This window comes from Muntiacus reevesi, chromosome 3 (assembly GCF_963930625.1).
Source record: "Muntiacus reevesi chromosome 3, mMunRee1.1, whole genome shotgun sequence".
NCBI lineage: Eukaryota > Metazoa > Chordata > Mammalia > Artiodactyla > Cervidae > Muntiacus > Muntiacus reevesi.
The window spans coordinates 168,445,643-168,674,870 of NC_089251.1; the positions used below are offsets into that span (position 1 = coordinate 168,445,643).

The 229,228-nt window shown below is 40.4% G+C and overlaps 1 protein-coding gene across 1 annotated transcript; it reads left to right on the forward strand.

Annotated features, from left to right (window-relative positions):
- Nucleotides 1-58,504: 58,504 nt before the first annotated feature.
- IPCEF1 (interaction protein for cytohesin exchange factors 1) lies at nucleotides 58,505-204,306 on the forward strand. Its single transcript, XM_065931085.1, has 13 exons — nucleotides 58,505-58,588; nucleotides 88,932-88,975; nucleotides 116,116-116,168; nucleotides 130,988-131,027; nucleotides 131,649-131,818; nucleotides 163,015-163,088; nucleotides 164,522-164,593; nucleotides 171,312-171,370; nucleotides 172,664-172,752; nucleotides 182,033-182,405; nucleotides 195,661-195,854; nucleotides 202,547-204,164; nucleotides 204,249-204,306. The coding sequence occupies exons 3-12, from the start codon at nucleotides 116,145-116,147 to the stop codon at nucleotides 202,751-202,753; spliced, it is 1,302 nt and encodes a 433-aa protein (XP_065787157.1). The 5' UTR covers nucleotides 58,505-58,588; nucleotides 88,932-88,975; nucleotides 116,116-116,144; the 3' UTR covers nucleotides 202,754-204,164; nucleotides 204,249-204,306.
- Nucleotides 204,307-229,228: the final 24,922 nt, after the last annotated feature.

A 229,228-nucleotide genomic window follows, 5' to 3' on the forward strand; every position in this document is an offset into this window, starting at 1 on the left:
CTACTTTGCCGAACTGCCTGAAATCGGAGATTCCTTGGGCTTAGCAAACATCTTCCTTTTAAAATGCCTCCGTGCAATTGAGGGAGTTGGTGAACTCAGGGCGCTGGCAGCCACCTGTGTGTTTGTGTGAATGAATTCAGTCAGGCTGTTTTGGTGTCAGCCAACCCCCAAAGGAATGGCAGTGAAGATACAGTTGTTTCATGGACGTGACAAGGGGTTTGGCAAATGGAGGGAAGAAGAGGCTTGGAATGTGTGATTCACTGGGTGCTTGACAATACAGTATAAGGGCAAAGCCAGAGCGGGGTGGTCTGCTAACAGGGCACTGATGACTAGGAGGACTATGAAAAAGAGGGAGCACCAGGCCTGGCCTCTGTATGTTGGCTTGGCTGGCTTTAAACCCAGACAACAGGGGCAGGGGACAACTCTTCCTCTCACTCCTCAGCTTTAGGGGAGCTTTAGATCCCCTGAGCTGTGAGTTCAATGGCTGTGGAGGTCTTAGCTGGAGGTCAGCCCCTTTGCTGTGGACTAAATGCCCTTTGTGATCAAATGACCATCCTCAAGCGAATTTTCAGTGCCCAACTCAAGTAGCTGTACTAGACTGGTGTTTCTCAGACTGTTCCCTGAAGTCCTAAGATGGGACTTTCTATCTCTACGTCTCTCTCTACCAAACTGAATGTACCTGTTTTGTGGGGCTTATAATCATTTTGTTTTTCCTCCCTGAAAATAAAGCAGTAGGCTCCGGGCCTGAAGACCATCAATATTCCCAAGTTTCGGCTTATTAGCCCTCAGAGGACTCTTAGAGGTATTTATACTTACTTTTCACTCCCTCTAAAGAGCTGGTATAAGTGGCAGATTCTTTACTGTCTGAGCCACCAGACGTTGGTCACATTTTGCTTCCACCCTTATGAATAGAATCACTGCATGATTTGCTTTGGGATGAAACTTCTGCCCAATTCTTCCTTTAAGGTTATTTGGAAGGTGGGCACCTTGAAAAGGAAAAACCTCCTCTTGGTATGGGGTTGGCCAATGACACTTGAGGGCTTCCCTGATGGTAAAGAATCTGCCTGCAATGCAGGAGACTCGGGTTCGATCCCTGGGTTGGGAAGGTCCCCTGGAGAAGGAAATGGCAACCTACTCCAGTCTTCTTGCCTGAAGAATCCCATGGACTGTATAGTCCATGGGGTTCCAAAGAGTTGGACAGGACTGAGCAACTTCCACTTTCGCTGACACTTGATTTCATTCACCTTTGTAATTCCCCTGCTTGTGTGTGTGTGTGTGTGTGTGTGTGTGGTTTTTTTTTCCCCCACTTAAAAGGCAGTTAGGCCATTTACTAGCATTGGGAGAGCATTCCTTTAAACAAAAGAAAAAACTCTGAACACTAGAATCTCACCCAGTCTATGAAAACTTGAGACCAAACTCTCCAGCGTCTGTACACAGCTTAATCATGAACAAGAGCAAGAAGTCGAGTTAAATAAATTAAACCAAACTGTCCTGCTAACAAGGAAATGAAAACTGGGGGACCGCTTATGCCCTCCCTTCCCTCCCGCTCCACCTCCAAAGTCCTCGCTTTCACACTTCAGTGTTTCTGCTCTATGAATGTGAAAATTCCCCAGTGCAGTACAAAACTGCTTCCCATTGTCTCTTAAGGCAGTTATTTAATTACCAATCGCCAAAGGCTAAGAAAATTTCGTGGGAAAGGGGCGTACCCTTTGGCTCTGTGTGGGATCTGTAGCTGAGGAGCCAAGTTCTTCAGACGGGACCACTGGCGGACACCTCCTTTTTCGAAGAGAGCCCCCTCACAAAACCTCAGGCTTCGGGGCTCAGCGTCTCCATCTGAAACATGTAGGCCTGGAGAGGGAAGACCCGCTTAGCTTCCGGGTCGAGGTCGTCATCATACTCCAGCACGTGTCGCACGAGTCAGCCCAGGGGACGCGAAGGCCCCCAGCTGCGCGCGACGAGGGCCGGGGCCGCCGCGGGGGCCCGCGCACACGTGGCCCTGCTCCCGGAACGCACGGCGGCCTGGCGGTGCTTGTGCCGCGAGCAGCTTGAGGAGCACGCTGGGCAGGGCAGAGGGTCGAGGCCGTGAGGACGTCGCAGGGTTCCGGCGACGCGCGGGCACGAAGCCGGAAGCGGCCACTCGCGAGACGGGGCAGGCGCCCGAGGGTTGCGCAGGCGCCGTGTACAGCTCGCGCCCCGCCCCGCCCCGCGGCTCGGAAGCCGGTGGTCATCTGGCCGCTGCAGCGACATCGTCCTCGCGACACACGCAGCAGCTCGCGGAGGCTGTGATCCCTGACCTCCCAGTTCAGGCAAGTCCACCTCCGTCAGCAGCTGCTGCTTTGCGGCACTTAAGTTTCTGCACTGTGATGCTGGCTGGGACCCTGCAGGACCCAAGGCCCTCCTGCTTGTGTTATTTTTTAAAAAATATGTTCATGCTGATCACCCGGAAGGTGAGTATTTAAAAATCGGCTGCTTTTTAAATACTGACTTAAAGAGTACGCAAGGCCGGGCTTCCCTGATAGTTAGGACGGTAAAGATTATACAAAACTGACGTTTCTGATGTTTCTTCAAATATGTGGAAGACCTTGCGTGACGAATCAAGCCCAGGAGGACCTTAATGCAAGTTTACTGATACCTAAAGGGCCTCATGGAGAAGGTAATGGCACCCCACTCCGATACTCTTGCCTGGAAAATCCCATGGATGGAGGAGCCTGGTAGGCTGCAGTCCATGGGGTCTCGAAGAGTCGGACACAACTGAGCGACTTCACTTTCATGCATTGGAGAAGGAAACGGCAACCCACTCCAGTGTTCTTGCCTGGAGAATCCCAGGGACGGGGGAGCCTGGTGGGCTGCCGTCTATGGGGTCGCACAGAGTCGGACACGACTGAAGTGACTTAGCAGCAGCAGCAGCAAAGGAACTCATAGGCTTCCCTCACAGCTCAGTTGGTAAAGAATCTGCCTGCAGTGCTGGAGACTTGGGTTCGATTCCTGGGTCAGGAAGATTCTCTGGAGAAGGAAATGGCAAACTACTCCAGTCTTCTTGCCTGGAGAATCCCATGAACAGAGGAGTCTGGTGGGCTACAGACCATGGGGTCGCAAGAACTGGACATGACTTAGAAACTTTCATTTCACAAAGGGACTCATAAAGTAGATTTTATAAACTGTAGAATTTGGGATTAGAAAATAAATTATTACTCTTCTTACTGTAAAAATTACATTATAATTCTCCGGAAATTTCTCAAATGCTAAGTTTTGACTTAGGGATTTTATTTATTTTTGGCCAGAATTGTTGCTAGAAGTGTTCTGGTGTGTGACTGAGGTTTGGCAAACAAAAGTAAAGGAAAAAGTGATTACATCAAATTTGAATTTACTGGAGGGCCATGTATTTCTCTAGTTTTAGGAACCTGAGGCCTGTCCCAAGCCATGTGTGTGTGTGTGTGTGTGTGTGTGTGTGTGTGTGTGTGTGAGAGAGAGAGAGAGAATGAGAATTTTTTCTTGTTTCTTCTAAGAGAATTTTTTCCTACTACAAAAGTCCTGAAACAATGTCCTATGACCTATTGATTTTGGGAAGAGAAGAGGTAAGAGTTGTCTATAAGCAAGAAAATAATGTTACTCTGTCAACAGGGTGTCATAGACAGTATTTCAGAACCTTTGGGGCTCCTCTTACATAGAAATGCACCTAGTGCTGGGCTTTTAAGGTCTAGATTCTGGATGTAACCTGGTCATTCCTCAGTGTGTGGTAAAACTCTGTGGCAGTGTTTATGAAGCACATCTTCTAAGTCAAGCATTTACTGTTCATGGGATGCCAGTTTACAACAGCCCACAGGGGTTGAAACACGTGAGGAAACAATGGAAGAAGAGGATGTTAATCTTCATTCTTTCCGGCATCTGGCTGCCCTGGAGTCACTATGCAGAGAAAGGCAATTCCCAGCCTGAGGTCTTCATGTCATGCTTGCAGCTGAATATTACACATGCTTTCCTTTCCCAACCTTCTTGTTTCTCTGAAAAGTTGTGAAACTGGAACTATAGGAGAAAATGAAGAAATCAACCTCAAAGGTGTTTTAAAAAGAAGAAGGACTCCATCACCCCCTCAAATCCAGGGATGTTGATAGTCTTTATCATTTTCTCCCCCCTTGCCAGGAGCGTTGTAAATCCTCAAATGTTTGCAAAGGAATGATTAAAAGGAGAGAAAACATCAGAGGAAAAAAAATCCTATTTTTTCCCTTGTTCTTTCATTGTCTAGACCCACTGAAAGGGATTTCCCATTTAACTTTATTTTTTGGATGTTGAAGACTGAATTTGAGGATGTTCCTTCAACATTTTGACATATCTCTGTGTGAACGTTTTGATTTGTCTTGAGAAAACAGGAAGGACTTTAAAAATGAACTTTTAATATAAAGTAATATTGTGTCTGAAGTAAGAAATTGTCCATTTTAATTTTGTTAGTGTGGGATTCTGTTTTCTTACTCATCTATACCTCTCTGTCCTTCCAGCTGAGGTCATGCCAGGGTAAGAATGGAAGGATTTCAGGAATTAGTGTTAATTTAGAAGTCGCTGACCTTTGGAAGTTGGCATCCAGTAGTCAGAAGCAGTTGAAGGCTCAGCTTTTGAAGTTAGATAATTCAGCTGTCTCACTGTAGCATTTACAAGCTCTGTGACATGAAACAAGTTACTTTTCTCTCTGCTCCTCACTTATCTATGAAGTGGGGATAAAAATAGAATCTCATTCGTAGGCTTACAGGAATTAAATGAGATAATGTTCGTAAGGCCTGTAGGATCCTCCAGCACCCAGGACTTAGGAGATGTCGACTCTTGTTGGAACACTTGAGTAGCAATGTTTGCTCCATCTTGCATGCATGCTCAGTCATGTCTGACTCTTTTCGACCCTATGGACTGTAGCCCACCAGGCTCCTCTGTCCATAGAATTTTCCATGCAGTAGTACTGGAATGGGATGCCATTTCCTTCTCCAGAGGATCTTCAAGACCCAGGGATTGAACCTGTCTCCTGCATTGGTAGGTGGAATCTTTACTACTGAACCACCTGGGAAGCTCCTTGCTCCATCCTAACCTCTAGGAAATAAGGCATTCAGAGCTGGTCAATAGGCTTTTGTACATAACCAGCAAAATTACACTATGGCCACACAGTTAGAAGGCTGCTGTGTAGTCTGCAGATTGGAAATATGGCTTTTACTGGCAAGATCTCAATTATTCCTTCCAAGGAGTAAGTATCTTTTAATTTCATGGCTGCAATCACCATCTGCAGTGATTTTGGAGCCCCCCAAAATAAACTCTGACACTGTTTCCACTGTTTCCCCATCTATTTGCCATGAAGTGATGGGACCAGATGCCATGATCTTAGTTTTCTGAATGTTGAGCTTTAAACCAACTTTTTCACTCTCCTCTTTCGCTTTCATCAAGAGGCTTTTTAGTTCCTCTTCACTTTCTGCCATAAGGGTGGTGTCATCTGCATATCTGAGGTTATTGATATTTCTCCTGGCAATCTTGATTCCAGCTTGTGCTTCTTCCAGCCCAGCGTTTCTCATGATGTACTCTGCATGTAAGTTAAATAAGCAGGGTGACAATATACGGCCTTGATGTACTCCTTTTCCTATTTGGAACCAGTCCAGTTCTAACTGTTGCTTTCTGACCTGCTTATAGGTTTCTCAAGAGGCAGGTCAGGTGGTCTGGTATTCCCATCTCTTTCAGAATTTACCACAGTTTATTTTGATCCACATAGTCGAAGGCTTTGGCATAGTCAATAAAGCAGAAATAGATGTTTTTCTGCTTTTTTGATGAGCCAGCGGATGTTGGCAATTTGATCTCTGGTTCCTCTGCCTTTTCTAAAACCAGCTTGAACATCTGGAAGTTCATGGTTCACGTATTGCTGAAGCCTGGCTTGGAGAATTTTGAGCATTACTTTATTTGTGTGTGAGATGAGTGCAATTGTGTGGTAGTTTGAGCATTCTTTGGGATTGCCCTTCTTTGGGATTGGAATGAAAACTGACCTTTTCCAGTCCTGTGGCCACTGCTGAGTTTTTCAAATTTGCTGGCATATTGAGTGCAGCACTTTCACAGCATCATCTTTTAGGATTTGAAATAGCTCAACTGGAATTCCATCACCTGCACTAGCTTTGTTCGTAGTGATGCTTTCTAAGGCCCACTTGACTTCACATTCCAGGATATCTGGCTCTAGGTGAGTAATCACACCATTGTGATTATCTGGGTCGTGAAGATCTTTTCTGTACAGTTCTTCTGTGTATTCTTGCCACCTCTTCTTAATATCTTCTGCTTCTGTTAGGTCCATACCATTTCTGTCCTTAATTGAACCCATCTTTGCATGAAATGTTCCCTTGGTATCTCTAATTTTCTTGAAGAGATCTCTAGTCTTCCCCATTCTGTTGTTTTTCTCTATTTCTTTGCATTGAAAGCTGAGGAAGGCTTTTTTTTATCTCTCCTTGCTATTCTTTGGAACTCTGCATTCAAATGGGAATATCTTTCCTTTTCTCCTTTGCTTTTTGCTTCTCTTCTTTTCACAGTTATTTGTAAGGCCTCCTCAGATGAACATTTTGCCTTTTTCTTTTCCATGGGGATGGTCTTGACCCGTGTCTCCTGTACAATGTCACGAACCTCTGTCCATAGTTCATCAGGCACTCTGTCTATCAGATCTAGTCCCTTAAATCTATTTCTCACTTCCACTGTATAGTCATAAGGGATTTGATTTAGGTCATACCTGGATGGTCTAGTGGTTTTCCCTACTTTCTTCAATTTAAGTCTGAATTTGGCAATAAGGAGTTCATGATCTGAGCCACATTTAGCTCCCGGTCTTGTTTTTGCTGACTGTATAGAGCTTCTCCATCTTTGACTGCAAAGAATATAATCAATCTGATTTCTGTGTTGACCATCTGGTGATGTCCATGTGTAGAGTCTTCTCTTGTGTTGTTGGAAGAGGTTGTTTGCTATGACCAGTGTGTTCTCTTGCAAAACTCTGTTAGCCTTTGCCCTGCTTCATTCCATACTCCAAGGCTAAATTTGCTTGTTACTCCAGGCGTTTCTTGACTTCCTACTTTTGCATTCCAGTCCCCTATAATGAAAGGGACAGATGGTTGAAAGGCAAAATGCAAAAAAAAAAAGAAAAGAAAGTCAAGCATAATAACCATTTTCTAGTTCCCTTTGACCCTCTCAAGGAAGTTCTTTCCGTATATCTCCCTGGACCTACCGGAGCATTAGTTGGGAGTAGCACGTGAGGACAGTCCTTTTCACTTCCTACAAAGGCAACCCAATCTCTTAGTTTTACATGTATGAAAGAGTCCTTTTTCCTGAGAATTTCCAACACAGAAACCATTCCACATGATCCCCTTTTTTTCTTCTAATTATATGAGACACAGAAATAAATTTAGGGGTACCACTTTAAACCAGGGATGGGAGGCAAAGTCATTCAGTCAACTAGGAGATGGGGAAATGCTCAGATTTCCTTTATTTCATACATTATTCTGTTGAAGAAAGTTGGGGGAGGATGCGGTTAAAGAGAAAATATGCTGATAAATCAAGCTAATATTAAAATAATACTCTATTATTCAGAGTGCATCCAATCATAAACTTTTATCATTTTTGAATTTTGACTCATCCAAAACTTCTGAATAATTGAGATCAGTTCAGTTCAGTTGCTCAGTCGTGTCCGACTCTTTGTGACCCCATGAATCGCAGCACGCCAGGCCTCCCTGTCCATCAGCAACTCCCAGAGTTTACTCAAACTCATGTCCATTGAGTTGGTGATGCCATCCAACCATCTCATCCTCTGTCGTCCCCTTCTCCCCCTGCCCCCAATCCCTCCCAGCATCAGGGTCTTTTCCAATGAGTCAACTCTTCACATGAGGTGGCCAAAGTATTAGAGTTTCAGCTTCAGCATCAGTCCTTCCAATGAACACCCAGGACTGATCTCCTTTAGGATGAACTGGTTGGATCTCCTTGCAGTCCAAGGGACTCTCAAGAGTCTTCTCTAACACTACAGTTCAAAAGCATCAATTCTTCGGCGCTCAGCTTTCTTCACAGTCCAATTCTCACATACATACATGACCACTGGAAAAACCGTAGCCTTGACTAGATAGACCTTTGTTGGCAAAGTAATGTCTCTGCTTTTTAATATGCTATCTAGGTTGGTCATAACTTTCCTTCCAAGGAGTAAGTGTCTTTTAACTTCATTGCTGCAATCACCATCTGCAGTGATTTTGGAGCCCGCCCCCCAAAAATCCGACACTGTTCATGGATGTTAATTGAATGAAACTCTTTAGGTAACATAAAATACAAATGATCAGGGTGTAAGCTTTTGTTAGTGTGTTAGTTAACAACTAGTTAATTTTAGTTAATGCTATTCCAGAAATCCCTGCTGCTGCTGCTAAGTTGCTTCAGTCATGTCCAACTCTGTGTGACCCCATAGACTATAGCCCACCAAGCTCTGCCATCTCTGGGATTCTCCAGGCAAGAACACTGGAGTGGGTTGCCATGTCCTTCTCCAATGCATGAAGGTGAAAGTGAAGTCATTCAGTTGTGTCCGACTCTTCGAGACCCCGTGGACTGCAGCCTACCAGGCTCCTCCGCCCATGGGATTTTCCAGGCAAGAGGACTGGAGTGGGGTGCCATTGCCTTCTCCATGAAACCCCTGACCTAGCAGTTACTCCTGGGTTTTCAACCTGAGGATGGACTCGTCCTTCTAGGTCCAGCCCCCAAGGTGACTCCCAAGGTCATTGCTATGAAGCCTTCCTTGAACTTGCTCTGGAGGGAATTCACTGGTCTCTGCTGTTTTTCTGTAGCATTGACTCCTTCTGTTAAATGTTTGGCTGTCCAGCTTGGACTGTGAACCCTTCTAAAGCAGGATCTCTTTAACTCATATCGTGGGTAGAGTCAATATTATTGAGGTAACTAGATAGTAAAATTAATGACTGTACAGTTGGGAAAAAATTAAAAAAAATTAAATTTTTAAGTGAGAAAAAAGATTTTATATTAAGATTTTTTTTGCATACTACTACATTTAGAATTTCATGACATAAACTCTCATGCCAAAAGGAAAACATTATACCAGGTGTCAGAACTTCATCATATTTATAGGACGAATAAACTTAGGCTGTCAACAATAGCTCCTTTGCTTACAGGATTACAGTAACAGCTGAAAATGTAAGCACTTGCAGAAGTCTACAGAGGACTCATTTAAGAATCTTACAGGCAGTTTCAAATTAACCATAGGAAAATTAGTAGTGGGGAGTTGGGGCAAAAGGGCCTTTCTAGAAATTTAGGCAAGATGGAGGACAATTTCAGTTGTGTGACGTTTGGTCGAAGGAGACTAGTTTGGACCTGAGAAAATCAAGTGTATAAATACTAAAGCTGTTGATGAGACAGTGAAATTCTGTCTAGAATTTCTTCCTAAGAGATTCAGTGATAGAATTACTGAGAATATTGTTGCCATGTTTTAGAGACAACCAGCAGTGCTGCCCATACCGTCTTCAGACCTGAAAGTCTAGCTTTAAAATGATGTCCTCTGCTTGAGGCTACACGGGACTCACCTGAGCCTGTGGAAATCTACTCTGTTGATGTATGAAGACAAGCAGAAAATATGCTCCCCTCCGGAATCTGACTCTCCAAACGGATGACAGGTAGCAGGAGACATTCCACTAGGATGTAGCTCAAAGACCAACAATGAAGTTAAAAAGGAAGAAGTATCAGATGATTAAATAAACTCCTTTCCAGATCAAAATTAGTGATGGTGCTGATTCCTGGACCTCTGGAGGGCTGCTTGCGCCAATGAAGACAGCTGTGTACTTTGAGTTGGGAAGATCCCCTGGAGAAGGGAAAGGCGACCCACTCCAGTATTCTGGCCTGGAGAATTCCATGAACCGTCCACCCGGTTGCAAAGAGTCAGACATGACTGAGAGACTTTCACTTTTACTTTTCTTTTCTTTTCTTCCCTTTGATCAAAAGTGCTCTTGTTGAATTAGCTGAAAATGTAGACTATGCTTATTATATGGGAAGTGGGATCCTCTCTTGGCAGTGGGAAATACTTTGTGCGCTCAAATGACAGTGGCTACTCTGCTTCTGTCTCTTCTTGCATGGGGAGCCCCTCCCCCGAGTGCCCCAGGAAACCCTGCTTCCTGCTCACTTTTCTTCCTCTTGCCCTTTTGTTCACCTTCACTCTCTACTTTTGGCCTCTTTTTCTGCTGTTTGTCCTTTGTGTTTTCTTGGTGCAGTTCAAACCCTGGCCACCCTTGTTCCTTGGATTTGCTGGGTCTGCTCATTCCACCTCAACTCCCTCTTCCCACGTTGAGAAAGCATAGCACATTTATTTGCCAATTGGAAGAACAAGAAACAAGTACTCCAGCCCATTCAGTTTCATATATGAAACTCACAGTATGTTCTTTCGAATAGAGTGGAGAGGTGGAAACACGTTTGACAAGGGGTCCAAGGCCAGGGTTGGGCAATCAATTACCTGATGGGTTTTCTAAGGCTCAGGAAGGAACAGTTGTCCCTCTGCTGAGTCTGCTGATTCTTTGTTTTCCATTTCATTGCTCTTTGCTTTTTTCTTTTCTCCTTCCATTTCCTTTGGGTTTTGCTGGGTTTTTAAAATTTCTTGTTTTAGATTCATACTGTAACACCCCCGATATCTCACTGACTTACCACACCAAGACTTTACATTTTCTCATGTGCAAAGTCCACGGTGGGTGTTCCAGGATGGAAAACACTCTACCATGGCCCTGCTCCAACCAGTGACTCAGGGACTCAGGCCACACTTCTGTCTCTGGTTTTTCCAACTTGGGGCTTCAAGCTTTCCCTGGCATCCTCCATCTGGTAGACTGGGGTATGAGACACGAGAAAGTGAAACTGAGTAGTTAACCGTTTTGGCCTAGAAATGACATTCGTGGCCACCTTACTACAAGGGAGGTTTGGGAAGGGATATTGGTGAGAACTAATGGTCTCTGCCATGTTCCCTAAGTTGGATACTTAGTTCATTAATATATGATTTTTCTTGTCTCATGTTAACACTCAAGGCTAAAGATTTCCTTCAAAGCATTACGTTTGCTATATTTTACAAGGTTTGGTGTGTAATGTTTTCATTATCATTGAATTCCAACTAATTTAAAATTTCTGTTATTATTTATTCTTTGGTCCACACACTATTTTTAGGCTTATATATTTTTATGACATTGAGATAAGGAAGGATTTCTTATACAAGACAATAAAAAGGCCAACTATAAAAGACAACATTGAGACTTCCCTGGAGGTCCAGTGGTTAAGACATCCAAAGCAGGGGCCACAGATTTGATCCCTGGTCGGGGGACTAAGATTCCACATGCCACACAACTTGGCCAAAAATAAATTAAAAATTGAGGGAAGATAACAAATCTTAAAGATTCATCTAGAGTATATAAATAATCCTTACAAATTGGTTAGAGAAAGACAAATCAGGACAAAAATGAGCAAAAAACATTTCACAAAAAACCCCACAAATCATCCATATGCACATGAAAAACTACTCATTAGTCATCAGGGGAGTCTAAATCAAAGCCACAGGGAGATAGTCTTCCATATCTAACTGATTATCAGAAATGAAGTAACTGAGAAATATTATGGGGATCCGTGGATGTGCTCAGAGGATCATTGCTGGTACGAGGTTGAATTAGCAGTGAATGTTCATACCGTCTGCTCTGGCAGGTTCACTCCTGGGAATATGTACTGGAGAATAAAACGGTAATGACCTGAGATGTCAATGGGCTTCCCAGGTGGCTCATGGTTAAGAATCCACTTGCCAACGCAGGAGACTCCAGAGATCTGGGTTCGATCCCTGGCTTGGGAAGATCCCCTGGAAAAGGGACTGGCAACCTACTCCAGTGTTCTTATCTAGAGCTTCTCATGGACAGAGAGCCTGGCGGCCTACAGTCCATGGAGTTGGGTTGCAAAAGAGACATGACTGAGCGACTAAATGTGCACACAGGAGACATAAATACTAACAGGTCAAAGATTGATTCCTTATAAGCTCTTATCCCCGTAAAGGAGGTGGGCTCCTGCAGAGCTCCATAGAAGATAACTATGACCTGTCATTTAGGGCAGTAAAATCTGATCATGTGCAAGGCTTCGAACCTACTTACCTGGGTCTACCAGGGGAACGAATGGCGGGTTGTTTCCTGACCCCCAATGGTAAGGGAGCAACTCTGCGGCTCAGCTGCAATCCTGCACCCTGATCATGCCAGGGGAGGGCCTGCTGCTTCCTTAAAGATGCAGCTTGAAAGCCCCACAGGTCAAAGGACTCTCTTCCAGAGACCGAGGTTGGGCTCTGTAGGACCTCTGTCTGCTGTTCTCTGTGAAAATGACAGAAAGACCCATGTTCCTTCTGCTGCTTTTTCTGAGGGTCCTTAGCACGTGGTCTCTAAGAGGCCTGTTTGTGCTTGCTTGCCTTTGTTTGCTTGCCTTCTGCTGATGTCTGTCAGCAGAAAATGTTTATACTGTGGCTTATTCTTAAAATGGAACAGTCTGCAGCTAGTGAAAATGAATGAATGATAGCTGTTCACATCAAAGAGATGGAATTTTATCAATGTAATGTTGAGTGGAAAAAGTACCAGAATGCAGCATATAGTGTAACACTCTTTATCACATTCTAAGACAGGCAACACCAAAGAAAATATTATTTAGATATAACATATAAGTGAAGAGAGAAAAGAGAGGGGATGAAAACACTCATCGGGTTGTTGGTATCTCTTGTGGGATGGCAAGAGCATAGGAAATGAAGGAACCCACAGGCAGATATACATAATGAATTCTTGTATTAACTCAGCTCTCTCTGGAGTCAAGGATGAAAGTATTGATGCTTTATTTGCAAGTTAAAGCTCAGGGCAATTGGAGTGAGAAGAAAAGGAAGGGAGGCAGAAGATGTGAAGCAACAGAGTGTTATGGGCTGAATTGTGTCTCCCCCACAAATTCATGTATTGAAGTCCTAACCCCAGTATCTTAGAACAGAACTAGATTTGGGGGTCAGATCTTCAAAGAAGCAGTAAGGTCTTACTCAGTTAAGGTCCAAGTAGGATGGCCCCTACTTGGATCCATCAATGTTGTGTCCTTGAAAGAGGGAATTTGCACACAGACATGTATGTGCACAGAGAAAGGACCATGTGAAGACACAGGGAGAAGACGGCCGTCTACAAGCCAAGGGGTGAGACCTCAGTTAAAAAATAACCCCGCTGACGCCCTGATCTCAGACTCCTGGGCTCCAGAACTGTGAGACAATAAATTCCTGCAGCGTAAGTTGTCCAGTCTGCGGGACTTTGTTAAGGCATTTGAGCAGGCTAAAACACAAAGAGATACCCACAGTCACTTCTCAGATTAGCCCAGAAGACACACAGCGGGTCTCCAGGCACTGTGTTCCACTCAGTGAGGCTCATATCTCCAAGAGGGGAGGCTGAAGGGAGGATTTATCTTCTGGGTCAGGGCAACCTGTGGGAAGTCCGTGTACTGTTTTATTGTGTCACTTACTTCTCTTTAGTGACTGCTCAAAATGCCAGCACCCATGCTATGCTGCATAGCCTTTCACCCGAGTCCACAAAGGGCAAGAATAGCTGGATGTGCAGGAGGTTGGCCCGGTTGATCATGGTCGATGGTTAAGGAGACACCCTGCCCTGACTGGCCCTGGACAGGGGACTCCAGAAGCCCAGCTGGGTTGGATTTGTGACTCATCAGTCATATTCTAGCCCTTGGTTAGCATAGTGGGTCTGTAGGTATTCGTTTCATTATTTTTAAAATAAAATTTAATGTACAAAGAATCAAAGGCTAAATGATGCTTAATTCAATCCTGTGTTTCTGAGTATGTGTGTTTTTCTGTTCGAAAGAGAATAGCAGCTGCTTTTCAATTCTGAGAATCCCTTGCTCTTCCTTACATCCAGGAAATTAGTTGGTTATTTTAAAAAAGCAAATTTAAACCTATTTGGGGGACAAAAGGTGTCAAATATCCAGTAAAAATTAAACTCTTACGTCTCTGACCAGTTTTATTCATGAGCTATTATTTCTTTTTTCATTTAATTTTATTATTTTATTTTTTCCCAAAGTTTAAATTTTTTATTATTGAGATGTAGCCAGTTGACAATGTTGTGGTAGTTTCTGGTGAACAGCAAAGCGACTCAGCCATACCTTTACGTTTATCCATTCTCTCCTAAACCCCCCACCCAGTCAGTGTTAAAAAAAGAATGTACAATACATTTGATTATAGAAAATATTTCTCATTAAACAAGGCATAATAAAGTAATTGAATACATATGTTTCTAATTTCCACTGCTTGCCAGGTTCTTAAGTTTCATTAAAAATGGAAGAATTGTGGCATGTGCATGTTCAAGTCTGTTGTGAATTACTCATGTGCCTTCAACAGGCAACAATCCATGGTTATCACGGATCCTGAACATAGCAAACATTCCTACTTTTCATAACATTCCTTTCCTACTGCCTCGATTAGTAATGTACACAGTGAAACAGCTTTCTTTAATTTTCTTTGCAGCAATGCCTTCGTTATTTCACGAGTTATGTAAAGATGTGCACCCTGCGGTTGGCCTATTCTTTTCTAATTTACTCTCCTTCGTAAGAGAGTGAACTGCTTGATGTATTGATACGAAGGCTAAAAAAGTCATTGATGCCCAGTGCTGGTCATGGTCATTGCAGGAAACAGATGGCACCCTTGAAAGAGTCATGGGTGAGAGTCTCATGAGTGAATTATTTGCAGAAGTGTCAGTAGATGCGGAGATTCCAGAGGGGTGGTGAAGCATCCCAGAATCAGCAACAGGATGGAGAGTTAGGGGAGGGGGAGGTCCTTAGAACCCAGGGAGAATGTGCCAGCTGGAGTGGGGCTTACTCATCAGGAGCCATGACCTTTGGTAGAAGGTCACTGCCAGTGCAGAGAAGGTGGGCGGGAGAGAGAGGGAGGGGAGAATATGAATCCTGACCATTCTTTCCTTCTTTCAGTTCCCCCCTGATTGGCAGGACCCAAACAGAAGCCAGAGGGCTGAAGAGCCCCAGTGATGGAGCGGTCCATGGAGAGCAGCTTCCTTGGCATTTGGCATTGGTGGAAGGTTCGAAGGAGTGCAGGGTAGATCTGAAGGGACAAGCAGAAAGCATCCGACATGCTCACAGGGCAATTCTACAGGGCTAAACACATTTTTAATCATTCAAAAAGTACCTTACTCTCCATGTTTTGATAATTGCCATAATTGTTAGGAGACTTTTTTTTTTCCCTTTTAAATTTTAGGTTTTAGTGACTTAGTCCAATTTCAAAAGTGAAACACTCCCCAGGGGAAACTTTCCTTTGGACTTTAGGGGACCGCTGTTACCCTGTTTGATCCTGGGGACAAACAGGTGGAAGGATGATGTCTGAAATGATGTGCTCTTTGTTAGGGAGGAGGGATACAGGAGGGCGGAATGCTAATAATTTCACATGAATCTTTGTGACCCTGGTACTGGGAGAGAGTGAAGGCAAAAGATGGAAGTGGCTGAGAATGAGGTGGTTGGATGGCATCATCGACTGAATGGACATGAGTTTGAGCAGACTTTAGGAGATGGTGATGGACAGGGAAGCCTGGCTTGCTGCAGTCCATGGGGCCACAAAGAGTTGGACACGACTGAGTGACTTAACAACAATGACAATATGTACTTTAAAATTACTTTTAAATGGAAGGTTTTGGGATTGCTAGTCTGTGATGCAGCAATCCTGAAAGATGATGCTGTGAAAGTGCTGCACTCAATTTGCCAGCAACTTTGGAAAACTCAGCAGTGGCCACAGGGCTGGAAAAGGTCAGTTTTCATTCCAATTCCAAAGAAAGGCAATCCTAAAGAATGCTCAAACTACTGCACAATTGCACTCATCTCACACGCTAATAAAGTAATGCTTAAAATTCTTCAAGCCAGGCTCAGCAATACATGAACCATGAACTTCCAGATGTTCAAGCTGGTTTTAGAAAAGGCAGAGGAACCAGAGATCAAATTGCCAATGTCTGCTGGATCATTGAAAAAGCGAGAGAGTTCCAGAAAAAATCTATTTCTGCTTTATTGACTATGCCAAAGCCTTGGACTGTGTGGATCACAATAAACTGTGGAAAATTCTGAAAGAGATGGGAATACCAGACCACCTGACCTGCCTCTTGAGAAACCTGTATGCAGGTCAGGAAGCAACAGGTAGAACTAGAGATGGAACAACAGACTGGTTCCAAAAAGGAAAAGGAGTGCGTCAAGGCTGTATATTGTCACTCTGCTTATTTAACTTACATGCAGAGTACATCATGAGAAATGCTGGGCTGGAAGAAGCACAAGCTGGAATCAAGATTGCCGGGAGAAATATCAATAACCTCAGATATGCAGATGACACCACCCTTATAGTGAAGAGGAACTAAAAAGCCTCTTGATGAAAGTGAAAGAGGAGAGTGAAAAAGTTGGCTTAAAGCTCAACATTCAGAAAACTAAGATCATGGCATCTGGTCCCATCACTTCATGGCAAATAGATGGGGAAACAGTGGAAACAGTGGCTGATTTTATTTTTGGTGGCTCCAAAATCACTGCAGATGGTGATTGCAGCCATGAAATTAAAAGATGCTTACTTCTTGGAAGGAAAGTTATGACCAACCTAGACAGCATCTTGAAAAGCAGAGACATTACTTTGCCAACAAAGGTCCATCTAGTCAAGGCTATGGTTTCTCCAGTGGTCATGTATGGATGTGAGAGTTGGACTATAAAGAAAAATGAGTACCGAAGAGTTGATGCTTTTGAACTGTGGTTTTGGAGAAGACTCTTGAGAGTCCCTTGGACTGCAAGGAGACCCAACCAGTCCATCCTAAAGGAGATCAGTCCTGGGTGTTCATTGGAAGGACTGACTGATGTTGAAGCTGAAACTCCAATACTTTGACCACCTGATGTGAAAAGCTGACTCACTGGAAAAGACCCTGATGCTGGGAACGATTGAGGGCAGAAGGAGAAGGGGACTACAGAGAATGAGATGGTTGGATGGCATCACCGACTAATGGACATGGGTTTGGGTGAACTCTGGGAGTTGATGATGGACAGGGAGGCCTGGCATGCTGCGATTCATGGGGTCGCAAAGAGTCGGACATGACTGAGTGACTGAACTGAACTGAACTGAATGCAGCAAGATGTATTTGGCAAATACCATATTATCTCACTTATATGTAGAATCTTAAAAACAAAAACAAAAACTCAAGCTCATAAATGCAAGGAACAGATTCAGTGATTCCCAGAGGCAGAGGGTTGGGGGTGAGCAAAATGGGTGAAGGGAATCAAAAGGCACAGATTTCCAGTTATAAAATAAATAAGTCTTTAGATTTAATGACAGCTATAGTTAGCTATCTTATATTGTATATTTAAAAGTTTTGCTAAGAATGTAGATCTTAAAAATTCTTGAGGGAGAGTGAAGTCACTCAGTCATGTCTGACTCTTTGTGACCCCATGGACTGTAGTCTACCAGGGTCCTCATTTTCCAAGCAAGAGTACTGGAGTGGGTTGCCATTTCCTTCTCTAGGGGATCTTCCCGACCTAGCGATCGAACCCAGGTCTCCTGCATTGCAGGCACTCACTTTACCATCTGAGTCACCAGGGAAGTTCTTAAGCCCCTCAAAAAAGTTCTCGAGAAAAAAATGTTGAAACTATGTTGGTGATGGGTGTTAACTAGACTTATTATGGTGGTGACTTCAAAATATGTACAAATACTGACTCATGTTGTACACCTGAAACTAGTACAAGGGTATATGTCAATTATATCTTAAAGAAGGAAGATGTTGTCTTTAAGAAATTTAGATATTGTGAGATGGAAAAGACACAGAGCTCTGTTCCATGAACCTAGCTGCTTTTGCATTGTGCATTTTTCTTTTCAAAGAATTCTGAGAGTTAGATAAATGGAAGGAAGTTGATGCATATAAATTTAAGGATCAAGCATTTGAGTGAGTCTTCAGTTTGGATGGGGTACGATTATTTTTCTTCCTCAAGAAAAGAAGAAAGTTCCTAGATGTATGTACCCTGAGGAGTCTGTTTGATGTTTCATCTTCCAAGGGGTCTTCCCAACCCAGGGATTGAACCTGTGTCTCCTGCATTGGCAGGCAGATTGTTTACCGCTGGGCCACCTGGGAAGCCCCTAAAGAGTCTATTTGGAAAGACTCTGGAAAGTGTTTGGAAAGTGTTCCTGCCACTCATACTCTGCTTTCCCTGGCAGGTTGTCATTCTCTGTCACTTGGACAGTGTTCCTTGCAGACAAGACTGGGAGAGCCCTGGACTCACCGTCCTGTGTAAATCACCAGGGGCTGAGATTGCTTCTGGGTGCTGTTATATCATAAAACCACAACACTGGCAGGATGAAAAGTATAAAATCTGAAAGTGATGCCCGAATAGGCTCACAATAGATGTTGAGCAGATTTGGAGTAGATTTAAACAAAATCAGATTCCAAACATCTAAAATTTGAAGGGAAAAATGTTCCTAGAGCCAGCTCTCTCCAGGTGTGCTGTTCCCAGGAAAACTGAGGGGCATGGTTGGGGGGGTGCATAGACTACAAGAGCAAGGCAGAGGTGTCCTTGAATTCCCTTATCACCAGATTTTATATCTTCTTGCAAGTTGATAAGGGGAAGTGGACATCATGAAAACACATCACGAGGTCAAAGGAGTTTCCCACACTGAGCTGTGATGTGTTGGCTCCTGAAGGGCAGGCAAGTCTTAGCTTTCTTATTATTTCCTGGAATTCTAGAAAATTGTCTGGCACATTCTGGTGGTAGCTTCATACACATCTCTTGAATATGATTATTCAGGAGGAGGGGGGCTCAGAAGATATTAGTGATGTTGATGTGCCTTGTGGAAAGATCCGCAGCTTCTTTATGGGTTTGGCAACTGAAGTTTTATGTAAATATTTTATAACCGCTGCTTTGTTGAACTTTGGCAGATTTCTGGCTTGGTAACTGAGCAGTGACAAGGCTAACATTGTTTTATAATTAGGTTTAGGACTTCCCACCTCCTTAGAAGATGGCAAAGAAATTCCAAAAGCCCTGCAGGTGCTAGCCTATCAGTGATTCCTGAAAGCAAAACAAGACAAAGAAATGGAGTCGGCCATGATTGCACAATTACGGTTACTGTCAGAAGTAGAAGGTGAAGGCTATTTTTTTTGTTTTCGTTGAATGGAGCTTATTATTCTGTGGAAAAATAACTAACCTACCAAAACTCTCAAGAGACATACTAAGGAACTTTCCAATAACAACTTTCTGCCATGATCCTATTGTTTCTATCAACTTGGCTGCTCCTCAGTCTTTAGTCATGAAATGTAATTTCATTTCTGGAATCTCAGAAAGATGTAGGTGATGAGATAAGCCCCAAAGCTGTGAGGTTTCTTACAAAAATGAGAAGTCATCATCTTTTGCACAGAAAATGTAACAGCTTACTTTCTGCTCTTTACTCAGCAGACTGGAGTAATTTACAAATTAACAAGCTTCAGGTTTTGGGGGTCTTTGGCTTTAAATCCCTTTCTTAGGAAAAGTATTTGCCAGGCTTGGTAGGCCGCCTAAGGGAGACCTCCAGTGAGGTCCATCACCAAGGGTTGAACCCCATGTGTAATTTCCTCCCACCCTGAAAAGAGAGGACCTGTGATAGCAATAGTGATACAGTCGAAAGGACAGCATGTGGTTTTTGAGGTTGGTCATTGGAGATGTGGAGGCCTCTACCTTCTTCTCTCTTGGACCACTCAACCTGGGGGAGGCCAGCTGCCATGTCGTGAGGGTACTCAAGCAGTCCTGTTACAGAGAGGACCATGTGCTGAGAAACCGAGGCTCCCAGCAGCACTCAGCACTGACTCACCAGCCATGCGAGTGGACCAACTAGGAGGTGGATCCTCCGACCGGTCAAGTCTTCAGATGACTGCGGCCCCAGCTGACACTGTGACAATAACCCCACATGAGATCCGGAGTCCCTCAACTGTTCATCCCCAGATTTCTGACTGATGTAAACGGGATGAGAAAATAAATGTTTATGGCTTTTCCAAACTGTTAGATTTTAGAGGATTTGTTTTACAGCAATGGATAACGGATACCAAGTGATGATTAGCTAGGAAATAGAATTAGTCATTAAGAATAAGGAGAATAGGACCTGAGATGAGGCACAAGTTCAGATAAAAAGCATTTCTTCACTGCATAATTTTTACTAGGATTTTAAAAATCAAGGGAATGCAAGGCTCTTGAGTTTGAGAAGCCTGCTTTATAAGTAGTACATGAATTACAGCAGGGCTTGAGTGAGTGAAGGATGAGATAAGAAATGGGGAAGGGAGAGAAGGGGCTTCCCTGATAGCCCAGCTAGTAAAGACTCTACCTGCAATGCAGGAGACCGCATTTCAGTTCCTGGGTTGGGAAGATCCTCCAGAGAAGAAATAGCCTACCCACTCCAGTACACTCCAGTATTCCTGGGCTTCCCTGGTGGCTCAGATGGTAAAGAATCCACCTGCAATGCGGAAAACCTAGGTTCGATCCCTGGGTTGGGATCCTCTGGAGGAGGGCACAGCAGCCCACTCCAGTATTCTTGCCTGGAGAATCCCCATGGACAGAGGAGCCTGGCGGGCTACAGTCCATGGGGTCACAAAGAGTCGGACAGGACAGAGCAGCTAAGCCCAGCACAGGAAGAGAAGACGTTTGGTTTTTAAATTCTTACAATCTCATTAGCAACTTGGGCTCTGAAGGTAGATTTAGGTAGTAAAAAACTAATCCTTGAAGAGTGAAATACCAACCAACACACATTCATCTGAAAAATGCAGAGGTCGGAACTGAGGCTGTCAAGGCTAAATTCCTGGTGGGCTGTCACTCATTGCATGCCTACTCACAGTAGAAATTGAACATGCATTCCTGAGGGGCTTAGAAAAAACAATCCAAACTGCTTCAAGACAGAATTTCCAGTAACTACTACCAACTATTCGAAACTGTCATAGATAATAATGCTCTTCAGGGGTAGTAGCATTTGAAATGGGATTTGTTATAATCCTTCCTTAGAATATAGCCAGGAAGGGAGATTCCATTGCAAGGCCAGAGGCTAGAATTATGAAACCACAGACTTCCACTCATAACAGTTTGGGCTCCTAGCTACTACGAAGAACCCTCTTGCTACACGACAAATAAATCTTGCATTCATCACCATGAAGATATTTTATAAGGTGCTGGAATATTTGTAAGAATGCATGAGCTCAGAATGAGGAGAATGGACAGGGAAGTGTTCCTGAGGGCAAACTCTTAAACATCAGTCCTGACATGTGGAACCTAAGCATTGTCCCTATAACACAGAATCTCACCCAGTAGGGCTCTGAGGAGGCAAAGGTGGCCCCAAGTCATCACTCAGCTCTTAGCAAATGCAAGCACACACCCTCTTTGGCAGAGGCCTGAAGGAAAGAAAGCAAAGAGGATCAAGCAAGAACACACAGGAAGCTTCAAGGATATTGTGATAGTCTAGCTTTTAAACTGCAGCATGGATTGTGTTTGCATTTACATCATTAGTTACAGCATGGATTGTGTTTGCATTTGCATCATTAGTTACCTAGAGCTTGCACATGTATATGTGTAGCATTTTTATTTAAAGCAAATAAAATGCCTCCCTTACCTGTTCCCACAAACAAGAACCATAGGACTGGAAAAGGTCAGTTTTCATTCCAATCCCAAAGAAAGGCAACGCCAAGGAATGCTCAAATTACTGCACAATGCACTCATCTCACATGCGAGTAAAGTAATGCTCAAAATTCTCCAAGCCAGGCTTCAACAGTACATGAACTGAGAACTTCCAGATGTTAAACCTAGATTTAGAAAAGGCAGAAGAACCTGAGATCAAATTGCCAACATCCGTTGGATCATTGAAAAAACAAGAGAGTTCCAGAAAAACATCTACTTCTGCTTTGTTGACTATGCCAAAGCCTTTGACTGTGTGGATCACAACAGACTGTGGAAAATTCTGAAAGAGATGGGAATACCAGACCACCTGACCTGCCTCCTGAGAAACCTGTGTGCTGGCCAAGAAGCAACAGTTAAGAACTGGACATGGAACAACAGATTGGTTCCAAATTGGGAAAGGAGTATGTCAAGGCTGTATATTGTCATCCTGCTTATTTAACTTATATGCCGAGTACATTATGTGAAATGCCAGATTGGATGAAGCACAAGCTGGAATCAAGATTGCTGGGAGAAATATCAGTAACCTCAGATATGCAGATGACACCACCCTTATGGCAGAAAGTGAAGAAGAACTAAAGAACCTCTTGATGAGAGTGAAAGAGGAGAGTGAAAAAATTGGCTTAAAACTCAACATTCAGAAAACTAAGATCATGGCATCTGGTCCCATCACTTCATGGCAAATAGATGGGGAAACAGTGGAAACAGTGGTGGATTTTATTTTTTGGGCTCCAAAATCACTGCAGATGGTGACTGCAGCCTTGAAATTAAAAGAAGCTTTCTCCTTGGAAGAAAGGCTATGACCAACATAGACAGCATATTAAAAAGCAGAGACATTACTCTGCTGACAAAGGTCTGTCTAGTCAAAGCTGTGGTTCTTCTAGTAGTCATGTGTGGATGTGAGAGTTGGACTATAAAGAAGTTGAGCACTGAAGAGTTGATGCTTTTGAACTGTGGTGTTGGAGAAGACTCTTGAGAGTCCCTTGGACTGCAAGGAGATCCAACCAGTCCATCCTGAAGGAGATCAGTCCTGGGTGTTCATTGGAAGGTGACTATTCATCTTAAGTGAATATTCAGTGAATACTTTGGTCACTGATACGAAGAACTGACTCATTGGAAAAGACCTTGATGCTGGGCAAGATTGAGGGCAGGAGGAGAAGAGGACGACAGAGGATGAGATGGCTGCATGGCATCAGTCTGAGCAAGCTCTGGAAGTTGGTGATGGACAGGGAAGCCTGGCGTGCTGCAGTCCATGGGGTCGCAAGAGTCAGACACAATTGAGCCACTGAACTGAACTGAACTGAACAAGCATTTGCTTCTCAGGGAAATACATGTCCTTCCCATTCATTCTCAAGATGGATTAGATGTCCCTCCCTCTGTTTTCAAAATACACTGGGCAGATCTCTGACACTGCACTCCCTGAATTGGGCTATAATTATTTGCTTGTGTTTCTGTCAGCTAGTTCAAACAGGTGACTCTGAGAAGATCATCTTTAACCTATTCTTGACGCATCCAATGACTGATAACATCCTTGTTGAGTGAAAGAATGAAATAAACGAAGAATGTCAGCTAAGGGGTTTGAACTTTATCTGAGATATTGAGGACACAGGAGAGGTTTTTTTTTTTTTTAAAGGGCAATGATTTTAACTCACTTTTGACGACAAAGCGTTGATGAGAACAAAGATATGGAACTACTAGCTGCAGAGGCGAGGAGAGGGCTGGTCCATGGTCCACTTGGTGGAGGAGGTGGGAAGGCTTCTCGGAGGAGGTGTCGTCTGAGGTGAGACTTGAGGACTCAGTCATCCATTCATTTATTCAAAATGGATTTTACTGGGCACGTACTATTGGCTAGGCTGTGGCAGAGGCTAAGGCTGTAAAGATAAACAGACAGGTCTCTGAGTTAGGCATTTGGACAGTGGGGGCAGGGCAGACATTCTAGAGGGGAAATGACTCTGTGACTATCTGGGCCATCAAAGAGTGAGGCATTTGAGTGAGTAGCTGGCATTCAGTACAGAAACAGAATATGTGAAAATGTAATATGTGAGACTTGACTGAGGGGAGAAATTCACGCACATCCGTTATTTTGAGGCTGAGAATGGGTGTGAAGATGACAACTACGTTCCAGGTATATTCAGCTTGTTATGGGGAAAGATGCTTGAGGTGGGGGGGCACCCCAAGTTTTAGCAATCTGTCTTTGAATAGCAGATGATCACCCAGGGGTGGTTACTGAAATAGTTTTCTTTATATGTGAAATAAGGATGATGATCCCCGAAAAAGGGCATTGAGTTTTCACTCTAACAGTGTGTTTGTTGATCTGGAGGAAGGATGCTGCTGCTGACCATTTATTTTTTTCTTTTTGGGGAGAACATGTGGCAAAGCAAGGTAGGCAGGAGGTGATGTTGCCTTCGGAATTATCAAGAGCATACGTATCAATGCCTTGGGCAAAAAGAGCAATTTACTTCCCCATTTTAAAAGGGTAGACAGTTCTTGCTTTGTACACTAGTGCAGGGCCATAGGTACGATCTTGCAGACAGATACCCTGCAAGGTGATTTTAATAATCAGGGGGCATTCTTTTTGTGGCAATGGTGAATGGTATTGTTTCCTTAATTTCTCTTTCTGTTTTTTCATTGTTAGTATATAGGAATGCAAGGGATTTCTGTGTGTTAATTTTATATCCTGCAACTTTACTATATTCATTGATTAGCTCTAGTAATTTTCTGGAAGAGTCTTTAGGGTTAGCATGTATATTATCTGTGGTGAAACAGATCACCAGCTCAGGTGGGAGGCATGAGGCAAGTGCTCGGGCCTGGTGGGCTGGGAAGACCCAGAGGAATTGGGGGGAGAGGGAGGTGGGATGGGGAACCGGGATGGGGAGTACGTGTAACTCTATGGCTGATTCATATCAATGTATGACAAAACCCACTGAAAAATAAAAAAAAAAAATAAAATAAAAATAACATTTCAAAAAAAAAAAATAATAATCAGGGGGCAAAGTTATAATTCTTCTGTGAACTCTCAAATTTCCTTGTCAGAACATCAAATGCTCCCTTTCTGTCAGTTATGAGTGTATTGTTGTTGTTTGGTTACTCAATCATGTCCGACTCTTCGCGACCCCATGGACTGTAGCTCGCCAGGTTCCTCTGTCCATGGGATTCCCTAGGCAAGAATAGTGGTGTGGGTTGCCATTCCCTTCTCCAGGGGATCTTCCCAACCCAGATATCGAACCTGGGTCTCCTGCATTGTAGGCAGATTCTTTACTGTCTGAGCCACCAGGGAAGTCCTGTGGCTTCCCTGGGACTATAGGGAAATGAAAAAAATAGTAAAATTGATGTGCATATATATATATATTTAGCACCCAGTAATTTATAATGTTAGAAAGGTTGAGAATGAAAATATTTTATTTCTTTGTAAAAGCTATGTCAAAAATAGTTTTTATGGCTTGCCTAAGAAGGCAAGCAAAAACTTGCCTTGTGGATCTTTTTTCTGTCTTAAAGAATTGTCATACTCCTTTTAAAATTTGAATCAGCTCTCAACATTTTATCCTTTGTGTTTTAACGAGGAATAGCTCTCAGAGTTCTTTCAAGTGACATTGTTATTTGCCTACATCACTTTGCTTCCCTGTGTTGCGTCTCAACCGCGTCCTCACTCAGGAGACTAACTTCATCTTCCTTAATCTTCTGGCAGCACGTCTGGAGTCTCAGGAACCACGGCCACATCCATGTTCGTATGATTGACTCTTTCTTCTCTAACCCTGCATTTGCTTGGAAATTGACTTCCAGCCGTATTCCTTCTTCTTTGCTGCACTTTAACGTGTGCACATTTCACTGTCCGTTTTGGTACACACTTTGCTGGCTCCGTGTGACCTGAATAACAGATGCACAGTTAGACCCTCACTGATAGACGGTGGTAGAAGTGAGGTCACTGGTCTTGGTGTGCGCCTGCTAGTTACATAGTGATTAGGGGACTGAAAGCCTAGCCGTGAAGTTTTTGCAATTGCCCACAGTTAATACACTTCGGTACCTGCCATTTGCGCCATGTTATCGTACATCTGGCGTCATCTGATTAAAACATCGTAACAGAAGTTTAGGCATATTGGAACTGTTGCATTATATAGTTTCGTGTATATAGAAGATTGCTCTATCTGGATGTGTTTCATTTCTTAATTTTTGATAAGGAAAATCATATTAATACAATAAAACCACCTATATTATCACCCTGGGGCTTCCCCAGTGGCTCTGCAGTAAAGAATCCACCCGCAGTGCGGGAGCCACAGGAGACACAGGTTCGATCCCCTGGGTTGGGAAGATCCCCTGGAGGAGGGCATGGCAACCCACTCCGGTATTCTTGCCTGGAGAATCCCCATATGGACAGAGGTGCCTGGCGGGCTACAGTCCACAGGATCGCGGAGTGGACATGACAGAAGCGACTTAGCACGCAAGCGCATGTTATCATCTTAATATAAAATTTTAAGTTTACTTACAAAATGCTATCACTGCTGATAAGTTAATCTCTGACACCATTTCTCCTTCCATCCAAACACTAACCAGGACCTACCCTGCTTAGCTTCTGAGATCAGATGAGATCCGGCGCGTTCAGGGTGGTATGGCCATAGACCCATTTCTCCTCGAGCTTCTTTCTCTGGGTCTAAATGATCCCAGTAGCACTTTTTTCCCCATGCTCATAATTTTAAAAACAGAGGTGTCTCTTACAAATGTGACCCTGAGTTCCACATCCAACTTCATGTTAATTTTCTCTTAGATGCACTGTGCTGTCAGTCACAGCCTTATAGTTATAATCTGAGTTTGGACTCAGTTTTTCAAACAGAGCCAGGATTTTCTGGCTTTGTTTTCCTTCTCCTAGTGCCTGCAAGGGTTTTTCTGTAAATTCCCGCCAGGAGCAAAACGTGCAGATTCCAGAGAGAGATGCTTGGACCACCCTGCAGGAGGGCTGTCTAGTGTTGGCCGCTCAGATCTGGGGGGGCTTGCGCAGTCTTTGATGGGAACTGGAGTTATGTCTTTGGCTCAGTGGTGGTGCTTGGGGCATGTTTTGTGAGCTTAGTCACGCGTTTGGTTCCTTCTCTGTCCCTGCTTGCTGTCTGGAAGGATATCAGAGCAGCACAGGCCGGGGGGTCATGCAAGGCTGAGAACAGTAAGCCTGCAGGAAGATGCCCTGGAATTCATTTCTCCTTGAAATGCAGAGCTTAGCGTGCGTGCGTGCTAAGTGACTTCAGCCATGTCCAACTCTTTGCAACCTATGGACTGCAGCCCGCTGGGGTCCTCTGTCCACGGGATTCTCCAGGCAAGAATACTGGAGTGAGCTGCCACCTCTGTCTCCAGCAGAGCTTAGAGCCACAGTCAGGATGCTGATGACAAATGGTGGAACTTTTCTATGAAAGTTTTCATTGTAGGAATCGCTGACTTGAGAGTTGAATGCTGTTAAGCTCTGGGTGTTTTTTTGACCAACTTGTAAGGCAGAATAGTCTTTTCAGCATCCAGTCTCTGGGGCTTCTCATGCTTCTCTGCTCTCTGGCTGTTGTGAGCCCTAAATCTTACTGGTTTGGCTCTGATGTTCAATTTTTTCCCCCAGTTATAATCAACATGTGAAAATCTTCTCCACTTTACTTGGGTCTGCAGAAATTTAAATCAGAAATGCAACGTTAAAAAAAAAAAAGACTCAGCTATATTTTAGCTGGTTTCAGTGTTTGTGGCCACCTAGATTTCCTGGCTGTGAACAACCTGTTTAGAACATATTGTGGTAAAGAGTCTGCCTGCAGTGCAGGAGATGCAGAAGATACTGGTTCAGTCTCTGGGTCTGGAAGATCCCATGGAGGAGGGCATGGCAACCCACTCCAGTATTCTTGCCTGGAGAATCCCATGGACAGAGGGACTTGGTGGACTGCAATCCAAAGGGTCACAGAGAGTCGGACACGACTGAGCAGGGAGACAAAGAGAGAGGGAAAGGCAGTAACAGCATAATGATTGAGAAGTTGTAAGTGAATATATTGGCCTTCAGAAATTTCCTGAAATTCCCTGAGTTAATAGCTGTGTTTTAAACATAATTGAGGGATGGCATTTTACCAAGAATTATAATCTAAATGTTATTATAAATATTAAATCCACAATGTTATTATAAATATTAAAAAAAATCTCTTAATAGATCCAAACAAAAGAAAGGCAAAGGCAAAAAATAATGGACAGTGCCTGTATAAAAAGGAAATTGAACCATGTTGTGATTCTGATACCAGGCCCATCTGTATGTACGTATTAGCAGTTCTTTGCATCAGATACTTCTAAGTAGCTTAGAGGGGCTATTCCAGAACTCTTCTTTTCAAGAATCATATTTTCCATCCTGTAATTTTAACTGTCGGAAGAAGTATTTGATCTCAAGTAGGAATGAGAATCATTTAAAGTTTTCTAAACAGGATTCCTAACCATATCTTAAAAAACAGTTGGCACATCAGCTTTATAGGTGAAAACATAAGACCAATTTGTTTATATTTGTCATAATTAGAGATAATTTCCCTCTAAAGCTTGATGCCAGTGGCCACAACCGAGGAAAAAACAGAAGAGAAAGGTCAGAAGTTCACAGATCAAATACAGAATCTTAATTTTTAGTTCCTCAGTGCCGCCTTGTTAATTAATGACTGCATATCTCAGCTCTCAAAGTTCTTGGTGACTTAGATGGGTAAAGAATCTGCAGTGTGGGAGACCAGAGTTCAATCCCTGGAGAATATCCCCTGGAGAAGGGAGTGGCTACCCACTCCAGATTTCTTTCCTGGAGAATCCATGGACAGAGGAGCCTGGTGGGCTACATATAGTCCATGGGGTCGAAAAGAGTCAGACACCACTGAGTGACTAACACTTTTGCTTTCTCTCTCAGCTCATATATTCAGACCACAGTAATAGATTCTAGGACACCTGGGCCCTAGTTTGGCATTGCCGCTAATTCTGTGAATGTAGTCAAGATGCTTCTTCTTTGTTTCTTTTGGTCTTGCGGCCTGTAGGATCTCAGTTCCTGGTGTGGAATAGTCATGGTGAGGTTAGTGGCTGCATCCGGACACTATAAATCATGAAACATTTCTGTCTTTGCAGGAAAATTCTGTTGAAGGAAGAACCTAGAGGTAGAGGTTTCCTCAAGTATAACTGAGTTTGGGTGTTTGAGCAAAACCTCTGGCACTCACTTCTTTCTGCCTTTCAACTATTTTCCTATTGTGTTGGCTCTGTTCTCATTCCAGCAAGGTGGATTACTGACTGTAATCTCACATCTTGGCAAACTTAAGTTCAGCATGAAAGAGATTCTCTTTCCAAGAACTCTGGTACAAATGCTGGAAGCTGGCTGATTGGACCTGCTCAGATCACAAGGAGGTGTCTGATTGGCTTAGGCCTAGTCACTTGCTCTAGCCCTGGGCCCTAGACCATTAATGAAACACAAAGGAGCAGAAAGCATGAAACAAGCCGACAGAAGAGTAGATACTGCAGTTTTGAGAAACACAAGCAGACATAAAGTCTTCAAGTATGTTTCTACAAAGTATCAGACGATATCCTATGAGCAACAAAAAACACCAAAAATGAAATTACTTAGAGGTGCAAGGAAAAAAAAAAAAAGGTGGGCAAAGATTAGAAAACAGAAAGACCCAAGAAAATGGGAAAAGACAATATTCATTTCAGATAAGATAAATTTCAATGCAAAAGCATTGGGTAAGACAGAATGTCATTTTAGATGAAAGATACAGTCTACAAGGAAGATGTAATACTCAAAAACCTATGTCAGCCCAAGTACATGAACCTGAAACATTAAACATCGTCTACTGGATATATAAGAAGAAATTGACAAATACCCAATGTCATCAAAGTTAACAAATGTCCCTTTGACAGATCAAGCAGACAAAGTAAATAAAGGCTTAAAAAGCATGACATAATTTGAAAGTTGAATTAATAGATGTAAATTATTTACAGTACAAAGAACTGACCCTTTAAAAAGCATTCATGGGACATATATGGTAATTAATCATAAACTTAGATAATACAAATCTGTTTTACATAGCATAAATTGTACATCTTACAATCTAGTTATTATTTTGTGGTAGATGTAGAGATAAATAGCAAAACAATGATAGAAAATGATCAGTGCTCCAAACTTAAACATAAAAAAGCAAACCAAGATATCATTGCTAATGACTTTTGGGTTTAATATTGATACTGTTTTTAGCTCATCCTTTTGTTTTCAAGGATCAGAGATTCTTGTAATTTATCTCAGGAAAAGGGGAAGAGATTGCTAAGCTACGGGAACTAGAATAGGAGGGAAAATGCCTTTGGAACCCTGCTTCTCTCTGTTAGGGGGCGTCTATGTGTCCCCCTCTTCTTTCCTCCTGCCCTGAACCCCAACCCCTGTTACAGGTACAGAAAAGAATAATTAGGTTAAAGTCAATGTATAATGTGTTGCACTTCTTTTACCAAACAAATACATAAATCTGCTCTCAGGATTTTGTGTGTGACTTGGTTAAGGTGAGTCAGCATCCTTGCATCCAGGAAAACCCCAAGGCAAGCACAAAGTGGAGTTTCTTTGTCATAAGGATGGGCCTGATCCTGGACGCTGATGAATTTACAATGTTACAGGCATGAAATTAAAAGATGCTTGCCTCTTGGAAGGAAAGCTACAACAAACCTAGACAGTATATTAAAAAGCAGAGACATCACTCGGCCAACAAAAGTCCGTATAGTCAAAGCTATGGTTTTTCCAGTAGTCATGTATGGATGTGAGAGTTGAATCATAAAGAAGGCTGAATCCCAAAGCGCTGATACTTTTGAACTGTGGTGCTGGAGAAGACTCTTGAGAGTCCTTTGGACTGCAAAGAGATCCAACCAGTCAATCCTAAAGGAAATCAACCCTGAATATTCATCAGAAGGACTATTGCTGAAGCTGAACCTGCAATATTTTGGCAAATTGATTCAAAGAGCTGACTCACTGGAAAAGATCCCAATGCTGGGAAAGATTGAGGTCAGGAGAAAGGCGGCAACAGAGGATGAGACGGTTGGATGGCATCACTGACTCGCTGGACAGGAATTTGAGCAAAGTCTCGTAGATGGTGAAGCGAACTCTGGGAGAGCAGCCTGACATGCTGAAGTCCATGAGATCACAAAGAGCTGGACACGACTGGGCAACTGAATAGTAACAATGGCAGGAGCCAGCCCTCCGGGCAGTGACTGGCTTTTCATGGCTGCACCAAGGGAAACAGACACATCGTGTTATTCTAACTTCTGTGACAGCGAAGTTAGAACATGATAGACGGTTAAATTGTCAAAATAATTCTTGAAGACACAAACTTGAGTTACCTTGAAAATAACCTTCTAGATTGTCATATTCCCTTTAATATCAAGAAAACAAGGTATTACTGTGTTTTGCAAGGCTGGATGTGGAAAATAGAAGGCAAGAACTGATTTCCATGGTGACATAAGAATTTTTACTTCTTTTTTCCTGCTGTGTTATAAAAATCCCATAAATTGCTGTTCTAAGTCTCAGCTCATCACTGAACCAATGAAGGTCTGAAACATATTTCACAACCTTCCTTATGCTTCAAAGGCTTAATGGGAAGAATGAGAGGCTGCGGTGTCTGGCTTGCTGATTCAATGACAGCCTTTGCCACATGGTAGCAGTGATCAGACCTGCCTGAGGAGTCGCTCACAGACTCCTGTGATTCATCTGGATCGTGAAAATCTAATGTTATAAATATGCAGTATCCACTCTTGTGAATAACGTATGAACTAATGGACCACTAATGGGTTTCCTTATAGAAAGAAACATGTGAAATCCAATTAAAATAATCAAAATAATAAAGAAGCGGCAGAGTCTTGATGATAGGATCTGGTTTTCAAAGAATTTTTTTTTTTTTTTTTTTTCAAATCAGTATCTATTATCGCCAGTTATGTTCAACAACTATTTCAGCAAATATTTCTTTGGTGTTATATGCAACTCCTGGGGAGGGAGAGATGTGTGCCTTTAAGGGGTTACTCGAATCAGGGAGGATGACTTGGTGAGACCCAGTAGAGGTGAGGGGGTTGGTCGGAAAGGTATCACAGGCCTGCCGAGGACGAGACCTGCACGTAGAATGGGGTGGTTGGCAGAGTTGGAAGGAGATTAAAATGATAAAATTTGGTGATTTACTCCTAAGGATAGTTAGGGATCTGGAAAACAAAATCTAATGTCTCTCTTGCTTTGGCTTGTTATTTAGTCGCTAAGTGGTATCCGGCTCTTTGTGGCTCCATGGACTGTAGCCCGCCAGGCTCCTCTGTCCATGGGATTTCCCAGGCTGGAAAATACTGGAGTCAGTTGCCATTTCCTTCCTATCTCAGGAATTGAAACCGCGGATTCTTTACTGTCTGAGTTGCCCAGTGATGTCCATGTTCTAATCCTTGTGTGTGCTAAGTTGCTTCAGTCATGTCCAACTCTTTGAGACACTATGAACTGTAGCCCGCCAGGCTTCTCTAGAGGTTCGTGGGATTCTCCAGGCAAGAATACTAGAGTGGGTTGCCATGGCTGCCTCCAGGGAGGAGATCTCCCCGACCCAGGGATCAATGCACATATCCTTTTATGCCTTCTGCATTAGCAGGTGGGTTCTTTACCACTAGCATACCTGGGAAGCAGTCTATGTATATGTTATTTCATCTGGCAAAGGGACATTGCAGACATGATTAAGTTAAGGATCTTGAGATGGTGAGATTATTTGGGATTATCCTAGTGGGCCCGGTGCAGTCACAGGGTCCTTACAAGAGGGAGGTCAGAAGGTCAGAGCAAGGGGTGATTTGACAACAGAAGTGGAGGTTGGAGTGATATGGGGACAGTGGGCCAAAAGTGAAGGCAGTCTTTGGAGGTGGAAAAAACAAAGAAGCGGCTTTCCTTAGAGCCTCCAGAAGGAGTCTGTCCAGCCCTGACAGACCATCCGGAACCTCTGGCCTTCACAGCTGTAGCACAGTAATAGGGCTGTGATGCTTTAAGCCCCCGAGTTTCTGGCGATTTGTTACAAGAGCAATGGGAGAGACTTCCCTGGTGGTCCAGTGGCTAAGACTTTGCTTTCTAATGCAGGGGGTGTGGGGTCGATCCCTAGTTAGAGAAGTAAGATCCCACATGCTTCAGGGCCAAAAAAATCAGAACATAAAACAGAAGCAGTATTGTAATAAATTCAATAAAGACTTAAAGGTGCTTCCCAGGTGGCATTAGTGGTCAAGAATCCTCCTGCCAATACAGGAGATGCAAGAGACACGGGTTCAGTCCCTGAGTCTGGAAGATCACCTGGAGTAGGAAATGGCAATTCACTCCAGTATTCTTGCCTGGAAAATTCCATGGGCAGAGGAGCCTGGTGGGCTACAGTCCATGGGGTTGCAACATGCCTCAGGGTCAAAAAACCAAAACATAAAAGAGAAGCAATAGTGTAATAAATTCAATGAAGACTAAAAATAGAACACATGAAAAAATTTAAAAAGAGCAATGGGAAACTGATGCATCCACTTACATTTCTTCTTTACTTCGTCCATCTTTCCTTCATTTTTTTCAACAAATATTTATGGAGTGTCTGCTACATGCTGAGCATTGTGAGATATATCAGTGAAGAAGAGACTGGCCTTGGCTTCTAGGAACTTATAGTATATAGTGAATTATTTTCATAGAAGTACTTCAATTTACTGTATCATGAATTTGGGGACTTGTAGGTTTTGAAGAAACTCTCAGTAAATCCTATGTCTAGATGAAACTTTGTTCTTCAACACTTTCTGTCTTCATTCTATACTGTCTCTAGTTGCTAGTAACATCTTGAAAATTCAACAATGTGTACTAGAAATCTTGCTGCAGACATATATTTAAAAATATTTCCAGCACCTACCCCATTGCTTGTATGTCCAATTCTTTGATCATCTATTTTGTGAGAGTCTCTTACCCTGCCTCCGCCACTACCCATCCTTTCAGGCTCCAGACTGTCTGCTGGTGGATGGCACTGAGACATGGCATGGAAGATCCAGTGGAATTGAGCCTCTGAGCCACAACCATGGCCGGAAATGTAGGAGATGGGTAAAGAGTGATCAGGAGTGTTAGAAGGAGTCCTTTGGGAGAAGCATTTGTGGCTGAGAGGTGCGACCCTCACTTGTCAAAGGCCTGTTTCACTAACCAGCTACTGTGTGCCTTGGGTGGGCCCTGGCCGCACCTACAGAATATTGGCTTTGTCCTGTCCTCCAGACTGAGTGAGTAAGTGTGGCTGAAATGTTGTATCTTACCTGGTCATGGTCTTCTTCTTATTGATTACTGCTTGATTCAAAGGTGGTAATACAAGGTTCTCAACCAACAGCATTGCAGACTCCATGGGATTTGTCAGCAGCTTGCTAAAAGGCTAAAATTGCCCCATTTACCAACTCATTCACTGAAACAGGGAATGGTTATTTTAAACTTTTAATTCATAAGCATAGGGGTTTCTGAAAGCTGATAAACAACCCATTAGGTGAGACTGATATGGGGATCTTTGCTGGTTAAGAGGAAAACTCCAAAAGAATCAGGTTTGAGCTGTTGGTTTTCCTATTAAGCAAGTGACTGAGGATTGGAAGGGAGAGAAAGAGAGAGCAAGGCCAAGCACCAAGCTTTTACATTCAGTTGTTAATACTGGAAAGTATAAATAATTCAACCAACATTACTTGATCATCAGATACCAGGCATTGTACATTGGGGTTTATAGTTTAAAAAAATCCATGCCTTTCAAAATCTTCCTTATTTTAACAAAGAGAAGATTTCTGCAGAGAAAAATAATAGAATATTAAGAAATTACATTATATTCAGGATGCTTTTTATTCAAGGAGGCTGGGATCCTTCTATACAACTCATCCCATACCCCTTGGCTTGGCAGGTGAGCTGTGCCCAGTCCCAGCCGTCCTTTCACTTTTATTTCTTGTTACTTTTCTTTCTCATCAGCTTTAATTATCAACTGTGCCACTGATTCTCCTCCTTATCCAACTCAATGCTTTCCTTTTCTTGATAAAATATGTGGAAATGTCCTCTTTACTAGCTTGGAATGAGATTCATAAGTGATACAGCTTACTTATAAGCTTAAAAAAGCATCCTGTGTGTGTGTCAGTCGTTCATTTGTGTTCGGCTCTTTGTGACTCCATGGACTGTAGCCCGCCAGGCTCCTCTGTCCATGGGATTCTCTAGGCAAGAATACTGGAATGGGTTGCCATTCCCTTCTCCAGGGGATCTTCCCGACCCAGGATCAAACCCAGGTCACCTGCATTGTAGGCAGATTCTTTACCATCTGAGCCACCAGGAAATCCTTGTTTACCTTTAAATTTAAACAAACAGTGCAATCCAGTACAATAATTTGATTAAGGGCAGGAGGCCTAGAGCCAGCTTGCCCAGGTTCAAATCCAGCCTCTGCCATGGGAGCTTGGGCAAGTTAGCTTACCTCTCTTGGCCTTAGTTTCTCCTTTCTGAGATGGGGGTAAGAATACCCATCTTAAGGGGCTATTGTGAGGATCACAAGTGACTCATATGTGCAGCTCTTAAAATACATATGGCACACAATAAGCTCTCTGTTAACTCATTATGTCCTCAGTGGGATATAAGGAGGAAATAAAAGTAGTTTATAATAAAATAATTTATATTTTAATATAAGAATGCTCAGACATGATCACATTAGGAAAACAAACGAAATAGTCAGACCCTTACTCCGATTTATAAGGAGTAAGTTTTTATTTGAGTAAGATATTCAACTGAGTATTGTTGATATTTGAAAGGATATTTGGCTTTTGAAGAACACCTAACTCACTGTATCCTCATACTTACATCAAATCAGTGTAACTTGACGGCTACTAATACAAGTGTACACAAGACTGATTCCATAAGCAGACCTTCCAGTGCTATGGTGATTTTCTAAAATGGTAACTTGTTCTTTATAAACTTCTAAACAAAAGAGATTTATAGGATACATTCAGAACTAATGATACTTTAATGTATGTTAAAGACATGCCAAAAATACATTGTTTCTAGACTCAGGTAAAAATATACTATTCATCTCTATGAATATCTGTTCATAAACTGGGCTTCCCAGGTGGCCGGCCCAGTGGTAAAGAATCCGCGTAGCAATGCAGGAGACACAGCAGACTTGGGTTCGATCCCTGGGTTGGGAAGATCACCTGGAGAAGGAAATGGCAACACACTCCAATATTCCTGCCTGGAGAATTCCGTGGACACAGGAGCCTCGTGGGCTGCGGTCACAAAGAGTCAGATCCTGTTTGCTGCTGTTGTTCCGTCTCCAAGTTGTGTTTGACTCTTTGCGACCCCATGGACTGCAACACGCCAGGCTCCCCTGTCCTTCACTATCTACTGGAGTTTTCTCAGATTCATCTCCAATGAGTCAGAGATGCTGTCTAACCATGTCATCCTCTGCTGACCCCTTCTCCTTCTGCCTTCAGTCTTGAGTACTATATAATAGTAATAAATAATAAATAAAGTAAGGGTTATTATGTTGATTAGTGGAAAAGGTTGAAAAACTATTTCAGGTCAGGCAGAATTTAGAGAGGATGTCATATGTTTTGGATGGATTTTTTAAAAAAAATCTTGAATATTGATATATTTTCATGTATCACACTGACATTTTCACTTCACCGATATGCAGTGGCTGAGGTTCAGGAAGTTGAGTTATTTGTATATATGTTTTACCAACACGGCCCTAAATCAGTAATACAGCTGAGGGTTGTGTTCAAACTGTGATCTTGAAATGATTTGCCTGCTTTTGGAATAGGGTTGTTTCTATTTGACCTGAAAGGATCTAACAAATTCCTATTGGTTCAGGTTCACTAGTGGAGCTTAAAGGCTGCCCTCCCAGAGGGATTGACAGTGAAGAGAAGGAAATGTCTTAAAAAGAAAGGAATAAAACTGTAATTATGGCATTTCAGCCACCCGAGAAAGAGTCAGAGATGCTTTATGGATGGTGTTAGGGTGACCCCTGGCATACTACAAATCACAGCTTTCCTGAAAGATAGATTATGTTCTTGGGTCTTAGAGTATAAAATTATAGCCCTCACAAGTAAAATATGCATAAATATCAGTTATGAGAATGGTGATTTACTGAGGGCCTTATGCTGATTTATGGGGATACAAGTTTAAAAAACAATCCATCCCTGCTTTCAAAGAGCTGACAGTCCAGTTAGCAGGCAAACTTCCAAACAGGGCAGCAGCATAGTTTGCAAGTCCCAGTTCAAAGTGAGAGCAGGGGAACCCTTGTCCATGGATTATTGAGAATTTTGAAAGGGTGAGCGTTAAACCAGAATGGGGGCCTTTCTAAGGACCAGGACTTGAGAAGATACATGTCACATGTGCTTATAAACATAATTATAATAAAACGAAATTTGAGATTTTGTACAGAATGCAATGAGAGCAACGAGGAGGGAATAGCTGTCTGAAGGGTGGGGAATGCTTCCCCGAGGAAATGGCGCGTGGGCTGAACCTTGAAGGGCGGTAGCTAGGTCTGTTGGGTGATCCGTCAAGGGGAGCTAAGGGGCAAGCACTTGCCCTGTTTCAGCCCTCCCCACTCCAACCTGCTGACAGGCTTCCCACTTAGCGCTTCTGTTTTTAATCCTCCTTGTGATTTGTTTACACCGCGTTCATGGTCTTTCTGTTCTTGTTGATGTCAATTTCAGATGTTACCTTTTGACCTCAGAGGACACGAGGTGAGGGTTTGGCTCACTTGAGAACACCATCCTCAGCGCCTTCCTCATCCCATGATAATACAATCTCCATTTTTTAGTGTTTTAGTGTTGGTTACTTGGGTGACTTCCCCCTGCTCCTTTTTTTGGTGTGTGCATTTTAGATGCATTAAAAGAAATTATTTATTTTTAATTGAAGGGTAATTGTTTTACCATATTGATTTGCTTTCTTCCACACACCAACATGGATTAGCCATAGGTGTATATGTGTCCCCTCCCTCTTGAGCCTCCCTCCCACCTCCTACGCTACCCCACTCCTGTGGATTGTTGCAGAGACCCAGTTTGAGTTCCCTGAGTCATATAGCAAATTTCCACTGGCTATCGGTTTTAATATGGTGGTATATAAGCTTCCACAATACCCTCTCCATTCATCTCACCCTCTTTTTCCTCCCCCACCTTCGTCCATGAGTCTGTTCTATATGTCTGCATCTCCATTGCTGCTCCGCACATAGATTCATCAGTACCATGTTTCTAGATTCCATATATATGTATTAATACACAATATTTGTTTTTCTCTTTCTGACTTCCTTCACTCTGTGTAATAGACTCTAGGTTCACCCACTTTCCCCCCCCTTTTTTTATTGGAATAAAATTGTTTCATATTGTGATAGTTTCTGCTGTAACTTGGGTGACCTTTTTAAACAATATGCTTACACTTTGTAAAGATGCCTATGTAGCATCTCCTGACTCCTCACATAGTTAGCACCTCAAAACTCTCCTTCCACTTGCCAGATTGTCCAGTGGAACTTTCTGCATTAGTGGAGACAGTTCATACCTGTGCTGTCCAGTGTGGTAGCCACTGGCTACAAGTCATCTTGAACACTTGAAATGCAGCCAGTGTGACCGAGGAACTGGCGTTCTAAATTTCATTTCCTCTTAGTTAACCAAAATTATATTTCAATAGTTAGTGGCTGTTGTTTTGTATAGCCTAGCATGTTTTAACTTTTACATCATCAGGGCTTATTTACTGTCTTTCCTAATTTTATATTTTCTCCATACCTTTATTCTCAACATTGGAAATCTGCTGTGAGTATTGCATTGTCATGACTATATAAGTATTGCTTACTTTACAGCCAAATGATATAGAATAATCAACGTTTGGTTCTTTCACTGTTTTTATTTTTGAGGTATTCTAATTACTTTTTCAATTTGTATTTTCAATTCTCTGCTGACCCTTAGCTTACTCCATATTTTCAAGGATAGTACCACAATCTGTGATTCCATTTTTTTCTCCCAGAAAGTTTGCTTTTGAAGACATTTTGCCCCATGCTTCAGTCTGCTGCGCTGCTGTCTACATCAGCCACTTCATCACTTCTTTTCACTCCATTCCTAAGGTTGGTCTTCTCTTCTCTGGACTCTGCCTCTTCGTTGTCTGGTTTACTCCCCCCATTTGCCAGGCTACATCACCAAAGAATTTCCTAGGAAAGGGTTGTGGGAGGTCATCTTTCTGAGTCACCTTTTCTGGGTCTGAAAATAGGCACGTTCTGCCTTCATGTTTAATTGATAGCTTAGTTCAGGATCAACAAGCTTCTGCCCATGGGCCAAACATACCTGCTGTCCTGCTTTTGTACAACTCAGAAGTTAGGATAGTGTCTGACGTCCTTAAATGAATGAAAAAAAAATCAAAAGTAAGAAGACTATTTTGCGACACACAAAAATGATATGCAATTCAAATTCTGGTGACCATAAATAAAGTTTTATTGTAACACAGTCTTGTTCATTCATTGATATATGGTCTATGGCTGCCTTCAGGCTGCAACAGAGGTGAATAGTGATCTGTGACCATTTATTACTTAAATATTTACTATTTAACCCTTTACAGACAAAGCTTGCTTATTGCTAGTTTAGGTGGTCAGAGTCAGAACCCAGGTTCTCACTGTGACTCCATGCAACCAAGCCATAACTGTGTATGGCCTTCCTTCACTTTCCTGAATGCTTTTGCTCGACTCTGGTCAAACTCACCTTGCTGCTGTTCCCCTCACCCATCATCACTCGGGTTTCAGGGTCTCTGGACTTCTGCATCTGCCCTTCCCTCTTCCAGTCATTCTCTTGGCTCAGATGTCTCCTGGTTCTCTCCACTTCTTTCAGATCTTTAGCCAGAGGTCATCTGCCTTGTGAGTCCTTCCCTGGACACCTCATCTAATTTTTAGCCTGATTCTCTCCCTGTATTCTATGTATTTCTTCAGTTCAGTTCAGTCACTCAGTCATGTCTGACTCTTTGTGACCCCATGGACTGCAGCACGCCAGGCCTCCCTGTCCATCACCAACTCCCGCAGCTTGCTCAAACTCATATCCCTCAAGTCAGTGATGCCATCCAACCATCTCATCCTCTGTCGTCCCCTTCTCCTCCTCCCTTCAATCTTTCCCATCATCAGGGTCTTCTCCAATGAGTTGGATCTTCACATCAGGTGGCCAAAGTATTGGAACTTCAGCCTCAGCATCAGTCCTTCCAATGAATATTCAGGACTGATTTCCTTTAGGATGGACTGGTTGGATCTCCTTGCAGTCCAAGGGACTCTCAGGAGTCTTCTTCAATGCCACAGTTCAAAGCATCAATTCTTCGGTCCTCAGCTTTCTTTATGGTCCAACTCACACATCCATACATGACTACCAGAAGAACTATAGCTTTGACTAGACGGACCTTTGTCAGTAAAGTAATGTCTCTGCTTTTTTATTTTTCCTTACCCTGCTTTTTCTTCCTTTTTTCCCCCCCTTCTTAGCACTTATTACTACCTAACACATTAGATGTGGCTTATTTTTTTAACTTTAACTTTTTATTTTGTGTTGGCGTATAGCCAGTTAACAATGTTGTGATCACTTTAGGTGGACAGAAAATGGACTCAGCCATACATACACATGTCTCCATCCTCCCCCATACTCCCCTTCCATCCAGGCTGGATGTGACTTATTTTGTGTGGAGAGCACACCATCCTGATTGGAAGGCTCCTGAGGGCAGAGTTCTCCTATCGTTCAATCCCTGCTGTAACTCTTGGGATAGTGCGCCAAGATGTTTGCTGATTGTATGAATGAATGAAAATAGTGTAAAATTAAGCAGAACTTCAGAGGTTTTACTCACTTGCCTTCTAACCCTTAGTTCTACTTCCAGAGAAGTCTGGAACCCTTCTGTTTCTAGTTTCTGTGGACGTGACTTGTTTTTTCTATTTGGGAGACGTTAGGATTTTCTCTTTTTTCTTTGGTGTTTGGGAATTTGACTGTAAGTTGAAACTCTTTCTCCTGGGCCCTCAATGAGGCTTTTTAATCCAAATACTCTTGAACCTCACTTAAGGGAAATCTTTCTTGCTATTTCTTTGATGAAGTCATTGGGTAGCATTTCCTAAAAGATTTACTTGAATTTATCATCCAAGCCTTTGATTAAAATCTTTATTTTGCAGTCATATTTATACTATCTAAGGGTTCTTTCTTGTTCTCAGATTATTTATCTTTCTTAATAGCCTGTTATTTTTTTTTTACGGATACACCATCTTCATAAATATCTGTAAGGATACCGATTAGAAGGTCATTTTCCCTTCTTTTTTACATTTCTTGTTTACCCAAAAAGGAGATATGTTATGCTTCAGCACGTCCTGAGTGACACTGTCATTCCAGAATGTGGTGTTTTCCCTTTGAAGCGCCCACATGCACATAATTGTCTGTATTCTCTGTATAATGTTAAACTTTTTAAAGAAGAATCCCCCATGATATTGCTCAGGGTAGGGTGAAATGCTGCCTGCAGGATTGTGTGTGCCTGCTGTGTAAAGGCTGGGCCGATAGAGGTATTTGGCAGAGGGGTGTGGGAGAAGGCTAAGTTCTTAGAGACTTTCAACGAGTCTTCCAATTTTCATTCTCCTTGCTTACTTAGATGTTCCCCCTTCTCTTGTCTTTTTGAGTTGTGATTCTCTCAGGCATTCTGCGTCACAGATGGCCCGTTTCTCCACCGTGGTGTCCTGCTCACTGATGGAATTCTGTGACTCTCCTGCCCTCCTTCATCTCCTTCTCCTCCTCCGTCATCCCATCTTCCGGAAATTTGTTGAGATCTCTCCAGCTCTAATGCTCTTCCTCCATTTTTGCTTCTGCAGAAGTAGCATTGTGGGCTCATATGTTTTTCCTACTTTTCCTAAGAGTCTTGGGAAGGAGGGGAAAGGGCAAAAAGGAAAGAAAAAAAAAAGGAAATCTGTGATAAGCCCATCTTGAATTGGAAGGACTAGAGGAGGATTCCACTTCTATAAATCAGGTGATTATGCTTGGAGGATTTAAGTGGCTTCAATCCTGGCCCCACAGTTGTAAATTACATGCTCTTTGAGGATGTCTTTGAAGATGGCATTTAAAGCCTGATGAGAAACAAGGCCCTGCTACTGATGTCACTAAATACTTTTCGTATCATCTATTACTTTTCACTGCTATTGCCTAATGCAGAGCACTAGAGGACAACTCAGAATGGGGAAAAGATGAGCAGAACTGTCTAGAAACAGATGTTTCTAAAGCAAGAAGGCACTGGGAGAACTTTCATTGTATCCCTGGTCAAAATGTACAGCATCTTCTTATAACCCTGTCACTCCTCCACAGATTTGATTTAATTTTTATCATCTCATGAAATTAATAAAGAAGTGAAAGGATGTCTGAGGCCAGAAACTGAACTAGTTTTCAAACTACTATTTATTCCTCAAAGGCAAAGCTTTGAACAAGGTAATAACTTGGTTATATATTCTCTTTATTCATTCCCTCAACACTTATTTTTAATGCAGTTTTTATTGACATTGGATGGTGAGGTATGGGGGGTGTTGGAATGCAGACTATGTTTAATCTATAAATTAAATAACTTCTGAAAAAACAGAGACACAAACCATGCCTTACAGAGGATTTCCACTTTGCTTTTGAGAATGTTGCCTTTAATCTATTGACAAACTGCAAATCCAGTGACACTGGTCTCTGTCAGCTGTTATCAGCACCTCTTCATGTTAGGAAGATCCAAAGTCAGTTTAGGTCTTAGAATTATTTACTTCTCCACCCAGAATGACCTTTCTCTCCTCATCCCCAGTGGTTGTGCACCAGGAAACAGACCCTCTGTTTGTCCTGGTCTAAGTAGTTCATGTTTGCAAAGAAAGATGGAAGGAGTGGCCTGCTTTTGTGTCTGGGGGCTCCATGCAATAAAACGCTGCCTTGTCATCCTTGGAAGGAGCAGATTCATTGACCCTTAAGAGGAGAAGGGCCAGGTGTCGGGGAGTTTTGATCCTAATGGGACAAATGATTAAGGTGACTATATAAACCTATATAAACTTACAGAAGTGTCCAACTCTGGGCTTATATTGAGGTTTTCTCATGCCTGTGGTTAGGTAAAAAGTTATACTTTTTTTTTCTAACTGAAATTGCTTCAGCCACCTTCCAGATTTTAGGCTAGTTTTATAGTGTCATTTAGGATTTTCTTATGTGGTACTTTGTTTCTTGGAGATGGAATGATGGAGATCATTAGGTCCAGGGCTGAGCAGTGTAATCTTGGTAATGACTGGAGTGGGCTGTAGGCTGATTTACTGCCTGGATGAAAGTCTCAGATTTCCCGCTGTTGGTATGTCTATACTGAGGATTTTATCTTTAGGTGAGTCTTTCCTTTTGTTAATATTTGGATGGACAAGAACAGCTTCAGTTTGGATACAATTTTGTATACTTTGTCTAAATAAACCTGTGTGCGCCCCACCTCCTGGAACACGTGCTTTATAGCGTTCTCTCCCCTAGAGTGTGGACTGGATCAAGAAACTAGCTTCTAACAAGCAGAATGTGACAGAAGTATTAGGATATCACTTCTGAGAAAAGGTTACAAGAGATTGTGACTTCTGTCTTGCTCATACTGTCTTTCTGTCAGGAGGTCAGCTGAGCTGGGCAAGGGAGAACTGAGTTGTCAGGGGTTGGAGTAACAAGCCAAAAAGGAAAGGCCACTCACGTGAAGGCACAGGTGAGTCTACAACTGGAAGAAGGTCTGAGAAGGGGCATGGTGGAGGGTCAGGACTGGTGTGGGAATCGTCTCATTGTTGCTGTTGTTCAGTTGCTCAGTTGTGTCCGACTCTTTGCAACCCCATGGACTGCAGCACACCAGGCTTCCCTGTCCACCATTTCCAGGAGTTTGCTCAAACTCATGTCCACTGAATCGGTGATGCCATCCGACCATCTCATCTTCCGTCATCCCCTTCTCCTCCTGCCCTCAATCTTTCCCAGCATCAGGGTCTTTTCCAATGGGTCAACTCCTCGCATCAGGTGGCCAAAGTGTTGGAACTTCAGCTTTAGCATCAGTCCTTCCAATGAATATTCAGGACTGATTTCCTTTAGGATGGACTGGTTGGATCTCCTTGCAATCCAAAGGACTCTCAAGAGTCTTCTCCAACACCACAGTTCAAAAGCATCAATTCTTTGGTGCTTAGCCCTCTTTGTGTTCCAGCTCTCACATCCACACATGACTTCTGGAAAGACCATGGCTTTGACTAGATGGACTTTTGTTGGCAAAGTAATGTCTCTGCTTTTTAATATGCTGTCTTGGTTTGTCATAACTTTTCTTCCAAGGAGCAAGTATCTTTTAATTTCAGGGCTGCAGTCACTGTCCACAGTGATCTTGGAGCCCAAGAAAATAAAGTCTGTCACTGTTTCCATTGTTTCCCCGTCCGTTTGCCATCCCCAAAGAAAAGACAGAGCAGTTTTATGGCCCCGGAGGTGCATGTAGGTATGTGGGAGGAGGGCCAGGAATAGACTGGTCCTAACTGAGTAATGGGGATTTCCTACCTCCCTTCAGAAGGAGGCCTCTAGCAGAGGCCTCAAAAGAGAACCCTGCACCAAGGCCTCAGGTAAAATGACTCTGGAATGTCAATAGGCCAGAGAGCAGGACTGACAGGCGGCCTGGGCCTCTGACTGCAACTCCCCTCAGATGCTGTGGTATCCTGCTGTCACCAAGTCTGGTGTGGGGAGGGCAGGATCCCTATGAAGCCTTCCAGGGAGAGCCTTCATAATTGCCTGTGATCAGGTCTAAAAGATGGCACATGGGGATTTAAGAGGAGCTGGACTCCTCATCCTCATCCTCCTTCACTCTCACTTATTTGCTCTGATGAGGCGCCGCCCTGTCCTGAACTGCCTGAAGGGAGACCCACGGGAACAGCTGGCACTGAATCGAGGCCATCAGTCCTATTGCCCTTGAGAAACTGAATCCTACCAACAGTCATGTGGGTGAGTTTGGAGGCGTTTCTTTTCCTTGAGATCGTTACAGTCTCTCCTGTTTCCTTGGCTATAACCTTGTAGAAACTCCAGTTGAGCTGGGTCCAGATTCCTGGCACTCAGAAGCTAAGAAGTAATAGATGTCTGTTGTTTTCAGTCTCTAAGTGCTGGGGTCATCCATTACACAGCGATAGATAACTAATACACGTGCTAAGGATCTAGTGACCACATTTTGGGAAACTGCATGGTCATGAGCCTGTTTCAAATGATTTGATTCCTTTTCATTGAAAGTGGACCATAAGTACAATGAGATTATGTTCTTTCCTCAAGAAGGTTTAAGGAGACAAGATGCTGGTATTGAAAAAGAGAAGTCGGAAGGCCGGCATTTATTGGTGGTCAGTTCAGGTCTCTCTAATTTTCCCCTGTCATTTTCCTTTTCAAGCATGTGAAAGAAAAGTTTTAAAGTTAGAGAATCTATTATATATGCTACAGGAGAAAGACAGGCTGACTTATTTTTAACATAAGATAGTTTTTGCACATTCATCTGTGTCATCTATTTAGGAGTAATACAAACACTAGGAGATGAGAAAGAAGGGAAATGCAAAAGAACATTGAGCCTAAAAGAGTTTGATGATAAAGAAAAAGTGGCATTTCAACTAAACACACCGGGACCAGCTCTGCAAATGACCTTACCCCACCCCACCCCACCCTCGCCTGCAAATAAACATCTTTACCTCCAAAATGAGAATGCAAAACCATATAATATTTCCCACGTGTGTCCTGGAAATGAACATACTGGGTAGTGTTTAGTGATCAATGGAATCTGACAAAGGGGACTAACTAATTTACATGAATTGTGTCCTGGGTTTTGGAATCAAGGAAGGCTTATTAACAATAAGAAGGAAGAACAATGAGATTGGGGAAGTAGAGATGACACTTCCTCTTCTTTCGAAAGAGCTTTATTCTCTGGCCAGCTTCTAATGGGCGTCCTGCGGAGCTGTCCGAGCTGTGGCTGAATACAGTGGAATCCTCAACCTTGACCTCAGAGTATTATGAATTTTCTGAAATCAGGGACAAAGATCTGGTGCTTGGATTTACTCTCTTTTTATTGCATGTAAGTAAAACCATTCCTTGGCTGATGTATAAAGTCATTGCTTGGCATCTCAAGATGGTGAAGCAATGGATACTCTGGCACTCTCTTTAAAATAGTGAGCTGTAGGTAAGATGTGATTCTTGGGATGTCATGTTTGCTCAGCTCTTCATAAACTTGCTGTTGGGAAATCCAGTGCTACAGACACTCTAACTCTGCTAAGACTTTTGAAGGAGAGAACTGTGAACTCCCCTTTCCTCTATTTCTGTAAGTGGATGTTGTATTGATAACTGCTGGGACTGCAGACCACGCGTTTGATTTAGAAAAACACAGTTCAGCATGTGTGTGGTTCCTGAGGAATTCATCTGGGAAAACACTCTGTGGACACCCTCTTTTGAGAAAGTGTATTCTTTGTAGAGAATCCTCCTTTGTATGCAGACCACTGGAGGGGATTTTAGTTTTAGATTAAAAAGTCACAGACTTGATAAGATATCTCTGTATGAAAATGGGAACTTAGGTAATGTTGGTTCAGAGGTTTTTACCCAGGACGTCTGGAACGTTTGGTTTTCTTTGCTTGTGAGTGTGTGAAAGAAGCTTAATTGTAAGAGACAGGATTATAAGCCCCCAAGGCATTGCTGACTGTGGTAGTGGAATTTATTAGTATGTAGGGGCCTGTGTGTTCTTAGACATCGTGTAGTCATACACAGACTCAGATTCTTCTACAGCTAATTAAAATTTGACTTGTAAATAGAAACAGAAATAACATAGGTTTCCTTCTGCTCACATCAGTGAGAAGAAAAAGGACTTCAGTTTGTGTACTTGTTGATATACTCATTCTTTATTTTTAAATGCCCCTCTCCTCTCTTTATACATCAAGTATCTTTTCTGAAGACAGTCCATGTGTGAACTATAACAGGCAAGCTGTGTTAAGCAGTATGGAAATAGGAAGTTCTTTCCTGTGGTGGCTTGCTGTGGCAATAAGTGATAAGAAGTTACTTCATGACTATTGCCTGAGACTTTCCTTTTTACTCGTGCATCCTTTTTGAGCAGTTCACTTCTGCTTTCCATCTGGTGTGGAGGCCAGGCAGAATGAGTTGGGAACTCAAGCAAGTTTAATGGGGTAAATGGTGTGTGAGAGTGAAGAAAATCCTATAAGCTCTTTGGTATTGATGAAAATCCCACAAATGGAAGAATTACTGGACGCTTCAGTGCTCATAACCATGCCTGTCCCATACTATGCTCTCAGTCATGTTTGTGGAATGAATGAATGAATGATTGGGGTTGTTCATAAAATGAGTGTGGTCCAGCAGTATTTGCCTTGTCTCTATGACTCAGGCACATAAGGAGTCTGGGTTGGAAAAGGTCAGAGTGTAGCAGGAGAGGAGAATATGAAGGTGGGAAGAGAAGAAAGGGTATATAGAAAAGAGATGATCAGAAACCTTAAGGGTGGCATTATGGTGGTATGTGTGGAGGTGTAGGAGTGGCGGAAGTGGTGGTGGTGGTGAAGATGGTGGTGAGGTACAGTTTGAGCTGCTGGTAGAGATGATGGTGGAGGTGGTGGTAGAAGTGGTGATGATGAAGGTGATGCAGAGGTGGTGGTAGAGTTGGTGGTGGAGCTGATGATGGAAATGTGTGCTGAAAACAGTGATAGTGGAAGTGGTGGAGATGGTGGAGGTGATGGTGGAGATGGTGGAGGTGGTGGTGGAGATGGTGGAGGTGGTGGTGGAGATGGTGGGGATGATGGTGGAGATGGTGGAGGTGGTGGTGGAGATGGTGGAGGTGGTGGTGGAGATGGTGGGGATGATGGTGGAGATGGTGGAGGTGGTGGTGGAGATGGTGGAGGTGGTGGTGGAGATGGTGGGGATGATGGTGGAGATGGTGGAGGTGGTGGTGGAGATGGTGGGGATGATGGTGGAGATGGTGGAGGTGGTGGTGGAGATGGTGGAGGTGATGGTGGAGATCCTGGAGGTGATGGTGGATACTGGAAATGGTGGTGGAGATGGTGGAGGTGATGGTGGAGATCCTGGAGGTGATGGTGGATACTGGAGGTGGTGGTGGAGGGAATGGTGAAGGACGTGGTAGAGCTGGTAATGGAAATGGTGTTGAAAGTGGTGATAATGGAGAGAGGTGTTAGTGAAGGTGATGGTAAAGGTCCATAGTTGTGAAGGTTGAGATGATAGTGGTGGTGATGGAGGTGGTGGTGGAAGAAGTGGTGAAGTGGAGGTGATGATGGGGGGTAGTGTGATGTAGTCGGGAAACAGTCTGGAGATTAGACACATCTGTTCAAAATCTATATGCACCACTTACTAGCTCTATGATCTCTGAACCTTCAAAGTGATGATTATAATAAAATGACCTTGTGTTGTCTTGTAAGGATTAGAAATGCAGTTGCATGGTGCCTGCCATCTCACAGATCTTTACCACATGGAGTTGCCAACATATTTTCTTCAGTTTTTAAAACGCTATGGTCACACTTACAAATTTAATCACCAATTTATCTTTTCATTTTTTGCTGTTTTCTAAATTTCATAAAATAAGCATGATTCAAAAATTATGGATTAAAAATAAATGTTGTATGCCTAGTTTTCAAGGTTGTTAAGTACATGATAGTGTATTAAAAAGACCATCAATAAAATGATGTTTATGAAATATTGTGATATACTAAGGTTAAGTTAATAAAAAGAAGAAACACAACTTTCAGCTAAGTAAAACACTGCAGAGAAGCAAGACAGCTAAATATGTTACTACATTAACATATAATTAATTTGGTTTATGGGCTTCCCTCATAGTTCAGCCGGTAAAGAACCTGCCTGCATTGCAGGAGACCCAGGTTTGATTCCTGGGTCAGGAGGATCCCCTGGAGAAGGAAATGGTAACTCACTCCAGTATTCTTGCCTGGAGAATCCCATGGTCAGAGAAGCCTGGCAGGCTACAGTCCATGGGGCCGCAAGAGTCAGACATGCTTAGTGACTACACTACCACCACCAATTTGGTTTATAGCTGATAGTTTTATTTGTCTTCAAGCTTTTCTGTTTTTTTAAAAAATTTTTCATTAGTGAAGCATATTGAGACTACCCTAATAATCTGAAAACAAAATAAATGTGGAATTTAAAAAATCAACAAAGTTTAACTCTCTTAATCTTCCACTAAGTAGTTTTTAGTTATAGTGTGCTAAAGTTTGTGGTTCCTTGCAGTTGAAATGACATGATTTATATTATTTAATCTTCATGGGTAATCCCTTTGAGATGAAGTCTGGTGCAGAATTGTGTGACAGCTCTAAAGTGAAAACAGTGAACCAGATCCCCTCTGGGTCTGACTGGTCTCCTTGGTTCCTAGAATCACATGAAAAAAGGCTATTTTCTCTAGATGATTTATAACTGCCTCTGAAGCTGTATTGGGTGACATTCTAGCAAGTTCAACAGTCAGTTGGATAGTTCTAAATTAAGTATACATCTGTTGTTGTTAGAGTAACTAGTTTTTAAGGGAATATTGTCTTGTCTTTTTCATGTTGGTATACCTGGGGAGAGATCAGAAAAATATTTTTGTAGAGTAACAAATACTTCTTCTTAGGATCTTGGCCATCCCACTCAGTACTGATGGGTCACTGTGGAGGAGGCCCTTATCAGAGACTTAACCAAAATCATTTATTTTGGCTTATAGGTACTGGAACAAATCTCCTGTCCTTGTGTTAGAAATGATCAAGTGAGAGATTATTGGCACACAAAGAGGCAAAAAAATGAACAAATGTGAGCAAAAAACAGGTTTCTGAAACTGACACAGGAGTTGAAATAGAAAGCATTGAAAAGTGAAAAGTTAACAAGTTTAAACTCATCCCCAAATTACTACAGTATGGAAGAACTCTTAAAAAAATTCTGAATAAAAAATGACCAGTTCTTTAGTGAAAACTGAAATTTAGATTAGGGATGAAAGAATTAATCCAAACAGACAATGAACCTTCTGCCCAGTTCTAAAAACCAGGTAACCCAGTCAGTATGCAATGCAAATTGAACTAGAAGTAGCACCGTGGTAGACTTTGGAACAGATGGTCCATAGCATTTACTGAATGTTCATGTGTGGAGCATTGAATACAAAGCAAAGATATTATTGAAAAAGGCACTGTAATCAAACATTTATTTTCACATGAACAATTGTCAAAGCAATCTCTTTTCAAAACAGCCCTGGGAAATGCTAATAGCACTGATGGTATGTCCACGAAGTTGAAGCTTCAAGAGGTAAAATACCCTAAAAGCACTCGGCTAGGCGGGTACAGAGACAGGACTCAGGCCCAGATCTTTGTGCATTTCTGAGCCTGTGACCTAACTACTGGTGTACATGACATTGCATTGATTTCATTTGCATCCAATATTTTCTTATATAAGATAGTGAAGTGAAGCCAAGAATTGGGAGACCAAAGGGGAATATAAGCAGATTCACTTCCTACTTTGAAATTTCCTTAACTGATATTCCTTTCTATTTCTTGGTTGAAGAGTTAATGGAAAGGAATTTTTCTTTTTGGTGGGGGGACTCCCTGTGTCCTGACCTGACTGCATGTATGTGGTTGTCAATATAGCTACTTCCTGGTGGTGGTGTTTAGTTGCTGTTGCATTGATTCTTGTCTGACTCTTGCAACCCCATGGACGGTAGCCCACCAGGCTCCTCTGTCCACGGGATTCTCCAGGCAAGAATACTGCAGTGGGTTGCCATTAGGCTGACCTAAAGGATTATGTAGGGAGTACCTCTCAACCAAATGGAACGAATGGAGTCTGGAGAGCCAGTGGGCTTCATGAGTTTCAGAACCATGCTTGGATAGTCTGTGACCTTCGGCAAGAGACGTGACACTTGACTACCGCAAGGGTCCCTCCTGTTGCTCTTTTGTAACAATGTCCTATTTAATTTGAAAAATAGTGATGATACTACATGTTAGGCCCTGTTTATTAGTGGGAACAGCACAGATGAAGAGGTTAGGAGGCCTGAATATTCTGCCTGTGGCGGTATAAAGGTTGTGTGCTACCAAGCAAGGCCTGTAACTTCTCTGCACTTCAGGTTTTCTCATCCATAAAACCTGAGATAAAAATACCTATCCAGTTTGTTTTGTTGTGTGGACCAAATGCAATTAAGTGGAAATGCTTTGAAGAAAGTGAAAACATTGTAAACCAATGGGGCCTTCTGTCTTGGCTCAGATTTTATTATTTTACCATGTAGAGACTCAATTGGTATATACGAGCTTTATGGGCAAAAGAGGATTGGATGAAAGGTAGTAGGGAGTGTTATGAGTTAAACTGTGCCTCCTCCCCCAAGGAAAAAACCTGCTAAGGTTCTAACCTCCAATACTTAAGAGTGTGGTCATATTTGGAAATGGAGGAGTTGTGGATGTGACTAAGTTAAAGTCATAATGAAAGGAGCCCTGATCCAAGCAGACTGATGTCGTTATAAGAAGAAAGCCTTGTGAAGCCAGAGGTAGCCAGGGAGAAAGCCATGTGATGAGGGAAACAGAGATCCGAGTGATGTAGCTGCAGGCCAGTGGTCACCAAGGAATGGCCAGCCCTCCAGATGCATAGGGGAAGGTGAGGAGGAATTCTCCCCTGTGGGTTTTATGGTGAGCATGGCTCTGATAACACCTTGATTTCAGACATCTGGTCTCCAGGGTTACGAGAGAGTAAGTTTCTGTTGTTTTAAGCCACTCAGCTTGTGGTCTTTTATGACTATAGCCCTAGGAAACTAAAGGGAGTAAAGAGTAAGAGTCATAAACTCATCTAATTGCTGGCAAGTGCTTCTAGGGACCAAATCCAGCATGACTCATTTCTCTGACTTTAACTGGTGGCTCTGGGCCTCAGACAGTAGATCCACTTCATCACTGAATGGGAATGAATACAGACACTGAACAATGGGACACATTAACAACATGGAAATTAGGCTATTGTGAAATCTGTAAAAGAGCCTCCTTTCATGAGTTGAGTCTAGTTGGGGATTCCAGATTGTTATACTGTTGTGGTCATCTACTAGATATGGAACATGAGTGTCCGTTTGAGAGGATGTTTACTTCCTCAAGCTGTACAGCGAAAGAAAAGTTCAAATATTCTGAACTGGAAAATGATGCGATGTGATAGTGCTTTGGTCCCAACATAAAAACTCAAGACTTCAATCTACACATATAGCTAACAGAGACTTCCAAGGTCATTGATGTTGGGTCATTTTAGTTGTTTCACCTATGGTTGTTGATCCCTTTGATACATAAAGTTAGTTTGGTATCTGCATAGCTGTTTTAATGGCAGCATAAATAGCCAGGATTTTAAGTATATTCTTGGGTTTTTCTGCAATTTAAGAATCTCTTACATCCTCTTTTCAGTCGGTCCAGTTTAAATTACCCTAATCCCTATTCCATAATTGTCCCTAGCAGAACAACATTCTTATAGCAGGAAAACATTACTGTAGGTTGGCTAGTTCATTTAATCTATTCAAAACTAAAAATATCTCTTTGTTCCTCCTCTTAATTTATTAATAATCAACTTTCTTTAGACTTGTTATTAATTTTAGGTAATTTTTTTCAAAATGCTCAATGGAAATTTGTGACTGATTAGATTCTTTCACACTGAACAAATTAGAATTTCTTTTTTTCCCCCTGACTTTCATGAAGGGAAATACATCTTTAGGAGTCTGGTGTACTAATCTCTAATATTACATAGGAATAGAACATTTAGCCATTTATTGACAAATTTTTATATTGATACCAAACATATCTAAAATAGGAAAATACAAGACCTCTCAGAAAAAGGGAAGAAATGGAGCTGACTCAAAATTCTTCCCAGGAGTCTCAATTTAACATTATCCACTCCCACAGAATATAATTCGGTGTGAGGTGTCACTTCTAACCCAGAAAACACTTGGCTATACTTATATTAAGTCACGTTTTAAGCAGGAAACCTTTAATTCTTTTAAAAAACTGAGAAAATGACTGGGAACATGAAAACCATACTTTTTATGGGTATAAACCTACTTGTTTATGATCATTCTGTTTGGATAACTCAGAGTATAAAACCATATGGGGGATGTTTGTACTCCTTTTTCTGGTCTGATGACTATATGTTACCTCATCAACTTCTTGAAACTTCTGCGAGTTTAGCAAACTAATGGTTGTGGCAGGAACATTTTATCAAGTCACTTGAAGTACAGGTCAGTTATAACAACTTTGTTCTTTCTACCTATTAAAAGCCTAAGGCAAATTATGCCAAAGGCCTTATTTGCTGATTCCTTGTTGAACCATGAATCCAAGCCTCTCTTATGATCCTGATAAAATAGGCAAAGAATTGCTCTCACTCATGAAAGTAAATATTAATCACATAATATGATGAAAAGGCCATGTTTGAATATTTAACATTCACCAAGAGCCTTTTGGAGATCTCATGTCTTCCAGGGGTTTTATTGCAAGAGAACAGACATGATCACCTTTTAAGTTCCCTTATCATCATGTGAATTAACATTACCTTTCCCTGGTTAGATTCAGCTACAGCCATTCTGTCAAAGAGAAGGCTCTGAACTTGAACTCTCTTGGTGAAACTTGGCCAGGATTTTCCAGCTCGAGCTGCATTTCACCCTGGAACACGAGCCACCAAGCTCCTGGACTTGAATTTTCAGCTTGATTAACCAACTGGAAGCCGTTTTGCGTAGGCAACAGGGACTTGGAGGGAATTGTGGAGCAGGGTTGGAGGTAGGCACTAGAGTACAGTTTATTTTGTGGACGCTCAGCAGCATTCCAGAGCGAGGTACAGATCAGTTGCCTTGAAAAGAGCGTCAGACCCCCCAGCTATCCTGTCCCGAGAAGCCAGCAAGAGGAGAGAGACCCCAGACCGCTTAGCGGAGTAAGTGAGCAGAGCAAGCCGGGCTCGGCTGTTCCTTCGGAAGGGACTTGCTTTTCAGTTCGGTGTTCCTGGGAGCAGCAGAGTCCTAGACGTGGGGTCGTTTCCACTTTGCATTAAACACCTGCTCCTCTGTGCTCTACGCCGGGCGCAGGTTGGCAAGATTCTCCTGTCAATCCCGGGTGGAGTTCAGATACCGAGCATCGCCGTCTGCTCCCCGCAGCCTCGTGCTTCTCACCATGGACCTGGGCCTTTTGCCAATGGATGGGAGCCCCTGGCCAGTGAGGTCTGCTCTAGAACGTCCTGGGCAGTGAGTGCCGCTGAGGTGAGCTTTCGAGTGAAGCCAGAAAATAGGGTTCGTGAGGGCTTCTGGTTTCCAACTGCAGCTGCCGACGCAGGCTGCGTTGGTCTCCACACCCCCAGCTGTGCGTCACGTGTAGTTGGCACCACTGTTATCACTGACTCAACGTGAACTGTCTACTTGCTGCCTCCCAGGGACGGTGTTAAAGGCAGTCTAATCAGTGTCTGATTTTCTCAATCAAATCACCCTGGAAAGTGCTACCTCCCCTTCACCTGATGAAGAGACAGGCTCAGAGAGTTTAAGAACTTGGCTCAAGGTCACGCAGAAAGTGGTGTAGTCGGGAGCCTAACCCCAACAGAGCCCAACCTTTGATTCTGGCACCAGAATTTAACATATGGCTGCCTCGGGGGAAGAGGGAAAAGGATGCCAGAGAGTTCTTATTTTTAGATGAGGCTGATTTGTGCTTCTTGCCCTCTCCTCTCATCCCCCGGCTGGGAGTATACGTCCTAACTCCATTTAGGCCAGAGGATGCTTGTTAGGGTGAAGAATATAATGTCAGGAGTGCTTGTCACCGATTTGCCCAAGTGCTGAGGAATATCTCATTTCTAAAGACATTTCCAGATCACAGCTGAGGAGGCTTGGGACAAAGAGATAGGCTCTTTGCTTCTAAGCGTTCAGATTGAAAAGGAGAATAAAATAGACATTAAAAGTTAGGCAGGCAGGATTTTGAGGTGTGTTTGAATAGTCTCCTTTCATGGTTTCAATTTATTATAAGACCAGAAGAAGTTCTTGAGAAAAAAGATTTGTAAATACCAAATTAGATAAAAGAGTATAAAAAGATTTCTTTAGGCAAATACTTTGCATTCAACCTCATACTAAATTAATATTATCAACTGTCATGCTATTTACTGCTTGTTTTTAAAAATACTTTTTTTTTTAGCACACATATAATGCATGTTGATTGCCAAAATGCACATAAGCGAGGAACCCATGTTCCTACCATGTTGAACTAAACATAGTTAATATTTTGGTGCAAAAATTTCAATACTTTGTCCTTTTTCTTTATATATGTGTGTATTTGAAAAAAAAAGAGATACAACTGTACTCTGACATTTTAAAATCATATCCCTATTACATTACATGTGTTTAGAATTGAATACTCAATATTCTCTGGCTATTCTCCTTATAGCCTTTTGAGAACTCATGGAGAGTTGATCAAAACAAACAAACTTGATTGGGTATAATTTTAAAAAAATCATCAAGCTCTCTTTCCCCCTCATTCAGGGGTTAATTTTGCTTTGTCAAATCACATTTGTATTGATATTTTCTAGGTCAAGGTAGTTTTGTTGTCTAATACTTCTCTTCCTAGTTATTCAGGCAAGAAAAGCTGTCTTCTTTTCTCCTACCTGTTGACCCCATCAGTAGCCCCCAGGAAATCTTGGCTGTGCCCTAGTCTTTTTTCTTTACCCTTACTTCCATGTTTCTGTGCCTCTTTTTCATGATTACCTGGGCACATTGGACTAATCCCTCTGCGGAACCCTATCGATTGCCTCGCCTCTCAGCATGTGTCCTGCTTCCTGGTGTAAACCAGAGATTCTCTGACTCTTTTGCTTCCTTGAATGCCTTGTGTGGTCCGGGGCTTTGAGTAAGTATGACAAAGACTTGGGTTTAGCAATCTTTTTATCATGCCATCATTTCCAATGAAAAGTCTGCTCCCTGTTCTCTTGGAGAGCCTAGAGACAGTGAAGTGAAGTGAAAGTGAAATAGTCCCTCAGTCATGTCTGACTTCTTTGTGACCCCATGGACTATAGCCCACCAGGCTCCTCTGTCCATGGAATTCTCCAGGCAAGAATACTGCAGTGGGTAGCGACAGTCCCGCCTCCAGGGGATCTTCCCCACCCAGGGATCGAACTTGAGTCGCCTGCATTGCAGGCAGATTCTTTACCGTCTGAGTCACCGAAGTTTCCCCTATTGACATTTCAGTGTCCATATTTTACAAGTGGAAAAGTTGGAAGCGATTTACTCAAAAGATGTTCTTCTATCCTTTTGTTTGTTTTTGTTTAATTTTTGGGGAGGAGACCTCCTTCTAAATCCTAAATGCCTATTCATGTGGAACCTCTGAGCTATGATGGCTTTACAATCACCCAGGGGTTCTTGTGCACATTTTCTTAGATCAACTTTGGCTGTCTGTGTGCAGGGCAGATAGTAATGGACCCATGGAGGAAACTGAGGCTCAGAACGGTGAAGTGACTTGTCCAAGGCCATTTTACTAGTGAGTAACTGAACTGAGGCTCTAGTCTAGACTATTGCTTCTTACAGGAGGTTTCTGCCTCTGGAGCATCCTATTGCCTTTTATCAGTCAGTTGTCTCTACTGATTTATCATCTAGGTAAAGTTTGAATTCAAACCTAATTATCTTCTGCTCCTCACTGTGTCCTAGCCTGGGTCATCCCACTGAGCAAGTATTCTTAGCTTATATTGGATGTTTCAGAAGGCCTCTCCCCACCTGTGTTGGAGGCCTGATGTCAGTGCCTACTGCGTAGAATCAGACACCAAACCTATTTTAGCTCAGAGGGACTGTGGACTCCATTTGGTCCCCATTTATCACTTTATGGATAGGGGATGGAAGTCCAAAGAGCTTTTGTGATTTTTCAAGTGTGAGCAGCTCGTTAGAGGTAACACTCAGTTCACTGCCTAGATTTCCTGACTCCCAGACTCTCCACTGGGTTAAATCTGGGTTAAAACGAGCACATTCTTGGAAAGGAAAAGTCTTTCAGTTGTCATGAGTTACAATACCATTGTGTGAATTAGCTGGTTCTGACTGGGAGCTAGTTTTGGTTGCCAAACCACTTGGCTCATCTGTCCCACAGCTTCAAGCTGATAAACACTTAGCCTAAACCCTCTAAATGTCAACTGCCTGGCAACAAAGACTGCAGCATTTATTCTTGAAGATTCGTTCAGCTTTTTTTCTGATTTAAAATGTCTTTCAGTATAATGCGGTATTGTCCTGTGTGTGTGAAGATAGTAGATTTCCTTCATTTCATCCTTCCTCTCTCTTAATACTCATCTCTGTCAAGGCTGTGCCTGTACAAAGCACTAAGGTTGACTGTGACTGATAAGACATCTAAACAAACTGGCTTATCTGAGGAGCCAACCCATGACTGGATTTTCAGTAACACTCCAAAGGCCGTCAGAAAAGTAAGTCGATCTGGGCTTGGGCACTTTGAATAAGAGACAAGCCTGTATTTCCACAAGGCAGCAGCTAATGCTGGCTTTTTCATTAGAAGAAATTTCTTTCAAGTCTTTCCAACCACGATCCCCTCCAGGGCACCCCCAACCAGACCTGCTTCAAGATCAGCTGAACATGGAGATGTTGTAAGGTTTTGGGGGAAACCTCCTGATTACACACATCTTTACTGATAATTTTTCTTTACCTTGTAATGTGCTTTTCTTTTTTTTTTTTTTTGTTTTCAACAGAGCCCCTACCCAATCTCCCTTTCTCTCCTCAGGCTCCCTCATTAAGTGATAACTTCTTTTGGGCTCGGAGGGTATTTGTGCTGACTTTTTGCCTGGTGGTTTCCCCAGTGATTTAGAAAGCTGCACAGATGGGGCTGGGGGAGGGCACCCAGCTGGCAGAGAAGACGTGGGAATTCAAGCAGAACTGGAGACAAAATACTTGAGTCTCCAGTTCTATTTGCTAAAGGAGAGAAATCTCTTCAAAGTTTTCAAGGTATTTTTTTTTTTAATCAAAAAGTTCTTAAGTACACCTTTAAGCAAAATGACCAGTTTTAGCTTCTTGATAAGCTTAGATTCCCAGATAAATATTTGTCACTCACAGGCTTTCACCAGAGGTGAATTTGCCTCATAAAAAGTTATCAAATGCGAGGTCAAATATTTCTCATAAAGTATGAAAATGTCATGGTCCCTGATTTTTCAGTCACGTATGTCCTGCATGCTTGCTAAGTTGCTTCAGTCATGTCTGACTCTTTGCCACGCTATGGACTGTAGCCCTCCATGCGAATCTCCAAGTGGAATGGGTTGCCATTTTCTCCTCCAGGGGATCTTCCTGACCCAAGGATCAAACCAGCTTCTCTTACCTCTCCTGCACTCTCAGGCAGGTTCTTGACCACTAGCACCACCTGGGAAGCCCATGTTTGTCCTGCATGTGCATTAAGGAAATTGTAACAGGATTTTCTTGGTGAGAACATAACCTTTAAAAACAAACAATGGAAACAAAGAATTCTTTTATTAAGGTTCACCTTTAGCTAGGAGACTGTTTTGGTCCAGGAAGCTTTGAAAGCAAGGCGTAGCAATAAAAGTCAAGAGCTAACAGAACTTTGGAAGACTTGGATCCATGTCTGAACATACTTGTAAGAGAAAATTTTTGGATTCGTTTTAACATTTCATCCAATAAAACTTTCTTGGGCAGAGTGTTCGCTGAGAGGCTGTAATTTTAAAAGTCCCATTGGTATTCTGTTAACAGGAGGGTTGTTTCCCATGCTATTTTGTTTTGAGGAAGTGGTTTGAACTGGATCTCTTTTGTTCCATGCTTAAAAAAAATGGGTATTGCATTTGTTGTTATTGGTTATTGCTGTGTTCTCTGAGAGGATTATTCTTATGAGGAAGCAATCTGGTAGGTAGTATTGAATTTCAGTTGTTTTAAGCACACACAGGTTCAGTCTTCACTTTCTTCTTCCAGGGGACCAAGAGTCAGCTCCTTGTGACAGAGGTATGTTATGCTGTAAGTCTTACCAATAGAAGCTGGAAGTTAGCTGTGAGCTAATAAGAACTATGACCACATGACTTTCAGAGTAGGGTCAGGAAGTACGCTAGAGTTTGCTGAGAGGAAAGCAAAGGTTAAAAATGGAAACTTGTCCTGCTTTGAGCACAGATGATAATTTCCTCTGATGTCAGGAAATCTATTAATTAGCATAGAGAAGGAAGAAAGAAACAGAGGCTCAGAGTGAAGCACACTTCTTCCTTGAAGAATTTTTTTAGGGGACTAATAGGCTAACAGGTGCTGTTAATCTCCAACATGGGGAAAATTTTTAATTGTGGGGAAACTTAATAAGCAGCTTTTTCCAGTTTATTGGCCAAGAAATCCCTTTATGACCAAACACTGAGCAAGCCTTGTGCTCATCCACTGTATTTTAGAATATCGGTCTTTAGCTCACTCCATCCTTTAACTAAAATATACATTTTTAATAAGTGAAGCAAATTCTTAACAGCTATAATTTTACATTTTGTGAGCATAGTTGTTCTATATCTAGAGAAAAAGACACAGAGATGCAATGGAAATGGAAACTTAGGCCACTGGTGAAAATTTTATGTGTATGAATGACAGTAAAAGTCTTTGGGGTGCTTTTTGTCCTGAATCTTGGTGACATAATTTAGGTTTGAATTCTAAAATAATGAATAATAAGCAATAAGGGAGTGAGAGGCTTCTAAACCCTCAATAGATAAATTGTAGAACAAAGGCATAGAGGTTAGAAATGTTTTGCTGCAAGGACAATGAAGTTTTCCTGCTGCTGTTGAGTCGCGTCAGTCGTGTCCAACTCTGTGTGACCCCATACATCTATGGGGACCACCAGGCTCCCCTGTCCCTGGGATTCTCCAGGCAAGAATACTGGAGTGGGTTGCCATTTCCTTCTCCACAAGGAAGTTCTAAAATGGTATAAATACATATGGCGGTGTGAATCATGTATCTCTTCTTGCTTCTTCTAACTTGACAAAGCCTATCCAAATTATGATGGTGACAATTGCATCAGTTCCACAGAATGCGTTTCTATAGTTACTATTGTATGTAAGACTCAATGTATTCCCTTACATTGAGAAGGGCACATAGCCAAAGAAAACATTTGTCAAGTTGCTGTCAAAAACTAACTAGACTGAACAGAATTCATTAGAGACTTTTACGGTTCTTCCCTCGGGAACATGTTACAGCTGGGGACAGAGGTTTATGTTGGTTTTCCATCACCTATATTCTTAGCATTTCAGCAGTGATCGGCACAAAGAAATATCTGTTGAACGTATTAATTTAGCTTTTTAAAGATCAACTAGTTATTTTTTTCATTGAAAAGGTAATACAGACATCCATTTAAAAATTTAGACTTTATATAAAGCACACAGGATGGAAAGTTATATTTACTACTCACACAAGATTTCCAGGCTTCCAGTATAAAAACAACCACTGTCACTGGTTTATACAATGTTCTTCTAGAAAATTCTATGCATATAGAACATACAGATGTATTTCAATACAAATACATATGGAATGTATTTAAGCATAAGGCATATATATAGATATGCATGTAGATACATATTTAGTTATTTAACGTGGGTAGAGGTATACTATATAGATTGTGCTACATCTTAAATTTTTTCACTTAAATACTCTTAATGATATATTTTAAGAATTGCTTTCCAATAAATGAGCATTCATATAACATTTCAATTTTGCTTTTCATTTCTTTATGATTGAAGTTGACTGTCTTTTCATTTGTTGCAAACATATTGTGTTTGTTTTCTATGAACCGCCTCTAAGTTCTTTTTAAATTTTTCTATTGATTTAATGGTCTTTTATAACTGATTTGTAAGAGGTCTTTTTACATTAAGAAAATGAACTCATTGTCATATGTGTTGAAATATTTTTCCCAGTTGATCATTTGTCCTTTGACTTTGCATGGTATTTTTTTCTGTGCAGAAAAAACTTTTATGTCATCACATTCACTCATCTTTTTGGAATCTGGGTTTTGTGTATTGTTTAGAAAAACTTTTTCATCTCCAGAAGGAAATATATTCTCCTATACCTACTTTTAATAGTTTTTTCTTTCATTTTATGCATTCAAAATTTTTATTCACCTGAAAGTTACATTGGTGAAACAGCTTGTTAAGATGTTTTCCACACAGCTAGTCAGTTGACTAAGCCATATTGCTAAATTTTAGCATATGGACTTTGTGACCCCATGGACTTTAGCCCTCCAGGCTCCCCTGTCGATGGAATTCTCCAGGCAAGAATACTGGACTGGGTAGCCATTCCTTTCTCCAGGGATCTTCATGACTCAGGGATCAAACTCAGGTCTCCTGCATTGTAGGTAGATTCTTTACCATCTGAGCCACCAGGGAAGTCCCAAACACTTATTTTAAAACAAATTAACTTTATTATTATGGAAAATGCCCAACATATAAAAGTATATGGTAAACAGTGAGGAAGATGACCTGATAAGCAAGATTTTGACATTATTGACCATATCTAAGACTGGAAATGTTTATTTCTTTTCTCTAACAATTTCAGCTACATAAATAAGAATTAGCAAAGATGTTTATTTGAACTGATTTCCTGTATTTTCCCCCCAAAAGTAAAACAAAACAATCATCTTCATTAGAAAGAAATTAGGAAAATTTTTCATAATTTTTACATGTCAAATAGGATGATTGCAGGGAACAAAATATCAAACAGTATTGTATAATTCTGTTTCCATGCTTTCTATCTTTCTGTTACTTTGTGCTCCATGATTCTGGGGATCCCTACAGTTACCTGAAAAGTCTGACTTACTAACAAATTGCACTGATTTTCTAAGAGTCTAGCTGGATTTCTCATCTTTCTTCAGTATATATGTGAATAGAAGCTATTTCTTAGAAAACAGTACATCTTAGCGTATTTTGTTATTTTGTATTTCTGGTAATATATTGATTTTTATCTTATTCATTTTTGTATATACACCCAGCTAGATTTAGCAGACCAAAGGCATAATCAGTATCAAATGAGTGACATTAAAATATAATCATTGTCAGAGAATAAGACAAGCCACAGACTTGGGGAAAATATTTGCAAAAGGCATATCTGATAAAATACTGCAGCCCAAAATACACAAGGAACTCTTAAAATTCAACAAGTAGAAAACAAACAATATGATTAAAAAATGAGCAAAATATCTGAACACATACCTTACCAAAGATACAGATGACAAATGTGTATGAAGATACTCAGCATCTTATCTAGTTAGGGAAATGCAAATTTAAACAAGGAGATACATCTACACATTCGTCTGAATGGTCAAAAACCATAAACACTGCCAATACCAAATGCCTGTGAGGATGTGGAGCAATAGGAATTCTCACACATTGTTGATGAGAATGCAAAATGAGCCACTTTTTGAAGTCAGTTTGTCAGTGTCTTACCAAACTAAAATATTCTTACCATATTATCCTTCAGTTGCACTCCTTGGATTTTACCCAAAGGAGTTGAAAACTTAACATCCATATAAAAACCTGAATGCATGTTTATAGCAACTTTATTCACAATTGCCAAAACTTGGAATAAACTAAGATGTCTTTAACAGGGGAATGGATGTATAAACTGTGGTTCATCCAGATAATGGAATATTATTTGATGTTGAAAAGAAATGAGCTATCAAGCCATGAAAAGACATTGAGGATTCTTAAGTGAATTTTACTGAGTGAAGGAAGCCAATTTGAGATTACATGCTATATGATTCCAACTATATTATATCCTGGAAAAAACTCAAGGACCATTTCACATAAATGAGATCATATTACCGCTCTGTTTACAATCCTCCATTTGAATGTATTTCACACAACTGACTGAGCCTATAAAGACACATGTGGTCTGGCCCCGCTTACCTCCGATTTTGCCTTTTAATTCCCTCTCACTCATTCTGTTCCTAGCTACACTGGCGTCCTTTCCATTTCTTAAATTTATGGACACTAATTTCATACAGCTGCTGCTGCTGCTGCTAAGTCGCTTCAGTCGTGTCCGACTCTGTGCGACCCCATAGACGGCAGCCCACCAGGCTCCCCCGTCCCTGGGATTCTCCAGGCAAGAACACTGGAGTGGGTTGCCATTTCCTTCTCCAATCCGTGAAAAGAAAAGTGAAAGTGAAGTTGCTCAGTCGTGTCCGACTCTTAGCAACCCCATGGACTGCAGCCCACCAGGCTCCTCTGTCCATAGAGTACTGGAGTGGGTTGCCATTGCCTTCTCCAAATTTCATACTAGGATGTTAGAAAAAAGAAAAACAGCTTTATTGGGGCACATGTGCTGTGTTGCGCTCAGTCGCTGAGCTGTGTCCGACTCTTGGAGGCCCTCTGGACTGTAGCCCGCCAGGCTCCTCTGTCCATGGGATTCTCCAGGCAAGAGTACTGGAGTGGGTTACCATTTCCTTCTCCAGGGGACCTTCCTGACGCAGGGATTGAACCTGTATCTCTTGTGTCTCCTGCATTGGCAGGCAGATTCTTACCACCGTTCTACCTGGGAAGCCCTTTTCTGAGGTGTGATTGATGTTTAATAAATGGCACAATTTAAAGTGTACAGTTTGATAAGTTTAACATATATCGACACCAATGAAACTATCATCACAATCAAGGAAATGTAATTGCTCTCACCAGCCCTTCCTTATTTTCCACGTCCTCAGGTGACCACTGATCTGCTTTGTATTATAGATTATTTTGCATTTTCTAGAATTTTATGTATCTTTTGTGTCTGACTTATTTTTCACTCATCATAATTATTTTGAGATATCCCTGTTATTACCATGTATTGATACTCAATTTTATTTATTTTTACAATGGTGCAGTATTCCATTGTGGCCTTCCCTGGTGGCTCAGACGGTAAAGAATTTGACTGCAGGTCAGGAGATCTGGATTCAATCCCTGGGTCAGGAAGATCCCCTGGAGAAGGGAATGGCTACCCACTCCACTATTCCTGCCTGGAGAATCCCATGGACAGAGGAGGCTGGTGGGCTATAGTCCATGGAGCTACAAAGAGTCAGACATGACTGGGCAACCAACACTTTCACTTTTCACTTTCAATATTTCACTGAATGGGTATGCCACAATTTTGTTTATCCATTTACTTATTGATGTATATTTAGGTTGTTTCCTGTGTTTGGCTATTTCAAATAAAGCTGCTATATACATCTGTGTATGTATCTTTGAACATACATATACTTTCATTTCTCTTGGCTAAGTATCCAGGAGTAGGATGGCTGGGTTGTAGTTGGTGTATGTTTAACTTTTTAAGAAACTACTGGTTTTCCGAAGTGATTGGACCACTTTATATTCCCACCAGTAATGTATGAGCATTCTATTTGCTCCATTTCTCCATTGAGGCCTGAGATCAATATTTTTAACTTTAGTCATTCTATTGGATATGTAGGGGTAACATTGTATTTTTAATTTTCATTTCCCTAATGAGTACCAGCACTGAACATCTTTTCAAATGCTTAGTTGACATTTGTCTTCTTTTGTGAAGTTTCTGTTCACATCTTTTGCCCATTTTTTAAATTGAATTGTTTTCTTGAGTTTTGAGAGATTTTTAAATATTCTGGATATGAACATTTCATCACATATAGTTTGTAATTTTATTCTCTTAAAAATGTCTTTCAAGAAATAGAAGTTATTTTAATAAAAGCTCCTATTTTTTCCTCTACAAATTTTATACTTTCAGGTTTTGCATTTAGGTCTATGATTCACTTTGAGTTAATTTTGTGTACAGAGAAAGATGTAAGTCAAATATGGATTTTTTTTTTCTTTTTTGCACCTAGATATTCAGTTGTTCCATCATCATTTGTTGAAAAGATTATGCTTTCTCTGCTGAGCTGCTTATGCAGTTTTACCAAAAATCAATTGGCCATATATTTGTAGATTTATTTTTGGACTTTCTGCTTTTTTCCATTGATCTATTTGCCTCGCTTCATGTCAGACTATACTGTCTTGATTACTTTAGCTTTATGATGACTCCAGAATTAGGTGTGTAACTCATTGTTGTTGTTACTGTTATGAAGTTGTTTTTTTCTATTTTAGCTCCTTTGTATTTAATAAAAAGAATAGTTTATCAGTTAAAAAATTTCTGTTGGAATTTTGATTGGGTGTGATTTGAATTGATAGATCAGTTCGAAGAGGATTAACATCTTAACAATATTGAGTCTTCTGACTCTTGGATAAGGTATATCTTTCCATTTCTTTAGATCTTTAATTCTCCTTGCAATAGTTTTTGCATTTTCTTGTTAAGTCTTTCACATCTTTTGTTAGATTTATCCCTATTTTGAGTGCACGTCCTTCTACTCTGCTGTACTGAACCAATCTCACCCCCCCATTTTATACTTTCTGATGCTATTATAAATGGCATTAGTTTATAATTTATTTCCATTTCCAGTTTTTATTGTTAGAACATAGATACAAAATTTATACTTTATAGTTACCTTCTACCCCACCCTTTGATGATTCAGGTAGTTCTAAGAGCTTTTTTGTTTAATTTCCATAGGATTTCCTTTCAAAATGTTCATGCCATCTGCAAAGGAAGAGTTTTTCTTCTTCCCTTCCATTCTGTAGACTTTGTTTAAAATTTTTTCTTGCCGCATTGACCTGGGTAGCTTCTTGAGTACAATGGTGAATAGAAGTGGTGAGAGTGTTTCTACCCTCACCTGGTTCCTGATCTTTTCACAACGTGAGCCTGAGTTTTTGATGCGTACACTTTCTGCATCTATTGAGATGATCATGAGATTTTCTCCTATTTTTCTGTTTATATGGTGATATATATTGATTGCTTTTCAGTTGTTGAGCCTGGAATAAACTTCCCACAGTCATAATATAATATACTTTCTATATGTAACTGAATTCAACTTGCCAGTATTTTATTAAGAATTTTTACATCTGTGTTCATGAGGGGTACTGGTCTACAATTTTCTTTTCTTATAAATGTCTCTGTTAGTTTTTTATATCTGAGTTCTGCTGCCTTCTTTAAAAGAGTTTGGAAATATTCCCTTCTCTACTTTCTGGAAGATTTTAAAAGGCTTCTTGGGTCATTTTGATCCTCATTATGTTTTAATTCTCCAAAAGTTAAAAAAAATGAAATGTATGTAGTATCTTTTTTACTGAAATATTTATCTAGTATGTAATGAAAGTTCATGGATAAAAAAGTTGGATCATCTGTAGGTTTTATTTATTCACATATTGTAATTCTTTACCTTCTTCTAAAGCTAGCATAGATATTTAAAGTGTCGGAATGCCAAACCAAAGCCAACACTTACATATATGTGTTTTACGTGTATTATTTTATTAACATATATTATGTAAATATGTATATTTGTTTGTTTGAGGAAGTATATCCTAAGAGGTGCTTCTCTGAGTATATAGTGTGGTTTCTGGATTTGAGCAACTTTTCATATTATTTCTTAACAGAATGTCTAAAAATAGTATGTCTACTGTTACACTTTTTAATCAGTGTGACAGGAATTAAGAATATTAAGGATTATTTAAATTTTCAGATGCACCAAAAGCTTTATTAAGCTGGATGTTCCAGGCTTCTTGAAAATATAGCTTTTCCTCGGGGCTGTTGAGGTCAATTATACTCATTTTAGTCTCATCTGTCTCTTTTTTTTAAATCTCCTTTTTTTTATTCAATCACTTTCTTTCCCGAGTGAAATGAGTTATGAAATGGCCAAAAGATAATCATGGAAAAGAAAAGAAAAAAAAAAAAACAAGCCTGAAGATCTTTAGTTAGACACAGTTTGGAAATGCAAGTCCCAAATCGTCGAAAACAGTTATTCTTTTTATTTTTGCTTCTTGACTACACATGAACTGATGTTTGCTTCCAGGATTTTTAATGCACTTAAGAGTCTTTGCTTTCATTCTTTTCTGTCTTGCTTTGTTATTGCTTATGATAATACATGAATAAAAGTGAGAAATATTTCTGGGTTAAAACCCAAAACAATAGAATAATAATCAGAGAGGATCAATTTATTCTAACTCAGTGATCTAAAGAGTATGCTCTCATGATTTAACTGTACCTTGTATTTCTGGAAAAGTGTATGAACTTAAAATATGTTTGACTTTTAAAAATAAAGCAGGGAAGAATTAGGAGACATGTTTGTGTTGTGATTTGAAATTTTGGGGACCTAGGAATGATTGCCTCTTGAAAGCCAAGAATTTTCTCTCGCCTTTTTTTTCTTTAATTTGGAAAAATCATGCTCGAAGTTGTGCACTGGGAACATGAAACAGGCTTCAGACATGTTTGAATCATCAGCAGCTTTATTCAGATGAAGTCTTGCTAATCTTGGGGTTAGCCCTGAAGCCAGTTGTTGTTTGGGGGGCTTTTTAACTTAAATAAGATATTTTTGCCTTCATATCTCAACTTAATTTTGTGCTTCTCACTCGCTGATAAAAAAAAAGACATGATGCATACTTTGATTAAGCTTGGGACATAATGATTGGTAGCAAGAGAGGACCCTGAAGCCAGAGGAAGGGAATTAAGGAATCAGAGACAGGACATCTTATTTCTGTTTTCTTTATGCAGAAATGTCTCAAGATGAGATTAGAAACAATGTCTTGCACAAATATATTTTAAAAATGTTTAGCAGGCACATTTTCCAGTCATGTTATGATGAGAAACAGATGTAGATGCTGTTAAATCATGTCGAATATGAACTGCCTGTGTACCCCGTGCATATGTGTAAATATTTAACTAGAAAAACAGTCACATGAGAATGACTCTGGAGAAATCTTGGAAGCAGGAAGCCACAAATTATAGGTCTGAAATTTACCATGCATGGCTTAGGAGTCCAGATAAGTAAAACCAAATGAAGAGACAGAAAGTTTTATAAATAGTTCATGTTTTTTTGGGAGGGGGAGGGAAGAGAAAGGATTAGGGAGAATTTTTAAATACTTAAGTACAGGCAGTACATTTAATTATAACCAGAGTGCTAAGAATCATATGATTGGAATTTTCAGTTATGTATTTGAATCTAGAGTATATTACTTACCAACTCACATAGGAAGAATTACTATGGACTTACAGTTTATCCTCTGTTAGTTTCTAAAGTCACTGTATGAGGCAGAAATCATACATTCAGCCTTATCCCTGACAATCTTCCTGGAAGGCACTCTGCTGGAGACAGAGAGTTCTACTAACACAGCTAGTAGATCTGTTGGAACAGATCTCCATATTTCTGTAGGTTCTGGATGATGAAGTTGGCTTTAGTTCATGGGCCAGAAAGGGGCAGGGGTAGGTAATTACTGATTTCAGAAGCATGTTGCATGGAAAAGTAGAAATGAAGCCAGAATTGCAGCTTCCATTGCACCCATAATCTTGAGTTTACGCTCCTTGAGTGGAAGAGTGAAATGGATTTGCCCAATTTTGTTTATTTTTTTAAGATGAAAAAATATAATTTTATGTATTTTTGTTTTTGGCTGTGCTGGGTCTTCGCTGATGCTCGGACCTTCTCTTGTTGCAGTGAGCAGGGGCTCCTTCTCTCGTTGTGATGTTCAGGCTTCTCACTGCAGTGACCTCTCATTGTGGTGGAACACAGGTTATCGGGCACATGGGCTTCAGTAGTTGTGGCAAATGAGCTCAGTTGCTCTGTGGCATGTGGGATCCTTATGGATCAGGGATTGAACCCGTGTCTTGCTTTGGCAGGTGAATTCTTTACCACGGATCCACCAGGGAAACCCTAAGGATTTTATTTTATTTTTTTGGATGTGGACCATTTTAAAGTCTTTATTGAATTTGTCACTATCTTGTTTCTGTTTTATGTTTTGGTTACTTGGCTGTGAGGCTTGTGGGATATTACTAGCTCCCTGACCAGGGATTGAACCCGAACCTGCTGCTTTGAAAAGGAAAGTCTTAACCAGTGGACCGCCAAAGAAGTCCCTGAATTTGCCCCATTTTACTACTTTATTTGTTTTCAGGTTTAATTTTCATTTCATCAAAATGATATTGTCTAATTATCTCCTGAGCTTTAGGTTATTTGATGGAAGTATCATCCCCACGTAGTGAAATGTGCAGCTCAGAAGGGTCAGAGTTCTGTGAGTTTTAACAGATGCATATTTTCATGTAACCCACACTGTTACCAAGATATGGAGTATTTCCCCTGTGCCCCATGACAATCGATCCCGCATCCTCTCCTCTCCCCAGAGACAACCATGGCTCTGATTTCTTTCCCTGTAGATTACTTTTGTCTGTTCCAGAACTTCTTGTCAATGGCATCGAATGACATGTTCCCTTAGGGATCCGGTTCTTTTGTTCATCACAGTATTATTGTGTGTGGGATTAATTTTTGCTGTTTTATGTACTGGTGATAGTTCATTTCTGTTTGCTGCTCCTTATTCTATCATATGAGTACACCCTAATTTGTTACAGATGGAGGTTTGTACCTTGGGGTCACCTTCACCCATTCCCCCCTCTTCCCACTGGCACTGCCTTCACTGCCCCCTTTCCCTTCCTCCCCTCACTTCTGGCAACCACCAGTATGCTCTCTGTATCTGTGAGGGTTTTTTTCTTTTTTAAGAGTTTCTCTTACTATTCCACATGTAAGTGAGAACATGTAATATTTTTCTGTCTCTAACTTACTTCACTTGGCAAAATGCCCTTTAAGTCCATCCATGCTGTCATGAATGGCAGAATTTTCTCTTTTATGGCTAAGTAATATTCCACTATGTGAGTGTACACACACACACACACACACACACACACGGTTGACCCTTAAACAACATCGGTTTAACTGCACAAGTCCACTTACATGCAGATTTCTTTCCATAAGTACATGGAGTACTACATGATCCAAGGTTGGTTGAACCTGAGAGGTGTTCATTTCAGTTTCTCAGTCGTGTCCAACTCTTTGAGACCCCATGAACTGCAGCATGCCAGGCCTCCCTGTCCATCGCCAACTCCTGGAGTTTACCCAAACTCATGTTCATTGAGTCGGTAATGCCATCCAACCATCTCATCCTCTGTCATCCCATTCTCCTCCTGCCCTCAGTTTTTCCCAGCATCAGGGTCTTTTCAAATGAGCTAGTTCTTTGCATCAGGTGGCCAAAGTATTGCAGTTTCAGTTTCAGCTTCAGCATCAGTTCTTCCAATGAATATTTAGGACTGGTTTCCTTTTAGGATTAACTAGTTTGATCTTTCAGTCCAAGGGACTCGCAAGAGTCTTCTCCAACACCATAGTTCAAAAGCATCAATTCTTGGGCGCTTAGCTTTCGTTATAGTCCAACTCTCGCATCCATACATGATCACTGGAAAAATCATAGCCTTGACTAGATGGACCTTTGTTGACAAAGTAATGTCTCTGCTTTTTAATATGCTGTCTAGATTGGTAATAACTTTCCTTCCAAGGAGTAAGTGTCTTTTAATTTCAGGGCTGCAATCACCATCTGCAGTGATTTTGGACCCCAAGAGAATATACAGAGAGTTAACTAGGAGACTTGAGCATCTGGGGATTTTGGTGTCCTCCCTCGGCTGGTCCTGGAACCAGTTCTGCCTGGATCCTGATGGACAGCTGTATACCACGTTTTCTTGACCCATTCATCCATCAGTAGACACGAAGTTGTTTCCATGTCTTGGCTATTGTAAGTAACACAGCAGTGAGCATGGGGGTGCAGGTATTTTTTCAAGTTAGTGTTTTCATTTCTTTTGGATAAATACCCAGAAGTGGAATTGCTGGTTCATATGCTAGTTCTATTTCTGGTTTTCTGAGGGACCTCCATACTGGTTTCTGTAGAGCAGACATTAATGTTAATCACACAAGATAAATACAAATTTGTGAGGTATTTGGAGCCCTGGGTAGTTTAACACAGAGAGCTCAGGAAAGAGCTCTATCTGAAAGACATTTTGGGGGAATGGAAAGGAGCTAGCACAGGATGCATAATGTTTAATAAAGGTTAAGTTTTCTTTTTTTGGGGAAATCATATTATTTGGAAGAGACAGTAATGTTTTAGCATACATTAACCTTCTTCCCCATATGTCCCATTGCAGAACTTTCCTCATCTAAGATGACTTGTCATACTTGTAAAGGAGTTCCTTGTTTTTTTAAAAAAAATAATTGTACTTGTTTACACTTTAGAAATGGGAACTATGAAGACTGTGTAACTCACTTTTAATGGACTGCCCCATGTTCCTAAATTACAAATATCATAACTGATCTTAAGTTGAAAAATATTCTTATACTGTAAAACTAACAACAAATTAGAACCTTCAGAAGTATTACTGCTTTATGGAAATTTTAAGTGCATATCACTGTTCCACTGTATTGCAGTAGGGGGCTGGTATATTTATAGTTCTTTTGTTAATGTCTTTTCTGAGGAAGTCTGAAGTTAATATGAAGCATACTTTATTCTTTGTTGTATATAAAAAGTGCTTTGGGAAGGAAGACTAATGTCTGATTGAGTTTGGTAAAAAAAGATGAATTAAGTGGTAAAATTAAAAATGTGAAGCCCTCATTAAAATATTTCAGAAAGGAATATAAGCATGTGCGTCATAGATTTTGGCCCCTTCTCATCCTGCTCTTATTTCTTTCCTCAATTCTCTGTCTTTTACTTTTCCCCCTCTCCCCTTAAGAATTGCTGGAGCTTCTAGAGAACTATTTACACTTAAGTGGCAGTTTTCAAAGAAACTCTGTGCCTTTCTTCTTTTCAACAGTAGGATTCTTATGAGAAATTCTTTGTTTGCTGGTTGTAATATTTGTCAGTTGGGTGCGTGTGAGAGGGGCAAGTTGGGAAGAGTAACTTAGTATGTGGTGAGTGTATGTACTATGAGTGTAGTACCTAGCACATAGATGGGCTTAATGCTGTTAGCAGACATTAATTATTATTCACTGTTTTTAATGAATGTTTGAAGCAAAAGGCAGGATGTAGACAGCAATAAAGACATGGTGAACACCTTTCTAGGTTCTTCTCACTTTAAATTTAGATCTGCAAAAGAATCTAAACCTTGTTAAATACTAATTTGTGTTATTCTTATCATAATTTGATGAAAGAGATTACTTGGTGGGAGAGTGAGATTAAGGATAACAGAAGTAGAAGGTACAATTCTGGAATTCTGTTATGGACAGAATGGTGTTCTCTCCAAATTCATATATTATAGACCTAATGCCTAGAGCCTCAGAATGTGACCGCATTTAGAGATAGGGCCATTGAAGAGGTAACTAAGTTGAAGTGGGAATGTAAATGGGAATCCTAAACTAACTGTGACATCTTGATCTTACACTTCAGCCTCAACAACCCTGAGAAAATAAATTTCTGTAGTTGAAGCCTCCCAGTCTGTGATATTCTGTTGTGTCATCCCTAGTAAACTAATAGAACCACCCATATGATGGATCATACACAGAGGGGAAGAAACACAAATGTGGGTTGTATATACTGTGTATGGGTGCAGGGAGCAGGAAGAGAGAGAAATTAAGTGAGATTTGGGGGTAAACACATTGAGGTCTGAGAACTGAGTCTGACATTGACTATCTACATGACTTTGAGCAAATAAGTTATTGGGTTGGCCAAAAAGTTAGTTTGGGGTTTCCCATAACAACTTTTGGAAAACTCAGATGAACTTTTTGGCCAACCCAGTGTTTGCCCTTCCTGAGTTTCAGATTTTTCCTTCATAAAATGGTTTCATTGTGAGGGTTAGGGCTGAGAATTGGAACTGGGAGGTGTTCCTGAGTGTTCATCGCTCTGCCTCTTCATTGCCATGTATCTGCTTTCCTGAGAGCAGCTGTAGGCTGAGGGTATGGATGCTGAGACCGTTCTGCAGAAGGCTGTCACAGATCATCTCTGGGTCTTGGTTTCTTGACTGCAAAGAAATTGCATTGTACTGTTGAGCTTTAACCCAAGGTCATTTCTTTAAACTCTAAAATGTTACATTTTTTTAGGAATTTAAGGAAATGAATTTGGATGAGAAGACATGTAAGGGGATTCTAGATAAAAGTCACCATGTATACTGAAGCATTACTAAATAATGAGAAAACAAGCACTGATGAGGTTAATTTGACTGTCATGGAGAGCTTCCTAGAATCAGATACCCGAGTGGGTAGAACCGGAGAAGAAGGAAGTTGAAGGTAGTTTCACTGGTTGAAAGGAAAAGCTAGTGATAGAGAACTGTTATTCGTTTCTTTTAAAATTAGTGAGATGTAGTTTTTGTGAAAGCTTGTGCTAATATGTCTGTGTAAGATGGATAGATGCAGAAAGAGGAAGAAGGTAGAAATATAGGGAGACGAATAAAGATAGATGGGCCTGGTGATGGTTGTGGAGATGGAAAAATGCTTGATGAAGAGTGTATGGTAGAAATTACTAAGGAGTGGGTGTAGTAAGTGAAGGACAAGGGAGCCCAAGAAAATGAGAAGCAAGGGTGGTGAACCAGGCTCTTGAGGGGCAACTGGTTTTTTCTCCTAAGAAAGACACCTGTCTGGGTCAGTGTCGAGATGGAAAGGGCTGAGTAGACAGCCCGGAAGTACCAGCCTTCTTGTTAATTTTCTCATGACTTAAAACAAAAGACTATTTTAGGCATAGACAGACTGACTCTGTCTAGAAATGCAAAGGAGGATTTTTTTTTTCCTTTTCCAATTTGAAGATAGATGGGAGAGTTCCCAGGTTAATGTCATAACTATTTGTGGTACTAGGAGGTCAGCAGAGAGCCATCAGTAGGTGGCTGTCTATGGATCTGATCACCCTGGTCTCGTGTTTTTCAGGATCTCTGGCTTCTGTTCCAATGACTTACTCTGCCAGGAAGCCCTGATATAAGAGCTACCTCATTCAAGATATCAAAATGGCTCTTCTTTTTTTTTATTTGTTCAGTGTTTGCTCCCAGTGGTGTTAGTGGTGAACCTGCCTGCCAGTCGAAGTAGACCTAAGAGATGTAGGTTTGATTCCTGGGTTGGGAAGGTCCCCTGGAGGAGGGCATGACAACCCACTCCAGTATTCTTGCCTGGAGAATTCCACGGACAGAGAAGCTTGGTGGGCTGTGGTTCACAGGGTCGCAAAGAGTCGGACACGTCTGAAGCGACTTAGCACGCACAAAGTCCTAGGTGATGGGCTGAGAGTTGGGAAGGAAAAGATAAATACAATGCAAACCCTTTCATCAAGAAAGACCTGGGCTAAGGGCTGATAAACTTGGATATGGGCTTGTATATGCTCCTAAGGCAATGTGACTGTGTTGCTACACAGCTGCCTTCTCAACCTGATGGGGACTTATGCAGAATGACTGAAGCTATTGGGCTGTTGATCAACGCTGACTCCACATGGTAACTGTGTGTTTTTAAGGTGATCAATATAGTTGCATATTGCAGAGTCAACAAATAGAAACATAAAGGAATGTGGGGAAAGAGCATCAACGGAGCATTATTAAGCATCAACAAAGTGCCTGAGACCAACTGGGCAAAGTCACTGGGAATTGTGTTACTTTGTCTTCACAAATGCCCCAGGTCCTAAATTATAATCACTTAATAGATGCAGAAATTGAGACTTGGTAAGAACAGTGGTTTCCCCAAAGTCCCACACAGCTAGTTGGAAGCAGAAGCAGGATTTCAGTGTGTGTCCACAGTCCTTCTACCACGTGGTGTGGTTACAACTAAATGAGACAAATTAAGCATGGGTGAAAGAGGAAGTGGGAAAACTGAGTTTTGCTGCCTCTGTGAAAATACGCGTGTGACTCAGAGATTTCTGACAGCAGGACCCACAGTTTGTGCAGTCAAGGTCTGGAAATATTTCAGTTACTAGATGCAGGAGATTTTTAACTCAATGACAGAGGCTTGCTCTCAGCCAAAAGCTGTGATAAGCATTTCTTTGAGCTGGTATATAGATATACCTATGAGAGCAAGGTGGCCTCTCTTGAATGTTTGACACTGAAAACCAAGTGTGGGTGAATCTCATTTATTTGTAAATTATCTATACCAAAAACTCGTACATCCAGCATATAGCAGAAACCAGCAAATCAGTAACACTGTGAATACTCAAATAGATATTGTAAATAACAAATAATAAATCCCATGCACTATAGTTTTTATTCCCTTCAAAATGACCTGAAGCCCTACATTTCTTTCTTATTGCCTATCTGCTTTCCAAATCTATTGGAACATAGAGGATATTTTTCACTAGTACTATTGAAAACAGGGAGAAATAATGTCTGACATGAAAGAATTAGACAAAAAATATTAAAAAAAATATAAAAAGCAGCTGTAAGGGTTCAGAGATCTCAGCATCAATTCACATTATGGTCAAAGACCCTCAATGGATCCCAGGAATCACCCTTTGTTGACTGAGAAACAAAATGAACCCACTAAAAGTTGAGAATTATGTTTCATTCAGTGGACATTCTCTTGACTTCAAGCCCAGGGGACAAGACTCTCAGATCACTCTGAGGGACTGCTCCTAAGAGGCAAAGGAGTAGCCAGGATATATAGGAGTTTTTTACAGCAAAGACTAGGTGATTGGAGCATCAAAAGATTGCTGTTAATTAAAGAAAACCAGGTATCTCAAGTTAATGAATTTAGTGCTTTTCTATGAATGGGGAGATGCAGGAGTCTGGGCTCACTGAAATATTCCTTTGATGTGCACCTCAGCTATCTAGGGCCAGATTCCTGTGCTTTTTCATCCCGCATTTCATCCCCTGCACCACTGGGGGCAGCTGTAGCCGCTGACTGCTGGATGTCAGGCACCCTGTTTCCATGCTGCGTTCCCTCAGAGCTCCCTGTAGGGGAGGCTGCAGTGTGATGGCTTGATGGCTGCAGCGTCCTTTGTTTGCGGACAGGGCAGGTGGCATTGTCAATTCACATCTTGTAATATGCCCATGAAAGAAAGCAGATTTTTAAAAAATTATTTATTTTTTAATTGAAGGATATTGTTTTACAGGATTTTGTTATTTTCTGTCAAACATCAACAAGAATCAGTCATAGGTATACACATGTCTCCTCCCTCTTGAACTTCCCTCCTATCTCCCTCCCCATCCCACCCCTCTAGATTGTTATAGAACCCCTTTTTGAGTTCCTGAGTCATACGGCAAATTCCCGCTGGCTATCTGTTTTACATATGGTAATATAAATTTCCATATCACTCTCTCCATACACCTCACCCTCTCCTCCCCTTTCCCCGTGTTCATAAATCTGTTCTCTATGTCTGTTTCTCCATTGCTGCCCTGCAAATAAATTCATCAGTGCCATCTTTCTAGATTCCATATATATGCATTAGTATATGATATTTATCTTTCTCTTTCTGACTTATTTCACTCCGTGTAATAGGCTCTAGGTTCATCCACCTCATTAGAACTGACTCAAATTCGTTCTTTATGGCTGAGTAGCATTCCATTGCATATATGTACCACAACTTCTTTATCCATTCCTCTGTTGATGGACATCTAGGTTGTTTCCATGTTCTAACTATTGTAAATAGTGCTGCAATGAACATTGGGGTACATGTGTCTTTTTCAATTTTGGCTTCCTCAGAGTATATGCCTAGTAGTGGGATTGTTGGGTTATATGGTGGTTTTATTCCTAGTTTTTTAAGGAATCTCCATACCGTCTTCTATAGTAGATGTATCAGTTTACGTTCCCACCAGCAGTGCAAGAGGGTTCTCTTTTCTCCATACCTTCTCCAGCATTTATTGTTTGTAGACTTTTTGATGATGGCCATTGTGACTGGTGTGAGGTGGTATCTCATTGTAGTTTTCATTTGCATTTCTCTAATAACGAGCAACATTGAACATCTTTTCATGTTTGTTAGCCATCTGTATGTCTTCTTTGGAGAAATGCTTGTTTAGGTCTTTTCCCCACTTTTTGACTGGGTTGTTTGTTTTTCTGATATTGAGTTGTATGAGTGGCTAGTATATTTTGAAGTTTAATTCTGTGTCAGTTGTTTCCTTTGCTATTATTTTCTCCCATTCTGAGGGTTGTCTTTTCACCTTGTTTGTAGTTTCCTTTGCTGTGCAAAAGCTTTTAAGTTTAATTAGGTCCCACTTGTTTATTTTTGTTTTTATTTCCATTACTCTAGGAACTGGGTCATAGAGGATCTTGCTTTGATTTACATAATTGAGTGTTCTGCCTGTGTTTTCCTCTAAGAGTTTTATAGTTTCTGGTCTTACATTTAGGTCTTTAATTGATAATGAGTATATGGCATTAAGGAAGTGTTATGATTTCATTCGTTTACATGTAGCTGTCCAGTTTCCCCAGCACCACTTATTGAAGAGCTGTTTCTGCCCCATCATATACTGTTGCCTCCTTTGTCAAAAATAAGGTACCCATAGGTGCATGGGTTTATCTCTGGGCTCTCTATCTTGTTCCATTTGTCTATATTTCTGTTTTTGTGCCAATACCATACTGTCTTGATGACTATAACTTTGTAGTATAGTCTGAAATCAGGAAGGTTGATTCCTACAGCTCCATTCTTCTTTCTCAAGACTGAAGAAAGCAGGTATTTTTAATGTTGACCCAGAGTCATTAACAGAAGATTAAACTACAGGCTACTTTTCTAAGTACCTAAGAGGTATATAGTGCATTCATAATACATTCAGTTGTGTAAAATAACTAACATGAAAAAAAGTGTCATTGCTTAAAAGGTAAGAAATCAGCCATCTGAAAAATTACTAGTTATGCAAAGTGAGGTATACTGAGAGGAGCTGGTACCTTATCATTTAACTATGAACTTTGATTTCCAGCTATAACTTTCACTGGCGTAGGGACAGGTGGCCCGGTGCTAATAACCTTCTGTTGGCCTGAAAGAGAGAGAAAGAGACTGAGAGGATAAACTCCACCTTGGCAGGGACACATCATCTGCCTCAATTCCTGCTTCTCGCTGTAGTTTTCACGTGGAGTAGTGTCTGCTTCTACTGCTGCTAAGTTGCTTCAGTCGTGTCTGACTCTGTGTGACCCCATAGATGGCAGCCCACCAGGCTCCCCCGTCGCTGGGATTCTCCAGGCAAGAACACTGGAGTGGGTTGCCATTTCCTTCTCCAGTGCATGCATGCATGCATGCTGAGTGGCTTCAGTTGTGTCTGACTCTGTGCGATCCCATGGACAGCAGCCCACCAGGCTCCTCTGTCCACAGAGGGTGAGAGTAAATATCCCCAGTCCGTCCTTAGTCCCTCTCCTGACCTTCCATCAGTGAAATTGGAAAGTAGGAACAAAGCCCCTAGCCCATGGCCTTTGTGGAGTTGTGTCACCACATGTATACTATTCCCCCCAACACACTCATACAATGTCACAGCAGTAACTAATTTTCAAGTGTGCATTGAGTAATCATATTGACAGCCTTTTGTCTTAGTTCCTTATTCTTGTCCTACTCTAGTGGTGCTAAAATACCAAAGTATCTGATAAAAATTCAAAAGGAGGCTGACTCACAAGGGAAAAAAAATAAAAGGGAGGGGCTTAGATAATTTGCAAAGTGTATAATGAGTCTTCACACAGTACTGATTCTAAAGAGATGTTTTAAATGTCAGTTTTTTTCTCTTTCTGTCAGAGAAATGCTGACCCAAAGTTTCACAAAGCTGTTAAATGTCTTTTTAGAAGTTATAAGTACAGACTTAAGAAATGGATTTATTATGTCGGGGCTGATGGTGACCTTTAATTTAGTCAAGGTGTCTATGAGACTCGTACAGCTTCTAATATTCCCTTTTATTTAAAAGAAGATGCCTTAGTTCTCCAATTAAGAGAAACCACTATTTCCTAGGCATAGTATAGCTCTCAGTAAAATATTTTCAAACACTTTGTAAAATGCTGCCTAAACAATATGTGTGTATCAGTGTTTTGATTTCTTCTATGCCCTGGAAACCCTTGGCAGTTGGAAGAAGCCAATGGACCCTTCACCTGGGATATTCCAGGCGGCACAGTGATAAAGTATTTTGGGCTTCCCTAGTGGCTCAGATGGTAAAGAATCTGCCTGCAAAGTGGGAGACCTGGGTTCTATCCCTGGGTTGGGAAGATCCCCTGGAGAAGGGAAGGGCTACCCACTCCAGCATTCTGGCCTGGAGAATTCCATGGACAGAGGAGCCTGGCAGGCTACAGTCCATGGAGTTGCAAAGAGTCAGATACTACTGAGTGACTTTCACACTTCACACACATGGATGCTTATTCAAAATAATGGTTTTAAATGCGTAAGACAAAATACAAAGGATTACAAAGAAACCAGATATGTAAAATATAATAATAAAAATGTGTGATATAGTAATATGTGTATTTCTATATTAATGCATTAAATAACAATCCAGCAGCAAGTCTGGTGACATTTGAATGGTGGTGAGGAGCATTAAGTGATATTTGGAGAGAGCTGCAATAGCTCAGCTGGAGACAAGAACACCTGTAGTTTCTATGGGAAACAAAATCACAGACACTGATGATACTTCTGTGGTTTGTTGTCAGTGTTTATATTTGAAGGAACTGCTAAATGTCAGTTAGAATTCAGTGAAACAGAAGGTATGTTTTCCCCATTTGAGTGTATAGAATCCCAGAGTTCTGTTCACAGGACCCTTGGAAGGTCCATGAGGGCCCTTAGAAGAGGAAAATCATTCTCATGGAATTATGAGCATGGTTGAGATAGTTTCTTCAAAAATATTTGCATATAATTTCCAAAGCAGTTGTGAACATTTATATTTTTAATTTTAAAATGAAAAGGTCATTCACTTATTCATTTCTATCCTTTTTTTTGGTTCACTTTGTTTTTAATCTTATTTATTTATTTCTGGCTGTGCTGGGTCTTTGTTGGTGCATGAGGGCTTTCTCTAGTTGCAGTGAGTGGGGGCTACCCTCTAATTGTGTTACATGGGCTTCTCATTGTGGAGGTTTCTCTTGTTGCAGAGCATGGACCCTAGAGTGTGCAGGCTTCAGTAGTTGTGGCTTCTGGGCTCTAGAGCACAGACTCAGTAGTTGTGGCCCATGGACTCAGTTGCCCCACAGCAAGTGAAATCTTCCCTGACCAGGAAAGATTTTTCCCTGATCCAACATGTGTCCTCTGCATTGGCAGGTGGATTCTTAACCCCTGGACCACCAGGGAAGCCCTCGTTTATATTCTTACTTATAATCTGACTTGTTTTCGAGACCATTTGAGGCAACTTGCAGAGATTCATACAGCAAACTATAATAAAATGGCAAGTTAGTGGATGAGAAAAAGGAAAAGAATGGTATGAAATGTAAATGATGTCTTGGCATAAAGTTAATATACACAGTGTGTGTGGGAAAGTTCTGGACCTTTACTAGAGTACAATGGCAAATCTGATTCTAAGTTTAGCCTTCAATGCAAAGGGTAAGAGGCAATTAACTATCAATTCATGATCACATCTCCTGAGATGCCCAGCTCTCTCTCTACTAAAACTAGACAACAATTCTTCTGTAAGCTTTGCCTCATACTCACTGTCTTAGCTTGAGCTGCTGTGGCAAGATACCCTAGACTGGGTGGCTTAAGTGACAGACACATATTCCTCCCAGTTCTGAAGGCTGGCAAGTTCCATGTCAAGGTGACAGCTTGGCTGGGCTCCAGTGCAGACTCTCTTCCTGGCTTGCAGACGGCCACCTTCTTGCTGTGTCCCCACAGGGTGGAAAGAGAGTGATTGCTCTCTTTTACGTTCTTTTCTAAGGGCACTAATCCCATCATGAGGTTTCCATCCTTTTGATCTCTGAAAGGCCCATCTCCAAATAACCTTCACACTGGAGGTTAGACTTCACCACCTGAATTTGGGGACTGGGAGGGACACAATTCAGTTCATAGCAATGATGCACTAGGGAATGAAATTAATTGTACATTTGAAAACTTCATTTTTTTAATTGGGCTATCTCTTATAATTTCTCATGTAAACCAATGACATGTTTCTACTGGCCCAGCTTACTTTAGTAATGGATTTTTAACTTTCTAGTGTAAATTTTTTAACCTTTGGAAGGTATGAAGTGTTGTTATTTATTTTTATTTATTTATTTTTAGTGCCACCTCCTTGGTGGCACTTGATGTGTAAGTTAGTGATTATTAACTTTCATAGAGCAATTTGAGACTCTGATAAAAGCTATAAATGCAGATGCACATTAAATTCCATATACAATTTCAGGGAATCACAGACCTTCTGCAGTCTCAGCACTCTAAGAGTAAATAACTCGGTAATGTAGAGTAACAGATAGGCCTTTAGACATATTATATAAATATTGTTTACTGTAACTTAGCATTTGAAATGGATTGAGAACCAGCCAGTTGGATTTAATGCTCTTGGCAAGCATGGGAATGCAGCTATTCCATGCTGCAAATTAAACAAATGCTTCAATAACTTGGAGAACAGGAAAGCTGCAGGCACATTTAACAAACTACAATGCTAATATTTCAAGGTTGGAGGGATGTCTGGCTCACATAGCCCCAAGTCTTGTGCCCAAGATTCTCATGTTCCTTGGAGAACATCACAAATCTCTGGCTACCACCATTTCATGGTCCCAGGAGAGGATGGCCCAAACGTGGACATAATCCTCAACTCCCTCTTTAACCCCTTCTCCCCATCACTACCATTGCCCAACTGAAACCAGGCTGTAATGTGAGAAATTGGAGCTAAACAAGGTGCAAATACAATACAGACTTACAAAGAAAAAGTTCTAAGAAACTCGGTATTGAAAAGACATGTCAGAGATGACAATAAATTTCCCATGTTAAAAAGCTGACAAAATACCAGAAACAGCACATTAGTCAGAAAATTAAGGTCATTTAAAAACTAACTGCCTAACAGATCTCTGAAATACTTTGCCCCTACATGTTTAGCTGTGTGTTCTTTGGTTGGCTCATTACACGATTGTGATTTTAGAGTCATTTTTCTCTAGATAACGTAGAAAGATAATCCAGCCTGTCTGGCATAAGCTGATTGGACTCGTTTTTCATTTTTACTGATTGTTGAAAAAAAACTTCTTTGGGCGTCACAGCTTATTGCTGATAATGTAAAATTTTAGGGTTTCTCTCTCCTGTTTTGTTCGACCGTGAGCTTTAAAATTTGGAAGGGTTTCCCCCAAACTTGCTTCAGGTTTATTTGAAATCCTGTTTCCCTTCACTTGCCATAGAGACAGAGAGACACAGAGAGACCTATTTACACCATGATATGATCTCTGGTCCTGAGCCATCCTATGATTGTGCCAGGTGAGTTGGCCAGTGGAAAACAGAGTGTTTCTGGAAGTTATTACCACACTGAACAGCTGGCAGTAACCTAACTATACAAAGAAGAGAGTGCAAGCAACATATATATCCCAGTAACGACAAAACAAGTACATGCCTCTCTGTATGCCTGCTCTCTGAACTCTTAAGTCAGCTCAACCGTGTGAGAGTTTTTTGCTCTCCTCTCTCCCAGGCGGCTCAGTGGTAAAGAATCTGCCTGCAGTGCATGAAACGCAGGTTCAATCTCTGGGTCAAAGGATACTCTGGAGAAGGAAATGGCAACCTGCTCCAGTATTCTTTTTTTTTTTTTTTTAATTTTTTTATTAGTTGGAGGCTAATTACTTCACAACATTTCAGTGGGTTTTGTCATACATTGACATGAATCAGCCATGGAGTTACATGTATTCCCCATCCCGATCCCCCTCCCACCTCCCTCTCCACCCGATTCCTCTGGGTCCTCCCAGTGCACCAGGCCTGAGCACTTGTCTCATGCATCCAACCTGGGCTGGTGATCTGTGTCACTATAGATAATGTTCATGCTGTTCTCTCGAAACATCCCACCCTCGCCTTCTCCCACAGAGTCCAAAAGTCTGTTCTGTACATCTGTGTCTCTTTTTCTGTTTTGCATATAGGGTTATCATTGCCATCTTTCTAAATTCCATATATATGTGTTATATATAATGTTCTGTAATGTTCTTTATCTTTTTCTTTATCTTTCTGGCTTACTTCACTCTGTATAATGGGCTGCAGTTTCATCCATCTCATTAGAACTGATTCAAATGAATTCTTTTTAATGGCTGAGTAATATTCCATGGTGTATATGTACCACAGCTTCCTTATCCATTCATCTGCTGATGGGCATCTAGGTTGCTTCCATGTCCTGGCTATTATAAACAGTGCTGCGATGAACATTGGGGTGCACGTGTCTCTTTCAGATCTGGTTTCCTCAGTGTGTATGGCCAGAAGTGGAATTGCTGGGTCATATTGCTCCAGTATTCTTGCCTGAGAAATCCCATGGACCTGGCAGGCTACAGTCCATAGGGTCACAAAGAGTCGGACACGATTCTGAACTAAACAGTGAACAACTCTCTGCCTACTCCAAGGGCTGCCAATATATGACTGTGGCCATTTTGGTAACACCTCCATAGAACCTTCTATTAAGTGTCCTTAGAGTCAGGTTCAAGACAGCCAAGCCAAGACAGAAAGACGAGGAAAATTTTTCTCCTCCTGATGGTGTTGGTAACCTTAATAGGAATTATTCATTTTCTATTGAAAGGAGAAAAGATGTTCTTCACTCTTTAGAGAAAGGTTGCTCTCCACTTCCTTTGCTTTCTTTGGGCTTGCCTCATTTTTTTTTTTTTTTTTCTTTTTCAGTTGAATTTACTGGGTACAGTCAGTTTCTTGTATGAACAAACTAAAATGTCCTCTTGATTGGAGATGATATAATTGACTATAATAACTCATGAAATGTTTGGGAAGTTAGAGTTAAGCTGTTGATCTAAATTTAGTTTGTTATTAAGATGTTCTTTGCAAACCAACTCTAAAAAGAAATTTTGGGGACAGTTTAAGAAATTGTTAAATCAAAGTGGTGTGTACGTGAAATATCATCATAGTATGTTTTCTAATATGTCCTCAACAGATTTTCTAAGAAAGTTTTTCTATAGTTTCCATAGTTGTCTAACACAGAACCAGTTGATCTTGAATCTGATGTTTTTCAGTGAATTTTGAGTGAAACAATCTTTGCTTTCTGTCATTATGTAGCTTTCTCCCCCAAAGAACACAGAAATGTTAAACAATGAATACTTGGTATGGCACCAATCACTGAACCTTATAAGTTATTGGTCTTGTTCTCAAAAGCACTTCAGTGCTTTATGTGTTGGTTTCAAATGCTGAAAATGTCCATGTGGACTTTTACATTGTTCTGCACCCTAGGACCTCCTGTTCAACAACCAAGATAAGAAAAGAATGCTCTTCAGAGCATTACGGCTCATTAGGGTGCTGTCCAAAATCTCATACATGCCTGATAAAGTTAGTGGAATGTCAGGGCCTCTGCTGTGATTAAAGGATCTAAATGTGACTTGTCAAGTAGCTCAAATATTAGCTCTAATCCCCATTTGCACAGAGCTCTGAGTTGAGGCTTTATAGACACAAAGCTGTATGTATAGAACATCCCTTGTTACGTTCCAAATTTTCCAAATGAATAGAAGAAAATGGAGCAGGAATACACAAGTTAAGAGTGGGGGTATCTCTGGAGTTGGGCTCATGGGTGATTTTTGTTTTCTTTTGTTAATGTTTTTCTTTTGCATTTTAAATTTAAAACAACGCGAATATATATGTTTTACTATCAGAAACATAAAATGGGGAATTGATGCTGTGGTTATTGGCAGAGCCACCTTGGAGCAAGGACATGGTGGACAGAGGTCCTGAAGAGACTTTGTTCCTTCGAACACTTAATAATAGGCACCATGTCAGACATGCCTGTCAACTTCAGGTTTAAAAATATGCTCGTGGTTGTTGTTTAGTTGCTAAGTTGTGGTCCGACTCTTTTGTGACCTCATGAACTGTAGCCCACCAGGCTCCTCTGTCCATGGGATTTCCCAGGCAGAAATACTGGAGTGGGTTGCCATTTCTTTCTCTAGGGGATCTTCCCGACCAGGGATGGAATCCTCATCTACTGCATTGTCAGGTGGGTTCTTTACCACTGAGCCCCCAGGGAAGCCCATGCTCTTGGTGTGGGCATGCATGCTTAGTCACTTCAGTCGCATCTGACTTTGTGTGACCCTATGGACTGTAGCCCACCAGGTTTCTCTGTCCATGGGATTCTCCAGGCAAGAATACTGGAGTGAGTTGTCATACCCTCCTCCAGGGGATCTTCCCCACCCACCATTGCAGGTGGATTCTTTAGAGCTGAGCCTCTGGGGAAGCCCATGCTCTTGGTAGGGATGGTGAATCAAGAGCCTACTCTTGCAAGAAGGACCAAGCAACTAGAAATGTAGTGGCTTTAGATCAACAGGAAAGAGAAGAGGGAAGCTTCTTGTATAATCCACATTTAGCATTTGCATCTCATTCGTCCACCCTCTGTCCCACCATCAGGAGGTGAGTAGGGGAGGGTGTAGGTGGGAAGGTCCCAATAGCCTCTCCTACTTTAATGTTCCTTCGTCTTTAAACCACTGATGCTGATATTCATGAACCAGCCTTTTATGCAGAATACCCGTTGTGTTCAGGGGGAGGTACAGAAAGGGAGTCTTCCTAGGTCAGGAAGTTGACATAAGTGAATCTGCGCTCATGTGAGTTTCTAGGGTGTATGTTGGAACTTTGGCGCTGGTGGTAAAGAACCCGCCTGCCAATGCAGGAGACATAAGAGACGCGGTTCAATCCCTGGGTTGGGAAGATCCCCTGAAGAAGGGCGTGGCCATCTACTCTAGTATTCTTGCCTGGAGAATCCCGTGGACAGAGGAGCCTGGTGGGCTACAGTCCATAGGGTCGTACAGAGTCAGATGCGACTGAAGCGACTTAGCACGCATGCATGCATGTTGGAACTTAAGAGAGGGCGGACATAGGTAAAAGGTGTGATTTCAGCCTCTGGGAGGAGCAGAATAGGGAATGGCAAAGCTGAGAAGTGACTTTTGTGTTTCGTGTTTATCTGTCTTTTGATCCTCTTCTGTGGCAGCTTCTTTCCCTGACCTCCATGTCTGGCCCCCTGCTGCCCTCTGGCTGGTCCAAGACCTACAATAACTCACTGTCCGAATCGCTCTCTTCCCCTTTCTTTTCTTTCTCCTTGTGCTTCCTTTCATTCTCATCAAGTGTACCCAGAGTTCACAGCATATCAAAGCCCAGAAAAGTCTGAAAGTCATGAACTTTATACTCTCTTCATGGGACACAGTCTCTTGAACCATGTCAGGATGAGAGTTGGCCAACGCAAGTGGCAAAGTTAGGCTGTGGCCAACCAATCGCTAATGTATGTGTGCATGTCACATCAGGGTCACTCCTGGCTGGCAGAGAGCGTCTGGCGAACAGCTGAGCAGCTTCATAAATGACTCAGAGGCATGTCCAGGTGCAATGCTCAGGGTCCAAGAGCCCTGGGAAAGAAGGGCTGAACTTATCTGCAGTTTCGGTTTAGACACGACAGACTCAAGTGATGAACAGACAGCTTCCAAAAGCAGCTGGACTATAGGGAAGCCACAGCCTCTCCTACTTTAATGTTCCTTTGTCTTCTCTCTAAACCACTGATGCTGATATTCATGAGCCAGCATTTTATATGGAATACATATTTTGGGCAGGGAGAGGTACAGAAGGCAAGTTTTTCTAGGAACAGGAAGTGGACACAAATAAATCTGTACTCATGGGCATTTCTAAGGAGTGTAATGGAGCTTTAGGGAGAGAGAGCCCTGGGTACCTGGATAAAGCTGAGATGAGGGAAGTTTGGCCTCATGAGAGGGTGTGGATGCAGAGGTCACTGACCTGGATCCTCCCTGTTCTCTACACCTCCCCACACAATCCCTCTTCCAGGGTATCTGGGTTCTGGAGAGAGAGAAATAGAATCAACAGAAAGTTGTGTCCACGTGGAGAGCCCACATCTAAGTATTGATTAGAAAAAGATGTGTGTGGAGGTTTGTTAGGGGTTCGGGGCAGCATAGGGAACCGCCTATGAGCACTGGGGTGACAGTTGTTCACAGGGCAGTGAACGCCAGCCCAGCCAGAGCTGCACATTTCAGGACACTTGTCTTCATCTGGAAAATGGGAATAAAGTCAGCACCAACTTTACAGAGTTGTGAAAACTACATGATGAATGCATGTACAGCATCTAGCATAAACACAAATGAAATAATAATCAGGGCTTAATAAATGTTGGCTATATGATTTTTGGGCTTCCCAGGTGGTGCTAGTGGTAAAGAACCTGCCTGCCAATGCAGGAGATAGAAGAGATGTGAGTTTGATCCCTGGGTTGGGAAGATCCCCTGGAGGAGGGCATGGCAATCCACTCCAGTATTCTTACCTGGAGAATCCATGGACAGAGGAACCTGACTGGCTACAGCCTATACAGTTGCAAAGAGTTGGACGCGACTGAAGTGACTTAGCACACGCGAACATTGTGATTTTCCTCGTTGTTTCATTGTTCTTTTTGTGAGATGCCTCCTCTCTGCTTATCTTCAACTTATTTTCAAGTGATTGCAGAGCATTGATTTTATTTGGTACAATAAGATGGATTTTGGACATGCTTTTGTTTTTAATCAGAGAAATTACTTCTTGGAATGTTATAGAAAAGGGTTAGATTAATCCTTAAGTAGATCAGACTTGAGCAAAATTTTTAAAATGACTGTGGCATCTCCAGTTTGAATTTTTACTGAATAAAAAAGTTAGGCACTAATGTCATTTTCTTTTTGCTCTAAGAAGATTGTGAGAATAACTAATAACATTTGGTAGAGGTTAATATAGTATTGAAAGCAGTCATTTGAACAGTTTTGAACTCATTTTCAAAGACATAATTGGAATAATTTTCAATAGACATCAGTCCTTATTTCTTAGGAAATGACAATGATTAAATTAACTGCAGACAGCCTCTCTTATTGTTGTTTGAAGACAATGGGAGTCTGTTGAGAATTGGTGGGGGGAAAATGAATGGTACATGCTTTATTAAAGACTTCACTGCTGAAACATTTTTCATCCACTCTTTCTGTCTGGCTGCAATTTATATATTCAAGGCATGGTCTTCAAAAGCAGCTTTCTTTACTGTATTTGACCTACATAATGAATTCAAATGAAGGATAAGAATAATATATCTTAGCCTTTGCCTAAGGCTAAGATATAGATTTTTCTTGGAGGGGGTGCATGATATGCCAACTCAAAAAGAAAATGATGTTACAATTGCAGCATTTGTGGAAGTTGGAAGAATTTTGTTCCTTCTTTGGGTATTTTCAGGATTCTGTCTCTGCTTCCTTATGACACTGAGCACTGGATAAGGGTGAAATATCGCCCTCGTTATTCAGGCATTTGAAATTACTCTTTTCTTTTGAAATGAGATATTCAAAGCATTGAGTGTCAGAGAAATTGTGCCTGGGTGGGAGAGTAAATGGATCTTAATCTGTCTTCTCAGTGTGAGGCTTTCTGGAGGTGGTGAAGTGGTTTTAACCAGTGGAAAATAGCACCCAATTTCTTTAAGATCTTCTTAAACTCAAAGTGATTTAGTCAGTACATCTGAGTCCAAATACCACCCAGATAAGAATCTGCAGTCACATTTACCTAGACATGGGTGGTATTACTTTTTAAATTTCAGTATTACTATAAAACTTGTCTGGCTTTTACGCCCATGAGTGCTCTTGATGGGAAAACCTGTTTGTGCTCTTTCTGGCTGGAATGTCTACTTAGAGATTTGTTCTTCTGGCTCTGAGCAAGTTACATGCACTAATACCCCAACTTTTCTTGAGTTTCCCTTCAACCAAACAGTACCAGGATTGTGAGGTCCAAGAGTAAAAAGAAAAATTTTACAGCCAATTTAATATATCAATACTAAGAAGTTCTTGTACAAATGCTGACTACCACAGCGTGAAAGAGTGCCATTTTCACTGCTTTGAAAAGCAGAAAGAAGTGACATGGAGTCTTGTTGTGGGGAGAAAGATGGCTGGTTTACTGCTAGGTACACTAAATACAAACATGAACAGAAGCCAGTGACTTGGCATTCAATACAGATAACATTCATCTACTTCTACCTTGTTTCTGGTGAACTGTTATAATTTCAAATCATTGTACTTGGAAAATATTTAGGTAAAACATAATATCACATTACCTTGTAGTCTAAAATAACAAAGCTAGAAATTTAAGCCACAAAGTGTGAACAATGTGCAGGGCAGGCTGTAGAAGAGGAAAAAAGGATGTCTGGTTGTTTTTGATATGAAAATAGAGGACTTTTTACTGTAGTGGTGGACTAGATATTGTCATATTAAGTGAAGTCAGAGAAAGGCAAATATCATATGATATTACTTATATGTGGAATATAAAATATGAGACAAATAAACTTACTTACAAACCAGAAATAATCTCATAGACATAGAAAACAAAGTTATGGTTGTTGTCATTATGATTAGAAAGTTGCGATTTTGTTGCCTTTTCTTGGGGGTTGATGTGGTAGGACTTTGACCTCCTCCCATGCAGTTGTCCTGGCAGAAATCTGATGACTACTTTCTTGACTTTTTCTTGTATAGATCTGAAGCAACGGAACTGGAACAAGGACCTTCATAACTTTTTGGTATGTAATTGAGAACTCTTCAGAACTAAATCTTTCTCTTAGTGGTATTTGTGACTTGAACAGCCTGTTCTCCACTTTGCTATTCTAATTTGTGAACCAAATTGTAGTAGCCTAGGTATATTTATCCCTATGGTAGGATTAATGCAGAGAGAAGCTAATAGAATTAATAAATAACCAGTTGTATTTGGTCCTCTGGATTTTCCTGAGGACCTGAAAATGGATTCTTGATAGTGATTACTTTTCAGTAAGAGAGCTGTTTAGTAAAGTAGTTTATTTATGGAATTGGCTTGTTTGATCCCTTTAGTGGTCAGGAATGTACCAAAGCTATCAAACACTGTAAAACTATCATTATGTGAAGAATCTATTTTATAATTTAGATGTCCACACATAAATTACCACCATTTCCCATAAGCCCTTTTCATCTTGTAGAGTTGAAACTTTATGCCCATTAATCAATAACTCTCCCCTTTCCCCTCCCACCAGCCCCTGACAACAAGCGTTACACTTCCTGTCTCATGATTTTGATTACTCTAAATATTTCATATAAGTGGAATCATACAGTGTTTGTCTTTTTGTAACTGGCTTATTTCTTACAACATAACATCCTCAAGGTTCATTTATGTTATAGCATTTTGCAGAATTTCCTTCCTTTTTAAGACCGAATAATATTCCATTGTGTGTATTTTGCTTATCCGTTCATCTCCTTTTTGCTGGCATCCATGTTTTGAGCTTTTGTGGATAATGCTATTATAAACATGGGTGTACAAATATTTCTTTGAGATTCTGCTTTCAATTCTTGTGACTACATCCCCGGAAGTCAAATTGATGACTTGTATGATAATCCTATTTTTAATTTTTTAAGGCACCACTATATTGTTTTCCACAGCAACTGTACCATTTTACTTCCCACCAGTAGTCTTCACAGAGTACAGAATGCTTTTCTAATTATTTTGACATATTCTTGCTGGGCAGTGAATATTGTAAAGTTTTGTGTGAATATATTTTGAACACAAATATGTTTTTTCCTATTCCTTTTTTTTTTTTTTGCTGTGCCTATGAATATTATCTTCTAAGACCTACTCAATGTTAATTTATGTTTCCAGGTGATTCAGAATGTCAATAGAGTTTTTTCCAGAACAGAAATATGTAGGGCCAAGTCTCAGACTTCTAATGGAAAAACAACTTAGACTCCAAGGATTTTTATTTTAAAATAGACTCTATGTTAAAATCTGTTCTGGCAGTGAAGGAGTAGTTACCACATATGTTTCTCTCTTCTTGAAGACTTGTAATTCTTTTGCACAAAGTATACCAATTTGACTCTGGAGGAGGTCACTGCAATCCACTCCAGTATTCTTGCTTGGAGAATCCCATGGACAGAGGAGCCTGGAGGGTTACAGTCCACATGGTCACAAAGAGTTGGCCACAGCTGAAGCAACGAGGCATGCATGCATGCCAGTGTGAACAGGGGTAGGGACTAAGTTACAAGAGAGGAGTGGCTAGCTGAGAAATTACTTACATCGGTGTTATTCTTTGAAACAGAATCTGCAACCTCTTCAAATTGAGTCGGCAGGTTAACGTTGGGGCTGTTATTTTAACTGGTTAATGATATTTGTGCTTTCTTAAATTTTGGTTCAAAATATGAACATAGCTTTCTAAGGGACAGAATCTGATTCTAAAACTGATAGGTATTAGCTGAATATTTTGAAATCTTTTGTGGTTACTTGCACAAATTAATGGAGCATTTTCCCAGAAAATGTTCTGCATTTATTGTTTGTAGAGAGTGAGGAAAAGGGGGAGGAGAGAAATAAGCTTACTCAGGAAGCAAAAGAGTTCCTATTTCAGACATTTTCCTCTGAGTTTATGGTCCTCAGTAGAAATGTCAGTGTGTTTGCTAATCAAACACCTTGTACTAACGTGTTCAAGAAAGGAATTAACTACCTTGGGTATATGTCAGTTTACTTTACAAGAGAAAAATTTACACCTAACTTAAGTAAATTAGAGAAGTCTTTTGTTAATGATTAGAAAGGCAAAATAACCCTTATCAGGCCACGCTAGGCTGTGCCATGGTAGCAGATTAACTCTGAAGGCTCAGTGGCTTTACACAAGAAACTTTAATTTCTTATTTACACTATATATTCAATACTGGTTGACATGAGAAGGGGAGGGCTCCTCTACTCCACACAGTCATTCGGGGATGCAAGCTCCACCCCCTGTGGCATCACCATGGCAACAGGTGGCTTCAGGGTTTGCTGTGACAGCAGAAGAGAGCATGTGGTGGACTTACACTTGTCTCCAGACGGGAGGTGTTGCACATCACCTCCACTAATGGCCAGAACTAGGCTTATGGCCGCTCCTCACCACATGAGGCTGGAAGTCTTCTTGGGGGGCAGAGGGGAGAGGAAAACCGGTTACAGTGAGCACCAGTCATTTCTTCTTTGAAGAGTTTTGCTGGAAATCTTTGTACTCGGCACATATATGAAGCAACTTTCTAACTCTGTCACCTCTCTAATTCTTTATATTTTAATATGCTTCCCTTTGGTGAGCACTTTTAATCTTTTAAAATTAATTTCATGTTTTTTTACTTGCTGACTTTAGGTTGGGGAAAATAAAGCAAGTATTACTGACAAGGAATTAGGGATGATACAGATATAATTGACAATGGAAAAAAATGGCCCTCAAATGTTTAGATGTCTATAGTCTCTATTTGTATTATTAATAATATCTATTATTTCTTCTAAATAAAACCATTACTTGAAATTAAATGTAACTCTAAACACAGAAGTTTGATTGCAAAATCAACTCACGGGACATCAAGCAAGAAATATGAAACTAAGAACAGTTTCAATAGATTGTCTTTCGTAATTTTTCCCCATTATTCAGCTTTCCCTAAATCTTAATATCATGATTTTTTCCTTTTCACTTTATTAGAGTATTTTACCAAGCAATACTTTTATATAGGGTACATGGGGAATAAACATGTCTGAGAAGGTATTTTGACCTCATGATTGATTGTGTGTTTGACTAGGTATTGAATTTTATGGAGAAAATTTATTTTTGTTTAGAACTTTCAAGGCAAAGTTCCAATATCTTTGACATCCCATGTTGCATATGAGAAAACTGATGTCATTCTTATTTTGTTTCTGTGTAGATAATACCTTTTTATCTTGTCTATAAACTTTAAGAATTTTCTGTATCTCTTAGGAATTCTGAAATTTCTTAAGACATGTCCCTGGTGGCTCAATGGTAAAGAATCTGCCTGCCAGTGCAGGAGATGCAGGTTTGATCCCTGGGTTGGAATGATCTCCTGGAGGAGGAAATGCAACCCACTCCAGAATTCATGTCTGGGAAAGCTCCTGGACAGAGGAGCCTGAGTGCTACAGTCTGTAGGGTCACGAAGAGTCAGACTCAACTTAGCAACTAAACTACAAGATTCAAGTGTACATCTTTGGAAGTATATGTGATTCAGCATTTTGTGGCAGAGGAAGGCTTTTTCCCCCTTTTGTGCTCCGCTTCCCACTGTTTTGGTTTCATTCTCTAGTCTTTCTGCCAGGTAACCGAGATGGCCACTGTTAACTTCAGGTTTGTGTTGTATTATGACTAAACTCCCAAGAAAAAAAGGACAAATCTTATCCTAATACTCCCAGAAGAATTTCCTGATTAGCCTGAGTTGGTTCATGAGCTCCTTTCTGAATTGGTCATTTTGTCAAAGAAGTTAAGTATTTGGGTTCATATACTTCTTATCACCTCTACTGCTTCTGCCTGGGCTCAACACATTCTCACATCTTCTTGGGATGATCTCAGGGAACTCTTAACTAGTTTCTCAGTTTATATTCTCGCTCCCTTCAGTCTCCTTCAGTGTTAGAGCCAGAACTGCTAATGTGTTTGTCAGATCAAAACCCTGCAAAACTTGCCTGTTTTACTTCAAGGAAAGCTGGAGTCTTTAACCCCCATCACTTGAAAGACCACCAAGATCTAAAAGATGATACAAGAGAGATGCAGGATACAGCTCATGGAAGGCCACGTTGACAGATTTGTACCATGTCATAGAGTTGATGAGAAGCCTTTGAAGGGTTTTTAATTGACAAGTAACATGATCAGATCTTAGAAAGGTTTATCTGGTAGCAGGATTGACAATGAAATGGAAACATAGGAACCAAGATGGGGGGAATCAACTAAAGTGGCCCAGGCCAGGTGATGATGGGCTGAACTACCCTTTGAAGCAGTGAGAATGGAAAAGAGATCAATTTCTATCTGTGATGCTAACAAAGGAGAATCAGTTGGTCTTTGTCACTCTATATGACCTTAGTTCAGACCTAGTTCTCACACCTACTAGATTTATGTAACTTACATAATTTATATAATTCTCAATTCAAATTTCTCTTTGACTTTAAAATAAAAATGATAATTCCTAATGCAAAAAGAAAAAAAAAAGACCACCAAGACCTGCATGCTCTGATTTCCCATGACCCCTCTGACCTCATCTGCTGCACTCTCCTTCCATGGCTTACTCAGCCTGCACTGCTGGATCGCTTGCTATTCCTCAACATGCCAGACACACTCCCAATTCCAACCTGGGGCTGCTGCATTGACGTTGCCTAAACCATTGCTGCTTCACCCTAGAGTAGCCATTGGCTGTTTCTTGACGTCTTTCAGGTCTTCACCCGAATGTCAGCTATTTAGTGAGTCCCTTTCTATCCATCTATTTAAAAATCACAACCCTCTATAATACTCTCTACTATTTTATTTTTCCCCATTTATCTCCACCTAATATACCATTTGTTTTACTTACTTACCTTGTTGTTTGTCTACTCCCATGTTTGTAGATCCCATGAGGGCAGGAAGTTTTATCTGTTCTGTTCAATATTGTATCTTCAGTCTGTTAAACTGCCTGGCATATGATCAGCCAGTACCTGTTTGCTGAATGAATGACTGGTTGGCAAACCTAAGCCATATACTTGCTCCTGTGTGGGAATGTGGAACCATAAGATTAACGGAGCCACAGTGAAGGGAAAGAGGCAATTTCTTGAAGTAAAAGATGCTGGTCAGACAAAGATTAATAAATAGTCAATAAAAGATCCTTCTAGTGAAGGATTTGAGAAATGGGGGCCTGAGAAATTAAAGGGCCTGAGATTAATAGGTGGAAGAAAGCAGCAGATCTGAAACCAGATGGTAATTTTCCAATTTGCTCGATTTTGAATTTTACATGATATAATTAGTTTTTAAATGTTAGGTAATTTTGCCTGAAAAAAATTATAGGGAAAATCATTTTCTCTGATTTTATGAATAATTTATTTCATTTTCAATTATATTTTTACTCCCAGTGATCAATGTATGAAAAAATGTTAGACTTTGGCAAAGATATTTTATTTCTTTCAGGAAAGCAGATTCCAAGATGGATAATTGGGTAATATCTCTACAGTAGGTTTCTTTCTTACCTATTTTTCTGCATTTGAATGAAATTTTTTGATGTTACCAATTTCGGGCTGAATAATTGGTAGGTTAAGAGTTATAACTCAGAAGCTTTTATTTGCATCTAATTTTCCCCCCTTATCAGTCTTGTTGAATTTCTACTTTACTAATTTTTGTTTAAAGAATTAGCTTTGTGTTTTATTAATATTCTCTATGTTTTTCTATTTTACTGATTTCTGCCTTTATTTTGCTATTTCCTCCTTGGGTTTGTTATTTTGCTGTTTTTCTAGTGTCTTTGTTAAGCTCTTAATCTGTTTTTATTCCTCTTGTGTTTTGATAAATGAATTTAAGGTATAAGTTTTCCTTTGAAAAATGCTTTACCTGTGTTTCCTAACACTTTTGATATGTAATGTTTTCAGTGGTGATAAATTCTAATGATTTCCCATTTTCTTTTTAATCCATTAAATTTTAAAAATATTTTTAAAGTTTAATTTTTCTCTTTATATTGGAGTACACTTGATTTACAGTGTTGTGTTAGTTTCAGATGTACAGCAAAGTGGTTTAGTTATGTACATATACACATATCCGTTCTTTTTCAGATTCTTTTCCCGTATCAGTTATTGTGTCGTAGAATATTGAGTGGAGTTCCCTGTGCCATACACAAGTCCTTGTTGATTATCCAGGTTTGTTTTTTTTTTAGTAATGCAAGATTTAGTTTCCAGATATACAGACTTTTTAAAGCTATGTTTTCATCATTAGTGGCGTTAGTCACTCAGTGATGTCCGACTCTTTGCGGCCCCATGGACTATAGCCTGCCAGGCTCCTTGGTCCAGGGAATTCTCCAGGCAAGAATACAGGAGTGGGTTGCCGTTTCCCGCTCCAGGGAATTGTCTCAACCCAGGGATCGAACCTGGGTCTCCCACATTGTAGGCAGATTCTTTACCATCTGAGCCACCAGGGGCCAAAGTTTTCACTATTAATTTCTATAATTAATGCATTGCAGTCAGAGAACATAGTTTGTGTTAAACTGACTTTGTGAAATTTATCCAGACTTCTTTGTAAAACAGTACTTTTATCAACTATTGACAAATACTATGTATTCTGAAAATGAGAGTTTATCCTTTGTTTCTCAAGTATAGAGTTTATAGATTTGCTAATTTGTATCATCTACATTTCTGTTTATTTATTGTCTGCTTAAGCTATTGATATAGTTTAATGTCAATAATTATGACATTTTATTTTTGTTAAGTTATCTATAACGTATATATAATTGTTAAGTTATGTATTTCCCTTTCCAGTTCTGAGTTGTGGTTTCTTAAGACAATATATTTATCTATTTATGCTGTTTATATTTTCCGATCTTAGTTTTTGTTATAAATGTATATATTTATCATGAAATTTATATTTTCAGATATTAAAATTGTCATCACAGCTTTCTTTTAGTTTATGTTTGCCTGGATATCTGTTTCTATCTTTTAATTTAACATTTCATATCTTTTTTAGTTAACATATTGCTAATTCTTTCTTCTTAAATTTTATTTTGAAATAAAACTTACATTAAACATATGAATAGAGGAGAGTGTACAAAACTAATTTGAATAGCTTGATTTGTCACACAGAAAAAATTCTTGTAACTACTACTTGAATCAAGAAAGGATACTCTTAGGACCCCAGGACACCTTTGGTGCCCCTTCTATTACATAATCCCTGCCTTCCCTTAAAGGTAACCACTTTCCTGCCATTTGTGATCCTTACTTCCTTGCATTTCTGTATAATTTTTGACCCAAGTGTACTTTGCTAAACACTGAGGTCTAGTTTTTCCAGTTTTATTATTTTGTATAAACAGATCCTACCAGTTATTTTCTTTGATATCTGATTTCTTTCTCCCATTATAAGGCTGTGAGATGAGTTTCCCCCTTTTTATTGCTAAGTAGTATTCCATGTGTGACCAATCCACAATTTATTTATCCACTTTCCTGTTGATAGAAATTTGGATTTTTAAAAACATTTTTGCTATTATCAATAAAGCTGCTAGAAACATTCTTATACACATTTTCAATGTTTGTGTGCATGAATATCTGATGGATGTATACTTAAGAATAAAATTTATGGGTTATAGGCTATACTGGTTAGCTTTAGTAGATTTTGCCAAACAGTTTTCCAAAAAGGTTGTCTTAATTTATACTTCCAGCAGCAGTGTTTGATTGTTTTCACTGGCTCTACAATGTACTTGCTATTGTCAGTCTTCTAAAATGTCATGATTTTGATGGATGTTTAATGATGTTTCTTTGCAGGTTTGCCTTTCATTTCACTGACTGTTAATGAGGCTTAGCACCTTCCCATACATATATTTACTAACTTATATCCTCCTTTGTGAAATGCTTAAGACTTTTTTCATTTTTCTTTTGGATTTTTCTGTGTGTTTCTGATTTATAGGAGTTCTTTATACATTCTGGTATATAGCCTTGTATAGGTTATATATACTGCACATATCTTTTCTCATTCATTTTCTTGCTTTTACAGTCCCTAATGTTGTCTTTTGGAAAATAAAAATTCTTAGTTTTAGGGTTTCAACTTACCAAGTTTCTCCTTTATGATTAGACCCAACAAGGGGAAATGACAGTATTTTCAATAAATGATGCTGAGACAATTAGTTATTAATTTGAAAAATAAAACTAACCAGAATCAAAAATCAATTGCAAATAGATTATAGATCTAAAATGAAAGACAAAACAACAAAAAATTTAAAATAAAAGGTAAAATAATGTCCTATGGCTGTAAGATAATAAAAATAACAGCAAAGAAAAAGTTCTAACTGTAGTCATCTTTGCAACTGAGTCCTCTAATGAACGTGATCTAGCATTCTATTTCTTTAGATCTTCTTAAATTTCTTCCAATAGTGTTTTATAGATTTCCTCATAGAAGTATTGCATGTCTTTTGTTAGATTCATTCCAACAGATTTGGGATTTAATGATGTTGCTATATGCATATCTTCTTACAAATTTTATTTTCATGCTATTTGTTGCTGGAATGTAGAAAAGTTATTGGTTTTTACATACTGGGCTGGTATTTAGCAAGCCTTCTATATCCACTTTTAGTGTAAATAATTTGTGTTGATTCTTTTCCACATGTAAAATCATTGTTGTTGTTCAACAACGTGTAAAATCAAATTTTCTGAAAATAGATGATCTTAATTTCTTATTTTTTAATTTTTGTAAATCTTATTATTTTTAAATGAGCACTTCTGAAACAATGTTAAGAATCTTTGGTATGGTCCTAATATCCAAGAAAAGGTTCAAGATTTTGCCATCAAATATGCTGTGGAGGAAAGAGCGTATTGAAAATGGTAGAGGACCTCATTGGTTTGCCCATGACAGAATTTGGGAAGGGCTTGGCTTGGCTTGGCTTGGGAAGCCTGGCAAGCTGCTGTCTGCTGCTGCTGCTAAGTCACTTCAGTCGTGTCCGACTCTGTGCGACCCCATAGACGGCAGCCCACCAGGCTCCCCCGTCCCTGGGAGTCTCCAGGCAAGAACGCTGGAGTGGTTGCCATTTCCTTCTCCAATGCTGCATTCTCTGGGGTCACGAAGAGTCAGACACGACTGAATGACTGAACTGAACTGAACTTGCTTGGCTGGGCTGTTCATCTGTTGCATGTGGTTTCAGCTGGGGTGGTTGGGATGGAGGACCCACTTCCAAGACCACTTTTGCAGCCACACATCTGTGTTCTTGGCTTCACCTGGCACTTTGTTCTCCTGGGACTCCACATGACTTGACTTTTCCTGGTACGGCAGACTCAGAGTGAGTGGACTCTGCAAATGTTGCCTGGTTTCAATGTTTTCTAGTTTCCTCAAGAGCAAGTATTTCTCTTTCAGAGCTAAAATTCTACAACTTGGAGTCCATGCATTCATACACATTGAAATTTAACTTATCTATTTAATTAATAAAACATTTCTAAATGTTGGACATAACCAAATTTCAATAAAATGGTGTCAGGAATAGGTAAATAATTCCTTGCTTTCTTGTGATGACAAGACTTTTACTTTTGAGGTTAAAATTATCTAGGGCAGTGGGAGGGTGGCAGGTGCATATATAAGTTGAATGTGAGAAGATGGGTATAAAACTGTGTGTAGGTGAGGTGTGGGTGAGAAGGGAGCATGAAATGAAGAGAGCGGGCAGGCCACAGGAAGCTGGGCAGACCACAGGAAACTGGCTGGAAAAAAAAAAAAGCTTTACTTAATTAAAAGCAAGAATAAAACAACCCAAAGACAATGGAAAATCTCACACATAAGGTCTGTGAAGAGGTGGAAACCAAAAATAAGCACACATGTGTTCAGAGATACACAAGTGGCTGGTCAATTACATTCTGCTCTCATTTCTGTGTTATTTCTCAGGACTTTATGTGGATGATAGTCCAATTTAAAAAACAATAAAAGAGCAAAAATTTCCTGTAGAAATGAACATAAAATGATATTTTGTAAAACTTAGATATCCAGCTTTGTGATTCCAGTAGTTTTAAAAACTGCTCAATTGAAGTCTAAAGCATGTTAAATTAGAGAGTCAGAATGATCTTTCAGTCCGTTTCTGGTTTCCAGCTCAATAGTGTACATATATGTTTGCCCACTAGGTGTCTCTTTGCATGTATATTATGATTCCAGAGACAGCTAATCTAGTTCTGAAAGCAACAGTACATGGATTGTGTCAACAAATGTCTCAGCTTGGGGGTATTTGAGAATGGCTTTTGGCTCAGCCGATAAAGAATCTGCCTGCAATGCAGGAGACACAGGAGATTCGGGTTCAATCCTGGTTGGGAAAATCCTCTGGAGGGGGAAATGGCCACCCACTCCAGTATGCTTGCCTCGGAAATCCCATGGACAGAGGAACCTTCAGTCAACAGCCCATGGGGTCACAAAGGGACATGCCTGAGCAACTGAGCACGCGCGCGTGCACACACACACACACACACACACACAAGAGAATGGGTCTAATAATTTAACAGCTCTTAGATAATAAATAGATATGCATCTTGGCAAGAGCTCTAATACTTCTTTAAAAATTTTGGAGACATTAACCAAGAATTTGTCAGCAGACACAAAAATCAGGTACTTGCATCAAGGTTGCTGAGAGACTGATACAGATATTTAGGACTGCAACCAGGAAGTGAGCCCTACATTATTTATGAATGAGGTCTTGGCGAGAGTGCTTAATTTGAAAACGAACTGCATTTGAGTCTCTGATGTCTCTTTCTAGGTACTATATTCCTTGCTGATCAGATCCTTCAAAATCACCCCATAGCAGCTGATCTGTAGCCTTCTGAATGCATGCTTAGTTGCTCAGTCGTATCTGACTCTTTGCAACCCCATGGACTGTAACCCACTATGGGATTCTCCAGGCAAGAATACTGGAGTGGGTTGCCATTTCCTCCTTCAAAGGATCTTTGTGACCCCAGGATTGAACCCATGTCTCTTATGTCTCCTGCATTGGCAGGCAGATTCTTTACCACTCAGCCACCTGGGAAGGTCAGCCCTTTGAGTAAAAGATGTCAATTGTGGTGAGTCACATAAAGCTTCACTGAATTGTTCAAATTTGGTAAATAGTTTAAGCTTACTCTAACTTGTCCTAAAGTAGAGGGAGGGTCAGAATAAGTCAACAGATATTTATTAGGTGCCTGCTGTATGCCTGGCCTGGAGTGTCTATAAGAATTATGGCACTCAATTTATTCTCTAAGAATGTGATGAGATTTACTGTTTGCAGAAAAATTAAGCATGCCATTAAGAAGAAGTTGAAAAGACAAAGTTTTTTAATAGAGGCAGCACTGCTGATATCCAAAGGACCCCAACCTGGGAGTCTGAAGACTTGAATTCAAGTTTTGACTTTATGACTTACTAGCTATGTGAAGTAGCTAGTCTATGAGTTCTGTATATCAGTTTCTTTATTTGTGAAAGTATAGGTATTGTTACTTTACTGAGTTGATGTGAAGACTGCAAACAATTTTTGAGAATCCTGCCAAGTGTCACTGTATCTAAGAGAAGTCTTTTTTTTTTTTTTTTTTAAATAAAAGCTGTACCTATGCTCAGATGCTCAGTTGTGTCCGATTCTTTGTGACCCCATGAACTGTAGCGCACCAGGATCCTCTGTGCATGGCATTTCCCAGGCAAGAATACTGGAGTAAGGTGCCATTTCCTCATCCAGGGCATCTTTCTGACCCAGGGATTGAACCTGCGTCTCTTACCACCTTCTCCTGCATTGGCAGGTGGATTCTTTACGACTTTTGCCACCCTGGAAGCCCCTTGGTTAAGGTAGCCTTTCCTATTTTGATGCACAACAGGTTAGCTCCTTATGGTCATGACCTCTGCTTTTGGATTGGGCCTCATGCACTATTTTGCAAAATCCTAAGTCCCATTGAAACAATATTTCCCAAGAAAGAATCAGTCAAACAAAAGAGGAATTTTTGTCCAACCCCAGAGCAATGGGTACAAACAGCAGGCAGCTTTTGTAATAGTTTTTCTAGCTTCTTTCTAGCCTGCAATGGTCCCATAGAAGAGGGCGCTGCTGCGTGGAGTTTTAGTTACTTTCGTGGAAAGAGGGTTGAATGGAAGATTGTTGGGTAAAGGTTAATTAAGATGACAGGTTGCCTCAGAGCAGTGTAAACACAGTCTGGATATCACAGTCAGAAACGTGTACCCTCTTCCAGAGAGAGAAAATATGCCTGTAAGTCACATGGAGAAATTTAGGGCTGCAGATTGTAGAAAGGGAAGGGTGCTCATTTACCATTCTTGTCTGGCCCATCTTAGCACAGAGCATCTACTATCTCCCCATACAGGCTGGAGTGAAGTGAATTTAGGGATCAGGTGTTATTACTAGGAGCTGCTACTGTGAACCAACAGGGTGTATTTCGGGACACCCTGTAGCGGACCTAACAACTGATACTTTGTGAGAAGGGCTACCAGTGGCTCCTGTGGCCTTGTCACGGGCCTCGAAGCCCTGTTCTTACTTGATGGAGCATCCTGGGGCTAGTCAGACCTTTGGGGAGGTTCCTTGGGTTTCCATCACAGATCTTATAAATCCAGCCTCAGCACACAGCTAGTTTGAATGCTAGAATGACTGCCTCCTAGAAGTTCCTTCCATCTGTCACTGGTGTAGGAGAGGAGGCAGGTACTTTGCAGGCTTTATCTGCATTGGTGCATGAAGTTGCTACGATGGTGTGTGTTTTTGTGCGTGTGTGTGTTGAGGGGGTGGGTGAAAGTATATTTTGCAGAGCCCCTGCCTTTATACATAATTTGAAGAGCCCAAAATCAGTGTGCTAGTCCAATTCTGGAGGGTTGGTGGGATTAATCTGGGCTGGCATCATGGAATTTAAGACAATCACAGGAATAGAATCAAACCCATAGAGATGAGTCCCACTGGTCTCTGGGCATCTGGTTGACCCCGCTAGCTGCTAAAGGGAAAGTGCCTTCTTTGGAGCAGTGGGCGCAGGGCACACGTGGGCAGCTCTAGCTACACTGGGAGGGGGGATTGGCAGGGCTCCAGTCGCTTGCCAGAGCCCTAGGGTATGCTGGGTTGCAGATCATAATCTGTGCATCTTTCGGGTTCTGGAAGCTGCAAAAGGACCTGTACGTCTGAGGTCCAAGATGTAAGGGAGCTTCGTGCCTTGCTAAGGGGAGGGGCCAGCAGCCTTCTGGGTTGGTAAAGGTTCCCCCAAGAGGTAGAAGAGGGGTTGTTGGTCATCGCTTACGGCTTGCCACCTGCTTGTTACTATGGTGAAAATGATCATTCGGGGATAGAGATTGACATTATTGGCTGAAGGAAGGGCTTTTCCCTCTTAGATTTGTGGATTTTTATGTCTAAATCGTGATTGTCAGGGCTGAAAGCTTTTGTGGGAAGGCAGGATGGAGGAGAAAAGATGAGGGCTGCCAATCTCCCCAGACGATGGATCACAGCATTTCAGTGGTGTTGAAAATAAAGTAATTTTAATTATAGTTTCTGTTTAAAAAAAGCTGCGACTCTTAAAACCATCTGTCGGATTATCCTCAAAGTGGAGAGACCGCAGAAGAGAAATGCAGTGAAATGAGTGGAAGAGTTAATGACAAAAAAGAGAAAATAAATGAAAGAAGAAGAATAAGACTTTTAAAACCTGTAGGAGAGATGGATTGGAACAGAATGCCAATAAAGCTAAAAGGAAAAAGTTTGAGATAATTTGAATAAATTTTTCTCTTTCGCAAATTTCCTGGGCAAAGTAATAACCACAGACAAGCCCACCCAACACACCCCTGCATGCATGCTCCCCGGGGGCGGGGGTGAAGGGGGGCATCTTGAATTTTGCTCCCTTCTCTCATACTCTGCCTTAATAAGAGATGTCCTGCTAAGGAGCAAAGCTAATGGATGGTTTCATGTCCTTCACTTTTTTTATCTGAGTAAAGATGCATTTTCTCTCCTGCTCCCATGGTGTTGCTACGATGGACAGTCACTTAACAGAAGATGCTTACAGGCTGGTGTCATTACTACTTAAGTGTGTACTTTGTTGTCACACATTTTCCTTGCTTTTTGATGATTGAGAGTTCTGCCTTTAGGATGACCAGGGTTTTCTGCTTCCGAAGAGCTCTAGTTTTTGGATTAAGAATGATGCACATTGTTTGCCTACACTCTTGGATTGTCTATAAATTCATTTACTGTTCTGAGAATGTCTTGTTGAATGCTAACATTGTAATTTTAAAGGATAAGCCTGTTGTGAATGAATCTGTTGGCTTTTAAACTTTTTGTTCATTACGTTGTTTTCACTTGAGGCTCCCTGAAAAAGAGAATAAGCCTAACCCATGGTTTCTTTCAAACAGAAAACTCTCTTGAGATCATAATAAATTGTCTTCTTTAAAAGGGTAGGCATGGTACTTGTTTTACTGCATCATGCCCAGGATTATAATTAAGACAGTTACTTTTGGATCAATGGAAACTATAACTTCCTTTAGTGAATTTTTTATAAGTTAAAAAATTGCTAATTATCAACTGTCTGCTTTATCAATAGTGCATTTGTTGTGTATTGATATTCTTAATTTATTTTCTGGTTTTAAAATGATATGGGGCCAGAATACGTATTTCTACAAAACTAGTATACCAAAAAGTTTCTAAAATAAATTGCTAGAATGAAGTTTTATATTGTCAGGATGAAACAAAAAGGAACAATTCTTCACCAGCATCTTAGCTAGCTTGGCCTGCTGTAATAAAGTATTGTAAACAAGGGGGCTTATCAACAACAGAAGTTGATTTCTCACAGTTCTGGAGGCTGGAAGTCCAAGAACATGATGTCAGCTTGGTCAGGTGCAGGTACGAGCTCTCTTCTGGGTTTCAGACTGCTGATTCTTTTTGTAGCTACACATGGGGAGAGAATGAGTCTGGCCCCTTCTTATGAGGGCACTAATTTCATTTATGAGGGGTCCCCCCATATTGCATCGTGACCTAATTACCTCCCAAAGTTCCCACCTCCAAATACTATCATGCTCAGAATTAGATGTCAACATATGAATTTTGCAGGGATACAAACATTCAGTCCAGAAAACCAATAATAAATTTAGGAACAATCTCATCTTTGGAATTGTAATGAAATATATTTCCACTTTTCAATTATAGGACTTAACCAGAAATACAAATATTTCATTTGATTTCATCTCACTGACTTAAAAAATAGTAATGACCTTAGTGTTTTTGCTAAGTCTGATGTGGTATTGTGTTATGGAATTGTTCTTTAAAGAAGGTAATTGTCTCAGATATGACTGAGAAAACCATTTCCTTAAACTCTGAAATAAGGTACCAAAAATGTCTCTAGGAGAGTAGGTTAGGGAGTTTATTCAACCTTGAAGTGGGAAAGCTATTTTATTTGATGAAACCTGTTATCTAACTTGTTCAAACGCTTTAGTTGTGTGCTAACTCCATTAGGAAGAATAGTTTTCTATAACAAAGCTATTTGTGGGTAATTGCACCCATTCTAGGTAATTGCTACCTCTTATTGAGCATCCACGTGTCTCCCATATGATATTTTACTTAATTCTAACAAAATCCTATCAGCTGGTTATTGTCATTTCTGTTTAACGGATGAAGCTCCTACTATTTAGAGAAATTAGGTGATTTTTTTTTAAAGTTTCCACATTTAAGTGGTGGAGTGAGATCTGTTTGGCCCTAAACCACGTGTGTGCAGTGATTTTAAAATATTTTTTTTTGGTTGTGTATCTGTAAAATAATATGGAAACCCTACGCACTTCTTCACATTTTAAGTTGTCACCCAGAGTTTTTATCATACATTTAAATAGTTGCAAAAGATGTAATTTGTGGCATATTATAAATCTTGATAGTGAAAAAGGTTATATGTGCATGCTAAGTAACATCAATCATGTCCGACTCTTTGCAATCCTATGGACTGTAGCCCGCCAGGCTCCTCTGTCCATGTGATTTTCCAAGCAGGCATATGGGAGTGGGTTGCCATGCCCTCCTCCAGGAGATCTTCCTGACCCAGGAATCAAACCCGCATCTCCTATGGCTCCTCCTACCGGGGAAGCCCGAAAAAGGTTATATTCTCTTTAAATATAACTTATGCAAAACCTTTGACTGTGTGGATCACAATAATCTGTGGAAAATTCTGAAAGAGATGGGAACACCAGACCACCTGACCTGCCTCTTGAGAAATCTATATGCAGGTCAGGAAGCAACAGTTAGAACTGGACTGGTTCCAAATAGGAAAAGGAGTACGTCAAGGCCGTATATTGTCACCCTGCTTATTTAACTTACATGCAGAGTACATCATGAGAAATGCTGGGCTGGAAGAAGCACAAGCTGGAATCAAGATTGCCAAGAGAAATATCAATCACCTCAGATATGCAGATGACACCACCCTTATGGCAGAAAGTGAAGAGGAACTAGAAAGCCTCTTGATGAAAGTGAAAGAGGAGAGTGAAAAAGTTGGCTTAAAGCTCAACATTCAGAAAACTAGGATCATGGCATCTGGTCCCATCACTTCATGGCAAATAGGTGGGGAAACAGTGGAAACAGTGGCTGACTCTATTTTTGGGGGTTCCAAAATCACTGCAGATGGTGATTGCAGCCATGAAATTAAAAGACGCTTACTCCTTGGAAGGAAAGTTATGACCAACCTAGATAGCTTATTAAAAAGCAGAGACATTACTTTGCCAACAAAGGTCCGTCTAGTCAAGGCTGTGGTTTTTCCAGTGGTCATGTATGGATGTGAGAGTTGGACTAAAAAGAAAGCTGAGGGCAGAAGAATTGATGCTTTTCAACTGTGGTGTTGGAGAAGACTCTTGAGAGTCCCTTGGACTGCAAGGAGATCCAACCAGTCCATCCTAAAGAAGATCAGTCCTGGGTATTCACTGGAAGGACTGATGTTGAAGCTGAGACTCTAATGCGAAGAGTTGACTCATTGGAAAAGACCCTGATGCTGGGAGGGACTGGGGGCAGGAGGAAAAGGGGACGACAGAGGATGAGATGGCTGGATGGCATCACCAACTCAATGGACATGAGTTTGAGTAATCTCTGGGAGTTGGTGATGGACAGGCAGGCCTGGCGTGCTGCGATTCATTAGTCGCAAAGAGTCGGACATGACTGAGTGACTGAACTGAACTGAACTGATGCAATATAAACAGAAATTTTGTATGTTTATTTTTTTAAAATAATCTTTGGAGTTTTAGACTTTACATAGCACTCTTCTCCCCCCAGAACTCATATCTTCATTCTGATACTCCATGGATTTTTGTACAATTATATAACATTTTTATGCTTAAAACATTAATAATACTGTAATACATCTCAACAATATATTGCTTATATTTAAAATGAAATTTATTAAAAAATTTTGAAGTGACATAATTCTTTAAACCTAAATGATTTCATTTGGAGTGAGTCATTATAACTATTATTGGTTTGTAACTTAGCAAAAATATGAATATGTTACACATCTTGACAAATAATGATTAATACAAGAGGTAAATATTTTTATTGAAGATGCAGTGTTTAATGACACAGATGAAACTTCCTTCCTAATTATGTAACAATTTTGTTGTTCAGTTGCTCAGTCTTGTCCAACTATTTGCGACACCATGGACTGCAGCATGCCAGGCTTTCCCGTCCATCACCATCTCCCACAGCTTGCTTAAACTCATGTCCATTGAGTCAGTGATACCATCCAACCAGCTCATCCTCTATCCTCCCCTTCTTCTCCTGCCTTCAATCTTTCCCAGCATCAGGGTCTTTTCTAATGAGTCAGTTCTTCACATCAGGTGGCCAAAGTTTTGGGTATATAACAATACCCATGAGTATTATTTATTTCTAGTATTAGAGTTCAGAGCCAGTTTTTTATTGTTTTTTATGGATGTGAGCACTTAAAACTAGTTTTCATATAAATAAATAGGTGGGAATTGAGCACTTTTTGAACTTCTTCCAAGAATATGCCAAAGAGCACATGGTAATCTATCAAACAACCATTTTTAATGATTAAGAGATTTAAAATAGATTTTTCTTCAATTTTGTAGGAAACAAAGATTTTGAAACTTGATTTATAAATGTTACTTGTTACCCTTGTTAGGCTCTTATATGTTTTTAATTCCTGGGAATTATACAAATTCTTTATCAAAACATCAGAGAACTTAACACTTCTTCCTTTAACTTTCACTCACAGGCACCTTCCTCAAACTAATATTCTCAGAAAGCTTGGGACTATGGAAAAATTATTACTTCCAAAGCACTTTTGCCAGCATTATTATTATTTTCCACAAGCTAATTTTATTGTGTGCTTTATAAATATTTTTATCGAATCTTGGTGCTACCTATTTTTTAGAGATACCATGTACCCTTTAACATCGTTAGCTGAGCTGGTTCTTTCTGTTCAGACTATAAGCAAGTGTATTTCCATGAGTCTTCATAAATATCATTCCACTTCCTAGTTCTTCTAAAATATGGCTATGTGCTTTGTATGGAAGAGGAGAATGTAGATTAAGCTTAGCTTGTTCTGATGATTCTTCTGCCCCACTGTGAATCATTCTGGTGACATTTTGCATTTCACATATGTCAACTACCTCAGGAAATATAGTACCAAACCTCCAAAACCACTACGTGAACTACATAAGTGAACACTCATGTAGCCTCCATAAAGGCGCGTCGCCTCACCTGTGCCTCCATGCACCAGTGTTTGCGTATTATTTCTGACCATTTGCTCTCTAACTCGGGGAGGTTTGACATCACACAGTCTCATTTCCACCTTCTGCAGATTGGGAAGGAGATGTCTCATGGGCTATTCGTGACAGTATTATTCCACTAAATGAAAAAAAGATAGAAATTCATAAGTTTTCTTTATAGAAACTCATCTGTAGTTTAGAGCTTTTATTGTTTGTATTTTAAATTCATTTACTCAACAAATGTCTATTTAATCAATCACTATACAAAGACTGGGTACAGAGAGCCAAAGTAAGACAGAATGCCTGCTGCCCTCAGGTAAGTTATTATAGTGGGCATCAGATGGTAACAAAGTAATTGCAAAATTAATAATTCTGTACAATTATGAGCGAGACCTTCTATGAATAAAATATAAGGAGTTATGAGAACATATGAAAGGATATTGACCTCTAATAAAGATCATGGAAAGCCTTCTTGACTAAATGAGAATTGTCCTGAATGTTGAAGAGCATGCACAAAGATTCTGAAACGGGTAGAAACGTGTTTAAGGAATTGATTCTTAACCACTGGGCTACCAGGAAAGTCCCACTATACATATTTTGCTGTAGATTTCTTCAGACTTTTCCCTCCAAGGCACTGATGTGTGAGTTGTATCATATAAACCTGTATTTTTATAATAAAAACTGAATGAAGTTCCACTGCACATATTTTCCCTACTTTTTCATTAAGAGTATATTGTAAAACACTTTGCATGTTTGGTATGGTGCTCAGTTGCTTCAATCATATCTGACTCTTGTGGCCCCATGGACTGTAGCCCACCAGGCTCCTCTGTCCATGGGATTCTTCAGGCAAGAATACTGGAGTGGGTTGCCATGCCCTCCTCCAGAGGATCTTTTCACACCAGGGATTGAACCTGAGTCTCCTGTGTCTCCTGCATTGGCAGGTGGGTTCTTTACCACTCGTGCCACCTGGGAAGCCCATAGTTGATGGCAGATAGTAAAGATTCAGCAAATGTCAGCAGTCATTGTGAATGTCACCGTTGTCATCAACATTACCTTGACAAATTGCCCTCCAGCAAGGCAATTGGACATCCCAACAACATATTTTTCAACACCCTCCACCAAACTTAACTTCTAACAATTTTTTTGTGTATGCCAGTCTCAAAGATTAAAAATGGAGTTAGGTTGCTGTTTTACTTTGAGCTTATTTCATTACTAATGAGCCTGAATATGGTGGTTGTTTAGTTGCTAAATCGTGTTTGACTCTTTGCGACCCCATGGACTGCAGCACACCAGGCTCCTCTGTCCTCCACCATCTCCTGGAATTTGTTGAAATTCTTGACTCAGTGATGCTATCTAACCATCTCATCCTCTGGTGCTTCCTTCTCCCTTTCAATCTTTCCCAAACTCTTTTCCAATGAGTTGGTTCTTTGCATTAGGTGGCCAGTGTTAGTCATTTGTATTTTTATGTTTTGAATTTTCTTTCACTTATTAGTTTGCTAATTATTTTGTTTTATAAAATTTTTAATATTTTTATTGAAGTATAGGTGACTGTTCTGTTAGTTTCTGGTGTACAGCAAAGTGATTCAATTTTATATAATATGTACACATAATATGTATATATACATTTTATATAGTTTTTCAGATTCTTTTCCATTATAGGTTATTATAAGATATTGAATATAGTGCCCTGTGTTCTACAGTAGAACTTTGTTATTTATCTGTCTTGTATCTGTTCAGTTCAGTCACTCAGTCGTGTCTGACTCTTTGTGACCCCATGGACTGCAGCACGCCAGGCTTCCCTGTCCATCACTAAGTGTCAGAGCTTGCTCAAACTCATGTTTATTGAGTCGGTGATGCCACGCAACCGTCTCATCCTCTGTTGTCCCCTTCTCCTCCTGCCCTCAATCTTTCTCAGCATCAGAGTCTTTTCCAAAGAGTCAGTTCTTCACATCAGGTGGCCAAAGTATTGGAGTTTCAGCTTCAGCATCATTCCTTCCAGTGAACACCCAGGGCTGATTTCCTTTAGGTTGGTCTGGTTGGATCTTCTTTCAGTCCAAGGGACTCTCAAGAGTCTTCTCCAACACTATAGTTCAAAAGCATCAACTCTTCTGTGCTCAGCTTTCTTTATAATCCAAGTCTCACATCCATACATGACTACTGGAAAAAACCATAGCTTTGAGTAGATGGACCTTTGTAGGCAAGGTTAATGTCTCTGCTTTTTAATATGGTGTATAGGCTGGTCATAGCTTTTCTTTGAAGGAGCAAGCATCTTTGAATTTCATGGCTGCAGTCACCATCTTCAGTGATTTTGGAGCCCCATAAAATAAAGCCTGTCACTGTTTTCATTGTTTTCCCATCTATTTGACATGAAATGATGGGACAAGATGCCATCATCTTCATTTTTTGAATGTTGAGTTTTAAGTCAAATTTTTAACTCTCCTCTTTCACTTTCATCAAGAGGCTCTTTAGTCCTTCTTTACTTTCTGCCGTAAGGGTGGTGTCGTCTGCATATCTGAAGTTATTGATATTTCTCCCGGCAATCTTGATTCCAGCTTGTGCTTCATCCAGCCGGGCATTTGTATACTGTAGTATTAATATGAAGCTTCTAATTATCCCTCCCCTTTCCCCTTTGGTTATCATAGTTTTGTTTTCTGTCTATCTGTGGGTCTGTTTTTGTTTTGTAAATAAGTCCACGTGTATCATTTTTAAAGATTTTGTGTGTAACTGAAATAATATGATATTTGTCTTTCTCTGACATTTCACTCAGTACTGTAATCTCTAGATTCATACATGTTACTGCAAATGGCATTATTTCATTCTTTCTTATTACTGAATAATATTCCATTGTACACATACCACAATTTCTTTATTCACTCATCTGTCAGTGGGCACTTTGCTTGCTTTCTTGTCTGGCTACTGTAGGGTGCATGTATCTTTTTGAGTTGGAATTTTCATCTTTTCTGGGTTTAGACCCAGGAGTGGGATTGCTGTATCATATGGTAACTATTTTTAGTTTTTTAAAAAATCTCCATACTATTCTCCACAGTGGCTGCATGAATTTGCATTCCCACCAACAGTGTAGGAGGGTTCCCTTTTCTCCACATCCTCTCCAGCATTTACAATTTGTAGAATTTTTGATGATAGTTATTCTGACTGGTGTGAGGTGATACCGCATTGTAGTTTTGATTTACATTTCTCTAATAATTAGCAATGTTAAGTGTCTTTTCATGTGCCTGCTGGTCATTTGTATGTCTTCTTTGGAGAGATGTCTATTTATGAATAGGTCTTCTGCCCATTTTTTTGATTGGGTTGGTTCTTCCTTATATATATATATATATATATATATATATATATATATATATATTGAGCTGTGTGAGTTGTTTGCATATTTTGGAAATTAATCCCTTGTCAGTTGCATCATTTGCAAATATTTTCTCTCATTCTGTAGGCTGTCTTTTTGTTTTGTTTATGATTTCCTTTGCTGTGCAAAAACTTTCAAGTTTGATTAGGCCTATATGCTTATTTTTATTTTTATTTCTTTTGTCTTGGGAGACTGACCTGAGAAGACATTGCTACAATTTATGACAGAGAATGTTCTTCCTATGTTCTCTTCTAGGAGTTTCATGGTGTCATGTCTCGTATTTAAATCTTTTCTATTTTTTAATTTTTACAGTGTTGTGTTGATTTCTGCCATATGACAATGCAAATCAGATATAATTCTACATATATCCCTTCCCTCTTGAGCTTCCCTCCTCTACCTCCACCTACCCCTCTAAGCCATCACAGAGCACCACACTGGGATCCCTGTGTTAGCAGCTTCTCACCAGGTATCCATTTTACACATGACAGCATATTTGTTGATGCTGCTTTCTCCATTCATCCCACTCTCTCCCTCCCCAACTGTGTCCACAACTCCGTTCTCTACATTTGCATCTTCATTCCTTCCCTGCAAAGAGGTTCACCAATACCATTTTTTCTAGATTCCATATACATGCATTAATATATGATATTTGTTTTTCTCATTCTGGCTTACTTCATTCTGTGTAACAGGATCTAGGTTCATCCACCTCACTAGAAGTGATTCAAATTTGTTCTTTAATGTCTGTGTAATATTCCACTGTAAATATGTACCACATATTCTCTATCCATTCATCTGTCTATGAATATCTAGATTGCTTCCATGTCCTAGCTGTTGTACATAGTGCTGCATTGAACATTGGGGTACATCTATCTCTCAGAACTCTGTTTTTTTCAGAGTATATGCTCAGTAGTAGGGTTGCTAGGTCATATGGTAGATTTTTTCCCCCTAGTTTTTTAGGGATTCTCTGTACTGTTCTCCATAATGGTTGTATCAGTTTACATTCCCACCAACAGTGTAGGAGGGTTCCCTTTTATCCATATCCTCTCCAGCATTTATTGTTTGTAGATTTTTTGATGATGGCCATTTTGACTGGTGTGAAGTGATACCTCATTGTAATTTTGATTTGCATTTCTTTAATAATTAACGGTGTTGAGCATCTTTTCATGTGTTTATTGTATGTCGTCTTTGGAGAAATGTCTGTTTAGGTATTCTGTCCATTTTTTAATTGGGCTTTTTCTTTTCCTGTCATTGAACTGTATGAGCTGTTTATATATTCTGGAGGTTAATCTTTTGTCAGTTGTCTCATTTGTTTCAATATCTTCCCATTCTGAGGGTTGTCTTTTAACCCTGTTTATTGTTTATTGCAGAAGCTTTTAAGTTTAATTAGGTCCCATTTGCTTATTTTGTTTTTATTTCCATTACTCTAGGAGGTGGGTCAAAGAGGATCTCGCTGTGATTTATGGCAAAGTGTGTACTGCCTATGTTTTCCTCTAAGAGCTTTATAGTTTCTAGCCTTACATTTAATTCTTTAATCCATTTTGAGTTCATTTTTGTGCATAGTGTGAGGGAGTGTTCTGACTTCACTGATTTACATGCAGCTGTCAAGCTTTCCCAGCAATACCTGCTGAAGAGACTGTCTTTTCTCCATTGTATATTCTTGCTTCTCTTGTCAAAGATGAATCAACCATAGGTCTGTGTGTCTGTTTCTAGACTCTCTATTCTGTTTCGTTGACCCATATGTCTGGTTTCATGTCATTGCCTTGCTATTTTGATTACTGTAGTTTTGTAGTATTGTCTGAAATCTGGGAGAGTCTTGCTTCTTGTTCTTTTTCTTTAGGATTGCTTTGGCAATTCTGTGTATTTTGTGGTTCCATATAAATTTTAGGACTGTTTGTTTTAATGCTGTGAAAAATGTCATGGGTTATTTATCAGGATTGCATTGAATCTGTAGATTGCTTTGGATAGTGTGGTCATTTTAATAATACTAATACTTTCAATCCAAGAGCATGGGGTATATTTCCATTTCTTTGAATTGGCTTCAGTTTCCTCTATCAATGTTTTATAGTTCTCAGTGTATAAGTCTTTCATTTATTTTTTTTGACATGATTTTCAAAGAGATTGCTTTGTTACTTCCTCTTTCTGACTTTTTTCTTTTCTTTTCTCCCTGTATCTGGATTTGTTTCCTTCTTTAGGTCTGGGAAGTTTTCAGGTGTAATTTCTTCAAATACATTTTTGATTCCCTTTTCTCTTTTTTTTTTCCTTCTGTTACCCTTATTATGTGTAGATTGGTATGCTTTATATTATCTCATAGGTCTCATATGTTGCCTTCTTTTTTTTTTTCACTTTTCTATCTGTTTTCTCTTCTGATTGTGTGGTTTCTAGGTCACTTCTTTGGTATTGTTTAGTTTGCAATTTATTGCCTTTAACTCAGTTTTCATCTTGGCAATTGAGTTGTCTAATTTTAGCTGGCTCCTGTTTATAGTTTCTAGTTCCTTGTTACAGTGATCCCTATTTCTAGCAATAATCTTTCTTAATTTCCTCAGGATTTGTATTACTTCCTTTTTGAACTCAGGGTCTAGTAAACTGAAAAAGCCTGCTTCATTATTTGGTCTTTCAGGCAATTTCTCTTGTTCTTTTATTGGTGAATAGTTTCTCTGCTCCTTCATTTTAGTTATACTTCTGTGACTCAATTTAGGAGAAACAGTTCTCTGTTGTGGTCCTGAAGGACCTGTTGTTGTTGAAGGACCTGAAGGGCTGTTGTTATGTGGGGAACAGTCTATATGAGTCTAATTGATGCCAGAACTGCTTTTAGTATGGTACCTGCCACATCGTTCTTTGGGGGTGTGCTAGCCAGTACCCCTTTTTAGGGAGTGAAGGTTACGTTGTGGTGACCAGAGGCTGCACTGGGAGTTGGAGGGGTCTCCTCTTTGCTCTGCTGTTGTCATAGCTCTGTCAAGGGCGGGGCCCGTTCTCCAGGTGTTGGAGTAGAAGCTCTCGGATCTGGTTCAAAGCTGTGGTGTGAGGTAGGCAGGACTGACGCACTTTTGCTGGTAAAGGAGCCCGTGGGTATTCTTCCGCCAGAGCGATCCACTGGGACATGCTCTCTGTGATATTCCCTGTCACTGTATTCCACTGTGATATTCCCTGTCGTGCGTGCTCACGAAGCACACTGTCGCTGAAACTGCCCTCTGCCCCACCTCAGCAAAGGAAAAGCCGGAAGTCAGCTCGCAAGTCCTTCCGGTGCGGCACTCAGGAAGCTGCCAGCGGCCTGAATCTTCTGTGAAAGTCACGCACCCACCAGGAACCAGTTCAGATTTCAGCCCCACCCTGCGTGTGGGCCACCCACACGTGCTTGTGTGTGCCCAGAGCTTGTAGTGGTGGAGCTGTACCCTCTGTGAGCAAGCTGAGGATGAAGCTGCTCTGGGGGGGCGGCCCACGCCACTCCCTTCGCACGTGCATTGACAAATCGGGTCCCCATTGGTCCTGATCACACCTCCAAAGGCCTGGACCATTCTTGAGGCCCTTGGGATTGTCTCTGCATCCAAACCAAATCTTCTCCGTGGGTCTGTCTGCTGCAGTCCCGTGTACCAGCACTCGGCCCCCACCATGCCCTCCACCACGGATGCATCTACGACTGGAGTGTGCAGTGAGGTGGCCAGGGCCTTCTGGGCACGTTTCTCTCTGCCCTGCTCCTGTAGGCTGGCCACTGCGTCCTCCTCTGAGCCCCTGAAACTCCATATCTGGTTGAGGGGTCCCAGAGTGAGAGACGCTTTCATAGCTCAGGTCCATCTCAAGCTTCTTTCTTTTGTCTGTTCATCCTACCCAGTTATCCGGTGCAGTTATCTTGCAGCGTTGGTTCTATGAGATCTTCAACCAGCATTCTGTGGGTATTCTGTGAGAACCGTTCCACATGTAGATGTATTTTTGATGTATTTGTGGGAGGAGGTGAGCTCCACCTCCTTCTATTACACCATCTTGATCTTTCAGTCTATTTATTATTTTCTTATTGGTGAATAAGAGAACTCTATGCTATGACTTTTATGTATTAAATGAATACTGCGAATGTTTTCACCAGCCTGTGATTTGATTTTCCATTTATGTTTTACTGTATTTTTTAAATAAGGGAGTTAAAAATTAAGTAAATTGGTCAGTCTTTTTTTATTGTGGTTTTTATCTTTGGCATTTTACAAATAAATGTATCATTCTTATCTATGTAATATAAATATGGCATTTTTGACATAAAGAAGGGCTATGCATTTTTCAGAATTTGGGAACCATTTGCATAAGAAATAAAGTCACATGGGGTATGGATATGTCAGTGGGAAGAGGTGAAAGGCTCTTTGCGTTGCAGAGAGTTTCAGCGGCTTGCGGATGTTTAACAAGTTTGTCGCTTATCAAAGTTTGAAGATGTGAGATTTTTTTTCTTAGTCTGAGGATATGAGATTTTCTTCTTTTTGTTTTCATCTTCTTTTCTTGAAACCAGAATGTCTTGTTTCTCAGGTAATCCACTACAAAGTGCAATACATCAAAGGGGGCTCATCTTCATATTAAAGTTGAGATTTCTGAGGCTGAGGGATTGGTTACATTTTTGAAATTGTTCAGTTAATACCATCAGAACAATAGTAATGGATTAGATATGTCCACATCTTGCATTATGTTTTTCATCATTAAGATGAAAATATTTTCACTTTTCAAAAATGTATGTTTATGTATGATACAATATTGTTTTGTTTAGTTCCTCAGTCATGGCTGACTCTTTGCCACCCCATGGACTGTAGCCAGGCTCCTCTGTCCTTGGGATTTCTCAGGCAAGAATACTGAAATAGATTTGCATTTCCTTCTCCCAGAGGACTTCCTGACCCGGGGATGGAACCTGTGTCTCTTGCATTGTAGGTGGATTCTTTATCACTGAGTCACCAGGGAAGCCCTTAGTACAATATTAAGTAGATAAAAAATATATATAATACATATTGCTGTAGACTTGAAAGAAATACTGACACATGTGCAATTAAAATTCTGGCTTATTTTATGAACTCTGTTTTTAACAGTTGGCTTATTCTGAATTAAAAGGCCTTGTAATGAATTGCTTTTATTGTGAAATTCATAAATCAAAATACAAATGCTTTTCTTCCTGTCAAGAAGATATATACTTTTAAGAGTGATTTACTCCAACATTTAACTGAAAATATTTTTTCTCTTCTAGTTTTTGTTTCTACCAGTCTGACGTCATACATGGCTACTGATGGCAATGAGCTTGTAAGTATTCTTTGGAATACTCAGACTTTAAGTATCATTAGTTTGATGAATGAGTAAAAAATTAGGTTGATTTTAAGTTTGACTAGCTACTTATTGTCCAGTTCATTAGTCGTAATGGAATAAAAGAGCTTCCCTAACAGCTTAGATGGTAAAGCCTGCAATGCAGGAGACCTGGGTTCAGTCCAGGGGTTGGGAAGATTCCCCTGGAGAAGGAAATGGCAAACCACTCCAGTGTTCTTGCCTGGAGTATTCCATGGACAGAGGAGCCTGGTGTGCTACAGTCCATGGGGTTGCAGAGTCAGACACAACTAAGCGACTAACACACACAATAGAATTAGATGATCCCTTTGTTAGAGTTAGAAAGTTTCTTATGATCACCAAGCATTTGTTTAAGACCCCTAGCTGTTTAAATATCAAGAAATATAACCACGATTTTGACATACTGTACATAAATTTGTCTCTATTTTCAATTAATTCTGGTATAGTGTAACCTCTCATGCAACTTCTTTGGGAATAATTCTGCTAATTATTATGTGCAAATTATAACTTCCTTTTAAAATAATTGAGCAATTGAGCAAGTTTCCTTTATTAGATGAGGAAACTCATGCAGGGAAAGTTGAGATGTTGATGTAATATGATACTTCAGATGGAAGGGGATGCACAGACTGTAGCCCACCAAACTCCCCTGCCCTTGGAATTTTTCAGACAAGAATACTGGAGTGGGTTGCCTTTTCCTCCTCCAGGGGATCTTCCTGACCCAGGGATCGAATCTGCATCTCTTGTGTCTTCTGAATTGGCAGGCAGATTCTTTACCACTAGTGCCACCTAGGAAGCCCCCTTAGTGGTTGATTATGCAGGGAAAATAGAAAAGTTGGTATAAGTAACATGACACTTCAAATAGAAGATGCAGTGCAGTGTGGGATTGGGTGGTGTGCATCTTTTGGCAAATCTAATGACTTCATGATGAATGCATAGGACAGAGTTTTTGGAGTAGAGCCAAAAGCAGAAGCAGAAGTGGGGTGTTGAGAAAATATAGTATAGACTTCCTGCCAAATAGGGAACGTGGACAGTGGTTTCCTGATGCGCATTAAGAAATGGATGTCAAGGCAGGTTTATTATAATGATAGAGAAATTGAGTGAACTAGACAGCTCCTGGAAAAGACACCTTACTAAAAAAGCAGGACAGCATATTAATTCTCTGCTTGATAACAATTTCATATTCCAGAGAGAGAGAAGGCAAAGAGCACTTTTGTTTTGATGCTCCTTCTACTTGAGGAAATCCTTGCTAATGATGAAAAATGGTGGCTAGTTTGGGAGACAAGGGTGCAGAAAACTAAAAATGAAAATTATAGTCACTTATGCAACCTAGGAAATTCACTATCTAAAACTTGCAGAAAGAAGGAAGTCTGATTTTTTGCACATGAATGGGTATGTGTTTGATAATAGAAATATGAATAATCACAGTGAAGATAGGGAAGAACAATTAAGAGAATGAATGTGGCTGCAATGGAAAATTTTTGTTAGGATTAGATTATAAAGCTATGTGTACAGGATATTAAAGGAGGGTCTTATGGTCAAGGGCAAAAGCACACAGAGGTCACAGATATGTAAAGACAGAATCAGGGAGACTCAGGTTTAGAGCAGCCAAGGTTTATGAGAAATTTAAAAAGAAAAAATGCATGTGATTATAAGCGTGTGTATGTGCTTATTTGGGAAAATGACATGAAAAGAAGGAATTAGGACTCTTGAATCCTTGAGAAAGGTAATGCAGGGTTTAATCCTGATGAAAAAAAATGTAATTTTCCAGCTGGAAGGAGTTCATCCTATATGTTTAAGAGGAAATGGAAAGTAAGATAATGAGAGCACCTAAGAATTTCAAGTGAATAAACTGATTCATTAAAACATTCATTTAATGTTCACTGATTACCTCTCCTGAGTTTATTATGTATCAGCCACTGTACTACGTAAGAATTGGAGTTTTAATGGTGAGTTGAAACAAGTCAGAATCTCCATGTCTTAAAAAAAAAAAACATAGCCTTGGATTTTTGAACAAAGATGGCAGATCTAATTACCTAAGGACTAACGTATCCTGGAACTCCCAATCTAGGGCTAGCCTTGGATTTTTGAACAAAGATGACAGATCTGATTACCCAAGGACTAACGTATCATCCTGGAACTCCCAATCTAGGGCTATTACCTCTGTAATATGTAACCAGTTTCCCCTTTTGCTCTGGGCACAAGTGGATTCTGTTCTTCTTGGTGGGAACTATTTTTGGGCCTTTCTCATTTCATGAGCCATCATTCTCCGCTCCTAGACTGAATCAGCTCCACTCCCTGTGTGTGTCAGTTTACCTGTTATTTTTATCTCACAGCCATCAGTGTCTGGTTGGGAACACTTAATATCTCTCTCAAGCATTTCTTCCAGCTGCTTTTCAGTGGTTACCCTCCTTTATCTTTCCATTCAGAAAATTAGTTCCATTTTCTGCTGTCATTTGTTCTCTAAATAAAATGTAGCACCAGAGACCTATTTTTATGCTAGGTAGTTTTGGTAGGCCTGACACATTTGACCTAATGACATCCCAAATTACCCTTCATTTCCACTAAACTAACATGCATTGAACTGTGTGTGCTGAGCTCTCTGCTTGGTGCTGGGGTACTTAGAGGAGGAGCCGACCCCCGGTGGGGACAGGGTGATACTTCTAAGGGACTTTTATTGATCCCGACATGATAGGTATCACTGAAGTGGTATGGTAAATAGTGCTAGTTCCAGAAACTAGACTCTATGTATTTGAAATTTTATTATGTGCAGAATAAAAAAGCACTGTTCTTTTTTTGTTGAACTGTTGTTATCTGAGAGTATCCTTCTCTTGCCTCTGATTTTCTCTCCTCTGAAGGGAAGCAGCAGGATTTTCAAAGCTAAAGCTTCACACAGAATCAAAAGGATTAGCTCATTAAGTTCTGTCTGTTTTAACACCTAAATGTTGGGTTGACCAAAAAGTCTAATCGGGTTTTCCCAGAAGAGGTAAGAACAGCCCAATATTTCCCCATCTTCACAACACTTGCCCTCCCCCTGCTCACTGGGCTCTTTGCCTCTGCCCTTGTCTCCTCCCCAGCCCTCAACTAACCTCTACCTGCCCAACAACAGCCAGGGTGGATTTGCCTACACGTAGATATGATTTTTCTACTCATCTTTGTCCATCTGTTCAATGGCTTCCATTGGCTTTCAGATGAACTTTGTACTTTCCAGCATAATTTGCAAGGCCCTTCGTGATGTGACTCGGCCCCTCTGAACATGGTTTCCACCCCCAAACCTGCCCATCCTCTGTGTGGTCCATGCCTGCTGACTTGTACCTGCATTTCTGTACCACATCCTCTTATCTTTATCTTTATCTGGAGGGCCTGCCCTGACTCCTCAGTTCTAGGTAAGCACTGTGATGGGGTGCAGATCTTGTTATCCTTGCTCAGTTCTTTTCTGTTTCCCTGGAAGCTATGTTAAAACTTTCTTGCCACTGAATTGCTGGTCCTTGGCAATGAGTGACTTTGCAGTAAAGGGTGGGTGAATAAACAAAAACCATAATTTACCATATTGTGAGTTGAAAGAAAGTACTGGCATAATCACCTTTCGGATCTGGGTCAGAGATCTTGGGGAAATGTCCACCATTATAATTATATTTGGTACAATCATTAAACATCCATTGTGTAGTTCTTATAAGGCTTTCTGTACTTTATACTGTGCTTCTTCATGTGACTCAGTGGTAAAGGATTCACCTGCCAATGCAGGAGACGTAAGAGACTCGAGTTCGATCCTGGGTCGGGAAGATCACCTGGAGAAGGAAATGGCAACCCACTTTAGTATTCTTGCCCGAAAAATCCCATAGACAGGGGGGCCTGGTGGGTTACAGTCCTTGGGGTCACAGAAGGGTCAGACATGACTTAGCAACTAAACATAAGCAAGGAGCATGATACTGTGGTGATTCAGCATTATATACTAAATCAGTATGCTTTGTTTTCTTTTATGTTTCGTTTCTCATGAAAATAGATAGATAAATAAATAATAACGACTAGCATATGAGTCTTAAAGACTTGATTACTAAACTCTTAGATTTTAGTAAGAGCATTTTAGCTAAGGAAGGAAAGCAGCCTTAATTTAAGGATGACAAGGCTCAGAGAGAATGTGACACAGTATCTTGTTTACCGTTGTACGCAATTCTTTTACCTAAAGTTTTCAAGAGTTGCTCTTGGGGATTGCTCTAGTAGGGAAGAAATGTCACAGTTCTCTTAGATCAAAACTTTATGACAGTGTTTTCTCAAAAATTGTTTAAAATAAATTTCCTTCCCTAAATGTCTCCTGAAAAAAAGAAATGCCAAGTGAAAACTTTTTGCTGAAATGAAAGTCTCTGCATAGAAATCACAGTTGCTTGGCTCAATCTTTCTGCCGATGAGGACAAGCTCACCCAGTGTGAATGGGTACTTACTTCCGGCACTGTGGTCATTGGGTTTTCTGCTGTTGCTGGGACTGCATCTGTGCAGTGATCTAACAGCAAACTGGTCTCTGATGTGTGTGCTTTACAAAAAACCCCTGCATACATCGTCCCCAGAACGTGTATTGCCTGGTCCTTCTGTGTGCCGGGAACAGCCACCACGTGATTCCAGCCCCCCATGGGAACCTGCCCTGCCCCCCACTCCATCTCTGTGCCCGTGGTGTGTGTCTCAGGGATGTGGATATATTCAGAAGTGAACTGAGGAATCTCTTTCCCACCTTTCTGATCAACTGGAAAGAGCTGAAATGTTGGCCGCTTGCTTTTTAGGCTCCATCAACAGAACGCTGTGTTGAATTGGCAGGGCCAACGCTGCTTTGAAGGCAGGAAGCTGCTGTGCATATTTTCCGTCCCAAGTAGGACGTGGAGTGGAGAAGCACAGGACAGCTGCCTGGGGAACAGATGACAGGGTGGGGGCTTGTTGGCTACCTCTGGAAGACTTGTGTCCCTCCTGCCAGCACCTCTTCTCCACCCCATGCATTCCTGTTTCTTGGGTTCCACATTCTTCGTCTTTGGAGGATATGGTTAAAGCAGGATGCCGAAGAAAGCTACTGTGGTTTTTCAGGCAGTAGTATTTTAGCTTGAAGTAGAGATTTGTCTGCTTCAGTCTCCTGTTGTTCTGAGCTTCCCTGGTGGCTCAGTGGTAAAGAACCTGCCTGCCAATGCAGGGGATATGGGTTCGATCCCTGGGTCAGGAAGATCCCCTGGAAAAAGAAATAGCAACCCACTCCAGTATTCTTGCCTAGGAAAGCCCATGGACAGAGGAGCTTGGTGGGCTACAGCCAATGGGGTTGCAAGAGTCAGACATGATTTAGCGGCTAAACAACAATAAGAGCAATCCAGCACAAGTCCATTTTACCTTTAAAGAAGCATCCGGGGTCATCTCCCCAGGTGAGTTCAAACTTAGTGTTAGTTGACCCCAGGAGCTTTTCCCTGTGTATGTGGCTCTTTGTGGGGAGAAAAATGCAGGGCGACTTTGATGTTGCTTTTCTCTGCGGATGTTCGTGGAGGTATTTTCAGCTCTGAGTAATCAAACACTAGATGGCTTTCCAGATATTTGTTAAATCTCCCCTTGTACCAGGCACTATCATTAAGGCATTATAGGAAATAAAAGTTGACATAAGGCACAGTTAACCTTTTGGTAAATATTTATCTAGTGCTCCCTGTGCGTTAGGCATCGGGCTAGGCGCTAGATTTTGAAGTCATGGCATGTTCAAGAACATGGTTATGGCCGATCATTCAATCTAAGCAGAGCTGTCATTTAACTATAGAGCTGATGATAAAGGAATTTGATAAACTTTAAGAAGCACCATTAACAGAGGAAGTGATTAAGTAATTATGTGGGATGGAAGAAATGCCTATATAGATTAACCACAGGTGCTGGTTTGGACCACTGGATGGATTGTGTCACCACCACGTGTTACCACTCAGATTTGTGAACAGACAAATTATCATACCCATTGGAGAGGAGAGGCATCAGCAAACATTTACAGCTTAGATAAAAAAGACAGAAGAAGTAGAGTAGCCTTGAGTTAAACAACAGACTTAGGAATCTGAATGGCCAGGTCTAGTGTTGGCTCTGTTGCTAGCTCGATGTGATCTGAGGGGAGGTTACTTACCACACCAAGATGAAGTTCCTCCTTTGTGGAAAGGAAGGTAAACATAGTACCTACCATGAAGATCTTTGGGAAATAATAGAAATCAATTCTTACAGTGACGCGATGGTAAAGCTCATTCCACATCCAGTGGCAGCAGCCTCCAACTGATAAAGAGGGAGCCATGGGCATAATGGGGGAAAGGAGAGCAGCGAGAGGGGGAATAGGAGAGAGAAAGAGAACATTGTGAGTGAAGACCCTTCCCCTCACAATTCTGCAAACTCAAGTTCCAAAACAGGTTTGAAAAATGCTAAGAAAGGTAGACTATGAAGTAAAAATTTTAAGTCTAATTTTATTTTACATAAAAGCAAAATTTCAAAGCCTAACAAATTTTTTTTTTCTGACAAAATTTTTTAAGTGTGAAACTCAAAGAATCTTTTATATAATTTTGAAAGAAAGTGGGCACAAATGAAAAAGTATAAAACACAAGTGGGCTTTGAAAAAATTAAGAGGTATTAGAAAAGAAAACATAATTTTTGAAATAGAAAGTTCAGTAAATGACTTACATTCAACATTGGATACTTTATAAATGAGTATTTGTAAATTGAAGAACCTGTACAGGACACGCATAGCACAGAGAGATAGACAGATGAAAAATTAAGACAAAGAAAAGTAATAGCAAAACACAGGGGGATAGAAAAAAAAAAAGGAATGGGTAGAAAGATGACTGAAATTTTGAAAGAAAAGACCAAAACATATTCCAGGTTGTAGAGAATTAAAACTTTTATACATTGCATGCATGCATACTAAGTCACTTCACTCGTATCTGACTCTGCGACCCTATGGACCATAGCCTTCCAGACTCCTCTGTTCATGGGGTCTCCAGACAAGAATACTGAAGTGGGTTGCCATGCACTTCTCCAAGGGAATCTTCTCAACCCAGAAATCGAACTCACATCTCTTGCATCTTCTGCATTGGCAGGTGGGTTTTTTTTACAACTAGTGCTACCTGAGAAGCCCTTTCTTAATTGCAAGGATTATAAATAGGACACTTTGAGAGCAATCGGGGGATATCCAAAAAATTAAGAATGCATACCATGCAATCTGCTGCTGCTGCTGCTGCTGCTAAGTCGCTTCAGTCGTGTCTGACTCTGTGCGACCCCATAGACGGAAGTCCACCAGGCTCCTCCGTCCCTGGGATTCTCTAGGCAAGAACAATGGAGTGGGTTGCCATTTCCTTCTCCAATGCATGACAGTGAAAAGTGAAAGTGAAGTCGCTCAGTCGTGTCTGACTCTTAGTGACCCCATGGACTGCAGCCTACCAGGCTCCTCTGTCCATGGGATTTTCCAGACAAGAATACTGGCGTGGGGTGCCATTGCCTTCTCTGATGACCGTGCAATCTACTTTCAGGTAAATACTCTAACCCATGGACACATGTGCCCATGTGTATTAAATTGTACAATGGAAGTTAAACAAAGTTGATAATTGCAACAATGTTGTGGCAGTGAACAATTATATATTAAATGTGGGTTAATATGTGAGTCATGTATGGATATGATAGTTGGACTATAAGGAAAGCTGAGCACTGAAGAATTGATGCTTTTGAACTGTGGTGTTGGAGAAGACTCTTGAGAGTCCCTTGGACTGCAAGGAGATCCAGTCAGCCCATCCTAAAGGAGATCAGTCCTGGGTGTTCATTGGAGGACTGATGTTGAAGCTGAAACTCCAATACTTTGGCCACCTCATGCGAAGAGCTGACTCAGTTGAAAAGACCCTGATGCTGGGAAAGATTGAGGGCAGGAGGAGAAGGGGACAATGGAGGATGAAATGGTTGGATGGCATCACTGATTCAATGGACATGGGTTTGGGTGGACTCCGGGAGTTGGTGATGGACAGGGAGGCCTGGCATGCTGCGGTTCATGGGGTCGCCAAGAGTTGGACACAACTGAGCGACTGAACTGAATTGAACTGAACATGTGAGTGGATAAATAAACTGTGAAATTTTCATTGACTGCAGTGCTGTCTTAGAATTACAACTACTTATCTCAACATGGAAAAAAATCTCAAAAATACAATATTGAAAATTAAACACCTCCTTTAATGCTATTTATTGCTTACAGTATTGTTAAATGCTGCTTATAAATACTAAAATTGCATGGGAATGATAAATATCACATTCAGTTTAGTGTAACTTGGGGTGAATGAGAGGGAAATGGAAAAGGGAAGTTGTATATCATGTATTCATATTTCATTCCCTTAAAAATAAAGTGAAAACTAAGAAGGAAAAGAAGGAAGGAAGAAATGTGTACTCAAATGAGTTAGAATATGAACAGCTGAGACTTTTGATATCATGTAGTTAAATGGCTTTTCAGTTTCAACATCCCACTGTCAGTGAACAAGTGTTTATCTATAGTTTACTGCAGGAGAGATTATAAGCACCTGAGCATGGTTTTGAAAACACCTGTAACAGTGTCTTTTTGACTCCTGTTACTATGTGTCCTCTTTTCAGTTAAGATTCTGGAGAGACCAGTCTTTAGTGCCCTGTTAACTTCTTCAATTCCCATTCCTCCCCAACCCACTGAAATTTGTTTTCTAGCCAACCCAACGTTGAAACTGTTTTGCCAGGGTCTCTAGTAATTTTTTCTTTCTCTTTTTACAAGGGTCAGTGTTTGATAGTTTTGGCTCACCTCTCCCTTCAGTCTCTCCCTCACTTCCGAGACAATCCCTCTCCTGATTTTCTTGTTTTCCTCTGCTGGTCTGCTCTGTCTCCTGACAGTCTCCATTCCTGTTAGTTCTGTGTAAACGCTTTGGTCTTCCTTTGGATTTTGACTTCAGTCCTTTGACATCCTACACATCTGAGTGATCTTACCCAAACTCAAGATTTCCACTCTCTGTACACTGATGATTTCTCATTTTACGTCTTTATTCCAGACTTCTCCCACATCTCTAGACTCGTAAATACTATACATGCTCTTTTCCCATGTGTCTTATATACATCAAACTCAATATGTTTACTATGGATATGTATGTACGTATTTATAAATGCTGCTGTGTCAAGTTGCTTCAGTAGTGTTTGACTCTGTGCGACCCTGTGGACTGTAGCCCACCAGGCTCCTCTGTTCATAGGATTCTCCAGGCCACACTGGAGTGAGTTGTCATTTCTCTATTTAAGCCATGTTCTCTATCAGTTCAGTTCAGTGACTCAGTCGTGTCTGACTCTTTGCGACCCCATGGACTGCAGCACGCCAGGCCTCCCTGTCCATCACCAGCTCCTGGAGACTACTCAAACTCATGTCCATCGAGTCGGTGATGCCATCCAACCATCTCATCCTCTGTCGTCCCCTTCTTCTCTCACTTTCAGTATTTCCCAGTATCAGGGTCTTTTCACATGAGTCAGCTCTTTGTATCAGGTGGCCAAAGGATTGGAGTTTCAGCTTCAGCATCAGTCCTTCCAATGAACATTCAGGACTGATCTCCTTTAGGATGAACTGGTTGGATCTCCTTGCAGCCCAAGGGACTCTCAAGAGTCTTCTCCAACACCACAGTTCTCTACATTGTTGTCATTTATTCCACTGATTAAGCTAGACACTCTTTCCCTGACACGTTTCTCCCTCACTTTCCACCTTTTAGCCTCCTCCTTCTCACCCTCCCTCCTTCTTTTTCTTCTCTTTCTTCTTTCTCTTCTCCCTAGTTCTTTTATTTGTCCAATTTCTCTTCAATCTAGAAAGTGCCATTGTATCCAGCTTTACTTCAAACTCCAATCCCTGCTTTTCTGTCCTCTTGTTTTATATAACATCAACAACCAAAGCAGATAACCTTAAAGGTTACTACTTTGTGAATTTTATTCTTTGAAATAAATATATGTATTTTACCATTTCCTTTTGTGACTTTGGGCAAAACACTGAACCTTGATTTACTTCCGTTTTCTCCTCTGACTTAAATGGTGGGAAGGAAATCTAAAAAAGAGGGAATGTACGTATACCTGTGACTGATTCACTTTGCCGTATGGCAAGAGACTAATGCAGCACTGTAAAGTGATTGTACTCTAATAAAAATTAATTAAAAATTTTTCTTCTCGGTAAAATGTACATTATAATAACATATAAGCTATAAATATTGTGACAATTCAGTCCAAGTATTTATGAAAAGACTCACCCTGGCTATGGCAAACACTATCTAACTATAAGGTTTATGCTTCTTGGTTATCATTGTTTTCAATTATTGTCTATTGTTATTATAAAGTTATCTATCTTCATTATTCACTATCAGAGGGTTTCTTTTCATATTAACTTAGTAATATCTAAGGTAGCTAGTCTTCTGAAAAAAATTAGCAAGTTTTTCATGTATTTTTACAGGTGAAATTTTAATATTTAAAGCTTGAAATTTCTCTTTACAAAATTGAGTTTAATTTTCCAGGAAAAAGAAGTGATTTTTTTGGGTGGGGGGCAAAGGTGTTTTGTAGAGAAACTCCCTAGTGGCTTTATCAGCTGGAACTGGTTTGGCCCTAAAAAATTTAGGAATTTTTGTGGCTTGGTTAATGGAGAAGGAAATGGCAACCCACTCCAGTATTCTTGCCTGGAAGATCCAATGGATGGAGGAGCCTGGCGGGCTATTGTCCATGGGTCACAAAGAGTCGGACTGACCGAGTGACTAATACTCCCCTAGAGCTTTGAGGCTCTTTGTGTCCTTCGGCTCAGGCTGCTGGCCACTTAAAGTATTGGTAGCTTAAAATTGACAGTGCTGTGAGGTTTTATACCATGGAACCTGGCAAAAGGCCACAAATCAGGACCCGTCATAGCATATCACCATACAATTTTAAGATGAGATCATTGTGAAGTTTGATGTGATGACAAACTATTTTATGGTGAATTTTAATATGTCACGGGTAAATTGTACCTTTAAGATTTAATTGCTGTATAAATTAGTGAAGTGAAGTCACTCAGTCATGTGTGACTCTTTGCGACTCCCACCAGGCTCCGCTGTCCATGGGATTTCCAGGCAAGAATATTGGAGTGGGTGGCCATTTCCTTCTCCAGAGGATCTTCCCGACCTAGGGATCGAACCCAGGTCTCCCACATTGTAGGCAGATACTTTTACCGTCTGAGCCACCAAGGAAGCATAAATTAGAAATCAGTATAATAATTACCCTTAACTTGGATGTGAACACCATCATTCAATATCAGAGGAGGTCCATTTATATATTTTATACTGGTTCCTTTGTATATTTATATAGCATGTGTTTTTGAGTGATTAATGACCAAGTGAATTTTTTTAACCCCCCCCTTAAAAAGTAAAAGAAAAATACTCCTTTTCAATAAAAAGAAAATATTTATTTAAAAGAAAACTGTCCTCAAATTTTAGAGCCAAGTTAGGGCAAATTCAGAATTTTAAGTTTTACTTTCAATATACCAATAAGAAGAAAATCTTTTGAGAAAAATTTCTTGTTAGGCTTCAGATATTTGTTATGAAGAGATACAGGTTCAATGCCTGGGTCAGGAAGATCACCTGGAGCAGGAAATGGCACGCATTCCAGTTTTCTCTGGGGAAATTCTATGGACTGAGGAGCCTGGTGGGCTGCCGTCTATAGGGTCACAAAGAGTCGACTGAGCATACTTACACACACATTTGCTATAATGGTTATAATTCCCTATCAAAAAAAAATGGTTTCATAAAATGCTCACTGTTTGTTTGGCTTTTTCTTGCTCATCTAGTGGAATAAACCACATGTGAGATCTTTTTGAAACTGACGAGTTCGTGGGTTCCACTTCCTGTTGTGAGGAGTTAGACATATCTCAAACTTACTGAAGTTCTCAAGATTGTTTTCATTCTCTCATGTAAATCAATTTAGGTTTCAAGTTCAAGTAGATCAAGTGAAAATGCAATCCCCTCTAATTTATTGTTCCTGTAATATGCAGCTCTGCTTTTGGTTGGGGGAAAGTTTGAACACTTATACAGATTTTATGATCATTTGCCCTAGGAAAAGTTCTGTCTGAGGTGTAGGGCTGACTCAATGACTAAACTCCTTGCCCTCCTTTTAAAAAAAAAAAAAGTCTGAATAAGGTCCTCTCAGTTTTGGGTGCTCCCCCTGCGTGAGGTATTGTCCAGCCTAGAGCCCCACTTCTCATTAGTCCAGAGGCAAGAATCTAGCATGGACCGAGGCCTGTTTTGGGGCCAAGCTGAGACACAGCATGCAGTTTGATAGAGGGTTTTCTCTAGGAGCAGCCATCAGCTTGTATGGTAGAGCTGGAAAGACCTTGTCAAACTGTGCTCTGCTGAGTCACTTGAGTTGTGTTAGACTCTGCGACCCCATGGACTGTAGCCCACTAGGCGCCTCTGTCCATGCGATTTCTAGGCAAGAATACTGGAGCGAGTTGCCATTTTCTCCTCCAGGGGATCTTCCCAACCCAGGGATTGAACCGATGTCTCTTATGTCTCGTCTCCTGCATTGGTGACAAGAGATACCTTTATCACTAGCGTCACCTGTTAAGCCTAGGAGCCCATAATTGTTGGATGGAGGAAATTCGCCTGCTCCCAGTCAGGAGGGATAGGGATGGAACTGGGCTGCCTCCATTCACGGATCCTACAGCCTCCTCTCCTACTTTCTCTTCTTTTCTAAGCTGTTCTTTTTGTATAAGCTAATGTGACTGACCTTGTTCAGATGGGCCAGAATGGTCTAGGACTGCCTCTGCCTACAATTCCCTTTTCTTCCTACTCCCCTGTGGTTCTTAATTTGTTTTGAGAGCTTCCTGGGGTCTCCTGGACCCCAGATGCTCTTAAATTGTTCCCACTGTCTAAATTGACTGAGTTTCTTCTTTTTTAGTCCTGGCTCTCAGCTAAGTTCTAACTATCCAAATAATTTACATTATCTGAACAATATATTTGGGCTAAAATATTTTGCTAATGGGCTTTGCTGAACTCAGATAATTGCATATAGAAAAAACCCTAGGAGAAAGAACATTTGAGAGAATAGAGGGAATTTTAGACCAGGATGCAGGTCAGAGTGGGAGATTATCTTATGAAGTGGAAATGACTAGAACTTGCTAAAAAATGCCTAAGTTTTTGTTGCCTGCCTTGACTCTAACATGTCTTCTCTTGCCTAAAATTTAGGGCAGTTATTGCCTTTGTCATGTTCATTTTTCAAAAGGATGATTTATTTCTTCAGGGGTAAAATTTTATTCTAATATTTATAAAATAAAAAGTCACTATGAGGTTTCTCAGGAAATATAGTTTAAGGCACTTTAACTTCATCAGTCAAGTTAAATATTGAGAGAAATATATCTGAGAGAAATATAAATCCTACCTATCCTAAAACTTATTAGGAAATTTTTGGTTATTAGATATGAAGTATTTGTTTATATCTATAATCATATAATATTACATTGCATACATACAGAATTTTTAGTTTTTAGTGCATTTTTGTGTACAATCATATTAAATACTTATGAGACTTAGAGGATTGGAATTATAAATATCTTGATTTTACAAATGAAGGAAGTTGGTTTTGTGCTAAACTGACTTTTCCCTGGGTAACACAGCTACTAATTATAACAACTGTAAGTTGATTTCAGGTCTCTGAATTTAAAAATCCCATCTTACTTCCACTCGGTCATATTCCCTCTTCAAACATATAATAGAACCATTGTAATTATTAGAGCAATAGTTAGATGCAGAGGATATTAGCCAGGTGCATCTAGAATAACTTTATAAGATCTTGTAATAGGATTGCATACCAATTTTTAGAACTCCTCTTCGATTATATACATTTTTTTTTTCAAATTCTCCACTCAAAAGATTATGTCATTTAACCCTGACTGAATTCAGCTTAGATATCATGGAGGAAAAAAAATCACACACACACACAGAGCCAGTTGAAAGCATTTTTTTTCTATTTTTGTTTATAGTCTGATGATTTTACATGAATTGTTTAAAATGTACTGTGAAAAATGTGTATTTCAGATATAGCATCTTTTTTTTTCTAATTTAAATCTTAGAAAAGCTAGTATAAAATAGAAATTGGTAATTAATTTATCTTATTTAAGACAATATGTGAATTAAACCCCTGGCTGCAAATCAGAATCTCCCAATAAGGACGGTTGATAGGTACTTATACCTCACCAAAAGAGGTTGTGGGACTTCTTTTTCTGGGATGTTTAATTCATGTGGTTTGCATGCAACCCCGTGCAGGTAGCAGGACCATGAATTTAGTAGTCTGATGTAAACCTGTAGTTGTGTGAGATTGTAATGGTTGTCTTCCAGGTTTATTTAAATAACTGCTGCTCTTTAGAAATTGCACAAAATGAAGCATGCTATAAGTTTTTCTTCTCTCACAAAAAATAAAAGGGGAGATATTTTTATTATTTTTAAGAACTTGAGTGAACACTATCCTGTCATAACTAAAGTGGTAGTGAGAAAGGTGACTGTGGGTGGAAACAGGAAACATTAGTGATAAATGCTGTGTTAAGTCTGTTTTTCAGGTGCAGCTAGATGTCTATTGATTCTAATTAGCACATTTTGTGCCTCAGCTAGTAAGCGCCCCTTTAGCTCTGCTTGGAGAGTTTTTTTTTTTTTTTTTTTTTTAGCTTCCATCCTGCTCATAAACACTGCCACCTCCTCCCTCCTTCTCTCTTTACAAATGTTACAACACAATCAGAAATTTCCTCTTTTCTCTCCTTCCTGCATTTCCAGCAGGTTCCCTTGCGTCAGAAGCAGAGAAAGAAAACTCAAGGTAATTAGATCTTTTGTTTCTTTATCCCCTATGTGTGTGTGTGAGTGTCGTGTTCTCCTGGGTGTCTTCTTTGGGATCCGATTTTTGTCTGTCTTAATGCTCATGCCAGGACGTGGATGGCAGATTAATGGGGGGGGGGGGGTTCTTGTTTTTGGATCGATTTTAAGAAATGATGGCTTGCTGTTCATTTGGATTAATCTCCCGTGGTATGTCAATAGGTCTTACAAAGACTGGCACTGAGTCGGCAAGTGGCTGTGTTTCTAGGTGGGCATTAACCCTTTTCCATCTCTTGCATAACTACTGCTCTTATTGTTGAAACAAGCTGGTTAGTGCAGTGATGTGCCTGCCAGAATCATGATTTTCATGTTTTCAACTCACTCGATTGAAGAATGTTCTTAGACTTACACCTGCCTGTGTCTCACTGTTTCTTTGATCGTGTCCCTTCTAAGCACCAAATGAATGTTTAAAAATAAAATTGATACTTTATGTTTCACATTCACTTTGCGTAAATCTTGGTACAAAAATCCAACTTCCTGAAGGTAAACAGCGTACAGTTCCCTTTCACCCTGTCTTATAAATCAGGATACGACGTTACCTACTTTTTCATGTACTCATTTGCAGGTTTTTTCAGCATGAGTCGAAGGAGGATATCGTGTAAAGACCTGGGACATGCTGACTGCCAAGGGTGGCTCTATAAGAAAAAGGAGAAAGGAACTTTCCTAGGCAACAAATGGAAAAAGTTCTGGGTGGTCCTGAAGGGGTCGTCGCTGTACTGGTACTGCAATCAGCTGGTGAGTCCACTGTCTTCCTCCTCTTCCCTCTTCAACAAAGGGTGGGTCAGAGATCATGATGGAGCAGGTGGTCCCTGTGGGAAAGATCATTTCAAGTTCTGGGACTTGGAATAGAGCAAATAAACCAATAAGCTCTAGAAACTGCTTCTGTGGATATGTAGGTTTTTCTGTTGTACTTGGAGGAGAAAACCATCGGGCTTGACTGATCTTTGGTTGGAGGGGAGCATCCCAGTGTATACCTGTCTTGAAGGAGGATTTCAGGGCCTGTTAATGTTACTCTTCCATGAGAGATGCTAATCACTTCAGGATTTCCATGGACAACATGTGCTATGGACCCTTGACTTTGCTAAGATCTCTACTAAAAAAAGGGTCTCAACTTTAAGAAAAGTTGAGGGTATAAACTGATTTTGTCCACTGAAGCTGTTTCCATTTCTCCTCCTTCATTATTTTCTTTTCCTCTGACCTCCTCTATTGGGAGGTGTGTGTGTGCAGGGGTTGGTTTTGGAATCTCTAACCTGTGTGCCGACATTGTGTTGGTGACTGTCATCTCTTGTTTTTTGGCATGTACACTGATGGCTTTAAACTAATGATCCTCGGACAAGTCTTGATAAGAAAGTTGCCTAATTTATCCTGTAGCAGGCAGTGTACTTTTGAGATCTGTTTTGCAGGCGAGTTTTCTTTTGGAAAGGGCTGGAAATAAAGTTATTGTTAAAATGTGTGATGATCAAAATTTTTTAAAAATGTGTGCTGATCTTTCCTGGCTTGAGGCATCCTGAAAACAATGATGTTGTTGAATATTGACCAGAGATCTTTCAAAAAAGAACCCTGTCCACTAACCCCAAGTAGCCAATTGCTGATCTCAGGAGAGCTTGTTTCCCATTTCTGTCGAGTGAAGGTCAGCAATGGATGTCCTTTAATCTATTAAGGGGAAATCATTTAAAAATTGACCACAAGCCAGAACAGTTCTTTTTATGTGACGCCTTTCTTTTAAAACGTCTTGTGTATGCCCATCTCTCGAGCAACAGAGCTTTAGGGCAAATACTTTATAAATGTAAAATAAGTGCCCTGTGTAGTTTGAAGGTGAAATTTTCAGCTGAGAAATTTACATTCACTGGCCACTAATCGAAAACTTGAGTATCCACGTGACCCAAGGCACCTGTCCTGTAAGGATCTTGTTAAACTGAACTCAAATCCAACCCCAGTGTCCTGGAATCAGCTCCTTGTCTTGTGCCTCTCTCTGTACGCCCCCCACCCTGTTTCCTGCTCCCAAGTTTATTGCTTTTGTTTCAACCAAAATCTGGTACAACATTCTTCACTGTGTTTTACAAAAATATATATTTTTGAGTTTTAGCAATTTTATCAAAGATTTGGGAGGTTCACAAGTAAGAACAACCTTGCAGAATATGTCGTCCTCCAATGTCTCCTTGGTCTCTCTTTTGTTCTCCTCTTCTGGATACATTCCTCATCTCATCTAGCATGGAATGGTTTTATTTCAATTAAGGCAACCTTGGGCTGTGCTCTCACCTTCTATCCTAAGGATTTTTTTCCTAAACGAATACAGCTTCCTTCTTTTAATTTTTTTTAATGAGAAAGTTTAAGATTTGTTTATTATAAACTTTCAAATATGCAATACAGTATTATTTACTATAGTCACAGTATTGTACATTACATCCCTATGATTTATTTACTTTATAACTAACAGTTTGTACTTTTATTATCTTCACCCCTTTTGCTCACCCCTCAATCTCCACCTCAGACAGCCACCAACCTGTTATCTGTATTTCTGAGCTTGGGTTTGTTTCTTTCTTTTTTAAAGATTCTACATAAAAGTGAGAGCATACAGTATTCATCTTTGTCTAATTCATTTCACTTAGCATACTGCCTTCAAGGTCCATCCATGTTGTTGCAAGTGGCAGAATTTCATTATTTTTATAGCTGAATGTGTGTGTGTGTGTTAGTGGTTCAGGCGTGTGCGACTCTTTGTGACCCCATGGACTGCAGTCTGCCAGGCTCCTCTGTCCATGGGATTCTCCAGGCAAGAACACTGGAGTGCATTGCCATTCCTTCCTCCAGGGGATCTTCCTGACCCAGGGATTGAGCCCAAGTCTCTTGCATTACAGGCAGATTCTTTATCATCTAAGCCACCAGGGAAGCCTGTCAGAGCTGAATAATGTTCTATTATTTACATATCTCAGTCAGTTGAGTTCAGTCGCTTAATTGTGTCCAACTCTTTGTGACCCCATGGACTGAAGCATGCTCACATCCTTTTAATCCACTCAGCCATTGATGAACATTTGGATTGTTTCTGTATCTTGGCTACTGTAAATAATACAACTTCCTTCTTATGAAGGTTAATAAATTAGGGTTAATATAACTTTCTCCTCATTTATAATATTTTAGTCTTTTTCTTTTGGCAAGTTATAGTCTGCATGTTTTATGAAATGAGACGGCTTACTAATTTACTTTTTAATAGCTCTTTAGGAATTTTCTGAGACTGTTGGGAGCATTGGGTGTTGATGGAGCATAACACATCTGTGGGAAGTAAAAAAAGCTCAGAAATAAGCCTGGCATTAATTTCCTCATTCAATCGCATTTTTCCTCAAATATGTTCTGGGTGCTGTTCCTATCTTCATAGAATTGAATCCCCTCTGAACCACACATAGTTATAGAGTTGGCTTATTTGGCCTCATCAGTTCATTTGGCTTATTTCTCTTAAGGGAGCAATGAATTACCTATTTTAGGCATTAGGAATCTCATGCTTCCATAGGGAACAGCACTGTTGATGGAGACTTGATGAGAAGGAGGAAAGGGAGGTACCATCAAACCCCCTCGAGCGCCCCTGTCCTCAATTGCTGCCATACAAACACATGAAGCAACACTCAGGGAGCAAATCATGAATTTGAGTAGAAATAGATTAGCAACGTTGAATGGAGATAACTTATTGTTATCTGGCCAGAGAATTATCCTATTCAGCTAGTGGTATATAACAGAACAACCCTTTCAGCTCCCTAATTCTATGCTTCTGTATTATAGAGGAGTCACCTCTACACACACACACACACACACACACATACACCCTGACATCTTAATTATATGTTTGTTTTGGGGAAAAAAGGCTACTCAGTGAATACTTAATTAAGAGTCATAGTCCTGCCATCCGTGTGAATATCAACTGTGAAGTAAGAGTCAGACACATACCCTCAGGCTGAGAACATTTATTTACTTTAAGCCACTCCAGGAATTTAGACTCAATAAAGTAGCTCCCAAGGCATCTAAGCCTTATGAAGAAACTTCTTTTTCTTCTACCTTCCCTGTTCCCCATTCTTTTTCATACAGTAACAAAGCTGATAGTTTCATAGCCAGAGCCTCCTCTTACCAAAGGCCTGCCAAATGCCAAGGGAGAGTTGAAGTACCTTTCCTACATGCTTTTTTTTTTTTAAAACTCCTCCAAAATACCCTCTGATATAGCAGTTGTCACCACGTTTTGAATGTTGGGAGAAGGCTGAGACTCAGGGAACTCACACACATTCTCCAGGTGATCCAAGTCCTAATGGGGGTAAAGCAGATCCCCTTAAGCCCCTTAGACTTCTCAGCCCTAGGCTGTTGTCCTATGCCAACCTGATTCCATGCCGGGACCAGGATAAGCTTGGTCCCATGTGGTTCCAGCCCACTATTGTCTGCCTTCAGTGGGGCTCAGAAAGAGCAACTCTAGAGGTGAAATGTGAGGCTGGGCTTATGTGCAAGTCCAGCTGATGTCGTGGCATCCCTCTGCTTGTCGCTCCTGTTCCCTGACAACCTGAGGAGACAGCTCTGTCACCTCTCTCAGGGTTTTGTTATTGTCGTTACCTGGTAACCGACACTTGGGGTACTTCCTTCTTCCATCACTCTTTGCTGCTTTAAAAAATGCTACGCAGATTTTCTTGAGAAAGGTCAAGTCCAGACATTCATCTATCGCTTTTCACACCCTATCTTATGTGCATAGAATCTCATGCTGCACACAAGAATTTATGCCATGTTTTACAAAACCATATTCAAGTTGAACAGCCTTAAAAATCCAGGCTGTTTAAAATCCTGGATTGAAATCCATACAAGTGCTTTTCCTTGCCCCTAAAGTACCAGTTCATTTCCTGGCTCCTGATAATCTCCTGGCCTATATCTGTCTTACTCTCCCCGCCCTCTATATTGCCACCCAAGCTGCAACTGCAGAACTAATTTTAATTCTTTATTAATGGCGTGTATGCCAGCTCTCTCTTTAAGCCTTTGCATATGCTGTTTATTGGCTCAGATAACTCTTTGTCTTCACCCCCTAAAGTCTTTCTCCCACTCAATCCCATCAAGCTTACTCTTCCTCCTAAGTTAAATATTAGGTTGAATAGCTGATCCCCTTAATGTCCTTACCTTTCCTCTGACCCAGATTAGGCCCCCTCTTCTATGCCCATGGCAGCCTATACTTAATACTTATTACACTTATCTTCCTCTTTTGTACATCTTGTGTGTGTTTAGTTGCTCAGTCATGCCCAACTCCGTGTGACCCTGTGGACTGTAGCCTGCCAGGCTCCTCTGTCCATGGAGTTCTCTAGGCAAGAATGCTGGAGTGGGTTGCCATGCCCTCCTCCAGAGGATCTCCCCGACCCAGGGATTGAAACCTGGTTTCCTATATTGCAGTTGAATTCTTTACAGTCTGAGCCACCAGGGAAGCCCGTACATCTTGTTGATCTTGCTGTTTTCCATAACGGATAATAATCTCTGTAGAGCAAGATTGCGTATATCTTTAGCACCTTAGACAGTGTCTGACACTTAACAGGCACTCATGTTGTATTTGTTGGTTTTATAAATAAACAAGATTTAGGAATCACCAGCATTTACCTTACCCATGGGAGTTTTGAGAAATGGGCTGGTGAGTAAAGGTGGCTTTTGATGGAAAATAATTTTCCAGTAAAATTACCTCTATTAAAAATAAAATAGTCATACCTAGTCAAGTCTGTTCTTAAAAATACAGGACAAGATCCAATTTGAGATTTGCTAGAAGGGTTCCACGGTCCCAAATAGGTCCCACACAGCTGCTTGCTCCCATTTTACTAACATCTTCCTAGAGTTTGCTTTATTAGATTCTTTCTAACCATGGCCTCTGGCTGAAAACAAGGGTTTATTGATCCAGATCACCAGGTTGGGGCAGAAATGTTGAAAGAGAGAAGGAAGGCTTCCCAGGGAGTCCCCTCCACCTGGATTCCAGGCACATCTGAAGACTGATGTTTGGGATCAGTGTCTTCCCTCTGGAGGAGGAGAGACAAAGTTTTGAATTATTGTTTTCTTTCAGGCATGTTGCTATGATATAGTGACAGGATAGGTCCTTAAGATGTGATTACTCATTGGTGAAAAAAAAGTATCTTATATTTTTTTCAGCTTTTAGATTTCCCCTTTTGCTATAACTTATTTTTCTTTTCTAAGAATTCTTCATTAAAACTTTGCATAGTTCCTTGAGAAATATGTTGTAGATTTTATTTATACCCAAGACTGACCATGTGGTAAAAGTGAAGTCGCTTAGTTATGCCCAACTCTTTGCGACCCCATAGACTGTAGCCTACGAGGCTCCTCAATCCATGGGATTTTCCAGGCAAGAGTACTGGAATGGGTTGCAACTTCCTTCTCCAGAGGATCTTCCCGACCCTGGGATCGAACCTGGGTCTCCTGCATTGTAGGCAGATGCTTTACCATCTGAGCCACCAGGGAAGCCTGATCATATGGTAAATATTATATATATTATTTTGTTATATAATCCACTTAAAATCAATGAGGTTCTTAAACGTTTCTACTCACTGAGCATTTAATCATCTTGGTGGTGTATCTTCCTACTTTATCTAAAGGCATATGTGAGGCAAAATTCATCAAGGGAACATAAAATTAGGCTAGTATAAAACTTGGAGACATTGCCTAAACAATTTAGGCTTTAATTACAAAGCACAGTTTACTATTAATTACAGATAACAGATATTAAAATTCTCTTTCTAAATGAGCCAAACATGAAAAGTTTATCATCTATCCTTCCATTCATCCACCTACCCACCCATTTACATATCCTCCCATCAGTATTTATTGAGGACTTAAAAATAATTTGGACTAACTAGTAGATGTAGATGTTATAAATGTGGAATTAGAAATAAATGAGAGACTGTGATTCTTCACTCTGTTAAGAGCTTACAGACTTGTGGACACAAAAAGACCTGTGTAAATGACATGATCAAGGAAAAATTGGTGAAGAAAATGGCTCTGAGAGTGAGCAATACAGATGAATTCTGTAACATTCGGGGTAAAGAGAAATATTTTTGGTTGAATGTGGGAGAGTTCTGCCAAGCAACTTTTATTCCTGGAAGATTCTTTTCCCTTTCTGTCTAGGAAGGTGTGTTTTTCCTTATCTCATCGTTTTCCAAAGCTATGTGATTTCCTTGATCAAAGAGGTCAGCCTTCTTTACTGGATAAACACAATTTTCACCAGCAAAAAAGGATTATTCCTATGGATTGCAGTGAATTTAGAAAATCTTCATGGACAAGACTTTCTTAAGATCAGCCTTGGATAACAGTTTTTATTATTTTTTATTTTTTAAGGACAGAGGGTAAGAGGGTGGGCATTCCAGTCCGGGGACTAATGTGAACAAAGGAATGAAAATATAAATGAACTGTGCCAACCCATTGTGTTAGGTATTATACTGAGTTCTCATAAAGCTTGGCAAGACAGAGTTTGTTATTCCCATTTTTCAAGGCATTTATTGAAGCTCAGGGAATTTAAGTAACTTGCTCAAACCTGTTTAAGGAGTAAGTGGCAGGACTGGAATTCGGAACAAGATCTACTGGTACTAAAGTCAGGCTACATGACCTCCCCCGTTTAGAGATGAGCGAGAATCAGTGACATGCACATGGTAGGAATGTGGGTTTGATCAGTAGGCAGTAGGGAGCCACTGCAGCTTCTTGAGTCTGAAGATGACCTCATGAAATTGGGGTGTGAAAACACCATCCGAACAGTAATATAGGGGCTATGTGCTGGGCTGTGCCCAGTCGCTTCATTCGTGTCTGACTCTGTGACCCCTGGACTGTAGCCCGCCAGGCTCCTCTGTCCATGGGATTCTCCAGGCAGGAATACTGGAGTGGGTTGCCATGCCCTCCTCTGGGGGATCTTCCCCACCCAGGAATCGAGCCCATATCTCTGGCATCTCCTGCATTGTAGGCCATTTCTTTACCCAGTTAACTACCTGGGAAACCCATTAACACACTCAGTTAAGTTCAGTTCAGTTGCTCAGTCATGTCCAACTCTTTGCGACCCCATGAATCGCAGCATGCCAGGCCTCCCTGTCCATCACCAACTCCCGGAGTTTACTCAAACTCATGTCCATCGAGTTGGTGATGCCATCCAGCCATCTCACCCTCTGTTGTCTCCTTCTCCTCCTGCCCCCAATCCCTCCCAGCATCAGGGTCTTTTCCAAAGAGTCAACTCTTCGCATGAGGTGGCCAAAGTACTGGAGTTTCAGCTTTAGCATCAGTCCTCCCAATGAACACCCAGGACTTATCTCCTTTAGGATGGACTGGTTGAATTTCCTTGCAGTCCAAGGGACTCTCAAGAGTCTTCCCCAACACCACAATTCAAAAGCATGAATTCTTTGGTGCTCCACCTTCTTTATAGTCCAACTTTCACATCCATACATGACCACTGGAAAAACCACAGCCTTGACTAGACGGACCTTTGGTGGCAAAGTAATGTCTCTGCTTTTTAATATGCTGTCTATGTTGGTCATAACTTTCCTTCCAAGGAGCAAGCGTCTTTTAATTTCATGGCTGCAATCACCATCTGCAGTGATTTTGGAGCCCCCTAAAATAAACTCTGACACTGTTTCCACTGTTTCCCCATCTATTTGCCATGAAGTGATGGGACCAGATGCCATGATCTTAGTTTTCTGAATGTTGAGCTTTAAGCCAACTTTTTCACTCTCCTCTTTCACTTTCATCAAGAGGCTTTTTAGTTCCTCTTCACTTTCTGCCATGAGGGTGGTGTCATCTGCATATCTGAGGTGATTGATATTTCTCATAGCAATCTTGATTCCAGCTTGTGCTTCTTCCAACCCAGCGTTTCTCATGATGTACTCTGCATATAAGTTAAATAAGCATGGTGACAATATACAGCCTTGACGTACTCCTTTTCCTATTTGGAACCAGTCCGTTGTTCCATGTCCAGTTCTAACTGTTGCGTCCTGACCTGCATATAGGTTTCTCAGGAGGTAGGTCAGGTGGTCTGGTATTCCCATCTCTTTCAGAATTTTCCACAGATTATTGTGATCCACACAGTCAAAGGCTTTGGCATAGTCAATAAAGCAGAAATAGATATTTTTCTGGAATTCTCTTGCTTTTTCATAGATCCAGAGGATGTTGGTAATTTGATCTCTGGTTCCTCTGCTTTTTCTAAAACCAGCTTGAACATCTGGAAGTTCTCGGTTCACGTATTGCTGAAGCCTGGCTTGGAGAATTTTGAGCATTACTTTAGTAGCGTGTGAGATGAGTGCAGTTGTGCGGTAGTTTGAGCATTCTTTGGGATTGCCTTTCTTTGGGATTGGAATGAAAACTGACCTTTTCCAGTCCTGTGGCCACTGCTAAGTTTTCCAAATTTGCTGGCATATTGATTGCAGCACTTTCACAGCATCATCTTTTAGGATTTGAAATAGCTCAACTGGAATTCCATCACCTCCACTAGCTTTGTTCATAGTGATACTTTCTAAGGCCCACTTGACTTCACATTCCAGGATGTCTGGCTCTACATGAGTGATCACACCATTGTAATTATCTGGGCTGTGAAGGTCTTTTATGTACAGTTCTTCTGTGTATTCTTGCCACCTCTTCTTAATATCTTCTGCTTCTGTTAGGCCCATACCATTTCTGTCCTTTATCAAACCCATCTTTGCATGAAATGTTCTCTTGGTATCTCTAATTTTCTTGAAGAGATCTCTAGTCTTTCCCATTCTGTTGTTTTCCTCTATTTCTTTGCATTGATCACTGAAGAAGGCTTTCTTATCTCTCCTTGCTATTCTTTGGAATTCTGCATTCAAATGGGAATATCTTTCTTTTTCTCCTTTGCTTTTCGCTTTTCTTCTCTTCACAGTTATTTGTAAGGGCTTCTCAGACAGCCATTTTGCTTTTTTGCATTTCTTTGCCATGGGGATGGTCTTATTCCTGTCTCCTGTACAGTGTCACAAACCTCCATCCATAGTTCATTAGGCACTCTGTCTATCAGGTCCAGTCCCTTAAATCTATTTCTCACTTCGATTATATAATCATAAGGGATTTGATTTAGGTCATACCTGAGTGATCTAGTAGTTTTACCCACTTTCTTCAGTTTAAGTCTGAATTTGGCAATAAGGAGTTCATGGTCTGAGCCACAGTCAGCTCTGGGTCTTGTTTTTGCTGACTGTATAGAGCTTCTCCATCTTTGGCTGCAAAGAATATAATCAATCTGATTTTGGTGTTGACCATCTGGTGATGTACATGTGTAGAGTCTTCTCTTGTGTTGTTGGAAGAGGTTGTTTGCTATGACCAGTGCGCTCTCTTGACAAAACTCTATTAGCCTTTACCCTGCTTCATTCCATACTCCAAGGCCAAATTTGCCTATTACTCCAGGTGTTTCCTGACTTCCTACTTTTGCTTTCCAGTCCCCTATAAAGAAAAGGACATCTTTTGGGGGTGTTAGTTCTAAAAGGTCTTGTAGGTCTTCATAGAACCATTCAACTTCAACTTCTTAAGTGTTACTGGTTGGAGCATAGGCTTGGATTACCGTGATATTGAATGGTTTGCCTTGGAAATGAACAGAGATCATTCTGTCATTTTTGAGATTACATCCAAGTACTGCATTTCAGACTCTTTTGTTGACCATGATGGCTACTTCATTTCTTCTAAGCGATTCCTGCCCACAGCAGTAGATATAATGGTCATCTGAATTAAATTCACCCATTCTAGCCCATTTTAGTTTGCTGATTCCTAGAATGTCGACGTTCACTCTTGCCATCTCTTGTTTGACCACTTCCAATTTGCCTTGATTCATGGACCTAACATTCCAGGTTCCTATGCAATATTGCTCTTTACAGCATTGGACCTTGCTTCTATCACCAGTCCCATCCACAACTGGGTATTGTTTTTGCTTTGGCTCCATCCCTTCATTCTTTCTGGAGTTATTTGTCCGCTGATCTCCATTAGCATATTGGGCACCTACTGACCTGGGGAGTTCCTCTTTCAATGTCCTATCATTTTGCCTTTTCATACTGTTCATGGGGTTCTCAAGGCAAGAATACTGAAGTGTTTTGCCATTCCCTTCTCCAGTGGATCACATATTGTCAGACCTCTCCACCATGACCCGTCTGTCTTGGGTGGTTCTACACGGCAAACAAACAAACGATCCTACCTCCCCAAACAAGGTCACCTCAATTCCCTGCCCTGCCCCACAGTAAAAAACATGAATATAGCAGTTCAGAATTCATCTTTATCTGCTCCCTGCTCCATCAATGGAAGTTTAAAGTTATGATTTTTTTAGACTTTCAATTTTTTGTATATAGAATATAAACTTGTATTAGGTAGCTGATTTTTTTAAAAAATTCATGGAGAGACAGAAGCAATAACTTTAAACTAACACCTTCTACATTTTCTGATTACTGTTCAACTTGCAAAATTTTGCAAATTTAGCAAAAAGCAAAATTTTCATGGTGTTTACCTCAAATCTTATTGCTTTACAGCTGTGGCATACCCTCCATTAAAAATAAAAAGATGAAGCAGTCAATCCAGTGATTAATTTAACATGGCTTTCATTGGGAAAAGTGGGGAAGGGGAAGAGGGGGTCATGACGAAGAGGAGACCAATAGACAAAAAATGTAAATTAAACATACAATGGTTTTCTTAAAAAGAAGAAGAAGAAGAAGAAGAAGAAAATGTTATTTTCAACAAAAGGGGAAAAAAGCATTGAAAGCCCATGAGTCAAGCCATAGCCAAAACCATATTCTATTTTAAGTAGCTTTTCTTTTTTTTCCCCTCTTTTTTTTCCCTTTTTTAAAAATAAAATCTCTCCCCAAACCATCATCACTTTTAATCTTCCCCAAACTTGGCTTCATCTTCAGTCTGGGGAAGATGATATAGGGGCTATATTGGAGTAATATAGGCGCTCTGATGATATAGGGGCAATATTGGATGATATATATATCCTATAGGATGATATAAGGGCAGTATATAGAATTATATATATATATGTATATATATCTCCTATAGGATGATATAGGCAATGGCAATATAGGGGCTATATTGGAGTAATATAAGGGCTCTGATGATATAGCGGCAATATCGGATGATATATATATCCTATCGGATGATATAGACGCAATGGCAATATAGGGGCTATATTGGAGAATAAAGGAGCTTTCAGAGGGTCAGTTAGGAGATGGTGACAAAATACAGTTGTTGAAACATGAACTCCTAGACTGGAGGGTAAACTAAAAATTTAGGACACACTACACAATAAGTCGGAGAAGGCAATGGCACCCCACTCCACAACTCTTGCCTGGAAAATCTCATGGATGGAAGAACCTGGTAGGCTGCAGTCCATGGGGTCGCTAAGAGTCGGACATAGCTGAGCGACTTCACTTTCACTTTTCACTTTCACACATTGGAGAAGGAAATGGCAACCCACTCCAGTGTTCTTGCCTGGAGAATCCCAGGGACGGGGGAGCCTGGTGGGCTGCCGTCTATGGGGTTGCACAGGGTCGGACACGACTGAAGCGACTTAGCAACAGCAGCAGCAGCAGCACACAAGAGGGGCTTCCCAGGTGGTGCGAGTCTTAGAGAAGTGAGTGAAAGTTGCTCAGTCATGTCCAACTCTTTGCGACCCATGGGCTGTACAGTCCATAGAATTCTCCGGGCCAGAATCACTAGAGTGGGTAGCCTTTCCCTTCTCCAGGGGATCTTCCCAGCCCAGGGATTGAACCCATGTCTCCTGCATTGCAGGTGGATTCTTTACCAGATAAGCCACAAAGGAAGCCCAGAAGTCATACAGAAGGGAAGCCAAGGGAAGTTGTAGAGAACCAGCCTGCCAATGTAGGAGATGTAAGGGATGTGGGTTTGATCCCTGGGTTGGAAAGATCACCTGGAGGAGGGTGTGGCAACCCACTCCAGTATTCTTGCCTGGAGAATCCCATGGACAGAGGAGCCTGGAGGGCTATGGTCCATAAGGTCACAAAGAGTCTGACACAACTGAAGTGACTTAGCATGAACACACACAGTAAGTTAGGGAAAGGTATGTGGAGCACTTGGTATAGGACACAAAATACTTGAATCTAAAACAAATCCAAGTTTTAGAGCATGAGGAGACTAGGAAAATAATATGAAAATTGAGGAAGTACAAGTCTGTTGGTAAAAATGTGAAGTTTCGCTTAGACTCATTGTCAGTGACTTTTCTGGTTTATCTTAGTTTTGTACACTCTTTGCATAAATCTACTAGGAAACCCATGTTCTTTAGTAGTAAAGTAACCATTTACTGATGCCTTTTGTGCTGTTGCATCAGTGATTCAAGGGAGCCCAGGGACCCCTGGGCCTCATACAGAAAAAGGCGAATCACCAACTCTTTATTTCATAAACACTTTTGGTAAACTGGTGAGGTTTGTGTGTTAATATAGGGTTTAATGGGCTTCCCTGATAGCTCAGTTGGTAAAGAGTCTGCCGGCAATGCAGAAGACCCCAGTTCGATTCCTGGGTTGGGAAAAGCCGCTGGAGAAGGGATGGACTACCCACTCCAAATGAAGTTGCTCAGTCGTGTCTGACTCTTTGTGACCCCATGGGCTGTATCCTACCAGGCTCCTCCATCCATGGGATTTCCCAGGCAGGAATACTGGAGTGGGTTGCCATTTCCTTCTCCAGAGGATCTTCCCAACCCAGGGATTGAACCCAGGTCTCCCACATTATAGTCAGATGCTTTACTATCAGAGGAGTCACACTCCACTCCAGAATACCTATTGTACAGACCTTGCAGTTCTTTGACAATTCAACCTGCCAGCCCAAATGTGACTGACTTTCCCCCTCACTGCCTGAATGATTCCACGTGTCTGCAGGTTCAAGTAACCGTGACTATATCAGATGTTTTCAGTATTCAGCTCTATATTCAAGTCATGTGAATTTTGGAAGATCTTAGGTTTGAAAGGGATTTTTCTTAGAATCAGTTTTATGAGAATCTCTACAGAAAAGACTAATACGGAATTTGGATTAAACTGAATATACCTTTGCAGAAAAGGTTACTTGAAAGCCTGAATTTCCCTTTTTATGAGAAAACTGCTCTGAAAGTTTCACTCAATATAGAGCACCTTTTTTTTTTTCCCACCATAAGAAAATAAGAAATGGGTTAATTCTCCCTTTGAAAGAGTTGTTGACGTTTTCTTAACTTTTATTAGTAATCACTTATTAGCATAGATTTTGGGGAAAATGTCTGAACAAGTTTAGCATAGGTTGAAAAAAAGTCTGTAGGAATTTATATTGCAATCAGAGCTTATTATATTCTTTTTTTTTCTTTTCCCCAGTATAATGGGAACACCTGAGGGCATATTTTTTATCTCTCTGGTTTTAACCGTGTCTCTAGAGACTTCCCTGGCAGTCCAGTGGTTAAGACTCTGGGCTTCCACTGCAGGGGGCATGGGTTCGATCCCTGATCAGGCAACTAAGATCCCAGATGCTGCCTGGCGTGCTGCAGTCCATGGGGTCTCAAAGAATCAGACGTGACTGAACAACAATGCTGCATGGAGCAACCAAGAAAAAAAAAGTCAGTGATCAGCATTCAGGGTTATCCTCCTTGAATACTGGTGACCCCCTTGGTCTTGGGATATCACTGAATGTATAGAGTAAATGACACACCCAGAAAGTGAAAAAAAAAAAAAAAAAAGCCAAAAAACAGAAAATTGTGTCCCTGGAGCCTAGAACCAGTAGGCACAGAATAGACACCAATCAGTTTTTTAAGTACAATTACTTAATTATCACATTACATAATTGTCAATTATTTATATAAATCAATTAATCAAAGCATGTTGAACACCTGATTATTCCTGGAGTTCTACCATTCATAAAGGATCTTATGAATGATGGGCTTCTAATTTGTTTGATCTCTGTATTCATTGTTGTAGCCAACAACCAGCTTCTGAGAATATCCCAAACAAAATTCCAGTATTTAACAATGCTTCTTCAGTGAAGGCAATTCGAACCACTTAAGTAAAACGGATACACTTGTTGCCAACCATGTTTCTGGAAGGTGTATGGGAAGGGAGAATGAGAAGGTGAAATGTATGGACAGGTCCACATAGGGCCTAAGATTTTTTAGCAGCTGGAAGTGAGTGGTTATCCGCAAGATGATGACTTGAATGAAAAGAGAAAACGCGACAGTTTAGGTACCACTTGAAAGCCTGAATTTAGGAATGACTGAAAACGTTTTGAATTCTCTTCCTTCCCTCATTATAATTCAGGTATGTAGAAAAGATCTTTAAAATGGACGCTTGGTTTTGATTTAATGTATTTGTTGTCTGTGATGCTATCACCATCCTAACATTTATTAGGTGATTAATAAATTACCTAATTTATTAATAAATAAATTACCTAATTTATTAATAAATGTCCTAACATTTGTTTTCCTTGGTAGGCCCCTGAATGCATTTCTAAAATAATGGTTCCCCACCCATAGCTTTATTTATTTATTAAAAATTTTATTGGAGTGTCGTTGCTTTATAATGTGCCAGTTTCTACTGTATAGCAAAGTGAAACAACTAGAAGATATACTTGGGATTGACCTATATCTGGTATTGATTCTAGGATAAAATAGAAAACTAATGAGAACTTACTGTTTAGCACAGGGAACTCTACTCGATGCTCTGTGGAAACCGAAATGGGAAGGAAATCCAAAAAAAGAGTAGAGACACGTACACCCATAGCTTTATGACCAGGGCAATCTGTAACTGAGGCAGGCTGTCCTTTATGACTTCTTGTTGCTAAATTCACACAGTATGGGAACAGTTGCCGACGTTGCCAATATTATTTTCCTTTCAATTCTTTCCAAACTTTGCCGAAGAGGTTGTGAAATACCAGGACTGTGAAATATTCGACCTGTTGTCTTGTTCTCAGGGCAGGTCCATGGTGTTTGGGCGCTGCTGCTTTGACGGAGGATCCCAGGGGTCATGACGTCGGCTGGGCTGTCAGGGGATAGTCCTCAGCTCAAGGCAGGGACTGGAATGCCCTCGGGATCAGCGTTATCTCGTCTCCTCTCCTCTGGTGCGCAGTGCCTAGTGCTTCTGCTGGTGTTTCCATCACCTTCTCTGTTTTACTTCATCTTTTCTGGGTGGAATCCAGCTTCTTGCTTCTCAGAAATTTAAATAATTTTTAAAATGCCTTAAATAATTAAGAAGATGGTTTAAAATGTCAGACAGATATGGGGAGAAACAGAAAGAAATAAGTGAATTGAGATCATTTATTTATTTAAATGAATTATGATCCCATGACCTTGATGCAGTCACTCCAAACATTTTGGTGTATGTGTTTCCAACCATTTTTCTGTGTTTTCCAAAAATACAGTTATACCAAGCATGAGATCATAACTTGATTTTCTCACTAAGCAATTATTACAAAAATATTTTCATGTCTATATGCTATATATGTATATATATCCACAGCATCATTTCTAATGGCTGTATACATATGGATATATTATGTTCACTAATGCATAGAATTTGAAATCAGAAATCTTGGTTTTTAAAATTCTTTAAAACAGCTAACAGTAAATAGAATTTACAAACACATATACTAAGTTGAATGTAAAGCAAGATGTGTTTAACTTATAGTGTATGTTTATATGGGCTTCTAGGGTGGCGCTAGTGGTAAAGAACCTGCCTGCTAATGCAGGAGACGTACAAGATGTGGGTTTGGTCCCTGGGTCAGGAAGATTCCCCCGGAGAAGGGAATGGCAACCCACTCCAGTATTCTTGCCTAGATAATTCCATGGCTAGAGGAGCCTCGAGGGCTCATGAAGAGTCAGACATCACTGAAGCAATTTAGCATGCAAGTGTGTTTAATATATGTGCATTTATATGGTTATTGATATGCATATAAATGTATTGATAGGTGAATGTGAGTGTGAGTGAGTGTGTGTGTGTGTATGTGTGTGTGTATCTCGGTTATTCTTTTAAATGAGCAGGCAGGAAGGTGAGTTTTGCCAGCATGGGAAGGAAGGACAGATGTCACAGGGTCCATAGTCCTGCCCTTTCATACTAAGCTGTCTCATCCTAGGTCAGTGATGTAACTCAATATTCATTTTCCTTATAAATACCTTTTGACCAAGAATACCATCCCTACGTAATTCTGAGTGGTTGTGAGAAGATTAAATGCATTTTAAGGCAATATATAAAAGATCAAAGGAATACATATAATGGCAAATTTGTGTACACTTTAGATGAAATGTGTGTATATAGCATTGTGATTTAAGGATGCAGAAGGGTTGTGCTAAGGATTTTCTTCTTTTTATATATATATATTTTTCATTTATTTTTATTAGTTGGAGGCTAATTACTTTACAGTATTGTAGTGGCTTTTCCATACATTGACATGAATCAGCCTTGGATTTACATGTGTTCCCCATCCCGATCCTCCCTCCCACCTCCCTCCCCATCCCATCCCTCTGGGTCTTCCCAGTGCACCAGCCCCGAGCACTTGTCTCATGCATCCAACCTGGGCTGGCGATCTGTTTCACACTTGATAATATACATGTTTCAATGCTATTCTCTCAGAGCATCCCACCCTCGCCTTCTCCCACAGAATCCAAAAGTCTACTAGAAATGTTTGCTTTTGTTTTGGCAGCAATGGCTGTTGTGTGCTAGTGATTCTAAAGTACTCCTACTGACCTATGTAAAGGGTGATTTTTAAGCCATAAAACAGGAAAGTGAACTAGGAGGCCCTGGGGGGATTCTCCAGTACAGTAGTTCCTAACCTGGAGTAAGAGCTTAGGTAATATGTGATTTAGTGATGAAGGCTGTGTGCACATTTTCCAAACAATAAAATGAGAAGTGACCCATGGGATGAGCTGAACTTTTGGTTAGATTTGAGGATTTTCCTGAGAAGTCATTATTTGAAGATTTATCGTCCCCCCCGGAGCAAGCTTTTTAAGGTCCAAGGGACCAGATGCTTCTACTGACAAGTTAGCTGATAAACTCATCTGTCATCGTCATGCTGTGTTTGGTTTTCCATAAAGCGTGTTTCAAACACATTTTGAAAGGAAGCTATGCAGTGGAAGTGAAAAAAATATATATATATAGAATATTTTTTAAAGGAGCCAGAATTTAGAACATGTTTGAAACAATGTCTTCAAAAAGGATAAAAGGGACTTCTATTGTGATTCAGTGGTTAAGACTCCGTGCTTCCAATGCAGGGGGTGAGGGGTGTGGGTTTGATCCCTGATAGGGGAACTAAGATCCCACATACTGCACAGCATCCTCTCCTCCCCTCTCCCCCACCCACCAAGTAAATAAATGAAAAGGACACAAGGAAATGACATCTTAGAGTTGAAGTTGTCCCTAGAGTCAAAATCAGGAGGATGCTCACTTCTCTGATGCTGTAGCCACTCATCACTTGGGCCAGCCCCTCACCCTCTCTGGGCCTTCTTTCTTATCTGTTAGACTGGAATGGGAATCACTGGCTCTTCCCGGGAAAGAGGCAGTCTCATGAACAGTGTGTTAACCACTGATATTTTCCTATTGGAATCTTAGGAAACTTCCTGTGGCAAATGCATTCTCATCCTTCACTGACAAATAATGATTTCCACATTTTTTGGAATTTATTTTTGGAAAATTGTGGTACCTCAAACATAACATGCACTCTCCCATCTTAACCATTTTTAAGGGTATAGTTCAGTGGCATTAAGTACATTCACATTATTGTGCAAACGTATCCAGAACTCTTACCATCTTATAAAACCACAGTGCTATCTTCACTGAACAATAACTCCTATTCCTTCTTACCTCCACCTCTGGCAACTACCATTCTACTTTCTTTCTTCATGAATTTGACTATTCTTGGTACCCCATTCAACTGGAATCATGCAGTATTTGTTCTTTCATGACTGGCTTATTTCACTAAATGTAATGTCTTCAAGGGTTCACTGCATCATACTGTGGCATGTGTTAGAATTTTCTTCCTTTTTAAGGCTCAATAATATCCCATTGTATGTGTAGGCTACATTTTACTTACCTGTCATATCTACTGATGGCCTCTTGGATTGTACCCACCTTTTGGATATGGTGAATAATGCTGCTGTGATTATGGGTATACGGAAGTCTTTTTGAGACCCTTCTTTCAATTCTTTTGGCTACATACCCAGAAGTGAAATTGCTGGATCATGTGATAAGTCTATTTTTAATTCTTTGAGGAACTGTCATACTGTTTTTTTTTTTTCTTTTTATGGTGACCATTTCACATTCCCACCAGTGGTGCACAGGGGTTCCCTTTTCTCTGCATCTTCACCACCGTTTGCTATTTTCTGTTTTTTTTTGTTTGTTCTTGTTTTTGGATAGTAGCCATACTAGCAGATATGAGGTAGTGTCTCGTTGTGGTTTTGATTTGCATTTCCCTAATGATTTGTCACCTTGAACATCTTTTCATGTGCCTTTTGGGCATTTATATATCTTCTTTGGACAACTGTCTTTTCCCAGTGGAGTCTGTTTAGCTGTGGCTGAGCAGTAACTTAATGGCTCTCAAGAAACTCATGGAAGCAGTTTGAAGAGATTTGAAAGTTTCTGGAGTATTGGAAGATTTGATATGCATGGCGTGAAGGCACAATTATGTGCTATAATAACCGTGATTTTGAAACAAGTTACCTTATTTTTCTTATTTCTCTAAACTTCTAATATTAACACAGCAGACTTCAGATTTTCTTAAATGATGTTCCTTTATTTATTCTTCCCTCACTCCTGCTCTAGCCATGGATGGAAGATGAACTTTATTGGGAAACAAGACACGTAGCTTGTTCTCTAATAGTGGCATTTAGTCAAATGTCTTCCTGTTCATTTAAAAATTTTCCTTCCCGTTTAGTGCTCTTTCTTCCCTTTTTTTTTTTCCTGACCATGCTGCCGAATAGATCAACTCTAAGTAGGTGGAAGTAATAGCGTCTCTAGGGTTTTAAGGTTTCTAAAAGACTGGTGGGAGTTGAAGCTGGATGTGGAAGATCACAAATGGCCTTCCGTGCTAAGGCTTGTGCCCTGTGGGGAGGATTTTATATTACAGAGGACAATAATAGAAGATTCTTTTATGCTATAATTTCCACCTTGTTCTGATAATGATATTTCAGAAGATAATGACTACCTTTGTATGTCAGACTGCCAGAAAATTCACTGGTAACTTAATTTCATTAAAACTATGGTTTCATAGGGAGAGAATGGAAGAATGTAAATAAACATGGCTAGCCAGGAGAGCTGATTTACAGGTCATAGTGTGAGATGCCAGTCACTTGTGTGTGTGCGCACTCAGTCACTAAGTTGCATCTGACTCTTTGAGACCCCATGGACTGTAGCCCTCCAGCTCCTCTGTCCATGGGATTTCTCAGGCAAGAATACTGGGGTGGGTTGCCATTTCCTCTTCCAGGGGATCTTCCCAACCCAGGGAACAAACCACGTCTCTTGTGTCTCCTGCAGTGCAGGCAGATTCTTTACTACTGCACCACCTGGGAAGCCCGTGGTCACCACTTAAATATGACCTAATATGATAATGAAAGAGTCATATCCTTGGGCGATTTTTAAAAGGAAATTATGAAGAGCGCTTCAGGTGCAGAGCAGATGGGCTGTTCGTGAGCAGGAACCACTAGTAGGAACACTTTCTGTAAGAGGAATAGCATCGTGGTTTAGATTTCCCAGAAGCAGACCCTGAGAGAGAATTTAGGTACAAGTACTTTATTTAGGAAGTGATACCGGAAATATTTGGAAAGGAAATGAGGAAGTGAGAAAAGGTGGAAAGTTAGCTGATAAAGCTCTCTTGAGCATGCAGATCATGACTAGGTAACTAAAGCTTAATTCTGCTGGGGAACTCTGAGAGCCTGTGAAAAAGACACACCTCTGAGTTTTCCTCCCAAGAGACAAGGACCTTGGAATATATATACACCAAGTCCCATCAGTCTTTGGTTGAGGGCTTGTCCTGGGGGCAGTGCACCCCTACACAGGTGGGGAGCTGGAATCTGGCAGAGAAGTCTCCCACAAAGAGATGCAAGGGCTGGCAGTGCAGTCTGGCCAGCCTTCCCCGGTGGCCAGGATGTGGCCATGTGGCTGGGTCACCAGCAGTATTCTCTGCAAGTGGTCAGCTTCCTTCTGAGCCCTTTTCTCCGGAGCCCCAGCCTCTTCAGAACCATCCTGATTATCATCACCAACACCTTCAATCCATTTTTATAATGAATGGTCGCAATCTGTGGGTTCGGTAGGAAATCAGGCCTTTGTGTTGATTAGTCAAGAACACTTGCCAAATGTCTCCTATGTAGGCCATCTATTTCTAAGCATTTATAAGAAGAAAAATCTCTTTGGATGAAAATCTCATTATATGCAAAATACAGTGCTAGATAAACCCAAATGCAGTAGCATTTAAATAAAAGCATACCCCAGATACTATATGAAGGATGCAGAGAGCTTGCTAGCATTATTGCTCTCCAAAGAATTTAAAATATTTTTCTACAGCCATTAATCTGAGACAGGAAATAAGGAGAGTTTAGACTGAGAAGGAGCTATTCGGAGGGCTCGGCTGAGAGTGAGCAGAGTGGAAAACTTATTTTATTTCACCTTTGTCTTTTTTGGGTCATTCCTTCTGCTATTTTCTTTCCCAATTCTTCTCACTAATAATAAAATCTTAAATTTTATTTTAACAGTATAAAATTATAAAACAATTTTACAGTGTTACATAGATTCATATTAGTTCTAATTAGCCTCGCTGACCCAACAGGTTAAATGCTCTGCCTAGGATTACACAGTAAGTGGCTTGCTTCAAGATACTCTGATTCAAGTCCAGGATTCTTTCTTCTATGACATTTGTCAACTGCAGATTCTCTTCTATGATGTTTCGTCTATGGTTGAGACTGAAGAAATTGTTGTCTAGAATTATTTAACTGACTTCTGGGTTCTGGTCTGAGTTCTGTTACTTTAATGAACTGTATAACTTTTCTATTGTAAATGCCAATCTATTTATTTGGTTGTGCTGGGTCTTAGTTGTGGCATCTGAATGCTTAGTTCAGGCATGTGGGATCTAGTTCCCTGATCAGAGATTGAACACAGATCCTCTGCCTTAGGAGTGTATATCTTAGCCACTAGAGCACCTAAGAAGTCCTGAATGCCAGTCTAGTTTCATGTGTAGGTTAAATAGTGATCAATTTTGTAAATTCTGTGTTTGAATATGATTAATTTTTTTCTAAAGACTAAGATATTAGTACCTAGATGTCATGTGCTTAGTACTCAACAAAAGTTAGGTTTACTAGATTTTACTCAAGATTATTATAATTACTATACTTCTCAACAAAGGTCTGTCTAGTCAAAGTTATGGTTTTTCCAGTAGTCATGTATGGATGTGAGAGTTGGACTCTAAAGAAAGCTGAGCACAGAAGAATTGATGCTTCTGAACTGTGGTGTTGGAGAAGACTCTTGAGAGTCCCTTGGACTGCAAGGAGATCCAACCAATCTATCCTAAAGGAAATCAGTCCTGAATATTCATTGGAAGGACTGATGCTGAAACTCCAATCCTTTGGCCACTTGATGTGAAGAGCTGACTCATTTGAAAAGACCCTGGTACTGGGAAGGATTGAAGGCAGGAGGAGAAGGGGACGACAGAGGGTGAGATGGCTGGATGGCATCACCGACTCAATGGACATGAGTTTGGGTAGGCTCCGGGAGTTGGTGATGGACAGGGAGGCCTGCTGTGCTGCAGTCCATGGGGTCGCAAAGAGTCAGACATGACTGAGAGAATAAACTGAACTGACCGATACTTCTCACTGCCAGTCTTGCTTCTGATATCTAAAAGAAGAGAGAAAATCATTCTTTCTTCTTCCTTCGCAGTGCTTATCAAAACCCAGTGCTAACAATGTCACTGTCTGCCTGCAGGCCCACATAACATTAGCAGACTGGAGACGTCTGTGGTGTATAATCTTTCTAGTTCCTTTCCTGAAAGGAAGAGGGAGTAGAGTTGACTTTTCAGAACAAAGCAGCCTCACATAGTCTGTCATCTAGAGAGAAAAGCCAACTCCACCCCCTCTTCCTTTATATTTCAAGGAATTTTTTGAGGGGAAGAAAAACTACTAAAACCACCTAAAAGTACGGACAGTGTCACTACTAAAAGTTTTTAGACTGTGTTCCACTAACTGTGTTGTAGCCAGAATTCTGTGCTCTGTTATTATTTGTGTGGGGTTCTGTCACCATGTTTATTATAGTCAATTAAGTTCATTTGTTTCTATTTGTTTTTAATTTTGGGAACTGCTTCTTTTTTGTTTGCATTTTTAAAAAAATATAAATCATTTATCCAATTTCAAAGTCAAAAGTATATAACTAATTATAACCAGGTAAGACTTACTTTTGTCCCTGTTTCTCTACCCTTTTGCCTTCCTCCTTTTATGTTTGTTTTTAAAATTTTTTTCTACTATTTCTTTTTACAAATAAAGATAAGTATGTAAGCATGAGCATATCGTATCTCTTTTTTCTTACATGAAATTAGCATACTGTTTCTATTGTGCTATACGTTACTTTTTCTCTTACCTTGTCCTGGAGATTACTCTGTGTATATATATGTCATTTTTCTTATGTCATTCATTGTATGTGGATGCCGTACATACTTTATTCAACTGTCCCCTGATGATAGACATTTGGATTATTTACAGTCTTTGGTTTCTGCAAATAATGGTGCAATTCATGTGCCATTCAACATACTTATATTCAGAACAGATCCCAGGCATTGGGTTTCTGGGTCAAAGAGTCAAATACATTTTTGCTAGTTACTGCTCAGTTTCCTTCCAGTGGCTTCCGTTTTTGCATTACCACCAACAGTGTCTGAGTTCATATAAAGTTGTTATAAAATATTGGCTATATTCCCTGTGCTGTAAAATATATCCCTGCAATTTATCTATTTTATACCAGGCAGTTTTTATCTCTTAATCCCTCTCACCCATTTTTCTCCTTCCCCTACACCTCTCTCCACTGGCAGCCATCAGTCTATTCTCTGTATATGTGAGTCTATTTCTGTCTTGCTGTATTTTTGTTCATTCATTTTAGTTTTTAGATTTCACATATAAGTGAAAGCATACAGTATTTGTCTCTATCCATCTGACTTAATCCACTAAGTGTAATACCCTCTAGGTCCATACATGTTGTTGCTAATGTCAAAAGCTAATTTTTTTATGGCTAAGTAATATTCCTTTCCATTACGTATATGTATACCACATCCTCTTTATCTAGTCATGTTGGTGGACAAGAAAACTGGGTAGACTTAAAAATATATAACAAAAGACAAAGAAAGGCATTATATAATGATAAACAATTCAATCCAAGAAGAGGATATATCATTTGTAAACATAAATGTATCTACTATAGAAACATCTAAATATATGAAGCAAATATTAACAGACATAGAGGAAGACATTGACAATAATGTAATAATAATGCAAGAGGACTTTAATAGCCTACTTATATCAATGGACAGATTATCCAGTCAGAAAATCAATAAGGAAATAGTGGCCTTAAAAGACACACTAGATCAGATAGACTTAATAGATAGCCACAGAAAGTTCCATCAAGATCAGCAGAATACATATTCTTTTCAAGTGCACATGAAACTTTGTCCAAGATATATTACATGCTAAGCTACAAAATAAGTTTCAGTAAATTTCAAAAAATTGAAATTATTTCAAATATTTTTTCTTACCATAATAGTATGCAACTAGAAGTCAATTTCAGGAACAAAAATGGAAAAACCACAAACACATGGAAGCTAAAAAAATTGCTACAAAAAAACCTAATGAGCTAATGAGAAAATCAAAGAGGAAATCAGAAAATACCTTGAGACAAATAGAAATACAACTTTTCAAAATCTATGGGATGCAGCAAAAGCAGTTCTAAGAGATGTTTTTAGTGATGTAAGCCTACCTTAAGAAATAAGAAAAATCTCAAGTAAACAACCTAAACTTTCCATCTAAAGGAATTAGAAAAAGAACAAAGCCCAAAGTCAGCAAAAGGAAGGAAATAATAAAGATTAGAGAGGAAATAGAGACTAAAAAAATTGTTAAAAAGATCAATGAAAGAAACTAAGAGTTATTTTTTAGAAAGATATTTTTAAAATTTGGTAAACCTTTAGCCAGACTCATTAAGAAAAAAAGAGAGTGAGACCAGATAAACAAAATTAGAAATGAAAGAGGAGAAGTTGCAACCAATGTCAGAGAAATATAGTCACAAGTGAATACCACAAATAGTTTTATGCCAAAAAATTGGACAACCTAGAAGAAATGATTAATTCCTAGAAATGTACAATCTTATAAGATTGAATTAGGAAGGAATAGAAAATCTAACCAATAGACCAATTCTTGATACTGAAATTGAATCAGTAATAAAAAATCTCCCAACAAATAAAACTTCAGGACCAGATGGCTTCACGGGGGAATTCTGCCAAACATTAAAAGAAGAGTTAATCTTCCTCAAAGTGTTTCAAAAAATTAAAGAAGAAGGAATACTTTCTAGCTCATTCTACAAGGTCAACATTACCCTGATACCAAAATCAGACGACACTGCAAAACAAGAAAATTGAAGGCCATTAGAATTTAGTGACAACTGTTCCAAAGTGACATGAGAGCGAGCTGCTCTGCTTAGAGTTTAGACTTCACTTGTTTCCAACATACTGGGAGTTTCAGGGTAGAATTGAGCAAACCACAGATTTATGTGGAGTACAAAATTTTGCAAATTTCCTGAGTTTGATATTCATTGGGTAACTTCACTGAAGTTTATTTAAAGTAATTTCAAGAGTGTCAAATTCATATTCATGCATAACTGCAAAAGCATATTACAAAGAAGTCTATATTTTTTTTAAACTATTTTCCCCTTGAATTTAAGATTCTATTCATTTAAAGACCTATACTTTATTGAATAACAGGATTTTGAGGGGAATGGTACAAGGAAAATACACATAGATTCTATGGTGCCTCTTGATTTCAGAATTATTGAAATGTTAAAAATCAGGCTTCTTAGAATCAAGGAAATAGGGTTCCACTGAGAATAGACAGATAATTATACTCTTTATTTTTAACCATGAAATACATAATAGTTTCCTATATTATACTTAATTTGTTTCTGGCTTGGTTTTCTTTGACCTACTTAGTCCCTGGGATATATTTATAACATTCTTATTTTTCTAGGTCTGCCCTTCTACTTTTCTGACATATGTAGGTCCTTAAGAACTGATTTTGTCTATTTTGTAAGGTTTTGTATTATGAAAAAGTCAAGCTTTATTGATGGCAATGAACACTTATTTTGCATTTAGATATTAAAACTTAACATCCTATTTTAATTAATTTAAAAAATATGTCTGAGTGCAGCAAGTTCTATGTAAAATATTTTTCACTCTAAAATTCCTGTAGTCCAAAAGTAAAGCAAATGAGAAATATTAACCTAATTTTGTGTCTAAAGTTTGAACAAGTCATATTGAGTTAGCAGCGGAGTCATCAAAGACATACTATTTTGCCTTCTTTTAAGTCTTACTGGTAGACAAACAGGAAAAATTTCATTCATAATTTTTTATTCCCCAAACTTTTCCTGCATCTTGTATTTTTAAAAAGTTTTATTGAGATATATTTTACATATCATAAAATTACACTATTCAGATTTACAACTCAATGATTTTTGGTAAATTTACTGAATGGTGAACCATCATAAAAAATCAGCTTTAAATAATTTTCATCATATCAATAAAATCCTCTATGCCTATTTACAGTCAATCTTCATTCCCATACCAGGCAACCACTATTCTACTTTCTGTCTCTATAGATAGATTTGCTTTTTCTCTATATTTTATATAAAAGAATAATACAGTATTACATGATTTCTTGTGTCTGTCTGTCTTTTACTTAGCATTGTGTTTTCAAGATTCTTCTATGTTTGAGCTCATGTCAGTTGTTCACTAAACAGTATTCTGTTGTATGAATGTACGACACTATTTATTTACCGGTTGATGGCTATTTGGATTGTTTCTAGTTTTTGGCTATTATGAATAATGCTGCTATAAATGTTTGCAGGCAGATCTTTGCATGGGCATATGCTTTCACTTTTCTTGGGTAGATATCTAGGAATGGAATTTCTAGGTTGTATGGTAATTATTAATACGTGTTTATAGTTTTTAGAAACTGCTAAACGTTTTTCCAGAGTGATTTCTGCCTCTCATTTTAGCACTTTATTGACTGAGGAAGAAGACCATGTTTCTGTCTTCCTTCATTCATAAAACTCACTTCTTCATTTCACTGGTGTTGAACACCTTGGCTTATCTCAATAATTGATGATATAACTGTAAACAGCAAAATTATTTCCCTCAAGGTGCTCAGTCTGTTGGAGAAACAGGAATACCTTGATAACTAAATACAGAAAGAGAAGTATGGTAAGCAGAGCCCAATGTGGGGGTTGGGACCCAAAGCGGAGAGCACCAACTCTAGGCTTGGAGGAGCAGAGGAAGATTTTGGCGAAGGTCACACCTAAGATGATTCGTGGAGACATATCTAGTGAAGTGAGAGAAGAAGGGCTTTTTAAGCCTAGGAACAGAAGGCCTGTTGCCCTGCTTGCAGTCAGAACCCCTTTACCCAGATCAGTTTTACTTTTCTCCATAGTAATTATTGTTTAGAGTGTACTGTGTAATTTATGTGCTCATATGTTGAGCTATTGTCACTTTTCTCCTTTAAAGTAGATATCTCTGTCTGTTTTGCTCACTGATAAAGCCCAAATATCTGACACAGTGCCTGACACAAGAAAAGGTACTCAGTGACTATTCATTGAATAAATGAATGTATAGCATGAACAGTTTTGATAAACATGTGTATTTCATGCTGCTAATACACCAACTGCAGATGAAAGTTCACTAAGTTGAACAACATCAGAGTTGCTAGAAAAAGTAGAAGGATGAATATGTGAGATTTAAGATTGTAGAGCATCATATCACAAAGTGAAAAACAGTGTCTTGTTTCAGAATGTAAGTCTAGATCTGGCAAGACCAGTTTGCACAGTGACCAAAGGATGGTGTGATACTTCTGGTAAGAGAACAAGATTTTTATTACATTAGAATCCAGGGAGAAAAATGTGGGTACCAGTGAAGAACTTTCAAGTAACTTTTCAGAAAGTTAGAAATGATTGAAGAGAAAGGATGCTATTCGAGAAAGTTATTTCAGTTAATGCAATGAGGAACAAGGGATCTGAGGGGGTGGGAGGAGGGAAAGGAGGAGAAAACTGTCATTTCCTTAGGATTTTCCCACTGTGACTGTCATTTTTGAGGCATTTTTTTTGCAAGTCAAATAAGCAAAGACAATTTTTGACAAATTATCTGTGATTTTGAATACAGTTTGAACATAAAGTGAGAAATGCCTTTGCTCATAGAAGAAAAATTTACTGGGGAAATATTAAGGTATCTTTTACTCATTTTTATTTAGGTTCTTATTTGAAGGACTCTTAGCCATTTCAGTTTTGCCAGAAAGAAATCCACCAAAATGAAGATTTACAGTTTTTCTCTTACATATATCTGTATTTAGTTTTTTGTTGATTGATTTTTGTGGTGTTGTCATTTAAGATGGCCTTCTTGTACTGATAGCAGGTTATCTAGAGAGTAATAATGCTATAAATTTGGTATCAATTCTAATTCAGCTCAAGAGAAGTATTTTTTCTATGTTTTAATTTTTTCATTTACTTTTGGTTGAGTAAGGGATAGGGACACTAGAAAAGATGAAACTATATAATTGTGAAAGTGAAAAGGTGAAAGTGTTAGTTGCTCAGTCAAGTCTGACTCTGTGATACCATGGACTGTAGCTCTCCAGGCTCCTCTGTCCATGGGATTCTCCAGGCAAGAATACTGAAGTGGGTAGCCATGCCCTTCTCCAGAGAAGATGAAACTGTACAATTAATCATGGCGTAATTGTCAAAGGCCTTTTATACTCTGCTTAAACACTTAAGAAAATGGCAACCCATTCCAGTAATCTTGCCTGGAAATCCCATGGATGGAGGAGCCTGGTTGGTTACAGTCCATTGGGTTCAAAGAGCCAGACATGACTGAGTGACTTCACTTTAAACACTTAGACATTCTCCAAGAGCAATTGGGAACCATGCAAGATTTTAATGAAAGAAGAGGTTTGTGGAGTGAAGATTTGCTGTGATTGTGATTTGGACACTAAATCAGAGGGAAAAACAGAGCTATGGAGAGGGATAAGGGTTAATGGTTTAGAGGACTTCTGCAGTAATTCAGGTGAAAGTTCATGGTGGTCTGAAGGAGGTGTGGGTAACAGAAGCTTTGAAGAGTTGTGGCAGATACAGCAATGTTACAACTTAATGGTTACTTGCACAGATGCTGAGAAAGAGATTGAAGTGTCAAAGATGTCTCCCATATTTCCTGTTTTTGGACAGCTGGATAGAAAGTGACATCATTCACTTCAGAGGAGAACACAGGAGAAAGAGAAGCAGGCATTTCATGGAGTGAGATGATGAGTTTGGTCCTGGATTTGTCACTCTTGGGGAGAATCTTAGTCAGTTTGTGATGCCACATAGCAAAATACCATAGTCTGCATGGCTTAAACAACAAACATGTGTTAATCAGAGTTCTGGAGCCTGGGAAGTCCAAGATCAAGTTCTGGTGGGTTCCACACCTGATGAGAGGTTTCTTTCTGGTTGGAAGACAGCTGCTTTCTTGCCATATGTTTAAATGGAGGAGGCATGGGGAGGAGCAGGAAAGTACTGGTATCTCCATCTTTTTATAAGGACACTAATTCCATCATAGGAGTTTCACCCTTAGTACTTCATCTAAACCAAACTACTTCCCCAAGACCTCACTTCAAATACCATCATGTTAGGGTTTAGGGCTTCAAAATATGAATTTGGGATGTGGGGGAGCACAAATAGCGGGTCCATGACAGGGAGCCTGTGGAACACTCATTGAATAGGTTCATGAGGCAGTGGAATCTTGGAATGAGTGCACTAGGATTGAAAGGAGTTTGCGGGTATAGGTTTTAGATACGTGTGTGCAAATGTGGTTATGCATGCTGCTGTGGAAGTGTGTATGATCCCCTGTGGAAGGTATTGGAATGAGAAGAGAGTGAATTTGTACTTAGAAATCTGGGGCATAAGAAACAGAGGGGGAAAGAAGACCCTATGAAAGAAAGCAAGGAGCAGTTAAATGGGGAAGAGGGGGAGGCTGCAGAAACGCTTTGTCAGGAAAGAGGCATTTCAAGAGGGAGGGAGTGGGCTGTAGTGTCAGTTTCCAGAGTTCAATTAAGTGAGGGCTAAAAAGGGTTCACGGGATTTAGCAACATGAAAATCATTGCGGTTCTTGGTAACAACCCTTTCTGTGGACTAGTGGGTGTAGAAATCAGTGAAGGTAGGAAATAGAAACAAATGGTGAATATAAATTGTTTTATTCTTTCTAAAGTAATTGTAGGAATTTACATTAATATACCCTAGCCCAACATAGCATTTTTTTATTGAGATAAAATTCACATGAAACGGTTGTTTAGTTGCTAAGTCAGGTCCAACTCTTTGTGACCCCATGGACTGGTGCCCACCAGGCTCCTCTGTCTGTGGGATTTTTCAGGCAAGAATACTGGAGTGGGTTGCCATTTCCTTCTCCAGAGGATCTTCCCAACCCGGGGACTGAACCCACATCTCCTGGACTTAACTGGACTGCCAGGGAAGTCCCAGACTCATATATGTTTAATGTTGTGGACTGTATTTCTCCATTCAGAGACACTAGTGTAGATGGAAGATTTGAGTTCTATCTGTCACAAGCAATCTAACCTCCTGTGGCTCAGTTGAATTTTATTCATAAAGACTAAGAAATGTTTTAGAGGCAGAGCAATGATTATATTCCCTGTAAAATTTTTGCTATTTTTTTAATCTTTTATATTGAAGTCTCATAGTTTTTATATAAAATTTTCACAATGAATCAGGTACAGTACAAAACTCATTAGATTTTACATAATGGTTGGAATAAATTAAGTTAAGTTGCTGAGCTGCCCAACATCTTTTATTATTTTTGAGAAGATTTTTAATATTTATATTTGAAACCCTGACATGAACTTTAAAAAAAAAAAACATTTTATTTTGTATTGGATATAACCAATTAACAATGTTGTGTTAGTTTCAGGCGCAGAGCAGAGCACCTCAGCCATCCATATACACGTATCCATTCTCCCCTAAGTGGTGTTTTAAAGTGGTATTCACTTTATGTCCTTAAAAGTGTCATTTTCCTGTGCACTCTTTCCTTTTTAGAAAGAATTGATTATGTAACTGAGATTTTCCAAGACATGACTCTGTGATTTAACCCTCTGGGAACTTACTAAACTTGAGAGAAAAACAATGTTTGTTGAGGACCTGTTAAGTGTTTTATTTTTCCGAGCTTATTTAAATCCTGTAACAACCAGTAAGTGGTGGATCCCTGATATGAACCTCAATTTTAATGAACTCCAGAGTCAGGCCTCTGTTCCTCATGTAATAGGGCATTCTGTTAATGACCGTGTCTGTGATGCTAATTAGGTTCCATCTTAGATACTTGGGGCTCACTAGAGAAGTAGGATGAGAAGGATGCTGAAGATGGCCATGGGCTCAAGAGGAAGTGGAGCTCTGACCAGTTAGCCCTGATGTTTTCTAGGAAGATAGACAAGAAGGGGTTGGGTGGGTCCTACTTGTACCACGTGCTGGCTGCCCTAAACTGTCATGTTACGTCTCAGAGAAGATTCTGGATGCTTTGTCAGAAGGATATTAATTTCTCTTATAAAATGTATGTCTGGGAGAAGTCCAGTGCTGATTCAGAGAAGTATGTTTTTTGATCCTCCTCCATTTCACTTATTCTGTCTCTGTTCGACATATGATCTCAACAAACAAACTGCGTGGATTGATGCATTTATTCCTATTTGTGGTGTGTGTTTATTTCAGGCAGAAAAAGCCGACGGATTTGTTAACCTGCCTGATTTCACTGTAGAGAAAGCATCTGAATGCAAGAAAAAGCAGTAAGTTGTCTATCATTTTCCACAAAATAATGGGGCCAGGATAGCAGCCTTTTTATAAGTTCCTCAAGTGATATGGTGATTTGGAAGTTCATGATGATGGTGTTCAAATGTCTAAAAATTTTGACTTTATGGTTTGGTACACCAAACAGTAATAGAAACTTTTAACCTCTTGTTTTCTGGAATTTCACTTTGTGAAGCAGATGGATCTTAAAACCCCACAGAGCCCTGGCAGGCCATGCTGCTAATGACCATGTCCATGATCCAATGAGAAACGAGCCACCATCCAGGCCTGGCAGGGTGATCAGATGTCAAGGATGTGTCCTTGTAAAGAGAATGGCTAGTTCAATAGGACTCACAAGAGCAGCAGATATGCTATGAGACCAGTTTCTTTTTCTTAGTTCATGAAATTGTCAGTAGCATTCTGAAATTGAATTCTCTGAGCTGTCTTAGACTTGGGGATTGCGCCCTGATATACTTAAAGTCTAAGAGATTTGACAACCAACAGGAGCCAGAGTCCCCAGCCTAGACCAACTCTCCAGACTCCCAGTCAAGTGCTCTTCCCATAACAGGATCCATCTTCATTTAGTATATGTGTCTTTTTCATCTTTTACTTATTCTTTTGTTCTGCTTTTGACATCATTTCCTGTTTTGTTAGAAAAGGGCAGTTCCCTATTGACCTGTGTTTCTAGTAGCAGCAACTGCTGATTTAAAAAAAAAATTAACCTGTTGTGAGCTTTAAGTCTGTGCCATTGTGATGTAGCTGCATCAGAAAGTACCTAGTGATACACGAGGTTGCATCGATTCTTGTGGTTTTGACCAAACTGGTCACATACAAAAGCTCTGGTCCACACTGCAGGACTTCCTGTCTAAATGGTAAAGAGGAAATACTTTGTTATCTTCAATGTTTTATACTTTTCTTTTAAACTCAAAAATCTGCCTTGTATTTTTTCTTTACTAATAGAGGATAGCTTGCTTAATGTTTTTGATGTGTTGTCACAGTGTAGAAATCTTATACTTAATTGTTTTTCTATAAATGCAGTTATTGTATCTGAATTTAAATACTTTGCTTGATGGAGTTGATCTGGGTATTGTGAAGTTGCACATCTACCACTTTATATTTCAGTTTATTGTCTCTATAACAAACAGCAATTGAAAATAAAAGAATATGTCCATATATCTTAAGTAGAGACTATTGATTAGTTAAGACTAAGTCCTGGTCTGAATGTCCTGATGTGATGAATTCACCCTCTGCTCCCTACATGTAATAGAGATTAGACAATATACATTTAATGTAATTAAAATTTTGCTTTTTTAAATTAACAAAGAAAGCCGATGAGCTTACCATATGTATATTTGACTGTTTTACTTTTGACTGCATTGTTGACTGCACTAGTTTCTAACTTCTCATGTGTCTGTGCTTTTCCCCTTCCAAGTGCTTTTAAGATCAGTCATCCACAGATCAAGACCTTTTATTTTGCTGCTGAGAATGTGCAGGAGATGAACCTGTAAGTAGAGAAAAATCACTCGATATAATCTTTATAGGATTCGATTAATTTGGTTAAGTGTCTGAATTTTAAGCATACGTGCATATCAGTTATTGTTTTATTTGTTTCTGCTGCTTTACGGCCTAATCTCCTTAGTGGTTATAAAGTCTTTCTGCTTTCTTTCCTAGTGTTTGGAAGCATTTTAGAGCACTCCACAGGTCAAAATGGCTGTTTTAGGAAGAAGTCATAAGGTTCTTCTAAGGGAAGCTCTCAGACACTAAACTGAGAAAGGAATAGACAGAAGACATTGTAAGAAAATGTGAAAATGAGAGTTAGCATCACAGGGAGAAAAGCCTGAAAGAATCGTGTTACAGGTCCCACAGCTTTCAGAATTCTACATGGGAACTATCTGTGCAGGACTTCATATGTGCTGTGTGATTGTCATGGTGACTCATGTTTATCATCTCTCCATGTTCTGTCCTGAACATTTTGCAGCACGTCTTTGTTCAGAGTACCTCTAATATAAAAATGTATATCACTAACTCCATTTCCTGTTTGCTCGGGTTAAGTAAGTGGAATATCCTGGTAGAGGATTGCCTGCCTTGCAACATCCCCTGCTGGTTTAGATTACAGTGTGATCCCAATGGGTCTTATCTGAATGAAACTATATATATTTGAGGTGCTTGTGGCATTGGAGGTCATTTTGTTTAATTAAGTCCTATTCTCAGAATTGTCAATGTTTCATTGCTTTCAGTTAATTAATTAACAATATATCTATGGATTATCTATGATGTACTCCCTTGTAATAGACCCTGGGCATTAAAAATGAAGAATACTGATTTAATATCTCCATTCATAGAGCTTATGGTTTAATCTATTTTTAATGGATTTATATTTTTGTATTTAATTATATCTATTAATTTATTTAGACATAATGATTTTATCCATTTGCTCTCTGTAATTTCTTTTTTGCCTGTTGCTCTAGAAGCTTAAAGAAAAAAAAACTACTTTTCACTTAGCATGCATGAGCAAGAGTATACACACGCATGCACACACACACACACACACACACAGCACCTTACTCTATCCCCACAGAAGCCCTTTGTCCCTAGAATCATTCTCATCTGTTCCCTACATTTACCTTCCCATTACAAACCTTCAAATGAGGGCAGAATGGCTTTTTAGCACAAAGTTAGGAAACCTTGTGTTAGAAATAACAAAGCACAGTATTGATAATTGAGTCTTCCAAATAAGTCTTTTATTTACTGGGACAAAGGGAGAAATAGCTTCTATACTCTTTTGATTTTAGCTTTTCTCTCTGGCTTTCTCAAGCATCTGAAAGAAATAGGAGCAGATACACAAAAGGAGGAAGAGATGGTTAGATAGCATCACTGACTCAATGGACATGAATTTGAACAAACTCCGAGAGAGAGTGCAGAACAGGGAAGCCTGGCGTGCTGTAGCCCGGCGTCATGAAAAGTCAGATATGACTTAGAAAACTGAACAACAACACAAAAGGAGAAGATAGAAAACTTGACAAAGTTCTTTTTTTCTCATTTTATTTGCGTTGGTAACTCTAAATCCTACTGATTAGCAAGGTCTCAGTTCAGTTCAGTCGCTCAGTCGTGTCCGACTCTTTGAGACCCCATGGACGGCAGCATGCCAGGCCTCCCTGTCCATCACCAACTCCCGGAGTCCACCCAAACCCATGTCCATTGAGTCAGTGATGCCATCCAACCATCTCATCCTCTGTCATCTCCTCCTCCTGCCCTCAATCTTTTCCAGCATCAGGGTCATTTCAAATGAGTCAGTTCTTTGCATCAGGTGGCAGAGTATTGGAGTTTCAACTTCAGCATCAGTCCTTCCAATGAACACCCAAGACTGATCTCCTTTAGGATGGACTGCATTCTTTCTGGAGTTATTTCTCTACTGATCTCCAGTAGCATATTGGGCACCTACCAACCTGGGGAGTTCCTCTTTCAGTGTCTTATATTTTTGCCTTTTCATGCTGTTCATAGGGTTCTCAAGGCAAGAATACTGAAGTGGTTTGCCATTCCCTTCTCCAGTGGACCATGTTTTGCCAGAACTCTCCACCATGACCCGTCCGTCTTGGGTGGCCCTACATGGCATGGCTCATAGTTTCATTGAGTTAGACAAGGCTGTGGTCTATGTGATCAGATTGGTTAGTTTTCTGTGATTGTGGTTTTCAGTCTGTCTGCCCTCTGATGGTGAAGGATAAGGGGCTTATGGAAGCTTCCTGATGAGAGAACAGCATGGTCTAGATATGTGGAAAACTTAATGTCTTGCCCAGAGAGTGTCAGTCTGGAGGCGAACCATACATCAGTCCCAAGTGGTCCTTTCTAAGCTGTGTGTGTGTGTGTGTGTGTGTGTGTGTGTGTGTGTGTGTGTGTGTGTGTGTGTGTGTGTGTGTTAGTTGCTCAGGGGTGTCTGACTCTTTGTGACCCCGTGGACTGTAACCCGCCAGGCTCCTCTGTTTACGGAATTCTCCAGGCAAGAATACTGAAGTGGGTAGCCATTCCCTTCTCCAGTGAGTCTTCCTGACTCAGGGATCAAACCCAGGTCTCTTGCATTGCAGTTGGACTCCTTACCTTCGGAGCCACGAGGAAGCCCTTTTTAAGCTTTGCTGGTGGTGAAACAGAGCTGCCCATCAGCCACCTCTCCCCACCCCCGGAGGCTCCTGCCAGTACCTAGCTTCTCCCACGAACTTCCTGTATCTCCAGCTTTCTTCCAGTCTGTATCCTTTCTGTTCATCCCAGGGCTGGTTTTTTCAAAGTGGTTCTGTTCACTCCAACAAGGGGAGAGTGAGACTGACTACCAGGGAAACAATGACTGCGAAGTCTTTTGTCACCTAGAGAATTTCTCTACCTACGTGGTGAAACCACATTTTAAACCAGTAACAGGGTGAGACCCTTACAAGATTATCTGAAACTCTTCTATTTCAGGCAAATTTGCTCTCTCAATCACACATCAGAGCTGTTTAGCTCTTGCTCACCCACTACTCAAGTTTTGCTTACCTATCTGGACCATTCCTCTTCACTTTCACATTTTCCCTTTGCAGTAATACAGTTATATGAACATTAGCTACACACTCTGCCTATTTGACTATTAAGTCTAAGCCTTTCACAGTTATCAAAGCCAGGGTCTTAGGGCCTTTCTATGTTGTGAAGGTCTGTGTTACTTGAGATTATTTTAGCATTTATCTTTCCAGTTTACAAATAAGATTATAAATTGAAATTTAAGTGTGAGGTGTCCTGGCCCCATATTTTTTAATCAGTGACCTTTACACACAAAAATTGTCTAGCTAGCCACTCATAAGTAAATGGCCCATTTTTTCAATGCCCGAATGTACCATTATGTTTCATTTATAATATCATTATTAAGCTTTGTTATTCTGAAGATGATTTTTTCTAGTAGCTAACAATGCAGAATCCCTTGGGATTGCCAGTTAACCTTCTCCTTCTCCCACAAGCCTAAGCAGAGGATGTTTAAAGATTTGCTCTGCAGTAGCCACTGAAGAACTTTCTTTCTTACTGATGAGGCGTGTTGGAGCTGGGACATAATGCCTCTGGGTATTAGTGAGGCGAAGAGGTGCTGGGGAACAAGGGAGTGATATTTGGAGAGACAGGGCCTGTTTTAGAAGATCCCCTCTTTGAGAAGCTGCCTTTTTGGATAGTGACGTTTCTCATGAAGGAAAAGGTAATTAAGTTTAAGAAACGCTGTGTGTTCTGCAGAGACCCTCAATTTACAAGTGCAGGGGTGAGTAATTAAGGGTAATGTAAAAGTTGGTTTCTAAACAAAGGCTGGTGGTAGCTGCCTTTCTCAGGCAGTGTTTGTGGGAAGAATGTTCTCATTTTGTACATCAATTTCTTAACACTTGTGCTTCTTCAACGCACACATTCACAGCAAGTTAACATACAACAAACTCCCAGGAAACATCTGTCGTCTTCTTTTACATAAATATAAGTCTTTTTGCATCTATCTATTTAGCTACAAATAGAAAGTTTTCTACTGCCTAGATATTTAAAAAAAAAGTTCTTAGCAAAGATGGTACTCTAAGCCTGTGCATTCTAGAAAGAAAGCAAACAAGATTCTAAACAATCTTGTTTTGCCAGCAAGTAACTGATGGTGTCAATTAAAGGGAGAAGAGTTTTGAGTGAGGGCTGACAGGAATCTTTTCTTTACTGTCAGTATTCTTCTGTTCTGCACATTTCTGGAAAGGAACTTAGGAATGTCTTTTCTTGATTCAGGCATTCTCAATTCATCAATTTTTTTTTTGTATTGATATGTTAAAAAAAGAATTTTGTCTATTTCATTTTGAGATGCTTTTTTGGGGGGGGAGAGTCAAATGCAATTACAAAATTATGAAATCAGGAATAAACTAAGAATTAGTTAGCCATTAAATTCACTCTGCTTTGCCTGATCAGTTTTTAAAAATGTATTTTTAAGCATTTTAGTTGAGTAATGTGTAAAATATATTCTTGTAAAAAAAATCTTGTAATACAGAAGTGTGTAAAATGAAAAACCTCCCAAGCCACTTTTCACAATATGACTATATCCTCTCTGATGCTTTTCTTTGCAAATCAAGTCATGCACATAGTTTTAGAAGCACATTGATGACATGTATACACTACTATGTATAAAGTAGGTAACTATTGAGAACCTACTATATAGTACAGGGAACTCTATTCAGTGATCTCTGGTGGCCTAAGTTGGAAGGAAATACAAAAAAAAGAGGGGATATGTGTCTCTGTATAGCTGATTCACTTTGCTATACAGCAGAAACCAACAGAACATTGTAAAGCAATTGCAATAAAAATTAATTTAAAAAGCACATTGAATCAGGATAAACACTTTGTTTTGTATTTGCTTTTTTTACTTAACAGTATGTTAGCATTTTTCCAGGTCATGACAAGGCTCCCTCACCCAACCCCTGTCTTTTTATTAGTTTCTTTACAACATGGTACTGATGGAATTGGTACCATACTTCATCCATTTTTCTGTTAATGGACAATTCTATTGTATCAGTTGTTTTTTTTTTTTTTGTCATTGCAATCCTATTGAATTAATATTCTTCCACATTTTTTATATACTTGAAGATGTTTTTGAAGGATAGATATTTAGAATTAGAATTTTTTGGTGAAGGGGAATGAATATTTATATTTTGAATAGTATCATCAAATTAACTGCTTAATATTGACTGTACCAGTTTTTCAGGGTCAACTCAGCAAAGGATGAGACTGTTTCTCTTAAAATCTAGAAGTTAGCAAAATATAAAAATTTTCCAGTCTCATGGTGAACAATATTTGCTTGTGCTTGAATATGCATTTTCTAAAATATTGAGGCTGAGAATTTTCCCCTATATTTATTAGCCATTTGTAATTTTTTTTTTTTTTTTTTGTCATTTTCCATTTCTTTGTTTTGTTTATTTTGCGATCTAGTCTTGATGAACGTTTTTCAGTTCCTCTGGCATGATCTGGGCTTGGGTGTTGGTCTAGTTTTAAGTGGCCACTAGAGACACGTGTTTATCATGATTCAAAAGGGGACTTCCTAAATGAGGCTGAAATTCATCTTCCTTCTTATAGAAAGTTCTATTTTATTTTTAAAATAAAATTTACTTTGTATTTCCTATTAAAAAATTATCTAGACCATGGCAGGTTGAGGGCTGGGTAAAGATTCCTAATTTGTTGACAATTGCTGACTTGGGAATATGCAGTGTTTATGCTTTGGTGGGGGTGTAGCTGGATGGTTTATGGTTTATTGGACTCGCAAAAATAAAACATAAGTGAGTGAATAAGTGCAGCATTATTATTGTCATTTTGTTGATAGTTGACTTAGGCTACTTATGTTTCAAAAAAAGATGAATACGTATTATGGAATATTTTTTTTAAATAAGAAAAAGTGGAAAGAAATGGAAAATAGATCATTTAGATTATCACTGTCCCAAAATAATATTTTTCCTTTAAATAGGTCATTTAGCTAGGAACATATGAAATAGATACATTTTATGTCTTTTAAAAATTTGTGTATTAAAATAAATTTCTAACTGAACCCTTGGCCTGAAGTCATAAGCCATATTTGCATTCCTTCAGGTTTGTCTAGTTCTATTTTTGTTATGGATGTGTAGTTGAAATTCATTGCCAATAAAATGGTAAGTCTATGGAAGATAAGACAGTGTCAATTTTACCTTACATAAAATTTTTCAAGGAATTGAAAATTTCCCTAGCTTAGGAATAACTGTGAAACTCTGGCCAGATCTTTTTCCTTATTGATATAAAGATCATGGTTTAAAAATAGATCATCATCACTTTTTGTGAAGTAAACTTACATTTTAAGAATTAAAGAGATAGAACTTTAAAGGTCAAGTTATGAAATTCATTTTGATGGTTGTGAAAGACTTTCAAATATGCAATTACAAAGCATATATTTATTTGTATATTTAGAGTATCTAATGTAGTTACCCACTTTAACTAGCTGTATAATGGGCCACCTCATATCTTATCATATTACTTACGATATGGACTGTAGTGTGAAACCAGTGGTCTTAGGTTTCCATAAACATATTTAGGCTGTTTCTGAAAACATTTACACTGATATGGCTCTATGACTTAATTTCATTATGAAGTCTGGTACAAGACCTTCCTCTAGTGTCTAGGGTAAGGGTGAATAGGTGAGGGACCAATCTCCCTGGTCAAACGTCTATTTTCTATTTGAATTTTAGGTGGTTAAACAAATTGGGATTAGCTGAAATCCACCCTGAATCCACTTCGAAGGATGAAGGTATGTTCTGTTTTCAATTTCTGAAAATTTAGCAGGGATCTTAGAATAGGGTGAAAATACAATGTCAAGTTCTATGTAGAGCCCTGTTCTAATGAAACATACTTTGTTATTTAAAATTATCTGAAAATATGTAGAGACAGACATAGTCACACTGGCTCACCAACATGGAATAGAGCCTCCCAGGCTGGCTAAGAATGCTTTTCACACTTCACCCACACGTTAGCAGCTGTAGGCTTCATGGAGATAGCAGTCAATTGCCAATGCAAATGTTTTATTGTCCCACTTACTGAATTCTTACTCATCGGTGTGATCTTGTCATGATCTAGACAGATAACTTTCAGCCCACTGTTTCCTCTCTGATATTTTAGTATTTTCACCAGGTGTGTGCCAAGACTAATTACCCTAAGTTTGCACCAGGAGCCTGAATGTCAGCCTGGGACAAAGGCCATCTTTTTAGTTCAGTCTATAGCTTTCAGTGTTCAAAAGCTCCAGGAGTCTAACTCTTCTTAATGATGCGATTGCTCATTAATATTGAGAAGAAAGATGTCTTTATGTGTCTGGGTCACAGAGTTGACACTGTTTCTGAAATTCTCAGACCACATAAAACTCAGGATTTAGAAGTAGGGAGTTATTTCTTTGGAGAACAAATCATAAAACCTTAAATTTAGAAATGGAAAAGTGGCAACTTGTTTTAGAATAAAGAAGTATAATAGGATACTGTGAAATCAGTGTCCTAACCATCTCCTTGGTCCTCTTTTTCATAAAATAAATTCTCATGGTATATTTGCAGTACTTTATAGATTGTGGGCACAAAAATAACTACACAAAACCCTCTTCCTTATCCTGTTATGTAAGGCCTTCTGTGATATGACATCAAACCACCTTTCAGCTTTGTTTTCCACCCTGTCCCTCAGGGAACTCTGGATACTTGGCGCCTGGAACTGCATCATTGATGGTTTACTTATCCTGCCCTTTTCAGCTCATTAAGATTTCTATGCTCAAAGTTAATCACTGCTGACTTTATACTCCCTTAGTGTATGACTCACACCTCTTTTGAGGAATTAGTTTTATTTTCCCTGAGCTATGATTAGTCCTCTTTCTGCCTAGTGGACACTCTTTGAGGGCAGAAACCCTAACAGAGAGAAACTCTTATGTATCAGGTAGCCCACTAGATGAGTACTTTCTGAATTGGATTGGAATTGCAATAGCCAGATGGAGAAGAACCTCTGCTCATGTATTATGGAATGAGTGATGACGGCGTTGAAACATTCAGCATTTTCCTTTTTGTTCTAGAATGCTACAGTGAGAGTGAACAGGAAGATTCTGAAATAGCTGTCCAGACGCCACCCCTTCATCACTCTGCGGAGAGTCTCTCTCCTTCGGTGGGTACCAAATTAGCCTGTTGCTCATCGATCAATGTCGTTCCTTTCAGCTGGGTAGAAACTACCTTGACGGATACATTTTTAGAGCAGGCTAAATAAAGGTATTGCCAAAGAGCAAGTGCAGTTCCCAGAGTGCCATAGCAACCCATTGGTATGACAAATTTGGTGCATTTGTTTGTGACCCACAAATGTATCGTGCCCAGAGGATTCATGCTAACGCAGAGGGCTTCTAGGTAATAGACCAATGCTTTCAAAGATTTACTTTATAACATTTATTTATACCCTACTTGTTCTCAGAAAGAATTGAAAATGCCTTTCCTAGGTGCAGGCCCTGTAGTGGTGTGAAATGAATGTAAAGGGGATGAAGGCAAGACCATGAAGAGAAATTTAGAATCAGAAAGAGAGCAGGAAGCCAGGAGTGGGGTTAGTGCATTCAATCTGCCCATAGAATGATTCGGTATGTTCACTCGAGAACAGTCCAAGTTTGATTTGAAGCTTTGGAATCATCCAGTGTAAGTTCAGATTATTGATATTAAGACTATGAAAGTGAAAGTGTTAGTCACTCAATCGTGTCTGACTCTTTGCAACACCATGGACTGTAGCCCACCAGGCTTCTCTGTCCATAGAATTCTCTAGGCAAGAATACTGGAGTGGGTTGCCATATCCTTCTCCAGGGGATCTTCCGACCCAGGGATGGAACCCACGTCTCTTACGTCTCCAGCACTGGCAGGGGGATTCTTTACCACTAGCGCCGCCTGGGAAGCCGCCTGTAGCTTTATAGTATATGCCTTTTCCACTGTACATTGACACTTGTTCATCCACAGACCCCAGTAACGATAAGTTCTCATAGGTTACAGCATCTCCTTTGCTGACCAGAACTCTTGTACCAGAATTTTCTGTTTTATGTGATAAGGTTTTTAATCTTCATTTGCATTTTGCCAGTTCCTGGGTTAAAGGTATTAATATCATTTAAATAATGAGCTCTACTGCTTTTATCTGCTGTCAGTGGAGAATTATGGTCACATTTCTAATTTATTTGGCTAGCAGTCAAGACCATTGGAAAGGAAATGGCACCCCACTCCAGTGTTCTTGCCTGGAGAATCCCAGGGATGGAGGAGTCTGGTGGGCTGCCGTCTTTGGGGTCGCACAGAGTCGGACACGACTGAAGTGACTTCGCAGTAGCAGCAGCAGCAGTAAAGACCAGTAATAAATATTTGTTGAATGAATGTTTATTTAAAATTTCTATTAAATAGGATTAGCCAAAGTTAAGCAAGATATAAGTAAAATTAAATGCTGACTATATGGTAAAATGTTGACCAGTTTTTGAACTAGACATACAATATAGCTTTCCCTTGATGTAGTCTGAATCCTCTTCTAAAGTCAGTTTTTGCATTTAGAAAAAATGAAATAGATGTGCCTTGTTGGCTTAATGGAGAAGCCTATATTTTTTTTTAGTTTCTTTCTCTCTTTGTCTCTTTCTCTCTGTGTCTCTCCTTCTCTATCTCATATGAACTATTTTAGTTTTAAAATATTGTGATTTTCAGTTTTATAAATGGCAAACTATATCACAGATTCAGTTCAGTTCAGTTCAGATGCTCAGTTATGTCTGACTCTTTGCAACCCCATGAACTGCAGCATGCCAGGCTTCCCTGTCCTTCGCCATCTCCCAGAGTTTGCTCAAACTCATGTGCATTCAGTCGGTGATGCTATCTAACCATCCCATCCTCTGCTGCCCCCTTCTCCTTTGGCCCTCAATCTTTCCCAGCTCTTTTCCAACAAGTTGGCTCTTTTCATCAGCTTCACCTTCAGCATCAGTTCTTCCAGTGAATATTCAGGGTTGATTTCCTTTAAGATTGACTGATTTGACCTCTTTGCTGTTCAAGTACTATTTAGGATAGTGGTTCTCAATAAATATTAAATGAATAAGCATATGCATGATAAAGTCACTTCAGTCATGTCCGATTCTTTTTTTTTTAATTTTATTTAGTTATTTTTTATTTTTTCCAGTGGGTTTTGTCATACATTGACATGAATCAGCCATAGAGTTACACATATTCCCCATCCCGATCCCCCCTCCCACCTCCCTCTCCACCCGACTCCTCTGGGTCCTCCCAGTGCACCAGGCCTGAGCACTTGTCTCATGCATCCCACCTGGGCTGGTGATCTGTTTCACCATAGATAATATACATGCTGTTCTTTCGAAACATCCCACCCTCACCTTCTCCCACAGAGTTCAAAAGTCTGTTGTGTACATCTGTGTCTCTTTTTCTGTTTTGCATATAGGGTTATCGTTACCATCTTTCTAAATTCCATATATATGTGTTAGTATGCTGCAATGTTCTTTATCTTTCTGGCTTACTTCACTCTGTATAAGGGGCTCCAGTTTCATCCATCTCATTATAACTGATTCAAATGAATTCTTTTTAACGGCTGAGTAATATTCCATGGTGTATATGTACCACAGCTTCCTTATCCATTCATCTGCTGATGGGCATCTAGGTTGATTCCTTGTCCTGGCTATTATAAACAGTGCTGCGATGAACATTGGGGTGCACGTGTCTCTTTCAGAATTCTTTGCAACCCTATGAACTGTAGCCCACCAGGCTCCTCTGTCCTTGCTATTCTCCAGGCAAAAATACTGGAGTGGACTGCCCCCTCCTCCAGGGGATCTTCCCAACCTAGGGATTGAATTCTAGTCTCTGGCAACTGCTGCACTGGCAGGTGGGTTCTTTACCACTGAACCACCTGGGAAGCCCAAATAAGCACATAAGCAGGATCAAGTTACCAGACAACACTTTTAAAAAATTAAACTTAGAGGGAAGATATTTGTAACAAATGTTTAATGATCTTTGAGCTTTTAAATGACTTTGTATCATATAAAATTAATGAGTTTGAATTATAATGAGGTCAGTTCCGAAATCATGGGTGGTGATTTTCACAAAGGATCTTCCAAAGTGAAACCTACAGAGTCCCATCTGTCTTAAGCCTGCCAAAAAGCTCTCCATTTTTAATTTCTCTGTAAATAAGTGGATGTCCTTTCCATTATCCATCCTGTGGGGCTGTCTCAAGAAGAATAGACATGAACAGATAAATCTCTTATTTACTCAAAGACCCTGTAATATTCCTTATGCTCTTTGTGAAATGTAGTTTCACCACTTAGAAGCATAAGTCCAAACTGGTCTGGTGCTGAAATCTTATTGTTTATAGAAATCAAAATGATTAGACATAGAATTAAAATTTTAATTCAAGATTTTATCATTTTTGAAATAATTTTCCAGAATAATAATTATTTTATATTCCTGAATTCATTATTCCAAAATGAAAGTTCATTATCCCAAAATTTGAAAAAAAAAAACAAGAACTTGGAAAAGATTTGGGTGTTTGCTTTTATTTTGTTTTGTTCTTTTGCCTAGGCGTATATAGCTCAGTCATGGCCAGCCTATGCCAGATTCAGCCAAAACAATGTTTGCTCCTGCTCTGTACAAACATTACCATAATTTTAAAAATTTCATCTGCTTAAATAAAAAGCTTAAGTGTTATTTTAACCAAGTGTCTAGATGTCTGCTTTTCAGAAACAAGAGAAAACAAAAACAAAATCTGCCTGGGATATATGTGAGCAGCAGCAACACATTCTGTTTCTAAGGAACATAAAATCTAACTGTTCAACATTTATCTATTTCTAATACGTTCCTTCAGAAAAATAGTGGTCTTAAGACCACTTAAGACAATGCTTAACTTAGGACTTTAAGGAATAACATTTGATTGACATTTGGAATAACATTCTAAACACTGCTCCCATTTCAGTGACCTAACTTAGTGGTCTCACATCCATCTTTTCATCTATTTGTATTGAAACAAGCATTCTCTGGGCTCCTACTGTAACATTTGGTAAGACTATCATATAAACTCAGCATTAAAAAAGCTAAGATCATGGCATCCTGTCCCATCACTTCGTGGCAGATAGAAGGGGAAAAAGTGGAAGGAGTGACAGATTTAATTTTCTTGGGCTCCAAAACCACTGCAGATGGTGACTGTAGCCATGAAATTAAAAGGTGCTTGCTCCTTGGAAGGAAACCTGTGACAAATCTAGACAGCACATTAAAAAGCACAGACATTACTTTGCTGACCATTAAGGGCTTTGATGTTTTGAGTTCCTCAGCCTTGGGAGTTTTGAGCAGAGGAGTGATGTGATCCATGTCCATTTTAAAAGGACCACTCAGGCTACCATGTACGAGAGACTTGTGACATAGGGAGAAAGTCCAGAAGCAAAGAAATCTAAGGAAAAGTGTGCAGTCATCTAGTGTGAGAAGTGAGGACTGGGGTCAGCGTGTAGTTGAGAGATGGAATGGTTGGATTTTGAACATGGTTCCAAGACCAATAATTGGTGGATCAGATATGAGAGAAACTGAGAAGATATTATCATCTCAGATTTATGCAGCTCATGGAAATTATTTTAACATCATAGTCCTTATGTTTTAATGCCTTCAAGAAGTACAGTTCCTTTATATCTAAAAGATGGGGGGGGGGGTATCAACTAAAGCAAATCAAAGAAGCAATAAGTAGAAACAAACTCTGCACATTGTGGCTCATTGGCCCGTGGCAGAGGAAGAGGTCAGAGATTAAACACAAAAAAAGGTAAAAACAGTTCTAGAAATTCAAATTTAATCTTAGTAGGATAGTTCTTGCACAGTTGTTTACTAAAGGACACGATCTTTCATTGTGTGTACTATATATAATAATAGAAATGTTTGCAAGGGAGACAATGTGGATGAAAAATTGGATGAAAAAATTTTGGATGAAAAATAAGTGGATTTAAAATTATTCATGCATTACTTTTGTATTTTCATGTACTTTGACTAATACTGCTTAAGATTTATATGCTGACTCACTCCTTTCTAATTACAGGCTTTTGATGGCCATTTTAAACTTTTTTCACCATGTCATGCTTGTGCTTTAGAAGCAATTCAAAGAAAAGAATTTTAGAGCTAATCAACTTTTAAACTAAGCTTTTTCAATGATTAAAAATGTCTTATACAGATAATGGGGGAAAACAGTATCAATTATTTTATTTAATAGAGTACATAGTTTCCTCATGAAAACTAAGATTTTAAAATGTCCTTTATTTTCTCATTAAAAAATAACATTTTAAAACCCAAATGTTCTCAAATAAATGAGATGGCATACAATTATTAAGGAAGTAAGTGAAGTCACTCAGTCATGTCCGACTCTTTGTGACCCCACGGACTGTAGCCTACCAGGCTCCTCCGTCCATGGAACTTTCCAGGCAAGAGTACTGGAGTGGGTTGCCATTTCCTTCTCCAATACAGTTATTAACCGATAATAAATAAAATAATTTTGTTTGAGATTGTGAAGACATTTGTGGGAATATTTGCATTGCAATCCGTAATCCTGGATCTTGGGATTAGGATAAATCATCCATAGCACTTTACAGAGGATTTCGGGGTGCTCCTGAGTAAGAGACTGAACTTCTCTGGGCAGTTTTTTTCACATAGCTGGTTGTCTAGACCAGTCTTTGTAGCGTTGGTTTATTTGTTGCTGTTTGGTCGCTAAGTCACGTCTGACTCTTTTGTGACTGCATGGATCATAGCCTGCGAGGCTCTTCTGTCCATGAGATTTCCCAGGGAAGAATGCTGGAGTGGTTGCCATTTCCTTTTCCGGGGGATCATCCCGACCCAGGGATCGAACCACATCTCTTGAGTCTCCTGCATTGATAGGCAAATTTTTTACCGCTGAGCCAGCTGGGAAGCCCTTTTAGTTTATTACCAACTACTAATTTATTAATGTCAGGCACAAATGCAAAAAAATGGATATGCAAAAATGATTAAAAACAGCCTTCTCTCAAGTAACTCACCAAAAAAGAGGAACAAATTGATCAGCAATTACAGTAATAGTTGACAAATAAAATGATATTCCACCTGATATGATAGAAATGAGCATGGGAGAACCAGGCAAAGACGCCTGCCTCTCCCTGAGGCAACCAAAGAAGGCTTCCTGGAGGAGCCAGCCCTTGGATGGACACTTGAATGGCTCATAGAATGCACTGAGCTAAAAGTTCTCTGTTTGACTTGTAGTTATGGGTAGCTAGAGAGTCATAGAAATAAGGAACCGAGTTTAGCACCACAGGGTTTGCAAAGCTCATGCCCATATTGATTCTCTGTGGCAGTACTCCAGGTAACTTTAGATTTGTGTCAATCTTTCTTTGAATGAAAATTCCCTCTGACCTGGTACGTATCATCTTTTTCTCATTTGTTTGTCCTTCTACTAGTCCTTTTCTTAATCTCTTTTGCCCCTCACTCTTCTTTTCTCTGTTCAGAAATCAACTTTATAAATGTTGCATGGCGTTGGAAAAAATGGATTGGAAGCATTCGCTGTGTGTTTGAGGAGTGCCACAAGAGAGTACATTTCCTAGAAATTTCTGATGCTCGTTGACTATGTCCTTCTTCAGTCATTTAAGCAAAGTTTATGGGTTCAAAAAGGCTTATAAAAAGTGCTGCAGCAACAGCTTTTTGCACAAATAGCTCGTTTTGCTATAATCAAATTACAGTAGTATCAGCGGGAGCAACAGGAAAAGCTTGCGCGTGGTCTCTTTTCAGAAAAGGAAACTGATCACACTGAATCCGAGTTTGACTAAAATAAGTCACAATAGGGGACCATGTCAGCACTGGGCCTGAATGGGTATTTTTGATAATATTTATTCTTGTAGATCTTGTTAAAGAGTAAACAAGTCTTGGCATTTATTTGGACAGTTTAGTAGGGAGTGTATTAACTCCTTCAGATCGATAGGGTTTTCTTGTTTTTGTTTTTTTTAGTGAATTGCAGATCTTGGATCTCCCAGCTAAGTGATCGACGTGGTTGAAGGCAGCCAGTTTGAAAGCTCATTGACATTCCTGAAAGGAAAGTTTTCCTGTCATGCCAAGTATTTTGTTATTAGGAAGACGTGTGTGATGAGTTAGTATCTTCAGGCAGTTTAGTTCAGTCGCTCAGTCTGACTCTTTGTGACCCCGTGGACTGTAGCACACCAGGCTTCCATGTCCATCACCACTCTAGAGGTTGCTCAAACACATCCATCGAGTCAGTGATGCCATCCAACCATCTCATCCTCTCTCATCCCCTTCTCCTTCTGCCCTCAATCTTTCTCAGCATCAGGATCTTTTCCAGTGAGTCAATTCTTCACATCAGGTGGCCAAAGTATTGAAGCTTCAGCTTCAGCATCTGTCCTTTCAATGAATATTGAGGATTGATTTCCTTTAGAATTGACTGGTTGGATCTCCTTGAAGTCCAAGGGACTCTCAAGAGTCTTCTCCAACACCACAGTTCAAAAGTATCAACTCTTCAGTGCTCAGCTTTTGTTATGGTCCAATTTTCACATCCATACATGACTACTGGAAAAACCACAGATTTGACTGGACAGACCTTTGTTAGCAAAGTGATGTCTCTTCTTTTTAATATGCTGTCTAGGTTGGTCATAGCTTTTCTTCCAAGCAGGAAGTGTCTTTGAATTTCATGGCTGTAGTCACCATCTGTAGTGATTTTGGAACCCAAGAAAATAAAGTCTGTCACTGTTTCCCCATCTATTTACCATGAAGTGATGGGACTGGATGCCATGATCTTAATTTTTTGGATATTGAGTTTTAAGCCAGTTTTTTCACTTAGTATCTTAACTAGATGCTTTAGTGCCATGGCTCAGTGGGTAAAGAATCCACCTGCAATGCAGGAGTCACAGGAGACACAGGTTCTGTCCCTATGTCAGGAAGATCCCCTGGAGGAGGAAATGGAAATGCATTCCATTATTCTTGCTTGGAAAATCCCATGGACAGAGGAGCCTGGGAGGCTATAGTACAAAGGGTTGCAAAGAGTTGGATATGACTGAGTGACTAAGAATGCATGCTGCTAAAAAGTGGATTTATTGCTTATTTGACCATCCGTGTCTAGCTTGCAGCTGGCTAGGCTTTCATTGGATATTTACTGACTTTTTGCATCAGAACATAGAGCTTAGAACCTGCAAAATTCTTGGGAACATATTAATTTAGAACAAAGTCAATTATCCTGAATTAGTTGCAATCATTCTGAGTTTTTTGGGAGAGGATCCTACTTTGCTCTTTGGCTTCTTCACTCTAACAGTTCCTTGCTACCACTTCCTCCATTTCCTTGGAGTTCTGAATGCTTGAAATTGACAGGAGTATCTTATAGGATGACGTAATGAAACAGAACCAGAATACAGACTTCTCTGTCTTATCTGCCACTGGAGATATAGGGTAATCCCAGAGCACTGGTGTTTAGACTTTTGGATTTTATTGACCAATAAAATTAAAGATGGAGGACCAGCATCTCATTTCCAATTCTTTATTTTGCCATGCAGAACATTTAAAAAGCTCCAAAAAGACAAAAGGTAATAGCTTACTGTTACCATTTCCCAAAAGAATGCATATATTTTAACACCAACATATAATAAAGATAAAATGTCAGAATAAATGAAATCTTTCCCAAGAGAGGATGTTGGTGATGTTGCATTAATAGATTGGTGAAAATTTTACCAAGGTTGTCATTCAACCTTGGATTGTATGTCAGCAACTGCTTTCAGAAGATACTACATCATCAACCCATTTTTCATAGTTCTTGGTTTCCTTTAATGAATTAGGACCCTGTATATGTATTGTTGTCTTTTTTGGAGAATGTTTATTGACATTTTAAAATTATTAAAGAGTGGATGAATTAACATCTATTCACCTAATTATGTAGTAATGAGCTGATACTGGTCATGTGCCAAAGAATATCTGAAAAATATTTGAGGGTGTAAATATATGTGTTTTGTCTACATCATTGGTCTTCCATTCAGTTCATATTATTATCCTTCCTGTTTGGCTCCAGCTTTTGCTTTCTTTTAATCACCTTTCTTAAGAGTTTTTGCCCAATTAGTGAAAATTCAGTGATAGATTGTAATCTACCTTTTGCTCAAAGTGTCCTTCAGTGTTCCAAAGAATTCGCCAAAGGGGTCTTTTAAATATCTGGAGAGCATTGAAGGACAGAGATTTTTTTCAGATCCTAGAGTCATGAATTCAAAATTATACAAATTAATTTGGGAAAATGACATCATCATGCCTATCTCACAGATATAAACACCATCTAATTTTCTTTCATCTCTTTTATTATTGGTGCCTTTTTGAAACACTGGCATTCCTTCATTGAAAATGAAAAGCAGAGAATGTTGACTTAATCATGATTTATTTCATGCTCTTTTGGTTTTCTTTGTGAAAAACAGGCTGCACAGCAGGCCTCTTCGTCTTCACCCAAATTGAGTGAAACATCACGTTCCTTCTCTTCCATGGAAAACATAAAAAAGACTCCTAGCAGTTTGTCTTCCTCCATATCGAGAGAAAGACAGTCCTGGATTGACATGGTTAGCAGCTCATCTGCCACTGAAGATATGGGACAGTCTGTGGTGTGTGCGGTGCAGTTGCTCTCACCTGCCCCCTCAGAGGCGAACGGTCGTGGGGCCCTGGAAAACAACACTGATGCATCAGAAAGTGGATTTTTGAACTCTCTATCGAGTGATGACACTTCTTCCTTGAGTAGCAACGTCGACCATCTTACCGTCCCAGACAAGCCTACTGGATCAAAGATGACGGACAGAGGTAAAAGCAAGAAATTATATTTTTTTTTAGCATAATTTTATTTATTTATTTATTTTATTTTATTTTTGGCTGTGCTGGGTCTTTGTTGATACGTGGGCTGCTTTCTCTAGTTGCAGTGAGCTGGGACTACTCTCCAGTTGTGGTGTTCGGGCTTCTCCACATGGTGGCTTCTCTTGCAAAGCATGGGCGCTAGGTCACGTGGGTTCAGCAGCTGTGGCTCCCGGGCCCTAGAGCACAGGCTCAATAGCTGTGGCCCATGGGCTGAGTTGCTCCGTGGCATGTGGGATCCTTCTGGACCAAGGATCGAACCCGTGTCTCCTGCATTGGTGGGCAGATGCTTTGCCACTGAGCCACCAGGGAAGCCCTAAATATTTATTTATTCTTTTCAGAGAGTGAGTATTTGTATGTGGATGTAGAATGCTAAGGTGGATTGTAGAAGGAATGTTGAAAGTCATGAATGACTTGATAATTAAACAGTCAAGTGAGGCTAAGTCCGGAGGTTACTTCTGTAGAGGAGGTTGCATGTGGAAAACTCCAGCTTCAAGGCCGTTCATTGCCCACGAGCATTGCTTAGTTGCTTAGTGGTGTCTGATTCATGCAACCCCGTAGACTGTAGCCCTCCAGGCTGCTCTGTCCACGGGATTATCCAGGCAAGAATACTGGAGTGGGTTGCCATTCCCTTCTCCAGCCCACTATAAGTGTCACTAATCAAATGCTTGCAACTATGAGACACGTGTTCACAAAATAATGATACCTTTTCACCAATCCGAGATAAAAGTTTGAGTTTTCTTTGTTATTTGTTTTAATTCATTATTTTTTTTTTAAGGATAATTGCTTTACAGATTTTTGTTGTTTTCTGTCAAACCTCATCATGAATCAGCCATAGGTTGTTTTTGTTTTGTTTGGTCCCATGTCCTCTGCTCTGGAGCTTGTGGTGACTAGCTCAGCATTTTGTCGATGACATCACTTCCTTGGTTCGAAACATGCACAGAGCAACCACCTTCCCTGAGCTATCACCACAGATAAGGGCTGGGTCCTAAGCGAGTCGGCTCCTGAGGTGCCTGCCCACGTGCTTAACAGAAAGAGACAATCTGCGTGTGCTATGGAGGGCATCACTAGAACTTTAAAACCCAAGGAGAGCACAGCTTATGTGTTACAAAAAGAAAAAAAAATCATTTTAAGTTTTAGCAAAAGAAGGAGTTACTGGAGTGTAGAAATGAAGAGTGTGGGCCCTCTTAATGTTGTTGTTGTTAAGTCTCCAAGCCGTGTCCGATTCTTTGCGACCCCTTGGACCACAGCACGCCAGGCTTCCCTGTCCTCTGCTGTCTCCTGGAGTTTCCTCAAGTTCATGTCCATTGAGTTGGTGATGCTATCTAATACTTCTTAATACTCCATGGTGATTGGCCCTTATCTTTTATCCAGACTAACTTTAAAACAATGATTAGTTTTCAATCATGATGGGTTGTTCCTGATGGTCTGTGCCTTATTCATTCCATTGTCAAACAAGCTTACCTGAGAGAAGATACTTAAAAATGAGAGAATGATGAGTTGACCGGCTAAATTTCCAGGATCACCAGCCACGGTGATCTGATGGTGTAAATGACTGCTTCGCCCCCTCCCCCAGCTTCTTCAAGGACAGTTGTTTAAGTTCTCAAATTTTCATAGATACCCTATTAATTTAATATTTGGTATCAGAGTAATTTTGGAGAAGGAAGAGGCACCCCACTCCAGTATTCTTCCCTGGAGAATTCCATGGACAGAATTCCATGGTGGGCTACAGTCAATGGGGTTGCAAAGAGCTGGACACGACTGAAGTGGCTTAACACAGCACAGCACATCAGAATAATTTAGGCCAAGGATTAGAACTCTACAGACCTTGGTGTGTGTGTGTGTGAGTGTGTGAGTGTGTGCGTGTGTGCATGTGTGTAGCCTTTATTTGGATTCTCAGGCTGGGAGTTCCTTCTCCAAGTCACCACAGGTGTCACCACTGCCTATGGCCTTATCTGAAGATGCTTCACACAGTTGAGTTACCTGCCAGGCCCCTGATGGCATTATATTTTCAAGAAAGCTTGAGAATAGGCTGTTTATTTTGTTAATTTATTTAGTTTTCTGGTCATGGTCCTGAGGCATGTGGGATCTTATTTCCCTGACTTCCCTTGTGACTCAGATGTTAAGGAATCCGCCTGTAATGCAGGAAACTAGCATTCGATCCCTGAGTTGGGAGGATCCCCTGGAGGAGGGCATGGCAACCCACTCCAGTATTCTTGCCTGGAGAATCCCATGGATAGAGGAGCCTGGTAGGCTGCAGTCCATGGGGTCGAAAAGAGTCAGACACGACTGAGCGACTTCACTTTTACTTTTAGGGATCGAACCCACACTCCCTGCATTGGAAGTCTGGAGTCTTAATCTCTGGGAAGTCACCATCTGATGGCATTTTTGTTGGATACCCTTAATTAATGCTAATGACCTACTTTACATTAGTAAATAAAGTTATTGCCAAAAAAAACCTGCTCCTAAAGGTGAACAAGGTTGGGTAGGGGGGAGAATGGAAATAGCATCCCTAATGAGTGAGGGGAGATAGGTCAATATTGGACTGTACACGATAGAAGGCAGGAGACTCAGGCTGGCCTCAGCTTGGGGAGGTGCTGTCATATGAAGGTACTGGACTTAATTTGCATCTCTGTGGAAGTTTGAAATTGATGTAAATTTTGAGGCCAATGATTCACATAAAAAGGAAATAATTTTCAATTCAACATTAGAAACTTCTTTTTAACATTGAGAATTATTCAAAGTTGAACAGGCTCCTTGGAAAGTAATGCATTCCTCATTGATGAAGGTGTTTACTCTTTCTGAAACAATTATTTTCATTGGGTATTAATTGCATATTATGTGTTGATTACAATTTTTGGTCTTATGATGATATACTAAAGAGGGAATTTAAGCATCTTGAACTAGATTGCTTCTAACTTGTTATTTAGAAGAACCTTCCAGATACAGGATGGGGGAACTAAAGAAAATAATGAAAAGGGCCATATTTACTTTTTCATGTTACCAACTCTTACTTTAATCATTGGACCATTGGTAGGACTTAAACGTTTCACGCATGCACAGACAAACTTGCACACATGCACACATACACAGCATCTAGGATGAGGATGGCTTCAGAAGCAAATGAGAATAAAATTCCATTCTCGTTCATTCTCAAGAGGTAACTCTGCAGATTGAGTTTTCCTTTAGGACGAATGATCTGATAGTCATGGGAAGATGCCTGCAGTTCTTGTCCGTGTCTAATGTCATTCTGGGCATGTGTATGCTACAGAGCCTGGCTGAGTACCAACAGCTCTTTTAATCTCCAGAGGAAAAAACCAGGTATTTTCACATTTTGAGTTAGGTGCACAGTGACCAATGAAATCTGGGTGCTTCTGCAAACAGCTGCACACAAAGGTATTCCTTTGGGTAGAAAGGAAGAGAAAATAAAACTATTTTTCCCCTCATTGATTTGTTGGCATTTGCCATATGGTACAGAATGTTTGCTGATGCTTTTCTCCTACTGCTGGGGATTTGGTCAAATTCCCAGCAGAGTTAAGCCACAGAAAGTCATTGCTATGGAAACAGCAACCCAGTTTTTGCTTGCGTTTGCGATGACATGTTGAGTAATCAGGTTGTGTATTTCTGTGTGTGTGTGTGTTTTTACGTATGTGTTTGTGTGTTGGAAAAGAGGTAGCTTTTCATTTTTCTGATTTCTAAAAATTATTATTTTTTAATCTGCAAATTAAAAAAGAAAAGTGCTAAAATTCCTATGTCAGAAATATGGTTCAGGATGCTTTTATTAATATGACAGGGATTGAAGTTTCAACAAGGTCTATGATAGGAGTTAGGATTTTAGATTAAGTCCTAGTCTCAAGATGTGTTTGCTGGAGAAAGAGGCTTTTATCCTAGAAAAGATTCTTAAAGGTTAATAACTGAGCCCAGAAATAAGCAGACAGTATGTATTATAGCCTTCTTTTTATTTAGACAATGAGAGAAATATTTTACAGTTGGTATGCAATTAAAATTGTAGTTGCTAGAATTTTATACTGAAGTTATACCCGTTTAGACATCTTCCTCCACAGAGTAAGTTGTTTAAACAATACATGATGTTAAATGCATTCTATTGCCTTTCCACATTGGTAGATCCAGAGGTCTTCAGACTCTTCACTGAGTCTTTCCACAAAGCAAAGTGGGGAAAGAGATGATGAGGTTAATGGAATGTTCATCTCAGCTCAGTTTTATTCTGTACTGTTTCTTTTCTTTTATGAAAGGTTATTTGGCCCATGATTCATGCCTGTGTGATGATGACTCACAGTGTCTTTTTCTACTTATATTATATTGACAGTGTGAGACAGTTATACTTACTCCATGAATGAAGTGGCCATACCCTGGATGCTGACAAGCTGAATAATCAGTAATAAGTGTGTGTGATAAGTTGTGTCTGACTCTTTGTGACCCCATGAACTGTGGCCCCCATGAACCAGGCTCCTCTGTCCGTGAGATTCTCCAGGCAAGAATACTGAGTGCGTTGCCATGTTCTCCTCAATCAGTAATAACACTGATACCCAATTTATGCAAATAAATTGTCAAGTAGAAGTACAGCAAGATTGAATGTGGGAATCATTTTGAATAGAATGCATTTTTAATGAAGATATACACATAACTAGAGGATGCATGACATCGCAGGAAAGTGACATAAATGAGCCAAATTTGGAATTTAGCAACTACCCAAAACCTGACCAAATACCAGTTTTATGTGCATGGTGATGTTTTTTGTCTGCTTAGAGTATGAGCAGATGTAGAAATTTTTTGTCTGCATTAACTTTTTCACCTAATCCAAGGTACTCTTATGACTGGAAGAATACGTTTTAAAAAGAAATGGGATCTTTGTTTTAAAAATGAAAAAAGCTACTTATTAGAATCTTGGGTAATGAGCTCAACCTCAGGTTATTTCTGAAAATCACTGCCACACAGGCAATAATAATAAAACAAAAGAACAGCAAACACTGAGGGCCTCCCAATGGACTAGGTTTATTCTTATCAATAAAAGCAATGATATAGTACAGGGGTACTAAGTTATCTTGCTTAATAGAAACATCAAATATCCATGAGAAAATATTCATAGATATCTGACTGGTAGAGAAAGTAAATCAAATATAGGAAATGAGAAACAAAAGTAAAATTAGTCTCAGAGTTACAGGAATGCAAGATTATCCTTGGTTTATACTCGGATGCTGTCTCTGACTTTCTCTCAATCTGATTTTTTTCTTATAGAACTTCCTTTACCTGCCATCATTTTTTAGACCCCGACCTTGCGTTCTTCATTTCTGTGCCCTTATACCTTTGTTGTTTTGGGGGTCCAGCCTACCCTGATAGCTCCTGATGTGAACTGGTTCATCATCCCCAGGTGCCTGATTCAAATGCCCAAGCAGAGAATCTGATTCTCCAGCCTGTGTCTTAAGTTGCTGACCAGCTTATGAATTTCATCTCCTAGGACTGAGTGCCCTGTGAGAACAGAATTTAAGGTATAAAACCTGGGCACCTCAGAAGCAGGGGCTCTGGGTGGAGACTTTTCCCTTGGAAGACAAAGTTGAGGGACCAAAGATCTGAGCCTTGGTCTTGCCCGCTACCATCTTGATGACTATGCATTATCTGACTTGAAATCCTCTTCTTTGAATTTCATTCAAGGACAGTGTATCAAATATTTTTATAGCATGAAGCATAGTGTTTAAGGCAATGAGCTTTGGGTCAGAACTTAGATTTGTTTCTTTGTGAATTTGGTCAAAGTTTTTAATCTTTCTGTGTCTTGACATTCTCTCCTTTATATCAGGATTAATAACACTTCCTTGTAGCGTTGTTACAAAGGTATTAAGATAATGTTGATAAAGTAGTTAACACAGTGCCTGTTACACAGTTAAAAATTCAGTATGTGAAAGCTATTTCCACCAGCATCAACAGCAGCAGAGATAAATAGTCAATCTGTCTCTGAAATTATACTATGTTAATATTCTTGGTTAGTAGTATCCTTAGGAGTAAGATGAGTTGTCCAGATTTATTTTAGTTGCATAAATTAAATTTGTATGTCATTATGATTCTAAATTTGACTGTCATTATGTAGAGCTATCAGAATCATTAATTAGAGGAGGCCTGTAAAATGCTTTTAATCTCTTTGCATCAGGTGCTATTGTTGTTTAGTCACTAAATCATGTCCAACTCTTTGAAACCCCATGGACTCCAGGCCCCTCTGTCCATGGGATTCTCCAGGCAAGAATACCACAGTGGGTTGCCATTTCCTTCTCCAGGGGATCTTCCTGACCCAGGGATCGAACCCACATCTACACTTGGAGCAGGATTCTTTACCACTGAACCACCAAGGAAGCCTGTCAGGTGCTAAAGTGAATGACATTTGTAAAGTCTTAAAGTCTGAATGTCCAAATGACTGTGTAGTTATATCTTCTCTTTGTAACAAGTAACTTCCATAGTCTTTCTTTTCTCAAGTACTTAGAACACTGCATATGAAACAGGAAATACTGTTTTCTATGTAAACTTTTTTAAGTATTTCATATTTAGGAATGACTGTCTTCCTTGGGAGATCATTTAGATTTTTCCAACCTCAAAAAGTTTCCCTTTCAAATTCTGATATGAAATAGGAGGTGTGAATTCCCCTCTTGTCTCCTGAAGTCGGCTTTTATGTTCTGAACAGAAAATAAAAAGCCCACAGTCTAGAAAGCTCAAGGAAGCACCAAAAATAAGATAGTGGGGGAGGCCAAGTTGACAGTGCAGCATTTAAAGAGATAATCTTCATACAGTGTTCTCGACAACCAAATTCCAGACTTACTGGAGCGTGTGTGTCCCGTCAGAAGCACACAATAGGCTGAGTACGTGGGAGGTAGCAAGAGAGGAGTACATGCCTTTGGCATCCTCTGGGAAAGGAAGGAACTAGTAACTATTAGTTAAAAGTGTTGTTTTGTCTTTTGCTCATGTCAACAAGAAAGATCTTGTTAAAAAAAGAAATACCATCCCTTTCTTGAGTCTAAATCATTAGATTATTAACCTAAATTTGGAGAATGTTTTATGTCTGACCCCTTCAGACATTCTGAGTGAGTCCAACAGAAGTAAAGGGTTGCTAACATTAACCTCAAATTCCTACCAATTCAATGTATGAGATAATGATGCTTTAGAGCAAGAATTCGGGATCCTCCTTTGAGCAAGCCAGTTTTTTTTTTTTTAAATTAAGCTATGGTACAGAGAAAGAGATGCTGCTTTCTGGATGAGTCCCAACTTTCTGGTTGTAATTTCAGCCCCTTTCTCTTCCAATGAACTGAGACAGGTTTTGTGTGACTAGCTGTTGGGAAGCAACCCAGCCTTGCTACTCAAAGGATGTCCAGGAACCAGCCATTCTGACATCACTGAGGAGCTCGTTAAAAATTTAAATCTCAGTGCCTGCTGTCCTGGACTGAAGCAGAAGCTGCATTTTAACAAGATCCCTAGGTGATTGCTTATTAAAGTTGGAGGAAACTCATCCAGAAGCACACAAGCCTGCACAGCGTGGAACTGAACTCTTGTTCCTAATTTTGCACCGATTTACATTTTGGAAAGATTGCATGCTGTTTTTCAAGAATCTCCACATTTTTTCTCATCTGTAATGTAAAAATAGTTTTCATCTTCCTCGGCAAGGAACTTGTGAGGCTTGATGAGATAGACTACAGTGTGCCTTATGAGAAGAAGGAAATTAAAGTCCTGTTATTTTATGTAAGAAGAATAAAATAGGCGCTTGAGAGGAAGGATAGCAATTGCGTGGGAAACACTTGATTGTCAGACAAAATTCATTTTATTTTGCCACAGAAGACAAAGGAGGTGAAGATAATGAACTTGGCTTCTGTTTACAGTGGGAGAGAGACCAAATGCCCTTCCTGCCAATCATTTTTTGCTATTTTGCTTTTTTTATAATCTGGTAAAATAAGGGAATAATCTAGTGTTTTCTAATATGAAATTAGAATTTAGAAAAATATTTACATAAAAAAAGATGAAAAGGAGATTAAAGAAAAAAACACTACTTTATTGAAAAGCCTTTGAAAGGTGTGGGGGTAGCCCTGTAAGATTAGCCAAGCAATGCTAGTCTTCATGTAATGATTAGTAAGGACTTTCATTTCTGCTTTGAGGTTGGTCGTAAGCTGTCTTTGATATGCTTGTACCCTTTGGGTCCTTTTTTGTCCTATGCTCCTACTTATCATCTGCTTCCATTTTTATTGGATCTTCTGTTTATGGTCCTATGAAGACCTAGGCAACAGTAAAATAGTGTAAAATCCCCATCTAGGTCATAGACAAGGCTGGGTCACAGGTCTTACCCCTGAATATCTAGTAATATGTTGTGTATTCCACAGATTATTATGCAAAAGAAGCAATCAGGGTATTTTCTTGACTCTTAACATCATTATTTATTATCTTCTCAACTTTACCTTTGTGAGTGATTCTGGAATCAGGTAATTAGAGGTCAGACATATAGTCTTCTAGTCTCAGGTTTCTTTTGAGGAGGGATGAAGACATGAGAGGTAGAACGTAATGGTCATCTGAATTCATTTTTCTCCATTTTTCCAGCAGCTTAAAATTTTCTATAAATATACTCACTCTTTACTACTATCTCCAATTTCTAAGTGAATCCCAATGAGAAAGTGTTTGTTTTTTGAACATTGTTTGGTCATATTTTAGGTAAATTGTATTAACTTTTTGTAATTACAAAAGGTCCACTTTACCTGCATGTTAATTTGAAAGGTCCACTATTTCTAGGAGGAGCAAGTTACACACACACACAGACACTCACATACACATCCCCATGCCTAGTGCCCTGAAGTTTAATTTAGAGAAGGAAATGGGGGTGGGGATGGGGGGAGAGGGAGATAACGTGTGATTTTTTAACTTAAAGGTAATATATATTCATAAAAATATATTAATATTTTTATTTGTTATAATGATTATATTATAATCATTAATATGATTATCCAAATAAGCCGTCTTCTTGTTCATTTAGGGAATGTACTTTATACCATATTACTCCAAGATCCTCAAGCTTATTTTCATCCTTACTGATTTATTGTCTGTCAAATTAGATATAAGATCTTATAATCATTTTTACTCTGGCATAATTACAAATTAACGTGCTAGTCAAAAATAATTTTATTTTCTATCACAATCTTTAGCAGCACAACTGAGCATCTTGGTGCACACAGGGAAAATAAGCCTTCTGTTTATTTTTGTTGTATACTTATTTTGCTGATTTCTTACAGTTTGTTAAATATATATTATTTTAAAAATACTGTGGTATTAAAAGCTATGTGAAAAAAGTAAGTGAAAGTGTTAGTCGCTCAGTGCTGTCTGACTGTTCACAACTCCATGAACTGTAGCCTGTCAGGCTCCTCTATCCATGGAATTCTCTGGGCAAGAATACTGGAGTGGGTAGCCATTCCCTTCTTCATGGGATCTTTCCAATCCAGGGTTTGAACCCGGGTCTCCTTCATGGCAGGCAGATTTTTAACTGTCTGAGTCACTAAGGAAGCCCTAAAAGCTATATATTCAGACTTTATTTGGAGTAGAGTCCTGCCTGCCTATCTGTAAAAAAAAAAGATGTATAAAATTCTTGTGATCTTGTGGGACTGAAATCTTGTGAGTCCTCAATGCTAACGTTACCCTCTAGGAGTCAGATGTCTTTTAATTTCAATTTCTTAACACTTTCTAATGTCTCCAGCTTAACTCCAGGACTGTTACCAAGCTTAGTATCTTTCCTATGCAAATGTCATCAGTTATCATGATAATCTTATTAAAGCCTAATTTTTAACAGCTTTATTGAGATATACTTCACATATGCATGCTTTTTCAGTTGCTCAGTTGTGTCCGACTCTTTGCGACTGCATGGACTATAGCCCACCAGGCTCCTCTGTCTATTTTTTCAGGCAAGAATACTGTAGTGGGTTGCCATTTCCTTCTCCAGGGGATCTTCCTGACCCTGGGACTGAAACTGTGTCTCTTGCGTCTTCTCATGGACAGGTGGCTTCCTACACATAACATAAAATTCACACTTAAAAAACAGTTCAGTGGTTTTTAGTATGTTCATAGAGTTGTGCGGCTCCACAATCCAGTGTGAGGTGTGGATCACACCACACCCAGAAAAACCCCATACATATTAGCGGTCATTCCCGCTTTGTCCCCTCCTCAGCTCCAGCCAACCACTAATCTACTTTCTATATCTATGGATTTGTTTATTCTGGAAATTTTATTATAAATGGACAATAAGGTATGTGCCTTTTGTGACTGGCTCCTTTGACTTCAAAGAATTTTTCGCAGTTCAGCCATGTTTTAGCATGTGTCAGTACTTCATTTCTTTTCATGACTAATACTCCATTCCATGCCTGTACCGTATCGCAGCAGTTGATGAACATTTATTTACACTGTTGTACCTTTTGTTTGTATCTTTCATGACATTCATGCACAAGTTTTGTGCTAACGTATGTTTTTAATTTTCTTGAATACACAGTTAGAAATGGAATTGATGGGTCATATGGTGGCTCACAGTGAAGAATCTATTTGCAATGCAGTAGACACAGGAGACACGAGTTTGATCCCTGGGTCAGAAAGATCCCCTGGAGGAGGGCATGGCAACCCATTCCAGTATTCTTGCCTGGACAATCCTGTGGACGGAAGAGCCTGGTGGGCTACAGTCCATAGGGTTTCAAAGAGTCAGACATGACTGAAGCGATTTAGCACACACACACATGGTAACTCTACAGTTAGAATTTTGAGAAACTACCAGGTTGTTTCCCAAAGTGGTGGGTCCATTTTACATTCCCACCAAGGACTTTAATGTTGCAGTTTCTCCACACTTATGTCTTTTCTAATTTATCCATCCTGGTGAGTGTGAAATAGTATCTCATTGTGGTTTTGATTTGCATTTCTCTAATGACTAATGATATTGAGCATGTTTTCATGTGCTTATTGACCAAAGCCTACTTTTGATATCTGCACCGACTGAGCCAAAAAGTCTGTGTTCAAATGTAGTTTTGAATATTTCCCTCCTTTTTTTGATATTGTTTTGATAGAAACAAAGAAGTTTATTGACCATTGCTATAATTTAATTGCAAAGTTAACCCAACATCTTTTCTCTCCATTTTATGAAAGAGTAGTATGCATGCTTATGGATTTTCTGGTAGTAGAAGGGGGAAAAAACATTGCCTAAAGACACTTAATTTTACAAGAGTAAGCTGTGAAGGAAGTGAGTGTGCTTAATTTTGATGCTCCTAGACTACTACTGTATGATTTTTTTATCCCCTTTGGAGAGACTGTTTTTTAGTTCTCCTAAGGCCATGCTTTCTATATGATCCTTTATCAATCTTGTTCTCAGGACAGGAGCCAAATAGCATAAGTTCCTGCGTGCATAGAGAAAACTAAGGACTGCATGGTAGAAAAAAGTCGTACTGTCTAAAAAACTAAGGACTGAATGGTGGAAAAAAGTCTTACTGTTTATCTTTCCCAAGACTATTTCAGAGACCAAAGTGAACAAAGGACTGAAGTTCTTAGTAAGAAATTAAAGCAGCGGCGGGAGATGATTTTCTTTGAGTAAATTTCTATATTATCTGAGACTCTTGCAGTTTGCATATGACTGAAAACAACATCCAGATTATCTTAACAAAGGCAATGTATTGGCTCCCAGGAGCTCCGAGGACACTAACGGTATCACCAAGATCCATGTCTCAGTTGTATCCTATGGGATTGGCTCCGTTTTCATGACTCTTGGCACGATTCCTGGAATCTTCCAGGTCATATCATCACATCACTCAGTTTAGGAAAACAGGGAGATTGATTGCCTGATACTCCAAACTGAAGTCTCAGAATTGAGTCTCTTTGGCCCCTTCAGCCTGATCTGAGATCCACATGCATCCCTAGATCAGTGACTGTGGCCAGCATGATGGGACTGCCTAGATATATAGGGTCCCCCTGAACACTGGGTGGAGTCACTTCACTGGAAGCATTTGGGCTGAGGCTGGCAAGGCCTCAGGAATGAACAGAATGGGGCACCTGGCGTAAGAAATGATTATTATCTGCTCAAAGCCACAGACCACAGGCAGATTCCTTCTTTCAAAGGGCAGTTCTAGGAAGGACATTAAAAAGGGATCTGAGACAATGGTTCTCATGCTTTAGGGTGTATATTGGTTTGCAAAGGTTTTCCTGTCCCACCATTGTATTTGAGAAGCAGAGAACTTGTTTGATTTCACATGTTCACAGGTGAAGAGGAAATTTTCCCTAGGATGAATCTTCCCCTGAGTCCCACCACTCTGATTTAGATGATATTTGGACAAGACTTAGAGTTGACTTAGAGTTTGAGACTTAAAGTTGAACGTTGGAGTGGGTTAAGACTTTTGCCGATGTTAGGATGAATGAATTTATTTTGCCTGTGAGAGGGACATGAATTTTGGGAGGCTACAGAGTATATACTTCCCAGGTAGTGCTAGTGATAAAGAACTTGCCTGCCAGAGCAGGAGATGCAAGAGTTGCAGGTTTGAGCCTTGTGTGGGGAAGATCCCCTAGAGAAGGAAATGGCAACCCACTCCAGTATTCTTGCCTGGAAAAGTTCATGGACAGAGGATCCTGGTGAGTTACAGTTCCTGGGGCCACTAAGAGTCGGATGCAACTGAGAATGCAGCACAGAGGGTGTACTGTTATGGGTTAGTTTTGTCCTTTCAAAATCCCTGTGTTGAAGTCCTAACTGAGTTCATCTCAACATCTCCAAAAGTCTGAATCCATTCCAATGATTAACTCTTAAGTCTTAAACTCTAAGTCAACGCTGAGTCTCACCCAAATATCATCCAAATCAGAGATTGATGTCCCCCTAATCAATATGACTTGTGTCTATAAAAGGGGATATTGGGACCCACTGACATGCCCACCCTAAGACAACAAATGAAGATAAGAGTCCTGCTGCCAAGAGCCAAGGAACCGTCAAAAGTTGGGAGAGAGACCTGGAACAGATCCTGCCCTAGAGTCTTCAAAGGCAACATGGGCTGTTGTGACTAAGTGCCATAAACTGAGTGGCTTAGACAATAAAAATGTACATCTCACCATTGTGGAGCCTGGAAGTATAAGATGAAGGTGTCAGGAGGATCTTGTTTTAGGGCCACAGTGTCAAATGTTCTGTCCTTGATTAACTGGGTGTATTGTTATTTTTTTATTTTAATAGAAGAGACAAAAGCATCTGAAGATGATGAAATGGAGAAGCTCTACAAATCGTTAGAGCAAGCTAGTCTGTCTCCCCTTGGGGACCGACGACCTTCAACCAAAAAGGAGCTGAGAAAGTCCTTTGTCAAGCGGTGCAAGAATCCATCCATAAATGAGAAACTCCACAAAATACGAACTTTGAATAGCACGTTAAAGGTAAGAAATTCCAGACTGTGGATGAACTCTGTGGATGTGGGGTGAGAAAATGCTAGGTGTGTGGAACAATCCATGCTAATCTCGGTGTGTTTATGTGGCTAGAGGGTGGGGAAAGGCAGGAAAGTCAATACAGTCTCTACAGGTTGAGTTGACCCTTGACATTCCTAACCTAGGGAATGTGATTTTTACAATAGACTTTGATTTTTGCATTCACTCTGGCATAAAATCTCAAATATTAAGCTTCAAGATGGCAAGGATCATGTGTAATTTGTTTTTGTAAACTTCTACCTGGAATAATAAATATTAGAGAGAGTCTGAGATAGTCAACTGGTGGGAGTACACAGTAATATTTAATAAGATATTGGGATTTCACCTGATTCATTAAAGGAGGCTGTTCTTCTATACTAGATCCAGAAAAAAATGTCTATATTTTAGAGACAGCAAAGACTTGGGTGACTTCAAGCTGTTGAATTTGAAGCTACAAAATACCATGAGAGCTGGGCAGTAGGAAAGAGATAACTTCCTGGTAGCAGGGGATTTCATCATGAGAATAAGGGGCAGTGTACTGGATGTACTGGAGTTATTTCTAGGGCCTCCTGTAACTGAAAAGCCTCTTTGTAGCAAGAGCATCCTGCTTTCACATTTAGACGACAGCAGAAACAAGGGGAGGCCAGAAGACTTTGTAAAATAGTTCTGAATTAGCAGAAGATTTAGAGATGTTGAAAAGTTTGGCAGACCTGAAATTTAATTCTGTTTTTTACATGTCCTTTTGTATCTTATGAACATGAATCCCTTTCCGGGAAGAAATATCAGCAAGCAAAAAGACAAGGCTACAAAAGATGACTGAGTGACTCTTAGTCAGATGCCCCTGTTCATCCATAGAAAACCTAAGCACCCTAAAAGCCTTGCTAAAATGGGGCTGAGAAATAAAAGGCAAAGGTGTATTTTATTTATAGAAAGAAAGCCCAAATGTAGAGAAATTTCCCTAGCATTTAATGATGAAAAACATCACTAGCACTCATTTCAAAATCAAATATATTATATTCTGTTGTACTGGGTTGGCCAAGAAGTTCATTGGGTTTTTCTTAGGATATTACTGAAAAACCTGAATGAACTTTTTTGGCCAACTCAATATTTGCAGAGTTGTGGTTCTCTGTGACCTCTTGTTCTTCATGCACAATAGCCACAGAATTGATGAATCCAACAGGTTTTTCTTTTCTTCCCAGGTTTTAGTAATCTTTTAACTAGGTGACAAAATACCCCCAAACACAGCAGCTCCAGGCACTAGACAATTATTGTCTCACAGTTTCTGGGGGTCAGGAGTTTGGGAGTGGCCTGCTTCAGTGTTTCTTCTCCTATGTCTCTCATGAGGCTGTAATCCAGGCACCAGCTGGGGCTGTCCACATTTCTCCGCTGGGGGAAGGTGTGCTTTCAAGCTCTTTCATGGCAGAGTTCAGTTCCTTACAGCTTGTTGGACTGACGGTCTCAGTTGTTCATTTGTTCACTGTCTGTGGTCTGGAGGCCACCCCCAGTTCCTTCGCATGTGAGTCTTTTCATAGAGCAGCTCCCAAAATAGAAGCTGACTTTCTGCAGAGCGAGTAAGGTGGGGAGAGTGGGCAAGCAGGGTGGGTCATGCCCCAGCCTTAGGAGAGACCTCACATTGCATTTACAGTGTTCTGTTCAGTAGAAGCAAGTCGCTAGGTCAGCCTCCCTACAGTCAAGAAGGAGAATTACAGAAGGGCATAAATACCAGGGAGCAAGGAACGTTAGATTATTTTAGGGACTCTCTGCCCCACCCAGCTGCACTCTCAGAACATCACTGGAAAGAAGGCCTTTCCACAAATCCCTTAGGCTGGGGCTGATGAGATATATTCCACATTGTGTATTCCTGTGAACCTCTTACAAGGTCGGAGGGCAGGATGACGTGGTAATTGACCTTGTTGAAAAAAAGAAAAAAAAATCAACCTCTTCATTAGAGAATGATCATTTGGGACAAGCATGCTTATTCATGTCAGAAAGCTATCAGAATAATTTTCTTCTAACTATCTTTAGTTTTTTTTTTCATTTATTTATTGGCTACACTCAGTCTCCATTGCTGCATGTGGGCTAGTCTCAAGTTGCGGTGTGTAGGCTTCTCATCCCAGTGGCTTTTCTTGTTGCAGAGCATGGGCTCTAAACATGTGGGCTTTATTAGTTGCAGCACACAGCTTCAGTAGTTGTAGCTTTCAAGCTCTAGGGCTCAGTAGTTGCAGCACACAGGCTTAGTTGTCCTGGGCCATGTGGGATCTTCCTGGACCAGAGATCGAACCCATGTCCCCTGCATTGTCAGGGGGATTCTTAACCACTCTACCACCAGGGGAGTTCTGTCTTTAAAACTCAAGCTGTCAGCATAGTGGTCACCTTTGAGGAAAAGGTGAGGATGTAAACTGGGCAGGACCGCAGTAAAGCTTTTGAAGTGCCAGATAAGAGTCTTTCCTTGACTGTGACAGTGGTTACACAGATGTGTTCTTTTTGTGATAATTTTATTAAGTCCAGACTTTATGTGTACATTTTGCTCTGTGTATATTGCATTACAGTATAAATATTTATTTAAAAAAGTACTTCAAAGCTGGAGTGTGGACAAGTGAAAAAAAAGCAGTTTCATGCAGAAGCAAGGAAACTATTTTAATAATAATGTTTATAGTAGTGGTAAGCACATTCCAGAAATAAAGAAAAATCTTTGCACTGGGATTGTATTGGAATGAATACTGTTTATGGAAATTCTTTTAGGAAGTTGAGCAAACTATCGCGTCACACACTGGAGATCTTTAGTTCTTTAAGAGTCTCCGAGAGCTCCACCTCCCCTGCCTTTTGGCTAAGCCTGTCTTTATTTTTAAATGAATGATTAATGGAATGATTAATGAGTCCAACTGAAACTTTCTCTGAAAACTACCCTCACTTGTATCTGAAGAGGAACAGACCCTTCTTTGCCTAGCTGCTCTGGTAGAATCCATTTCCAATGCTTAGGTCTTGATACAAGCCATGCACTGAATATTTGGAGTAAAAAAATGAAAAGATGGTATTTTTCAGAACTCCTATCAGACCCTGCCTGCCTGCCTGCCAGAAAACCAGAAGGATGTTGTAAAAGTAGTTCAAAGCATTCAGCAAGCCTCTTGCTCTACAGGGGTGAAGCAGGGCTTTTGCCTGATGCTCTTGACCCCGGCTTGCCAAGCCTAGGAAGGAGCTCAGAGAGTTTTATTGTTTTGCTAATTTCCTTCCTCTCTATTCTTATCTCAGTTTTTTTCTTTTATCCATAAAGGAACTAACACAGACTTGAGCTGAATGGGAAGAAATTTGAATTATTTAGAGCTAGAAATCATATGAGAAGTGTTCGCCCAAAGTTGAAGAGATCCTTTCCTAAAACCTTTTATCCCCTTTAGAGGGGTGGTGAATTCATTTTTGCCTTGAAAAAATCAGTTTTCCAAATTTTGTTGATTTGCCAAGATCTTAATTAATAATTTTTTTCAATAGCATATTAGGATCTCTCTCTGAACAGATGTCAAGATTTCTTAAGAACATGATGTAAAATTCTTAAGTGACTACTTATGATAGTACTATGGTAAGAGTAGAGAATAGAAGCATATTTTTGGGAGTGGGAAAGATTGTTTTTTGAAGTGTTGATGCTGGACTCAGAGAGAAAACTGTCTTGGCTCTGCTTGACTTTCTAGCAGTCCTTCCTAGTTACCCACTTAACTTACTAACCTTTCTTTCCTCTGTTTCTTGGTCTTGGCCAACCTCCTTGTTATTCCTCTTTGGTTACTTTCCTTCTGCACAGTTTTTCTCTCCTTTCTGAAACCCAAATGTATCTTTTAACCTCCATCTATCACCACACTCTTGCTTTTGTGATTCAAAATGATAAATCTCACTACTCAGATTACTGTGTGTGTGGACCTTTTCCCTTGAAATCCATATTATTCTGGTCAATTTATAAACAGGAAAAGAAGACAAGAAAATATAATAAAACAGTCCAAATAAAGCATAAGTTAAAGCTGAATGTAGAGCACAAATAATACATTCATGTGCCAATGGGTCTAAAAAGGCAGGAACAAGGACATTGGAGACAGAGAAGAATGGAACAGGGAAGGGGGTCAAGGAAGGGCTTTTATGATGGGAAAAATAAGAGCATACGAGTACGCCAGTGACAATGATCACCTGGAGATGGGAAACTGATGAGTCACAGGAAAGGAGTGAGAATTGCTGGAGCCAATTTCTTGGATGTACGAAAGAACGTGCTTTTACAAGTAGAGAGATGGGTCTTTGCTGGAAGCACAGATATTTCACTCGAGTGAACAGGAAGGAAGGCAGCATGTATCTGTGCTGATGCAGACAGAAGGCAGCAGGAGCTTGGGAGAACTACTGTTGTGATTGTTTCCATTTCCTCAAAAAAATAAAGAGCAGGGTCATCAGCTACAGGGGAGAGTTGGGGAGGAGATCTGAGCAGAAATGAGAAACTCTGAAATAGTCATTTAGGGGAGTGGGGGGAAAAAAAAGATGAGAAAACATAATTACTGAATAGTAGTGAAAGTTCACTTAATGGCAGTGGGTGTGAGTTTGAACTTTGACCAGTGAGCACAGTAGTGAATGTTCACCTCTGCACCTCCTGCTCCGGATCTAGCAGAGATAGTTCACAACTGAATGTCTGCCCGGCACTCAGCCCTGAGTGAGGTGCAGGGAATGCAGGAATGAATAAAATATGTTCCTCATCACCTTCCTTAAGAAGCTTTAGAATAGACGATGTGACAGACCCATGAACATCTAAGTGTGACGTGATAAGTTCTAAGAGGGTTCCAAGCATTGGAAGGCATGCAAGCATGAAAAAAGCTTCTCCGTTCAATCGGGGGTTCATTTTTTTGGAGAGCATGATACCCAAAGTGAATGTACATTTATGAGCTGTAGTAAAATCCATTGGAAAAAAAAGAGAGAGAGAGAGAGATTGGGCAATGTTCCATGTGAAAATCACTCTAGGAATTAGGGTCCACTAGGTGAAGAAGGGTGAAGAAGGTCCTGTACCTGAAATGAATGTACATTTATGAGCTGTAGTAAAATCCATTGAAAAAAAGAGAGAGAGAGAGAGATTGGGCAATGTTCCATGTGAAAATCACTCTAGGAATTAAGGTCCACTAGGTGAAGAAGGGTGAAGAATGTCCTGTACCTGAAATGAATGTACATTTATGAGCTGTAGTAAAATCCATTGAAAAAAAAAGAGAGAGCGAGATTGGGAAATATTCCATGTGAAAATCACTCTAGGAATTAAGGTCCATTAGGTGAAAAAGTGGAGAAGGAAATGGCAACCCAGCCCAGTAATCTTGCGTAGAAAATCCTGTGGACAGGGGAGCCTGGTGGGCTGCTGTCCATGGGGTCTCACAGAGTCAGACACGACTGAAGTGACTTAGCATGCATGCATGCATTGGAGAAGGAAATGGCAACCCACTCCAGTGTTCTTGCCTGGAGAATCCCAGGGACGGAGGAACGTGGTGGGCTGCTGTCTCTGGGGTCGCACAGGGTCAGACACTGTTGAAGCGCCTTAGCAGCAGCAGCAGCAGATGAAGAAGGTCCTCTGTGTAGCATGTCCTGGGGTGGTGAAGCAGCATTGTGTGGGGGAGAAAACCCACATCAACACTCCTAGAGAGGAAAGGAAGAGGCAAGTGAACGATCAACAGATGGGCTCATGTCTGTGGCAAATTGGGCGAGAAGGGAAAACTTTAAGAGGACTCAGAATTTCAGGGGGACCCCCTGGACTGCAGGACAGAGGGTGGATACAAAGTGGGGGCTGGAGGCAGGACCCTCACTTGGAGGCTGTTGCAGCAGAGGAAGGGTGATAGGTGAGACTTTATGTCCCAGATTGGGATTACGGTCACAGAGATGGAGGAAGCAGGAATAGATTTGCGATAAATGTGTTAGGCTGAGAAATCTTTTTTTTTTTTTGAATGTGGAGACTGATACGTCGTATGTTTCGTTCCATTTCTTGACTACAGAAAAGTCCCCTAACCTGAGACTGACATTTCAGAAGTCTGTGTCACTGGTTGCAGAGGAGGCAGGGTGAAATGGCATGAATAGACTATTGGCATCATTGAAATACACATCGTTTGGATGCAAGTTTAATGATATCGTCTTTGAATAAGAAGATAGCCTACCTATTTAGTCTGTATACATTAAATAAATGTGTGAAATTTATTTAAAATTAGTACAATTTAATAGAAAATAAAAGAGAGATATTTTGTACTGTCTTATGTCTTAGGAAAAGTACTGTGTCCCAACTTCATGAAGTTTGGATGGTCAACAACACAGTTATACAGTTTTCCATTCCAGGAGGAATAAAGCTCACACTGAGATAGAAATATGACTGTGGCGTGGAACACTGGATTCATCAGGAAACAGTGACATAGGAGACCTGGGTTCTGTGTCCAGTTCTTCCCCCAAGCCTTGTGTGGGATGTTTATCTCTGTGGTTAGCCTATATAAATGGGCAGGTGTCCTGCCATTTCTCTTAGGACTGTTGTGGGGATTTGAATATTAGTGTGTAAAAACACTTTGATAATTTTACGGTCAAGGTATATGTGCATTTATTTGCAGAAGGCTGAAGATGGTTTATCGAAGTTAAGATCATTATCACATCTCACCCTCCTCTCTCTCTTTTTTTTCCTACTTGGACAGTGTAAAGAACACGACCTGGCCATGATTAACCAGCTGCTGGATGATCCGAAGCTGACAGCCAGAAAATATAGGGAGTGGAAGGTCATGAACACCCTGCTGATCCAGGACATCTATCAGCAACATCAGCAGAGGCGAACCCCCACCTCTGCCTCCGAAGGCTCCCCCCAGAAACCACCTTCCTCTGCCCGCCTTGAAAATTCTATCTGAGAACAAGCCAGGATGCTCTCCCCTCCTGTCTTACCCCTCAGGCAACTCTTCAAGACGTTGCGATAGCTTCACATTTTTCCTTGTAAAGGAAAACTGAAACCCAGTTCCTGGAAACACCAGCTCCTCCTGGAGGGATGCAGTTGGGATGAAAACAAACAGTGATGCTGCCTCACCAATTCTAGCGCCCCCATCGGACTGGAGGGATGGAGTTCAGCTGAGAAATCTGTGTCTGTGTTCCTTCTGGGACCGCTGGTCACACCGGGTTCTAGGTGGGATATGAGAACCACATCTTCTGTTTCTTGTTCTCAAGAGGACAGCATTCCACGGACAAAAGATCACTTTTGGCCAGGGATACTTCTTCATAGAAATATTCCGTTTTCCAAAAGAAGAATGTACATATTCCATCTGGTTGGGTAGCTGAGTTCCCCAAATCACCTTTTGAGTGGAGGAATGCTTTCTACAGAGCACCCGGAGCAGGACAGATGTGGTATCATGGAACCCAAGTTCCTTGCCTTTGGTCCAGAATGGTGGTGCCTTTCCCACGTGTTGAGAAATGCTTCATAGCAAATGGTGTATGGGAATGCTCAAGAAGGAGACATGTTCTGTATTCCACTCATTCAAAGGACAGCTTAATATTTTCACAGTTTATCCCGGTTGGGGTAGGGGACCAGATTCATGTGTCCTTTCCACACAACAGCTAAAGACAACTCTCTCATCACACTTGGACACTTCTATTCCGACCTAAGCTTTTCTGAACCAGGACATAGTAATAACATCCAGCGAGGAGTGTTTCCTGCCGTTGCCCGTGGGTGTGGTAGCTATGCATGGTATAAACGTACATCCGGGGAGTTCCCTGGTGGTTCAGTGGTTAGGACTCCATGCTGTGAGTGCCGAGGGCCCAGGTTCAATCCCTGGTTGGGGAAGTAAGATCCCACAAAAAGCACAACATGGCCATTAAATAAATAAATGTGTATCCATGATCCCCAGGATCAATATTGACAAAGTGATTCTGGTGTCTGAAACTTTTAGTATCTTTACTCCAAAAAAAAAAAAAAGTTAAAATTGTTTTATTTTTGTATGTGTATGTGTCACTATGTGAATAGCTATATATAATATGTTTGTTATTTAAGGATATTTATAGAAGTTCAGATTACTAGTGTCTTAAAAGAGGCTATATACTATGGTATGTTTTGTTCAGTATATATTTCAAAGTATATCCTTTTTGCTTGAGAAAAATAGAAATACTATGGATTCATTGGAGTTATGATATTGCACTATAATGTCTGAGGAATGCTCAGGAAATCTTGTGGGATAAATGTAGGGCATGCATTGCTAATGATAATCTTTATTTTCTGGCTTTTCTCTCTGCTTCTGTCTCTGTCTTTCTGTCTCCGTCCCGAGAATGCTTTAGGTTTCTATCTGATAATCTTTATTTTCTGGCTTTTCTCTCTGCTTCTGTCTCTGTCTTTCTGTCTCCGTCCCGAGAATGCTTTAGGTTTCTATCTGTTGTAAACCATTCTCCTAACCAGAAAAGGACTTTCCTCTTACATCATCCCTTCTAGTAAATACACTTTAAGGTTTATGCCATTTATGCCCACACATCCTAAACCAAATGAAGCACAACTAATGCAGTCTTCTGAAGACTAATAGACCAATGCCCTTAAAGGGAACTCATCTTATTAGAGAAACAAGAGGCAAGTCTCCACTCAGTAATCACCACGAATACTTCTCTCCATAAGAATAACCGCAACACATCAGAGACCCATTTCAGCCTGACCTCGAGCAAATTGTCAACACAACCTCATTGCCTTTGTAGTGTCAGAGTGTGTGGCTTGACATTCAAATGGAAATAACCCCCCGCCTTGAATTTTAAATGCAAACTGAGTGGAAATAGTTGTTAAAAATTTCCCTAAACTTTACTAAGAAGTCTTACTATTTTGTAAATAAAAAACAACTTTAGCATTAAGAAGAGGAGGGGGTGGAAACCAAACAAGAAGCACGTTGTAATACTAGAAGCTTCTGAGAGATAAAGGCCATGCTGGTCAGTTTGACCCAGTAAGCATGAAGGTGCTGTTGCCCCAGGTGGAACTATTGGCCCCGAGAGAAGGAATGATTCAGATCCTCAGGCTGGACCCTGAAGCTTCTGGTTTGAAGGCTGGTGTTTCATCCTCTTTACTCTAGAAATTATCATTGATTCTGCCTGTAATTCAGTTCAGTCAGTTCAGTTCAGTTCCTCAGTCATGTCCGACTCTGCGACTCCATGAATCGCAGCACGCTAGGCCTCCCTGTCCATCACCAGCTCCCGAAGTTTACTCAAACTCATGCCCTATGAGTCGGTGATGCCAGCCAGCCAGCTCATCCTCTGTCGTCCCCTTCTCCTCCTGCCCCAAATCCCTCCCAGCATCAGGGTCTTTTCCAATGAGTCAACTCTTTGCATCAGGTGGCCAAAGTATTGGAGTTTCAGCTTCAGCATCAGTCCTTCTAATGAACACCCAGGACTGATCTCCTTAAGGATGGACTGGTTGGATCTCCTTGCAGTCCTAGGGACTCTCAAGAGTCTTCTCCAACACCACAGCTCAAAAGCATCAATTTGTCAGCACTCAGCTTTCTATGCCTGTAATTAGCTGCATCTAATTCTTCCTGTTTCCATTGTTTCCCCATTTCCCCGTCTATTTGCCATGAAGTAATGGGACCAGACGCCATGATCTTCGTTTTTTTGAATGTTGAGTTCTAAGCCAGCTTTTTCACTCTCCTCTTTCACTTTCATCAAGAATCTCTTTAGTTCCTCTTCGCTTTCTGCCATAAAGGTGGTGTCATCTGCGTATCTGAGGTTGTTGATATTTCTCCTGGCAATCTTGACTCCAGCTGTGCTTCATCCAGTCTGGCATTTCTCATGATGTCCTCTGCATATAAGTTAGATAAGCAGGGTGACAATATACAGCCTTGATGTACTTCTTTCCCAGTTTGGAACCTGTCCGTCGTTTCACGTCTGGTTCTAACTGTTGCTTCTTGACCTGCATACAGGTCAAATTCTTCCTGTAATCAGAAGATGGATTGTTTAGGGTTCTCAATGGAAACAAAGTGGTGAGAAAAGCTGATAAATCATGGAGGAAAAGATAATTATGATATATGTTCTTCTGCCTTATTTCTCTTTGGTTTCCAGCACCACCCTATAGACGTCAAGCCAGTTTTCCCCAGGAAGCGCTTCAACAGCTTGCAGATATATTTTAATGCTTTACTGTGACTTTTCATTAATATATACATGTAACTGACCTTTTCAAGTCCACTGGTACCACCCCAATTTAAAGGCAAAATAGATCCGTGAGATGACTTAATCCAGTCTTTCAATTACTTTTCAAGGTGAAGTCAGTTGACACGTTTTTGCTTTGTTAGTTGAAACAGTTACCCTACAGAACCGCCCCCCACCCCGTGAAAGTTAAAACTGAGTTGCAGGATTTCGCGCCCAGCTTTTCTAGACCAGACTCACCTGCTCACTTGTGACTTCCCTTCTGGGGATGTGTTCAGTCTGTGTTCTCTTGTGCTAGGAAGTGGGGGGGCTGCAGCTCTGAGTTCCCACCTTCAGCTGTGGTTGAAGAGGAGGGCAAGAGAAGTGCGAACAGGAGGGTGACGTTCTTCAGAAGTAATGCCAGTAAGTCTCTCTGTGCCTGAAGCCATTTTTTTCTGATCTTAGGGATACTGAGAAAATTGGATCACTTCCGATTTATTCCTGAGGACTGGACCATCTCTGAAGTGGATTTGGGGCCATTTCCTGTGGGTCTAAGGGGAGATTCCTATACCGTTCGCTGTTGTCAAAGTTTACTGTTCCTCCCATACTGATCTGCTGCTGGGCTGGCTGTGGATTGGGGTGTAACTTATCGTTCTGCTTCCTTTCCTTCCTTCTGTAAAGTACACTGCTTGTTAGGAGCTGTGAGATCCTGGGATAAAAGAGATCTGTTGGTAAGGGCTGTGGAACCGCACACCACCATGACCACTCGGGAAGTGGAGAAGCTCTGAGCGTAACCGGCTCTGAACCCACGGCACCTGCCGTGGACTAGGATCTGGCTTGGACTCCTCTCTGGGGTTGCTGTTGGTCGGGGGACTGCCTCCTTCCACTGCTCGCCTCGTGCGTGATGTGATGCCCTCACTGATCGGGCCACTGCAGGGTCTGCTGAGGCGCGTCCCTCACGTGGAGGATGTCTGTTGCCTTGAGTGATCCTGAGTTCTGTCACAGTCTCTGTTATCACACCCCTGGCCTACAGCCTTGGACGAAGACTCTAAAGCACACTCTGGGGAAAACGCTTGTGCTGGAGTCAGAGGTCAAGGTGACATGATGGTGCCTTAGGTTTAAGTAGCACTTTGTAGTAGTTTGCAAATGGATGTGTTTCAGGTTCCCTCTCCGCCTCCGGAGGGGTCTCTGTGATACTGGGGATGGCTGTGGGTTATCATTCCTTCTGGCCAAGGAGTGTGAGGTGCCTTGGGGAGGCCCCCACGTGGTGTGGCCAGGACGTGAGCGTGAGTCTCCCTCCATCTCTGCCTTGCGCGGTGGTGTGGGGGCCCAGCAGGTGAACTTGACCGTACGTGCCCTTGCACTGCCGTGGGCCCAGGGCCGTGGTGGCTTTTCCGAGGTCATCCACCAGAAACCCGAGGGCCCCTGTTCCCTTGAGTACAGTCTCTTCCCAGTGGCCTGAAAGTTTACCGTTCCTCCCCGTACTGATCTGCTGCTGGGCTGGCTGTGGATTGGGGCATGACTTATCATCCGGCTTCCTTTCCTTCCTTCTGTAAATTACACTGCTGGGTAGGAGCTGTGAGATCCTTGATGAAAGAGATCTGTTTATTTTTCCTTTTTAAACGTGTCAGGAGAGGCCAGACACTGAGCTTAGTGATTAAGGGTTAGGACCTTAAGTTCCTCTCAGCTCTTTTTTATGTAATTATGCTAATTTCCTCAGATAGCCTCTAAATCACAAGCAGTATCACAGAGGCGAACCAGACACTTTCAAGTCTTTTGAGGAGAGGCACTGTACCAGTTCCAGCCATATATACATTTATGGACATATACCTCTTTATATGATACTCCGATTGATAATATTTTGATGAAGTCCACAGAAGATCAAGTGAGTAATTTAGGTGCAGAAGGGGGCCACCCAATAGTCACTCTGGGTTGCAAAGCCGCCATGTCTAAATGAAGTTTTAGGATGGATCTCCTCTTCGGTCTAATATTTGATATTTGATTGGGGTTTTCCAATTGACTTCACCATATTAATTTTTGGGGGGAGGGGGTATACTGATATTTATATATAAGAGAAATAGAGTCCTAGAAATGTGGAGTGACTGCCTCCCTAGGGTTTTGTAATATGTCACAAAAATGGAAGCCCCCGAAACTAGATTTTAAGAACTCATAGGAAATGGACTGAGGTGGATCAGTCATTCCTCCAGCACCCAGAGCTGCTGTCTCAGTGAACAAGATAACGAACTCGTTTCTGTGTGTTGTGAGACAGGAAGCCTTCTCTGCACATCTTCACCCTTGCACACATCACCACAGACCACAGAGAAAATGAAGAAATGGATTCTACGTTTTGAATAATACTTCTGTTTCTCGTGCTGTGAGAAGACTTCGCTGCCCTGTTTTGATATTTCTTTACCTTGAATCCAAAAGGGGACGCATGCCCCAGGGAGACGATTAACATCTCATCATAAAGCCCAGGATTTTATTCCACCATGTCTTTTAACGTCCTTGCATGATGGGGATGTGACTTTTTGCACTGCATGATGTTTGCGGGCAAGATGTTACTGTCGAAACGATACCATCAATCTCATACTCTGTCATCTCCCCTCTTGGAACGAACTGAAAAAAGAGGCATGACTCATTTCTCCTGCTTTCTGTGTTTGAGGATGACTTGTCAGATAAAAATAAAAACAGGAGAAAATATGTCTAGTAAAATGACATGGGAAACAGTGGAAATGTTCTGCTCGTGTTCGTTTTCTGCCCTGCAATCTTGCTTGGTCAAAATAAAAATTCCCTGGGAAGTATTGAGTGGCTGGGCTTTTATTGTCTACAAAGATTAGGGTGCCCTCTGGTGGCAGCTTTAAAATAATTGCTTCTAGGCGATTTTTTAATTTTTAAATGAAAGTTTACTGAGAAATCTATTTCAACAATAACTAAGGTGACCTTCCCCAGTGGTCCTCAGCTGACAGCTTTCCTGATACTGAGATATTTATACTTTTCAAAATTGTTGATGCACACAGTTTACCTCATCATTTTTATGTACCCACATTTTGTTTAGAGAATCTTAAACATCTGTAGATTACAAAAATTACAACCAGTGGCACATAAGCTCCTTAAAGCACATAAGATATCTCCGTGAAAAAGGGGCAATGAAAATACTGAAGTAGCATCATAAATTGCCTTTACTGCGATCCACTGATGAGAGGAGGTTAGTTTGCATTGGACTTAACACCTCCTTGACTGCTGCATACACAGTGTTATTTTTTTCCTCTCTCCCTCCAAATTTTCACTTTACATGCCAAGTCTCATCCTCTTTTTCCTCCATCTGCCACCAGCAAGTCTGTCTAGGCTCCCACACAGAAGCAGTAAAAAATTATTCTAGACCAAATGGATTATTCAAAGGCATCAATATAGCATGTTCTTGATTTCCAGAACAATCTTGCATCAGCTTTCTCTTGCTGCTGTACCACTGCAAATGTAGCAGCTTAAAAATGTGTTTTCTTCCACTTGTGGATTCAGATGTTTGATACCCATGTTTCGGTAAGCTAAAATCAAGGTGTTGTCAGAATTGTGTTCCGGGGATTGCCTTGGTGGTTCAGTGGTTAAGGATCCATCTGCCAATGCAGGGACCACAGGTTCTATCACTGGTCCAGGAAGATCCTACTAGCCAAGGGGCAACTAAACCTGTTCGCCACAACAAGAGAAGGCACTGCAATTTAGAAGCCCAGACGCTGCAACTACGCTGCAACTAGAGAAAGCCCTTGCACAGCCAAAAATAAATGTAAGAAAAAGAGCTGTGTTGCTTCTGGAGTCTCCAAGGAAGAATGCATTTCCTTGTTCTCTCCAGGTCGCCCACATTCTTTGCTTCTTGGCTGTCTTCCTCCATCTTCAAAGGTGGCTCTAGTGAGAGACCTTCTCCAGCCAGGCTCTTTTAAAGACCCTTGGGATTACATTCAGCCTGCCTGGGTTAATACAAGTGACCTTCTCTGTTTTAACAACCTGAATACAACCTCCAACCTTAACTCCTCTTTGTACCATATTTGCAGGTCCAGAGAGTCATGGTCATCATTCTACCATGTAAATCCGCTGGCTGTAAACCTCCATTTCAAATATCCTGTTTAGTCCCCCTGAACCATCGATGTCTTCCCCAAATTTCAGAATGTCTAAGTTTTAACGGCAAGCGTGGAATCCTTTGTCATACCATGTGACAAATTTGGTTTCATCAAAATATATCCACTTTAGGAAAAGTATTAATAATTCCATTTTTATGAGAAAGGGGGAAATTTTTCTCGTTTTTAAACTGATACATACTCAGGTGTGACAGGTACAGGAGTTTCACAATTAGATCAAGTTTTAACAACACCTGCATTTAAAGACAAAGCGTTAGAAAGTTGCTTTTGAGAACTGAATATCGTTTAGCAGAGGGTGACTTAGGCCTCAAAATCTTAGGTATATGAGCTGCTCTGTACCAGGTCCTAGACTGCACTCAGGAAAGTGTCCCAGAGTCTAGTTAGAGTCCATGATGATGTTCAAATGTACTAAGAGGCATAGAATTTGCATTGATCTTGGCTTTTGTAAATCACCATCTGAGTACTATATTTGTCTTGTCTCTTTGAACAACCCAAACAAGCCTGTCTTTACAGGTAATTCTTTGAAGCCGGTCTATTTGTTTTTCTAGCCTCGTGCTGTAGGAAGTCATAAGCACTCTGCTTGCCCTGAAGTCTCTGATGAGTGTGTTGGCAGTTTTGTCCGGAGCAGGTGGTGTGGGGAAGGGACAGAACTCCCAGGCCAGTGGGGTGCCTGGATGCTTCACTAGATATTGTCTTGGTGCCAAAGATTGTTGTTGTGGACGCTGCGGAAGCCGGCCCAGACCTCTTCACTTCTCCAGAGTTGTTATGCCTCAGGATTTGCAGTTAATAGCATCCCCCTTTTCCAGAAAATGGTCCTCAGCCAAATGAGACCCACTTAGGCCAGGATGTTATTTATGCCCCTCATTCTCGACCAGGGTGTCTGTGGCCAATAAATGCCAAGGCCAGCTGGCAGCACTTAGCAATCACAAGGAAGGTAGTCAGAATTAGTGCAATGGGCAAACAGTGATAGCCTGGGGCTGGTGCTGACCATATGGATCTTTGGAGACTGCTAATAGAAAACGAGTCTCCAGACACAAAATACATGGGAAGACAGCGGTATGCAGAAATACCTTCAAGGGAAGTTTGATAGGATCCAAATTGGTGCTGATTCCCAGGAACCCCTTCCAAATAAAATGGCCACCGGGTTAGGGGAGGGAAGGGAAATATACAGGCCAAGTGATAAATGGCCCATGTCCTCTAATTTCCTTTTTCTTCTTTAAAATGTTTGACTGCACCATGTGACATGTGGGATCTTAGTTCCCTGACCAGGGATTGCACCCTTTGCAGTGGATATGTAGAGTCCTAATCACTGGACCTCCAGAGAAGTCCCGCTCATTTCTAAATGTACAATTGGAAATGCTATACTTGGAAGCTGGAAGAATTCTCACATCGGTTTTTTGGCCAGTCATAGGTATTGTAGTGAGAAAGGACAACAGAAGTCCTTGAAGCTACCTCTTTCAGAGTAGACAATAAATGAAAACCAACATTGCATCCGAGGGAAACGGCAGAGGTGAGTGCCCCGCTAAAGGAGTTTAAGGTTCAGGGGTGGTGGTGCCCCCTCATACCTATTCAAGTTACAAGTTTGTCTCCTAAAAGACCAAGAAGAGTCATGGCAAATTATGATGGATTCCTGTTAACTGAACCAAGTTATAACCCTCTGGCCTGCAGTGTTTGCTGTGGTCTCTTTACTAGAGCAGTTTACATCCACAGCTCTTGGCTGGGAAGTGGATTCTCTTCAATATCCTTCAGTCCACATCTGTATGGAATGGATGACCAAATGCATTTATGGTCTTGACCCAGGACTATATTAATTCTCTTGCTATGTGTCATGATATAGTTAAAAGGGACCTAGATCATTTAAACATTCCACAGAAAATCATATTGGTTCACCATATTGGTGGCATCACATAACAAGCAATAAGAACTTGATGAGCAAGAAGGGACAAGTGCTTCAGAGGCTATGGTTTGACATAGGAACTCCGGATAGTGAGAGATAGATTCAACAAAGCCTCAAAGTCTTGCTAAATATGTGAAATATCTAGAGGTCCAATTGCTTGGGGGAAAGCCAGGACATCTCACGCAAAGGACAAAATTATTGTACCTTGTGTGTGTATGTGTTCAGTCATGTCCAATTCTTTGCAACCCCATGGACTGTAGCCCTCCAGGCTCCTCTGTCCACAGGATATTCCAGGCAAGAATACTAGAGTGGGTTGCCATTTCCTTCTTCAGGGGCTCTTCCTGACCCAGGGATTGAACCCTTGTCTCCTGTGTCTCCTGCATTAAGGAGGTTTCTTTACCACTGAGCCACTTGGAAAGCTTAGATGTCTACATTAAGAAAGAAGCATTATGCTTGGTGGGTCTGTTCAAGTTTTGAAGGTAACATGTCCTGTACTTGGGAAGATTGTTCTGACTTCATTCATGGACATGGGAATCTTTTAGAACCCAGAACAAGAATGGGCTCTACAGTAAGAATAGACCATAGTGCAAGTAATCCTTCTTGTGCTTGGGCTATATGACTTGGCAGATCCCACAGTAGGTAGTAGAGATAGATACAACAAAGAAGGGAACAATGTGGAGTCTATGACAGCCTCCATCATGAGAGTCACGGCACAGATCCCTAGGATTCTGGACCAAGGCCATGCCATCTACAACAGGGAATGAGTTACCATTAAAAAAAATAGTATCCGGCAAGCTACTTAGCCCTGGTGAATACTAACTATGGTAGACTGTCTAACCAAGGCACATCAGCTGGCTTTGCAGTCAGAACTAATCACCAAGTGGTATTATTTAAGACGTATCTTTCGAGTGGTCCAGAAGTAATTTAGTGTAAAATGGGAGTGGCGTGGCCAAGATTGGGCTTCCGCAGCTCTAGAGGGCTCCAGGAGATGTCATAAACAAGTGAATCAGACACCTACACCACTTACCATGGTTACATAGTCATTGCTCCCTGGGTTCACACATTGTCCTCCTGCGGAGTTCTCATTGTCAGACCAAAGAGGAAACTGCCCAAATCTACGTCATTAGTGGGTTGACTTTATATGTGAATTTGAGTCAAAAATGAACTTTTCAACTGTCCTACAGCCTCCTTCTGAAAGCCAGTGGTGAGCAGAAAACCACCCAGGGGTCAGAGCTTCAGGCCAGGTCACTGGTCGTCCACTTTGTGTGGAGAGAGAGGCGGCCCCAACAACACTGAGGACAAAGAGGCCTGGGTTAGGGAGTGTGGGTTTTGGCACAAGATGTGAGGATCTGATCTTTGTATTGAGTTAATCCCAGCAGAGAGCACCCATTTCAGAAGCAGCACTCAGCAACCAAGTGGACAGAATGAGTCAGCCAACTGGTGTGTGCTAGCCTCTGTCATGACCCACACCCAGGGATTTGCACATGGGCTCCCAGAGAGAGGAACCCCAGCGGCAAAGATGGATATTAACCACGGGCCCCAAATCACGTGCTTCCTCCCCAGGGGGAAAGCTACTGCTCCCGCTGAACGTCTTGCCCACTAGGAACAAAACCAATGCTGGGTCCCAAGAAGGTGCCAAGCTCTTAGGAGACGGAGCAGCTACGTGTTGGCAAGTTGAAACAGCTACGTGTTTTCCATTCTTAAGGTCAGGCTCTGTGAGTCTCCAAGACCTACTTCTGCAAGGGTGGGCAATGAGAGTCCCCAGAAACCAAAGACTACACCATGTAGTTACTTAGAACTCCTCAGGCTGGAGGCCAGCAGGCCCTGAAAGGCTCTACCACACTGGCAGGGATTATTGACTATGATAACTTGAAGTAAATAGCTCCATGTTTCCTTCCATCTGGGAAAAGGCAGTGCTTCAGCCCGACTGGGACTGACAAGGATCCACATATGGATTCATCCGAGGCTCACAGAATGTCTGATGGACAATCCTGCGTATCATCCCTGTTACGGACTGAATGTTTGTGTCCCTCCAAAGTTCATAGGTTGAAATCACATACCTAATGTGATGGTATTTAGAAGTGGGGCCTTTGGGAGCCCATAGGTCATGAGGATGGCACCCTCATTAATGGAATTGTGACCTTATAAGATGTTTAATCTCTTCCCACCATCTGATGATACAGGGTGCAATCAGGAGTCTGCACCCCAGAAGAGGGCTGTGGCCGGAACACTGTCCTGCTGGCCCCCTGATCTCAGACTTCCAGCCTCCAGAACTGTGAGAAATGAATTTCTGTTGCTAAGTCACCTCGCCTGCGATATTTTGTCAGAGCAATCTGAGACCATGACCTTAATGAGCAGCCCCCTGGATGGCCAGTGAACTGAGGCAGTGGGCACACGGCTATGGGGCCTGGTGGTTCTATCACGTTCTGTATGTTCAAGAGGCTGCTGGCTTGAAAGAGCTTTGGAAAAGTCTCCTGAAAGGGCAGCGGACACACCTACTGGTAGGAGATATATTATGAGCACGGAGCCCCATCCTTCAGAAAACAGTGTACAAAAGTACAGAGAGCCAGTGGCCATTGTATGGTACCCTAAATTACACAGGTCAGGAAGCAAGGGGCAAGAAATAGAACTGGCTGACTCAATGTCACTCCAAGAGATTCAGCTGGGGAATTTGTTTTCCATCCTTCCAAGGTCAGGCTCTGTGGATCCACAGGTCCTACTTCTGCAAGGGGCCGGGGGGGGGGGGAGGGGAGGGCAATGAGAGTCCCCAGAAACCAAAGACTACACCACCTAGTTACTTAGAACTCCCCAGGCTGGGAGACCAGAAGGCCCTGCAAGGCTCTACCATACTGGTAGGGATTATTGACCATGATAACCACAAGGAGATTAGATTGTCGGTACATAGTGGAAGAGGGAAAAATACGTTTGGCACTCAGACAATCCACAGGGACATCTCTTGGTCCTCCATGGCTGGTTATAACTTGCCCAATGGAAGGGCAAGAGTAGTCACTGGCCTGAGGAGTGTATGGTGGCCAAGAACTCAGAGATGAGGTTTGGAGCATCAGAAAGCAGATATGCAAAGAGATGGTGCCTAGGATGTGTGCTGGAGGAGGGAGATAAAATGTCATGGGCGGCCTTGGGACCCATGACACAGCTGGGCTACAGTTCAGCATTCTAACTTGCCTCTTGGGAGTTCGTTTAGAAATTGTGACTGTGCCAATACGTAGCAAGCTTAATATGAGAGTGAAAAGCAAGAACTCAAAAGGAAGGCTCCTTTGAATGTAGATGGTACCCTGTTCAGATCCTTATCCAGACAGACTCAAAACCCTAGTGAATATTGGCTGCTAACAGCTCACAAGTGCCTCTTTTGCCAGAGACTGGCCTTTGGTTGAATAGCAGCTGCCTTCCCAAAGCTTGTTCTCTTGCTTTCTTTTTCCCACTTCCCCCCCAGAAGCCAGTGACCAATATCAACTAATTACAAGGGGACAAATTTGTTTCCCTCGTATTAAGACAAGACCAACTCCATGGTGCAATGTGTGCTTCAGAGTAGCCCTTGTGAAGACACTTGCTTCTTGGAAGAAAAGTTATGACCAACCTAGACACCGTATTAAAAAGCAGAGACATTATTTGCTGACAAAGGTCTGTCTTGTCAAAGCTATGGTTTTTCCAGTAGTCACATATGGATGTGAGAGTTGGACTATAAAGAAAGCTGAGCGCTGAAGAATTGATGCTTTTGAACTGTGGTGTTGGAGAAGACTGTTGAGAGTCCCTTGAACTGCAAGGAGATCCAACCAGTCTATCCTAAAGGAAACCAGTCCTGAATATTCATTGGAAAGACTGCTGCTGAAGCTGAAACTCCAATACTTTGGCTACCTGATGAGAAGAACTGACTCCTTGGAAAAGACCCTGATGCTGGGAAAGATTGAAGGTAGGAGGAGAAGGGGACGACAGAGGATGGGATGGTTGGACGGCATCACTGACTCAATGAGCATGAGTTTGAGTAAACTCTGGGAGTTGGCAATGGACAGGGAGGCCTGGCGTGCTGCAGTCCATGGGGTCACGAAGAGTTGGACATGACTGAGTGACTGAACTGGACTGACAAGGGGACACCTTTGTTTCCCTTGTATTAAGATGAGACCAGCTCCATGGTGCAGTATGTGCTTCAGAGTAGCCCTTGCAAGCAGATTAAAGCTGGTTTACATCCAGACCTCTTTTTGTTCATTAGCTTTCTTCTCTTTCCCTACCCTACTTGCCGAGGTCCCTTCTGAGGGCACTCCTCTCTTCATCACTTCAACAATAATCTCTGTCTCTGGTCATGCTTCTATGGAACCTGATCTAAGACAGCTATCCACCTCTCTGCCTGACTTTTTCACATGGTGGGGCCCTTTTTTTTCTGTGCTGTGTACGGGTACCCTGGGAAGCTTGGCATAGTGAGGACTATATTGTTTTTCTTCTTGCTCAATAGTTTATCAGCCCTGAGAATGAGTCCAGAATGCAATTGCTCTTTACTTCACACACCTAACCCATCATTTTAGTATACTTTAAGTATCATCTAATCCACGAGTGAAAGTCAGAATCATTCATTAGCAACCTCACAACACATCTTGATTTTATACATTATGCACAAAATGCTCCATTTCATAACTTTCAAACATTGATTGGAACTTAAGTATTTACCCTTGTCATCACCTGTCTTTACAAATTATTGACCAGGGTTAGACTGTGAGATTTTCTTTCTCACTTTACCTAGACATCCAAGTTAAGCAAATATCTCTTTAAAAATGCTTACTGGGGGAAGGGTGGGGGAGAATAATAATTAGGGAATTTGGGATTGACATATACTTGTTGCTATGTTTTAAATGGATAACCAACATGGACCTACTGTATAGCACAAGGAAGTCTACTCAATATTATTAACAACTTAAATGAGAAAAGGATTTAAAGTGAAGAGATACTTGTATATGTATAACTGAATCACTTTGCTGAACACCTAAAACTAATGCAACATTGTTAATCACCTATACTCAGTGATAAAGAATCTGCCTGCCACAATAGGAGATACAAGAGATTTGGGTTCAATCCCTGGGTAGGGAAGTTCTCCCAGAGAAGGAAATGTATTCTAGTATTCTTGCCTAGAGAATTCCCATGGACAGAGGAGCCTGGTGGGCTACAGTCCATGGGGTCACAAAGAATTGGACACGACTGAGCGACTGAGCAATACTCTAATGTATAAAGTGAACAGTTAAAAAAACACTGCCTAGCAAAAATGTCCTAATATGACCTTATCATTAGCCCATTTTATCAAGGACAGTGTAGTATTTGTTATACAACGTGTGATGCTTATGAACCTTTTAAATTGAGGTTAATTTTTGCTTATGGATGTCCAGTGGCTCCAGAACCGCTTGTTCAAAATGCTATCTTTCGTTCATTGAGTTTTTGCACCTTTGTCAGAAATCAGTTTGGTGTATTTGTGTGGATCTGTTTCTAAGTCGGTTCTCTTCATTTGCTTTCTGTGCCTCTCCCTCTGCCTGTATCCCACAGTCTTGATTACTGCAGCTATATAAATAAAAATTGAATTCTGGCAGACTGCTTCCTCCCACTTTCTTTGCTTTTTCAAAATAAGTTAGCTATTCTAGCTCTTTGTCTTTTCATCTAAATTTTAGAATAATCTTGACTCTATCTATGAAAAAACTTACTAGAATTTTTTTTTGCCAGTTTTATTGAGATGCAATTAACAAATAAAAATTGTATATATTTATGGTATACAATGTGAAGTTTTGATATATGCATATGTTGTGAAATGATTACCATGATCAAGCTAATGAACATATCCATCATCTCATATAGTTATCATTTTTTGTGTGTTGTGTGGTGAGAACATTTAAGATCTCTCATAGAAAATTTCAATTATATAATACAGTATTATATTGACTACAATCACAAAGTTGTATATTAGATGCCCAGAAATTCTGAGCTTTAGAGTTCTTTGACTGACATTTCCCTATTCGCCCCACTCGCTACCCCTGGCAACTGCCATTCTAATCTCTGCATCGATGAGTTTGATATTTTTAGATTCCAAATATGACTGAGATCATGTAGTATTTGTCTTTCTGTGCCTGCTTCTTTCACTTAATGTCCTTCAAATTCATCTGTGCTGTCACGAATGGCAGAATTTTCTCCTTTAGGATTTTTTTTTTGTCTATAAAATTGTGTCACTGCCAAGAGAGACAATTTTACCTTTTTCCCTCCAATTTGGATGCTTTTTGCTTTTCTTAAGATGCTTGCTCCTTGGAAGAAAAGTTATGACCAACCTAGACAGCATATTAAAAGGCAAAGACATTGCTTGGCCAACAAAGGTCCGTCTAGTCAAAGTTATGGTTTTTCCAAGAGTCATTTTAGATGTGAGAGTTGGACTATAAAGAAAGCTGAGTGCCAAAGAATTGATGCTTTTGAAGTGGTGTTGGAGAAGACTCTTGAGAGTCCCTTGGACTGCAAGGAGATCAAACCTGTCCATCCTAAAAGAAATCAGTCCTGACTATTCATTGGAAGGACTGATTTTGAAACTGAAACTCCAATCTTTTGGCCACTTGATGAGAAGAGCTGACTCATTGGAAAAGACCCTGATGCTGGGAAAGATTGAGGGTAGGAGGAGAAGGGGATGACAGAGGGTGAGATGGTTGGATGACATCAGTGACTCAATGGACATGAGTTTGAGTAAACTCTGGGAGTTGGTGATGGACAGGGAGGCCTGGTGTGCTGCAGTCCACGGGGTCACAAAGAGTCAGACACAACTGAGCGACTGAATTGAACTGAACATCTATGTTAGTTAGGAATAATAGCCTAAATATTTTTTTGTATTATTGTTGTCTGGCTTTGGTATCAGAATAATGTTGGTCTTGTAAAATGACTTTAAGTGTGTTCTTTCCTCTTCTTTGTTTGGAAGAGTTTGAAATGGCCTGGCATTAATTCTTTAAATATTTGGTAGAATTTACCAGTGAAGACATTAGGTCCTGGCATTTTCTGTGTCTGGAGGTTTTTTGATTACTGATTTAATTTCCTTCCTCCTTACTGGAATATTTATACTTATCAACTGGTCAAGACAGGGACCAGCTGGTGACTTAACGACATTAACACATACTGCCCATGTATTATGTGTAAGGCAGTATGCATTATACTATTATTAGTAGTACATTATCTCTTTTATGTGAAGTAGTTCTCTTTCATGTGGTAAGTGGGCAAACTAAGTTCAGAATGATTAAATATTTTGCCTAAAATTGTGTGTCCAGTAAGAACCGGAGGTGGATTTGATTGACTTCAATTTGACTCTGGCTCCGTTACTGAAGCTCTGACCAAACTAGAGGATCCACCACTCAAGAGCTGGGAGAGTAACTGGCTCATTTGCTCATTCTTGCTTCTACAGTGTCTAATGTTGGTCTATTATCAGAAAAGACCCTGATGCTGGGAAAGATTGAAGGCAGGAGGAGAGGGGGACAACAGAGGATGAGACAGTTGGATGGCATCACTGACTCAAAGGACATGAGTTTGAGCAATCTCCCGGAGTTGGTGATGGACAGGGAGGCCTGGCGTGCTGCAGTCCATGGGGTCGCAGAGAGTCGGACAAGACTGAGCAATTGAACTGAATCAGAATGTAACAAATAATAACTGCTTTGCCCACATCAGGGCAGCAATTGAGTCATGAGGGTGTGACACAGGGGAAGCAGTCTGCAGGAAGTTTGAAGAAAGGGCATCCTTTCCCGGAATGTAGTCACTGGGGGGTAGTGCAGAGTGGCACCCCCCTGGCAGCTGACCTACTAAATCTCTGTTCAGTAGTTTTTTAGAGCTTTCTGAGGCTGCATGTGATTCTTGGGAGACCCATCTGTGAGCAGCTCCTCATAAACACATAGCTGAACTTTATATCATTTTTAAGGTTGATGGTGAAATAAATCATAGGTCTGGGAAGCGTGTGAGCTTGAAAGTTGGAGTTCTTAAAAATCGTACTTCCTCTGGGGAGGATAAATGCTGTGGTTCTTTTGTTGTGATAATGACAGACTGTCACTGTCTGTCTGCCGGAGTCCCACTCACTGAATAAATGCTGGTAATTGCTAATTACTTCGAGAAACTGACTCATAGCCTGCGACTGACTTGCATATCAATGTTGCAGGCCCCTCGTGCTCCTTTTCCTTTGAGAGCTGAAGTCTTGTTACCAGAGCCTGCACACTGATTTCTTCAACTTCCTGTGGGTTAGGATTGGTTCAAGTGTGACTTTTTTTTCAAGTTTTTTTTCAAGACTTTTACATGGATAACATTACCAGGAAATTTAACATGTCGGCAGTGGGGTTAATGTTCATTGTTTCTGGCCATTTCAGTCTGCAGATCATGTTTTTTCATTCCATAAATAGTGGAGAACATGAAAAGCTTTTGATTAAATCTCCAGTGAGCTGGGCATTAGGGGCTGATGTAAGTGGCTACCCACATTCGCTGGGTCTTTCAGTGTCTTTAACTCTGACTTCTCGGAAACTGTATTAGCCTACCTCAGTTTGATGGCTGAGATAGCCCCACCTGCCTGGAGGAGGGCATGGCCACCCCCCCAGTATTCTTGCCTGGAGAATCCATGGACAGAGGAGCCTGGTGGGCTACAGTCCATAGGATCGCAGAGTTGGACATGAATGAAGCAACTGAGCAGGCATGCATACAGGCATGGTGACATCTTTTCTTTCCTTCAGGACAATTCTAAACTTAAAAAGGGTGTTCCCAGGGCACACCCTGCCCTCCACGTTAGGGACTTTTCCTAACAGTGACCAGATCAGAGTGAGGGGACGTGATCAGAGAGAAGATGGTGTGAAATGAAAATATCTCCTGCCACATGTGTTAGTCCCTCAGTCGTGTCCAGCTCTTTGCCACACCATGGACTGTAACCCACCAGGCTCCTCTGTCTGTGGACTTCTCCAGGCAAGAATACTGGAGGGGGTTGCCATTTTCTTCTCCAGGAGATCTTCCCTACCCAGGGATTGAACCCAGGTCTCCTGCATTGCAGACAGATTCTTTACCATCTGAGCCACCAGGGAAGCCATCTCCTGCCATATCAATAAACAAAAAATATCACAGCCATCAGTGATTTCTGGCCTCCAAATGTGAATAAGGGCTCCCCAAACTGATCCAGTGTATGCTACCAACCCCACGGTGATTGCTGAAGAGCTGGGGGAATACAAAAAGCATGGTGAACAAGGAAACAGGACTGGCCCCAAATAGGTGAGGTGTATATGAGAGGGATGAATTCAGTGCGCCCAGAGGCTTGCGTCTTCCCAAACATAGAATGCTAAATTCCTTAACTTAATACCTGATCTGTGATGTTCAGACTGTCAGCTCTCTTTGTTGCAAATTTGTATAGAGCCTGACTTCCCCTCCTGCCACCCTGGAGCAGTTTTCTTAGAGCTTCTGAGATGCAGTCTCCAGGACTCGGAGTCCTAAACATCCCCACCAACTAAAATACCTCTTTACTTTCAGGTTGTAGCTACATTTTTAGTCGACAATGGATAGGAGAGCACTTGGCCACTGGTCTTGATTGCTGTCCTTTCCCATTGCATCTGTCCAGCTCTGTGCGAATTTTCTGGTTTGTAGCTTGCCCCTGGTTGGAAGAAAAGTAAAAGGCAAGAGAAAGTAAGTTAAAGTAAAAGTGGAAAACTCAATGAGTTTGAGATACATCATAAAGGGGACTCTTTTTTTTTTTATATCCTTTAAGGGAGAAAAACAACCTGGCTCCCAACCTCTCCAGTGTCTGTTACACATCTGATCTTTCTCCCATCTTTTCTGCAGGACTCCGATACCTGCTAAACGAGGCAGGACTCTTCAATTCCAGGAGGCCCACCTTGGCTGTCTCCCTGCCCTCCAAGCACACTGGCAGAGCTCCTCATCCCTTCTGTGTATTCAACTGGGAAGGCACGTGTGTAGGACTTACCTGTTCAGTTCAGTTCAGTTCAGTTGCTCAGTCGTGTCTGACTTTGCGACCCCATGGACCGCAGCTCGCCAGGCTTCCCTGTCTATCACCAACACCCGGAACTTGTTCAAACTCATGTTCACCGAGTCGGTGATGCCATCCAACCATCTCATCCTCTGTCATCCCCTTCTCCTCCCACCCTCAATCTTTCCCAGCATTAGGGTCTTTTCCAATAAGCCAGTTCTTCACATCAGCTGGCCAAAGAATTGGAGTTGCAGCTTCAGTATCAGTCCTTCCAATGAATATTTAGGACTGATCAACTTTAGGATGAACTGACTGGATCTCCTTGCAGTCCGAGGGACTTTCAAGAGTCTTCTCCAAAACCATAGTTCAAAAGCATCAATTCTTCAGTGCTCTGCTTCCTTTAGAGTTGGACTATAAAGAATTACCTGGGGAACTTCTAAAACATCCTGATGGTCAGGCCCCACTTCCAGACACTTAACTGATGTAATTCATCTGGAGCAGGGCCCAGGCATTGGTATTTTTTATTTGAAAACAGTCAGATGATTTAAATGAATAATTGAGATGAGAATTACTTCTCTATGAAGATACTTTAAAATATTAACACTACCTAAAACCACATAATAATCCCTTTTTATTATTTTTACTGAAAGCTTTCTATATATTGTCTAATTTAATCATAATGTCAGTTCTTAATGATTTTGCAGTGGCAGAAACAGGCTCAGAGAGGTTAAGAATATGCTAGTGAGTAGAAGGGGTGAGGGATTAAACCTGGTCAGTGTGGGTCAAAAGCTCAGAATTATAATTGCCTATGACACCATTCCACATGCTGCTTGGCCACTGTCTCTAGAGATGCTGGGAGGGCTCAGGGAAGGGGCTGAGGGGCTGAAGATTTAGGTGGAACATGGTGTCCCCTAGCCATTCTTAAGAGGGAGCATAAAGTGAGCTTAGAGATTTAGCAGAGCTTAGTCTGCAGGATCACTAGGCTACATCTCATATCTCTTTCTACATTATTCAGCTGAAAGTTGATGCCATTGTCTTACAAGAAGAGTCAAGGATAGCTGGGTATCATAGATTCCCATAAAGGTTTCTCTCATTTCTACTTCTGTCCTTCTGCCTTGCGCAGAGTATTTTTCGTGTGAAATATGAGCCTCAGAATGGAACTTTGGTGCAGATGAGAATGGGAGGAGGCGGAGGAGTGGTGATAGAGAGAAGGAGAGGCAGGATGTCAGGACCGACTCTGACACAGGTGAGATTGTGCACATGGTCCCTTTGATATGGCTTCTCACTCTTTGAGGATAGCCAGGTCCCAACAACTTCATCTGGTCATTTCCATGTGACCAACCAGACCTCTCTGGGTATAATGACTCAGGCTTTCTAGATGGGCAGAGCTGAATTATGTCTTTACAAGTCCTAAGCATACAAAAGAGAATGGTTTTCCACCTCCCATCTGTAAATCCAAATAGTGAAAATACTCAACACTGCAGAAAGTCCAGCCAGCTTGAATCTTTCTATTATGATTGTATTAGTGCTTCCTTAGGGAATATTAAATATCAGATTCTTTCTATTTCTCTCTCGGTGTTTTTACTAAGCTTGCTTTGATTTTCTTCTAAGAAAGGGCATGTCTAGTTTCAGTGGGGAGTCTTGGGCGCTGCTCCAATATCAGGCTGCACTAGGAATAGTTTGAACGGAGCTCCAACTCCTGGTTTCATTGTCGGGGAGCATCCATGTCTCTCTGCCAAGGCTGAAAGGTGCCAGGAGCCTGTATATGAGGCCCGGGTGGCTCATAAATGTTGGACAGTGTGACTGGTCCAAGCCTCTCATATACTGGACATGGACCCTGTCACTAAGGTAGAGACAGAATTTAAAAGTAAACTAAAGTTCACCTTGGATTTGGACAAAAATACACTCTATCAATATCTCTTAGGATGGATTGTTGTTGTTTAGTCACTAAGTTATGTCTGACTCTTTATAACTCCATGAATGGATACACAGAGTTAATAAGGGAAAATATCTGCTCTCATAGACTTCTAGTCAGTCTGGTCTATTTTGGTTTTGCAAAAGACATCTACAATCAATTCCCCGATACACACAGTGAACAAAGGTTTATATGAAAAATAGATTATCTGAAAAATAGAGCTGAAAAATAGATTTGATCTAAAGAGTGATCTAGGGTTCAGTGGGTCACCAGACTGTCCCCAGAAGTCCCATAACCCCAGAGTGGGTGGGTGGGAAGTAAAGAGGTCTTCTCAATGTGAAATGTATTTTATTTATTTAAGAAATATCATTTTTTTGGCTGCTCCGGGTCTTCATTGCAGCATGTAGGTTGTTTTAGTTGGGTCATGTGGGATTTAGTTCCCTGACCAGAGATTGAACCTGGGCCTCCAGCATGAGGAATGTGGAGTCTTAGCCACTGGACCACCAGGAAGTCCCTGAAATCTAAAGATAGGTAGTTTCTGCCATCGATTTTTGATTAGTGAGTTAACTGCTATGCCCATTTCCTCTTCTCAGAGAGTGTTTTCCTTTGACTCTTGACCTGAGAATGCATATGGATTTTTAAACAAGCTGCTCAACCAGTTAGTTTCTGGGGGAGAGCTGTCTGTACTTTTGCAAGCCTGCCTGACTGGTCCTGCTCTCTGGGTGAGAAGTTGGAGCGGAAGGAGCTCGAGTCATGGTTGAATATCTTTTAACAAGTTGCTGTTTTGTGCACATTTTCTTGTACAGAATGTGGCTATTGAATGTATTCTTTCTCTAGCACTTTCAGCACTGAGTATTTTTCCCACCTCAGTCTGGAATTTTAAGGAAGGAGAAGGGATGATGTGTAGTCAAGGATGGGTAATTTGGGCACAACTGAAGCCTCAAAGTCATTGTTTCTGCTCTTATTGTCTCAACATCCCAGAGAGTTCTGCATCTCCCCGACAGATATAAAGCAGTGGTTTAGAGAGGATAGCCTATCTCTCCTGCCTCTTGGATCAAGACTTGGACTGAATTTTGGTGCATCAGAAAGGAGCATGTTGCTGGCTGTGTTTGCTGTAATACATAGGGAGGACTTTCATCCATTACTCCTACACACAAAACCACCTCTCTGCTGTAGGTGCCTGAATGAATAACTCATTTCTCAGCACCTGAGTATGAACATAACCCTACTTTTAACACTGGCGTCTGAGAATTAAATGGATGGAGTTGGGTATGGATGCTGCTTTCTGGTCATGTAAAAATTACAAATCTAATCATCTGACTTCCTTGCTTAAAGATTTCTGATGACTGCCACTGGCTACAGAATAAAGCATATTCTTCTTAAATAACATCCAGTACCTACCCAGGAGAAACGCATATATGTGTGCACCAGAAGATATGTATACACTAACTTTGTTTATGAATGTCTCAGACTGAAAACACCCTGCCTGTCTATCAATAGCTGAGGGATGAATATGTTGTGGTATAGTCCCACAAAGTATGAAGACCCTTGGATATCATGCAAAAAGGTTGGACTTTGTGAATTTATTTTTTTAATAAATTTTTTATTTTGTTTTGAAGTATAGCCAATTAACAGTATTGTGATAGTTTCAAGTGAACAGCAAAGGGACTCAGCCATACATGTACAAGTATACATGTATTCATACTCCCCGAATTCCACCCCCTCTTTCAGGTTGCCACATAACACTGAACAGAGTTCCATGTGCTAAACAGTGGGTCAAAGGGCCTGGACTTTAATCATTAGGTAATGGAACACCATTCAGAGATGCTGAACAGAGAACAGAGCTGTGAATGAAGAAGTTACTATGATGCAGAGAAGATATTTGCACATATTGGGATTTGGACAAAGGTTTTTCTTTTCAAAAGGTCTAGGTTTAAAACTATTTTTAATATGTAATCTAGAGTGGTCCAATGTTACTTTGAAATAGTTTTTTCCTCACCATGAAGTGTTTTCATGTCAAGATTGCTTCCACATTAAAAAATTATACTTAATAAATTAAAGTACCCTCTAAATTTCACCCTGTTGAACTGCCTAGTTCTTGTAAAGAATTTCGTTGCTTAAGATATTGACTTCATTTAAATATAGACTAGCAATGAATATAGTTATGCTTATTTTCAACTATGGACTTTACAACAGAGGATTTTTTTCCCTCTTTGCACTGATTTGTTTTAGCTGAAGGAGATATGAAGTTAGAATTAGGGATATTTTGGTTCTAAAAACAGAAATAATTCATAGAGAGGAAAAGGCTCACTTCTTTCATTGATTTTGAAGTGCTTATTCAGTGTCAAAGTCATCTGTCAGTATGATTCTTAAGCTCCTTATGTACGTTGAAATATTAACCTGGAGAATATTCTTTTTAAACTGGTCAGTGATGCTGTATGAATGAGAAAGACAAGAGGAAAGTCTAGATTTCTCTTATTATCAGGCTTTCTTTATTGGTCACATATATAATCATATTTTACATGCAAGAAAATCACAATATAGACCAAAACATATATGTATTCTGGCACAAGAGTAATACAATGCAAACATCTGTTTTTATACACAGTGATATTAAACAGTTAGATAAGAATAAAGTAAAATGAATTTAGTGATACGCTCACTGGTTGATGTACGGATCAACATTTTGATCTGCGTGTGAGACCATTGTGATTAGACAGTTCATTCTTTTGAAGCTGCAAGCGGATCATCCTGTCCTGTTTGGGAATGTTCAGTAAATGATAGTTTAGTCTTTTCTTCAAGTGAAAATATTTGTTTTTCAACAGTGAAAAAGACGTTCTCATGGGACAAACAAAAAGCTAAAGAAAAACTACTAGATGATCAAAAGGAAAAGAATGCCATATATATTTTAAATGTTCCTCTTTGAGTGTTACCATAACCAACAATACATTCATTTGTCTCTATTTCCCTGGCAGGGGCACACAGGTAAAATACAGTACCCGGAAATGCTTTTGTCTTATTGTGGTGAAGACAGATGTGTGTGTGTGTAAGGGGGAGGAGATCTGAAAAATGAGTACAGGAAACATGTTGTATTCATTGTTAAATCCATGGATTTCTTGCTGTGTTTCCAAAGACATGGTTGGACTTCCATTTACTTGGATACAAGATCTGTAAAACATGAACTATTCTGGACTTTCTGTTTATGTTACTGGTTGGCATCTCTGCTTGCTCTTTGAATAGTTAATGCTGCAGGGAGGCTTAATCCATAGGCAGAGCAGCAGATCAGTTTCTTTTCTTTCACCCCCAATACTTTTAAGGAAAATTATCAATTCTGCTCTTCTCTCAGACCCTGAATGGGAGCCACTTGAGTGAGATTGATGGATGGAATTTGACTTGAAGCTATAGAAATAGTAAGTAACAATTCTGCTGCCATTTCTATTCCTGGCGAGAAAAGCAGCAACGATAGAGAATCTCATTTAATGAAATAGACACCCTTATAGAATTTTTTTTCCACAGAAACATGATGGTCACCTTTATAAACTGTTTTTTAGCTACCTGAATTTCCAACATAATTGGAAGCGTGCAGTACATCTTCTCTTGTCTAATGGAAATTATCTTTAAAAAGCTAAAATGTGTCAATACTGCTACAAAAAATTTCTCAACAAATGTCAGAGCACCTACTGTTTAGATTTACACTTTTTAAAAAGATCTTTTTCTATTTTATTCTTCTTTTAGAGCTCCACTTGCAAAATGGTTTCTTTTTTCCATAACAGAACAAAATTAAAACTTGTCATTTTGAGTTTTCAGAATTATGTCAGTAGATGAAAAGTTCAGAAAATGTTTTAACGAGGGAAGGATGAGTTAGTAGAAACTGGCATTTCTTCTTTAACTCACATTAAGTTAATGGGAACTTATATGGCGATATAAATATATAGGTATGTTTATATCAATAAATGGGTTTCCCAGTTGACTCAGTGGTAAAGAACCCACTTGCAATGCAGGAGACATAAGAGATGCAGTTTTGATCCCTGAATCATGAAGATCCCCTGGAGGAGGAAATGGCAACCCACTCCAGTACTCTTGCCAGGGGAATCCCATGGACAGAGGAGCCTGGTGGGCTACAATCCATGGGGTTGCAAAGAGTTGGATCCAACAGCGCACATGCATATCAATATATATATTCCCTTTATATACTCAAATTTATAGTGAGATATATAATGGAAATACATATTCATATACCTATATTCCTAATTTGTTTCTCAGTAAATTAATGGGAGTTTATATTCTGATATTCATAGACCAGAAATTTTATGATGGAAGTATTAAATTATAAACAATAACACTGAATTTTATGGATTCAGGATTTATGACCATTCAAATTTTTCACTGAAATTGATGGTCTGAATGGAGATCATAGCAACATTTAAAGTTCAAATTAAGATTTAAATAGAGAATGTGTAGGTGAAAACATTTTCTAAATTCATTTTGAATTTACAAGTAATTTTTTTGGTTCTGGAGTGTCAAATAAGGAGCTACATTTTTGATAAATTTGATTTTATTGATTTCTTTCTATTTTGATTAAAATTACCATATAATTTCCAAGACTTCTTTTTGCTATGGTGTGTGTGTGTGTGTGTGTGTGTGTGTGTGTGTGTGTGTGTGTGTGTGTGTTTTGGTGTATGTGTGTGCCAGTGAAAGTTATTTTAAAGGATACTATATAATGTAGCAGACCTGATTGACAATAGAAACTTCATCCAAACTAGCCATTTTTAAAAATCACAGAGTTCTCTGATCCTCAAGAGGCTGCAGAGCTATTCCTAACAGTCTGGAAGTCTTAATGTTTATCAGGCCATGACCTAAATAAATATGTTTGCGAACAAGCATAGAACTATCTTCCAAAAAAAATGTAGATGCTCTTAAGAGAAAGAAAATCCAATCTAAGAGTATGATTGATGTTTTAGTTTTTCCAGTATGAATTTTCTCAAACAGAGGGCACTCATAATGATATTTGTATGTGGGAGTCTCCAGCATTATATCATGTTGAGATGAAACTTCTTAGATTTCAAATGTTATGAAGTACAGACACAGGCCAGACAATGCTCTTTTAACATGATAGGGTCAAATTGACTTGGGTTATAGATCCAACCAAACATTAATTTCCTATTATTTGCAAAGATATCTGCATGCTATGCAAAATCAGAGCTAGAGAAGTCCTTCTGGTTTTTCAGTTTATGTCAGAGACAGCACGGCTGTTACTAGGCATTCTTTCCCCTCTCCTGTCCCTCAGCCCTGCAGGAAGTGTAAGGCAACTTTTTTTCTTCTCATGGTGTCTTTAATTGCTCAGTTTTTCAG

What these genes read in the sequence shown, in the direction of transcription:
- IPCEF1 (XM_065931085.1), top strand. Translation starts at nt 116,145, where the DNA reads ATGGCTACTGATGGCAATGAGCTT. An exon ending in CGGAGAGTCTCTCTCCTTCG is followed by an intron (nt 172,753 to 182,032) that starts GTGGGTACCAAA and finishes TGTGAAAAACAG; the next exon opens with GCTGCACAGCAGGCCTCTTC. An exon ending in ATCAAAGATGACGGACAGAG is followed by an intron (nt 182,406 to 195,660) that starts GTAAAAGCAAGA and finishes TTATTTTAATAG; the next exon opens with AAGAGACAAAAGCATCTGAA.